Source organism: Ranitomeya imitator, chromosome 6 (genome assembly GCF_032444005.1).
Source record: "Ranitomeya imitator isolate aRanImi1 chromosome 6, aRanImi1.pri, whole genome shotgun sequence".
NCBI classification, from domain to species: domain Eukaryota; kingdom Metazoa; phylum Chordata; class Amphibia; order Anura; family Dendrobatidae; genus Ranitomeya; species Ranitomeya imitator.
The window spans coordinates 529,259,208-529,547,565 of NC_091287.1; the positions used below are offsets into that span (position 1 = coordinate 529,259,208).

Genomic DNA, 288,358 nt, shown 5'->3' on the forward strand with positions numbered 1-288,358 from the left:
GTTCTGTCTATGGGCTCCCTCTGGTGGCTATGAGTGAAGCTGCTGCTTCTGAGGTTCCTTACACAGGTGACGTGGTTTATCCTTTGGTTGGCTTCTCTATTTAACTCCACTCAGATCGTTACTCCATGCCAGCTGTCAATGTTTTAGCATTGGTTCAGTTCGCTCCTGGATCTGCCTGGTGACCTGTCGTCTCCTGCAGAAGCTAAGTTCCTTATTGTTATTTTTGCTCATTGTTTCTTTGTCCAGCTGGTTATCCTGATTTTGTCTTGCTAGCTGGAAGCTCTGGGATGCAGAGTGGCACCCCCCGCACCGTGAGTCGGTGCGGAGGACCCTTTTGCACACTCTGCGTGGTCTTTTGTAGGTTTTTGTGCTGACCGCAAAGATTCCTTTCCTATCCTCTGTCTATTTAGTAAGTCTGGCCTCCCTTTGCTGAAACCTATTTCATTTCTGCGTTTGTGACTTTCATCTTTACTCACAGTCATTATATGTGGGGAGCTGCCTATTCCTTTGGGGAATTTCTCTGAGGCAAGGTAGGCTTTATTTTCTTCTCTAGGGCTAGCTAGCTCTGAGGCTGTGACGAGGCGCCTAGGGAGCGTCAGGAGCGCTCCACGGCTATTTTTAGTGTGTGCGATAGGATTAGGGCTTGCGGTCAGCAGAGCTCCCACATCCCAGAGCTCGTCCTGAATGAGTTTAACTATCAGGTCGGGTGCTCCTAACCACCAGGTCATAACAGGAAGGATACCTTCCATCATTGTGTTCCTGGAGCCCCTGGAGAGCAGTCGCATCAGCTGGTGCTCCTGCTCTCCACAGGAGATCGTCGAGGGACACTCGTTTTAATTGGATTTCTGTTGGTCAGGGAGTATAGTGTTTGTTTATTATTTTAATATTTTTTAAAGGTGACACTGGCTTCGGGGAACAAAGTGACAAGTGATGGTGAGTATGTAATCTATGTTTTATGTACTGTATGTCTGTATGTATGTAATGTATGTATGTATGTACTGTATGTGGCATGTTGCTTGTCGTATGTTGCATGTCGTTGCATGCCGCATGTTGTCGCATGCTGTGACATGTCACATGTTGTTGCATGTCGTATGTTGCATGTCGTCGCATGTTGCATGTCATCGCATGTTGTCGCATGTCGTCACATGTCGCATGGCGCATGTTGTCGCATGTTGTGACATGTCACATGTAGTCGCATGTTGTCGTATGTTGCATGTTGTCACATGTTGCATGTCATCGCACGTTGCATGTCGTCGCATGCCGCATGTTGTATGACGTCGCATGTTGCATGTCGCCGCATGTTGCATGTCGTCACATGTTGTATGTCGCATGTTGCATGTCGCATGTTGTCACATGTTGCATGTCGTCACATGTCGCCACATGTTGTCACATGTCGTCGCATGTTGCAGAATGTTGCATGTCGTCGCATGTTGCATGTCGTCACATGTTGTATGTCGCATGTTGTCGCATGTTGCATGTCGCATGTTGTCACATGTTGCATGTCGTCACATGTCGCCACATGTTGTCACATGTCGTCGCATGTTGCCGAATGTTGCATGTCGTCGCATGTTGCATGTCGCATGTTGGCACATGTTGCATGTCGTCGCATGTTGCATGTCGCCACATGTTGCATGTCGCATGTTGTGACGTGTCACATGTCGTCGCATGTTGCATGTCGTCGCATGTTGCATGCCGCATGGTTTCACATGTTGCATGTCGTTGCATGTTGCCACATGTTGCATGCCGCATGTTGTCGAATGTCATCGCATGTTGTCGCATGTTATTTGTTGCATGTCACATGGTGTATGTTGTATGTCTGTATGTTGTATGTAGTGTATATGTGTTTTTTTATTTTTAACATTCAACACATTAGCCGGGTGATGGGACTACTACTGTCCCATCATTGGCTAATGTGTCACTCACTGTCACTGTAGCAGGCAGAGCCCGATGGGACTTGTAGTCCCATCGGACGATGCCTGCACACAGAGAGACACAGCAATGATGCCCGCCGCAGACCCCAGCACAGCCAGCGAACCCACCGCACAGCCCGGCGCAGCCACACGGCACATCCCGGCGCCAACACATTCCGGCGCAGGCATCGGAACATGCTGGCACCACGGCACATCCCGGCGCAGGCATCGGAACATGCCGGCACCACGGCACATCCCGGCGCAGGCACCGGATCATGCCAGCACCACGGCACATCCCGGCGCAGGCACCGGAACATGCCGGCACCACGGCACATCCCGGCGCAGGCAACGGAACATGCCGGCACCACGGCACATCCCGGCGCAGGCATCGGAACAGTCTGGCACCACGGCACATCCCGGCACAGGCATCGGAACATGCCGGCACCACGGCACATCCCGACGCCGACACCACGGCAAATCCCGCAGACTCCCCCGCGCCCGCCCATCCCAGAACACAGCTTTCACATCCCTGCCTACTACCTAGCCCCACCCACCCCAAGCACAGCCACGCTGGCAGCCCCCAGCCCTGCCCACAGCCCAGTCACTCTTGATGAGTGACCGCTGACTGTGAGGCTGGGTCACGCCTGCTCATGACATCACATCAATTTCCAGAGTCTGGAAATTGATGTGACGTCAGCGGAAATTAGCGGCGGCTGCAGCCTGGGGGTCATGTCACCCGGACTCAGCCGCCACCATAGCGCTGCTCACAGGCGAAAACGGCAACGGAAGGTATTTACACAATTCATTAGGGGCCCCGGGGGGATACATTGGGGGGTTAATTGAAAGTAGTGGACAACCCCTTTAAGTTCATTCTCTCACGGCAATGCTGTGTGAGAAAATTCCCACGCAGCATTGCCGTAAAGCAAGAGAATGAACTAAGGTAACCTCTTCAGTGATGCACTGCAGGAGCCATTGTCTCCTGTCAGTGTGTAACTGGAGGCCCTATAGAGCAGTGACATCACCTGATGTCATTGTTCTATAGGGGAGATCGTTGTGGGGCACTCATTATTTATTGGACTGCGTTGGACAGGGAGTATATGGTTGGTTTATTATTTTTTATTTTTTTGCAGGAGATCGATGGCTTTGGGAAATTAGGCGTGGTTGTAAGTATGGTGAAATTAAGACTATTAAAATACTTTTTTTCTGGCTGTGTCTTTTTTTAACTTTCACTACTATAGGATTAGTAATGGATACCCCATATGCCATCGCTACAGGGCAGTGGGAAGAGAGAGGCTTAGTGCCGGAATTGGCACATCTTAGAGATGCACCATTTCTGGAGCGTCTGCGTGCTGGTGTTTGTAGCCAGGGGGGCCAATATCCATGGCCCCTTCCTAGGCTATGAATATCAGCCCGCAGCTGTCTGCGTAGCGTTTGTGGCAGTTAATTATAGGGGGACGGGGAGATCACATCATTTTTTTGGGGGCCCCCCTATTTTAATAGCCAGTATAGGCTATGCAGGCAGCTGCGGGCTGATATTCATATACAAACCAAGACAGCGGAGCAACAAAATCCCACAAAACATGGTCATAAAAATGTACAAATTTTATTAAACAAATATCAACACATTTTATCAACACATACACATGTATATTTAGGCATATAGCCAGAGGAGCATGAAAAAATAGAGGAAACTGATAGGAAGCCTGGGGAACAAGAGGGAGTAGGATCAATTACACCCAGGGCATAGCCAAAAAAATCGATCACCAAATCAAATAACTATACATTATATTTAAGACTGGAGGACCTCAGTGCAACCATCCGTAGCACCATCTACTGTTGTGTACCGCCTCCCTATCCATAAGCACAGTCATAGGTGTAAATCAAACAGGCTTACCCATTGCATCAGGATGCCTCCCTCCGGTTCCTCAGGCAGACCCCCTGACGCGCGTTTCGCCGTCTGCTTTCTCAAAAGGGGCGTACTAGTGGTTCTTCAGGGTTTAAATGGGGAAAAGACCGGAAATATCACCGGCATATCGGCGCATGCGCGCCCGGGACACAATCCTCCCAACCCAGCAGGTTGTCATTACTACGAGCGCATAAAGCAGAAATCCGCTGTGACATCACAAAAGTATGCGCGCGCAGCTCTCCAAGACGGCCTGGCATGGGAAGGGGGAACAGGGTCCAGGGCGCACGCGCGCTCCGCCGGCGACCATAATACCGAAGACCAAGGAGATGGCCATTTTAAAGAAGAAAAATGCCAGGAATATCGAATGTAAAAATAAGGTGCTACAATACGTGCAGACTGAGTGAACAGTGCAATGACAGCATACCTAATAGATGCCGCTATAATAGTGACTATACTAATAAAAGGAATATCCCACAATATAGCTGACCCCCGGCCATATTATTAGGGACAACATAAGTTGTCATTATTAAGGGGTAGAACGCCTAGTGTGCATGAAAGTGTACACATTGCATAATGTAAAAATATAACAAACAACCAAAACATAGAGAATATACAATTAAAGAAACAGATACACTACAGACACAATATGAAGTGATGCAAATATTATAGACCACCAAATAAATAAATAAATAAAAACACAAACAAAAACCAAAAATCAAGGCATCTTCATCCAAGGAAAATCGGCAAGATGTGAAGTGTAGATTCCGGCATACGAAGACACAGTTAGTGCGCGAACCAGCGCGTAATACCCATTATATGAATAACTAAAACAAAGAACAACACAAATTAATAAAACAAAGTAAAATCAGATATATGGAGAAGAGTCACAGGGGAGAGGACATGCCACAATTTATCAAAAAATGGTGAAGAAATCATCACACCAAAAGTTGCACACACAGGAGGACGAAAACAGCGATGGAGCATAGCAATAAGATACCCCCCCCAAAAAAGAAGATATGTGTCACAGAAAGGAGACAAAACTTAACTGTTCGTTTAACCCCTTGGGGGACATGGTGTCAAGGGTGACAATCCACCTGCACTCACATTGTGCAAGTAATTGTTTTAGATTGCCACCCCTGACACCCCCATGAACTTTGTCAATCCCCCTCACTTTTAAACCACTAGGGTCAGATCCGTGACATGCACGAAAATGTCGAGGAAGAGTTTTCAGTGTGGAGACATCACACACGTCCCTTGCAGCCGCTATCTCCCGAACGTGTTCGCGCGTCCTAACTTTCAATTCCCTAGAAGTGAGACCGATATAAATGAGGGAGCAGGGACACGTGGCATAATACACCACATAGGTAGTGTTACAGGTGATATATTCGCGAATCTTATATTCCCTGCTCCCATCAGATGTTTTGAAGGTGCCACTTCTAAGGATGTTAGGACACGCGACGCACGAACCGCAGGGAAAACATCCAACTTTTGGATTAGTTTTTGTAAAGAAGGTGTTATGTTTGGCCACATAGTGACTAGCGACCAAATTGTCTTTTAAATTTCGTCCCCTGCGTTGTACCATACATGGTATTCATAGCCTGGGAAGATCTATGGGTATTAACCCCTTCCTAAGCTATAATCATCGGCCCCCAGTCGCTGGCTTTCCCACTCTGGACTTGAAAATTGCATGCAAAATCCACGCAATTTTTCCCCCCATTTTTTTTTTAAATTAAACAGATATTGCGTTTAAGGCCGGGATTACACTTGCCAGAAACTCGCATGAGTCTCGCACCTCAATACCCGGCAGTGCCGCCGGTACTCGGGACTGGAGCATGCGGTTGCATGTATTTCTATGCAGCTCAACACTCCGGTCCGAGTGCCGGCGGCACTGCCGGGTATTGAGGTGCGAGACTCGTGCGGGTTTCTCGCAAGTGTGACCCCGACCAACACAGATTTTTTGTGTGTGTGTCTTTATTTAACTCTTTATGTACCATTTTATTATGTTTATTAATAAACATCGGGCTTGGTATTATCTATTATCTATCTATCATCTATCTTTTATCTCTCTATCATCTATCTATCATCTATTTATCAACCATTTATCTATCTCTGTGTGTAAACATTCTTCAATGGAGTATGTAAATGATAAACACAACAGTGATGTCCAATGGTATTATATAAAAATAAAAATACCCAATCCTTTTCATAAAGTATATAAACAAAAAGTTAAATACCAAAAAGATCACCATGTGTGCAAAAAGTTTATTGAAAACCACAACAAGGGAAACAATAATCCATGCTCCAAGCATGAAAAGACCAGAACCCATCCAAGCAGAGCATGTATGATAAAATGGTATATCTTTATTGAAAAATATTATGACAATAGAAAAGCATACAATGCAACAAAAATATATAAAAATACACAATGTGCGCGTACCAAGAAATACGCAAAAAATTAATAAAAATATATATTATTTAAATTTGTATATAAAAATCAATTTTGCATATGGCGGATAAGGTATAGTTCACCCAGTAGCATGTATTACTATTATAGTATATATATATTTTATTATCACAAAGAAATATAAACACACCAAGCTTGAAAAATCATAAAAAATAAGCGATATGAATTGGTAAACAAAATGTGTTCATAATTACTATATTATGTAAATAAAAATATGGGTTGAAAAAAATGATCACCACAATGGACTTAAATTCACCAAAAAAGGAAACTATACCTGTGAAAAAATCCTGTATAAACCATAAGATATATGCATATATTTACATATATATATTTATAGGTATAGAGACCTACAGCAATACATAGCATAAGAAGCTATGAGTGAGGTAAGTGTCCTATATAAAGTGCATGTGTGTATAAGTCCACAGGATGCTATACCATGTGTATTTTAAAGTGTCATGTGCTTGTGCTTAAAGGAATCATTGAAGAAAAAATAGGGGGTATACCTTTAAATGCCACCAGACTGTTGATACCGTGCACCCCGACGTGCGTTTCAGAATATAAATTCCTTCGTCAGGGGGTGTATTATGCTCATGATCGATACCGTGCACCCCGACGCGCGTTTCAGCATATAAATTCCTTCATCAGGGGGTGTATTATGCTCATGATCGATGGATTTATATACACAAACTCAATCAAAATAGACGCCGATACTAGTGACCCCTGATCGGTACGGCGCATGCGCCGCCTGAGCAATCCGGAAGCCGGAGCCGCCGCACCACGTGACCGGACGCACAGGATGGGTCCCTGGCATTGCCTAGGTCACAGAGACACTGCAGCCCAGACCACAGGGTGCCGGCCGCGCATACGCACAACCAGGGATACGGTATGGGCGATATAAGTTGTCTAGTGCTGCAAAAAGAACGGGCAAACAACTGACTAGTATTTATCTATCCATATGTAATCCTCGGGCGAAGCCATTCACTATACTGCTGGGGGAAATGAAAAGCGGATGGGATTATCACCAATAAGATGTGTAATATATTACCATGGGTGAATAGGGGAAAAATATATATAAAATAATAAATAAGGAATAATAAATTTAAAAAATCACATACATATGGATATGCTTAATCTCCAACTAGCTCCACATATATTATGCAACATAATATGAATATGATTAATTAAATATAGTGGTGAAAAATACACAAAAAAAAAATATATAATAAAATTATTTAAGAAAATATGCATATGTAATAGTGGTGTACGAAAATGCATCAATAAATGGTGAAAAGTAATAAAAAGTGAAAATAATTGCATAAAAATAATAATACGTGATATAAATAAAAACACAAAATGTGTCAGAAATTCATAAAATATACAAACTATACTATCAATTACTCAAACATAGCATCTCATTAATGACAGTCTCCATTATGATATTCCATAGGTCCAGTATATCCGGATTAATCAAGTACTCCAACCGGAATCCATGAGATACAATCAAGAGCAGGAGCGGAAACAACCAACATCCCCAGCGCCACAGCAATGCATCGAGCCACAGAGGAATCCAAGACCCGACATCAAAGATACCCGTAAACAGCAAGTTGCAACACCAATCACCTATAGCAGTAAAAAACAAATAATTAAAACATATACTAAAAGAAATAAAAGTAATGAAAAGTTAAAAATTGGTGACGATCATAAAAGCAAAAAAGATTAAAAGGTGGTTCACAGAGATGGAGAAAAACTCAATTTTTTAATTCATAAAAATGGAGTAAAAACTCAAATTTTCATTTAGACCATTGGGAGAAACTGTATCCAACATCCATATCCATTTCGTCTCCAATCTTGCCAGCGGTATACTGATCCTGCCTCCCCTCTCAATTGTCTCAATCATATCTATCCCAATCTCCCTTAAAAGTGAAGGATCACAATTACGGTATATTTTAAAGTGTTTGGGTATAGTTTTGAGTATAGAGATGTCCTCAACATCCCTTGCTGCTTGTATTCCCAATATGTGTTTCCGAGTACAAATTTTCAGGCCCCCTTGAGACTCCGTCCAGGCTTCACCCCAGCTCCGCCTCCACCCCGAACCTTCAACAGTCCTACCACCCACTCTTGGGGAAACTCCACTCCTGCACCACGTCCTCACCAATTAGATATTAACAGTTCCCATCAAACAGATCACATACATAGCCATCAGCTTTTGTTTTGGGAAAAAAATTTTTTTAAACCGCCACCACGACAAGGTACTCTTTTGGCCGGGCCCTACTCTAGTCTAAACTATTAAACATGTCAGGCAGCAGACAGAAACGGCCTCCAACTTCACACTGCACGAGCAGGAAGGGGGAATCTAGAAGAGTAGCGGATGGATGGGCAAATGGGAGGTCGGATGGGCGCACGCGGGCATCTCATCACTTATGGGCCCTCAACTCCTGCATATATATGCTGCAAGGGCCCGGGGTGTGCCGGCAGCTTAAGAACAAAAGCCTCCTCTGCTGCAGCCATACAATATTATAAGTAGCTGCAGCTGTGAGTGACTGGGCCCTGGGGCTTAGTAAAGCAAAGTAATTACTCAGGGCCACAGCGTGCCACACAGTCTGCCAGGCTGTTTATACAGGACTCCTTCAGGGCAGGCTGCTCTGCATGTCTCACCCAGTCCGGATCCCCCATCTTTGCTTTTGCTCATGTAATGGCAGTAATGCCCTGATGGCGGCCCTGAGTTTGAGGACCACCAGTAACTGCTCCACCCTTGTTCCCAACTATGATCCCGTTTGAGCCTCTCCCAACTTACCGCTAAACTGTACTCACTTCCAGGATAATGCTTTTGACACTTTTGCTGGATTCCTTTTTTAGAGAATCTGGCTGATGCTCACTGTGCTGTAAGTACAGGCACTATAGTGTCCGAAGCTTCTACATCCCTTTCCTGCAGTTGCCCACTAATCGCTATCCCTTCTTTATCATTACGCCAGTTTGCAATAGATTTCACAGTACGCTTGTAAATCAATGCAGCATCTGAGAAATGCATCCACATAACACATTACATCTATTATATCTGGAGCGCCCCCGTGGGCAGTAGGTACTTTGTACCGGGTCCTTCGATTCTCAAGGGGGATGTCACGGTGGCTGACCCAGTCCGTGGCCCTAGGGACGTCCATTGAAAATGGGGGAAAGGTCTTTAAAGGGATATGTTCGTGACGCCACCTGTGGTATTCGGTCAGGGTGACCGACGCTGCTTTAAGGGGACCGCTGGGGTGATGTTATGGCAGCTAGATGGTATACCTTCCTACAGGTGAAGTATGTCCCCAGGGCTTCCCAGAGGTGTAGATGGTGGATGGTGTGAGGCGCAGTGAAGAACGAGGACACAAGGTTGCAGTCTCTTTACCTTTTTACTGAAGGTTTCAGCATCCACAGTCCAGAGCACCAGATTACAGGGCAGGCAGAGTCCGGCCGGTCTGAAGGCAAATTCAGAGTCCCATTATCCAGGTGGAAATCAGTAGCCTTACTCTAGCGCCTGGGTGTTGTAGAACTTTCCTGCTGAGCTTCTCGGTAAGGTCCTCACAACTGTTGTAGATGTTCTAGATGTTATGTCTCTTTCTCTCTGTCCCCCAGATGGATAGGAACAAACCCGTATGACTGGTGGCCTGAGGCTTTTAACAGGGACTCTAGCACGCCCCAGCCCCCTCAAGTTGTCACCGTGCCTCCTGGGTATAGGTCGGGCAGGTAACGTGGAATTAGCTGTCCTGCCGGTCTCTGGAGCAAGGCATGGAGACGGTTGCTCCCTCGGTGTTCCGGCTACCGGATCCTGCGCCTCAGAAGGGGGCAGCCTGTATAGGGCAGAACTCCTTCTGGTTTCCTCTCCTTTTGCTATGACTTCTTTTCTCACCCTCTACAAAACAATTCGCTGTTCGGTAGGCAGGCGCAGCTCCGTTTCCTTCTGTCTAGGCCTCTGACAGGATCCCACTGCTGTCAGGGACCACTCTGTCGGCAACTGCTAGATGTTCCTCCTTTCCCTCTGTCTGCCTGACAGGAACTGCCTGGGTGAAGCCCAGTCAGCTTCTCACTAACTTCCTTTCCAGACCACCAGTTTTTACCTAATTGTGAAGAATGCCCTAATAAATAGGAGCTTAGCTCCCCGTGGTGGGCTGGAGTGTGAAGTGTGTTGCATGGTCTGTGATACCTGGTAAAGTGATCTCCTTTATTGCCTTCAAACGTAACATCACTCCCCCCCAGAGGAAAATGATATTAGTGCAACGACCAGGACCCTGGGGTGCTGCACTTCCTCTCCAGGGGGTGCGGATCGCTCTTCTACTCACTTACATGCTGATGCTCATTGATGTAAGTGTCCTCCTTTCTGTATCTCCGGACCATTTGCATATTTTCTTCCCTCCAGATGCAGAATTCTCAATGTTTGCTTACAGCGTAATCACCTGTAAATCTACAATTAGTATGACAGATTACATTCTGGGGAGCTAGGAATTGATATGTTTAAACAACCACACCTTGTGCAACCACATTGGCTCTTATAGTTCTCTGCCGAGCTCACAAGTCTCCAGCAGCTACCGGGAACATGAGACCTTCTCACCGCAGATAATGGACTTCATCAAAAAGGGAAAAGAAGCGGACAAGGCATCGAAAGCAAAGTAATGTATCATCGTGGCCCAGGAATGACTAATCTATAGAGTTTGCATGGATAAATGTTGCATTTTCATCATACAACCTTATAAAAAAGCAGCAGAGCAGAGTTTGTCAGAGGTTTTAGAGATGATTTTTGTCAGATGCAGCACAGATGAGTGATGGCTGTTTTATAATAAGATATTACTTCAATTATGACATTATGTGTTACTCAACTAATGCAATTCCGAAAAGTAAATTTTTTTATATCTTTTTTTTTTTTGTTCTTCAATTGCCTGCAGATTGGTTGGGTACTGGTCCTGAGAACCCAACAAAAGACTGCAGTGAAGGGCGCAGCTCCGGAAGCAGGGGCGTAAAGAACAAACTCCGGATTTAATAGAAAGTCATATTATTACCAGTAAATCTGGACTGAACGCTCTGCCTCTCGAGCTGCCCACTTCTCAGTAGTCTTTTGAGCAATTGTTGGGGACTTCACCGATCTGAAGGCAATTAAATAGCCTAAAAAACAGAAATAATTTGTCTAAAGTTTAGTTACTCTTTAAAATGACCATAGAAGAGACAAATAATCCATGATATGAAGAAAGTGAACAAGAACGGTCCAGCATTTTTATTTAGTTTTTCACTCAGTGATGGTTGAACATCTGTATACTAAAGGCTATTGGTAGAGAGCGATCTCACCCATGTGGAGGCCAACTGATCGCCTCAACACCCTTGGCAAAGAGCTATCAATTCCCAAGATAACTTATCCCCATGACATAGAGGGCCACATTCTGATTGATAGGGTCCAACCCCTAGCAATCCTGATTGGAACCCGAAAAGTGAGGTCTGCAGAGCCTCACCTTGAATTGACTGGTGGACCTCCACTTCATTCACTGTCTATGGGACTATCAGAGAAAATTGAGCATAGTGCCTCCTAGCAAAAGAGCAGCGATCAGCACATTATCCCGTTCGATAGGGGTTAACTTATTGTCTTGAGAATAACCCTTTAAATAAATGGCTATCCAAGTAATACATTACAGGTACAATTCCGACAGAGACCTGCTTTGATGTCTACATGTTTTTTTTACATTAACTTGGGTGGTCTCCATGGCACAACCAAATGGGATTTTTAAATTTTTTTTTTACAGCATTTACTCTTTTTTGTTGTTGTGGACAAACCATTTTATGTCTTTGTGAAAGGTTGTGCTATGTCATAGTTACTCCCACATTCCACAGGACTATTAATATATGACTTTTTAGTAATTTGTGGTCACTAATGGTTTCTACTGTCGCATGTAAACAGCGGAATGACAAAAATCAATATTTCCAAGGTTCCTATTATAAAGGTAGAGGAGCTTTGCTGTCCTGGCAGAAAGCAATGTCACTGCTCTGGGGTCTGAGTTCCCAAACTGGAGTTTGTACATGGGATGTTTCGGCACTGCCAATGATGGATGGTGTGATTGTGAAGGTCCACCACCAGGATCTTATTCTACGTTTCTTACCACATGACATGATGTATGGATTATTTGAACAGATTTGCTTGGTTTTAGGGATGCAGATATAGGGTGTGTAAAAATGGATCCTCAACCTGTCTCAAAAGTGAAAGGGATGGTGGGTGGTATTAAGGAAACAGCCGAGCACGTTGTGCTACGCTGTCGCCATATTTCCAACAAACGAGTATAGCATGTGTCACTATTTCTGTAAGGATCTCTGCAGGTATGCCGTAAGTGTCTAAGATGGGATTACCCTTTTAAGATGGGTTACTTTTGGATATTGCTTGCAGTTAGTCTGTGGTAAAGAAGTTTGGTCTTTCCGAAAAGGAACTGAAATTCCAAGAATGGTCTGAAATAGGGACAATTGACTGAAGGTCAAACTAGGACACCAGGAGATGAGTCTAGGGTTGTCAGGCAAAGGAGAAAGTCAAGGCAGGTGGAGTACAATCACAGCGAGAAGATCAAGAGGCGTTCAGTATCGGACATAGATCATGAGCAAAATAAAGATCAGCAGCAAAGTCGGAAAACATCAGGAACACCGACTGCAGATGGGAATTGGACTGGAAAGTAAGATCGGTGGCAAATACAGTTTCACATCAGTTAAGATGGTTGCATGAAGCACGGCCACTGGTTAACGTAGGTTTTCACTCTTATAAAGTGATGGCAATTTCTACCATTCCTGAGAATGAAATGGATGCAGCTCCAGTTTACTGTTCTTTCTTTGACAACTCATGAGGTCGGTAGATTTGCCATGCAGGGAAAATTGTTAGGGGGTGCAGCACTGTACCAGCACAGGGTCCCTTTTATTCTCAGATGCGTGGGTGCCCAGAGGAGTATATGTCATCACTTCGTAAAAGTGAAAAACCCCATTAGGGTATATGCGCATGTCAACATTTACGGGCAGAATCTACCTGTAACCTGTCCAAAAAAGGGCTAGAAAAACATAAAAAGTTAAAACTTATGATTTGGAAAGTAAAAATAACTTGCTGTACTCATGTTCAGTCTTTTCTAATTGCTTTAAATTGGTTCTGGTTTCCAGAATAGTAAAAAGACTAAACGAATTTACCTAACCATACTTCAGGCAGCTTCTGTTTGAAAACTGCTAATACTTTATGTGTAAAATATTAAAAAAAAAGCAGACACAAAAGCGATTAAAAAGGAAAAACAGATCCCGTGGTGCTTTTCCTACAGTGTCTACGACTACTACTTCTGAAGCTATGTCGGTAAACCATCATCTATAAGACTTTTGTGCATGTAGGGGATCTCATCTTTTGGACAGAAACTTCACTAGATAATAAGATGGTCACTTAGACCATAAGATGAATACTAAAAGGTTAAAATCAACACAAAAGAAATCAAGTATTTAATTAACTTCTACTTAAAAAAATACTGTAGCCAACTAGACAGATATTCAGTTCAGATTTTCTGGGAGGAAAATCCGCATTGTATTGGTTGTATTGGGGTATGTGAACAAGGATTCTTTTTGCGGAGTTTTCATGAAATGAAGCTGATAAAAACTCAAAGTTTTATGAAGTTGTGTGATTTGGAGAGCTTCCGCTTAGTTTCTGAACCAATAAACTCTCAAACTCAGTGTACCCATACCATTACAGGATCAGCAAAATGGATGACAATGTAACAAATCGGAACCACGTTTCTTAAAAAGTCTGAGCGGAAACTGACTTTTAGGGCTCGTGGACATGGCCGTATTTTTGATATGAGTGCGATCCGTCAAAACATCTGACCAATGTTATTCTATGGGGCTATGCACATGTTCAATTTTTTTCTTGGACAAGGCCGGTTCAGGGAAAAATCGCAGCATGTCAGAGTTTGATCAGAAATTTGGATCGCTGTCGGCCAATTTTTTTTCTCCATCTTCTCCTCACCCGAGATAATCAGTTCAAATTATGATCACTCTCTGATCAGACTTTGATCAAAGTGTGATTTTCATAATTGTCCCGATTCTCTCAGATAACAGAATATATGGATTTTTAAAACCAAAGCATGCCAATTTATATTGTAGATTTTTACGATGGATTTCAGCATTTGCAAAGCAAATATTTGACATCCACCAACAAATTTGCAAAAAAAAAATATGCACATAATTTATGAGGATTTTTGGCAATTTCAAAGTGGATTTTGTTGCCCATTTGGTTCAAAATCTGTAGCTGGTTTTTCTAAGTTCATTTTACGCCCCGGACCTAAAACAACATCTTATTTCTGGTTTCCATGTGGCCATTACATTTATCACACCAGTTAATATTTTAGGGAACAGGGGAGCCCACATGGACTATAGTTTAAAACCAAAGAGTAAAGAAAATTTCTGTAGCAGCAATGCCGGGTTAAGACGTTCCCGATTACTCAAGCGGGGTGGACACATGTTTTCTTTACTCACGTCAATAAATTCCGATGTGTGCCGTATCTCCCAGCTGTTACTTACAGAACGAAACCTTATCTCCTTTGTTTGATGCCCATTAGAAGGTGAACACAGACACCTGCTGCAGAGCTCTTTCTCGTGATGATCGTCAGGCTCAGAAGAAAGTTAATATTTGATAGTCTGAGTAATCTTACGGGAGGGACAACGATGACTGGGCTCTGACTAACCTGCTAATCTGATATCACCATGTATCCTGTAGTTTCTTTATTGGTGGTATAAGAAATACCTAAAAACATGAAACGGGTGTTCTATGTTAAGTTCTATCTAAACATCTATAGAAATTGCAGGAACGTGACAGGAGGCAGATCAAGAGTTAACAGTTTTATTTAACAACAAATCACACTCCATGTAGGGAGTGATAGATTGCAGGGTAGTGATAGATTACAGGGGAGTGATAGATTGCAGGGTAGTGATAGATTACAGGGGAGTGATAGATTGCAGGGTAGTGATAGATTACAGGGGAGTGATAGATTGCAGGGTAGTGATAGATTACAGGGGAGTGATAGATTGCAGGGTAGTGATAGATTACAGGGGAGTGATAGATTACAGGGGAGTGATAGATTACAGGGGAGTGATAGATTGCAGGGTAGTGATAGATTGCAGGGTAGTGATACATTGCAGGGTAGTGATAGATTGCAGGGTAGTGATGGATTGCAGGGTAGTGATAGATTACAGGGGAGTGATAGATTGCAGGGTAGTGATAGATTACAGGGGAGTGATAGATTACAGGGGAGTGATAGATTACAGGGGAGTGATAGATTGCAGGGTAGTGATAGATTGCAGGGTAGTGATACATTGCAGGGTAGTGATAGATTGCAGGGTAGTGATGGATTGCAGGGTAGTGATAGATTACAGGGGAGTGATAGATTGCAGGGTAGTGATAGATTACAGGGGAGTGATAGATTGCAGGGTAGTGATAGATTACAGGGGAGTGATAGATTACAGGGGAGTGATAGATTGCAGGGTAGTGATAGATTACAGGGCAGTGATAGATTGCAGGGCAGTGATGGATTGCAGGGTAGTGATGGATTGCAGGGTAGTGATAGATTGCAGGGTAGTGATAGATTGCACGGTAGTGATAGATTGCAGGGTAGTGATAGATTGCAGGGTAGTGATAGATTGCAGGGTAGTGATAGATTGCAGGGTAGTGATAGATTACAGGGCAGTGATAGATTGCAGGGTAGTGATAGATTACAGGGGAGTGATAGATTGCAGGGTAGTGATAGATTGCAGGGTAGTGATAGATTGCAGGGTAGTGATAGATTACAGGGTAGTGATAGATTGCAGGGTAGTGATAGATTGCAGGGTAGTGATACATTGCAGGGTAGTGATAGATTGCAGGGTAGTGATAGATTGCAGGGTAGTGATAGATTACAGGGTAGTGATAGATTGCAGGGTAGTGATGGATTGCAGGGTAGTGATGGATTGCAGGGTAGTGATACATTGTAGGGAGTGATAGATTGCAGGGTAGTGATAGATTGCAGGGTAGTGATAGATTGCAGGGTAGTGATAGATTGCAGGGTAGTGATAGATTGCAGGGTAGTGATAGATTGCAGGGTAGTGATAGATTGCAGGGTAGTGATACATTGTAGGGAGTGATAGATTGCAGGGTAGTGATAGATTGCAGGGTAGTGATAGATTGCAGGGTAGTGATGGATTGCAGGGTAGTGATGGATTGCAGGGTAGTGATGGATTGCAGGGTAGTGATGGATTGCAGGGTAGTGATAGATTGCAGGGTAGTGATAGATTGCAGGGTAGTGATAGATTGCAGGGTAGTGATAGATTGCAGGGTAGTGATAGATTGCAGGGTAGTGATAGATTGCAGGGTAGTGATAGATTGCAGGGTAGTGATGGATTGCAGGGTAGTGATGGATTGCAGGGTAGTGATAGAGAGTGGAACGGAAATGGAGAGGGGCAGATGGGGACAGGGACGAACGATAGTTCAGTAACTAGAAAGGTAAAACTTATCAACTGTAGTCTTCTGTGCGGCGTCTCTGGGTTCCAACGGTGGCACCGACAGCAGCGGCACGTGATGTCTCGATGTAGTCTGTGACGAACAGGGATCCAACGTTGGCACCGACAACAGCGGTGCGTGGCGTCTTGGCGTAGTCTTTGAGGAAGCAGTCACTTTCCCGTGCTCAAGTGTGTCTGGCACGGTACTGAGCCCAACCTATGAAACCGCCAGAACGAGACTTCACTCCGCGGTGTAGACTGATCCTGGGTGGAAGGCCACTGGCCTAGACGCCTGCCTCTCAGGGTGTCGCACAGTGTTTTACTATAACTCATAATGGCTGTGTCTTAACACTGGTAGACAATATTGCTGTGAAATACAAAACATTCTAAAATTCAATTACAGTTTAAAAAAAGAAAAACTCTATAGGAAAAAAAAGGCTTTTTTTAAATAGCTAACTATGAAAAATGCTTATTTTTTGTTTTGCAGTAATCAGAAAAAATACTCAAACTAATAAAAAAAGAATGGTGGAAAAGCTAAAGAATAATTAGTAAATTATATGTACTCTAAAATAGCACCAATACAAATTTTAACCCATCCCTGAAAAACAACACAGTCTGCCATATTACTACACTACAGCTTCATAAAACATATTTTTTGCTTTGCATTATCCACTGAATTCATTCTGGATCTTAATGACCAAAGTACATTTTGCAATTTTATTATGCATTTATTTATCAGTTTTACTTTGTAGAAATTTTCGGTAACTCTGTGAATTTGAATTTGCATTTTTTCAACAAGAAACGGGGCTTTCTTTTAGCGATATATTTGATAAGTAGCCTTATCTTTTTTTTAACCCATTAGTGACGGAGCCAATTTGCAGCTAAATGACCGGGCCAATTTTTACAATTCTGACCACTGTCACATTATGAGGTTATAATTCTGGAACGCTTTAATAAATCCTGCTGATTCTAAATTATTTTTTTTTGTGAAATATTGTACTTCATGTTAGTGGTAAAATGTCTTCGATATTACTTGCGTTTATTTATGAAAAAAAAAAAAACGGAAATATGGAAAAATGTTTAAAATGTAGCAATTTTCAAACTTTGAATTTTTATGCCCTTCAGGCCATGCATCACACTAGCGAGTTTTACGGACGTATGAGCGCAGAAAATACGTCCAGAAAATACGCATTGCACACGGCCCAATGATTCTCTATGGGGCAGCTCCTATCTGCCGTATAGTACGCATCCGTAATATACGGTATGTTACGGGCGTAGAAAATCGCAGCATGCTGTTTGTCAGCGTATTGCGCAAAAAATACGCCAATGAAAGTCTATGGGGGCAAGAAAATTACGGATTACACACGAACTATGCGTGTGACTTACGAGAAATACGCAGCGGTGTTAGAGAGAAAAGCCGGCAATTCAGCGCGGTGTACAGTAAAATCACACTGACAGAATAGAATAGGTAGAATAAATGTGTACACATAGTATAGGTATATATATATATATATATATATATATATATATATATCAGTGAGACACATATATATATTTATATTTAATTCAGCGCTAGATAGCAGAAAAGCCGCTAATTCAATTGCCGGCTTTTCCTATCTCCTTCACAAACCTGACAGGATATGAGACATGGAAAACTTGGTGAATGAATGGAATGCAGGGGAATGTACTGTAGTTACCTCGGTGCGGGGACGCGCCCTCTGCTGGATGAATTCATGAACTCGAGCCTGGGAACTTTTCAGAATATTTTCCCATCTTTTTTTCCTCTAAAATGATTTTTTGACGCAAATCTTTATTTTCAGAAGGGTAACAGGAGAAATTGGACCCCAAAAGTTGTTGTCCAGTTTGTCCTGAGTACGCTGGTACCTCATATGTGGGTGGGCGGACCACTGTTTGGGCGCACATCGGGGCTTGGAAGGGAAGTAGTGACGTTCTAAAGTGCAGACTTTGATGGAATGGTCTGCGGGCGTCATGTTGCATTTGCAGAGCCTGATGTACCTAATCAGTAGAAAACCCCCACACGTGACCCCATTTTGTAAAGTAGACCCCCTAAGGAGCTTATCTAGATGTGTGGTGAGCACTATGAACCCCCAAGTGCTTCACAGAAGTATATAACGCAGAGCCGTGAAAATAAAAAAATCACATTTTTGCCACAAAAATGATCTTTTCCTCCCCAAATTTTTACTTTCACAAGGGTAACAGTAGAAATTGGACAACAAAATTAATTGTGCAATTTGTCCTGAGTACACTGATACCCAGGGCCGTATTTGCCACTAGGCACGCGAGGGCACGTGCCTAGGGCGGCGACATTGCGGGGGGCGGCACCTGAGCAAGGTGTGTGGTTTTTTTTTTTTTTTTTTATAAGTCCCGGCCCGGGTCAAAAACGCGCCCGACGGCCCCGCCCCCCCCCGCCTCCGAGTCCCCCCAGGCCCCCACCTCCAAGTCTTCGAGTCCCACCCACCCTCCCTGAACACGATACTCACCTGCTCCAGCGATGCCTGGTCTCAGCGTCTGTAGCGCGTCCTGAGAGAGCGCATATTCATGACCTTAATTAGCGGTACCACATGACCGCTCACTCAGTCAGGACGGAGCCGGCCCGGAGGGATGTCGGCGCGGCGTGTGGGACAGACAGGCAGCTGACAGGTGAGTATGACTGAGGGACGGGGGGTGGGGGGAGGATGGGAAGCCACCCGCGCCATGCAAGATGGCCGGGAGAAGGAGCGGGGAGGGGGTGGAGAGATGAGCCATGCATAGGGAGGGGGGGGAATTATGAGCGCCATCAGCCATGCATAGGGAGGGGGGGGAATTATGAGCGCCATCAGCCATGCATAGGGAGATAGGGAGGGGGGGAGGGGGGGTAATTATGAGCGCCATCAGCCATGCATAGATAGGGAGGGGGGGGGGAATTATGAGCGCCATCAGCCATGCATAGGGAGGGGGGGGGGAATTATGAGCGCCATCAGCCATGCATAGGGAGGGGGGGGGGAATTATGAGCGCCATCAGACATGCATAGGGAGGGGGGGGGGAATTATGAGCGCCATCAGACATGCATAGGGAGGGGGGGGGGGGGAATTATGAGCGCCATCAACCATGCATAGGGAGGGGGGGAATTATGAGCGCCACCAGCCATGCATAGGGAGGGGGGGGAATTATGAGCGCCATCAGCCATGCATAGGGAGGGGGGGGGGAATTATGAGCCATCAGCCATGCATAGGGAGGGGGGGGGGAATTGTGAGCCATCAGCCATGCATAGGGAGGGAGGGGGGGGGAATTATGAGCCATCAGCCATGCATAGGGAGGGGGGGGGAATTATGAGCCATCAGCCATGCATAGGGAGGGGGGGGGAATTATGAGCCATGCATACAGGAGGAGGGGAGGGGGATATGAGCCATGGCCATTATACAATATGGAGCATCATGTGCGGCCATCATACAGTATGGAGCATCATGTGCGGTCATTATACAGTATTGAGCATCATGTGGGGCCATTATACAGTATGGAGCATCATGTGCGGTCATTATACAGTATGGAGCATCATGTGCGGTCATTATACAGTATGGAGCATCATGTGCGGCCATTATACAGTATGGAGCACCATGTGGGGTCATTATACAGTATGGAGCATCATGTGGGGCCATTATACAGTATGGAGCATCATGTGCGGTCATTATACAGTATGGAGCATCATGTGCGGCCATTATACAGTATTGAGCATCATGTGGGGCCATTATAAAGTATGGAGCATCATGTATGGCCATTATACAGTATGGAGCATCATGTGCGGTCATTATACAGTATTGAGCATCATGTGAGGTCATTATACAGTATTGAGCATCATGTGTGGCCATTATACAGTATTGAGCATCATTTGAGGTCATTATACAGTATTGAGCATCATGTGAGGTCATTATACAGTATTGAGCATCATGTGAGGTCATTATACAGTATTGAGCATCATGTGTGGCCATTATACAGTATTGAGCATCATGTGTGGTCATTATACAGTATTGAGCATCATGTGTGGTCATTATACAGTATGGAGCATCATGTGTGACCATTATACAGTATGGAGCATCATGTGTGGCGATTATACAGTATGGAGCATCATGTAGGGCCATTATACAGTATGTGGAGCACTGCGTAGCCATTATACAGTATGGAGCACTGCGTGGCCATATTTTTTTGGTTTTAATTATTGTATATGAAACAGTGTGATCAGCAGTGCTGAATGGGTGTGGCTGGGACTTGGATATGGGTGTGATTAGTTGTGAAATGGGTGTGGTCAGAGGCGTGGCCCAAAATTTGCCGCGCCGCAACCTTTACACCTTTTTCCCTTCTTCAAAAGTTGGGGGGTATGGTACCGCATTTCCCAGATCACAGCAAGTACCACAAATCCCATAGGGAATGAATGAAACCAAACGCAGTGTTGCCGTAAGGGATCCGTTACGCGGCAGATGCAGAAAAACTGCCCGATCTGCTGCAAAAGGCGACTTTCACATCAGCGATTCTTGCCAAAGTCACTGCGGATAGTGTCATACTCACCAATGGGGGAGGCAGCACTAAAAGTGCCTAGGGCAGCAGAAACTCTAAATACGGCCCTGCTGATACCCCATATATGGGGGCACCACTGTTTGGGCGAATGGCAGAGCTCGGAAGGGAAGGAGCGCCGCTTTGGAATGCAGACTTTGATAGAATGGTCTGCGGGCGTCATGTTGCATTTGCAGAGCCCCTGATATTCCTAAACAGTAGAAACCCCCACAAGTGACACTATTTTGGAAACTATTCCTCCCATAGAACTTATCTAGATGTGTGGTGAGCACTTTAAACGCCCAAGGACTTCACAGAAGTTTATGACGCAGAGCCGTGAAAATAAAAAAATAATTTTTTTTTTCACAAAAATGATTTTTTAGCCCCCAATTTTTTATTTTTTCAAGGAGAAACTGGACCCCAAATGTTGTCCAATTTGTCCTGAGTATGCTGATGCCCCATATGTGGGGGTAAACCACTGTTTGGGCGCACGGCAGAGCTCAGAAAAGGAGGAAGCACCATTTGACTTTTTGAACGCAAAATTCAGTGGTGAAGCCATGTCGCTTTTGGAGACTCCCTGATGTAAATAAACAGTGGAACCCCCCAATTCTAACTCCAGCCCTAACCCCAACACACCCCTAACCATAATCCCAACCCTATCCATAATCCTAATTACAGCCCTAAGCCCAACACACCCCTAACCCTAATCACAACCCTAACCCCAACACACCCCTAATCCTAATCACAACCCTAACCCCAACACATCCCTAACCCTAATCCCAACCCTAGCCATAACCACAGCCCTAACCCTAATCCCAATACACCCCTAAATACTGAAAAAATTTACATGTTGCAGATTTGATTAAAAAAAAAAAAGCATTGCTGGTTAAAATACAGAAGGAAAAAAATCAGCATATTCAGAAGATTACAGAAATGTAATTTATTTTGCTGGTACTGTAAACACAGCACGAAAAAATGCCCAGAAACTCATAGAATAAAGTTACCTTGTAATTTTTACTGAATATAAACTGCAAAGAAACAAAAAATAATCGAAATAAAAGGGTTTTTCCACGTCTGAACAACCTAAACTCATTAAATACGTCCTACCATTAGGGACAACTTTCGAAAATAGTGTTATTATAGAGATGGGAGAAACGATTTGCAGGACTCTAGTGTTAGGTGTTGAGTTCCCGCCGCTGAACAGGGGGATTCTCGAACCATGTCCGCTGTGGTCTCCCATTCTCCTCCAGCCACAGTGGAGTCTGCTCTGCAGAGACATCGGTCCCAGCATCTGGCTCAAGCAGATACTGTGCTGCTGGTTACTGCTGCTGTCCCAGGTTCAGCCATTGTAACCAGCATTGAGCAGCAGCGAGCAGACATTCCAGGGACTAAGTCCTGCTTTTTGTCTACTGAGCATGCCCGTGGGACGACCTCTCATTGGAGGTCGGAGGTCACATGCCCAGGTCCTGTAGCGGCTCTAATTGGACCACCAGGAAGGTCCCAGAAGGCTGCAACTATAAAAGGTTTGCATGGCCGCTCGGCCATGCGCTAGTATAGACCTGACTGTGCTGAGAGAGTGATACTGGTGAATGCTCCTAAATGATCCGCATCCCCTTGGTTTTGTCTGGGTATTAGGGTGAGTGGAGCAGGCATTCAGTGTAAGGTGGGAATTCCCACTTGGTCTCAACATCTGACTCAGGGCGTTCTCAGGTGTGGGCTCAAAAGCCACCGAGGGTCAGAACGAGATCAATCACCACCGTAGTGTGGGTGAATTTCAGGGATCCCACTAGCGTCCATCTGCTGCACCCTGTGACTGCTAACAGGGCACAGCGTTTCCTTTCTTCTCTGCGACTCTGTGAAGCAATAGAGTTCGCGACAATTCATACCGGGTGACGGAACCTGTGTTTATTCAGGCGTAGTACCGCCACATAGTGCCGCCATTACCTAGCAGCACGTTCCATCTCTGCACGGTGGACCCCGGGCTGCGAATGCACCTTACTATCTTTATATTTATTAGGTGCCCTAACATCTTAGTCTATCATAAAGGTCAGTACTCTGTGACCACTAAATTAAAATTGTGTAAAAAATAACAATATCAACATGACTCTGTAAGTCAGTACAATTACAGTAATATCAAAATAGTTTTTTATTTAAATTTGAAAAATTAAAATACAAAAAAATGTTGTGTCTCTCTTTTTCCAAACCAATAACATTTTAATTTTTTGGTCAATAGAGCTGTATGAGTGAATGATTTTGTTCTCTGAGCTGAGGTTCTTATTGATACCATTGTGGGGTAGATACGATGGTTTGACCGCTTCTTATTGCATTTTTTTGTGGCATTGCAGAGACCAAAAAGGACTATAATTCTCATAATTTTTTTTTTTTTTGCTACACCATTTACAGATTTGGTTAATTAATTTTAGATTTTGTTAGCTGGACTTTTACAGATGCGGAGATACCAAATATGTTTATTTAAATTTTTGTTAAATTATTTATTTTTATCCCTTTCACCACCGAGCCTGTTTTCACCTTCATGACCGGGCCAAGTTTTACAATTCTGACCAGTGTTACTTTATGTGGTAATACCTCTGGAACACTTTAACGAATCTCAGTGATCCTGAGATTGTATTTTCGTGACAAATTTTACTTTATATTAGTGGTAAATTGATTCTGTTTTTGGTGTTTATTTATGAAAATATCGGAAATTTGACAGAAATGTTGAAAACGTTGCAATTATGAAAATTTTATGCACCTAAACCAGATATTCATACCCCGCAAAATAGTTAATAAATAACACTAACCACATATCTACTTTACATAAGCATAATTTTTTAAGCATTATTTTTTGTGAAGAAATTTTTCCAACTTAATTTCCGAAAAACAATTTTAGGGACCACATCACATTTCAAGTAACTTTGAGAGGTCTATGTGACAGAAAATGCTGAAAAGTGACACCATTCTAAAAACTGCACCTTTGGAGGTGCTTAAAACTGTATTCAAGAAGTATATTAACCCTTTAGGTGCTTCACAAGAATTAAAGCAATGTGGAAGGAAAAAAAATAAGTTTTTACGTTTTCCCACAAAACAATGTTTCTTTAGACTCAAATTTTCCAAATTCACAAGGGTAACAGTAGAAAATGGACCAGTCACTTTGTTTTGCAATTACTCCTGAGTATGCCAGTACCCCATATGTGGGGGAAAACTACTATTTGAGTGCACGGCAGGGCTTGGATGGGAAGGACTACCATTTGACTTTTGGAACACAAAATTGGATGGAATCAATAACGGACACCATGTCGCATTTGGAGAGCCACTAATGCACCTAAACAGTGGAAACGCACAAGAAGTGACTCCATATTGGAAACTAGACCCCTCAAAGAATTTATTTAGATGTGTGGTGAGCACCTCAAACCCCCCGGTGTTTCACGGAATTTTATGATGTTGAGCCATGAAAATAAAATAAACAATCAAATTTTTCTCACAAAAATGTTATTTTAGCCTCAAATTCTTAATTTTTACAAGAGTAACAGGGGAAAATAAACCCCAAAATTAATTTGTTATGCGATTTTTCTTGAGTATGTTGATACCCCATATGCGGTGAAAAACTAAAATTTGGGGCACAGCAGGTTTTTGAAGCGAAGGATCACCACTTGACTTTTGGAACACAAAACTGTCTGTAATCAATAGTAGACAGCATGTCATGCTTGTAGAGCCCCTGATGTGCCTAAACAGTGGAAAGCCCTATAAGTGACCCCATTTTGGAAACTAGACCCCTCAAGGAATTTAGCTAGATGTGTGGTGAGCACCTTGAACCCCTAGGTGCTTCACAGAATTTTATGACGTTGAACCATTAAATTAAAAATCTTCAATTTTTCCCACAAAAATGTTGTTTGTCACCAATTTTTTTTTTACAAGGGTAACAGGACAAAATGGACCCCAAAATTTGTTGTGCAATTACTGAGTACACTGATACACCATATGTTGTGGAAAACTACTGTCTGAGCGCACTGCCGAGCTCCAAAAAGAAGTGACAATTTGAGTACAGACCTTGGTGGAATTGTGTGCGAGCGCCATGTCACATCTGCAGATCCCTTGAAGTGCCAAAATAGTAAACCCTAACCCACAAGTGACCGCATTTTGGAAATCACAACCCTCAAGGAATTTATCTAGATGTAAGGTGAGCACTTTGAACCCCTAAGGTACTTCACAGCATTTTAGTACGTTGAGCCTTGAAAATGAAAAAAAAAAAAAAAAATTTTTCCCACAATATATTTTTTTTTCCCAAAGGAACCAGGAGAAAATGGACCACAAAATTTGTTGTGCAATTTCTCCAGAGTATCCTGATACCCATATGTGCAGGAAAATTTGTACCTTTTAGATTGCAGACTTTGATGGAATTATGTCGGATACCATGTCACATTTGCAGAAAACAGTACAATCGCCCCCATGAAGGGAACCTATATTGGAAGTGATCTAGTGTTTTCCTGGTATATGAATTTTATAATGTAGTGACATATATAAGTTGTGTAGAGTACATTAGGTTGGCATGTAAGTTATGTAGAGTGCATCAGATTGGTGCAACGCCCCAGAGATCTGGTCGTTGCAGTATGACACTCTGCCACTAAGGGGAGTAATGGTACGTCTGATGGCACTGAAGGAGTTCTCCTGACCAGGTATCACCAGCACACATTACACTTCACACTCCGGCCACTAGGGGGAGCAAAAGGCTTTATTTATTGGGCCACTCCTCACACTGGTAAAACTAGGGGTTGGATAGGAAGTTAGTCAGAAGCTGACTGGGTTGGATTCAGGCAACATCCCGTGGCAGGGGGCGTTGCAGGGAGAAGACACAGGGGGGTCCCTGTCAGGCGTGGGAACCTGGCAGGTGCCTAGCAAACAGAGCAGAACGTAACGGAACCGCGCCTGCACACCCCACGGCGGAATCTTAAGAGAGAGACACGAAGGGAAGGATATTGTGGAATAGTGAGAAACGAGATCAAGCACAAAGGAGAGCCAGTAGGAGTCGTGCCGTGAGACCGAGGCAACATACTACTGAGGCGCGTGGCCGGAACACCGTGGGAGTAACTGACTCTAGGCTTTACTTCGAACTCCGCAGTACAGTTAATTATAGGTTGTCTGTCTACCTTAAATTTCCTACGAAGACATAGAGGGCACCGCGTGGAGAGGGGCGTCTCTAGGGTCCCGGAAGAGCTACGAGCCTTCCCGTCATACGGGTGCCTCCTAGCCATAACATACTGGGGGATGAGAAACTAGTAACATCTGGAACAAGCGAGAGAGAATTAGAAAGAACGAAGGAACGAGAACAGCAGTTGTGAGGACTATTCCGAATGCTCAGCAGGGTAGCACTACAACACACAGGTGCTAGTGGTAGGCACTGATTTCCACCTGCAAAGGGAACTCTGGACGTGCCCATCGGACCGGCCGGTCTCAGATAGCCCTGTCAAGCGTGCTCTGGATTGAGGATCCTGAAGTCTTCAGTAAAGAGGTAAAGAGACTGCAACCTTGTGTCCTCGTTATTGACTGCACCTCACACCATCACCCTGGGGACACACTTCACCTGTGGGAAGGTATACCATCGAGCTGCCATTCCATCACCCCAGCGGACCCCACAGCAGCGTCGGTCACCCTGACCGAACACCACAGGTGGCGTCACGAAACCTTGACAGACTCCTATCACCTTTTATTGGACGCCCCTTAGCAGGGTCACGGACCGGGTCTAGCCACCGTGACAGCCTCAGAACCGAATCAGACAGGCCCGGTACCGAGAACTCGTGGCCCTGTGTCTGGTTGCGCTCCATTGGCATATGTAGCGACAGTGTTAGGACCAGGCAAACAAGGCATTTTCCCAGGACTCCCACTCCCCTAGGGGCTCCCAGCCAGTGGTGTGCCTCTAATAGTGGCACACCATGCTCTTACTATGGGGTCCGTGAGTCGGGGGGCCCAGTGCCAACTTCCCTCTCCTGCATCGCACATTCAACTTGCTGAAAGCAATGATGGAAGATGCTCCCTCTCCGATCATTCCCCCTCTGGCTCTTGGTTCTGACACAGTGGGTGCGATGTTGTCACTTTATCGCACGCCACACTGTGCCGGGCAGTGGAGCTGCTGAGGAGATCCGCTGGAGAGACTGGAGCAGCGGGGAAGCGGAGAGAGAGAGAGTATTGCATTTTTAAAAAATTTGTGTTACGGGTGTGTCAGATGCAACAGACTGTCGCTCTGCATCTGGCTGCAGAAGGTCTTAGAAGGCATTTGGCATTACAGACGTCTCCTTAATCCTTCTGATTCTTGGACCCAGCGGCAACCTACCTCTGGTAGTTGACACACCTGGACCTGGGTGTTTATAAATCTCCAGTCTGCTGCAGAGAGTCACCAACGATATTCACATTTTTCCCTTGTGAAGGCTTGGATCTAAAGCAGTCTGCTAACTTCCTCTGTGGAGCTGTTTGAGAACATTTGGTGTCACCTCTGAGTCTGCTCAAGCTAAGTTCCTTCCCCTTGTCTGTCTACCTTTTTGTCTCTAGTTAACAGTGGGGACTGACCAGTGCTCATCCCACCTCCTCCCTATCCAGGGCTTAGCTCTAGGGAGATACAGGGCTTAGGTTTCTTGATCGGCGAATGGTGAGAAACCAATTTAGTGATGGTAGGGAGGTAGACTGTTATTAGATCTGCCTAGGGGTCTCCACTCTCCCTTTTCCTAGTGTCTGGGCTTCCTTCCCCTCATCCCTTTGTGTTGCACTTAGTCTTTACCACAGTGTGCGTGACAATTACTGAGTATGTGGCAGTCATAATACTGAGGGACTATGTGGCTACATTATACTCTATAGTGGGGCTGCATTATACTCTATGGTGTGGCTGCATTATACTCTATGGGGGTCGCATCATACTCTATGGGGGGCTGCATTATACTCTATTGAAGACTATGGGGTGCATTAAACTATATGTCCTATATGGGGGCTGCAATCATACTATATGGGAGCTGCTTTGTACTATATGGAGAACTATGGGGTGCATAATACAATATGGAAGACTATGGGATGCATTATGCTATATTTTAGGACTATGGGGAGTGCATTATACTATAGGAAGTCTATGGGCTGTTCATTATACTATATGGAGGACTATGGGGAATGTATTATACAATACAGAGGACTGGCAGATACAGACAGAAGAGGGTCCCTGTGTAAAAACAATATATGGGCCCTTTGCAGTCAAATTACTCATCATAATACAAAATTTAACCTGTTTTGGAGGGGGAAATGGTCCTTCTTACCTCTTGGGCCCCTATGCGGCTGCACAGGTTGCACCAATGATCTTTCCGTCCCTGCTATGGGGAGTGTATTATACTATACTAGATTGTGGCCCGATTCTAAGGCATCGGGTATTCTAGAATATGCATGTCCCCGTAGTATATGGACAATGATGATTCCAGAATTCGCGGCAGACTGTGCCCGTCGCTGATTGGTCGAGGCAACCTTTATGACATCATCGTCACCATGGCAACCATTATGACATCTACGTCGATACTGTGCCCGTCGCTGATTGGTCGAGGCGAATTCGCGGCAGACTGTGCCCGTCGCTGATTGGTCGAGGAAACCTTTATGACATCATTGTCGCCATGCTGTGCCCGTCGCTGATTGGTCGAGGCAACCTTTATGACATCATTGTCGCCATGCTGTGCCCGTCGCTGATTGGTCGAGGCAACCTTTATGACATCATCGTCGCCATGTCCACCATTATGACATCTACGTCGATACTGTGCCCATCGCTGATTGGTCGAGGCGAATTCGCGGCAGACTGTGCCCGTCGCTGATTGGTCGAGGCAACCTTTATGACATCATTGTCGCCATGCTGTGCCCATCGCTGATTGGTCGAGGCGAATTCGCGGCAGACTGTGCCCGTCGCTGATTGGTCGAGGCAACCTTTATGACATCATTGTCGCCATGCTGTGCCCATCGCTGATTGGTCGAGGCGAATTCGCGGCAGACTGTGCCCGTCGCTGATTGGTCGAGGCAACCTTTATGACATCATTGTCGCCATGCTGTGCCCGTCGCTGATTGGTCGAGGCAACCTTTATGACAACATCGTCGCCATGTCAACCATTATGACATCTACGTCGATACTGTGCCCATCGCTGATTGGTCGAGGCGAATTCGCGGCAGACTGTGCCCGTTGCTGATTGGTCGAGGCAACCTTTATGACATCATCGTCGCCATGCTGTGCCCGTCGCTGATTGGTCGAGGCCGCCAGACCCGATTCTAACGCATCGGGTATTCTAGAATATGCATGTCCCCGTAGTATATGGACAATGATGATTCCAGAATTCGCGGCAGACTGTGCCTGTCGCTGATTGGTCGAGGCAACCTTTATGACATCATTGTCATCATGGCAACCATTATGACATCTACGTCGATACTGTGGTGGCCTCGTCCAATCAGACGCGGGATGTCTACGTCCTTTATGACATCATCGTCGCTGTGCCCGCTGTGCCTGGCGGCCTCGACCAATCAGAGACGCGGGATTTCCAGGACAGACAGAAGGAAAAACCCTTAGACAATTATATATATAGATGGAGGACTATGGGGAGTGTATTATACTGCATGGAGGGCTATAGGGTACATTAAACTATATGTAAGACTATGGGGTGTGCATTATACAATATGGAGGACTATGGGTTGTATTAAACTAGGCAAGCAAAATGCTGCCTATTCATTGAGTGAATGGATTGTTTATGCGGATTGTTCTCAGCAGCACATCGCCCTGTGAAAGCTGCAGATGTGCTGCTGACAATACGATACTGTATGGGAACAGATTGATATATTAGTGATTGTTCTGTCCCCATCATTCTTCCTCAGCCCGTAAAAGAGGTTGAAAAATAAGCGTTGAACAATTTTAATATTGTCGATCACGCTCGTTTAGTGGCTTGAACTCGGCACATGTAAATACAACAGAAATGCTTCTGTGTGATGGTGCTATTTGTTAGCATTTAGGGTCCCATTAAAACCTTTTGCCCAGGGCCTAAGTTGTGTAGAGTATATCAAGCTGTAGAGTATATCAAGCTGTGCAATAATTTAGTAGTCCATGGATGTGTGTTTCTGTTTGTTATGTACAGGCCAGGTTTGTCGGGGCATGTGTCACTCTGAAAAATGGTGTCCTTCCCTATCACCCTTCTGTAAGGCCGGGTTCATATTGCGTTAATAGCAGCCCGTTAAACACATACGTTAATGGGCTGCTGTTAACGCAAGTGCCGTTATCGCAGCCCGCTAGCGCAGATAGAGCATCTGCTAGCTCTATCTGTGCTAGCGGTGACGGACCTGGAAACGCTGCAGCCCGCGTCTCGGGGTCCGTCACTCAATGATGGCACATCGGTAGCGCACGCCCATTGTGGGCGTGCGCTAGCGATGTGTCCGACATTGCTTTCAATGGCGGCGTTAACAAACTACGTTACACCGCGTTATGCCGCGGTGTAACGTAGTCCGTTTAACGGACCACCATAACGCAATGTGAACCCAGCCTAACACTTTGCACCTTTTTTGTGACCTTCCTTTCATTCCAGATTGGAGAACCTCCCTGGGGAAATGTCCTGGTGCTATACAGGCACCTTCAATTCCACAGGCACTAGGGCCCACCCGTTCCTAACTTCCAAATATTAGGGCCTTGATGACAATCTCTTGAAACTGAAGGAAGATCCCTGTATTGTCTGCACATCATGATAGCACGTAAGAGTTATATATTGCCATCTGTATGGTGTGCACGGCCAGATTTTTGTGATAACCCTGATCCAACAATTTCCATACAATTTTCCCACTCACTCCCAGGACAGGTGGGCATTCAGTGGGGTCAATCCGCATGTCTTTCCCTTCATAAATCCTAAATCTATAAGGGTACCCTTAGGTACTCTCGCTCAGCTTGTACAGCTTAATTCCGTACCTGGCCCTCTTACTGAGCAGGTATTGCCGGAATTTGAGCCTCCCCTTGAAGTGTATTATGTACCCATCTACGCAGATGTCCCTTTGGGGAACGAGCACGACAGCAAATTTGTTACAGAAGTGATCAATGTCCGGCCGAATTTTAAAAAGTTGGTCACAGTTGGGATCATTTCAGGGTGAACACTGTGCATTATTGTTGAAATCGAAAAATTTGCAAATGACTTCAAAACGTTTCTGGGTTATAGCCATGCAGAACACTGGAGTGTTATACAAAACGTCAACACTCCAATATTGCCGAAGTTCTGGCTTCTTCATTCTCCGCATGTGAAGGACAAGGCCCCAAAACTTCATTTCTAATGAGGGCCCAGTTAGCAAATAATGAAGTGGGATTTTGGGTTAAAAATTGTTGGGCGTACAAATTTGTTTAGTCTATCATGAGATTTATGCAATTATCAGAGAAAAAGATTTGAAAAAGTCAATTTCTGTGAAGCCGGGGTGTTAAATTGGATTCCTGATTGGGTCACAAAATCAGGAATTTGAGCTTCATAATCTTCAGGGGTTTGAGGTCTATAGGGGGCACTAACAGTGGGCACCGGCTCATTTGCTAACCTGGGGCGTCTGCAGGGGGATTCATTATCACTGGAGGAAGAAGAAGTGGAGAAGGAAGAGGAAAAATAGGAGAATGTGGCATCCTCTCCCTCAAGATCAGTGTCGGAGGCAAAGAAGGCGTATGCCTCCTCGGCTGAATACTGTCTCTGGTAAGAGTGGGATATTTTATTATTCACATGGGTGGTGTGAGTGTTTGTTGTGTTTTTCACATGTGTGTGTTTGATAACCACATTTTATTTAGTTGCGTATTTGGTGTAAATCTTAAGAATTCTTTACATTTAGAATAGAAGAAAAGACTCTAGAAATAAAAAGATAAAATTAAAAAGGAGAATACAGAAAACTAAAAAAAGGATGACAGTGAAAACAATTACTGAGCTCCCGCAACTAAATTATGCTAATAGTAATTCTAAGCAGTAGAAAAAGATTTTTTCACTACAATTTTAAAACAATTACTAAATGGACATAAGTGAAAAAAAAAAATATTGAGCACCTGCAACTACTGTATCTGACTCTAATTGTGATTTTGTTTTAGTAAAAAATACTGTACCATAGGCAAAGTACTACAGTATATTTTTATTGTGAATTATGCTGTCCCTAATCTTGCTCTATCAATTTATCCAATTGATTTTATTTTTTTATTTTTTACACTTTACTAAAAAGTAAAAAATACTGGAGTATAAGCGAAGTGGTACAGTATATCTCTTATTGTCCGTAATCTAACCCTATCATCTAATCTAAATTATTATTTTTATTTGATTTTTTTTTTACACTTTTTGAAAAAAAAAAAACAACAACTAAGGTGTCGATCAGTAATATGCGTCACTGATCAGCGCTAAATGGTTGCAGCATGCACAGATGTGGTGCACATGAGGAAAAATGGCGCCCGTGAGCTTCAAATTACTACAGAGATCTTTGGTATCTATATCTATACAAGCCAGGACTAAATTATTCACATTTTTTATATTCTACTTTAATAAATAATTAAGCAGCTTTAAAGAGGAAGACAATCAATGATGAATGATGAATGTACTGATATCACATTCGTATACACTGTGTGCAGGATTATTAGGCATTCGGTATTTTTGAGGATTTTTATTTTGAGCAACTCCAGCGTTGTCAGTCAATCTAAAAGGTTAATAAACCTGGAGCCTGAATATTTAAGAAATGAAAAGTGCGGTTGAGATTTTGATGCTGCGATGGGGCCCTTGTCCTGCAGAAAAATCATGGTTTTCTTGAAAGATGCAGGCTATTTCCTGTACCACAGCTTGAAGAACGTGTCGTCTATAAACTGGCAGCAGGTTTGAAAGTTGATTTTCGAAAAATGTGCAACTACCATGTTTCCCTGAAAATAAGACTTACCCCGAAAATAAGCCCTAGCATGATTTTTCAGGATTTTTGGAGCATGCCTGAACTATAAGACCTAGTTACAATCAGGACAATACAAAATCAAATAGTGAACCCGATTTATACTTCATTTTAGTGTCAATTTGCAAATGTAAAAAATAAAAAACTATAAATTAATACTTTTGATTTTATGTATGATTTAGCTCGCTTCAAAAATTATATTGTAAAGGTTTTTTAAAATAACTGTTCCATGGGAAGACTTTTACCATGTGCACTCTTTTTTTAAATGGTCACTGTAGCTTCATCAAACTTTGGATAAGTCAATAAAATATGAAATACTTTCTAATATATCTTATCAGACAGATCCGCATCATTCTCCACTTATGAGCCACTTCTTTCTCTCATCCCTGAATTCTGAACTCATCACTCACTCTGAAAAAAAACCAGCTGAAATCCAAGAGGGGCTCCCAGCACAGTGAGGTGTCAGGTTACACCTCATCTCTTTTCAATATGTTTCCAATTCATTTGAATGAGGAAATGTGTGCATGTCACTTTGTTTTCTGTGCTTTTTAGGCTGTGTGCACATGTTGTTGTTTTTTCGCGGTTTTTCCCGATAAAAACGCTATACAACTGCAAAAAAACGCATACAATAAGCATCCCATCATTTATTATTATTATTATTATTTATTTATATAGCACCATTGATTCCATGGTGCTGTACATGAGAAGGGGGTACATACAAGTTACAAATATCACATACAGTAAACAAACTAACAATGACGGACTGATACAGAGGGGCGAGGACCCTGCCCTTGCGGGCTTACATTCTACAGGATTATGGGGAAGGAGACAGTAGGTTGAGGGTTGCAGGAGCTCCGGTGTTGGTGAGGCGGTAGCTCCAGTGTTGGTGAGGCGGTAGCTCCGGTGTTGGTGAGGCGGTAGCTCCGGTGTTGGTGAGGCGGTAGCTCCGGTGTTGGTGAGGCGGTAGCTCCGGTGTTGGTGAGGCGGTAGCTCCGGTGTTGGTGAGGCGGTAGCTCCGGTGTTGGTGAGGCAGCAGCGGTGTCAGTGCAGGCTGTAGGCTTTCCTGAAGAGATGAGTTTTCAGGTTCCGTCTGAAGGATCCGACTGTGGTTGATAGTCGGACGTGTTGGGGCAGAGAGTTCCAGAGGATGGGGGATATTCGGGAGAAGTCTTGGAGGCGATTGGATGAGGAGCGAATAAGTGTGGAGGAGAGAAGGAGGTCTTGGGAGGACCGGAGATCACGTGAGGGAAGATATCGAGACATTAGTTCAGAGATATATGGAGGAGACAGGTTATGGATGGCTTTGTTGGTCAGTATTAGCAATTTGAACTGGATACGCTGAGGGAATGGGAGCCAGTGAAGAGATTTGCAGAGGGGGGAAGCGGAGGAGTAGCGAGGAGAGAGATGGATTAGTCGGGCAGCAGAGTTAAGGATGGACTGGAGAGGTGCAAGGGTGTTAGCAGGGAGGCCACAGAAAAGGATGTTGCAGTAGTCAAGGCGGGAAATGATGAGGGCGTGCACAAGCATTTTAGTAGATTGGGGGTTGAGGAAAGGACGGATCCTGGAGATATTTTTGAGCTGGAGGCGACAGGAGGTGGAAAGAGCTTGGATGTGTGGTTTGAAGGACAGGGCAGAGTCGAAGGTTACTCCGAGGCAGCGGACTTCGGGTACAGGGGAAAGCATGATGTCATTGACTGCGATAGATAGGTCAAGTAAGGAAGATTTGTGGGATGGAGGAAAGATGATGAGTTCAGATTTGTCCACATTGAGTTTGAGGAAGCGAGAGGAGAAGAAGGAGGATATGGCTGATAGGCATTCTGGGATTCTGGACAGCAGAGCGGTGACGTCTGGGCCAGAGAGGTAGATCTTAGTGTCGTCAGCATAGAGGTGGTACTGGAATCCATGGGACTTTATGAGTTGTCCCAAGCCAAGTGTATAGATTGAGAAGAGTAGGGGTCCTAGAACAGAGCCTTGGGGGACTCCAACAGAGAGAGGGTGGGATGAGGAGGTAGTATGGGAGTGGGAAACGCTGAATGTGCGGTTGGAAAGGTACGAGGCGATCCAGGATAGGGCGAGGTCTTTGATGCCAAAGGAGGAGAGGATCTGTAGTAGGAGGCAGTGGTCAACTGTGTCGAAAGCAGAGGACAGGTCTAGAAGGAGGAGTACAGAGTATTGTCCGTTAGCTTTGGCGGTAAGTAGGTCGTTAGTGATTTTGGTCAGGGCAGTCTCAGTTGAGTGATGGGGGCGGAAACCAGATTGTAGATTGTCGTACAACAAGTTAGATGAGAGGTGGGAGGAGAGTTCAGCATGGACGTGCTGCTCCAGGAGTTTGGAAGCAAATGGGAGCAGCGATATTGGGCGATAGCTGGACATAGCAGTTGGATCGAGGGTTGGCTTTTTAAGGATAGGCGTGATTGTGGCATGTTTGAACGCAGAGGGGAAGGTGCCAGAAGTTAGTGATAGGTTGAAGAGGTGGGTTAGGGATGGGATAAGTGTGGTGGTGAGGTTGGGGAGGAGGTGGGATGGGATGGGGTCGAGCGCACAGGTGGTGAGGTGGGATTTGGAGAGGAGACAATTAAGTCCCCCTTCAGTGATGTTGGATAGGGAGGTTATGGGATTTGGGCATTGGTCTGGTATACAAAGGGGTTTAGAATGAATTCCGCATGTTTTGTGCACATGATGCGTTTTTTTCCGTGAAAAAAATCGCATCACGGTAAAAACCGCAGCATGTTCATTAATTTTGCGGGTTTTTTGCGGATTTCCCACTACAAAATGCATTGGGAAGTGTCTGGAAAAAAACGCGGCAAAAACTCGTCAAAACCGCAGCAAAATCGCGGCAAAAACACATGCGGTTTTCTTGCGGATTTCTTGCAGAAAATGTCCGGTTTTTCTCAGGAATTTTCTGCGAGAAATCCTGAACGTGTGCACATAGCCTTAAACACATGTTAAAAAAAGCATCATGTCAATTCTTTGGCATCGTGCTGTTTTTTATGTATTTTTCTAACAGTTTTTTATGTGGTTTGGTAAGGTTTTTGCAGAGAACACACGTTAAAAACGTACCCTATTGCTACTCCCCATATTATAATTAACCACAAAAAAGCATTAAAATTGCAACTGTGCGGCGCCCCAGGGTCCTGGTCATCGCAGTGGTATTGCTTTCCTCTCGAGGAGAGTGATGCTTCATTTGGAGGCAAGAAAGGATAACTGCATCCAGGTATCACAAACATGCAACACATTTCACGCTCCAGACCACCAGGGGGAGCTTCTGCTCCTATTTGTTAGGTCACTTCCCATATATATAAATAACTGGCAGTCTGTAGGGAAAGTTAGTCAGTTGCTGGCTGAGCTCAGCTCAGTTCAGTTCCAGACCAGAGTCTGAGGAGGACAGAAGGTTAACAGAGCTGTGCATGCCCTCAGAGCTGCAGCTCCTGGAAAGAGACATGGAAAGGCAGAGTTGTATTGCAGTGAGCGTGAAGGAAATTGAAGCAAAGGAGAGGATACCAGAAAGGGACCAGCCCCGCTCAGGCTGCCTCCTTCTGAGGCGCAAAATCCCGGTAGCCAGAACACCGAGGGAGTAAGGACCTCTACGCCTTATTTCAGAGACCGGCAGGACAGCTAATTGCAGGTTACTTGTCCGCACCTATACCCAAGAGGCACGGGGACACCTACAGAGCCAGGTTATCTAAGAGACCCTATAAACAGGCTCAAGTCACCAATCATACGAGTTTTGTCCTATCCTATATGGGGGACAGAGAGAACGAAACTTCGCATCTGTGAGACCCTTATGTCAAGCCATAGGCAGTAAGGGACTACAACACTGCAGCACAAGGGAAGGCTACTCAGTTCCACCTGGACAAGGGGACTCTGGATTTGCCTCCAAACCAGCCGGACTCTGCCTGCCCTGTGATCTGGTGCTCTGGACTGCGGATGCTGAAGTCTTCAGTAAAGGTAAAGAGACTGCAACCCTGTGTCCTCGTTCTTCTCTGCGTCTCTCACCATCTACACAACGGGAAGCCCTGGGGACACACTTCACCTGTGGGAAGGTATACCATCTAGCTGCCATAACATCACTCCAGCGGACCCCTTAAAGCAGCGTTGGTCACCCTGACTGAGTACCACAGGTGGCGTCACAAACATAAACTCTATCCCTCTAAAGACCTTTCACCTTTTACACGGACATCCCAGGGCCACGGACTGGGTCGCCACCGTGACATTCCCCTGTGAACTGTAGGACCCGGTACCGAGTACCTGCTTGCCCTGACAGGGCGATCCAACTGCACTAAAAACCGTATGTGTGTTAGAAGCATTTTATAGAAGGTCAAGAAAGTATGTGTGAACATAGCCTTGTGCTCTCTTGAGAGGAGATTGGGAGAAGGAGCACTCAGCAGAGCGAACAACAAGCAGAGTGCGCTGGAGCTTTACGCAACTGTTTTACCTTACTCCAGTGCTGGAGTCACAGCCACACAGCTCAGTCCTGCGGTATAATGTCTTCTCCATGCTGCTGCTTCTTCTGTCTGTGCGCTACAGAGAGAGTAGAGCAGGAATCCTGCATGTCTCTGTGTATGGAAGACATCATAGTAGCTAGTCCTCACCCACTATCTCTGAGACAACCGAAAGTTAAAATGATAGAGACTGCAAAGGAGAAACCGGGTGAAAAATGCAGGATGCAAGTGATATAATGGTCAGAAATAGAGTTTTTCTTCATGTACGCACACATGACAGACTAGTCTGAAATGACGTGTACTTTAACACTTTACAGGTGGCAACATTGACATTGTTTGCAGCAAACTGATCAAATTTGAAACCTTAAGATTTGTGCAAAGCTTTAAAAAAAAAAAAAGTCTTAAAGAGAAAGGTATATAAATCTGGGCCAAAGCATACTGTGGGACCGCCCAGTTGACTTACACAAGTGCCAAATTAGTCTAGATAAAACCCAGGTTATACTGGACCACTACCCACAAAAACATTATATCAAACTGCCCCGTATCATGCTGCCTGCCGATTGGACTTCATTTTCAATGTGACTGTTCTTTTCTTGACATTGCTGACTTGTAGAAGTCATGTTTTGAGCAGTTTAGTAAATGGCCAGATGGTGGCACTGTTGCTCTTAATACAAAAAAAGGACTGAAAACCTCGTTTTACCTCTTAGGTATCAGAAACTCAAAGGTAATAATAATAATAGCACAATGGTTAAATTACGCATATGGAGAAACTTTATATGGAGGAATTCTGGCATTGCAGATAGAAGAACTGTGGCTGTCACTCTAATAATATCCCCATCCTGTAATAATGTCCCCTATCCTGTAATAAGGTTTGCTGTCCTTTCCCCCATCCTGTATTAATGTCACCCATCTTTTAATAATGTCCACTTCCTGTCATAATGCCCTCGTCCTGTAATAATGTCCCTCATCCTGTAATAATGTTCCCATTCCCGTAATAATGAGCCACATCAGAGAAGGGGTGGTTGGGGTGGGGGTGGGGAAAGTTTGGATTCAGGGGTTATTTGTTTTATATGTCTTTTCATTCAAAACCTAATAAACAAATTTGGAAAAAAAATAATGAGCCACATCCTGTAAAAATGTCCCCGTCCTGTAATAATCTCAAGCATCCTGTAATAATGTCCCCCGTCCTGTAATAATGCCCCCATCCTGAAATAATGCCCCCATCCTGGTCTCCATCCTGTAATAATGTCCCCTGTCCTGTAATAATCTCAAGCATCCTGTAATAATGTCCCCGTCCGTGTCCCCATCTTGTAATAATGTCCCCAGCCTGTAATAATTTTCCCTTCTTGTAATAATGCCCCCCATCCTGGTCTCCTTCTTGTAGTAATGTCCTCCATCCTGTAATAATCTCAAGCATCCTGTAATAATGTCCCCTGTCCTGTAATAATGCCCCCATCCTGTAATAATGCCCCCGTCCTGGTCTCCTTCTTGTAGTAATGTCCTCCATCCTGTAATAATCTCAAGCATCCTGTAATAATGTTCCCTGTCCTGTAATAATGCCCCCATCCTGTAATAATACCCCCGTCCTGGTCTCCATCCTGTAATAATGTCCCTGGTCTGTGTCCCCATCTTGTAATAATTTTCCCTTCTTGTAATAATGCCCCCTGTCCTGGTCTCCTTCTTGTAGTAATGTCCTCCATTCTGTAATAATCTCAAGCATCCTGTAGTAATGTCCCTTGTCCTGTAATACTGACCCCATCCTGTAATAATGTCCCCTGTCCTGTAATAATCTCAAGCATCCTGTAATAATGTCCCCGTCCGTGTCCCCATCTTGTAATAATGTCCCCAGCCTGTAATAATTTTCCCTTCTTGTAATAATGCCCCCCATCCTGGTCTCCTTCTTGTAGTAATGTCCTCCATCCTGTAATAATCTCAAGCATCCTGTAATAATGTCCCCTGTCCTGTAATAATGCCCCCATCCTGTAATAATGCCCCCGTCCTGGTCTCCTTCTTGTAGTAATGTCCTCCATCCTGTAATAATCTCAAGCATCCTGTAATAATGTCCCCTGTCCTGTAATAATGCCCCCATCCTGTAATAATACCCCCGTCCTGGTCTCCATCCTGTAATAATGTCCCTGGTCTGTGTCCCCATCTTGTAATAATTTTCCCTTCTTGTAATAATGCCCCCCATCCTGGTCTCCTTCTTGTAGTAATGTCCTCCATCCTGTAATAATCTCAAGCATCCTGTAATAATGTCCCCTGTCCTGTAATAATGCCCCCATCCTGTAATAATGCCCCCGTCCTGGTCTCCTTCTTGTAGTAATGTCCTCCATCCTGTAATAATCTCAAGCATCCTGTAATAATGTCCCCTGTCCTGTAATAATGCCCCCATCCTGTAATAATACCCCCGTCCTGGTCTCCATCCTGTAATAATGTCCCTGGTCTGTGTCCCCATCTTGTAATAATTTTCCCTTCTTGTAATAATGCCCCCTGTCCTGGTCTCCTTCTTGTAGTAATGTCCTCCATTCTGTAATAATCTCAAGCATCCTGTAGTAATGTCCCTTGTCCTGTAATACTGACTCCATCCTGTAATAATGTCCCCTGTCCTGTAATAATCTCAAGCATCCTGTAATGTCCCCCGTCCGTGTCCCCATCCTGTAATAATGCCCCCGTCCTGGTCTCCATCCTATAATAATGTCCCCTGTCCTGTAATAATCTCAAGCATCCTGTAATAATGTCCCCCGTCCTGGTCTCCATCCTGTAATAATGTCCCCGGTCTGTAATAATGTTGCCTTCTTGTAACAATGCCCCCGTCCAGGTCTCCTTCTTGTAGTAATGTCCTCCGTCCTGTAATAATGTATTGACTCCTGTAACAATGTCCCGCATCCTGTACTGAGCAGTGCTGTCCTGCGCCACCTGTGACAGCCACGCTGACTTCAGCTCTTGGCCTCTGATTGGCCGCCGGCCTGTGTAGCTATTATGGTGCAGGGAGCCGGTGACTCTATGCGCCACAATACATTTCAGTTGAAGGCGCGTCAGGGGATACACATTGAGCTGAGAGCGGGGCTGGCATTGGCGGGCCTCCTGACTCGACCGGCCCGGTCACATCCTCTGTGATAACGATCGTTACGTCCCTGTCCAGGGTTACATTTTATTACGTGGTCTTTATCAGTAAGCCCCTCAGGTATTGGAGAAATTAAGTTATTACTAACAGGATTTTCGTATCGTATGCGGACATTCCAGCAGGTCACTCTATAGGAGGAGGAAAACTGGGGCTATTAGACTCCTGGCTGGAGGACATTTTACTGGAGAATATTAACTTCTCCACATGTAACACGGATAAAGCGTCTGCTCCGTAATCCTCCCTTCTGGACACTGATAAATCCTTATTGATAAACAGAAGATCAATAATAACTTAGAACTGTATAATTATGGGTCGGGAAGGGAAATCGATAAAAACTAATAAACACCCAAAAAAGCTCCATATCTGTCATGTAAACTATGAAAAGAGCAAATGAAACCGTAAATCAATGTTCTGTCTAATGACACATGGGAAGGAAAATGTTTTTCTGTTGAGAGAGAGCGAGAGAGCGAGAGAGCGAGAGATGCTTCCAGGAACGTTCCCCGACATTTCATTTCGATGACAGATGCCACTTTCAACTATGTGATAATCTTTCCTATTATTGTTTTTTTTTTTGTTTTTTTAGCAAATTCTTGATATCACGATGGTGTGTCCAGATAATAACCCCCTTAATGACAGGGTGGATTTTTAATATTCGCCATTTCGTTTTTTTCCACTTCCTCCTAAACGAGCTATAACTTTCTTATTTTTTTCCATCAGCCTAGCCATATGGGGCTTGTAGTTTTTAGACATATAATATACTCAACAATATGGAAAAAATCCAAGTGGCATAAAATGGTGACAAAAAAAATCCTGCAATTCCACATCAGTTTATTTTCTCAGCACTCACTATTGCGGTAAAAATGACCCGGTATCAGGACTTCCCAGGTCAATATATATATATATAGCGATACCAAACTGGTAAGGTTTTCCTTTAGATTTTAGTGGATAAAAAAATGTAGAACTTTGTAAAAAAAAAAAAAAAAATTTCTGGTTTGTGTTGCAATTGGCTGAGATCCATAACTCTTATTTTTCCTTTGATAGAGTTGTATGAGAGGTTGGTTTTTATGTACCGAACTCTCAGATTTATTGATCCCATTTTGGGGCACATAATATGTTCTGTTTCCTTTTTATTGCATATTTGAAAAGTATAGAGACTGAAACATTTGGTGCAATTTCAATTTGGTGTTTACTGTATGGGATTTTTTTTTATATATATTTTATTAGTTTTGGCAATTCCACACAAAACAAAATTTAATATATGAGCTTTTTTTTATTGTTTACAATTTGCAACATATATGATTGGGGAAAGATGGTTGATTAATAATTTTACATTTGTTTGCTTTTATATTTTTTTTAAAGGGGACATTCCACTGTATTATTTCATTAAAACGGAGCACCTCCTCCAATTGCCGCTGTTCAACCGATTCTGGAACAGTTTTTTTTCTTTCTTCTGCGCCCCTCCATTCCCAAGTTATTCCCCAGGGTAATAAAGATGCAATTTTTTGCTTCAACCAATCAGGTGTTTGCAGTAGAACTTTTCTGTGGGTGTTTGTTTTTCTCTTCTATGATACTGGCCAATCAAAACATGGCCACGCCCACAGATAGGTTCTAGAGTTGACGCCCAGTTGATTGAAAGGAAAATTAGCTTCATTATTCCTGGGAAGCATAACTTTAGAACGAAGGGTAACAGAAGAAAAATAAAAACTGTTCCAGAATCAGCGGAGCAGCACCAGTTGGAGGGGTGGAGGGAAGGTATTCAGTTTAAATGAAAAAAATACAGTAACATACTTTTTAATAAAAGTTGTAAAACACATTAAAAATATTTTTAGTTTCTTCAGGGAACTTGAAATTACTTGATCGCGTATACATCACACTGTAATACTGAAGTGTATTGTAAAATTACGGGGCTCGACAGGCTTGGCTTTAGAAGATCCCCATCTACTATGGCAAGACGTAGAAACCCCGAAATTAAGTTGCGCCACGGTTATTGGAAGCCTTTTAATTGGCATCATATCAGTTGCTCTCTGCTGCAGCGCCCACACTATCTGGAGTGAGTCTCCAAGGGGTTAAAGGCATGCTCTGCTTTGTACTATCACTTTTTCTTAAAAGGGTCTTGTGGCTATAAAAGGTTCACTGAAACTCTAAACTAGGAAAAACTGCATAATTTCCCAGCAGTGCCTCCGCAGGAGAACAAGAGCATTACACCATTTGCGCAGTGCAAAGATGGAGGCAGGTTTTTAGCTGTAACTTTGTTTTTCTAATCTCATACAAATCAGTAGATAATGGATCATCCAACATCGGTCTCCGGTTCCCACAGATTCCAAAAATGTGCTTAAATGTAGTATTACTGACCTATATGGCTCTATATGCCACCATACGCCTCAACTGAATAAGTGCTATTAGGGATGAATGCTTCCATATAGTGGTATCTGATGGAACAAAGTATTATTCTTTTATTTAATAGGTATTCACAGACTGTGAAAAATAGGGGTCACCAGGAGGTGCAGTATAGACCCTGGCTATGGTGCCGTATTTTGGAACCCAGTACGGAATTCCAAAGGTTGTATAGAATTCGGAATGTCCTTAGTGAATGGGGCTGAGCTGCAATACCTCACACAACCTGTGGGCAGACGTGGCGCTGTTTCAGAAGATAACAGCCATGTCTATCTCTTCATTTGCTTGAGCTGAGTCATATTCTACTTGGCAGGATCACATCATTACCACCCAGCTAGGGCAGGCCGGGGAGCGAGATCATAATATTGTGATGTGTGTTTGTAGATACATTAGACTTGACGTGTATAAATACTCCCTGTTACACGGGACACCCATTTCTTATCGCATGGGAATGTTATCAGAATGTGTCACAGTGCACACACATGTCGTGTCCTCACTCTCTATAACTTCCCATGGAAAGGGTTAATATGGCTGTTGTGTCAGTGAGGCTACAGGCGGTGCCCCGTGTGCTGCAGGCTCCGCGCCGAGTGACGCTAAATGCTGTGGTGCTGGACACAAATGTCTGCGATGCATTAGGAGTCGTTAATGGCAGCCAGGAAAAAAAAATAGCCGAGATCTAAAATGGGAATTATCTTCTGAAATGCCGCACAAACAAGAATGGTTCTTGTTCTCAAATAGAGGCACAAAACTTTTTAGTTCAGTTTGAGTCATCTGAAAACAACCAATTCTTTAAGTCAGGAATTTATGTACATTTTTTTTTTTTTTAATTACATTTTTTTCAGTTTTCCATTACCACTATCTTCATAAAGAAAAATTATCATAATTCTTACTTTCACAGTCACAACTGGGCTTTATAGTAGACTTATCAACCATCTCACTATCATCACAGACAGTTACACCTCTTTATGTATACTGTATATACAGTGCTAAAAAAAAATAAAGGGAACACTAAAATCCCACATGCTAGATGTCACTGAATGAAATATTCCAGTTGTAAATCTTTATTCATTAGATAGTGGAATGTGTTGAGAACAATAAAACAAAAAATGATTAACGTAAATCACAACGAATATCCCATGGAGGTCTGGAGTTGGAATGATGCTCAAATTCAAAGAGGAAAATGAAGTTACAGGCTGATCCAACTTCAGTGGAAATGCCTCAAGACAAGGAAATTATTCTCAGTAGTGTGTGTGGCCTCCACGTGCCTGTATGATCTCCCTACAACGCCTGGGCATGCTCCTGATGAGGCGGCAGATGGTCTCCTAAACGATCTCCTCCCAGACCTGGACTAAAGCATCCGCCAACTCCTGGACAGTCTGTGGTGAAACGTGACTTTGGTGGATCGTGCGAGACATGATGTCCCAGATGTGCTCAATTGGACTCAGGTCTGGGGAACGGGCGGCGGGCCAGTCCAAAGCTTCAATGCCTTCATCTTGCAGGAACTGCTGACACACTCCAGCCACATGAGGTCTGGCATTGTCCTGCATTAGGAGGAACCCAGGGCCAACCGCACCAGCATATGGTCTCACAAGGGGTCTGAGTATCTCATCTTGGTACCTAATGGCAGTCAGGCTACCTCTGGCAAGCACATGCGGTCCTCCAAAGAAATGCCACCCCACACCATTACTGACCCACTGCCAAACCGGTCATGCTGAAGGATGTTGCAGGCGGATCGCTCTCCACGGCGCCTCCAGACTCTGTCACGTCTGTCACGTGTGCTCAGTGTGAACCTGCTTTCATCTGTGAAGAGCACAGGGCGCCAGTGGCGAATTTGCCAATCCTGGTGTTCTGTGGCAAATGCCAAGCATCCTGCACGGTGTTGGGCTGTGAGCACAACCCTCATGGACGTCGGGCACTCAGACCATCCTCATGGAGCCGGTTTCTATCCGTTTGTGCAGACACATGCACATTTGTGGCCTGTTGGTGGTCATTTTTCAGGGCTCTGGCAGTGCTCCTCCTGTTCCTCCTTGCACAAAGGCTGAGGTAGCGTTCCTGCTGCTGGGTTGTTGCCCTTCTACAGCCCCCTCCACATCTCCTGGTACTGGCTTGTCTCCTGGTAGTGCCTCCAGCCTCTGGACACTACGCTGACAGACACAGTAAACTTTCTTGCCACAGCTCGCATTGATGTGCCATCCTGGATGAGCTGCACTACCTGAATCATTTGTGTGGGTTGTAGAGTCCGTCTCATGCTACCACGAGTGTGAAAGCACAACCAACACTCAAAAGTGACCAAAATATCATCCAGAAAGCGTTGTTAGGCTACGTTCAGACTAGCGTTGTGCGCCGCTGCGTCGGCGACGCAACGCACCGAAAAACGCGGCAAAACGCACGCAAAAACGCTGCATTTTGTGACGCGTGCGTCGTTTTTTGCCGAAAATCGGACGCAAGAAAAATGCAACTTGTTGCGTTTTCTTGGTCCGACGCTAGCGGCAAAAAAGACGCACGCGTCGCAAAATGCAACAAACAAAAACGCATGCGTCCCCCATGTTAAACATAGGGGCGCATGACGCGTGCGTCGCCGCTGCGTCGCCCGACGCTAACGTGACGCACACTAGCACAACGCTAGTCTGAACGTAGCCTTACTGAGATGTGGTCTGTGATCCCCACCTGCAGAACCACTTCTTTATTGAGGGTGTCTTGATAATTGCCAATAATTTCCATCTGTTGTCTATTCAATTTGCACAACAGCCTGTGAAATTGATTGTCAAACAGTGTTGCTTCATAAGTGGACAGTTTGATTTCACAGAAGTTTGATTTACTTGGAGTTATAGTCTGTTGTTTAAGTGCTCCCTTTATTTTTTGAGCAGTGCATATTAGATAACAGGGCGCCCTTTATTCAAAATAGGTGGTCATCGCTACACTACTCCCACTCCTGTAAAATGACTGATAACACCTCTATATACAGTAAATAACACAAGATCCTGCATTCATAATAATTGATGTCACAGCTCACCTCCATACAATGATTGATAACATCCTCAACAATAGTTAACACAGGAGCCACCATACATAAAAGGTGATATCACAGATCACCTCCTCCTCCTGAACAATGACTGATAACACCTCTATATACAGTAGATAACACAGGCTCCACCATTCACAATATGTTATGTCACAGCTCACCTCCTCCTCCTGTACAATGGCTGATAACACCTCAATATACAGTAGATAACACAGGATCCACCATTCACAATAGCTGATGTTACAGTTCACCTCCTCCTCCTGTAAAATGACTGATAACACCTCTATATACAGTAGATAACACAGGATCCACCATTCACAATAGGTGATGTCACAGCTCACTTCCTCCTCCTGAACAGTGACTGATAACATCTCTATATACAGTAAATAACACAGGATCTACCATTCTCAATAGGTGATGTCACCGCTCACCTCCTCCTCCTCCTGTACAATGACTGATAACACTTTTATATATAGTAGATAACACAGGATCCACCATTCACAATAGGTGATGTCACAGCTCACCTCCTCCTCCTGTACAATGACTGATAACACCTCTATATACATGTTGTGAATTCTGTGGCTGAATTCACTCCTGTGGTCACAAGTGGTACTGCAGCTTCTGAGCTTCCTCCCTCAGGTGTTCTGGTGAGCTCGTTAACTGCTTCATTACTTAACTCCGCCTGATGCTGCTATCCTTGCTCCTTGTCAATGTTTCAGTGTTGGATCTGAGCTTCTCCTGATTGTTCCTGTGACCTGCTGCTCTGTATAGCTAAGTGCTTTCTGCTTTTTTGTTGCTTTTTTTCTGTCCAGCTTGTCTTTTGTTTTGCTGGAAGCTCTGAGACGCAAAGGGTGTACCGCCGTGCCGTTAGTTCGGCACGGTGGTTTTTTTTTGCCCCCTTTGCGTGGTTTTGCTTTAGGGTTTTTTGTAGACTGCAAAGTTCGCTTTACTGTCCTCGCTCTGTCCTAGAATATCGGGCCCCACTTTGCTGAATCTATTTCATCCCTACGTTTTGTCTTTTCATCTTACTCACAGTCATTATATGTGGGGGGCTGCCTTTTCCTTTGGGGAATTTCTCTGGGGCAAGTCAGGCCTATTTTTCTATCTTCAGGCTAGCTAGTTTCTTAGGCTGTGCCGAGTTGCCTAGGTAGTTGTTAGGCGCAATCCACAGCCGCTTTTAGTTGTGTTTAGGATAGGATCAGGTGTGCAGTCTACAGAGTTTCCACGTCTCAGAGCTCGTTCTTGTATTTTTGGGTATTTGTCAGATCACTGTGTGCGCTCTGATCGCTAAGCACACTGTGCTTCTGGATTGCCTTCATAACACCTGTCATTAGCAAACATAACAGTACAAGGAGCCCAAACTAATGATTCTCAATAGAGGGAAAGAAAAAGTTCTGACATCATTTTTTTTTTTTTTTCCTGCTCTGTGTTCACTTTTTTTTTTTTCCCCTAGACATTTGGGTGATTCTGGACACAGGTGTGGACATGGATATTCAGGGTCTGTGCTCTTCAATGGATAATCTCGTTATAAATGTACAAAAAATTCAAGATACTATTGATCAGAAATCTATGTTAGAACCAAGAATTCCTATTCCTGATTTGTTTTTTGGAGATAGATCTAAGTTTCTAAGTTTCAAAAATAATTGTAAGCTATTTCTGGCCTTGAAACCTCATTCTTCTGGTAATCCTATTCAACAGGTTTTGATTATTATTTCTTTTTTGCGCGGCGACCCTCAAGACTGGGCATTTTCTCTTGCGCCAGGAGACCCTGCATTGAGTAGTGTCGATGCGTTTTTCCTGGCGCTCGGATTGCTGTACGATGAGCCTAATTCAGTGGATCAGGCTGAGAAAAATTTGCTGGCTTTGTGCCAGGGTCAGGATGATATAGAAGTATATTGTCAGAAATTTAGCAAATGGTCAGTACTCACTCAGTGGAATGAATCTGCGCTGGCAGCTTTGTTCAGAAAGGGTCTCTCTGAGGCTCTTAAGGATGTCATGGTGGGATTTCCTATGCCTGCTGGTTTGAATGAGTCTTTGTCTTTGGCCATTCAGATCGGTCGACGCTTGCGCGAGCGTAAATCTGTGCACCATTTGGCGGTACTGCCTGAGGTTAAACCTGAGCCTATGCAGTGCGATAGGACTATGACTAGAGTTGAACGGCAGGAATACAGACGTCTGAATGGTCTGTGTTTCTACTGTGGTGATTCCACTCATGCTATTTCTGATTGTCCTAAGCGCACTAAGCGGTCCGCTAGGTCTGCCGTCATTGGTACTGTACAGTCCAAATTCCTTCTGTCCATTACCTTGATATGCTCTTTGTCGTCGTTTTCTGTCATGGCGTTTGTGGATTCGGGCGCTGCCCTGAATCTGATGGATTTGGATTATGCTAAACGTTGTGGGTTTTTCTTGGAGCCTTTGCGGTGTCCTATTCCATTGAGAGGAATTGATGCTACACCTTTGGCCAAGAATAAACCTCAATACTGGGCCCAGCTGACCATGTGCATGGCTCCTGCACATCAGGAAGTTATTCGCTTTCTGGTGTTGCATAATCTGCATGATGTGGTCGTGTTGGGGTTGCCATGGCTACAAACCCATAATCCAGTATTGGATTGGAATTCCATGTCGGTATCCAGCTGGGGTTGTCAGGGGGTACATGGTGATGTTCCATTTTTGTCGATTTCGTCATCCACCCCTTCTGAGGTCCCAGAGTTCTTGTCTGATTATCAGGATGTATTTAAAGAGCCCAAGTCCGATGCTCTACCTCCGCATAGGGATTGTGATTGTGCTATCAATTTGATTCCTGGTAGTAAATTCCCTAAAGGTCGATTATTTAATTTATCCGTGCCTGAACACGCCGCTATGCGCAGTTATGTGAAGGAATCCCTGGAGAAGGGACATATTCGCCCATCGTCATCACCACTGGGAGCAGGGTTCTTCTTTGTAGCCAAGAAGGATGGTTCGCTGAGACCGTGTATTGATTACCGCCTTCTTAATAAGATCACTGTTAAATTTCAGTATCCCTTGCCATTGTTATCTGACTTGTTTGCTCGGATTAAGGGGGCTAGTTGGTTCACTAAGATAGATCTTCGTGGTGCGTATAATCTGGTGAGAATCAGGCAAGGAGATGAATGGAAAACTGCATTCAATACGCCCGAGGGTCATTTTGAGTATCTGGTGATGCCGTTCGGACTTGCCAATGCTCCATCTGTGTTTCAGTCTTTTATGCATGACATCTTCCGTGAGTATCTGGATAAATTCCTGATTGTTTACTTGGATGACATTTTGATCTTCTCAGATGATTGGGAGTCTCATGTGAAGCAGGTCAGAATGGTTTTTCAGGTCCTGCGTGCTAATTCTTTGTTTGTGAAGGGATCAAAGTGTCTCTTCGGTGTGCAGAAAGTTTCATTTTTGGGGTTCATCTTTACCCCTTCTACTATCGAGATGGATCCAGTTAAGGTCCAAGCCATCCAGGATTGGATTCAGCCGACATCTCTGAAAAGTCTGCAAAAGTTCCTGGGCTTTGCTAATTTTTATCGTCGCTTCATCTGTAATTTTTCTAGCATTGCCAAACCATTGACCGATTTGACCAAGAAGGGTGCTGATTTGGTTAATTGGTCTTCTGCTGCTGTGGAAGCTTTTCAGGAGTTGAAGCGTCGTTTTTGTTCTGCCCCTGTGTTGTGTCAGCCAGATGTTTCTCTTCCGTTCCAGGTCGAGGTTGATGCTTCTGAGATTGGAGCAGGGGCGGTTTTGTCACAGAGAGGTTCTGATTGCTCAGTGATGAAACCATGTGCTTTCTTTTCCAGGAAGTTTTCGCCCGCTTAGCGTAATTATGATGTGGGCAATCGAGAGTTGCTGGCCATGAAGTGGGCATTCGAGGAGTGGCGTCATTGGCTTGAAGGAGCTAAGCATCGCGTGGTGGTATTGACTGATCATAAGAACTTGACTTATCTCGAGTCTGCCAAGTGCTTGAATCCTAGACAGGCCCGTTGGTCGTTATTTTTTGCCCGCTTCGACTTTGTGATTTCGTACCTTCCGGGCTCTAAAAATGTGAAGGCGGATGCTCTGTCTAGGAGTTTTGTGCCCGACTCTCCGGGTTTATCTGAGCCAGCGGGTATCCTCAAGGAAGGAGTCATTGTGTCTGCCATCTCCCCTGATTTGCGGCGGGTGCTGCAAAAATTTCAGGCGAATAAACCTGATCGTTGTCCAGCAGAGAAACTGTTCGTCCCTGATAGGTGGACTAATAAACTTATCTCTGAACTTCATTGTTCGGTGTTGGCTGGTCATCCTGGAATCTTTGGTACCAGAGAGTTAGTGGCTAGATCCTTCTGGTGGCCATTTCTGTCACGGGATGTACGTACTTTTGTGCAGTCCTGTGGGATTTGTGCTAGGGCTAAGCCCTGCTGTTCTCGTGCCAGTGGGTTGCTTTTGCCCTTGCCGGTCCCAAAGAGGCCTTGGACACATATTTCGATGGATTTCATTTCTGACCTTCCCGTTTCTCAAAAGATGTCAGTCATTTGGGTGGTCTGTGATCGCTTTTCTAAAATGGTCCATCTGGTGCCCTTGGCTAAATTGCCTTCCTCCTCTGATTTGGTACCTTTGTTCTTTCAGCATGTGGTTCGGTTGCATGGCATTCCTGAGAATATTGTTTCTGACAGAAGTTCCCAGTTTGTTTCAAGGTTTTGGCGAGCCTTTTGTGGTAGGATGGGCATTGACCTATCCTTTTCCTCGGCTTTCCATCCTCAGACTAATGGCCGACCGAACGAACCAATCAGACCTTGGAAACATATCTGAGATGTTTTGTTTCTGCAGACCAGGATGATTGGGTGTCCTTTTTGCCGTTGGCTGAGTTCGCCCTTAATAATCGGGCCAGCTCGGCTACCTTGGTTTCTCCATTTTTTTGCAATTCTGGGTTCCATCCTCGTTTCTCTTCAGGACAGGTTGAGTCTTCGGACTGTCCTGGTGTGGATTCTGTGGTGGATAGGTTGCAGCAGATCTGGACTCAGGTAGTGGACAATTTGATCTTGTCCCAGGAGAAAGCTCAACTTTTCGCTAATCGCAGACGCCGTGTGGGTCCCCGACTTCGTGTTGGGGATCTGGTTTGGTTATCTTCTCGTCATATTCCTATGAAGGTTTCCTCTCCTAAATTTAAACCTCGTTTTATTGGTCCATATAGGATTTCTGAGGTTCTCAATCCTGTGTCTTTTCGTTTGACCCTCCCAGACTCCTTTTCCATACATAATGTATTCCATAGGTCGTTGTTGCGGAGATACGTGGCACCTATGGTTCCATCTGTTGAGCCTCCTGCCCCGGTTTTGGTGGAGGGGGAATTGGAGTATATTGTGGAGAAGATTTTGGATTCTCGTGTTTCTAGACGGAAACTCCAGTATCTGGTTAAATGGAAGGGTTATGCTCAGGAAGATAATTCCTGGGTTTTTGCCTCTGATGTTCATGCTTCCGATCTTGTTCGTGCCTTTCATGCGGCTCATCCTGGTCGGCCTGGGGGCTCTGGTGAGGATTCGGTGACCCCTCCTCAAGGGGGGGGGGTACTGTTGTGAATTCTGTGGCTGAATTCACTCATGTGGTCACAAGTGGTACTGCAGCTTCTGAGCTTCCTCCCTCAGGTGTTCTGGTGAGCTCGTTAACTGCTTCATTACTTAACTCCGCCTGATGCTGCTATCCTTGCTCCTTGTCAATGTTTCAGTGTTGGATCTGAGCTTCTCCTGATTGTTCCTGTGACCTGCTGCTCTGTATAGCTAAGTGCTTTTTGCTTTTTTGTTGTTTTTTTTCTGTCCAGCTTGTCTTTTGTTTTGCTGGAAGCTCTGAGACGCAAAGGGTGTACCGCCGTGCCGTTAGTTCGGCACGGTGGGTTTTTTTTGCCCCCTTTGCGTGGTTTTGCTTTAGGGTTTTTTGTAGACTGCAAAGTTCGCTTTACTGTCCTCACTCTGTCCTAGAATATCGGGCCCCACTTTGCTGAATCTATTTCATCCCTACGTTTTGTCTTTTCATCTTACTCACAGTCATTATATGTGGGGGGCTGCCTTTTCCTTTGGGGAATTTCTCTGGGGCAAGTCAGGCCTATTTTTCTATCTTCAGGCTAGCTAGTTTCTTAGGCTGTGCCGAGTTGCCTAGGTAGTTGTTAGGCGCAATCCACAGCCGCTTTTAGTTGTGTTTAGGATAGGATCAGGTGTGCAGTCTACAGAGTTTCCACGTCTCAGAGCTCGTTCTTGTATTTTTGGGTATTTGTCAGATCACTGTGTGCGCTCTGATCGCTAAGCACACTGTGTTTCTGGATTGCCTTCATAACACCTGTCATTAGCAAACATAACATATACAGTAGATAACGCAGGATCCACCATTCACAATAGTTATTGTCACAGCTCACCTCCTCATCCTGTACAATGACTGATAACACCTAATAACAATCCTGTTCAGATTAGTAAGTACAGGACCAGACCAAAATTGGCAAGATAATTATGGATCTGGGGTACCTGAAGGTCAAGGAAATAACAAAAGTAAAGTGCAAGTGCTTATAGTATTAATACGAGCAGGTACGGCCCAGGTCTGAAGGTGGTTAATATGAAATATTAATTTGTCCTGTAATGTATATTTATGCTAGACTTTTGGACTCCTATAGGCCTTGATGGTCATGTACCTTGGTTGTGCCAGCTCCCATTAACACTATAAGCACTTGCACTTTACTTCTCTTATTTCCTTGACTTTCAGGCAACCCTAAATCCATGATTATCTTGCCAGTTTTGGTCTGGCCCTGTACTTACTAATCTGACAGGACTATGCTCTTAATAATATCAGCACTTGCATTTTATGGTTTACTGTATAATTGAATAGTCTTATCATACACTTGTAGAAATTATATTGACTCTTTCAGACTGAAATGTTATAAAACCATGAGTTGTCATGTACATGTTTGTTCTCTAGGTGGGACATTATACTATCGGTATCAGATAATATCTTCTGTTTCAATATTTTCTGATTGATTTTTCTCCATACGGATCATCTATTGTTAGCATATTCATGTCCCATGCATTCAATTTGATTTACGCTTCCTAGGACTAACATAAATATTCTTACTTACATGTTATCTCTGCAGTCTGACTTCTTTTAATTGTTTTTTTAACATATATGTTGTTTATTTGTACACTTCCATATACAGTAGAATATACAGGATCCGCAATTCACAACAGGTGATGTTATAGCTCACCTCCTCCTCCTGTACAATGACTGATAACACCTCTACATAAGAGTAGATAACACAGGATCCATCATTTACAATAGGGGATGTCACAGCTCACCTCCTCCTCCTGTACAATGACTGATAACACTTCTATGTAGAGTAGATAACACCGGATCCATCCTTTACAATAGGGGATGTCACAGCTCACCTCCTCCTCCTGTACAATGACTGATAACACCTCTATGTAGAGTAGATAACACCGTATCCATCATTTACAATAGGGGATGTCACAGCTCACCTCCTCCTCCTGTACAATGACTGATAACACCTCTGTCATGATTCCAATGGCAGGGAATCACAAAAGGACAAGCACCAACGAGCTCTAGGGTGATGGAACCTGAGCTGACCGCGACCCTAAACCTGAACACACAAATAACAATAGCCGGGGAACGTGCCTACGTTGATCCTAGACGTCTGGCACCAGCCGAAGATCTAACTTCCCCTATTAGAAGAAACACAGACCTCTCTTGCCTCCAGAGAAATACCCCACAGAAATAGCAGCCCCCCACATATAATGACGGTGAAATGAGAGGAAGGCACATACACAGTATGAAAACAGATTCAGCAAAATGAGGCCCGCTAAAACTAGATAGCAGAGGATACAAAAGTAAACTGCGCGGTCAGCAAAAAACCCTTCAAAAAAACCATCCTGTAATTACTTGAACTCATGTTCCAACTCATGGAACATGAGGAGCAATTACAGCCCACTAGAGCAACCAGCAGCAAAGAAACAATTATATGCAAGCTGGACAAGACAAAAATAAAGCAAAACGTGGAACAAGAAAATCAAAAACTTAGCTTGTCCTGAAGATTACTGAAGCCAGAAGCTGAGGTACCAAAACACTCTGATAACCTTGATAGCCGGCGGGGAAAAGACAAGAAAGCCCGGTTAAATAGGAAACTCCCAAATCCTAATAGAACAGGTGGACACCAGAGACAGCAGAACACAAATCACCCAGTACCATCAGTAACCACCAGAGGGAGCCCAAAAACAGAACTCACAACACACCTCTATGTAGAGTAGATAACACCAGATCCATCATTTACAATAGGGGATGTCACAGCTCACCTCCTCCTGTACAATGACTGATAACACCTCTATATACAGTAGATAACACAGGATCCATCACTCACAATAAGTGACATCACAGCTCCCCTCCTCCTTCTGTATAATGAATGATAACACCTCTATATACAGTAGATAACACAGGATCCACCATTCACAACAGGTGATGTTATAGCTCACCCCTCCTCCTGTACAATGACTGATAACACCTCTATATAGAGTAGATAACACAGGATCCATCATTTACAATAGGGTATGTCACAGCTCACCTCCTCCTCCTGTACAATGCCTGATAACACCTCTATGTAGAGTAGATAACACAGGATCCATCATTTACAATAGGGGATGTCACAGCTCACCTCCTCCTCCTGTACAATGACTGATAACACCTCTATATACAGTAAATAACACATGATCCACGATTCACAATAGGAAATGTCACAGCTCTCCTCCTCCTGTAAAATGACTGATAACACCTCTATATACAGTAAATAACACAGGATCCACCATTTACAATAGGGGATGTCACAGCTTACCTCGTCCTGTACAATGACTGATAACACCTCTATATACAGTAAATAACACAGGATCCACCATTCACAATAGGTATTGTCACAGCTCACCTCCTCCTCCTGTACAATGACTCATAACACCTCTATATACCGTGAAGATTGGTAGAGCAGCTTAGTATACATTTTTTGCAAAAAACGTATCAACCAAATACCCTGTTTTTTACATCTTTTACTAGCACTTGCGGATTACTGCAACATTTTTTCAAACTGAGTGTTTTTGGTTTTACTATTCTCTTTTGTGTCTTCAGGTTTCTTGGTGGTGTGTGAACATGATCATACAGACTTGTTCACTGTGCAAGTAGCCCATGTGTTCCTGCTTCCATAATTGTTCTCTTGTGTCTACAAGACTGGGGAGTTCCACCACTCCTCTTGGGCTATCTGCACAAAAGCTGTTCTACCCTGTATGCACACATGGATTTTTCCTCTCTGAACCCTGTTCACACAGGTTATATACAGATGATCAGGTTTTTAAATACATCAGATAGGGATTGCATACATTAGTTAGGACTGCTCTGATAAGGGTATACCGTGAAGATTGGTAGAGCAGCTTAGTATACATTTTTTGCAAAAACGTATCAACCAAATACCCTGTTTTTTACATCTTTTACTAGCACTTGCGGATTACTGCAACATTTTTTCAAACTGAGTGTTTTTGGTTTTACTATTCTCTTTTGTGTCTTCAGGTTTCTTGGTGGTGTGTGAACATGATCATACAGACTTGTTCACTGTGCAAGTAGCCCATGTGTTCCTGTTTCCATAACTGTTCTCTTGTGTCTACAAGACTGGGGAGTTCCACCACTCCTCTTGGGCTATCTGCACAAAAGCTGTTCTACCCTGTATGCACACATGGATTTTTCCTCTCTGAACCCTGTTCACACAGGTTATATACAGATGATCAGGTTTTTAAATACATCAGATAGGGATTGCATACATTAGTTAGGACTGCTCTGATAAGGGTATACCGTGAAGATTGGTAGAACAGCTTAGTATACATTTTTTGCAAAAAACGTATCAACCAAATACCCTGTTTTTTACATCTTTTACTAGCACTTGCGGATTACTGCAACATTTTTTCAAACTGAGTGTTTTTGGTTTTACTATTCTCTTTTGTGTCTTCAGGTTTCTTGGTGGTGTGTGAACATGATCATACAGACTTGTTCACTGTGCAAGTAGCCCATGTGTTCCTGTTTCCATAATTGTTCTCTTGTGTCTACAAGACTGGGGAGTTCCACCACTCCTCTTGGGCTATCTGCACAAAAGCTGTTCTACCCTGTATGCACACATGGATTTTTCCTCTCTGAACCCTGTTCACACAGGTTATATACAGATGATCAGGTTTTTAAATACATCAGATAGGGATTGCATACATTAGTTAGGACTGCTCTGATAAGGGTATACCGTGAAGATTGGTAGAGCAGCTTAGTATACATTTTTTGCAAAAAACGTATCAACCAAATACCCTGTTTTTTACATCTTTTACTAGCACTTGCGGATTACTGCAACATTTTTTCAAACTGAGTGTTTTTGGTTTTACTATTCTCTTTTGTGTCTTCAGGTTTCTTGGTGGTGTGTGAACATGATCATACAGACTTGTTCACTGTGCAAGTAGCCCATGTGTTCCTGTTTCCACCTCTATATACAGTAGATAACGCAGGATCCACCATTCACAATAGGTGATGTCACAGCTCACCTCCTCCTGCCCCTATATAATGACTCATTACACCTCTATATACAGTAGATAACACAGGATCCATCACTCACAATAAGTGACATCCGAGCTCACCTCCTCCTCCTGTACAATGACTGATAACACCTCCATATACAGAAGATAACACAGGATCTACTAATCACAATAGGTGATGTCACAGCTCACCTCCTCCTCCTCCTGTACAATGATAACACCTCTATATACAATAGATAACACAGGATCCACCAATCACAATAGGTGATGTCACAGCTCACCCTCTCCTTTTCCTGTACAATAACTAATATCACCTCCATATACAATAAATAATACAACTTCAATCATTCATAATTGTTGATGTCACAGCTCACCTCCTTCCTCTCTCTTCCCTATGGCCCTTGCCCAGAGTAGAGCATGCTTGGGTTGCAAATTCAGAAGCCTACTACACAAATAGGGCCTGAATCTGGCATCTGTTGTCAAGGACGTAACTCGCTGTCACAGAGGGTGCAACCACGACCGGGCTATGTAGGAGGGGCGACCACCGACCACAATTTCTACTTCAGCTGGATGCGTGTCCGAGGATACTCATGCAATTGAATTGTATCGCAGTGAAGGAATCCTCCAGCTCCGTGCGCTGCAGTACCCGATGCCAGCCAATCAGAGTCTGGCAGCTGACGACGGTATGCCAGGCATTGGAGTTGCATGGCAGTGGCATCATGGGTCGCCATAGCCGGCATGCCGATGTCAGCTGCCTGTCTCTGCATCGGCTACAGAAGAGGATGCCGCATGCCGAGGGAGAGGAAGAAGGTGATAAGAATTTTTTTTTTAAATGGCAGAACAGAGAAAAAATATACCAGAAAGGGGCACAGGGTGTAGGACATGTACTGTATACCAGGAAGGGGTATATATATGTATATATACATAGATGGGGGACAGATATACCCAGGATGGGGTTACATATACACCATGAAAGGGTCCAGAATGAAGGACATACTAGGATGTGGGATATATATATATACCAGGATTGGAAATATACATAGTAGAAAGGGGCCCAGGATGGGGGACATGTATACCAGGAAAAGGCCAAGGATGGAGTATAAATAAACCAAGAAGGGGGACACACAGAACATACCAGGATGGGGGAATTACACAATTTGTGTCACTAAAGATTTTCAACTTGTTGTTGAGCTCTGATGTGTGATTTAAGTGTTAATTTTTGGAGCAATGTATAGTAAATAGAAGAGGGCCCAGTACAGACCCCTGGAGAAACCCATTGTTATTGATGACCCAATCAAAGTATGTTCCAATAACTATAATGTTTATGGAGAATGATTGTCTTATTGAGAGACAAATGGAATTACATAAAAAATCTACATCTTTTTCCTAACCTTATTAACCCTTTTAAACATATTGACGAGTGTATATATTGTTCTATTCTTTATATTGCTTTACTTTTTGTCCAGCTCCCTCCTTGTATAGTATCATTCCTGTGCACACAGTATGCTGTGCACGGCGCCAAGAACCACTTGAAGGAGCCGCACGGTTCTCACATTAAGACACTCCACCTTCAATTATCAGCATGGAGTGAGAACACCCATTTCTCAAACACTAAACGCTCCGCATTACCCGAGCGCTATGAGCCATCAGCTTACTGAAGGTTCACGGTGTGCTTTCCCGGAGATGGTCCTAAGAGCTATTGCCTCACTCATAATTACCGTACTTCTTTATGACCTTCTGTCCCCAGGAGAATTATACAGGGGGACATCTATTACTAAGCTCTTCTCTTAGGCACAGATGTACATGTACATGATTGCTTTACATTTTCTGCCTCTTATGTAAACTCCTTTATTTCTCTGTCTTACCACATTCCCATATCCTGTGAGCGGAATAGGACAAGTTCTCTTCAATGCCAAGGAAAGTTTAGTAAGATAAGTCCCCAAAAAGTGACCCTATAATGTCTGCAATAATTCTCTACTAAAGCTACTTTCACACTAGCGTTTTTTTCAATATGTCGCAATGCGTCGTTTAGGGGAAAACGCATCCTGCAAAGTTGTTTGCAGGATGCGTTTTTGCCCCATAGACTAACATTAGCGACGCATTGCAACGCATTGACACACGTCGCAACCGTCGTGCGACGGTTGCACCGTGTTGTGGCAGACCGCTGGGAGCTAAAAACGTTACATGTAACGTTTTTTGCTTACGACGGTCCGCCATTTCCGACCGCGCATGCGCGGCCGGAACTCCTCCCCCACCTCCCCGCACCTCACAATGGGGCAGCGGATGCGCTGGAAAAATGCATCCGCTGTGCGGCGCATTCACTGCTAGCGTCGGTAACCTCGGCCCACTGCGACGGGCCAAGCCCGACGCTAGTGTGAAAGTAGCCTTACCCTGACAGCAACAGTAATGGCCAAAATAAATCCAAAACAGTGCCAGACTCAACGCACCATAATAATGTCACAGTATCCCCATAAAAGTTACTGTGCCACTATAACAATTACAGCCAGAGTGCCCAATAACATGATTGTGACAGCCATAGTGCCCCCATAACAGTAGCGGTCTCCCCGCCCCATAACAATGTCATGATGAACCCATATGCTTATAGCCACAGTGCCCATTGACATGATTCTGTCAGCCATAGTGCTCCCATAACAGTACCAGCCTCAACATCCCATAACAACATCACGGTGTACCCATATAGTTAAAGCCACAGTGTCCAAAAATATGTTTGTGCCAGCCATAGTGCTCCCATAACAGTATCGGCCTTACCGCCCCATAACAATGTTACGATGAACCCATATAGTTATAGTCACGGTACCAATAACATAATTGTGTCATCCATAGTGCTTCCATAATAGTACCAGCCTCAACACCCCATAACAATGTCACAGTGTCCCCATATTGTTATAGCCACGGTGCCAATAACATGAGTGTGTCAGCCATAGTGTTCCCATAACAGTATTGCCCTCAATTCCCCATCACAACGTCACAGTGTACCCATATAGCTACAGTCACAGTACCCATTGACATGATTGTGCCAGCCACAGTACCGGCCTGGACACCACATAACAGAGACAAGTGTACCCATATAGTTACAGTCGCAGTACTCATTGGCATGTATGTGACAGCCATAGTGCTCCCATAACAATACCGGCCTCAACACCCCATAACAATGTTACAGTGTACCCATATAGTTAAGGCCAGGGTGTCCAATAATATGTTTGTGCAACTGCCAGCCATAGTGCTCCCATAAAAATACGGGCCTCAACATCACATAACAACGTCACAGTGTAGCCATATACTTATAGCCACGGTGCCCAATAACATGATTGTTTCAGCCATAGTGCTCCCATAACAGTACCGGCCTCACCACCCCATAACAATGTCACGATGAACCCATATAGTTATAGCCACGGTGCCAATAACATGATTCTGTCAGCCATAGTGCTCCCATAACAGTACTGGCCTCAACACCGGCCATAACAATGTCACAGTGTCCCCATACAGTTATAGTGACAGTGCCTACTGACCTGATTGTGCCAGCCACAGTACCGGCCTCAACACCCCATAACAACGTCACAGTGTCCCCATACAGTTACAGTGACAGTGCCTACTGACCTGATTGTGCCAACCACAGTACCGGCCTCAACACCCCATAACAACGTCACAGTGTCCCCATACAGTTACAGTGACAGTGCCTACTGACCTGATTGTGCCAGCCACAGTACCGGCCTCAACACCCCATAACAACGTCACAGTGTACCCATACAGTTACAGTGACAGTGCCTACTGACCTGATTGTGCCAGCCACAGTAGCGGCCTCAACATCCCATAACAACGTCACAGTGTACCCATACAGTTATAGTGATAGTGCCCACTGACCTGATTGTGCCAGCTATAGTACCGGCCTCAACACCCCATGACAATCTTAGGCACAGCTATAGCAGTGTTAGTCACAGTGCAATCATAATAGTGCCTGCCTTAATGCCCAATAATGCCCCCCACAATGTCACCATTACAGTCTATTCCCCCGTAGTATTAGTTATAGTACACCCCTAACAGTGCCATCCTTTAAGGGTTATTCCCTTAAGAAAGGAGATAGCTTACAAATTGTTGGGGGTCCGACTGCTGTGACCTCCCTTGATCCCAAAAACTAGTCTCCGGAACATGGGAACTGGGGTCTGCAGGGTTCACATGCTCCAACTTTGCTCTGTGGAAATGTTGGAGAAAGCAGTACTTCCGACAGACAATGAATAGAGTAGAGGTCGACCTTGCCCACCTCTGATCCATGCAAGATGGGCTTTACAGAGTCCAGATCCTGGGTTCCAGAGCCTCGCTCTTGGGATTGTTGGACCCCCAGCGATCATTAGTTATCCCCTATTCTGAGGATCGGAAAAAAACGTACTATTTTAAGAATAACCCTTTACACCTGGCACAGCTATGTAAGCACTTTGGCTCTCCATGCTAGGGGAGCACTATGATGATTATTATGGGGGCACACTATTTAGACTTTATTCAGGACACTTTAATAGGGGATAAATTACTATCTTGGGAATAACCCTTTAAATGCTACATAACAATGTTAGACACAGTGTCCCCACAACTGCTCCACCCACGGTGCATCCATTCTAGTGCCCGCCTCCGTGCTCGATAATCTCAGCCACAGTGCCCCCATTACAGTCACAGTTCCCCTAGGATCAATGCAGGAAAGAGGGAATGTCTTTCAGTATGGCACTACTATGAGTCCTGGAATCTAGTGGGGTCCAAAGGGTTCCATTGGTCTAAAAACCCATGAAATTTGGGGACCCTGTTGAGATTTTTTACTGGGTCCCACAAGTTTCACGTTACGCCACTACAAAAGGAGCCCCCTCTTTTAACTCGTTGATCCCGCCTCATGTCTTGAGTGTTGCATCACAATAGCGCCATATGGCAGCACCAATAGTGCTTCAATGAGTGGTAGCAACAGGATATATATATATTTCTTTGGAAAAGGCTCTATTTTATAGTTCACAAGAAGTCATACGCCTTTTTATGGGATGTGCAGAAAATCACCACAAGGGAAGGGACTGTTTACACTGCTAGGACCTGGCTTCAGTGTTTGCATACTGCACCTGATAAGCCACATCTGACGAGGATCTGCCTACAGTCTCCTGCTGAAACCTACCGGGCAGTAAGGAAAGTTCTGCAATTAATGGCCCTTTCCTATTAATCTGCTCATTGTACCATGGATTCGGCAGAGAGCAGTCCACATACTCATAGGTAAGTCCCATATAGCCAAGGCACCCATGTCCATGTATGCCATCCCTATTGCTAATATATAGGAACGTAAATATTAACCCCTTCATGACCCCAGCCTTTTTTCGGCTTTGCGTTTTCGTTTTTTTCGCTCCCCTCCTTCCCAGAGCCATAACTTTTTTATTTTTCCATCTTAGGCAATGTGAGGACTTATTTTTTGCGGTACAAGTTGTACTTTTGAACGACATCATTGGTTTTACCATGTCGTGTACAAGAAAACGGGAAAAAAATTCCAAGTGCGTTGAAATTGCAAAAAAAGTGCAATCCCGCACTTGTTTTTTGTTTGGCTTTTTTTTGCTAGGTTCACTAAATGCTAAAACTGACCTGCCATTATGATTATCCAGGTCATTACGAGTTCAGACGCCAAACATGTCTACGTTCTTTTTTTATCTAAGTGGTACATTTTTTTTCCAAACTTTGAAAAAAAAAAAAAAAAAGTTGCGTAATTTTCCGATACCCGTAGCGTCTCCATTTTTCGTGCTCTCGGGTCAGGTGACGGCTTATTTTTTGCGTGCCGAGCGGCGTTTTTAATGATACCATTTTGGTGCAGATACGTTCTTTTGATCGCCCGTTATTGCATTTTAATGCAATGTCGCAGCGACCAAAAAAATGGAATTCTGGCGTTTCAAATTTTTTTCTCACTACGCCGTTTAGTGATCAGGTTAATCCTTTTTTTTATTGATAGATCAGGCGATTCTCAATGCGGCGATACCAAATATGTGTATATTTGATTTTTTTATTATTGTTTTATTTTGAATGGGGCGAAAGGGGGGTGATTTAAACTTTTATATTTTTTTTAGTAATATTTTTTAAAACCGTTTTTTTTTTTAACTTTTGCCATGCTTCAATAACCTCCATGGGAGGCTAGAAACTGACATAGCCTGATCGGCTCTGCTACATAGGAGTGATGCATAGATCGCCCCTATGTAGCAGAATTCAGCATTGCTATGAGCGCCGACCACAAGGTGGCGCTCACAGCAATCCAGCATCAACACCCATAGAGGTGTTCAAAAGACCTCTGGTTGTCATGCTGACGCATCGCTGACCCCCAATCACGTGATGGGGGTCAGCGATGCGCGCATTTCTGGCCCGATGGCCGGAAGCGCTAGTTAAATGCCGCTGTCAGTGTTTGACAGCGGCATTAAACTAGTTAATAGCGGCGGGTGGATCGCGATTCCACCCGCCGCTATTGCGGGCACATGTCAGCTGTTCAAAACAGGGGATCTGACCTCAGACGTACTATCCCACCTGAAGTCAGAAAGGGGTTAAAAAGGGGGAGGCACTATGGCGACTCAGTGGATCTGAGGGTCTGTATGAAATTAAATTGTGACCCCCAGGGGAGCCAAGGATAGCTATGAACGATACAATTATGTGTACGATATGGCGGCTTTATCTTTAAAGTAAAGATCTAAAATTGGACGTCGCTTTTATCTAACTAGCTGCAAATTTTTTCATCTGATTCATTTCATGATATGGAAAATCAAGGTCCTTTCTTTTTTTGACTGGTAAAAATGTATACATTTACTTTTTGCCTTCACACTCTTGTAAGGTTTTGGCAAAGGTGACACAAAGATTTTTAGAGACAGAATCCACTTTAGGAAATGCTGCTTTTTTAAGCTTGTTCACATGTAGAGTTTTTTATTTGTTTTTTACCTGCATTATTTTTGCAGCTGCATTTTTGCTATTTTCAATTTTATGTTTTTTTTTTAATGCAGTTTTTAGTACAAAAAGTTTTTACATGCTTTTTTTCAGCCTTCCTATACAGTAGAGCAAAGGAAAACCAAAAAACCCTGCCCAGTTCAACAGCGTCTTTAGACGGACAGGGGGCACAAGTCTTCATGAAATAACATAAATTTTGCTTGGACAGTTAATTTTATGCTTAAAACAAAAAAAAAAAAACTGGGGAAAAAAATCCTGCATTTACATTTTGTGGGAACAAGGATACTTTTTTTTATTTTACTGGTGTTCTTTTCATGCTAAGGTTTTCGAAACCTTGTTGGAATAAAAAAAAACACACAAAAAAAAACCCACATTGCCTAAACAACTAAGTGGCTTTTCCATTGAAATGAATTAGAAAAGTATTCATAGTGCAAGTGAAGCGATTTTATTTGGATTTTGGAGCTGATCTGCTTCGAAATCCTCCTAAAAAAACTTACCGTAAGCTGAGCTTTTTCTGTAAATCAGTAGCGCCATCCATTCACTTTAGGGATTCACAGATTGGATGGATTATGATCTGTGATATGTCACTTTCTGGTAATAACTTTGGAATGTGTTAATACATCCCAGTGTTTCTGACATTGTTTTTTTGTGACACGTTGTACTTTATGTTAGTGGTAAATTTAGGATAATATGTTTTGCGTTTATGAAAATATTGAAAATTTTACGTTTTGCAAACTTTCAACATACACATTACATTTCTCATATGCCTACTTAAAATAAAGGACATTTGAAAAATGATGCGGATGTAGTTAGGCTGGTTTCACACATCCATTTTTTTTCCGATACTGAAAAAAACGGTACCAGATATGACACATGCACGTGTGGCAACTGTGTGCCGCATCAGTACCACACGCACAGGCACCTGAGAAGCAGTGTTACAGTAAGCGCTGTTCCCTGGCGCCGGGTGCTGAACACGGCTCTCATCATTCTCCCCTGCTCTGCCGGTGATCAGTGTGTGCAGAGGAAAATGATGAGCATTATATTCCAGTGATAACAGAGACAGCAGGCGGCGGCTGATGGGAATATTCAGTCACCCGTCGCCTGCGCTATAAATAAATACATTAAAAAAAGTTGTATTTTCTATAGCCAGCCAGGCAAAACTGACAGTTGTGGACTGCAACCCTCAGCTGTCAGCTTCAGCATGGCTGGTTATCAAGAATAGATGTGTCCCCACGCCTTATTTTAAAAAAGGCGTATAGGCAGCCATTAAGGGGTTAAATAAAGAGATTGCCATTCTTTTTGCCGGCACATGCCACCACTGGGTGGCGCTGATCATCATGTTAGCATGAAACAGAAATCACAGGGTGACAATAGGCGACAGGGACGGCTCAGCTTTTCCATACATGTCACAGAGCGTGCCCACTACACTCTTCCATAAAAGATTATCTTGCTCAGTACAAGATGGCTGCCCTAATAATGAAAAATAAAAAAAAAATCAAGATGTGATTAGATTTTTGCAATAGAATTATATTGTAGTATTGAAGACCTTTCACTTTACCATACAATGTACTGCAAAAGAGGAAGAAAATTCCAAGTGGGAATTTATTTTTTAGCAGTTAAAATGACCCGTTAAATGTGTCCTTCAAGTCGGTGTGGTTACTGTATGTTGATATAAATCATTCTATTTTAATAGAGAGGGTTTTTTGCCACTAAAAAAAAAATAATAAAAAAAAAACACTTGCAAAACCATAATTTGGCTTCAGTTTGTGTTTTCTGACAGCCATAATTTTTTTTTTTTTTTTTTTTTGATCAATGGAATAGCATGAGGGCTTTTTTTTTTAAAGCACAACCCGATCTTTTGGGCCACGTTCCCACACTGAGCTTTTGTTGAGTTTTTCATGTTGCACAATTTTTGCACCTATAATTTAAAATAAGATGCGTTTTTTATCTTGCACTTTTATCGTGTTTTTGACCCTTGCGTTTTTGCCTCTTTTTGGGGTCCAAGGCATTAAATAAATGCTTTGTTTTTTATCGTTCCTGGTGTTTGGCTGTGATAAAACTTTATTGTACCTAAGTGCGAATTATTTGCGTTTTTATGCGTTTCCATCGCAGAAATTTACTAAGATCGCATGTTCAGTTTTTACCTGCAGATTTTCTGCACCTAATGCAATTCAATGGGGAAAATCTGTATGGAAAAGTCAGGTCAGCGCACCCGCAAGAGAAATTGACATGCTGTGGATTTGAAACACGCACAGCAGGTCAGTTTACACTGAGATAAAAGAAGCACAGTGGGCGCGAGATTTCTATCGTTTCCATCCACTTTGCGGGAAGACGCTGCGTTATTGAGGCAGCAAAAATACTCAAGAATGCATCAAAAGCTTATTGTGTGAGCGTAGGCTTACCATCTGAAAAACTGCACCCTTAAAGTATGCAGAACTACTGTCAAGAAGATTAACTATTACAACATTTCTGCAGAAATTAATGAATGAAATGAAAAATTAAATTTTTTCTCCCACTAAAACATTGACATTAGTGATAAGTGAATGTGCTCGGATTAAGGTACCTTCACACTGAACAACTTTGTAACGATAACGATAGCGATCTGTGACGTTGCAGCGTCCTGGATAGCGATATCGTTGTGTTTGACAGGCAGCAGCGATCTTGATCCTGCTGTGACATCGTTGGTCGGAGCAGAAAGGCCAGAACTTTATTTCGTTGCTGGATCTCCCGCAGACATCGCTGAATTGGCGTGTGTGGCGCCGATTCAGCGATGTCTTCACTGGTAACCAGGGTAAACATCGGGTTTCTAAGCGCAGGGCCGCGCTTAGTAACCCAATATTTACCCTGGTTACCAGTGTAAATGTAAAAAAAAAAAAAACACTTCATACTTACATTCCGGTGTCTGTCGCGTCCCCCGGCGTTCTGCTTCCCTTCTAGGACCTTAAGTATCCTAGGATACCAGTCACGTGTGTATCACGTGACCCAGGCACTTACCAAGCTGCGGGTAATACAGCGCATGCGCGAGTCGCCAGCGGTGAAAAAAACGCCCACATGTCATTGATGGTATCATGAATTCACAGATGTGCTGCTCTATGGTGAAAGGAAAGATGCCGCCATCACTCTGTGCCCTTGGTAGAGAGCACTTTTCCAAAATTACAATGATCCAACACTCACAGCTAAGGTTATTGTTGCATTTCTAAAGAAGAACAGGGTGAAAGTGACTCAGTGGCCAAATGTCTCCTGATCAGACCTCGACCGAACACCTACAAAGAATTCTGAAGACACAAGTTGTAATTACTCTCTATCCAGCACCAAGGCTCTAAAAGATGTCCTTATGGAAGAATGAAAAAAGATACATGTACAATATGTCGCCAACTTCTTCATTCCAGGCCATGAAGACTTGGTGCTGTCCTTAAAAATCATGAAAGTCATACAAAATACTAGCCGTAGTAGTAGTTTTTGCTGTGGGGTGCACTCATTTTTGCATCAACTTATTTGAGTAAAACTGAAGAATTTGCAATGAAAGTTATAATGTTAACCTTACTTTCGTGTTATGGGTTAATTAAAACATTCTATGAAACTCAGACTTGTCAAAATTTGGGAAATTGTTCTTGTATTCAGTTAGATATTGATTAAAATTTTACTTTTTATAGCGGGTGTACTCATTTATGCTGATCACTGTATGTGTCATTAATCTAGTATTATGGACATTCCTATTTGCTTAGTAGTCAGCTGGGAATAATGGGAACACTTGGTATAGCATAAAATCCTGGATCGGGGTCAAAATGTTACCCCCAGTTTTGTAATACCCTACTACCCCAACGATATATTGTTTTACATATGTCTCATTAATCTAGTAATATCTTAAGGACATACTGTTGTATTAGTGCTCAGCTGTGAATAATGGGAACACCTAGTATAGCTTGAAAATTTGGACCTCTTCCGTGTATCGAGGACACCAGAAATGGATGCAAAGCTACCCAAGGATACTATACACCCGGTAGATGCCCTTTTACTAGTGCTAATATATTGCTTTACGTAAGCCTTTCTTGCTACATTTTCTGCATTCGAATGTCTATTAAGTCAGTAGTAATCAGCGTCTATAAGATGCATACAGTATGCCGCGTGTTAATTATGATAGATGGGCATCTGCCATCCAATTGCTGCCGCCAGGCACAGATGGTATCATCAATTGATTGGCATCTACAAGCACAATCAAATAAACATACTTAGTTCTTATCCGGGGCCAAATGTTTTCACTGATTCATCCAAATGCCCCTGCCGGAGGCTCCAGGGGCAGGCACAATGCGGTACTTTGTGTCAGTAATTGATCATAGGACACATCAGAATCAGAGTATCTTCAGGACCATCCTAGAGGACCAATGGGATTTGCTGCAGTATCTAAGCATGTGACCCTTGATCTCCAACGAGAGATCATACCCTGGGTATGCGCAGAAGGGGAAAAGCAAGACTTAGTCCCAAAAGCGTCTGCTCGCCGCTGCCCAGTACTGGCTACAATGGCAGAAGCTGGAAAGGCAGCAGTAACCCTTTGCACAGAGTCAGACTGAGCCAGACGCTGGGACCGACGTCTCAACTGAGCAGACTCCACTGCAGCAGAAGAATGGGAGACCGCAGCGGAGATGGCCTGAGATTCACCCTGTGCAGAGGCGAGAACTCAACCCTTAACATCATCCCCCCTCCTTGGACCTCACTACGCTCAAAGGCAGCAATGAGCTGCGGAGCCTGAATGTGCTCAGCAGGTTCCCAGGACCTGTCCTCAGGACCATAACCCTTCCAGTCCACCAAATAAAATCTTTTACCACGTACCACCTTGCGCCCCAAAATAGCGTTCACCTTGTAATCATCCGTAGACGAACCCGATGTCCCGGCAGATGACTCGGAAAACGGGGACATTTATACGGGCTTCAAGAGGGACACATGAAAGGTGTCGGTGATACCCAGGCTTGGCGGAAGGGCCAAACGGTAGACCACAGGGTTCGAGGACCTTGAAAGGGCCCAAGTAGCAAGGTGCAAACTTAGTGGACTCAACTCGCAGCCTGATGTTACGGGCGAAGAGCCACACCAAGTTGCCAGGAGCAAAGGTCAGAGCGGGGCGCCGATGTGCATCGGCGGAGGACCTCATTATCTCCTTGGAGGCCCGAATGGCATCCTGAGTGCGGTCCCAAATGTCCCGTGCCTCCACAGCCCAGTCTGCCACCCTGGAGTCGGCGGAAGACACGGGCATAGGCACAGGTACCCGCGGATGCTGACCGTAGTTAAAGAGGAATGGGGTCTGTCCAGTGAAGTCGGCTACGGCATTGTTCAGCACAATAGGCAGCATCAATAGTAAAAAGTTGGTCGCACTTGTCAAACACTATGTTTGACAAGTGTAACCAACCTGTCAATCAGTATTCCAAGCGATGCTATAGATCGCTTGGAAAATGCTAGCATTCTGCAGGCTAATTATGCTTGCAAAACGCTAGTGTTTAGCGAGAATACACAAGCCAATTCCGCATGCGTATTTCCCGCGGAAGGGAGTTGCGGAATTGCTGCGGAAATTTCCACGAAAATTCCGCAACGTGTGCACATAGCCTTAGGCTTAGAGGGAATTAACAATTTATCACCTATCCACAGGAAATAACTCTTTGTACTAAAATACATCTACTTGTTTAATTACCCATGTGTTCAGAGTGATTGACAAAGTTCGAGAAAAATGGGTAAGATTTATTAATACTGTCTAATTCAGAAAGTGAACCTCTCATGTCTCCAAACGCTATTTTCCTGCAGAATACAATATAGGGTTAATTTACAGGATAAGGGTGAGCTCACACGATCGAATTCTTCACACACAAGAAATACAGTCCGATTACTGATCAGTTTAATCAGAGTGGCATCAGTTCTTCTCGTACATGGAAAGAGAAAAAAAGTTTCTTCACTTTCTCGTTCCTGTTACTCCGTGAAAATCCAAGTGCAAGTGTCATCCGAGTGCGGTCCGATTTGTTCCACGGACCTATAGACTTGTTTTGCCGATTTTGATCTGACCACGTTGAACCAAAATTGGACATGTCTCCAATTTATTCCATGGACTGTAGAAAAAAATCGGACATGTGCACAACCTTATGAAATATCACAGGTACGAGTACTCTCCGTGAAAACAACGGATAGCACTCGTATGAGAAAATGTTGTGTGCACGAGCCCTTATGGCTTTACAGTGCTATCTGGCCGCCTTAGAACGAAGCACAGTTACCACAAGGCAATTAACTTTCTTCGTCCCAGGAATCGCCAGTTTTTAGTCATAGAGTCGTGTGTAGAGTGGCACAGAGTGGTATTCGTGACTGAGCTGCTGTCTGGTTTTGCTCGGGCACTTTACAAACAAGTCCCAGTGTGCTGTAGTGTGTGGGGTGCATCACACTCATTTGTAGGCCTCAAGTGTCTGCTGCCTCCAGTCTTCCGTCCTCAGGAGCCGTAGCAGAAAATGCATGGGACACCAAGTTCTTTGCAACAGTCAAACTTTTACTAAACAGTCCTAGATCATCAGGAGGATACAGGCGGGACAGAGCACAGCAATTGACATTTTCCTCCATCTTAGCACAACTCCTTTTCAGTCCTGTCCCTAGCTCATCCTGCACTATACCAAAAGCCACTGATTCTGTCAGTCTCAGGGGTTTCTCATCCACTTTGGCAGTGCACCCGGGATCGGCCATCACTCTACGCGGGTTTCTGTCCATCTTCTACTGTATGCCAGAGTACGCGGTGTCCTGCAGCCCCTATGGCAGACCTTAGGCTCCGGATGTGGCAGAAGCAACCGCTCAGGATCCCAGTAATCCTTTCCACTGCCTGGAACAAGCGATGTTGCCCCTAGCAGCCCCCAACACCTGAACTTGATCTGTTTAACCAGGAACTGCCCCCTTTTATATTAACACTAGTGCCCACCCACTGGGCTAGTTCTATCATTAACTATTTCCTATCTCAAGTCCTAAATCTAGTATCCTTATCCTATGTCTTATGTTTTCCTATGCTTATACTATACGCACATTATGCATTAACACTTCACATGCTGTCCATCCCCATAATACATTACACAAGTTAGCAGTGTGTTGGGGGACATAACAGGTTCCTTTTACGCGTTCCATACACCTTAAATGGCAGTCGGCTGAATGATAGTTTGAGTGGTAGCCATCATGGCCATCTCTCCATCATACACTGATGGGCTTCCTATAAAACTGGCCCTTGTGTGTGTGAAATATTGGAGCAGTGACAATCTCTGTACAGCGCAGCAGCATAGGATGGTGCTACAGAAGTGATAAGGGATATATTTAGTGAATAGATAAAATAGGAGATTGCTATTTTAGTAGTTAGACTGTTTTCATACTTTACGTTTCAAAGTTGCTCCGAGCTAAAAGAAAGATTAAAATGTGAAAGAAAGGGTTAATAATAATGCAAACCGCAGAATATAACCTCAATCATTGCCTTTCATAAAGCGTCTCTCCCTCCCTCTCTCTCTCCAGGAAGGGTCTGTTCTCCGGGCTGCACTTGAAGAAAAAAAAGAAGGGTGACAAAGGCTTGACATTTGCAAACAAGGGTGCACTAGGTAAGGCCTAGAAATCAAACACAGAAAAACTCACAATAGACCCAGATCAAGATTGTGCGAGCGTTTTATTTCCTCCAGAGAAATTCAATCACTGCTGAAAATTTCACAGGAGATTAAATGCAATAATCCGGAGAGTTTCGCCATAATCCTCCCATTCATTCCGTCACAGTTACATAGTATTGTCTGTGAAAATACACAGTACACAAAAATGACCAGTTTATAGCGCTACGAAGTGGTTGGACAAGTCATACAAACTCTAAATTCTGTCATTACAGAAGGACAGCACACTAGGGGTTCTTTGTTCACTTAACTTGTGGCTCTGCCTAGTATTGAAAATCGGTTCCATCATTCATTCTAAAGACAACCTGTCATTAGCCATCAATATGTCATTTTTTTTCAATTGGTGTAAACACGGCCATTACCGTCAATCCGGTGATGCTTTTCTTTTGTTTCTGCACCTCTCCGTTCATGAGATATGGCCTCCTCTCTCCTATATAGAAATCTAGTGGTTTTATCCAAGTGGGCGTAATCCTCAACTGTTCTTTGTGGGCATATACATGAAGACCATGGTTAGTTAAAAAAGCTAAAATCACTACATTTATATACACAAAAAGAAACAGAGAATAGCAACAACAAAAGGAATAGCGATATTTACACCAGGCACAAAAATTACACATTTCTGGCAAGAGACAGGTCCTCTAAAGATTGCGTGGGATCCTATAGGTTGGACTCCCATGCTGAAACAGTTGCAGCCTGGCCAAACGATAAGTAGTTTTTTACTCTTAGAAAACCTCTTCAATCTGACTTTAAACAGGACCGTCATTTTATCAAAAGTTTTTAATTTTTTTCGGCCTCGGCCCGGAAAACGATTTTACAAACCTGGCTGGCACCTAATGTGCCCACCCTGAGGATCTTCCTGGACAAACTCTCCTTCCTATTTAGGATGGATTGGGTGTAAGCATCCCTTCAGAAGGAACTAAAAACCCAAAATTTTTTTGAACTATGGCAGCCACTTATACCCATCCTTCCAACGCATATACAACAGAGGCTCAAACAATGCTTCTGTACAACTACATGGTTTCTGGAACAGGCGGTAGCGGGCCGAACACCCTTGTGAGCGGAGTTGTCTCCTAAATAACACATTGGGCGAAGTGCGGAGCCGTGTGTCCCACCCCCCCCCCTTCCTTCGACTTTCCCTAGTCTGTTTGTTGACCCCTCCCCCCTCTTTTTTGTTTTTCATTTTTTCTCTAGCTATAACTTCCCCTCTCTCATCATTTGGGGTTATCTAGTTACAGAGTGGTAGTCCACTCGTATTGTATTTCCATGTTGAATTCTATGTTTTTAGCCTTATGTTTATCTTGATTGAGAGGTACTTTGCCTTAATTTGCAAATTGGAACGCTAAAATAGTTACCGTCTTTAATAATAATGGGCTTCTGTAATACCGGAAAGAGGGAGGTAATTCCTTGTACCTATGTTTGCATGTTAATATACTAATGTTGAAAATGTTTAATTGAAAATGTTTAATAAAAACAGTTTTGAAAAAAAAAAAAAAAAGTTTTTAATTTTTGGTAAAATTTTACTCCTGCTGCGCAATTGACTTTGCATTTTTTTTTAAAATCCGCGATACAATTCCTTTTTTTTAGTGCTGACTTTTATGGTCTTTACTAAAGGGGAGTAGCTCAAAGGGTGGTAATGCAGAGCAGCCTAAAGACACGCCCCAGAGGAGCCTATGAGACACGCCCCAGAGGATCCTGTGAGCCACACCCCCTTGTAAACACCATTAAAACTAGCACTAAATTAAAAAATAACTATGTCGGTTTAAAAAAATCCATAGAATAATCAGGGGAGGAGTGAGAATAAAATAAGAGCAAAAACTGTCAGTTTCTGACTTGGTGAATGGTCACCTTTAAACATAGTTTGTTTCTATGTGTTAGTACAGGCGCAAGCTTTCACGTCTCACCCTCCCCAATACCTCATACGTGTACCTGCACTCATTCTGTAAGGCCTCGGATTGACGATCCTCTGATTCTGGTAGTTGGACCTCTTGATAGTCAGTCCTGGGTCTTTTCTTCTCAGATTCCTGCTCTCGAATAATTCCATAATTCACGGTAACAGACTGTGAGCCTGGTCCCTACTGTCACAAGTTACAAAACCACAAAAATATCTAGCAAAAAGTGTAGAAAAAGAGTGTTCACGAGTGTGCGAATAATTTTTAATTAGTGTTGGAGGAAAGTAACTTCTGGAGTCACCGTTGATCGGTAATATGTTAAAATGGTAGAGCATTTCCCTGCAGTATGGCTGATCCAGATACCAACTTAGTAGAGGACTGCAACAGAGCTCCATTCAAGTAAATGCGACTGTGTAGTTCCCTGTACAATGGGTGATCGGAAACCTCCAGAAATGCACCTGTTCCCACTAACCTACTGACTTCCACAATGGAGCCATAACTATGTCAGAGTCCTTGTGCCAAGTGATCATTGGATCGTCACAAATTTTTAGAAACAGTTCTGTAAAATTAAAAAAAATGTTCCAGTCTGAAAACAGAAATGGTTTAACCAGTTCAAGACCGGGCCATTTTCCCCTGTTCCTGAATTAGGTTTTTTTTTATACATGCAGATTAAAGAGCTGTCAAGATTTTTCTCATATAAAAATAATTTTTGCATCTTTAAATTGTTTCTGCCTTCTCTATGTGGAGCTCGGCTGTGTCTGACAGCCGTCTCCTTGCTCCTGTAGCTGCACGATCTTGTGCAGCTGCTATACTTTGCACTGACGTTTTGAAACATCAGTGCAAAGTAAAATGTGGACCAGGAGTTTATAATCTATGGGCAATAGTACTTAAGTAAACTACACCCAAAAGTGTGTAATGCTATCCAGTTTTGGGCGAAACTAGGGCAGTACCTAAATGTCTCTATTTTACCAAACAAAAAGCATGCTGAATGACCCACTGATTTTAATGAAGTCAGTTTGGGTACAGTATTTTTTTTAAATATCTCACATTAACATATTTTACCATGCGTTTTTCCATGTGATCAGCAGGACTCGATGACACAGACAGCATACATGGCGACGTTCCCGGGGGCAGTCTGGGTGGCAGCAGTGAGAGTCTGCTCACTGACTTCTCACTCTCCAGTACGTCTCTGTCTTCCGCCACGCAAAGGAAACGGTATGTATGATTTTCCCAAGCATCATTGTTTTGCATATTTGCTCTGAAAATCAAAAATGAATATGAACTCCAATATAGCAAAGAAAGTCGAGTCACTAAACATAAGGACTCATATATTGTTAAAGTAAGAAAGTGATGAAAAACTAACAATTTCTTCTAGGATTCTTCTAAAGGGTTCATCCCTTCCCCTCCCCTCCCCCCCCCCAAAAAAAAAAACATATTATGCCTTAGGCTGGTTTCACATTTGCGTTTTTTGCCGCTGCGTTTTAGCGCAAAAAACGCATGCGTTTTTTTTCTATACTTAACATTAAAAACGCATGCGTTTTTTGCATGCGTTTTGCCGCCGCATGCATCGTTTCTATGCTTGCGTTTTGTTGCGGAAATGCAACCTGTAGCAATTTCTAGCGGCATTTTTTTGCCGCAAAAAAACGCATGCGTTTTTTTCTATACTTAACATTAAAAACGCATGCGTTTTTTGCATGCGTTTTGCCACGTTTTGCCGACGCATGCGTCATTTCTATTCTTGCGTTTTGTTGCAGAAATGCAACCTGTAGTAATTTCTAGCGGCGTTTTTTTGCCGCAAAAAAACGTATTGCTGTCTATGTAAATGCATGCGTTTTTAAGCACATGCGTTTTTAAACGCATGCGTTTCAATAGAAAAACACAAGAAGACACACTGATAAGCCACCCCCCAACCCTAGGGATCCTAACCCTAGGGATCCTAACCCTAACCCTAGCTATTTCTGTTTATAGTGGGTTTTCTAGTTGATTTTGATGATTGGCATCTGTCAAACACTTCTCATCATGCGTTTCAAAAACGCAAACGTAGGAAAAAACGCATGTAAACGCGTCAAAACGCCGCTTTTTTTTACCACATGCAAAAACGCATGCGTCTAAAAAAACGCAGTGTTTGAACGCATTTACATGCGTTTTTTGCACCACATGCGTTTGCGTTAAAAACGCTGCGTTTTTTAACGCAAATGTGAAACTAGCCTAAGTCATTGGATAGGGGATAAATTGCCGATCCCTGGGGTCCGATGGCTGAGACCCACAGTAATGAAAAGAAAGGGGCTCCAGAACAGTGGCCTCAATGGAGTGAAGGTCCAAGTGAACGATCTCTACTTTATTTATTGCCTATGGGACTGTCGGAGAAAGCTGAATTCTATATTCCGCTTAATCAGACCGGCCCATTTGGACCTCTACTTCATTCAGGATGAGATTCCTGAGCCCTGTTCTTGGGATTGCTGGGAGTCACATTGGTCTAAACCCCAGCGATCAACAACTTTTATGTTACCCTAGGGTATTGTTATGACCTGGTGGTTAGGAGCACCCGGAATGACATGATAGTTAAAACTCACACAGGACAAGCTCTGGGATGTGGGAGCTCTGCTGACCGCAACCCCTAATCCTATCACACACACTAGAAATAGCCGTGGAGCGCTCCTGACTCTACCTAGGCGCCTCGTCACAGCCTAAGAGCTAGCTAGCCCTAGAGATAAAAAATAAAGCCTACCTTGCCTCAGAGAAATTCCCAAAAGGAAAAGGCAGCCCCCCACATATATTGACTGTGAGTAAAGATGAAAGTCACAAACGCAGAAATGAAACAGGTTTCAGCAAAGGGAGGCCAGACTTACTAAATAGACAGAGGATAGGAAAGGTAGCTTTGCGATCAGCACAAAAAACTACAAAAGACCACGCAGAGTGTGCAAAAAGACCTCCGCACCGACTAACGGTGCGGAGATGCCATTCTGCATCCCAGAGCTTCCAGCTAGCAAGACAAAATCATGATATCCAGCTGGACAAGAAAACAATGAACGAATTAGATACTATCAGGAACTTAGCTTCTGCTGGAGTAGACAGGTCACCAGAAAGATCCAAGAGCGAACTGAACCAATGCAGAAACATTGACAGCTGGCATGGAGTAACGATCTAAGTGGAGTTAAATAGAGCAGCCAGCCAAAGGATAAACCACGTCACCTGTGTCAGGATCCTCAGAAGCAGCAGCTCCACTCACAGCCACCAGAGGGAGTCCATGGACAGAACTCACCGAAGTACCATTCACGATCACAGGAGGGAGTTCGACAACAGAATTCACAACAGGGTATAGCTTGTTTTTTTTTTGGAAACAACCTTTGAAGTGCAGAATTGTTTTACTACTATACTCTTTGCCTCAATTTACCAATTGAATCTTTGTAAGTAGTGTTTCTGCTTTGTCTTTCTGTTTTTCGTTGGTGGACCGAGTGCCAGATTCATCAAAATGATGCACAAATTTTAAAATATTTGGCTCAAATAATAAGATACACATTTTTGTACCTCTTTAGAGTAAAATGTTGCATGATCCTTTCAGTAAGCTTTAAAATGTAGAATGTTAATCTTCAACTGCGCAAAAAAGAAGTGCAGATTTCGTACTGGAGACTTGAGTGTAAATGATGCAAATGCCATGAGGAACTTGGCACAAATATAAAAATGCATCAAATTGAATTTTTATTTAAAAAAAAAAAAGGTGTAAAAAAAAAATAACGAATTGGAGCCCTTAGACTTAAAATGGCTGACCACTGTGTCTACTGCTTGTTTTTTGACACCTCAGTCTACTTTGTAATGTTTGTCTGGGAGAGACCTGGCTGATGCAGTATAACTACCTTGTGTCTTGTTGCCGTGCGCAAACTAGCCATGGCGTATGACCTTTGACGTGAAACTGTCTTCCACAACATCACCTTTGTAGAAGGGTTTGGCTGTTTCTCACCCAGTTTTAATCCTCCAAAACGGCGATTTCTGTTTCAGTTAGCGCCTACTGTGTTTCAACCTACGCATAAAATTGGTGATCATTATCATCTGATTGGTAGAACTGGTTACTCAAACACTGGACTGTAATCCCATAAATCTTTGACTTTGTGCAGCTATGCCTAGAAAAATTGATGCTGTTTTGAAGATAAATGGCGGTGATCAAATACTGATGGGATTTAGATTTCTCTTTTGTTCATTCACTTTGCATCTTGTTAATTGATACAGATATACTGTTAACACTTACATTTTGGAAAGCTTCTTACTTTGGAGCTTTTTTTCTCCTGCCTAAAACTTTCATACAGCCCTGGGTATGTATATGTATATACCGTATATATATATATATATATATCTCATGCTTCTTTATTGATTACTATCTGGTTAATTCGTTAGAGCCAAGCTAGAATCCAAGATTCACGATGGAGAAACGAGAACACAAACCTATCAGGTAAGTTCCCCCAGGAAATCCTAAATTCAGGAACCAGTTACAGAGTTGTGCCTACATGGACTAATTGGTGCATTATTTTTCGGCCGTGTACCCCCTGTAGATTGCCATAACTATAACAGAAGCCCGGCAGCTGATTGGAGAAAACATTGACCCTGTGGTGATCATTGAGATCGGGGATGAAAAGAAACAAACCACAGTCAAAGAAGGAACAAATGCCCCTTTTTACAATGAGGTGAGTGCCATGTTGCCCTTCTATTACACTAACTTCCGACCATCTTAGAAATGGCCGATACATGGACAATTCAGGCATAATTTATACACTCGGCCTAGTTATCAAAACTCTCTAAATGGAGAACTGACTTTGTTGCTCATAGCAACCAATCAGGTCTCAACTTTTATTTCTTAATCAGCGTTGATAAAATGGAAGCTGCTTTCTGACTGGTTGCTATGGGCAAGAGAGCTAAGGCCTAGGAGGTGGCAGGATAATATAATGACCAGGTTATTACTAGGAAAATATGGTGCATCAGTCAGTTTTTCCCAGAGTGGACCTGGGATTATAATTTACTGTTTTTTGGTCCTCAAAAGGCCAGACAATATAGGCCAGACAATATAGATCAATGATTATCTGGGTGTGCTGAAAAAGGGATCCTTAGTGATCTCAGTGAGTTGTATCTCCTCACATCTAATAATAATAATCTTTATTTTTATATAGCGCTAACATATTCCGTAGCGCTTTACAGTCAGGGCCGGTTCCAGGTGCAGGCCTTTGGGTGATCTAGTCACTGTGGGATCATCTTTGCTTTCAATTTTTCCTCCTCGCCTTCCAAGAACGATCGTTTTTTAATATATCTTAATATATCTTGATCGGTACAAATGTTAGTTTCTATTATTACCATATTGGGGTCCAAACGACTTTCTGATCTCTGTTTATTCCACTTTTTAGGGAGGAAAATTGACCAAAAATTATTGGAAAATTACAGGCTGGGCTTTATAAGTGTGCAAATGTAAGGTTCTAGCAGGAACGCGGGATGCAGTAACGTGCGGGAGGCAGAGCAAGGGTTAACAGGTTTATTTACAGGGGAAACACTCCACGCAGGGAGGTAAAGGGTTAAACAGTGTAAGTGGCAAAACTGAAGTACGACGGTACAAATAACGACCATAAGGTAGCAAGGGTTACATGAAGTCGAAACACTGCAGCTCCTGCTGCGTACTCTATAGCGTCGGCAACGGCGGGTGTGGTTTCCTTACTAATGGGGTTCAGCACACAACAATACCCCGTCTTCTGGTGACAATGGTCGGTCTCCGGTACCTTCCATTGCCCCTAGTCCATACTCTGTGATGGCTAACTAACAGTGAGGGCCACAGTCCTGTACGAGCTCAGCGTGGCTCTGCCAACATACGCTGGCGAGGTTAGGTCACAAGTGTCTGGGCTGATACTCACTAGCACATTCCGGATGTAAACAGTCACGCTTCCCGGGCTCTTTCAGGCGGCACGAGCGCAATACTCACAATCCTCAAGCGACTGGCATCTGGCTTTATGGCGGTCACTGGGCACACACTGCCGTCTCTCTCTCTTTGGCCTGTGTGGCGCTGGTACTCCCTGGATGGAGTACTCCTCTCTTTGGCTGCTGCAGCACCCGGCTTGGCTCTGCTGGCACGGCTCGGCACGACTCTGCTCTGCTCCACAGGCGACGGGGGCTCCTTCTATATGGCCCAACGCCACTCCGGTACCCTCTGGTGGGGGAAGCGGGGCGCGCCACTCACATTTCTGCACGCTGCTCTCTGCCGGCGCCAGACTGCCCTGCTTCGCGCGCTTTTTCCTCTTATCCTTCCGACGCTGCGCGTCTTTTTCAGGTTCTCCCCACCCTCCTGAGACAGCAGGAAACTCCGTCTCACTAGAGCTTCCCCCAGGCTGCAGGGGAAGGTCTGCCTACTCAAAGCTTTTCCCCAGGAACAGAGGATGCAGCCCTTTTAGTTCCAGACCCGACATGCAGGTACCCGTGGTCCGGTCAAACCCCTTACACAAACATGGTAGACATGTTGGCTTTAGAAGGTCCCTGGCTCCCATGATAACCAATCAGCACCCAATTTTCAACCTCTTAAATGTCGCTGTCACAATTGACATTGGCCTCTAAGAGGTTATACTGCTGGGATCTGATCCCAGCAGTAGACTCGGGTGCTGGCTCTACAACACAACCAACACCCCAGTGATATAGATCTGAATCTGCTCAATACATGCAAAGTGGGCTTCCTGGCACTTGTTGAGGTCCTCTGGGTGCTGGTGTGGAACCTGCTTATAATGCTGCTAATGTTATAGTATACCTGACACATTATAAATCTATGCCACAAACCTTATTCTTTTTCTGAATCAGTCATTTATCTTTACTTTTTTGCAGTACTTTGTCTTCGACTTTGTTGGGCCTCAAGAACAACTTTTTGACAAAATTATACGATTGTCTGTAAGTATCACCAGATTAAATGGACATTACTACCAGTCTTTAATGAAAAAAACTCTGTACTTTTCTGGCCTTCTACCACATTATATAAGTAAAAACAATAAAATAATGACCTAGCAAGCCATGCTGGCAGGAGAGTGGTGTGGTGGCTTTATCAATAACAAACAGCTCTAGTGAAGTGCAGGTGATCAATGTGGCCCAAGCTTTCTGGTGTCAAAAGATTTTGGCACAAGCCGTGCAAGCAATATTTGCGATTTTACGCCATTCCCACCCCTTTTGTAAGTAGGAGTGGATTAGCTGTGCAATTGATGTTGTTTGCCACATTTATTAACTTAATTTTCCAAAATAGCAAAAAAATAAAATAAAAATCTAAATTTTACTCCAGTACAGCAGGGAAATAAAAAGTGGAGAAACATTTTTATAGTTAAAGATGCACCCACCAAATTAATTAAACCTTGTGCGATACTTTCATAAATTTTGCACAATTTAGGAGGCTTACACAAACCCTGCTTTCAAATGGGTGTTTTTTGGAATTTGGGGGTTTTCGTGGTTGGAATCGGCGAAAGAGTTAAGGCATCACTATGTGGCCAACAAAATTATTTTTTAGTGCTTTAAAAAAAAAAAATCTACTTAATATATGATTATATGATTAACATAAGATCCAAAATGAATTCTGCATGCAATCCTTACTGCACCCTACACCACCGGGGATGCTTTCATTAACACCTACCTTAGCTGAGAAGGTCAGATTTTTCAGCTAAAGGTACCTTCACACTCAGCGATGCTGTAGCGATACCGACAACGATGTCGATCGCTGCAGCGTCGCTGTTTGGTCGCTGGAGAGCTGTCACACAGACAGCTCTCCAGCGACCAATGATGCCGGTAACCAGGGTAAACATCGGGTTACTAAGCGCAGGGCCGCGCTTAGTAACCCGATGTTTACGCTGGTTACCATTGTAAAAGTAAAAAAACCAAACACTACATACTCACCTTCCGCTGTCTGTCCCCGGCGCTCTGCTTTCTGCACTGACTGAGCACAGTGGCCGGAAAGCAGAGCGGTGACGTCACCGCTCTGCTTTCCGGCTGGCCGGCGCTCACAGCCAGTGCAGAGAAGCACAGCCTCGGGGACAGACAGCGGAAGGTAAGTACAGTGGGGCAAAAAAGTATTTAGTCAGTCAGCAATAGTGCAAGTTCCACCACTTAAAAAGATGAGAGGCGTCTATAATTTACATCATAGGTAGACCTCAACTATGGGAGACAAACTGAGAAAAAAAAATCCAGAAAATCACATTGTCTGTTTTTTTAACATTTTTTTTGCATATTATGGTGGAAAATAAGTATTTGGTCAGAAACAAACAATCAAGATTTCTGGCTCTCACAGACCTGTAACTTCTTCTTTAAGAGTCTCCTCTTTCCTCCACTCATTACCTGTAGTAATGGCACCTGTTTAAACTTGTTATCAGTATAAAAAGACACCTGTGCACACCCTCAAACAGTCTGACTCCAAACTCCACTATGGTGAAGACCAAAGAGCTGTCAAAGGACACCAGAAACAAAATTGTAGCCCTGCACCAGGCTGGGAAGACTGAATCTGCAATAGCCAACCAGCTTGGAGTGAAGAAATCAACAGTGGGAGCAATAATTAGAAAATGGAAGACATACAAGACCACTGATAATCTCCCTCGATCTGGGGCTCCACGTAAAATCCCACCCCGTGGGGTCAGAATGATCACAAGAACGGTGAGCAAAAATCCCAGAACCACGCGGGGGGACCTAGTGAATGAACTGCAGAGAGCTGGGACCAATGTAACAAGGCCTAACATAAGTAACACACTACGCCACCATGGACTCAGATCCTGCAGTGCAAGACGTGTCCCACTGCTTAAGCCAGTACATGTCCGGGCCCGTCTGAAGTTTGCTAGAGAGCATTTGGATGATCCAGAGGAGTTTTGGGAGAATGTCCTATGGTCTGATGAAACCAAACTGGAACTGTTTGGTAGAAACACAACTTGTCGCGTTTGGAGGAAAAAGAATACTGAGTTGCATGCATCAAACACCATACCTACTGTTAAGCATGGTGGTGGAAACATCATGCTTTGGGGCTGTTTCTCTGTAAAGGGGCCAGGACGACTGATCCGGGTACATGAAAGAATGAATGGGGCCATGTATCGTGAGATTTTGAGTGCAAACCTCCTTCCATCAGCAAGGGCATTGAAGATGAAACGTGGCTGGGTCTTTCAACATGACAATGATCCAAAGCACACCGCCAGGGCAACGAAGGAGTGGCTTCGTAAGAAGCATTTCAAGGTCCTGGAGTGGCCTAGCCAGTCTCCAGATCTCAACCCTATAGAAAACCTTTGGAGGGAGTTGAAAGTCCGTGTTGCCAAGCGAAAAGCCAAAAACATCACTGCTCTAGAGGAGATCTGCAGGGAGGAATGGGCCAACATACCAACAACAATGTGTGGCAACCTTGTGAAGACTTACAGAAAACGTTTGACCTCTGTCATTGCCAACAAAGGATATATTACAAAGTATTGAGATGAAATTTTGTTTCTGACCAAATACTTATTTTCCACCATAATATGCAAATAAAATGTTAAAAAAACAGACAATGTGATTTTCTGGATTTTTTTTTCTCAGTTTGTCTCCCATAGTTGAGGTCTACCTATGATGTAAATTACAGACGCCTCTCATCTTTTTAAGTGGTGGAACTTGCACTATTGCTGACTGACTAAATACTTTTTTGCCCCACTGTATGTAGTGTTTGTTTTTTGTAACTTTTACGCTGGTAACCAGGGTAAACATCATCGGGTTACTAAGCGCGGCCCTGCGCTTAGTAACCCGATGTTTACCCTGGTTACCAGTGAAGATATCGCTGAATCGGCATCACACACTGCTGCGTGTCAAACTGAACGATATCGCTAGCCAGGACGCTGCAACATCACGGATCGCTAGCGATATCGTTCAGTGTGACGGTACCTTTTGTCTTTCTCATCTCTAGCCCACCAGGGACGCAAACACTAACCTCTTCACCAAACTACATTAACCCTATCAGTTCCCTAGATCAGAGATGCTTATATTAACCCCATCACTGCCATAGACCAGGGATGTTTATATTAACCCAAGCACTGCTCTAGACCACCAGAGATCCAGGGTGGAAAAAAAACAATGCTGCAAAATAAAAACAACAAGTGCAGAAAATCCTTAGTTTGAGTTTTCGTTATTTTTTTGTTTACAGGTTATGCACAACAAGCTGATTGGAAGTGTATTAATTGGCTCGTGTAGATTGGATCTGGGCACAGTGTACAATGAACAAGGTAATGTATGAGTATGCCGGGATCTAATCACCGGGGGTCAATCTCAATATGACTCTTATTTTTTGGGCTGAAAAAAAAAGACGTTTTTTGAGCGTTGTCAATAATCTTGCTAGATGCATATATTGCCAACTAAAAAATTCACAAATGGCATATGTTTGATGCAACTTAGCTCATGTTACAAAAATCACTGACTCTTACATCCACTTATTAATCTCTCTATATATATTTGTCTGTCATATGTTTTATGCATATTTCACATCTATTAAGACATCAGCTCTTTGTGACGTTGTGACAGCAGTCATTTCACTGAACATCAGCCGTGAAGCCGTCTTGTAATTTCATTCATTAGCTTCACCATTGTCGGAGGATAATACAATATTTCATGACAAGGATCTCCCATCGATGTCTCCTAGAATTTATCATTGACCATTAATAGTGTGACAAACACCAAATTCAGAGGAGTTAATGGAGCAAGACGTGTTCTACTAATTTCTCATTTTAGAGCTGAAAGAGAAGCTCATGTTATTTCTCCGAGTGACAAAGCAATGCGTGAAATACAATTCATTAGGATTAGTCGCTGAAGACGAGTCCAAGCATGGCAGGTCTCACAGATCAGTCACCTAAATGGAATGTGTTACCAGAAAGTCACTATTGTTTAGATCAAGATTTTATGATAGATGTATTTTTTTATATTGTTCACTGTAATAAATTTACCCCCAAAAAATCTTTCAATTTTCACATTAGTCACTAGGCTAAAGGTACCTTCACACTAAACGACGCTGCAGCGATCCAGACAACGATCCGGATCGCTGCAGCGTCGCTGTTTGGTCGCTGGAGAGCTGTCACACAGACCGCTCTCCAGCGACCAACGATGCCGGTAACCAGGGTAAACATCGGGTTACTAAGCGCAGGGCCGCGCTTAGTAACCCGATGTTTACCCTGGATACCATCCTAAAAGTAAAAAAAACAAACGCTTCATACTTACCTTCCGCTGTCTGTCCTCGGCGCTCTGCTTCTCTGCACTGGCTGTGAGCACAATGGCCGGAAAGCAGAGCGTTTTTTTTACTTTTAGGATGGTATCCAGGGTAAACATCGGGTTACTAAGCGCGGCCCTGCGCTTAGTAACCCGATGTTTACCCTGGTTACCAGCGAAGACATCGCTGAATCGGTGTCACACACGCCGATTCAGCGATGTCTGCAGGGAGTCCAGCGACAAAATAAAGGTCTGGCCCTCTAGCCCCGACCAGCGACAGCACAGCAGGATTCTGATCGCTTCTGCGTGTCACACTGAACGATATCGCTAGCTAGGACGCTGCAACGTCACGGATCGCTAGCGATATCGTTTAGTGTGAAGGTACCTTAAGACTTCACTTCACATGGACATTACCAGCAATAGGCTATCTCAGACTCTTTTATTTGGTATAGTAGCCATCTGAACGTCTAATCTGAGCGAAAGTTATTATGCAGTAAAGGTGAGAAGGTGAACTGTGACATCTATTGTAATTGGTAGATTTTGTGTGATCTACTGTACAGGAGGAGGAGGTGAGATGTGACATCTGTAGTGAATGGTGGATCCTGTATCATCAACTGTATATAGTTGTGTTATCAGTCCTTGTACAGGAGGAGGAGGTGAGCTGTGACATCACCTAAAGAATTGTGGATCCTGTGTTATCTATTGTATATAGAGGTGTGATCAGTCATTGTACAGGAGGAGGAGGTGAGCTGTGACATTCCCTATTGTGAATGGTGGTTCCTGTGTGATCTACTGTATATAGAGGTGTTATCAGTCATTGTACAGGAGGAGGAGGTGAGCTGTGACATCACCTATTGTGAATGGTGGGTCCTGTGTTATCTATTGTATATAGAGGTGTGATCAGTCATTGTACAGAAGGAGGAGGTGAGCTGTGACATTCCCTATTGTGAATGGTGGATCCTGTGTGATCTACTGTATATAGAGGTGTTATCAGTCATTGTACAGGAGGAGGAGGTGAGCTGTGACATCACCTATTGTGAATGGTGGGTCCTGTGTTATCTATTGTATATAGAGGTGTTATCAGTCATCGTACAGGAGGAGGAGGTGAGCTGTGACGTCACCTATTGTGAATGGTGGATCCTGTGTTATCTACTGTATATAGAGATGTTATCAGTCATTGTACAGGACGAGGAGGTGAGCTGTGACATCACCTATTGTGAATGGTGGATCCTGTGTTATCTCCTGTATTTAGAGGTGTTAACTTTCATTGATGACTTTTTGCTCTTTGAAATAAGAGTCTTGACCAAGTAACCCCCACCACCAATTGTATGGATGAACAGGTGTTGTCTTACGAGGAGGTTATCCCATATTGAACATTTATAGCCAATCGACAGGATTGGAAAGGCGGCCATGCAAGCGCCGCATTCTGCATTAATTTCTACAGTAGCTTTAAAAATTTCCAAGTGCACTCTTATAGAAATTAATAGAGCTGCACACGCTCGGCTACGTTTCCACTGCTAACATTCCACAATGAGTCCCAGTTCTCGAGATAGATGCATGTCCCATTTTATTTTTTATTAGGCAGAGATATTAAAAATAAAAGTTTATGGCACCTAATGAGTTAACTTTTGTTAGGTCCAAGTGGGTGTTACAAAAAATATTTAACCCTACTGTGTCCTGCAGAGATCTGGCTCACTGGCTTATCTCATGCCAGCAAGCTCTATACTAGGAAGCTCATCCCATTACTCCTTGCCCAAACGTTTGGTTCTTTCCTTGTAGTTCACATTCATGTTCGTCATTTCACTTCCCATTACTGAACTGGTAGTTCTCCCATCCTGCCTGACCTCTCCGCTCCTGACTCGACTATGCCTTCTGATCGTGTCCTGGCTGCCCTGACCACAGCGTGTCTGACCACGTTTTTTGTCTATGCCCTCCTGTACCGCCGACCCATACCTCTCGTACTCCTGTCAGCTGCTGCAGTCCAGGGTACTGCCCTGGAGTGGTACTTGGTGACTACTTGTGACCAACCCTAACCTTACCACCAGAGGTGCTAGCGGAAACCAGATAGTTTCTTAAGTCATGCCCCTCCAGGGTAAGCCCAGCCCGTGGCGCAGTGTGTCCACACCCACCAGAGTTACAATTATCAATCAAACAAACACACTATTACATTATGTGTCCACTTCAATCTGAAAATGAAAATTTACCCCCAAGGGTGGTTTGCACGTTAATGACCGGGCCAATTTTTACAATTCTGACCACCGTCCCTTTATGAGGTTATAACTCTGGAACGCTTCAACGAATCCTGATGATTCTGATATTGTTTTCTCGTGACATATTGTAGTTCATGATAGTGGTAAAATTTATTTGATATTACCTGCGTTTATTTGTGAAAAAAACGGAAATTTGGCGAACATTTCGAAATTTTCCAACTTTGAATTTTTATGCCCTTAAATTACAGAGATGTATCACACAAAATACTTAATAAGTAACATTTCCCACATGTCTACTTTACATCAGCACAATTTTGGAACCAACATTTTTTTGTTGTTAGGGAATTATAAGGGTTAAAAGTTGACCAGCAATTTCTCATTTTTACACCACCATTTTTTTTAGGGACGACATCACATTTGAAGTCATTTTGAGGGGTCTATATGATAGAAAATACCCAAGTGTGACACCATTCTAATAACTGCACCCCTCAAGGTGCTCAGATGCACATTCAAGAAGTTTATTAACCCTTCAGATGTTTCACAGGAATTTTTTAAATGTTTAACAAAAAATTAGCATTTAACTTTTTTTTTTACCAAAAATTTACTTCAGCTCCAATTTGTTTTATTTTCCCAAGGGTAACAGGAGAAATTGGACCCCAAAAGTTGTTGTGCAATTTGTTCTTGAGTACGCTGATATCCCATATGTGGGGATAAACCATGGGCGCATGGGAGAGCTCGGAAGGGAAGGAGCGCCATTTGACTTTTCAATGCAAAATTGACTGGAATTGAGATGGGACGCAATGTCGCGCTTGGAGAGCCCCTAATGTGCCTAAACATTGAAATCCCCCACAAGTGACCCCATTTTGGAAAGTAGACCCCCTAAGGAACTTATCTAGATGTGTGGTGAGCACTTTCACCCACCAAGTGCTTCACAGAAGTTTATAATGTAGAGCCGTAAAAATAAAAAATCATATTTTTTCACAAAAATGATCTCTTCTCCCCCAATTTTTTATTTTCCCAAGGGTAACAGAAGAATTTGGATGCCAAAAGTTGTTGTGCAATTTGTCCTGAGTACGCTGATACCCCATAAGTGGGGGTAAACCACTGTTTGGGCGCATGGCAGAGCTCGGAAGGGAAGGAGTGCCGTTTGACTTTTCAATGCAAAATTTGCTGGAATTGAGATCGGACGCCATGTCGCGTTTGGAGAGCCCCTGATGTGCCTAAACAGTGGAAACCCCCCAATTCTAACTGAAACCCTAACCCGAACACGCCCCTAACTCTAATCCCAATCGTAAATGTAATCCAAACCCTAACCCTAACTTTAGCCCCAACCCTAACCCTAATGGGAAAATGGAAATAAATACATTTTTTTATTTTATTATTTTTCCCTAACTAAGGTGGTGATGAATGGGGGGTTTGATTTACTATTTATGGTGGGTTTTTAACGGATTTTTATGATTGGCAGCCGTCACACACTGAAAGACGCTTTTTTTTCCCAAAAATTTGTTTTTGCGTCTCCACATTTTGAGAGCTATAATTTTTCCATATTTTGGTCCACAGAGTCATGTGAGGTCTTGTCTTTTGCGGGACGAGTTGGCGTTTTTATTGGTAACATTTTTGGGAACGTGTCATTTTTAATCACTTTTTATTCCGATTTTTGTGAGGCAGAATGACCAAAAACCAGCTATTCATGAATTTCTTTTGGGGGAGGCGTTTATACTGTTCCGCGTTTGGTAAAATTGATAAAGCAGTTTTATTCTTCGGGTCAGTACGATTACAGCGATACCTCATTTATATCATTTTTTTATGTTTTGGCGCTTTTATACGATAAAAACTATTTTATAGAAAAAATAATTATTTTTGTATCACTTTATTCTGAGGACTATAACTTTTTTATTTTTTCTCTGACGTTGTATGGCGGCTCGTTTTTTGCGGGACAAGATAACGTTTTCAGCGGTACCATGTTTTTTATATCCCTCTTTTTGATCGCGTGTTATTCCACATTTTGTTCAGAGCTATGATAATAAACCATTGTTTTTTGCCTCGTTTTTCTTTTTTTTTACGGTGTTCACTGAAGGGTTAACTAGGGTTAACTAGTGGGACAGTTTTATAGGTCGGGTCGTTACGTTCGTAGCGATACTAAATATGTGTACTGTTATTGTTTTTTTATTTAGATAAAGAAATGTATTTAATGTTACAATATTTTTTTTCTTTATTTGTGAATTTTTTTTTTTACACATGTAAATTTTTTTTTTTAGTTGTTTACTTTGTCCCAGGGGGGTACATGACTATATAGTGTCAGAACGCTGATCTGACACTTTGTGGTGCAATGTGTCAGATCAGCGATCTGACAGGCACTGCAGGAGGCACTTGCAAGCCGCCTCTCTGCAGGAACCGGAACGAGCCCATGGCCATTTTGGATCCGGGGCCTGCAGGGAGGAGGATGGAGGAGACGCTCGGAGCAACACGATCACATCGCGTTGCTCCGAGGGTCTCAGGGAAGCACGCAGGGAGCCCCCTCCCTGCTTCCCTATGCCGCCGGACCGCTGCGATCATGATTGATTGCAGTGTTCTGGGAGTTAATGTGCCAGGAGCGGTCCGTGACCGCTCCTGGCACATAGTGACGGATGTCAGCTGTGATAGTCGGCTGACACCCGGCCCCGATTGGCCACACTTCCCCCGTGAGTGTGGCTGATCGGTGATGACGTACTATCCCGTCGGTGGTGATACGGGCCCATACCACCTCGACGGGCTAGGTCGTTAGATGTCACAAAAGGGGTTAAGCTTATAATAACTACTGTTCTTCAACATTTATAAAATTGTCACCACATCAGCCATCCATCATTGTCACCACCTGGAAAAACAAAAAATTGCCCAACCGTGGACAGATTTGGACGGACGTGTTCATTATATGACATTCTCCTCCGTTGACATAGAATGACATAACATAAAACCGTAATGAAAGAAGATGAATTTATGAAAATACTGAGTTAATTTTAATTATTCATCGCGGCAGAAGCCCCCAAAAATTACAGAATGATTTATTAATGACAAATGTTTCTCCACGTTACATTTTCTCGTTTGTTGCAAAGATCTGATCACAGTTTCTCTTGCTGGTATGACCCTCGGAAATCTGCTGTAATCTGTAGGTGAACCTGGGAGCAACTGTTAAATTTCCCTGCAGCACCTCTACAGGGGAATTTAAGTATTACATGGTATCCAACTCTCAATCTGTGTAACACATACAGTGGGGCAAAAAAGTATTTAGTCAGTCAGCAATAGTGCAAGTTCCACCACTTAAAAAGATGAGAGGCGTCTGTAATTTACATCATAGGTAGACCTCAACTATGGGAGACAAACTGAGAAAAAAAAATCCAGAAAATCACATTGTCTGTTTTTTTAACATTTTATATGCATATTATGGTGGAAAATAAGTATTTGGTCAGAAACAAACAATCAAGATTTCTGGCTCTCACAGACCTGTAACTTCTTCTTTAAGAGTCTCCTCTTTCCTCCACTCATTACCTGTAGTAATGGCACCTGTTTAAACTTGTTATCAGTATAAAAAGACACCTGTGCACACCCTCAAACAGTCTGACTCCAAACTCCACTATGGTGAAGACCAAAGAGCTGTCAAAGGACACCAGAAACAAAATTGTAGCCCTGCACCAGGCTGGGAAGACTGAATCTGCAATAGCCAACCAGCTTGGAGTGAAGAAATCAACAGTGGGAGCAATAATTAGAAAATGGAAGACATACAAGACCACTGATAATCTCCCTCGATCTGGGGCTCCACGCAAAATCCCACCCCGTGGGGTCAGAATGATCACAAGAACGGTGAGCAAAAATCCCAGAACCACGCGGGGGGACCTAGTGAATGAACTGCATAGAGCTGGGACCAATGTAACAAGGCCTACCATAAGTAACACACTACGCCACCATGGACTCAGATCCTGCAGTGCCAGACGTGTCCCACTGCTTAAGCCAGTACATGTCCGGGCCCGTCTGAAGTTTGCTAGAGAGCATTTGGATGATCCAGAGGAGTTTTGGGAGAATGTCCTATGGTCTGATGAAACCAAACTGGAACTGTTTGGTAGAAACACAACTTGTCGTGTTTGGAGGAAAAAGAATACTGAGTTGCATCCATCAAACACCATACCTACTGTAAAGCATGGTGGTGGAAACATCATGCTTTGGGGCTGTTTCTCTGCAAAGGGGCCAAGACGACTGATCCGGGTACATGAAAGAATGAATGGGGCCATGCATCGTGAGATTTTGAGTGCAAACCTCCTTCCATCAGCAAGTGCATTGAAGATGAAACGTGGTTGGGTCTTTCAACATGACAATGATCCAAAGCACACCGCCAGGGCAACGAAGGAGTGGCTTCGTAAGAAGCATTTCAAGGTCCTGGAGTGGCCTAGCCAGTCTCCAGATCTCAACCCTATAGAAAACCTTTGGAGGGAGTTGAAAGTCCGTGTTGCCAAGCGAAAAGCCAAAAACATCACTGTTCTAGAGGAGATCTGCATGGAGGAATGGGCCAACATACCAACAACAGTGTGTGGCAACCTTGTGAAGACTTACAGAAAACGTTTGACCTCTGTCATTGCCAACAAAGGATATATTACAAAGTATTGAGATGAAATTTTGTTTCTGACCAAATACTTATTTTCCACCATAATATGCAAATAAAATGTTAAAAAAACAGACAATGTGATTTTCTGGATTTTTTTTTTGTTTGTCTCCCATAGTTGAGGTCTACCTATGATGTAAATTACAGACACCTCTCATCTTTTTAAGTGGTGGAACTTGCACTATTGCTGACTGACTAAATACTTTTTTGCCCCACTGTATGTATGGTAGGGAGAAGACACTCTTTCTATCTGCTTTGCATTGTATGATGTGTTTTCAATATGCAGAATGTTTGTGTCATAGTTGAATGTCATATCTTGCAGGACATCAGTTCTTCGATAAGTGGGCTGTCCTTACGGACCCAGCTGATATTAGGACTGGAGTGAAGGGCTATCTCAAATGTGACATCAGCGTGGCCGGCAAAGGGGACAGCATACAGTCATCTCAGAAAATCAGTGATGCAGAAGAACAAATAGAGAAGTATGAACATATAAAAACTCATACAACCCCAAATAGAAAAAAAGTTGGGATGCTGTGTGTTATGTAAAGAAAACAAAAATACAATAATTTGTGAATCTCTTAACAACATATTTTATGCCCAACAAAACAAAAAACATAGATCAGAAGGTAAACATTGGACATTTATCCATTTTATTTGGAAGAATTAATTCATTTAGAAATTGTTGGCAGCAACACATCTCAAAACAAGCTGCAACAAGTTTAGTGGGGTTATCCATTACATTTTTAGGCCCATAGTTGAAAAAAAATAAACAGGCAGGCAATTGGTACCTACCTGCCTGTAATGCCCGTCACCGATCTCTGCCGCCACAGAGCTGTCACTGATCACTCCTGCCAGCGATTCAGCGGCTTCCACTGATGTCATGTCAACAGAGCAGTGTCTTCCTCTTTGATGTGTTGATGAGGCGTGATTTCCAACATCATGCTGATTGACATCCAGCTGCCTGCTGCCTAACTGCGGGGAGCCATCAGTCAATCAGCATGACATCGGCAGTAACACCCCATCGGCAGAGCAGCCTATAAGAGGAAGAGCTGCTCTGTTGACGAGGAGCAGTCATTGACGACTCTGAGCCGACGCTATGTAGAAAAGTTAGGTGGATAACAGGTAGGCCCACAGTTAAAAAAAAAAATCTGGCTAAACTCTATAACAGAATGTTGGTAATGCAAATGGTACTAATGAAAAAACTGCTAGAGGGTCAATTTTTAACTAACTCACATTGCATTGCAGTCTAGTTTTGCTTAATTTAACACAGTGCCCAAACTTTTTTGGAATTTGGATTATATATATATTTGTATGGAAAGAAAACATAATACAGAATCATTTGTAGACCTGGGACAAGCTAGGTTCCAGCCTTAGATCCCATGCACGTTATTATTACGAAAAATGAACTGCTCATCTTTCCTCCATCTCACCTACCTTCCCTAAATGATCGATCTATCTATCTATCTATTTATCTATAACATCACGCTTTTCCCTGTACTGGAAATCCGCTGCCTCGAAGTAACCCTCGACTCTGCCCTGTCCTTCAAACCGCACAACCAAGCTCTTTCCACCTCCTGCTGCCTCCAATCAAAAACATTTCCAGAATCCGTCCTATACCCTACCCTCAATCTACTAAAATGTTAGTGCATGGCCTCGTCATCTCCCACCTTGTCGGCTGCAATATCCTCCTCTGTGGCCTCTCTACTAACCCTCTCGCACCTCTCCAGTCCGTCCTTGACTCTGCTGTACGATTAATCCATCTTTTGCCCTACTATTTCCCAGCTTCTCCCCTGTGCAAATCCCTTCATTGGCTCCCAATTCCCCAAAGTTTCCAGATTTCCAAACTATTTACATTGACCTACAAAACTGTCCATAATCTGTCTCCTCCGAAATAATCTCCCATTACCTTCCAACTCGTAATCTCCGGCCTTCTCAAGACCTTCTCTCCTCCACACGTATACGTTCCTCACCCAATTGCCTCCAAGACTTTTCCCGAGCATCCCATACTCTAGAATTCTGTTCCCCAACACGTACGATTATCCTCCAGTTTCAGAACTTTTCAGATGGAACTTGAAAGCCCATCTCTTCAATCAAGCTTATAGACTGCAATGACCTCTGCAGCCACCTCACCAAAATAGGTGCTGTTGCAACCCCCCAAGCTACTGTCTCCTGCCCTATTATCCTGTAGACTGTAATAACTAATACTAAATAATAATAATTTATTTGTTCAGAGCCGTAACAGGGCCCCCATATTGGTGCATGACACATTCTGTACACCTGGATGGTTTTGTTTAACTTTGTGGTATCACGTCATGTTATGAACCTATCCTTCATGTAAAATAATGACAGGACAATTGGTTGGGGATTCCAAATTTGGCCAAGCTGGGATTAATTTCTTTTGCGCTGGATATATAGATTTTGTAATTATTTTGTGCACAATCAATAAAGAACAGGAAAAGCAGGAGCCCTTTGGAGAACACTTGTGTGTCCCTGTCTACAGTACTGTTACACTCAGTCCCTGTACATTCATTCCCTTGAAATTCTCCCAGAAATTGCACCCAATGGTACAACAGCACAAATAAGACCTTAAGAGGTTATTCCCAATTTTGGAAGTTATCCCCCATCCACAGGAGGTGTACTCAGCTATCTCTGGTAGTCCCCACATAGACAATGAATGGAGTGGAAGTTCGAATGCGCAGACACTCTTTTTTTTACAAAAAAACTAGTTTCTACAAATAAAGGAACCTTAAGAATGGGGCACAGTTCTGAGAAATAAGGCTCGTTTTCAACGTTTATTTCATCTGTTCATACATGTCTCATGTGTTTTTGAAGGAACTTATTGATACCTAAAGGATTTCCATCTGAAAGACCATGGGCCAGATTCTACGTGAGGATCTACAGAGCAGAAGGTCTCCCCAAGATCAACTCTAGCATTATGGCCAATGTCACAAAAGCCTTTATTGGAGATAGCAAGGACCTTGTGGACCCCTATGTGGTTGTTTTGTTTGCTGGACAAATGGTAAGTCATGCTGATTAGGAGACTAAAGGTACTGTCACACAGACAGCTCTCCAGCGACCAACTATGCGAAGTCCCCTGGTAACCAGGGTAAACATCGGGTTACTAAGCGCAGGGCAGTGCTTAGTAACCCGATGTTTACCCTGGTTACCAGCGTAAACGTAAAAAAAAAACACTACATACTTACATTCCAGTGTCTGCCCCCCGGCGCTGTGCTTCTCTGCACTGTGTAAGCGCCGGCCGGAAAGCAGAGCGGTCACCGCTGTGCTTTCCGGCCACAGTGCAGAGAAGCACAGCGCCGGGGGACAGACACCGGAATGTAAGTATGTAGTGTTTTTTTTACATTTACACTGGTAACCAGGGTAAACATCGGGTTACTATGCGCGGCCCTGCGCTTAGTAACCCAATGTTTACCCTGGTTACCAGTGAAGACATCGCTGAATCGGCGTCACACACGCCGATTCAGCGATGTCTGCGGGAGTCCAGCGACGAAATAAAGTTCTGGACTTTCTGCGCCGACCAACGATGGCACAGCAGGATTCTGATCGCTGCTGCCTGTCAAACTCAACGATATCGCTAGCCAGGACGCTGCAACGTCACGGATCGCTAGCGATATCGTTCAGTGTGAAGGTACCTTAAGGTCTTGTGCACACATTGCAGATTTGGTGTGTTTTTGTTGCGATTTTGCAATGCAGATTTGCTGACTGACTGATACTGATCTGAAAAATGCCAGATCAAAAATAATGGTACACAAACCTAATGTGGCCCTAGTAGAGTCCTATAGAAGCTGTACCTTCCTGACAGTGGAGGTTGGCACCCTAAGTTCGACACGGCGCCCCCACTCTGCGACGGCTGTCCCTTCTGTCCCTGAAGACCCTATCAGCTACCCACACCCCAAATCCACCACCATGCACACAAATAGCTAATTCCCTTGGCTATAAAAATATGAATTATCCTCTCCTAGAATGGGAATCAATCCTCTAGTGATTGCAAGAATTTATTGAGAGTTGCCAAACATTATCCACTGAGAGGACTACAAATTGTCCTCATATTAAAGCTCCTTCTATAGCTGTCATGAGCCAAAAAAGGAATAAAGTAGTTTCATAGCAAATTCTGGTAGAACTTTATTATTATTATTATTATTATTTATTTATATAGCACCATTAATTCCATGGTGCTGTACATGAGAAGGGGTTAAATCAAAATACAGATATCACTTAGGGTACCGTCACACTATACCATTTCGATCGCTACGACGGTACGATTCGTGACGTTCCAGCGATATCGTTACGATATCGCTGTGTCTGACACGCAGCAGCGATCAGGGATCCTGCTGAGAATCGTACGTCGTAGCAGATCGTTTAGAACTTTCTTTCATCGCTGGATCTCCCGCTGTCATCGCTAGATCGGTGTGTGTGACACCGATCTAGCGATGCGATCCAGCGATGCGTTCGCTTGTAACCAGGGTAAACATCGGGTAACTAAGCGCAGGACCGCGCTTAGTTACCCGATGTTTACCCTGGTTACAAGCGTTAAACTAAAAAAAAACAAACAGCACATACTTACATTCTGGTGTCCGTCAGGTCCCTTGCCGTCTGCTTCCCGCACTGTGACTGCCGGCCGTAAAGTGAAAGCAGAGCACAGCGGCTGTGCTTTCACTTTCACTTTACGGCCGGCAGTCACTGAGTGCAGGAACCAGACTGCAAGGGACCTGACGGACACCAGAATGTAAGTATGTGCTGTTTGTTTTTTTTTAGTTTAACGCTTGTAACCAGGGTAAACATCGGGTAACTAAGCGCGGTCCTGCGCTTAGTTACCCGATGTTTACCCTGGTTACCCAGGGACCTCGGCATCGTTGGTCGCTGGAGAGCTGTCTGTGTGACAGCTCCCCAGCGACCACACTACGATTTACCTACGATCACGGCCAGGTCATATCGCTGGTCGTGATCGTAGGTAAATCGTATAGTGTGACGGTACCCTTACAGTAAACAAAACTAACAATAACAGATTGGTACAGGGGGAAAAGGACCCTGCCCTTGCGGGCTTACATTCTACAGGATTGTGGGAAGGAGACAGTAGGTCGAGGGTTGCAGTAGCTCCAATGGTGTTGAGGTGGCCTTGTGGTCCTTACAGGCTGTAAGCTTTCTTGAAGAGGTGGGTTTCCGGTTTCTTTTGAAGGATCCAAAAGTAGTGGATAACCGGATGTGTTGGGGCACTGAATTCCAGAGGATGGGGGATATTCGGGAGAAGTCTTGGAGGCGATTGAGTGATTAGCGAATAAGCGTAGAGGAGAGGAGGAGGTCTTGGGAGGACCAGAGATTACGTGAGGGAAGATATTGAGAGATTAGTGTGGAAATATACGGAGGAGACAGGTTATGGATGGCTTTGTAGGTCAGTGTTAGTAATTTAAACTGGATACGCTGGGAAATTGGGAGTCAGTGAAGGGATTTGCAAAGAAGTGAAGCAGGAGTGTAGCGAGGAGAGAGATTAATTAGTCGGGCAGCAGAGTTAAGGATGGACTGGAGGGGTGCGAGAGTGTTAGAAGGTAGGCCACAGAGGAGTATGTTGCAGTAGTCGAGGCGGGAGATGATTAGGGCATTCACGAGCATTTTGGTAGAGTGTGGGTTGAGGAAAGGACGTAATCTGGAAATATTTTTGAGCTGGAGGTGACAGGAGGTGGAAAGAGCTTGGATGTGCAGATATAGAACTCAATGGATATATACATTCACCAGAATCTCCTGGTTGATATGCCATATACAGCTGTGCCACAGATAATATCAAATGTATTGCCATAAATATTTGTGGCCAGCAAGCTATCGAAACTAAAAGAGGTTACTTATCTGAGTCATGTAAATTGTTTCATAGTCCACGTCCCTACGTGTTTCGCCCCCTGCTGATATAGGGGCTCATCAGGGGACCATCAGTAGAGGCAAAGCCATAGTAGCCTAAAGTGCTAAAGGGTCTTCAGGGACAGAAGGGACAGCCGTCGCAGAGTGGGGGCGCCATGTCGAACTTAGGGTGCCAACCTTCACTGTCAGGAAGGTACAGCTTCTGTAGGACTCTACTAGGGCCACATTAGGAGACAACCTAGGACAAAATCAGTAGACAAAATCAGGGAAACAGATACCAGGTGGTCAGTGAAAGCAAAGTCAGAGTCAGAAGAGACTACAGAATAAAGTCAAGAGTTACAAGCCAGGTCAGAATCTGTATAAAAACAGGATCAGGACCAGAGTACAAGGACAAAAGCAAGCAATATCTGGGCTCCCATCAGTATGCCGTGAGTTTAAGTAGGGTGTGGTTCTACCCCATTGGCCACAACAGGGAGCCGATTACTCCTGATTTGCGGCTGGACAGCACACACCTCCATTCAGCCTGTGTGATCGGTAAACCTGCGTCCCACCCATATCGGTATTCCTCACTGGACAGAGTGTACGTCGTCCAATATTGCCTATGCGTCCCGGGTAGAAATGCAGTAACAAACAATGCACCATAAAAATGGTACAGGACACCAGAACTTGTTACTGCAGATGTTTAAGAGTGTGCTAGTGTCAAGCAGCTCCTGAAAGGGACCTTATTTTTATCCTTCATCCTACATCACTCTATGACACTGATGGTTGCATTTAATAACCCAAGAATAATATATATTTAGGGTCGAACCACAGCTCAGAAGAACACAGCGGAACCTGTATGGCACGAGCAGATCATATTCAAAGAGATGTTCCCTCCATTGTGTCGCCGCGTGAAGATCCAAGTGTGGGATGAGGGCAGCATGAATGACGTGGCTTTAGCCACTCACTTCATAGACCTGAAAAAAATTTCTGATGAGCAAGATGGCGACAAGGGTGAGATTATAATTTTAGTTTTGTTTCAGTAGTATACCGTACTGTTACACTCAGTCTATCAGATACTGCAATGAGGGGATATCTACTTTTGTAAAAATCCAAGTGCAACCCCACCAGTGGACATTTACTAGAGGTCTGGGTAAGAAACTGACCCATTCTGAGTTTTTCTAAGGGGTCCCATGATTTCTACAATCTTCCCTGGATAATGATAATAAGATGTATTCTTGTACGTAGGAGCAGTATTATAGTAGTTATATTTTCTTGTACATAGGAGCAGTATTATAGTAGTTATATTTTCTTGTACATAGGAGCAGTATTATAGTAGCTATATTCTTGTATATAGGGGCAGTATTATAGTAGTTATGTTCTTGTACTTAGGAGCAGTATTATAGTAGTTATATTCTTGTACATAGGGGCAGTATTATAGTAGTTATATTCTTGTACATAGGAGCAGTATTATAGTAGTTATATTCTTGTACATAGGGGCAGTATTATAGTAGTAATATTCTTCTACATAGGGGGCAGTATTATAGTAGTTATATTCTTGTACATAGGGCAGTATTATGGTAGTTATATTCTTCTACATAGGGGGCAGTATTATAGTAGTTATATTCTTGTACATAGGGCAGTATTATGGTAGTTATATTCTTGTACATGGGAGCAGTATAATAGTAGTTATATTCTTGTACATAGGAGTCTGTTGTGAATTCTGTGGCTGAATTCACTCCTGTGGTCACAAGTGGTACTGCAGCTTCTGAGCTTCCTCCCTCAGGTGTTCTGGTGAGCTCGCTAACTGCTTCATTACTTAACTCCGCCTGATGCTGCTATCCTTGCTCCTTGTCAATGTTTCAGTGTTGGATCTGAGCTTCTCCTGATTGTTCCTGTGACCTGCTGCTCTGTATAGCTAAGTGCTTTTTGCTTTTTTGTTGCTTTTTTTCTGTCCAGCTTGTCTTTTGTTTTGCTGGAAGCTCTGAGACGCAAAGGGTGTACCGCCGTGCCGTTAGTTCGGCACGGTGGGTTTTTTTTGCCCCCTTTGCGTGGTTTTGCTTTAGGGTTTTTTTGTAGACTGCAAAGTTCGCTTTACTGTCCTCGCTCTGTCCTAGAATATCGGGCCCCACTTTGCTGAATCTATTTCATCCCTACGTTTTGTCTTTTCATCTTACTCACAGTCATTATATGTGGGGGGCTGCCTTTTCCTTTGGGGAATTTCTCTGGGGCAAGTCAGGCCTATTTTTCTATCTTCAGGCTAGCTAGTTTCTTAGGCTGTGCCGAGTTGCCTAGGTAGTTGCTAGGCGCAATCCACAGCCGCTTTTAGTTGTGTTTAGGATAGGATCAGGTGTGCAGTCTACAGAGTTTCCACGTCTCAGAGCTCGTTCTTGTATTTTTGGGTATTTGTCAGATCACTGTGTGCGCTCTGATCGCTAAGCACACTGTGTTTCTGGATTGCCTTCATAACACCTGTCATTAGCAAACATAACAGTACAAGGAGCCAAACTAATGATTCTCAATAGAGGGAAAGAAAAAGTTCTGACATCATTTTTTTTTTTTTTCTGCTCTGTGTTCACTTTTTTTTTTTCCCCTAGACATTTGGGTGATTCTGGACACAGTTGTGGACATGGATATTCAGGGTCTGTGCTCTTCAATGGATAATCTCGTTATAAATGTACAAAAAATTCAAGATACTATTGATCAGAAATCTATGTTAGAACCCAGAATTCCTATTCCTGATTTGGTTTTTGGAGATAGAACTAAGTTTCTAAGTTTCAAAAATAATTGTAAGCTATTTCTGGCCTTGAAACCTCATTCTTCTGGTAATCCTATTCAACAGGTTTTGATTATTATTTCTTTTTTGCGCGGCGACCCTCAAGACTGGGCATTTTCTCTTGCGCCAGGAGACCCTGCATTGAGTAGTGTCGATGCGTTTTTCCTGGCGCTCGGATTGCTGTACGATGAGCCTAATTCAGTGGATCAGGCTGAGAAAAATTTGCTGGCTTTGTGCCAGGATCAGGATGATATAGAAGTATATTGTCAGAAATTTAGGAAATGGTCAGTACTCACTCAGTGGAATGAATCTGCGCTTGCACCTTTGTTCAGAAAGGGTCTCTCTGAGGCTCTTAAGGATGTCATGGTGGGATTTCCTATGCCTGCTGGTTTGAATGAGTCTTTGTCTTTGGCCATTCAGATCGGTCGACGCTTGCGCGAGCGTAAATCTGTGCACCATTTGGCGGTACTGCCTGAGGTTAAACCTGAGCCTATGCAGTGCGATAGGACTATGACTAGAGTTGAACGGCAGGAATACAGACGTCTGAATGGTCTGTGTTTCTACTGTGGTGATTCCACTCATGCTATTTCTGATTGTCCTAAGCGCACTAAGCGGTCCGCTAGGTCTGCCGTCATTGGTACTGTACAGTCCAAATTCCTTCTGTCCATTACCTTGATATGCTCTTTGTCGTCGTTTTCTGTCATGGCGTTTGTGGATTCGGGCGCTGCCCTGAATCTGATGGATTTGGATTATGCTAATCGTTGTGGGTTTTTCTTGGAGCCTTTGCGGTGTCCTATTCCATTGAGAGGAATTGATGCTACACCTTTGGCCAAGAATAAACCTCAATACTGGGCCCAGCTGACGATGTGCATGGCTCCTGCACATCAGGAAGTTATTCGCTTTCTGGTGTTGCATAATCTGCATGATGTGGTCGTGTTGGGGTTGCCATGGCTACAAACCCATAATCCAGTATTGGATTGGAATTCCATGTCAGTATCCAGCTGGGGTTGTCAGGGGGTACATGGTGATGTTCCATTTTTGTCGATTTCGTCATCCACCCCTTCTGAGGTCCCAGAGTTCTTGTCTGATTATCAGGATGTATTTGAAGAGCCCAAGTCCGATGCTCTACCTCCGCATAGGGATTGTGATTGTGCTATCAATTTGATTCCTGGTAGTAAATTCCCTAAAGGTCGATTATTTAATTTATCCGTGCCCGAACACGCCGCTATGCGCAGTTATGTGAAGGAATCCCTGGAGAAGGGACATATTCGCCCATCGTCATCACCACTGGGAGCAGGGTTCTTCTTTGTAGCCAAGAAGGATGGTTCGCTGAGACCGTGTATTGATTACCGCCTTCTTAATAAGATCACTGTTAAATTTCAGTATCCCTTGCCATTGTTATCTGACTTGTTTGCTCGGATTAAGGGGGCTAGTTGGTTCACTAAGATAGATCTTCGTGGTGCGTATAATCTGGTGAGAATCAGGCAAGGAGATGAATGGAAAACTGCATTCAATACGCCCGAGGGTCATTTTGAGTATCTAGTGATGCCGTTCGGACTTGCCAATGCTCCATCTGTGTTTCAGTCTTTTATGCATGACATCTTCCGTGAGTATCTGGATAAATTCCTGATTGTTTACTTGGATGACATTTTGATCTTCTCAGATGATTGGGAGTCTCATGTGAAGCAGGTCAGAATGGTTTTTCAGGTCCTGCGTGCTAACTCTTTGTTTGTGAAGGGATCAAAGTGTCTCTTCGGTGTGCAGAAAGTTTCATTTTTGGGGTTCATCTTTACCCCTTCTACTATCGAGATGGATCCAGTTAAGGTCCAAGCCATCCAGGATTGGATTCAGCCGACATCTCTGAAAAGTCTGCAAAAGTTCCTGGGCTTTGCTAATTTTTATCGTCGCTTCATCTGTAATTTTTCTAGCATTGCCAAACCATTGACCGATTTGACCAAGAAGGGTGCTGATTTGGTTAATTGGTCTTCTGCTGCTGTGGAAGCTTTTCAGGAGTTGAAGCGTCGTTTTTGTTCTGCCCCTGTGTTGTGTCAGCCAGATGTTTCTCTTCCGTTCCAGGTCGAGGTTGATGCTTCTGAGATTGGAGCAGGGGCGGTTTTGTCACAGAGAGGTTCTGATTGCTCAGTGATGAAACCATGTGCTTTCTTTTCCAGGAAGTTTTCGCCCGCTGAGCGTAATTATGATGTGGGCAATCGAAAGTTGCTGGCCATGAAGTGGGCATTCGAGGAGTGGCGTCATTGGCTTGAAGGAGCTAAGCATCGCGTGGTGGTATTGACTGATCATAAGAACTTGACTTATCTCGAGTCTGCCAAGCGCTTGAATCCTAGACAGGCCCGTTGGTCGTTATTTTTTGCCCGCTTCGACTTTGTGATTTCGTACCTTCCGGGCTCTAAAAATGTGAAGGCGGATGCTCTGTCTAGGAGTTTTGTGCCCGACTCTCCGGGTTTATCTGAGCCAGCGGGTATCCTCAAGGAAGGAGTCATTGTGTCTGCCATCTCCCCTGATTTGCGGCGGGTGCTGCAAAAATTTCAGGCGAATAAACCTGATCGTTGTCCAGCAGAGAAACTGTTCGTCCCTGATAGGTGGACTAATAAACTTATCTCTGAACTTCATTGTTCGGTGTTGGCTGGTCATCCTGGAATCTTTGGTACCAGAGAGTTAGTGGCTAGATCCTTCTGGTGGCCATCTCTGTCACGGGATGTACGTACTTTTGTGCAGTCCTGTGGGATTTGTGCTAGGGCTAAGCCCTGCTGTTCTCGTGCCAGTGGGTTGCTTTTGCCCTTGCCGGTCCCAAAGAGGCCTTGGACACATATTTCGATGGATTTCATTTCTGACCTTCCCGTTTCTCAAAAGATGTCAGTCATTTGGGTGGTCTGTGATCGCTTTTCTAAAATGGTCCATCTGGTGCCCTTGGCTAAATTGCCTTCCTCCTCTGATTTGGTACCTTTGTTCTTTCAGCATGTGGTTCGGTTGCATGGCATTCCTGAGAATATTGTTTCTGACAGAGGTTCCCAGTTTGTTTCAAGGTTTTGGCAAGCCTTTTGTGGTAGGATGGGCATTGACCTATCCTTTTCCTCGGCTTTCCATCCTCAGACTAATGGCCAGACCGAACGAACCAATCAGACCTTGGAAACATATCTGAGATGTTTTGTTTCTGCAGACCAGGATGATTGGGTGTCCTTTTTGCCGTTGGCTGAGTTCGCCCTTAATAATCGGGCCAGCTCGGCTACCTTGGTTTCTCCATTTTTTTGCAATTCTGGGTTCCATCCTCGTTTCTCTTCAGGACAGGTTGAGTCTTCGGACTGTCCTGGTGTGGATTCTGTGGTGGATCGGTTGCAGCAGATCTGGACTCAGGTAGTGGACAATTTGATCTTGTCCCAGGAGAAAGCTCAACTTTTCGCTAATCGCAGACGCCGTGTGGGTCCCCGACTTCGTGTTGGGGATCTGGTTTGGTTATCTTCTCGTCATATTCCTATGAAGGTTTCCTCTCCTAAATTTAAACCTCGTTTTATTGGTCCGTATAGGATTTCTGAGGTTCTCAATCCTGTGTCTTTTCGTTTGACCCTCCCAGACTCCTTTTCCATACATAATGTATTCCATAGGTCGTTGTTGCGGAGATACGTGGCACCTATGGTTCCATCTGTTGAGCCTCCTGCCCCGGTTTTGGTGGAGGGGGAATTGGAGTATATTGTGGAGAAGATTTTGGATTCTCGTGTTTCTAGACGGAAACTCCAGTATCTGGTTAAATGGAAGGGTTATGCTCAGGAAGATAATTCCTGGGTTTTTGCCTTTGATGTTCATGCTTCCGATCTTGTTCGTGCCTTTCATGCGGCTCATCCTGGTCGGCCTGGGGGCTCTAGTGAGGGTTCGGTGACCCCTCCTCAATGGGGGGGTACTGTTGTGAATTCTGTGGCTGAATTCACTCCTGTGGTCACAAGTGGTACTGCAGCTTCTGAGCTTCCTCCCTCAGGTGTTCTGGTGAGCTCGTTAACTGCTTCATTACTTAACTCCGCCTGATGCTGCTATCCTTGCTCCTTGTCAATGTTTCAGTGTTGGATCTGAGCTTCTCCTGATTGTTCCTGTGACCTGCTGCTCTGTATAGCTAAGTGCTTTTTGCTTTTTTGTTGCTTTTTTTCTGTCCAGCTTGTCTTTTGTTTTGCTGGAAGCTCTGAGACGCAAAGGGTGTACCGCCGTGCCGTTAGTTCGGCACGGTGGGTTTTTTTTGCCCCCTTTACGTGGTTTTGCTTTAGGGTTTTTTTGTAGACTGCAAAGTTCGCTTTACTGTCCTCGCTCTGTCCTAGAATATCGGGCCCCACTTTGCTGAATCTATTTCATCCCTACGTTTTGTCTTTTCATCTTACTCACAGTCATTATATGTGGGGGGCTGCCTTTTCCTTTGGGGAATTTCTCTGGGGCAAGTCAGGCCTATTTTTCTATCTTCAGGCTAGCTAGTTTCTTAGGCTGTGCCGAGTTGCCTAGGTAGTTGTTAGGCGCAATCCACAGCCGCTTTTAGTTGTGTTTAGGATAGGATCAGGTGTGCAGTCTACAGAGTTTCCACGTCTCAGAGCTCGTTCTTGTATTTTTGGGTATTTGTCAGATCACTGTGTGCGCTCTGATCGCTAAGCACACTGTGTTTCTGGATTGCCTTCAAAACACCTGTCATTAGCAAACATAACAGGAGTCGTATTATAGTAGTTATATTCTTGTACATAGGAGCAGTATTATAGTAGTAATATTCTTCTACATAGGGGGCAGTATTATAGTAGTTATATTCTTGTACGTAGGGCAGTATTATGGTAGTTATATTCTTCTACTTAGGAGGCAGTATTATAGTAGTTATATTCTTGTACATAGGGACAGTATTATAGTAGTAATATTTTTCTACATAGGGGGCAGTATTATGGTAGTTATATTCTTGTACATGGGAGCAGTATTCTAGTATTTATATTCTTTTGTATTGGAGCAGTATTATAGCAGTTATTTTCCACTATATATCCCAACCAGGTGGCCAGGAGTGTCACGCTGCGAAAATTTAGAGATGCATGAGACGGCCTATCCCTTCATTATCAGGATTGTTCTTGGTCTCAGAGGTTATGCTCCACTAGTCATATAATGATAATGTCCTTTCAGTTTACGAGATGGGAAGGAACCTTTAATGCAAACAGAGTAATAATGTTCAGCACTATATGCTAATATCACTTGTCATTTCCACCAATAGTAATTTACCATTTTATATATATTTTATATTGTATACTCTAGGGTTCCTTCCAACTTTTGGTCCAGCCTGGATAAATTTGTACGGATCCCCTCGTAACACTACTTTGATGGATGACTATCAAGAACTTAATGAGGGTCATGGGGAAGGGGTCTCGTTCAGGGGACGTATTTTAATTGAAATTGCGGTAGAGATTCTCTCGGGAGGCGCTCATGAGTCAAAATTTTCTAAAATCATCAAAGACATCAAAATCCCTTTGAAGGACTCAAAAGGATCAAAAGGGTCAGGAAAAGAAAAAGGAGAGAAGGGATCAGAAGAGGCAAAAGCTCCGGCAGGCGCCGATAAGACAAACTCTACTCAGGTTGAAGTTGAGCCTTTTGATGTTCCTCCTGAGGTCAGTCCATAGATTAATACGTTATTAAATGTTTGGCTCAGTCTACGTTTGTGAAACTCAATGCATGAAGTCGATCGTAGCTATGTACATCTCCAGAATATGCTCTGACCATTAGTATAGGCAAAGCATCATGACCAATGTAATTACTGATCATCTAGGAGGATAGCCTTGTCTTCCAGTAGACCAGGAGGCAGATCATTTATCTGGGAGTTCTCCTGACACCCTTGTTTTACTCTGCCATTGTTATAGGCATTGAGGACTCTTTAGTCAGTAATGTCTGTGACTTTTGCAGATCCAAGAAGAAAAAGTTGAAGATTTTCTACTTTTTGGATCCTTTTTTGAAGCTACACTGATCGACAGGAAGACTGGAGATAAACCAATCAGCTTTGAAGTTACTGTAGGTAAGAGAAAACCATTCAAAGTCATATGAACCCAATAGATATTTAAGGTCTAAGGATTCTACATCTGCTTAATGATATTTGTGCTTCAGAACTTCACGGTTTACAAAACCTCCTCTTGCTATCAGTGAAAGAAGGCATTGTTTAAATTCAGAGGCGGCTAACGCTGTGGAATTGTTGGACCGGTGTCACTGTCTCCGCCTTTGGACAAATCGAACAGGAAGAGGAAGTCCGGGCTACAGCTGATCTCTCACTTCCTCTTCCTGCTCAATTCGATAGGAGGCAGGGACAGTGACGGCAGCGCTGATTGGATGACGGGCTCATGTGTCACAACGGCACGGGATCCCCAGGTAGAGCGAGTAGCGACACTGTGATAATGAAACCGGCACAAGAGGAGAATATAAGCTTTATTATTTTATGTAGGCCAAGCGAGGGTTATGAGAAGTTGTCTAAGAAGTCGACAACTTTTTTAATGTCTATGGACGCATAATGGGAGGTCTTTGTGTAGCTGGGATGTGGAGGGAGCACATTGTTTTGTCAATATAGTGTATAATTGGAAGAAGGTGCATTAAAGGGGATGGGAGAACTACAATACCCAGATAGATTAGCGAAATTAGGATTATTTAGTCTAGAAAAAAGACGACTGAGGGGGGATCTAATAACCATGTATAAGTATATAAGGGGACAATACAAATATCTCGCTGAGGATCTGTTTATACCAAGGAAGGTGACGGGCACAAGAGGGCATTCTTTGCGTCTGGAGGATAGAAGGTTTTTCCACCAACATAGAAGAGGATTCTTTACTGTTAGGGCTGTGAGAATCTGGAATTGCTTGCCTGAGGAGGTGGTGATGGCGAACTCAGTCGAGGGGTTCAAGAGAGGCCTGGATGTCTTCCTGGAGCAGAACAATATTGTATCATACAATTATTAGGTTCTGTAGAAGGACGTAGATCTGGGGATTTATTATGATGGAATATAGGCTGAACTGGATGGACAAATGTCTTTTTTCGGCCTTACTATGTTACTATGTTAAAGGGGACATTGCTGTTGGATTTTAAATAGTAGTCGGCAGAAGTTTGAATACAGCTCTAGATGTGAGTGCAAAACCCGTGAATAATGATGATTTCAATGATTCACAGGTAACTATGGAAATGTTCTTGATGGGGTATCACCTCACGGAAGTAAAAAGAAAACATCAGAAGCTGAAGATGCAGAGAGCGCCCCATTACTACATACCGAGGAAGGCGATGGGGCGCATGACATAGCAATGTCCTTCAGATCCATGACGACACCAGAGAAACCAGTTATAACTGAGGGAAACAGGTAATCGTATCCGCTCAGTCCTAAGACCGGTGCTGTAGATTTAAGGTCTCCAATTGTTCCTTTTTTTTTGTAATCCCCTCGTTTTTTCCTTCTCTTGTACAAAGGAATTATCACTACTTACCATTTTATGAGAAAAAGCCGTGTGTCTATTTGAAAAGTACTTGGGGCGATCAGACATTTAGATTGTATACGTCCAACGTGCTGCAGAAAATGGCGGACCACCTGGTGAGTCAGGTCACATTACCATCTGTATTATATGAAATAGCGTATTATATGTAATATCTCATATTATTATTGGAGACAAGCAAAAAGATTTGCACCCTGGTTCGATGTCCGTGACAGCCCTGCACATGGGGCAAGCGACATCAGAAGAACTGTACTACATTTCTAATTGGAGGTATTTTCTAATATTATTATTATTACATCTACTACATATTAGGATATGATCTTGGAGATAGGAATACCTCATTAAAGGGTATGATGTTCTGCCAGGTCCCTGAACAAAGATGCGAGTGGTGCCAAAGCCTTTATGCTCACTAGGACGTCAGTGTACGAGGATCTGATTTACATTACAACAAGAATATAATATTTATAAACTATCCCTGTGTACATACGAGTGATATCTCAGCCACTTAGAAGACAGGTCTAATTGTAATATTGTACTGCAGCAGTACCTTGATTAGAAAGATTATCTAATAAAAGCGCTAGATCGTGCCGCAGGCTTCTGTGAGGTTTGTAAAACGTAAGATATACAGCACGCAGATGTTGGGTAATACAGTGATAATGTCAGTGACTTGTGGACAGTCTATTGGGAGGAAGAAAGAAAAGGTCTCGATGCAACAATGGCCGGAAATAAATACATGACTTAATTAAAATCCTACTTAACAGCATCACATTAAATATCCATCTTAATAGTCATGCGTCACTAGTTATGGCTGGGGAGGGACACATTCGCTTTCCTCCTGTTCCCAAAAAATATGGATTTTGGGTTATCACTTATGCCCTGGGAGTGGCAAAATGGACTACTGGAGTACTGAGCCCACAATCTCAATTTACCATTGACCCCTTCACTAATCTAGGCCAACAGTGAATGTGAAACGAATCTCTTTGTAATCGTAACCCACCACGGAATTTATTGAAACCTTTCATCGCTCTAGCTTATCTGTAAAAATACCCCCCATGTACCACCATTCCTATTTTTGTTACACCGGACCTGTCTGCTCCTTTGGCTAAATTACCCCTTACCCCCAAGTAGAGGCATCACATGAAGGTCTTGGGCCCCACTATAGCATCTATGAGTCCACCCACCCCCCAACATTCAACTATACGACATTATTAAGCAGTGTCTTCTGAAAGAGCCATAAGGGGAATTTGTGGTGACTCCTAAATCCCTCCATATCCCGGGTGTAACAGGCCAGATTAACCCCCCGCCAAGAATATACCTGTGAACAGGTTTAAGCTGCAGTACTAGGCACAATCAAACAAATAATGAGGCACTGTGTTTGGAAAAACTATTTAAAGGGTTTTCCCAAGGTTGAAGGTTACAACTTCCTCCATGTATATGGTCAGAAACACGTAATATCCTAATTGTCAGATATGCATTAAGTGTTTATGAGCTGATCTGGAGTGTGTAACCCCAGAGATGGAAACCATTTTGCAATAATGAATCTGTAAACAGCAGTTGTTAAGTTTCCAAGTGTCAACAGGTTGCCTGCTGATCACTAGGAGTTCACCAGCTGAGACCCCTGAATATCTATGGGTCGGTTGAAGAAAACAGAATACAGTGCTTTGCTCTATCTCTAGCAGTCCCATGAACAATGATTGGCATGGAAATGCCCATACTCCATTCAGAAGGACATGTTTTATTGCGATTGGTGGGGTGTCACAGGTTTTACCATGACAGAGTGGGGCCAAAAGACCACGGTGTCATATTTAATTCAAACCTGCAGTGCAGGTTAATCTGTTGAGAGCTCATAAGCTTTCTTACTTTTATAGTCTCAGCTGTTCAGTGTTGGCCACTCCCCTCTGCTATATATACTAGCCTCTGGGAATCAGGGATTGCCAGTGTTAGTTTCATACTGCCTGGTTCTGGAGTTGGTTGCTTGAAGAGGCATTTCACGTGTTGTTCAGGAGACTGTTGCTTGGTAATCTGGCTGTGTGCATATCCTCATCCTCTCCTATTTGGTTTTTCCTATCTTTACTTCACGTTGTTCGATTCTGCTCTTTGTTGGTGCATATTTGCATGATTGGTATTTTTATTTATCTCTGTACATCTTCCCTTGTTTGTTTTGTTTGTGTGTTCTTATACACTAAAACTCCCCACTTCCCTGGGTGGGGAAGAGAACAGATAAGTGCTGAGTTAGGAGCTCAGCAAGGCAAAACCTCAGCGTCGTCACCATCAGACGTAATCCGGGGATCAATGATAGATATGGCGACCCTAACTTTAGGGATAAGGAAGGAGCTCATAGCCCTGGGATATCCTGCAACAGTGCAATGACAGGTGGGGTTTCCAGTGGTTGAACCCCCAATGATCAGTAAATTATACCCTATCCTTAAAGAGGTTGTCCACTACTTTAACTTTGATGGCCTATCTTTACGATAGGTGATCAATGTCTGTCCTCCGCTGGGTACTACACATCCGCACCCTATTGATTTAAATAGGGGGCAAATGTGCAGTACCCGACCGTGCCCACTGTAAAGTAGATAGAGCAACACTGTGCAGTTCCATAACTAAGCAGTTCCAGACACTGCCGACACAGAGAACAGATAATTGGTGGGGGTACAGGGGTATCGCGTTCCCATTGATCAGACATTGATGTCCTATCCTAAAGCTAGGCCAAGTAGTGGACAACCTCGTTAACATTCAATCTTTGAAAAACCCCTTTAAGAGACTAGAAGTGCTCCAATAATTACCATAGGGACACTACCCTCTGCTGATGGGACTCTCTGGTGTTGTACCAGCACTTATCATACATTAATAGGCCATCCTAAAGTAAGTCTTCAACAACCCCTTTAAGTCTCCTTATAGTCTAACAATGTGACCTTTACTTTCTAGGAAGAAGGGTTAGAACATATGAAAGAACTCGTCAAGGTTTCTGATTTTGCCCCTGAAGAAAAGATGAGAGACGTTCTCACTGACTTTATCAGCCAGAGCAAGTACGATCATCCCTTATCAATAATAGCCATTAAAGGGGACCTCTCACTTACCATAAATATGTAATATTTTATGGTGTAAATGCTACTGTTCTCCTGAATCCAGTGATGTTTTTATTTTATTCCTACTCCTCTCGGTTCCTGAGATATGACCTCCTCTTTCTTGCGAGTAAATCGAGCAATGTTTTCCAAATGGGTGTGTTCATCAAGAAGCCGCCCACAGCAAAGAGCTGAGGACCACGCCCACTTGTCAGAAAAAGACAAGGTTTATATAGAAGAAAGAGAGGGCATATCTAAGGAATGGAGAGGCGCAGGACCAAATGAAAAACATCACTGGATTCAGAAAAGCAGCAACATTTACACTAACTAACTAACTAACTTTTTTTACATATTTATTGCAAAAAAAAAAGTACACATTTCTCATTGATCATTTACCGGCATAAGTATGAAAAAACTATGCATTGCTGTGACACATGTTCATCACTTTTTAACCCCTTCAAGACCCAGCCTATTTTGACCTTAAAGACCTTGCCGTTTTTTGCAATTCTGACCAGTGTCCCTTTATGAGGTAATAACTCAGGAACGCTTCAACGGATCCTAGCGGTTCTGAGATTGTTTTTTCGTGACATATTGGGCTTCATGTTAGTGGTAAATTTAGGTCAATAAATTCTGCATTTATTTGTGATAAACACGGAAATTTGGCGAAAATTTTGAAAATTTCGCAATTTTCACATTTTGAATTTTTATTCTGTGAAACCAGAGAGATATGTGACACAAAATAGTTAATAAATAACATTTCCCACATGTTTACTTTACATCAGCACAATTTTGGAAACAAAATTTTTTTTTGTTAGGAAGTTATAAGGGTTAAAATTTGACCAGCGATTTGTCATTTTTACAACGAAATTTACAAAACCATTTTTTTTAGGGACCACCTCACATTTGAAGTCAGTTTGAGGGGTCTATATGGCTGAAAATACCCAAAAGTGACACCATTCTAAAAACTGCACCCCTCAAGGTACTCAAAACCACATTCAAGAAGTTTATTAACCCTTCAGGTGCTTCACAGCAGCAGAAGCAACATGGAAGGAAAAAATGAACATTTAACTTTTTAGTCACAAAAATTATCTTTTAGCAACAATTTTTTTATTTTCCCAATGGTAAAAGGAGAAACTGAACCACGAAAGTTGTTGTCCAATTTGTCCTGAGTACGCTGATACCTCATATGTGGGGGTAAACCACTGTTTGGGCGCACGGCAGGGCTTGGAAGGGAAGGAGCGCCATTTGACTTTTTGAATCAAAAATTGGCTCCACTCTTTAGCGGACACCATGTCACGTTTGGAGAGCCCCCGTGTGCCTAAAAATTGGAGCTCCCCCACAAATGACCCCATTTTGGAAACTAGACGCCCCAAGGAACTTATCTAGATGCATAGTGAGCACTTTGAACCCCCAGGTGCTTCACAAATTGATCCGTAAAAATGAAAAAGTACTTTTTTTTCACAAAAAAATTCTTTTAGCCTCAATTTTTTCATTTTCACATGGGCAACAGGATAAAATGGATCCTAAAATGTGTTGGGCAATTTCTCCTGAGTACACCAATACCTCACATGTGGGGGTAAACCACTGTTTGGGCACATGGTAAGGCTCGGAAGGGAAGGAGCGCCATTTGACTTTTTGAATGAAAAATTATTTCCATCGTTAGCGGACACCATGTCGCGTTTGGATAGCTCCTGTGTGCCTAAACATTGGCGCTCCCCCTCAAGTGACCCCATTTTGGAAACTAGACCCCCCAAGGAACTTATTTAGATGCCTAGTGAGCACTTTAAACCCTCAGGTGCTTCACAAATTGATCTGTAAAAATGAAAAAGTACTTTTTTTTCACAAAAAAATTATTTTCGCCTCAATTTTTTCATTTTCACATGGGCAGTAGGATAAAATGGATCATAAAATTTGTTGGGCAATTTCTCCCGAGTACGCCGATACCTCATATGTGGGGGTAAACCACTGTTTGGGCACACGGCAGGGCTCGGAAGGGAAGGCGCGCCATTTGACTTTTTGAATGGAAAATTAGCTCCAATTGTTAGCGGACACCATGTCGCGTTTGGAGAGCCCCCTGTGTGCCTAAACATTGGAGCTCCCCCACAAGTGACCCCATTTTGGAAACTAGACCCCCCAAGGAACTTATCTAGATGCATATTGAGCACTTTAAACCCCCAGGTGCTTCACAGAAGTTTATAACGCAGAGCCATGAAAATAAAAAATAATTTTTCTTTCCTCAAAAATGATTTTTTAGCCTGGAATTTCCTATTTTGCCAAGGATAATGGGAGAAATTGGACCCCAAATATTGTTGTCCAGTTTGTCCTGAGTACGCTGATACCCCATATGTGGGGGTAAACCACTGTTTGGGCGCACGGCAGGGCTCGGAAGGGATGGCACGCCATTTGGCTTTTTAAATGGAAAATTAGCTCCAATCATTAGCGGACACCATGTCACGTTTGGAGAGCCCCTGTGTGCTTAAACATTGGAGATCCCCCAGAAATGACACCATTTTGGAAACTAGACCCCCAAAGGAACTAATCTAGATGTGTGGTGAGGACTTTGAACCCCCAAGTGCTTCACAGAAGTTTATAACGCAGAGCCATGAAAATAAAAAAAAAAATTATTTTCTCAAAAATGATCTTTTAGCCTGCAATTTTTTATTTTCCCAAGGGTAACAGGAGAAATTTGACCCCAAAAGTTGTTGTCCAGTTTCTCCTGAGTACGCTGATACCCCATATGTGGGGGTAAATCACTGTTTGGGCACATGCCGGGGCTCGGAAGTGAAGTAGTGACGTTTTGAAATGCAGACTTTGATGGAATGCTCTGTGGGCGTCACGTTGCGTTTGCAGAGCCCCTGATGTGGCTTAACAGTAGAAACCCCCCACAAGTGACCCCATTTTGGAAACTAGACCCCCAAAGGAACTTATCTAGATGTGTGGTGAGCACTTTGAACCCCCAAGTGCTTCATAGAAGTTTATAATGCAGAGCCGTGAAAATAATAAATACGTTTTCTTTCCTCAAAAATAATTATTTAGCCCAGAATTTTTTAATTTTCCCAAGGGTAACAGGAGAAATTTGACCCCAAAAGTTGTTGTCCAGTTTCTCCTGAGTACGGTGATACCCCATATGTGGGGGTAAATTACTGTTTGGGCACATGCCGGGGCTTGGAATTGAAGTAGTGACGTTTTGAAATGCAGACTTTGATGGAATGCTCTGCGGGCGTCACGTTGCGTTTGCAGAGCCCCTGATGTGCCTAAACAGTAGAAACCCCCCACAAGTGACCCCATTTTGGAAACTAGACCCTGAAAGGAACTTATCTAGATGTGTGGTGAGCACTTTGAACCCCCAAGTGCTTCATAGAAGTTTATAATGCAGAGCCGTGAAAATAATAAATACGTTTTCTTTCCTCAAAAATAATTATTTAGCCCAGAATTTTTTATTTTCCCAAGGGTTACAGGAGAAATTGGACCCCAAAAGTTGTTGTCCAGTTTCTCCTGAGTACGCTGATACCCCATATGTGGGGGTAAACCACTGTTTGGGCACACGTCGGGGCTCAGAAGGGAAGTAGTGACTTTTGAAATGCAGACTTTGATGGAATGGTCTGCGGGTGTCACGTTGCGTTTGCAGAGCCCCTGGTGTGCCTAAACAGTAGAGACCCCCCACAAGTGACCCCATTTTAGAAACTAGACCCCCCAAGGAACTTATCTAGATATGTGGTGAGCACTTTGAACCCCCAAGTGCTTCACAGACGTTTACAACGCAGAGCCGTGAAAATAAAAAATCATTTTTCTTTCCTCAAAAATTATGTTTTAGCAAGCATTTTTTTAGATTCACAAGGGTAACAGGAGAAATTGGACCCCAGTAATTGTTGCGCAGTTTGTCCTGAGTATGCTGGTACCCCATATGTGGGGGTAAACCACTGTTTGGGCACACGTCAGGGCTCGGAAGTGAGGGAGCACCATTTGACTTTTTGAATACGAGATTGGCTGGAATCAATGGTGGCGCCATGTTGCGTTTGGAGACCCCTGATGTGCCTAAACAGTGGTAACCCCTCAATTCTAACTCCAACACTAACCCCAACACACCCCTAACCCTAATCCCAACTGTAGCCATAATCCTAATCACAACCCTAACCCCAACACACCCCTAACCACAACACTAACCCCAACACACCCCTAACCCTAACCACAACCCTAATTCCAACCCTAACCCTAAGGCTATGTGCCCACGTTGCGGATTCGTGTGAGATATTTCCGCACCATTTTTGAAAAATCTGCGGGTAAAAGGCACTGTGTTTTACCTGCGGATTTTCCGCGGATTTCCAGTGTTTTTTGTGCGGATTTCACCTGCGGATTCCTATTGAGGAACAGGTGTAAAACGCTGCGGAATCCGCACAAAGAATTGACATGCTGCGGAAAATACAACGCAGCGTTCCCGCGCGGTATTTTCCGCACCATGGGCACAGCGGATTTGGTTTTTCATATGTTTACATGGTACTGTAAACCTGATGGAACACTGCTGCGGATCCGCAGCCAAATCCGCACCGTGTGTACATAGCCTAATTCTAAAGGTATGTGCACACGCTGCGGAAAACGCTGCGGATCCGCAGCAGTTTCCCATGAGTTTACAGTTCAATGTAAACCTATGGGAAACAAAAATCGCTGTACACATGCTGCAGAAAAACTGCACGGAAACGCAGCGGTTTACATTCCGCAGCATGTCACTTCTTTGTGCGGATTCCGCAGCGGTTTTACAACTGCTCCAATAGAAAATCGCAATTGTAAAACCGCAGTGAAATGCGCAGAAAAAAACGCGGTAAATCCGCCATAAATCCGCAGCGGTTTAGCACTGCGGATTTATCAAATCCGCAGCGGAAAAATCCGCAGAGGACCAGAATACGTGTGCACATTCCTAACCCTAACCCTAGCCCTAACCCTACCCCTAACCCTAACCCTACCCCTAGCCCTAGCCCTAACCCTAACCCTACCCCTAACCCTAACCCTATTCTAACATTAGTGGAAAAAAAAAAATGTCTTTATTTTTTTATTGTCCCTACCTATGGGGGTGACAAAGGGGGGGGGGGGGTCATTTATTATTTTTTTTATTTTGATCACTGAGATAGATTATATCTCAGTGATCAAAATGCACTTTGGAACGAATCTGCCGGACGGCAGATTCGGCGGGCGCACTGCGCATGCGCCCGCCATTTTGGAAGATGGCGGCGCCCGGGAGAAGACGGACGGGACCACGGCTGGATCGGTAAGTATGATAGGGTGGGGGGGGACCACGGGGGGGGGATCGGAGCACGGGGGGGGGGGAATCGGAGCGCGGGAGGGGTGGAACGGAGCGCGGGGGGCGTGGAACGGAGCACGGGGGGGCTGGAACGGAGCACGGGGGGGTGGAACGGAGCACCGGGGGGGGGGGTGGATCGGAGTGCAGGGGGGGTGATTGGAGCACGGGGGGGGTGATTGGAGCACGGGGGGAGCGGACACGAGCACGGGGGGGAGCGGAGCACTGGACGGAGGGGAGCCGGAGCAGTGTACCGGCCAGATCGGGGGGGTGGGGGGGCGATCGGAGGGGTGGGGTGGGGGCACACTAGTATTTCCAGCCATGGCCGATGATATTTCAGCATCGGCCATGGCTGGATTGTAATATTTCACCCGTTATAATGGGTGAAATATTACAAATCGCTCTGATTGGCAGTTTCACTTTCAACAGCCAATCAGAGCGATCGTAGCCACGAGGGGGTGAAGCCACCCCCCCTGGGCTAAACTACCACTCCCCCTGTCCCTGCAGATCGGGTGAAATGGGAGTTAACCCTTTCACCCGATCTGCAGGGACGCGATCTTTCCATGACGCCGCATAGGCGTCATGGGTCGGAATGGCACCGACTTTCATGACGCCTACGTGGCGTCAAAGGTCGGGAAGGGGTTAATTTGTGTAGTAAAATGGAAACTGTCAAGAAGCAGGATAACTGCTGTTGATGGATCTTACAAATGCTACCAACTATACATTCATAAACAAAAAATGGATACACACAACATATCACATATACACAATTTAGCAGCATTATAGAACATAACAGGGGGGCGTGGCCTAGCAGGAGATGTAAGAGGTTGCTTGCCGGACATCTCCCGCTGCCCGAACGGGGATCTGGACATATTAGAAGCGCCGCCGAACACCAAATACCGGTGGAGGAGCTCCTGAGTAACCGGGGAGCGGGGAGAGCCAGCTGTACTGTGCGGGAGCCGTAGGATGACGCGCAAGAGGCAGAAAGAACTCGGGATGGCGGGCAGCACGCGCTCCCAAGATGGCGCCGACAGCGCAATGGAAGAGGCGGCAAAGGCAAGCGCTGCCTATCAGAAGCGGCTGGAGGTAATCGCCAGGCTGGAACAGTTTGCCAGGACAGAGGATGCAGGATGGATGATGCAGGGAATCGGGGGAGAGGTGACAGGAGAAGCGGTGGACTCAGGGGAGCAGGTGGGTGAGCAGGCTGGGGCACAGATAGAGGTGATGGCGAGCGGATCCCCCATATCACCCACCATAGTATCAGCTATGAAGAATGCTCCACTAAATGAGATGGCTGGGCTGGCCCCGGAATATGCTGCACAATTGGGGACTGTGTGTGCTGATGGGGCTGCGGAGCCGACCCTGAGGGATATATTTTCTGCAATACTATTCTGCAAGACTGCATTGACAACCCTAACTGTCCAGGTGGATGACTTGAAGGGGGAGGTTACCTCTTTCCGCTCAGCTATGCATAAAATGGAGGGGAGAGTTGAACTGTTGGAGGAACGTGTGGGTGGTGCGGAGGACCAGATTGCTGAAATGGTAAAAAGAGAGAAAAAATATGTCCAACGCATTTTGGAGTTGGAGCTTAAAACTGACGATCTGGAAAACCGTTCGCGTAGGAACAATTTGAGAATTATTGGTGTGCCCAAAAAGGCAGAAGGAAATAACCCCACTGATTTAATTGAGACATGGCTGAAAACTAAGGTTGGAGGGGACAGTCTCACTAAACTATTCGCGGTCTAAAGAGCTCATCAGGTGCCGTCCAGACCTCTGCCCCCTGGTTCTGCTCCAAGGACCTTTCTGGCCAAAATCCTGAATTACAGAGACCAAGATATTCTGTTAAGAAGGGCCAGGAATATGGAGGAATTAACCATTGATGGCAATCGAGTATCTATATACCCTGATTATTCCACAAGTGTACAGAAGCTCAGGATGAAGTTCGGAGAGGTTAAAAGACGCCTACGTGAACTGGGCCTGGCTTAATCTATGCTTTATCCGGCTAAACTACGTTTGGTGGCCATGGACAGGGTCCACTTTTTTCAAAACCCTGAGGAAGTGTCACATTGGTTGGATCTGAATGCGAAACGTATCGGAGCAGAAAAGACCCGCTGAGGAGGATCATGAGTGGTTTTCTGGCTAATTTGTTAATTTGGCAGAATTGATGGTTTATTGCGATATATTACCAGAGGAATTTGTTATATGGATCCTATGCGCTATGGTTGTGTTCGGCGGCGCAACTGTTTTTATATTATGTTTCTAATGGGCGAATGAAGGATAGCGGAGAATCTATTGGTGGTTGGTGTCGGCTTTTGAGTCACTGCTGGGATTGCGATAGTACGTTCCCCTTTCTCATACAGAGAGGGAGTAGGAGTTTATACGTTGATTGTTGCAAGGTTTAGGGGGGAGGACGTTATTGAGGGAAGGAAGGGTAAGGTTAGGGTTATTTTGAAATAATGAGGGATTGGGGGGGGAGTTTGGGGTGGGCGGGTTCCGTTTAGGGGGGTAAAGGAGACCAAAGGACGGGAGAAGAGCAGTTTCATTGTTGGGCAATATGATGGGAGGTAGAGTTAAAATTTTGAGCTGGAACATTAGGGGTCTATCGAATGATACAAAGCGTATGGCTATTTTGCAATATATTTTGAAACAGAGACCCTCGCTGATATGCTTGCAAGAAACCCATTTAGTTAATGAAAAAGTGGATATATTGCATAAAAGATGGGTGAGGAAGGCGTATCATGCGACATTTTCGGCCTATGCTAAAGGGGTGTCAATTCTTGTGCACACAAGCGTACCGTTTGAGGAGGTGGAGGTGGTGATAGATAGTGATGGTCAGTATGTATTCCTGGTGTGTAAAATATTTGCTAGACTGTTGTGTGTCGTGTCGGTGTATATTCCTCCACCATATTCGGGGAAAAAATTACAGGAAATCCTAAATATATCTGGTAGATGGGGAGGAGTTCCCTTGCTCATAATAGGAGACGTTAACAATATTATTAATGATCACTGGGATAAGGGGCAGCATGCTTTGTTGAGGACGGAAGGGAATGAGACAGCGTTTGGTAGTTATTTGAAAGAAGTGGCATGGAAAGATTTGTGGAGAGTTCGCAATATTGACACATACTGTTTCTCTTTCTCTTGTTATTCAGCGACATATGGCTCTTTATCTCGTATTGATTTGGCCCTGGGTAATGAAGGAATGGATAGGTTGGTGCAGGAGGTGGAATATATGTCTAGAGTAGTGTCAGCCCATAGTCCGTTAGTAGTAACACTGCAAATTGAAGGCCCGGGGGAGATGGCTAAGCTGGGTTGGAAAATTAACCCCTTCTCGTTACAACTTCTTGACATGGGAAAGATAGGGGAAGAGATAAAGGAATTCTTTAAAATTAATGATGGTAGTGCAGCGAAGCATGTGGTTTGGGATACCATGAAGGCATATTTGAGGGGGATATTATTTAAAGAGGTATCTAGGCACAAGACACAAACAAGGTAATCTGATAAAGCGGTATTGGAAGAATTGAGGGTAGCGGAGGCTGCATTGAGTGATCTGCGCTCACAAGACACCATAAATCGTATGAAGATGGATCAGGAGGAGGTAAACAAGTTATATTTACGCAAAGCAGAGAGGGCAAGAACTTTCCAAAAAGAGGCCTTTTACGCGGAAGGAGAGAAGGTGGGTCACCTGCTCTCGGTGGTGACATCTGCGCAGCGTGACTCGGCATATGTACATGCCCTGGAATTAGAGAATGGTAGTACTATAACACAGGGGGCCCAAATTGTGGAAGGATTTAAGGGATTTTATAGCAAATTATATTCATCACAAATAGGGCAGGGAGAAAGAGAAATTGACAGGTTTCTAGAAGAGGCAAATTTGCCTAGAATAGATGCAGAGGATAGAGACTGGTTGGATAGGCCTCTTACGGTGGAGGAGTTGGAGGGTGCCTTGAGGTCCATGGCGGGGGGGAAGACTCCGGGGGCGGACGGCATCCCTGTAGAACTCTATGGTGTCCTTACTGAGGAATTACTAACTCAGTTATTGGGGGTCTTTGAGGAGTCGCTGGAGAGGGGAATATTACCTACTTCTATGAGGGAGGCCATTATTGTGGTCGTCCCCAAACCTGACAAAAATCCATGGCTGCCGGAGTCATATAGACCAATATCCTCCTAACAGCAGATGTTAAGATTTTGGCTAAAGCCTTGGCGAACAGACTGATAGAAAAAGTGGTTCACTCGGACCAATCAGGCTTTATGCCTAATAAATCCACTGCCATCAACCTGAGAAGGCTATTTCTCAATATGCAAATACCGGCGGATAATGCTGGCAGGAGAGTGGTGGTTTCCCTTGATGCACATAAGGCCTTTGATAGTATAGAATGGCAATACTTGTGGTTGGTACTGAGTCGCTGTGGGTTTGGGCCAGTCGTTGTGTCATGGATGAGACTCCTATACTCCTCTCCAGTGGCTAAAATCAAAGTGAATAATGCGCTGTCAGACAGCATTCAACTGTTTCGAGGTACAAGGCAGGGGTGCCCGTTGTCCCCGCTGCTGTTTGCCATAGCGGTGGAACCACTGGCAGCGGCTATTAGAAGGTCACAGATAGTAAAGGGGTTTGTGTATGGGAAAATGGAAGAAAAAGTTGCTCTGTATGCAGATGACATATTGCTTTTTCTTGAGTGTCCTGGGGAACCTTTAAGGAATGTAATATCATTAATTGAGAGATTCAGGCAAATTTCAGGGTTAATTATCAACTGGGATAAATCAAGTGTTTTACAGGTGGATAGAGAAATGGATTGTATGAGGGAGGTGGAAGAAGGCACAAAATTAAGGGTGGTTTCTGTTGTGAATTCAGTGGTCAAGCTCCCTCCTGTGGTCGTGAGTGGTACTTCGGCTGGTTCTGTCTATGAGCTTCCTCTGGTGGATGTGAGTGGGGCTGCGGCTTCTGAGTTTCCTTCCTCAGGTGACGAGGTTAAGTCGTTAGGTGCTGCTCTATTTAACTCCACCTAGTTCTTTGTTCCTGGCCTCCAGTCAATGTTCCAGTATTGGTCTTGCTCTCTCTCCTGGATCGTTCTTATGGCCTGTCTGCCCTGCATAAGCTAAGTTCTGCTTGTGTTACTTTTGTTTGCTATTTTTTCTGTCCAGCTTGCTATATTGGTTTGTCTTGCTTGCTGGAAGCTCTGGGACGCAGAGGGAGCACCTCCGTACCGTTAGTTGGTGCGGAGGGTCTTTTTGCGCCCTCTGCGTGGTTGTTTGTAGGTTTTTGTGCTGACTGCAAAGCTATCTTTCCTATCCTCGGTCTATTCAGTAAGTCGGGCCTCACTTTGCTAAAATCTGTTTCATCTCTGTGTTTGTATTTTCATCTTTACTCACAGTCATTATATGTGGGGGGCTGCCTTTTCCTTTGGGGAATTTCTCTGAGGCAAGGTAGGCTTATTTTTCTATCTTCAGGGCTAGCTAGTTTCTCAGGCTGTTCCCGAGGCGCCTAGGTCTGGTCAGGAGCGCTCCCCGGCTACCTCTAGTGTGGTGTGATAGGATTAGGGATTGCGGTCAGCAGAGTTCCCACGTCTCAGAGCTCGTCCTATGTTATTAGTAACTATCAGGTCACTTTGTGTGCTCTTAACCACCAGGTCCATTGTGTTTCTGAATCACCAGTTCAGAACAGTACTGGAGGCCCAAAGTACTAATGTTTCTCAATAGAGGGAAAAGAGAAGTTCTGAGACCATTTTTTTTCTCTGCACTGTGTTTTGTCTTTCTTTTCCCCTAGACATTTGGGTGGTTCAGGACACAGGTGTAGTGATGGACATTAAAGGTCTGTCTTCTTGTTTGGATCATCTCACTGCAAGAGTACAAAATATTCAAGACTTTGTGGTTCAGAATTCTATGTTAGAACCAAGAATTCCTATTCCTGATTTGTTTTCTGGAGATAGAGCTAAGTTTCTGAGTTTTAAAAATAATTGTAAACTGTTTCTGGCTTTGAAACCCCGCTCCTCTGGTGACCCAGTTCAACAAGTTAAGATCATTATTTCTTTATTACGTGGCGACCCTCAAGACTGGGCATTTTCCCTTGCGCCAGGAGATCCTGCATTATGTAATATTGATGCGTTTTTTCTGGCGCTCGGATTGCTTTATGATGAACCTAATTCAGTGGATCAGGCAGAGAAAAATTTGCTGGCTCTGTGTCAGGGTCAGGATGAGGTAGAGATATATTGTCAGAAGTTTAGGAAGTGGTCTGTGCTCACTCAATGGAATGAATGTGCGCTGGCAGCAATTTTCAGAAAGGGTCTCTCTGAAGCCCTTAAGGATGTCATGGTGGGATTTCCTATGCCTGCTGGTCTGAATGAGTCTATGTCTTTGGCCATTCAGATCGATCGACGCTTGCGTGAGCGTAAAACTGTGCACCATTTGGCGGTATTACCTGAGCATAAACCTGAGCCTATGCAATGTGATAGGACTTTGACCAGAGCTGAACGGCAAGAACACAGACGTCGGAATGGGCTGTGTTTTTACTGTGGTGATTCCACTCATGCTATCTCTGATTGTCCTAAGCGGTTCGCTAGGTCTGCCACCATTGGTACGGTACAGTCGAAATTTCTTTTGTCCGTTACTTTGATCTGCTCTTTGTCATCCTATTCTGTCATGGCATTTGTGGATTCAGGCGCTGCCCTGAATTTGATGGACATGGAGTTTGCTAGGCGCTGTGGGTTTTTCTTGGAGCCCTTGCAGTATCCTATTCCATTGAGAGGAATTGATGCTACGCCTTTGGCCAAGAATAAGCCTCAATACTGGACCCAGCTGACCATGTGCATGGCTCCTGCGCATCAGGAGGATATTCGCTTTTTGGTGTTGCATAATCTGCATGATGTGGTCGTGTTGGGGTTGCCATGGCTGCAAGTCCATAAACCAGTATTGGATTGGAAATCAATGTCTGTGTCCAGCTGGGGTTGTCAGGGGGTACATGGTGATGTTCCATTTCTGTCTATTTCGTCATCCGCCCCTTCTGAGGTCCCAGAGTTCTTGTCGGATTACCGGGATGTATTTGATGAGCCCAAGTCCAGGGCCCTACCTCCGCATAGGGATTGCGATTGTGCTATCGATTTAATTCCTGGTAGTAAGTTTCCTAAGGGTCGACTGTTTAATTTGTCTGTGCCTGAGCACGCCGCTATGCGGAGTTACGTAAAGGAATCCTTGGAGAAGGGTCATATTCGCCCGTCGTCGTCGCCATTGGGAGCAGGGTTCTTTTTTGTGGCCAAGAAGGATGGTTCGCTGAGACCTTGTATTGATTACCGCCTTCTAAATAAAATCACAGTCAAATTTCAGTACCCCTTGCCGCTGCTGTCTGATTTGTTTGCTCGGATTAAGGGGGTTAGTTGGTTCACCAAGATAGATCTTCGTGGTGCGTATAATCTTGTGCGTATTAAACAGGGCGATGAATGGAAAACAGCATTTAATACGCCCGAGGGCCATTTTGAGTAACTGGTTATGCCATTCGGGCTTTCTAATGCTCCATCAGTATTTCAGTCCTTTATGCATGACATCTTCCGAGAGTACCTGGATAAATTCCTGATTGTATACTTGGATGATATTTTGGTCTTCTCGGATGATTGGGAGTCTCACGTGAAGCAGGTTAGAATGGTGTTCCAGGTCCTGCGTGCGAATTCTTTGTTTGTGAAGGGGTCAAAGTGTCTCTTTGGTGTTCAGCAGGTTTAATTTTTGGGTTTCATTTTTTCGCCTTCTACTATCGAGATGGACCCTGTTAAAGTTCAGGCTATTTATGATTGGACTCAGCAGACATCTCTGAAGAGTCTGCAAAAGTTCCTGGGCTTTGCTAATTTTTATCGTCGCTTCATCAATAATTTTTCTAGTATTGCTAAACCGTTGACTGATTTAACCAAGAAGGGTGCTGATGTGGTCAATTGGTCTTCTGCTGCTGTGGAAGCTTTTCAGGAGTTGAAGCGTCGTTTTTCTTCTGCCCCTGTGTTGTGCCAACCAGATGTTTCGCTCCCGTTCCAGGTCGAGGTTGATGCTTCTGAGATTGGAGCAGGGGCTGTTTTGTCGCAAAGAAGTTCTGATGGCTCGGTGATGAAGCCATTTGCCTTCTTTTCCAGGAAGTTTTCACCTGCTGAGCGTAATTATGATGTTGGCAATCGAGAGTTGCTGGCCATGAAGTGGGCATTTGAGGAGTGGCGTCATTGGCTTGAAGGAGCTAAGCATCGCGTGGTGGTCTTGACTGATCACAAGAACTTGACTTATCTTGAGTCTGCCAAATGGTTGAATCCTAGACAGGCTCGTTGGTCGCTGTTTTTCTCCCGTTTTGACTTTGTGGTTTTGTACCTTCCGGGCTCTAAAAATGTGAAGGCGGATGCCCTGTCTAGGAGTTTTGTGCCCGACTCTCCGGGTTTGCCTGAGCCGGCGGGTATTCTCAAAGAGGGGGTAATTTTGTCTGCCATCTCCCCTGATTTGCGGCGGGTGCTGCAAAAATTTCAGGCTAATAGACCTGACCGTTGCCCAGCGGAGAAACTGTTTGTCCCTGATAAATGGACGAGTAGAGTTATCTCTGAGGTTCATTGTTCGGTGTTGGCTGGTCATCCTGGAATCTTTGGTACCAGAGATTTGGTGGCTAGATCCTTTTGGTGGCCGTCTCTGTCATGGGATGTGCGTTCGTTTGTGCAGTCCTGTGGGATTTGTGCTCGGGCCAAGCCCTGCTGTTCTCGTGCCAGTGGGTTGCTTTTGCCCTTGCCGGTCCCAAAGAGGCCCTGGACACATATCTCTATGGATTTTATTTCGGATCTCCCCATCTCTCAAAAGATGTCGGTCATTTGGGTGGTTTGTGATCGCTTCTCTAAGATGGTCCATTTGGTACCCTTGTCTAAATTGCCCTCCTCCTCTGATTTGGTGCCATTGTTTTTCCAGCATGTGGTTCGTTTACATGGCATTCCGGAGAACATCGTTTCTGACAGAGGTTATTATTATTATTTATTGTTATAGCGCCATTTATTCCATGGCGCTTTACATGTGAGGAGGGGTATACATAATGAAAACAAGTACAATAATCTTAAACAATACAAGTCATAACTGGTACACGAGGAATGAGGACCCTGCCCACGAAGGCTCACAATCTACAAGGGATGGGTGAGAATACAGTAGGTGAGTAGGTTCCCAGTTTGTTTCGAGGTTTTGGCGGGCCTTTTGTGCTAGGATGGGCATTGATTTGTCTTTTTCCTCGGCTTTCCATCCTCAGACAAATGGCCAAACTGAACGAACCAATCAGACCTTGGAAACATATCTGAGATGTTTTGTTTCTGCTGATCAGGATGATTGGGTGTCCTTTTTGCCGTTGGCTGAGTTCGCCCTTAATAATCGGGCCAGCTCGGCTACTTTGGTTTTGCCGTTTTTCTGCAATTCTGGTTTCCATCCTCGTTTCTCTTCAGGGCAGTTTGAGTCTTCAGACTGTCCTGGTGTGGATACTGTGGTGGATAGGTTGCAGCAGATTTGGACTCATGTAGTGGACAATTTGACATTGTCCCAGGAGAAGGCTCAACGTTTCGCTAACCGCAGGCGCTGTGTGGGTCCCCGACTTCGTGTTGGGGATTTGGTTTGGTTGTCGTCTCGTTATATTCCTATGAAAGTTTCCTCTCCTAAGTTTAAGCCTCGTTTCATTGGTCCGTATAGGATTTCTGAGGTTCTTAATCCTGTGTCTTTTCGTTTGACCCTTCCAGCTTCTTTTTCCATCCATAATGTATTCCATAGGTCATTGTTGCGGAGATACGTGGCACCTGTGGTTCCATCCGTTGATCCTCCTGCCCCGGTTTTGGTTGAGGGGGAGTTGGAGTATATAGTGGAGAAGATTTTGGATTCTCGCATTTCGAGACGGAAACTCCAGTACCTGGTTAAGTGGAAGGGTTATGGTCAGGAAGATAATTCCTGGGTCTTTGCCTCTGATGTTCATGCTGCCGATCTGGTTCGTGCCTTTCATTTGGCTCATCCTGGTCGGCCTGGGGGCTCTGGTGAGGGTTCGGTGACCCCTCCTCAAGGGGGGGGTACTGTTGTGAATTCTGTGGTCAAGCTCCCTCCTGTGGTCATGAGTGGTACTTCGGCTGGTTCTGTCTATGAGCTTCCTCTGGTGGATGTGAGTGGGGCTGCGGCTTCTGAGTTTCCTTCCTCAGGTGACGAGGTTAAGTCGTTAGGTGCTGCTCTATTTAACTCCACCTAGTTCTTTGTTCCTGGCCTCCAGTCAATGTTCCAGTATTGGTCTTGCTCTCTCTCCTGGATCGTTCTTATGGCCTGTCTGCCCTGCATAAGCTAAGTTCTGCTTGTGTTACTTTTGTTTGCTATTTTTTCTGTCCAGCTTGCTATATTGGTTTGTCTTGCTTGCTGGAAGCTCTGGGACGCAGAGGGAGCACCTCCGTACCGTTAGTTGGTGCGGAGGGTCTTTTTGCGCCCTCTGCGTGGTTGTTTGTAGGTTTTTGTGCTGACTGCAAAGCTATCTTTCCTATCCTCGGTCTATTCAGTAAGTCGGGCCTCACTTTGCTAAAATCTATTTCATCTCTGTGTTTGTATTTTCATCTTTACTCACAGTCATTATATGTGGGGGGCTGCCTTTTCCTTTGGGGAATTTCTCTGAGGCAAGGTAGGCTTATTTTTCTATCTTCAGGGCTAGCTAGTTTCTCAGGCTGTGCCCGAGGCGCCTAGGTCTGGTCAGGAGCGCTCCACGGCTACCTCTAGTGTGGTGTGATAGGATTAGGGATTGCGGTCAGCAGAGTTCCCACGTCTCAGAGCTCGTCCTATGTTATTAGTAACTATCAGGTCACTTTGTGTGCTCTTAACCACCAGGTCCATTGTGTTTCTGAATCACCAGCTCATAAGAGGTTTCACAATTTAAATATTTAGGGATCCATGTAACTTTCCCCTTAACAAGATTTGAGGAGCTTAATCTTGAGCCATTAATAACTAAATTGCGCGCCAAAATCTCAGCTTGGAGTAAGCTGCATTTGTCGGTGGTGGGTAGAGTGAATCTCCTCAAGATGGTAGTGATGCCTCAGATTTTGTATATTTTGCATAATTCTCCGGTATGGATCCCACTGAGCAGATTTCGTAGACTAAGATCATTATTCGGAGAGTTGGTGTGGGGAAGGAAGAGCCCACGAATTAGGCAGGAGATACTGCAGAGACCTAAAGACGAGGGGGGCTTGCCCTACCTAACCCCTGGTTATATTTTTTGTCTGCACAGAGCCAGCATCTTAGGGGATGGGGTAAAGGGCTCGAGAAGGGACAGGGTCATAGCAGTCTGGTATATATTATTGGAATATGGCCCTTGAGCCAGGGTCTAGAAGCAGGACTCTTTAAGAAATTGGGGACTTGTCTTCACACCATAAATTTAATTCATAAGGTATGGCAGACGCTTAAACGAATCAGGGAGGTTGTGAGATTCACTGAGTTCTCACCTATTTGGGATAACTCCTCTTTTCAAGAATTCAACCATATGGAAGGAATGGGAGAGTGGAGGGAAAAATGCATTGGGTTGATAGGTCAATTGATTTATAACGGGAGTCTTAAATCTTATGATATGCTGCAGCAGGAATTTCAGTTCCCAGGGTTAAAGTGGTATCAATATAGACGGGTTCAGCATGCATTTCAGGCACAAAAGAGGAGAGGGCCTATAGTGATTCAAACGGATCTCATGTTGGACTTTATATTAAATAACAATGGAACAAAGGGGGCAATATCGGAAGTATACGGGGATCTACTGCACACCTTTCTAGTAGATCACCCTATTAAGGCCAGAGAGAAGTGGGAGGCTGAACTGGGGGAAATAGACGATGATAGATGGGAGTCTATTTTAGAATACATACCCAAATTGTCGATGAGTGAACTTGGGAGATTGTCGCAACTGTATGTGGTAAATAGGGCCTATAGGACTCCTGACATGTTATTTAAAGCTGGGTTGAGACCGGATTCTGAGTGCCCTAGATGTTCTCAGTCTCGGGCGGGTATACTGCACATGATATGGCTTTGTCCCAGACTCTTTTCGTATTGGGTTGTAGTGTTGAACCAAATTGGGGTGATTTATGGGTGTTCGATTCCCAGGGATCCAGTGGTTTGTGTACTTGGGTATGTGGAGGAAATCTTGGCCGACGAAACTGCAAAAATGGCAATTGCTAGATTACTGTTCATTGCGAGGAAAGTGATTGCAAGGTATTGGATTAGGGAGGAACCTCCAAGCAGACGAGAGTTTATTGCGCAAGCGAATCATATTGTCCAGCTCGAAAAAAAGTATATATAATAAGAGGAATAGGATGGGGTTTTTTCAAAAGCTATGGCAGCCATGGCTGGATGGGAATAATTGAGGTACTGTGGTAAATATCTTCTTTCCAAGAGTTTTGTATGGTTGGTGTTGGTCTTCTGAGGGGAGGGGGGGGGAGGGTTATTTTCTTGTTAATCAAAAACACGAATGTACTTTGTTATATGAGTGGATACCATTTATTATGCTCAATAAAAATCTATCTGATTTAAAAATAGAACATAACAACAGTACCAGTTTTCTCAGAGACATAGAGACACGGTATAGAGAAGTGGGGCACGAACCAGTCCTTGTACACCCCTTACATACATACATAGTGTATATGGATATATAATCTGGTTTGTCAATTTTTTACTTTCAGGGCATTCATCTCAGTAGCAGAGAAAAAAAACAAAATGGTGAACACGACTGCACTGGATAAGAAAAGGGTAACGCTCTGCAAACAGGAACTGGTAAGACACATGACTGTGGTGGTACTTTTGCACAGACATTGATAAAAAAACGATACCCATTCATCAATATCCGAGTCCTATAATAGTCATTATTTCCTCAGTAGAATTATAGGCTTACTGTGCCCATAAGGCCACGTTCAGTATTGGTCAGTGTTTTACATCACTATTTGTAAGCCAAAACCAGAAGTGGAACAATCAGTGGAAAAGTATAATAGAAACACAGGCACCCACTACTGGGTTTAGCTTACAAATACTAATGTAAAATACTGATCAAATAATGAACGAGTAAATGTGGCCTAATGGTGATGGCCTCAGTGTGTCCACAATGGTGATGGCCTCAGAGTGCCAACAATAGTGATGGTCTCAGTGTGCCAACAATAGTGATGGTCTCAGTGTACCCACAATGGTGATGGCCTCAGAGTGCCAACAATAGTGATGGCCTCAGTGTACCCACAATGGTGATAGCCTCAGTGTACCCACAATGGTGATGGCCTCGGTGTGCCCACAATGGTGATGGACTCAGTGTGCCCACAATGGTGATGACCTCAGTCTGCCCATAATGGTGATGGCCTCAGTGTGTCCATAATGGTGATGACCTCAGTATGCCAGTGATAGTCTTAGAGCTAGGATCAGTCGCAGTGCCCCATATTAATGTCATCTGTGCAGTGCTATGACAGCAGCCGCAGATGCCTCACACAGATGACTGCAGTCAAGTCACCCTGACACTAATGGTAAGAATATCTGTCAACAAACCCGCAGAGATAAAATATTCTATACCGTGATCTTAGCCTTTCATTCAGTTTTTTTTATATATACATGATCATGACCCTCTTTATAGGAGGGAATGTCCAGCGAAGCAAAAGCAATTGTACAGAAGAAGAAGATGTCAATGAATGAGATGACCAGGGAAATGCAGAGTTTCGTTGATAGGATCAAGTTTCTGGTGGACGAGGTAAATTATAAAATTCTATAATTTCCTTAAGTGCTATACCTGACAAATGGAGTAAATATCAAAGCTTATGGGAGCACGGTGGCTCAGTGGTTAGCACTGAAGACTTGCAGCACTGAGATCCTGGGTTCAAATCCCACCAGGGACAACATCTGCAAGTTTGTATGTTCTCCCCATGTTTGTGTAGGTTTCCTGTTATTTCTTCCTAAACTCCAAACATAGGGAATTTAGATTGTGAGCCCCGATAGGGACAGTGATGTCTGTAAAGCACTGGTGCTATAATGGTGCTCTCAAGTTGTTTCAAGCAACAAAAATAGGTAAGCAGAATGATCTTAGTGACTAGGACTAAGGCCAACTATGATGACTGGCATGGAGCATCTCCAAAAGGTCTTGTGGGATGTTCCACAAGAACATTTTCTCAAAAGTGATTCAAGGATCCAAGGAAGGACAACAAGCGACAGTGACATGGTCACCCAAGGTTCATAGATGGCCATGGGAAGCAAAGGCTAGCCGGTCTAGAAGAGCAATTGTTAAATTAGGCACAGTGCAAATGTTATGGCGGATTGGTCTATATTATATTCAGTTACATGTAAGGGGTACAGAATACTAGAGTATACCTTCACTTCTATGTGTATCCTAAAATTAAGAGATATCAGAATAGTCATATTACGTAAAGCTCACCACCCATTTCACCTTCTCCGCATAGTGGACCAGAGTTTGTATGCTGCCCGTGACATGTAGCATGCCGCTTCACAGGGCGCAGTCTGTCGTCTCTCCTGGGCCTAGATTTGTGTCTCCACCTCACAATTTGGAATAATCTTTGTAGGGAAGGTGTTATCTGGCCACTGCTAGTTATTACGGCTTCTGTCTGCAGAACATTTCTACCTGATTACAGAAAAGAGATTTTACTCTTCTGAAAGTGAGATGGAGATGAAATAGGGGAGATCGAAGGACCTTGGTATGACCTATAAAGCTCTGACCGATGTGGACTTCTGGACATTGACAGTTTTCTACCTGTTTTGCAGCCACAACATACTGTTCCTGATGTCTTTGTATGGCTCCTCAGTAACAATAAGCGTGTGGCATATGCCCGTGTCCCAGCCCGAGACGTTCTCTACTCCCCGATGCTTGAAGAGAAAGGTCACCATTGCGGGAAGATTAAAACGCTCTTCTTCAAAGTGAGTAGCTCCCATCTGTAGAGCATCGCCTCTGGGAAACTACAATTAAAGGTCTAACCTTTTCCAGTAGGCTTCACACATTATTAAATGTGACACTGATTTATTTTCACCATGTAGATTGTAACAATTGCGGATAATTGTGTGGACGCTGCGCTGTGGATTTATTACATCTTCCTTATAAATGTAAAGGAGAAAAACCACAAAACTTAGAGGGAGTTGCTCTTTATTATCCTCACTGTCATTTATGGTTCTGACTACTTAGATTATACCGTTGTGTTACTGTTTTTATATAAACCCCATTTCCACCTGTCTTTCTTTCTGTCCTAAAAGTCCAAAATTTAAGTACGGTAGCTCTGAGAAGATAATCTTTTCTGTGGGCCCAGGCCTTAATATTTTTGATTGAAGAATCATCAAAAAAAAAATCCAAAAAATAAGGACAGTAGTACTTCAAACATTAGATGAAAAGTGAGGACTTAATTTTGCCCAACTATGACATTTCAGCCATGTGACTAGGGCCTTAAAAAAAGAGAAATGCTCTAGTTGCAGAGATGAAGCTTTTTGAGGGTGGGCAAAATATAAAGTCCTCACTTTGCATCTAATTTTGATCTATCTATCTATTATCTATCTATCTCTCAATTATCTATCTATATATCTCTCTATTATCTATCTATCATCTATCTATCTATCTATCTATTATCTATCTATCTATATATTATCTATCTATTATCTATCTATCTATCTATCTATCTATCTATCTCTCTATTATCTATCTATCTATCATCTATCTATCTATATATTATCTATCTATCTATCTATCTATCTATCTATCTATCTATCTATCATCTATCTATCTATCTCTCTATTATCTACCTATCTATCTATCTATCTATCTATCTATCTATCTATCTATCTATCTATCTATCTATCTATCTATCTATCTATCTACAGTTGAAACCAGAAGTTTCCATACATTATATAAAAATGAGCTATAGCGACCAAAGCTGGTTGAGGTCCTGGGACCTGCACTCGCTGCTGTTAGTGCAGGTGCAGACGACCGTATTTTCGTTCCGAGTGCGATCCAACAAAACATCAGATCACACTCACACCAATGTTATTCTGTGGGGTAGTGCAGATGTCCAGTATTTTCCTCTCCCGTGTTCTCCTCATTCAAGAGAATCGGATCGCACTATGATAAATCTCTTATGTCTCGGAGGAAAGAATATCTGCTGGTGTGACCCATGCCTTAAGGTAGTGATTCATTCTTTTGAAAATCTAATCTATCTCATTCTCACTGGAATGTCCAACAGGCTTCCAAAAAAGGGGTAAGCCTCCCTATCTATTATCTATCATCTATCTTTTATCTATATATCTATTAACAATTTATCAATTATCTATCTATTATCTATGTATTATCTATCTTTTCTATTCGCCACGACAGCACCCACTAGAGAGAGAGAGGGGATCCGCCCCTAGGAACAGGAAACCTACAGAGAGATAAAAGGGGCGCCCCCCCCCCCCCTGCTCCTCAGTTGGTTTCCTGTTCCTAGATGGGAACCCACAGAGAAGACTCTATGGATCTAAGAAGAGGAAGACCTGCCTGGACTACCGCCTGTACGACTCTGCTGAGCGACAGGGGTCCCAGAGCGGGTAGACAGTGTCGGGGGAATGATCCTGCGGGCTCCCCCCTCATCTGGCGCGGCTGACATGCAGCCTGAAGGCTACCAACGGTCTCCCTGCTGGGACACCGTTGTGTGAGGCGCTGACAGTGCGGCAAATACCTTGTCCGGCCCGGACCTGGAGCAGGTAGATGGCGCCCTCCTGAGTATGTGGAGCTGAGCGGCGGTGTGACGACTCCTCGGTCCGGGTTTCCCTCCTGTCCCTCCAAGGTAAGAGGCGACATGGTGGTAGGGGAAGCACTTGCAGCGGCGTCTTCCGGTGTGCAGCAGAGACGCGGGCGCATGCGCAGTAGCGTCGGCGTCCCGGAAAAGGAGGCTTGAACTTCCGGGGTCACGGGGTTGGAGTATCATTTCCGGGGGAACCGCCATATTGGATTCCTCTATGCGGTGCCATTACCCTGACGCCGGACTTGTGAGTAAAAAAATAAAAAATAAAAGGGGGTGTGTACAGGGAGTTACTGCACTATAAAGTGGAGTTAGTAGTGCAGTCAGTGTGCCATTATGTCGTCCCAAGAGGAGGTCAGTGTGCACCCTATGGAAGAGCCACTAGTACCTAGTGTTGAAGCCAGAAAAAGGAGTAGTGGACACTCTAAAATAAGTGACTCCACTGACAAATCAGGAAGGAAATCGTCCCGTTCTACATCCCAAGCTAAAGCAACCCCGCAGCCGGTATAAAATAATACGCTGGGTGAGTGTATATATAGCTTCACTGAAGCTTATATTGATTCCTTTGCTTATATTGTTTCTAGGCAAAGAGGAAGGGGAAGAGCAAGCATAAACAATGTGCTATATGTACCGAACCCCTGCCTGACTCCTATCTTAAAAATCTGTGTCAGGCGTGTATAGATAACACCTTACGGCAGGAGGAGTCGGTTAAAATGAATGAGATACGGCTTATAATTCGGGAAGAACTTCAGTCGTTGGGAGGTGGTTCTTCTTCAGTAAATATTGAAAAAAGGAGAAGAGTATCCTCACCTAAAGCTGACACGTCAGCAGAGAGTGGGGAGGTCGACTCGGATATCTCTCAGCTGTCCAATTCTTCAGAGGAAGAAGACTTTGTCTGTTTTCCAACTGAGGGCATAAACAACTTAGTTAAGTCAGTGAGAAATACGATGGGGGTATCTGAGTCAAAAGAACCCCAAACACCACAGGAAGTCATGTTCGCTGGTCTTTCTCAGCGGAAAGGCCACATATTTCCGATAAACCAGGCCATAAAAGACCTCGTTAAGAAAGAATGGAGTAGAGGTCAAAAGGGGTTTGTGCCAATATCCTGTAAGAGGCACTACCCCTTCGATGACGAAGATTTGAATGCCTGGGCCAAAATACCAAAAGTTGACGCGGCAGTTGCGTCTACATCTCGCCGTTTCTCCTTACCCGTGGAGGATGCAGGTTCCTTATCAGATCCCATGGACCGAAAATCAGACGCACTCCTTAAGAAATCGTGGGAAGCCTGTGTCACGGCATTCAAGCCGGCAATTTCAGCCACGTGTACTGACAGATCAATGCTAGTCTGGCTGGATCAGCTGGATCAAAATATTAAAAGTGGCGTATCCAGGGAGAAATTACGAGCATCTATCCCTTTGATTAAGGGTGCTGCGGCTTTTATATCGGATGCCTCAATTGATTCCTTGCGGCCAGAACAGCTAATCTCTCCAATACGGCTCGGCGTGCTTTATGGCTAAAAAACTGGAAGGGGGATGCCCAAGTCTAGATCCAAATTATGTGCCATACCCTGTCAGGGTGAGTACCTTTTTGGAACAGTCCTTGATGATATACTCAATAAGGCGGGCGAAAGGAAGAAAGGATTTCCTAATCCCTTTATTCCGTCTTACAGAAGGGCGTTCAGGAAGCCACCATTCGGAAGGAGGGGAGGCTTCAGAGACAGATGGAATAATAAAGATTTCAAACAAAAAGGAAATTTGTTTAATAAACGCCCCTTCAAGCCAGCAGATAAATTCCATTAACTATATTCCTCCAGTGGGTGGAAGACTAAAACAATTTAGTCAACAATGGAAAGAAATAACAACTAATCCATGGGCTATTGAATTAATATCTTCAGGCCTCACATTAGACTTTATTAGAACTCCTCCGGATTCTTTCCTTCTTACCACCTTAAGATCCAGGCCTCAGCAAGAGGCACTTGAAACCGAGGTTAAATCCCTCCTACGCAAACAAGTCCTAGTGGAGGTTCCATCTTCCCAGATAGGGAGGGGATTTTACTCTCCCTTGTTTCTGATTAGTAATCCGGATGGCTCTTTCAGAACTATAATTAATTTAAGAAAGCTGAATTCCTTTATAAGACCTAAAACATTCAAGATGGAATCCATTCGTTCAGCTATAAAAAATCTATTTCCAAACTGTTACATGGTAGTATTGGATCTTAAGGATGCTTACTATCATATTCCTATACATCATTTACACCAACAGTTTCTTCGGGTAGCAGTTTGTATAGAGGGGCAAATTCGTCATCTACAATACAGGGCAATGCCCTTCGGGTTATCTATGGCCCCAAGGGTTTTCACAAAATTGCTATTGGAAGTAATGTCTTTTTTTACGGTTAAAGGATACTTTGGTCATTCCATATCTAGATGACCTATTGATTGTAGGTAAAAACCCCCTACAGTGTGAGCAGAGGTTACGGGAAGTAGTGTTATCCTTACAATCCCTGGGTTGGCTGGTTAATTGGGAAAAATCTAGACTTCAACCTGTAACGTGTCAGAAATTCCTTGGGCTCCTTCTGGATTCGGTTGACCAGATTTGTAAGCTGCCTGAGGATAAGAAAATTTCCATAATTGATAAGGTATCCTTAGCAATAAAAAAACGTAGTATGTCACTAAGACAGGTCATGTCGTTACTAGGTTCTCTAACATCGTGCATTCCTGCGGTCCAGTGGGCGCAGTTCCATACTAGGCATCTACAAAAATTTGTATTGGAGGAGGACATTAAGAATAGAGGATGTCTGGATAAAACAGTTTTCCTAACGTCGGAAGTATTACACTCCCTTAAGTGGTGGTTGAATCAGAAAAATCTTTCAAAGGGGGTTCTATGGGTAATCACCCCTTCTAGTATAGTGACCACAGATGCTAGTCCTGAAGGCTGGGGGGCACATTTTCAGGATCAATGGGTTCAGGATCTTTGGTCCAGCTCAGAACTTAATAATTCTCGCATGTCAAAGAGTTGAGGGCTATATATTATTCCCTACTTCACTTTCTTCCTCAGCTCAGCGGCTCTCATACAAGAGTATTCTCCGACAACACCACTGCGGTGGCTTATCTGAACCATCAAGGAGGTACACGGTCGGACAAACTCAGGGAGGTGGCATCAGACATCATGGAGTTAGCCGAAGGTCATCTGCTATCACTGTCAGCAGTACACATCAGAGACACAGACAACTTTCGTGCCGATTTCCTGAGCCGTCACACTCTTCATCAGGGGGAATGGATGCTAAACAGAAAAATTTTCAAATTGATAACAGCTCGATGGGGTGTTCCTCAAATAGACTTGTTTGCCACAAGAGCCAACCGGCAGGTCAAGGTGTTTGCCTCTCTAAACAGGGAGGACAAGCCGGACATACTTGATGCCCTCCAGGTACATTCGACCTGGCCTATGCTTTCCCTCCATGGAATCTATTGCCTATAGTAATAAGAAAAATAAGGGAGGAAGGCGCAAGAGTACTGTTAATAGCCCCATTCTGGCCCAAAAGGCCATGGTTCTCATGGCTGAGGGCGATGTCAGTGTCAGATCCATGGATTCTGCCTCAGTCCAAGGACTTGCTCTCTCAGGGTCCATTCCTCCATCTTCAGGCAAAGGGCATGAACTTAACTGCATGGAGTTTGAGAGGCGGTTACTAAATCTCAGGGGGTTTTCTAATGGGTTAATTGATACTCTTATGAAAAGCAGAAAACCTTCAACTACCAGGATTTACGTTAGAATTTGGAAGAAATTTCTTCAGTTCCATACTACACAATTTTCCTCTGAGATTCCTATATTTCCAATGTTGGAATTTCTACAAAAAGGTCTGGAATTAGGACTCTCCGTAAGCACTCTGAAGGTTCAGGTTTCAGCTTTAGGAGCTCTTTTTAATTATGACGTTGCGGGTAATAAATGGATATCCCGGTTTATATCTGCTTGTGAGAGATCGAGACCAATTAGTATACCACAGGTTCCTCAGTGGGATCTATCTATAGTCCTAAATGCATTGACACAACCACCTTTTGAGCCTCTCCATGCAGCCTCACTAAAAAATATTTCTTTGAAAACTGTATTATTAGTGGCGTTAGTTTTTGCTAGAAGAGTAAGTGATCTTCATGCATTATCTATAGATCCTCCCTTTTTATCTGTGACATCAGATAGGATACTTTTAAAAACAGATCCTTGTTATCTCCCTAAGGTGGCCACTACTTTTCATAGATCCCAGGAGATCTTGTTACCTACCTTTTATGAGAACCACTCAACTCCAGAAGAAGAAAGACTTCACACCCTAGATGTAAAAAGGACTGTCTTGGCCTATTTAGAGAGAACTAGGGACTGGAGGAAGAGTAGGGCTCTCTTTGTGTCTTTCCAGGGTAAAACCAAGGGTGCCTCAGTCACAAAGAACACATTATCTCGCTGGATCAGAGAGGCCATAATCTTGGCGTATAAAGCTGGAGGAAGAGATCCTCCAATGCATATAGGAGCACACTCTACAAGAGCCTTGTCGACTTCCTGGGCAGAAAGGGTGAATGTGCCAATAGACCTTATATGTAAGGCTGCAACTTGGTCTTCACCTAATACCTTCTATAAGCATTATAGATTAGATCTATCCTCTGCTTCTGATCTAACCTTTGGGGTATCTGTTCTTGACTCAGTAAACCCACCCAGTCTATAGTCTCTGTAATTCTCTCTAGTGGGTGCTGTCGTGGCGAATAGAAAATACCGGATTACTCACCGGTAATGCTCTTTTATAGAGCCCACGACAGCACCCGTTCACATCCCTCCCTTTTCTGTATATAGTTGCACATGGTGCTTTTTTGGTGAGGTGTAAATATTAGAAAGATGTAGCATGAGGTTGTAAATATGTATATATATGTATATACCTGAACCTGTTAACTAAAACCTGGTGTCGGTTCCTCCTATTCTCTGTAAAACAACTGAGGAGCGAGGGGGGGCCGCCCCTTTTATCTCTGTAGGTTTCCTGTTCCTAGGGGCGGATCCCCTCTCTCTCTCTAGTGGGTGCTGTCGTGGGCTCTATAAAAGAGCATTACCGGTGAGTAATCCGGTATTTTATCTATATAGCTATCTATTATCTATTTATCCATTGCGAGGGGGACCATATGAGGATCAATATGTGTCCCCAAGGATGCGGACGGAGTCATATTATACCCGCTGGAGTGCCTTGTGTTCACAGCAGGACGCCTGTGAGTCACAAGGCAAAATAAAAGAAAGAATGAATTGGGTCCGAGTAGCTGACCCAGTCAGATTTTTAGAAAAACCCGTTAAGGGCTTTTATTTTTAGAGGGATTTGCAGGTTTGGTAGTGGAGACGAATTCCTCTCTCCACTCCAGGTTTTGGGAGTGGCTCTATGTCCACGATTCCATATAAATCTGTCAGTTTTGCTTTGGGTGTGTTAGCGTTGGAGTTTGCAAGCTGCAGAGCAGGTGGCTGTGTGCAACCCAGGTCTGTGTGGAGCAAACACAGAGCCAGGGAACTCACCCAGCCAGGGACAATGGCACCCAGAAGACACGGCGGTGCCATTGTCCAAGGTAACGGGTTTTGAGTTCTGGACTGCGTTTATGGAAACCCGGCTGCGATCCGGAGGATATCACTCCTATGTGTGAGTTCCGAAAATAAAGACACCATTTATGTTGAACTTTCTGTGGTCCCTGCCTATCAGTCGCATTGCACCAACCGCGCTGCACTACACTGTTTATTATCTTTCTATCTATCTAGCTCATATCTATCATCTATCTATCGGCCCATTTACACACTGCTAAGGTTTAAAATCACTGATGATCTCTCAATGATCAGAGGATCTAATTTCTATGCAATTCAAAATGTCAGTTTTTAATATCTCCTATGTCTACAGCTTCCGGGCAAGAGAGGTCTAGGATGGAACGTTCAGGCCAAAGTAGACGTCTTCTTATGGCTGGGTTCCAGCAAGTACTCACAAGCCATCTTTGAGAACTTGCCATCTGGGTATGAAATCGAACATCCACCAGCTTCAAGTGGACAACATGGACCACCCCCACCTGGCAATCTGGTCTATCAGAGTAAGAACTCTCCAATATTCTTCATTTATCAATTACCCTGTGTGGAGGGAAGCTCATAGAAAAACTTGTTAATTTTTAACACTAAACGCTTTGTTATACCCATGACGGTAACATCTAAGTGTTTGGATAGAGGGCGGGGGGTTCTTCATCACCTACCATTTCCTTACAACGCTTCTTAGGAGATCCGTAAGTTTACAATAGACTGCAATGCTACAAAATTGTAAGGTCTTGTATAAGCAATTACGTCATCACATGGTCAAGTCCCCTAAGGGGGGACAAGTAAAAAGATGATTAAAATTATTTAAAAAAAATATTACAAAAATAAAATGTAACAGGTTTGTCCTGTGAAAAAAAGTTATCACCTATTTTCAGGTGATCGGCTGTCCTGATCAGTGGAGGTCGGGATGACGGGAAATTTTATAAACAACAGGACATTGTTAAAAAAATGGTTCTCAGAATATGGCAGCAGAAACTATATAAATCTGGCATCCCTATAATTGTATTAAAGCTTAGAACAAAGTTAACATGTCATTTTTTTTTTTTACATAAAAACGAAGGTCGTAAAAACAAAACCCAAGAAAACTATGGCAAAATTGCTGTTTTTTTCCACCCCAATATTTTTCCTTTTTTTTTTTTTTTAAGTACATTGTATGGTAAAATGAACAGTGTAATTCAAGGCTACACGGAAAATCCTTATAGGGATATTTCTGGGTAAAAATTTGGAAGTCACGGAGGCAAGCAAGAAAGTGAAAAATGGCTGCGTCTCCAAGGGGTTAACGGCCACCATGTAACGCTTCTTTTCTCCTGCATTGGTGCTGCGTGGGAAGTAAAAGGAAACGGTCACTTGATTCATGAAGCCCAAACCTCGGACAGCATGAATCACAACCTTGAAGTATGATTGCAGCCAGATAGATGTTTTCTGAAAAGCCGTCCGCGGCAGTGCCGGACTAGCCCCCTGCTGGAAATTCTAATTATAAAAACATACCTATCTCCAATCGTGGTTTGGGCAGGAAGGAATACAGTGACAGGTTCCCTTTAAACACTTTATTCCAGTCCCCCTAATCCTCAGCAGATGCTTTCCAGCCGATCACTCTAAGCAACAAGCTTCGTAAACAAGCCGAAGACCCCTTCAGTCCTCAGAACAAAACCCAAAATTCATCAGACCAAAATCTGAACAAAAAAAGTATTTGCACCCCTAATCAGACCCTGAAATGTATTTAGAGCCAGACCCCTAAATTAATCAACCCTATAAAGACCTCTAAAGTCAGACCTCAGACTAGACATCTAAATTCTTCAGACCCCCAGGCCAAAAATAAAAACTCACGAGTTCCCCAACCAGACCCCAAAGTACTTGACTTCTAGGGCCTTCAGGATTCGCTGCCGCACACAATGTCCTGGCGCTGCCGAGAACAGACTTCGGCATCCATGGCTATTTAACCGGTACGTGGCCACAACAGAAGGTCATTTAAGGTATTTTAGGTCTGGTATCTGAAGCGATAGGGGACCCACCAACCCTCATCCATCTCTGCCAAGACCAGACACTTAGAAACCAAGAAAGATATTATTTTTCTTATTTATGTGCATGTATTTTTGGCTAAAAATTATATTTTTGCTGTTCGGTCAGTGTCACTTTTAACCATCTGAGTTTCATCGGTTTTTCTTGGATAAAGAATAGAACCGATGGAGGTTTCTCAAGTTTCTCCTATCAAACACTCCGTGGAGAATGGACGGCATCGGAGTGCTATCCAATTTCCCAATTTTTTCCATGTTCCCATAGACTTGAATTTGTGACTTGTGAGCATTTCGTCCATGGTGCACAAACCCAGCACGGTAAGGGCAGACGTATTGGAAGGATGTGAAAACCTTAGGGGCAATTTATTTTGACTTACATGCATGTATTTTACCTAAATGGTTCTCCAGTTCACTGGTTATTGCTGGCTGCAAAACGAGTCAACTAAGAATCCTTCCGTGATGGAGCGTTTATAACTCTTCTCCTCCTACTTCTGAGCTGTTCTCCACTGATTTTTGACCACACGTTGAGCTGAACTTTATGATCATAAATCAGTTGAATTCCGCTCAGAAGCAGGAAGACAAGAGTCAAAGTTTCCCGTCAGAACGAGCTCACTGACGGGTTCTATGTTTAATCTTTCTGCAGGTAATTTTGCTTAAAATCATTGTTTCGGTTGCAAAAAATGTGCAATTGGTCTTCTATAGAGTTAACTGAGGATCCGACTGTGAGCTCGTTCTGACGGTAGAGTTTATAACTCTTATCGTCTGTCTTCTTGCCTCCTTTTTGGTATCTGATTTATGATCAAAGTTCAACTCAACTTTTATTTGCTCATAAATCAGCTAAGAGGAGCTCAGAAGAAGGAAGATGAGAGTTTTAAAGGGAACCTAGCACCTGATGCTGCCCGATCCACAGGCAGCATGTATCAGAGACTGGTGTCATGAGTTCAGCAATGTATGTTTGACTCTTATCAAAAAATGCTGCCGAGAATTAAGTGGCATGGGAGACTAGTCAGGCAGGCGGGTCCCTGTTGACTTCTCCCTGCCTACACCCCTGGATTGACAGGTCTCTCCCTGTAGACACACGCATGGAGAGACATGTCAGTCATTGGCAGGGAGAAGCTGCCAGGGACCCGCCTGTCCGACAGGTCTCCCATCCGGCTTGGTCCCTAGCGGCTTTCAAAGTTCACAGTCAATCATACTTGGCTGAAATCATACAGCGAATGTCATGTATCAGCAGTCAGGTTTATTTTTAACGATCACTGATGGACTCTCAGTTAACTCCTTCTGCGTCCAACAATAGACAGTGCAACCCAGAGGCTACAGAAGGCACAAAGTTAAATATTTTTTAATGGAACCCAAAAAATAATGTTTAGCTGAAATACATGTATTTAAGTAAAAAAATAAAAATAAAAAAATGCCTTCAAAGTTGTCCGTATCCTTTGATCTTCGCTACTAGGTCCTTGTTTTTTTACGGCCCCTGCACTATTTGCAAACTTTGTAAACTATTTTAAACTTTGTTGTTCTCATTGCTCACATTTTATGATCAATCAGGACTTAAAAGGTTTTTGTGAAATACCTAGAATAATGAGCCTCATTCTGTATACGCCCCATTATACTAGGGAAGACGGGGCCCCTGGAAGTGGCCCCTGTCTGGTAAGACAAACTCTGACATGTCCCATTTTTCACAAAAAACCGGTGAATAATTGTTTTATCCTCAGAGGGCGCAGCCTCCTAATAATTGCATAAAACACCCACGTATTATTCAATTACCGCATGCATCGAACAAAGGTTAAAAGGCGAGGTAACCAGATGTGGTGCGGCCTGCGCTGCAATACGATTCTGCAATTCATCGGACGGGAATGCTTAGCACGAGGCCGCTGCATTTAGAGGAGGAATCACTGAACGTTCCTCGGAACACTCATTTCCTATCATCTCTATGCAAACGAACCATCTGACGATTGACCAAAACGATCGTTCGTTGGGTGATTGGATGATCATTTGTGCCGGTAAAAAAAAGGTCATCAGCAGTTGGCAGCACTTAAACAGGCGATGTGCTGCCGAGAACATGATGCTGCATCTGGTTGCTGTATTAACCGTTACCATCACTGTTCATTGGCCCGTGACTGTAAACGAGAGCTGAATGACTCGCTCTATCGGCGCATCGGGCTGAAAATGTAATAGGTTAATGCAACACGATTAAGCCTCCGACCAATGGTTCGCAGAAAAGTTGAAAAATAAAAAAAATAGCGCAAGAGTTGTCATATTTTGTAAAATTGGAGTTGGTACTTGCTTAAGTAGAACAGGAGATTCGTCATCAATATTAATGGTTAAAATTGTAAAGAGCACAGTCTTTGTGTTTAGAAACGAAAGCTACTGATCAAAACCAGGAGAAGGATAATTATATCACAGCCAGTCACTCGCAGGAAAATCAGATGATTGTTCCTTTGAACGTTGTTGATTTTAATGTGTCGTGTAAAATAAACTGTAAAATATAAAAAAAAAAAAAAAATTGTAAAGAGCTTCTTAAAACAAGCAGATTTGGGATTCACTTCTTATTTAAAATCCTTTCTGTTCTTAAAGAGAATACGTCAGCAGGTTTTTTTTCTATGTAATCTGAGAGCAGAACAAGGTAGAGACAGAGACGCTGATCTCAGCGATGTCACTTGCTGAACTGGATGTTGCCATTTTCATAAAATCACAGTTTTCTCTGCTTCAGATCTAGCAGAGCTCGGAATGCTGAGCCCTGTATAATCCCGCCCATATCAGTGATTGGCTGCTTTCTGTGTACACTGTATATTGACAGAAAGTTGCTAATCCGTGCTGTGGGCGGGGCTGGACTAGGGGACACAAGACACCTAGTCCTGTAGTGATAATCTCCTGCCGATAAAACACTGATTTTATCCAAGCACCAACACACAGCCAAGTAAGTGACATATCCCTGGAATCAGGGTATCTTGCCTTACATTATGGTGTTCTCAGATTACATAGAAAAAATGTGGTGACAGATTCCCTTTTAGAAGAATGGAGGGTCTCATAATTCTATTATGTACTGCTCTAACTAGCTTAATGGCCACCTCTGCAGTCTGTCAGAGGTGGCTGGTTTTCTACTCGAAGTGCAGAAGACCCCAAAACAAGAAAAAGAAACTTCTACTGATGAACAATGGTATAAGGGCATCTCATCATTTCAACAGAGATTCCCTTTAAGTTGTTGAAAACTCCCTATATTAATGTTATAAATTCTATTTTTCAGCAAAACACCTCTTCCAGTTGCGGGCGCACATGTACCAGGCTCGAGGGTTGATTGCCGCAGATAGCACCGGCCTTTCTGATCCATTTGCTAAAGTGACATTTGTGTCACATTGCCAGACAACAAAGGTAAGAACACAAATCTAGACCGTTACATTCTCCTCGGCTTCGACTCCATCTCGACAAGAGCTTGATTCTATTGCCATTACGTTTGCCATAACTTTAGGCTTTTGGTTGTAGTTTCATAGGTCTTGTCTGATTCTGGATATGGTTCACAAATTTGTGCCGAGAAAAGGTGACTAATTTTATTGTTGAATTTTTGATATGTTCCACTACCATTATTATAATCTTCCTGTGCTTCTTTTTGATAGTTTATGGTTCCAGTATCGAGTGGGTAGTGGACCCTTTAATCCTTGTGGTCCAGCACCCAAGTATTTGATATACATTGCTGTACATGCTCATACCATTGCATCCAATAGTCTAGCATCTAAGCTATTGAGGCGTAGAGGACCCGTCACTTGCTTAAAATATGTAATTTTTTACCTGGTGTAAATGTCGCTGTTTTCCTGAGTCCGGCGATGTTTTTCTTTTGTTCCTGCGCCTCTCCGTTCCTGAGATACGGCCTCCTCTTCCCTGTGTATAAAGCTAGTCTTTTTAACCAAATGGGCGTGTGCAGCGCCCCAGAGACCTGGTCGTTGCAGTATAGCGCTCTGCCACTAAGGGGAGCAGTGGTACGTCTGATGGTACTAAAGAGTTATCCTGACCAGGTATCACCAGAACACATTACACTTCTCACTCCGGCCACTAGGGGGAGCAAAAGGCTTTATTTATTGGGCCACTCCTCACATTGGTAAAACTAGAGGTTGGGGAGGAAGTTAGTCAGAAGCTGACTGGGTTGGAACCAGGCAACATCCCGTGGCAGGGGGTGTTGCAGGGAGAAGGCACAGGGGGGTCCCTGTCAGGCGTGGGAACCTGGCAGGTGCCTAGCGACAGAACAGAACGTAAAGGAAACGCGCCTGCACACCCTGCGGCGGTGTCCAGGAGAGAGACACCAGGGGAAGGATATTGTGGAACAGTGTAAACGAGATCAGCACAAAGGAGGGCCAGTAAGAGTCGTGCCGAGAGAGGAAGGCAACATCTTACTGAGGCGCGTAGTCGGTGGCCGGATCACCGTAGGAGTAACTGACTTCAGGCCTTAATTCAAATTCCGCTGGACAGTTGATTATAGGTTGGCTGTCTACCTTTTCACACCTACGAAGACATAGGGGGCAACATTGGGAGAGGGGCGTCTCTAGGGTCCCGGAAGACCTCCAAGCCTTCCCGTCAAACGGGTGGCGTCCTAGCCATAATATACCTGGGGGACGTTAGAAACTAGTAACATCTGGAACCAAGGAACGAGAGAGAGAGAGAGAGAGCTGTAGAGAACGAACGAACGAGAACAGCAGTTGTGAGGACTATTCCGAATGCTCAGCAGGGTAGGACTACAACACACAGGCGCTATTGGTAGGCAACGATTTCCATCTGCGAGGGAAACTCTGGATGTGCCCATCGGACCGGCCGGTGTCAGAGAGCCCTGTTGAACGTACTCTGGTTTGAGAATCCTGAAGCCTTCAGTAAAGAGGTAAAGAGACTGCAACCTTGTGTCCTCGTTATTGACTGCGCCTTACACCATCACCATCCACCAAACTGGGAAGCCCTGGGGACATACTTCACCTGTGGGAAGTTATACCATCCAGCTGCCATTCCATCACCCCAGCGGACCCCACAGCAGCGTCGGTCATCCTGACCGAATACCACAGGTGGCGTCACGAACCCTTGACAGACTGTACAAATCCCTTTACTGGACGCCCCTTAGCAGGGTCACGGACCGGGTCTAGCCACCGTGACAGCCTCAGAACCGAACCAGAGAGGCCCGGTACCGAGAACTCGTGGCCCTGTGTCTGGGGGTACTCCAACTTGGCATCACGAACAGGATCGTACTTAAGCCTGAGAAGCAGGTCATGTGTGCCATGGAACTGTGATTGAAACGTGTTGGACTGTGATTTATTGCAAGGACTGTGTATTGCTATCTACTGCAAGATTCCCGCCAAAACCGCCGCCATTGCCGCGCCACGAGGAGCGCAGGAGAAGAAGAAGGGCGTGGAAGTGGGCGTGAGTAAGCTGGAGAGCGCGAAAGATAATGGCCGCCCAGTCTAAATACTTCTGCACCGTGAGGACGTGTCCGTCAGCAGCAGAGATCCGCCTCCTGATCCTCAATGGGGGGCGGAGGAACAAGAAACGAAACCGCCCACGAAGAAGAGAACGGGAAAGAGACCAGGAAGCGACCCACGTGGAGGACGCCATGGCTGACCGCTCAGACCCAGACAGCGGGGTTGAAGTCGAGGGCTCCCCCAGCTACCCGGACGAGTGCAACAGCCAGAGCCTCACGTCCGGGACCGGACTCCTGCAGGGTGAGATGGAGGACCTGGCGGAGCAGCTGCTCCAGTGGAGGCTTGAGACCGAGGCCTCGTGTCAGGAAGCACCAGCGGAGGAACTCCCGATCCCGGATCCTGTACCACCCATGGAATCGGCTGCAACGGAGGAAGCCGTATCGACCGGTGAGTCCGCCGATTCCACCCCGGCCACGGAAGACCTGCTGATAGGCCCGGTCGCGGCGCCCCCTCTCCCTGGGACCCATAGACTCCAGCGCCTTCCACAATGGGACCAACCCACGGGCATGGAGCAATTCCTAAAGGCCCCGATCTCGCCGCTTGCCGTGCCAGGCGAGGTCTACGCGGAGCGTACGGTGTGCCGCTGGGTGAACCCGGGGTCGAACATCATGGGGTTCCCCGGGGTGAAGACGCAGGAGGGAGAGATGGTGGAGGCTCTTAGCTGGGAGCAGTACCAGGTCCAGCTGGATCGGCAGTGGGAGGAGAAGGAGAGACAGCACCAGGCCCAGCGAGAAGCCCACTACCGGCGGGACCTCGCAGTGAAAGACCGGGCCCGTAAGGACCGCACCACCCACCAAGCCCCGCGCAGGCAGGGCACCGTTGTAGAGTTCAGGCTCCGTGGAGGATGGGGCTTCATCAAGGAGCCGGATCTATACTCCGAGGTCTTCATCAACCGGAGAGATGTGGAGTCCCATCTCAGGGAAGGCCACCCGGATCGGGATCCATACAAGGGGGACGAGGTGACCTACACCCGGCACTTCGGAGAGAGGGGATGGTTCGCCCTCAACGTACGCAGGCAGCCAGGCCCCATGTCATCACCGAACAAGGTGCCGGAGAAGCCATCCCCCGTAGCGAGGGTGCCCCATTGTGATCAGACCACGACCGTCACCAGGACCACGGTGGTGGCCCCTACATGTACTGTTGTGAAAACCACCACTTGCACTGTGGATACTGTCACTACGGTGGTGGCGGAGAGCTCAACTTCGGGAGTAGTTGGTACTTCGGTTGCTGCGAGGTCTAGGACAATCGCCACACAGACCCCTGACTGGAGCTCAGAATCTCCTGTCACTACACCGAGTGCCCGCAAGTACCCGGGGGGTGGCCCCGCCCACTGCTGCCGGTGGAGTTGTCACAGCCACTAACGCCGAGGAAATAAACCTCGGAGATCCGAAACATGTACATAGTTAACTGTTTCCTGATGTTGCTGCTGCTTTAAACCCGACCAGGGTTAACTCTTAGGGATCCCTTTGTTTACCTGGTATCCCTATTGTTTTCCATTCCTTTTTCTACTTTTGTACAAGTTCATCATTGTTTAAAGACTGCCGGATCATGGACGGTGAATGATTCAGAACTGTTTTGTATATAGTTTGCACCTTCTTAAAGGTGCTCCCTACTGGTTTTACAAGCGAGAGAAGACTTTGCGAAGATGATGCTTCCAGACATGACGCAGAAGGTCTTGCTTTCGGTGGACTGGCAGACAGAGAGAGAATCTGCACTAGAGACTTGGGTCCCTCTTAAAGGGAATGTTTTGATGATTACTTTGATAAAGGTTGGAACGTTAATAATGTTGAAGAATTTAGATAGTTTAATAATGTTAATAAAGATTGAGGACAGGAAAGCTTGAAGTGAACCCGTAGGGGTTAGAGAGAGAGTCCTCCTGAGAGATGTCTGACGTCTCAGCCACAATGTGGCGCAATGACATCACCTAATCGCGCTGGCTGTGCCGGGCAGTGGAGCTGCTGAGTCGCACTGCAGAGACCAGAGCTGTGGGGGAACAGATAGAGGTGAGTATTGTATTTATTTATTTTTTTACATGAGTGTGCATGTGGTGTCAATAATGCTGGAGAACTATGGGGTGTACAATATACTGTATGGGATGAAAACAAGACCACCAAGGGCCAAAAAGACTGATTCCCATGTGGACGTCTTAAAAGATACACCTCACGGACACTCCCAATAAATACTAACAATAATACCAAAAAATAGGAGTATAACGCCCAATACAATAGAAAAAGTAAATTTTATTAGTTACAAATAAATGAAACAGACTAGGATCAGGTAGCCTTCACTACCTGATCCTAGTCTGTTTAATTTATTTGTAACTAATAAAATTTACTTTTTCTATTGTATTGGGCGTTATACTCCTATTTTTTGGTATTATTGTTAATATACTGTATGGGGTTGCATTATACTACTGTATATGGGGTTGCATTAAACTATATGGGGATGCATTATAGTATATTGGTGCTGCATTATACTATATGGGCGCTGCATTATACTATATGGGGCTGCATTTTACGATATGGGGCTGCATTATACTATTTGGGGACTGCATTATACTCTATGGGGCTGCATTATACTGTATGGGGCTGCACTGTACTCTATGAGGCTGCATTATATTCTGTTGAGCTGCAGAATATAGGGACTGCATTATACTATACAGGGGGTGAATTATACTTTGTGGGACTGCATGACACTATATGGAGCTGCATTATACTATATGGGGACTGCATTATACTTTACAGGGTCTGAATTATTCTATATGGGGCTGCATTACACTACATGGGAGCTGCATTATACTGTACAGGGGCTGAACTATACTATATTGGCTGCATTATACTATATGGGGCTGCATTTTGCTTTATTGGACTACGTTATACTATATTGGGGCTGCATTATACAATATGGGGGGCTACATTATACTATATGGAGCTGCATCATATTATATTGGGGCTGTATTATACTATATTGGGGCTGCATTATAATATGAGGCTGCATCATACCATATGGGTGCTGCATTATACCACATGGGGGGCTGCAATATACTATATAAGGGCTGCATTATATTTTATTAAGTACTATGTGGGCTGCATTATACTGTATGGAGGACTATGGGGAGTGCATTATACTATGTAGAGGACTATGGCGAGTGCATTATACCATATGGAGGACTATCGGGTGTATTATACAGTATGGAAGACTATGGGGAGTGCATTATACTATATAGGGGACTATGGGGATGCATTATACCATATGGAGGACTAGGGGAGTGTTTTATACTATATGGACAACTATGTGTTAAGGCTGGCGGAACCAAATATATACAGGACAGACCAAAAGTTTGGACACACCTTCTCATTTAAAGATTTTTCTGTATTTTCATGACTATGAAAATTGTACATTCACACTGAAGGCATCAAAACTATGAATTAACACATGTGGAATTATATATTTAACAAAAAAGTGTGAAACAACTGAAAATATGTCTTATATTCTAGGTTCTTCAAAGTAGCCACCTTTTGCTTCGATGACTGCTTTGCACACTCTTGGCATTCTCTTGATGAGCTTCAAAAGGTAGTCACTGGAAATGGTCTTCCAACAATCTTGAAAGAGTTCCCAGAGATGCTTAGCACTTGTTGGCCCTTTTGCCTTCACTCTGCGGTCCAGCTCCCCCCAAACATCTCGACTGGGTTCAGGTCTGGTGACTGTGGAGGCCAGGTCATCTGGCGTAGCACCCCATCACTCTCCTTCTTGGTCAAATAGCCCTTACATAGCCTGGAGGTGTGTTTGAGGTCATTGTCCTGTTGAAAAATAAATGATGGTCCAACTAAACGCAAACCGGATGGAATAGCATGCCGCTGCAAGATGCTGTGGTAGCCATGCTGGTTCAGTATGCCTTCAATTTTGAATAAATCCCCAACAGTGTCACCAGCAAAGCACCCTCACACCATCACACCTCCTCCTCCATGAGTCACGGTGGGAACCAGGCATGTAGAGTCCATCCGTTCACCTTTTCTGTGTTGCACAAAGACACGGTGGTTGGAATCAAAGATCTCAAATTTGGACTTATCAGACCAAATCACAGATTTCCACTGGTCTAATGTCCATTCCTTGTGTTCTTTAGCCCAAACAAGTCTCTTCTGTTTTTTCCCTGTCCTTAGCAGTGGTTTCCTAGCAGCTATTTTACCATGAAGGCCTGCTGCACAAAGCCTCCTCTTAACAGTTGTTGCAGAGATGTGTCTGCTGCTAGAACTCTGTGTGGCATTGACCTGGTCTCTAATCTGAGCTGCTGCTAACCTGCGATTTCTGAGGCTGGTGACTCAGATAAACTTATCCTCAGAAGCAGAAGTGACTCTTGGTCTTCCTTTCCTGGGGCGGTCCTCATGTGAGCCAGTTTCTTTGTAGCGCTTGATGGTTTTTGCAACTGCACTTGGGGACACTTTCAAAGTTTTCTCAATTTTTCAGACTGACTGACATTCATTTCTTAAAGTAATGATGGCCACTCGTTTTTCTTTACTTAGCTGCTTTTTTCTTGCCATAATACACATTCTAACAGTCTATTCAGTAGGACTATCAGCTGTGTATCCACCAGACTTCTGCACAACACAACTGATGGTCCCAACCTCATTTATAAGGCAAGAAATCCCACTTATTAAACCTGACAGGGCACACCTGTGAAGTGAAAACCATTTCCGGTGACTACCTCTTGAAGCTCATCAAGAGAATGCCAAGAGTGTGCAAAGCAGTCATCAAAGCAAAAGGTGGCTACTTTGAGGAACCTAGAATATAAGACATAATTTCAGTTGTTTCACACTTTTTTGTTAAATATATAATTCCACATGTGTTAATTCATAGTTTTGATGCCTTCAGTGTGAATTTACAATTTCCATAGTCATGAAAATACAGAAAAAATCTTTAAATGAGAAGGTGCGTCCAAACTTTTGGTCTGTACTGTATATGCTATCAAAGGTGCGTTCGCAGCCCGGGGTCCACCGTGCAGGAGAGGAACCTGCTGCTAGCAATTGACGGCACTATATGGCGGTATAAGCGAACTCTGTTACTTCACAGAGTCACCTAGATAGTAAAACGCTGTGCCCTGTTAACCTCCCAGAGGATCACAGCTACCAAACAGAGCAGAAAGCAATTAGTGGTCATGCAGTCAGCTTAGCACACAAATAACTCCCTTCCGGTGGAGCCGGAATTCTAGTGGCTATATGCCTACCCTGAATTCAAACACACAAAACTCCTCACCGCAGGTGCCGGTATTCTAGGGGCTAATTTCAACTGAACCTGACCACAAGCAGATATGACCACCAAATAGCAAAGCTCATAGCATAAGCTGACACTAGCGCATGGCCGTGCGGCCATGCAAACCTTTTATAGCTGCAGCAGACAAGGACCTTCCTAGAGGACCAATGGGAGTTGCTACAGGACCTGAGCGTGTGACCCCCGACCTCCAATGAGAAGTCTTTCTTTGGGCATGCTTGGAAGGGGAAAAGCAGGACTTAGTCCCAGAGGCGTCTGCTTGCCGCTGACCAGTATTGGCTACAATAGCTGAGCCTGGAAGAGCAGCAGCAACCAAGCGCAGAGTATCTGCCTGAGCCAGACGCTGGGACCGACGTCTCCACTGCGGCTGGAGAAGAATGGGAGACCGCAGCCGAGGAGGTTTGAGATTCCCCCTGCGCAGCGGTGGGAACTTGACACCTAACACTATGGGTGCATTATACTGTATGGAGGACTATGGAGGTGATTGGATTGTTTATGCTGAAACAAAGCTCATTTTTTCAGCAGCTGCTGATAACATGATACTATATGGGGACGAATTGATCTAATAGTGATCATTATGTGCCCATCATTCTTCCTCAGCTGGTTTAAAGCAGTGTCAGTGTTGAACGACTTCAATATTGTCGATCACGCTTTAATGGCCTGAACTCAGCGCATGTAAATACAACCAAAATGTTTCTGTGTGATGTGCAATAAGCTAGGAATTGGATGCCTACTTTAAACTTTTGCCCAGGGCCCCATTTTGTTTAAAACAGGCCCTGCTGCTACTAAGTAGATGGAGTGGTGTAACTTTCGAAGATAGTGTAATGCTCACAAGGGTTTGCATTCCAAGACCACCAACCTAATATTGATGATTTATCCTAAGAATAGACCATCAACATTCTAGATTCAGAAAACCCTTTTAAGAATGTAAATTATTGTGACGTGTTCTTTATCTTTCTTTGTGCTCCATAGATCATTCCACAGACTCTTTCACCAACCTGGAACCAGATGCTTCTGTTCAACAACATAGGATTGCATGGAGAGATAAAAGACATTGCAGACGACCCGCCGAATATCGTCATAGAACTGTATGATGAAGACGCTTTGGTGAGGAAAGATGCTCTGTTAGACTCTAAAAATACATGGGGAATCTTACTGCTCTGATTACTGAAAGGATGGGTCAAATCCTATGTAGCATGCCCTTGTTGTCACTTTTTTAATTTCATTATTAATCAGCTTTGCTAAGTTATGAATCTTTGTAAAATTGTAAAATCTTTGTAAAGTTGTAAAATCTTTGTAAAACACTCCATTAATTTATTTAGCTTTTTCACCCAAACTGCTTCCTGTAAGGGTTGTTTCAGATGCCTAGTTTAGTAGCAGCTTTGATCTGCTGCTCTAGCAGGAATCTGCACTCAAACAATATTTGCAAACACTCTCCTTGCCTAAGAATTGGGGAAGTGAGTAAAGGAGCTCCCAGAGGGAAAAATGTTGATAAAAAATGTTTAATTACGGATTTTTGCTAGGGCAGCAGGTCAAAGCAGCTACTAAAAGTACATGAACTAGGAAGCTGAAACAGCAGAGTAAAAAAGATTACTCTGTAAGCTGAACCAATTTTTCAAGTATGTTTGCACAGTTAACTGTCTGTGGACATTATAGAAATCAGGTCCTAATGTTGCGTATACATGTGTATATATATATATATATATATATATATAAAATTTTACATTCATACATTAATGCTTTTTTGGCTGCTATATATTATTTTTACTATAGATCCATGTAAATGTCTGTGTTTTTGTCACCCTATAGGGCAAACCTGAATATATCGGGTCTACAGTGGCCACTCCAACAGTCATACTCGCCGATCATACTTACAGCCCTACTAAACTGGCCTACTACCCCCTGTTTTGTGGGCACCTCTCTGGAGGAGATCTTCTGGCTGCATTCGAATTATTTCAGGTGAGTACAATTATTTTCGGTGTGGTCTCTCTTTCTAAAGTCCCCTTTGTACACTTGTGGATCAATCTGTAAAGGGCAAACCAAACAAATGAAATGGGAACATTTGCCGGAATCAAATGATGTTAATGAACCGTCAATCTGCTGGGAGCTGTCACAGGAAGTGGGCAGCATGACCGGATTTCAACTGCATATAATCTAGGATCAAAGTGCCATCAGCAATCTGCTGCACTATTCATCGGTGCCGTCTGAGGAGACGTGGTTGCCTCATTACATCATGATTAGTGATGGGCGGACCCATGGATATTGTTTGGGATATGAATGAGGCCCTGAATATCCGTCGTTTCCCACACTGTCATCTGTATGACAGGGCGGTAAACACTGGCTCTGATCGGTGGTAACCTTTCACATCACCGCCGGTCAGAGTACTGCGGTTCACATGCTGTCACACAGATGATAGCGTGTGAGCCAGCACCTGTGACCGGTGGTGAAAAGGTTACCGCCGGTCACAGCCGTTGGCTAATGAGAGTACTACTCTCATCAGCCTATGCCTGTTCTCGCTGATAGCAGCGAGAGCAGGCGAAGCTGATGAGAGTATTCACCAACCGATGCCTGTCCAGAGTAATAAATATATCAGTGAGATAGTGCAGTGCTTGTGTAGCTTACTGTACATGTATTTAATTGAATGAATAAATAAATAAATTGAAAAAAAAAATGGCTGTCAGCGGAGAGTATCCTGGATGCAGTGCTGAGCGGTTGCATCATTCTACCATTCAGCAATGCAACTAGATGTAGCAGAGTTGGAGCACGTTGGGGGACATATCGATTATCAGCAGGTAGGTGAGGAATACTGTGATTTATTATTTTTATATTAATAAATTGGTAAAAGAGGGTTGGAGTGTGTTTGCTTAAATTAAAATACTTTTTTTCTGTGTGTTTATTACAATTAAAGGACTTTTTCAATGTGTCTATATCTTTATTACTTTTGATTACAGGTTTAGTCATGGGAATGTCTTATAAATGCCTCTCCATTACTAACCCGTGGGCTTGATGTTAGCTGACATAAAACAGCTGACATCAACCCCAAAACTATTACCTCATTTGCACTGCACCAGGGCAAGTGAGAAGAGCCAGGGTGAAATGGATGCGCCTTTTCTGGCGCGGCTGCGGGCTGCTATTTTTAGACTGGAGAGGGCCCATATCCATGGCCCCTTCCCAATCTGAGAATACCAGCCCCCAGCAAAAAAAATTGGGAACGCCACACCGTTTATTAAAATTATTTATTTTGCCTGTGCTGGTTATTAAGAACAAAAGAGACCTCATGTTTTTTTGTTTGATTTTTTACATATTGTTCTGGCCAATCACAGCTATGCCACTGCTTGACATGGCTGTGATTGAGCCGGAAGTGCCTTTCAACAAGCTTTGTTCGGGTTGCCAAGCCCAAATAGTAGTACGGACTTCAGGGAGAAGTCCGTGTTCGGGATCCGAGCACGGACACTTTACCGTTAGGGTTTGCTCATCTCTAGTCATGACACAAAACAAAAAGCAAAAAATCTGGGGGATCATAATGTGAGTATTCCATTATTAGGGGCACTTTTTTTTCCTGGGTGCATAAAAAGAACAGTATGAGGCTAGTGATATGGCTTAGCTGTCAAAAATATTGCTGTGTCATGATGCACTGTCTCTCATTCTTTTCCTTCAGAATTGGGAGGTATACTAGGGCTGAGGGGTCTGTGGAGCTGGGAAGCTTAATGGATTATTCCCCCAAAAAAGTTATCTCCTATCAGGATTGACCACTGGGACCCCCAGGAATCCCAAGATCAGTGCTTAGAAACCCTTAAATTGGGATACTGCAGCTCCATTTGGAATGATACAGAAGTGCACATGAGCGGCCTCTAACCCATTCATTGTCTATGAGATTGCAGAGTATAGCGCTCCGCTTTTTGCAGCAAGTTATCCCCTATCCAACGGGTAAGGATATAAGTGTGCTGAACCATCTGATCAGCCTCACTAGGAACCTTTACAGCTACCAAGAAGCAGCAGTCCAAACGGAACACGGCGGTACGGCATGGTTCAAAGTAGAGAGAGGCGTCAGACAAGGCTGCATGCTGTCACCATTTTTTAAGCTATTTTCAGGAAAGGCTGGACTTTCCAGAAAAGGAGAAGGAATCAAAGTTGCTAGATATATCATCAACAATCTTAAATACGCAGACGATACAATAATGATAGCAATAAGCACAGATGGATTGAAGGACTTATTACCGAGTGTCAAGATGGAAAGCTTGATCATGGGGCAGCTACTTAATACAATGAAGACAAAGAAATCAACTACTGACAGGTATGAAGAAGGACACATTTGATATAGAAGGCGATGAAGTGGAAGTTCAAGATGCGGCGACGACACCGGAAATCAATAGAATAGCTATGAACAAATCTACAATGAAGTCACTGGACAAGGTCTTCAAATCAAGGAAGATTTCAGTGGCAATGAAGACACAGCTCGTACAGTCTGGTCTTTTCTGTGTTAACATACAGAGGCAAAATCTGGACATTAATGAAACAAGTTAGAAGAAGAATTGACGCCTTTGAAATGTGGTGGAGAAGGATGTTGTCAATACCATGGATGGCAAGATGAACAAACAAATCAATCTTGGAACAAATCAAGCCAGACATGTCACTCGAAGCAAGGATCACAAAGCTATAACTTGCCTACTTTGGATACATCATATGAACAGAGCAATCACTGGAGAAGGACATCATGGTCAGTAGAATAGAAAGAACAAGGCGAAGAGGAAGACCAGCAACCTGATGGCTTGAGATAACAATGGAAAAGACCCTGGTTTTCGCCACTGATACTTCAAGTCGCCATGGCTCTAGATTGAGTCGAAGACCGATAAATAAATAGCTACTGTCACCATAATGTGGAGACATGGGGGTCGGCGGGCGTCCCTCCGAACATCTGCTCTCCCTTTAACGTGGGCATAATGCTATTCAGACAACACAGGGTGAGGGTAAACAGTGTGGTAATAGTTTATTGAACCACAAAATAGGTGGATAACACATAGTCCAGTCCCACCAAAATATCCCAAGATGGTGTGCATTAGAGTCTCACCCTTCCTCTGACTTGCCAGGATAATGGCAACCATTACTTCAGAGCTCCCAGGTTGACTACCCCACCTATGGCACATACACTGAGAGGAGGTAACAACAAGCTTAGGAAGTTGACAGTCCATTGAAGTCATAAATCCATTCCGTTCTACTTCCCAAGGCCGAGTTGGTGGGGTTGGACATAGTGGCGTCTGAAACCTGCTGTGTATGCCTCATCAATGGTCTGTCTGTATGCTTCCCTGGTTGTGGAGTCCTGGACGGTGTGTAAGAACACTAGTCCCCTGCAGCTTCCCTGGTTTCACCAGGCTGAGTAGTATCCCACTGCTGTCACCATAATGTGGAGACACAGGGAGTCGGAGGGCGCCCAGGTCCGCTAGCCGAAACCGCATGGACCAGTAATCGTTCCACTGAAGCCCGCTCTCCCTTTAATGTGGGCATAACACTACTCAGACAACACAGGGTGAGGGTAAAACGGTGTGGCAAAGGCTATATTGTACCACAAAACAGGCAGATAACATGTCGCACAGTCATAGCAAAATACCCCAAGATGATGCACATTACAGAGTCTCAACCTTCCGCTGACTCGACTGGATATTGCAGTTGTTTCCTCAGAACTTCCAGGGTCGACTACCCCACCTGTGGCACACACAGAGAGGAAGTAACAACAAGAGTGGGAAGATGACAGTCCATTCAGATACAAGGGCCAGTTGACCTGAGTGTCACAACCTGGCTTTATCTTCCAGGCTCAATTACCCCATCTGTGGCACGTACAGAGAGAGGAGATAACGACAAGTGTAGGAAGGTGACAGTCCATTGAGGTACAAGGTCAGTTGACCCGAGGGTCACAACATGGCTTCTCCAAACAGCTCCATGGAGCCAGGCAACCAGTGCGTCCCAATCCTGGCTTTCTCCAAACGTATCGGTGGATTCACAATGCAAAAAGGGTTATAGATATTATTTACAGTACACAAATTTATGATGCAGACTGGTACAGAGGGGAGAGGACTTTGTCCTAGCGGACTTACATTCTACGGGATGTTATATCAAATATCAGCTTACAAGTCAATATTACAGGCTTACGCAAGCAAAAGTCTGTTTTCTTGATCAGCCAGAAAGAAAGGCTTAAATTCAAAAGTCAAAATATAGATAACAACCTATTCTTTCTGGCTTGCTAAAAATGGTTGTCTGGTTAATTAAGATAAAATGCTGTGTCTCCACAGTAGGGAGTGACTTTGCTTTTTAGGGTATGAGCCTTTCAGTTGATGATGCTTACTGGTGCATAGAAATGAGAGAACTGAAAACCCTCTTACCTTAAAGGGGTTTGTAAGATTTTGCAATGATGGCCTATCCATAGCAGTGGGGGAGCCAGTAGACCTCCATCAATTTAGCAGTAAGAAGGGCTTGCAGTTGGAAGGACCTTCATGGCACAACAGACAGAAGTGACCATGCTGCTCCGTTTGTTATTGTGGTTCTGTGTCATTCACTTGAATGGGCCAAGCTCAATTACGAGGCACAGCCACACATGTATAGTTAATCGCTGTGTCAGGTATTGTAGTGTGGTGTCAAAAGTGCTATGTTGAATGTGACTGCCTCTCCTATGTATGATATGGTTGCAAGCCTTAAAGGAATTGTCCAGGATTAGAAGTATATAGCTAATTTCTTTCACAAACAGTGCCACAGATATCCACACGTTGTGTCTGGTATTGCAGCTCAGTACCATTCACTTCAATCGATCCCAGTTGCAATCCCTGATATGATCGGTGGACATGTGTGGTGCTGTTTTGGAAGAAAGCGGACATCTTTTCTCCTGCTGTACTCCCTCTGTTTTCTTGGTTTATTAAATGACCTCTACTTAACTCTTCAGATTCCCGAGTCTGGTGTCCAGAGTCTACCACCCATTGATGCCCCAGATCCCAGCCAGATCTACTGTGTCCCAGCAGCTATCCGTCCTGTTCTGAGTAAATACAAAGTAGAGGTAAGGAATCCAGAGCGATGGTGGGAGATGTAGTATTAATAATTCACCAAGATGGATACATATACAGGTTTATGTTATTGTCAATACCTCGGTGATCTGATGAATAGATGGAGCTGACAGTATTCTCATATGAACCAATGGATGTGCTTACCAAGGGATCGGACGTTACAAATCGTGTAACTGGAGCTGAGGTTCTTACTAACATACAGCATATTATGCCTATAGGTCAGAGCAGAGATGAAACGTGATCGGTCACAGCAGCGGTGAAACGTGATCGGTCACAGCAGCGGTAAAATGGGATTGTGTTTTCTATTCTTCAGGTCCAATGCACAGTAAAAGGCACTGGCTCTTAAAAGAACATTCCAATCAGAACTGATTCAATGTGTTATGTCTATTATGGGGTCTGCGGAGGTGGAGCACGGCAAAGGGATTTTCCATTGGGTGTTCTTTGAACCCCCTTAGACCATGCATGAGACATAACACCCAATCCATGCATTGAAAAAGTCAGGAAACCCCATGGTTTTGTATGGCCAACCTTTCTGTGTATGAGGGCCTTCAGTCATTCAATCAAGTTTACATTTTTCATGGACATGTTCAGACCATGTTTTTCACAAGATAGAACATCTATACATTATAGTCTATGGGGCTTTTGTCGGTGTTTAGTTGCAGACTAAATGTCCCCAAAAAATGAAAAAAATTAAGATGTCCGTTGTTGACCCTCGTCACGGATAAAAAAGACCCATTCAATTCAATGAATTCATAAAAAAACGGACAGCAGATGCCATTCAACTGCTTTACATTTTTTGCCTAATAGGTAAGAGAAGCTTGGAAAAAAATGTTTGCATAGGAGAAAATCAGATGGCACAGAGATGGTAAAAACGGACACATGGAGCAAAAATGTATGAAATTTGGATTAGGCACACTGATGGAAATGGGTTTTTCTCCTACGCCTCATTGGAGGACACAGGACCATGGGTGTTATGCTGCTGCCACTAGGAGGCCACTAGGAGGACACTAAGTAATACAGAAAGAATAGCTCCTCCCCTGCAGTATACACCCTCCTGCTGGCTCCAAGTGAACCAGTTCTTAATTAGTGTCTGTAGGAGGCACTTGGGTCGTTTTTATTTTTATTCTATTTTTCCCTTAACGGAGCGAATGGGGGCGACGGATCCTTTCTAGGTTCCGATCTCCCCCGAACCATCAACAGGCAAGAACGCGGAGCGTCCCTCCCCGTACCCTTTCCTGCACTGTTGGATGCCAGCCCTGAGTTCACCTTACGGGCGACGGTTCCTTCGCATTCCGATCTCCCCCCTCTATAGCAGGCGACGACATGGAGTAGCCCTCCATTTACCATGATGTTTATGGCGCCCGTGCAGCCCCCCATTGCATCACCACTGTTATAGCGGATGATGGAAGGCGGCAGACGCTCTCCACCCCCTCCCTGACTATGGCGACGGTGGATTGAGCACCGGCCCACCGCATCTACCGTGAGTACACCTACGGGGCCGAGGCGCTGGGGGGTCCTGGTCCCTGGGATAAGGGAGGTCCGCATACACCTTAAAGCCCGGGTGTGGGTCATGTCAGTCCACACAAATAGCGGCCGCGGCACTGCAGGCCGCAACCGCAAGCTTAAAATTTAGCCCCGGGCTTTTCTCTCGTCCAGACCGGAACGTTGGCTCCGCCCACCGGCGGTTACCGCCACCCACTCTCTCTGGCGCATTCTATTCCTGATCTCGGCGGCCATCTTTGGACACCCACAGGGCTGATGCTGCAGTGCTGCTCCAGCGTTTTCAATCACAGCTTCAGGGAATTATGATTTCTGTGGACACATTGCGGACCTCCCCGGGGACTCAAGACACAGGACCTGGGTAAGCTGCAGAAACATAGCTTAACCCTTCCCCTGCTAGTAAGTGCTCTCCTCGAGGCTACACTATGTCTCAATCAAAGCCTAACAAAAAGTCTGGGAAAACCCACACTGTGTTTTTTGCTGCTTGAACAGCTTGTAAGGTATCTTTTCCCCGGGGTCACAATACTGCGTTATGGTCAGCTTGTGAACCGGTGACTGCTCAGGAACCACCTGTTACTGATACCGAACCCAGTGAGCCTAGTCCCCCTGAGTGGACTACCTCCCTTACCCGGTATATGGCATCCCAGGCCAAAGCGTTAGACTCGTTCCGAGACCCTTCCTCTAACCAGGGCGCTTTTACGGATAATGCTTCCGATGATCAGAACTCCTTGTACACTAGGGGTCGTACCTTACCAAGGAGCTCTCGCTCTTCCAGGAAAAGGACTCATGCCTTGTCCCCAGTCCATCATCAGGAATCGGGTTCTGAGAGTTCCATTTCTCGCTCCCCTCCCTTGGGGCTAGCAGAGAACCTGGCTCAGAGGACGATTCAGACACGTCCCTAGATCAGGAATTTCAACACGATCAGGAGACTCTCGACTCTCTCATTAAGTCAGTAAACAAGGCCATGAAGGTAGATGAGGAATATTTATCTAAAACGGATCATGCTGTGTCCTTTAAGAGGACCAAGCGGGCTCACAGAGTGTTTGCCAATCATCCCAAATTTAAGGAAATCGTTGAATCTCATAGGATCCGTCCAGATAAATGTTTCACAGGCCAAAAGCCCATGGAGTCAAAATATCCCTTTGCTCCTGATCTAAGAAAAGATTGGTCACAGTCTCCTCTGGTAAATCCTCCAGTATCGCGCCTGGCTACTAAATCTATTTTATCCTCTTCAGAGGGCGCTTCAATTAAAGACCCCACCGATCGTCAGATCGACAATATGGCTCGTTCAGCTTTTGAAGCCTCAGCAGCCGCACTCTTTCCATCTTTTGCCGCTACATGGGTGGCTAAGGCTATGACCCATTGGGCTGAGGTCTTGTCTTCAGCTGTTCTGGATACCAAAATCCCCCCCCCCCCCACCCCGAGGTAACAGACCTTGCTACTCAGATAGCCAGAGCTGGGGATTTTCTAGTGACAGCATCTCTGGATGTCGCTGACTACGCTTCTCAAGCAGCAGCAAACGCCATCACCGTTCGGAGGTCCTTATGGCTCAGGGACTGGCGTGCGGATTCTGCTTCCAAAAAGTCATTCACTTCCTTACCATATCAGAGCGGTCGCCTTTTTGGCCAAAAACTCGATCAATTAATTTCCGACGACCGGCTCTCGGTCGTTCACGACGAATGGGTCCGCAACCTAGTGTCCTCAGGATACAAGATAGAATTCTTCTCTCTTCTACCAAATCGTTTTTTCCTGTCTTCTCCTCCCAGGGCAAAGGCATCAGAGTTTTTTCAAGCCATAAGCTCTCTGAAAGAAGACGGGGTTATTATCCCGGTCCCTCAAAGCGAAAGGTTTCAAGGTTTTTATTCAAATCTGTTCATTGTTCCAAAGAAGGATGGTACAGTACGACCCATACTGGACCTAAAACTGCTGAACAAGTTCGTCAGGGTATGACAGTTCCAAATGGAATCGCTTCGTTCTGTCATCGCCTCCATGGAAAAAGGCGAGTTCCTGGCGTCTATAGACATCCAGGACGCGTACCTCCACATTCCAATTTTCCATTCTCACCAGAGGTTCCTTCGCTTCGCAGTTCAGGAACAAAACTTCCAATTCGTTGCTTTGCCTTTCGGCCTCGCCACCGCTCCCAGGGTATTTACCAAGGTCATGGTGGCCACCGTGGCCATCCTTCACACCTGAAAGGCCCCTCTTTCCACGCCTGCAAGGAGGCCGTGAACATCACAATAGATTCTCTTTCTTGCCTGGGTTGGAAGATAAACTTCAAAAAATCTTCCCCAGTACCGGCTCAGCGAATTTCCTTTCTAGGAATGATACTGAACTCGTCCCAGGGGTTGGTGCTTCTTCCTCTGGAAAAGATCTCAGCCTTACAGCGGGAGGCTCAGAAGCTCTCTCAACCTCGCACTCACTCTCTGCGCTTCAGTATGAGAGTCCTCGGCAGGATGGTAGCAGCGTTGGAGGCGGTTCCATTTGCCCAATTACACCTCCGTCCCTTACAGCATGCCCTCCTGGCTGTTTGGGACAGGAACCCGCTCTCCCTCGACCGTCGGTTCTTCCTTTCAGTCAGACAGTCTCTCAGGTGGTGGACATTGAAGTCCTCCCTGAATCAAGGGAAGTCTTTTCTTCCAGTACATTGGCTAGTTGTGACAACAGATGCCAGTCTTCTAGGCTGGGGAGCGGTGTTCTTACATCACACTGCTCAGGGCCGCTGGTCACTTCAGGAATCACGCCCTCCGATCAACATCTTAGAAATTCGGGCAATCAGGTTAGCTCTTCTCCAATTTCATCCCTTCCTGGCGGGTCGTCCCATGAGGATTCAGTCTGACAATTCCACTGCAGTGGCATACATCAACCGACAAGGGGGAACCCGCAGTATGTCAGCCATGAACGAGGTAGGCTACATTCTCTGTTGGGCCGAGGAAAACCGCTCAATGATTTCTGCGGTTCAGATCCTGGGAGTGGACAATTGGGAGGCAGATTTCCTCAGTCGTCAAGGACTCGACTCCAGGGAGTGGTCTCTCCATCCGGAGATCTTCCACCAGGTCTGCTGTCATTGGGGAACTCTGGACATGGATCTGATGGCCTCACGGCTAAATTCCAAGGTTCCTGACTTCATAGCTCGGTCCCACGATCCAGCAGCTATCGGGGTAGATGCACTTGTACTCCCATGGCATCATTTTCGGCTTCCGTACATATTTCCCCCGCTCCCCTTACTGCCGAGAGTCATCAAGAAGATCAGAGCGGAGGGAGTACCGGTTGTCATGATCCAGTTCTGAGATTATGCTCAGCTCTCTTGTCTCTGGACTGGTCATGTGGGAGTTAATCCTCTCTGCCTCACCCTGGAGCTGGCTGAACTATTTAAGTCCTCTGCAGCCATTCGGCCAGTGTCAGCTATAGTTCATGCTGCACGGTTTGAGCTCCTGACCTGATCCCTGTTATTGTGTTCCTGTTTGCCTCTGACTGCCTACACCCGTTTATGACTTGTTCTGACCTCTGGCCTGTACCCCGACTTCGTCTCCGTCTCACGTTTTGGTTACCACGGTCCTGGTAGGTTCTGACGTCTTGGTTGTCCCCGACGATTCTCTTTCTCTCTTCGAATTTTTACAAACGGGTTTGGACTTAGATCTCGCCCTTAGTTCTCTCAAGGGGCAGATTTCAGCCCGGCCCGTTCTGTTCCAACGCAGGACTGCCAACAGATTACAAGTGAAGACGTTCTCCCATAGGGTGCCGTTGGAACCATGGGACCTTAATCTGGTCCTCGGAGTCTTGCAAGAAGCTCCTTTCGAACCTCTACAGAAGGTTTCCCTGTCCTTTCTTTCATGGAAGGTTGCCTTCCTGGTTGCAGTCACGTCCATTAGATGAGTCTCAGAGCTGGCAGCTTCGTCTTGTCAAGTTCCGTTCCTGAATTTTCATCAGGATAAGGTGGTTTTGAGAACATCTCCATGCTTTTTGCCAAAAGTTGTCTCATCCTTTCATCTCAATCAGGAGATTGTCTTACCGTCTCTCTGTCCGGCACCAGTACATCGCATCGAGAAGGCCCTCCACACACTTCATTTAGTGAGAGCTCTCAAGAGATAAGTCTCACGGACGGTGTCCTTCCGCAGGTCGGATGCCCTGTTTGTGCTTCGGAAAGGCCAAGGAAGGGGTTTCCCGCTTCCAAGGTGACAATAGCCAAATGGATTCGTTCAGCTATTCAGGAGTCCTACCGAGTCAGAGGTCATCCGGTCCCAGCAGGGATTAAGGCTCATTCCACTCGGTCAGTGGGTGCATCTTGGGCCATCCGGCACCAAGCTTCAGCAGCACAAGTTTGCAGAGCTGCGACCTGGTCCAGTCTGCATACGTTTACAAAACATTACCATATTAATTCTCAAGCCTCGGCAGATGCGACCGTCGGCAGACGAATTTTGCAGGTGGCTGTGCCGCATCTGTAACCTGTGGGTACTAGGAGCAGTTACACTTGATTGTTCCCCACCCAGGGACTGCTTTAGGACGTCCCATGGTCCTGTGTCCCCCAATGAGGCGTAGAAGAAACAGGGATTTTTGTGTACTCACCGTAAAATCCTTTTCTCCAAGCCAATCATTGGGGGACACAGCACCCACCCTGTTAGCCTAACGGCTTTGGTTTTCTGTGTTGGCTTGGTTTTGACATAGTTCATCCTGGCTAAATGTAAAGCTCCTACTGCTTTGTTACCAAACTGGTTCACTTGGAGCCAGCAGGAGGGTGTATACTGCAGGGGAGGAGCTATTCTTTCTGTATTACTTAGTGTCCACCCAGTGGCAGCAGCATAACACCCATGGTCCTGTGTCCCCCAATGACTGGCTCGGAGAAAAGGATTTTAAGGTGAGTACACAAAAATTCCTGTTTTTCACGTACAAGAAAAATAACAGACGTCTGAAAGAGACCACACTCTGTAGGCATCTATTTAATAAAAAAAAAAATCTGTGTCCATTTTGTTGAAAAGGGAAAGGTCCTAATTTGCCAAGGAGAGCTAAAAGGGAATGATAGGAAGAGGGAACAATCTGGATGCCAAATATGTAAAACAAATATGGCTGACATTAGTAGCTGCTACTTTAACTGTTTCAAAAATCATAAGGTAGTTGTTAACTTAGTATCTCTGATCTTAAATGACCATTTAGGTTCTCTTTTGGGGGGTCCGAGAACTGAAGAAAGTGCAGCTACTCTCCGTGGATCGCCCTCAGGTGATGATTGAATGCGCAGGGAAAGGCGTAAAATCCAGCGTCATTCAAAGCTACAAGAGCAACCCCAACTTTAGCGTTATGGCGGACTGGTTTGAAGTGGTAAGTAATGTCTGGGTGGGGGGCAGAAGAGGCCTAGTTTCTGATCGGCTGACAGGCAGAGCCTTAATGAAAAAGTGCCAGTGCATATAAAATGCTTAGATCTCACTCATTTGAGCCGAGGGACATCCAGTTCTATAAGATTCCAGGAATAGATGGGTCCAATTTTTTTTTTTGTTTGCCCTGTCGTGCCTCGTGTATTTGGCAGAACCCAAGTTGGCTGTGACAGTAACCCAGAAAAAAATCCCTCCCATCTGGAATTACTATCACAGCCAACTTGGGTACTGCCCTTGTTAGGGTGAGAACATACATACGGGCACGATAGGGCAGACAAAAACAAAATTGGACCTGTCTATCCCTGGAATCTTAAACAACTGGATTTTCTGGGGTTCAAATGGATGAAATATAACTTTTTTTTATATGCACTGGCACTTTTTCATTGAGTACGTCTTCACCATATATGGGTCAAAAGGCATATAGTGCTTTGGGCAGTTTGTAAGTAATACGGGTTAACCTACCTGTGTTTGTTGTCAATTGTTCCATTGGATTTTATTGAATAATTATTAAAAGTTATGTTTTCTTAAGGTGTTTTTCCATGCTACCTATACTATAATCCTAAAAAAGCAGACCCTGCAATTTACCCAGTGCCAGTGACTGCTTATAGGAAAATATATTTTACATATTTAGCAGCAGCACCGATTTTGAAGAAACAGTCCCTTGAAACAGACCACGAAAGGTGTTGAGTTAGTTTTATGAAGGTGGGGCTTAAATGTCCTGAATTAGGCTTTCTAATCGATTCAAAATATAATATTACAAAATATTTTGTTGACTTGCAGAACATAACCCACATCCCATTTTTTCTCTTTGATTACCCAGGAACTGCCAGAAAATGAAGTGCTGCACCCTCCTCTGAGTATTTGTGTGGTGGACTGGAGGGCATTCGGCCGGAGTACACTGGTTGGGACGCACATGATCAACTGTTTGAAGCAGTTTTTGTACAAACCATCGGAGTTGGACACCCCGGCACTACCGGAAGCTGAAGAGGAACCTGCTCCTGCTGAAAGTAGTAAGAAAGTAGAGAACATAGCTAGACCTCTGTAGTCACATCAAGACCCTGGTGTGGTGCCAAAGGGACAGAGGGGCCCAAAGTCCTCTCTGCCACACTAGATGACTCCAATACCATAGAGTGAGTTGCGGACCTGTATTAAATTTTGACCAAAAATTTCAGGAGACTCCTCTGCCTGTAGGCTCTGTACATATCTACTTGTTAGCTGCAAGACCCCATTTAACATATATTTCTATCTGACATTTATGGAATATTCTGTCCATTATTCTTCAAAAAATATTCCTTCAAATATGCCAAAATGCAGAAGTGTGTGAAAAAATTAGTACACACCATTAGGAATCTGCTTGTAAAACAACCCATTACAAGAAGTAGTTTTCTATTTGTCTTTTTCAGTCTCTCACATCGTTCTGGAGGAATATTGGCCAACTCTTAACGCTAAGTTCTTGGAGGTTTGCGGGTATTTGTTTATACACAGATCCTATAAGGTCTGACCACAGTATTTAATTTGGATTGAGGTTTGGACTTTGGGCCATTGCAGCACCACCATTCATTGATTAATTTCTCTTTCAGCCATGCTGATGTATATTTGCTGCTGTGCTTGAGAACATTGTCCTGGGGCATCACCCACTTTCAGCCAAGCTTTAGCCTCAGACTTGACTCTAGCATACTTTGTTAGGCTACTTTCACACTAGTGTCGGAATTCGGCCCGTCGCATTGCGTCGGGCCAAGATTCCGACGCTAGCGTTGTTAGCGCCGCACAAAGGGTGCAGCGGATGCATTCTCCGTTACATTTAAGGTTTTTTGCTCCCGGCGGTCCGCCACAACACATAGTAACATAGTAACATAGTAACATAGTTAGTAAGGCCGAAAAAAGACATTTGTCCATCCAGTTCAGCCTATATTCCATCATAATAAATACCCAGATCTACGTCCTTCTACAGAACCTAATAATTGTATGATACAATATTGTTCTGCTCCAGGAAGACATCCAGGCCTCTCTTGAACCCCTCGACTGAGTTCGCCATCACCACCTCCTCAGGCAAGCAATTCCAGATTCTCACTGCCCTAACAGTAAAGAATCCTCTTCTATGTTGGTGGAAAAACCTTCTCTCCTCCAGACGCAAAGAATGCCCCCTTGTGCCCGTCACCTTCCTTGGTATAAACTTCGTCGCAAGACGATTGCGACGTGTGTTAATACGTCGCAATGCGTCGGTAATGTTACTCTATGGGGCAAAAACGCATCCTGCAAACAACTTTGCAGGATGCGTTTTTTCCCCTAAACGACGCATTGCGACGTATTAAAAAAAACGCCAGTGTGAAAGTACCCTTATACAGAAGAGTTTGTGGCCAACTAAATGTCTCCAAGGTGCCTAAGTCCTGTGACTGCACAACAAGCCCAAATTATCACCCCTCCACCACCGTGCTTGACAGTCAGTATGAGGTGTTTGTGCTGATATGCTGTCTTTGGTTTTCACTACACGTGGCATAGAGCATTATTTCTTCTGTTCAAAGGACAATGTTCTGGTACTCTTGTAGTTTGTTCAGGTGCAACTCTAGCTGCATAGCCATGTTGTTTTTAGATTGAAGAAGCTTTTTCCTGGCAACCCTTCCAAAGAACTTATACTTGTTCAGTCATTTTTAATAGTACTGTCATTAACTTGAAAATGTAACATTTTTAGTGAGGCCTTTAGGGACTGGGCAATAGTTCTTGTCGTTTTTTTGCAATTTCTCTTACTATTACACAGTCTAACTTTGGGGGTAAATTCACTGGGACATCCAGATTGTCAAGTGCCTTCAATGTTTTCCATTTGAATATTATCCTTCTCACTGTAGAGTGATGGACTCCAAATTGTTTAGAAATGGCTATCTAACCTTTTCCAGAATGATGCTCAGCAACAGTTGCTTCTTTAAGATCATTGATGATGTCTTTCAACATACCTGATTGCTTCAGACCATCAAACTGTCAATATTTTTCTGTTTTTACGGAGGTGGCCACCCTTTTTTTGAACAGTAAATCAAAGGTATTTAATTAACAGCCCCTCTCTGCTGATTACCTTCTTAATTCTTATGAAATCACTAAGGGGGTGTACTTAATTTTTCACAGACTGTTTCTGCATTTTGGCCTAATTTTTGTTTGATAAATGGCACAGTGTAATTGGTTAAAATTGGTTAGAGATTAAAACACCACACATGGACTTGCTTGGAGAGAGGACGTGCAATTCTGTTGGTTCTCTACTTTTTTTTGCTACTGGGTGGTATGAACCTGTCTTGAACCCCTTTACCAGAAGAACTGTACTAACTGCGAAGAAGAGGTGAGGGAAATTGTCCTAAAGATCATTAAAGGTGCAAATCCCTCCTTCATAATAGAGGCCCTATTTTAGTCTTTGCTCTCTTTTATGTATGTGACTGTGCAGGTCATTCCTCTATAAGCAACCTCTACTTTGCGCATTTGTAGGTGCTCAACAGCATTAATAGGTTTGGGGAAACTCAACACATTTATGGTGTAGCAGCAGAATTTTTTTTCTCATGTTTCGTAATGTGGGATCATAATTTTTTGTATAAATCATGTTTATTGAGTGAAGCAAAAAGAATAAAAGTGAACGGTACAATCAAGTAGATCAACAGGATACCAGGTAGAATTACATGTTAATCAAGAAATGCGTTACAACAACACCATGCATCTTGCACTTTAACATTCTGATAAATAATACTACTGATTGGCATTATAAAATATTAACAATAAAAAAACAACTGGAGTGGTTAATAACCAATATAATTCTCATTATGATTATTCAGTAATCACAATGTTTATTCAAACTAAAGGAGGGGAGGAAGACAAACAAAAAGATTAAGATAAAGAAGAGGAAGGGGGTAGAAAGAAGAGGAGAGGATTGGGTAGGGTAATGGGGTAGGTTGGAGAAAAGTGTGGCCACCATCCCATCCCAGCGGCCAGGGCGCAAGCCGAAGAATGATCTAGTAATAAACGAGAGCGAGCCATGCATTGCATCAGGCTCCAGAAATCCAGGTCAGGGGTTTCCCTGAAAGCTATCCAGGGGGCCCATGTAGTATAGGTTTTATCTACATTGCCTGGGGATTGATTTATTAATTGCTCCATTCTATAGATGTCATTGAGTTCTGCCACGAACTCCGCACGTGAGGGACATTTTTCTTGTTTCCAAAAGCGTGGGATCAGGTTCCTAACCGCGGTAAGAAAGTGTCTGAGGATGCCCTTCTTATATCGAAAAATCGACAAATCACATAGGGATAGTAATGCTAGGCTTGAAGAGGGTTGGATCTGTGTGATAGACATCTTGTTATGGAGCTCAAAGACGGCCAACCATAAGGCTTTTATGGGGGGGCAGTCCCACCAAATGTGGATATAAGAGCCTGTCTCCTTTAAGCATCTCCAACAAGTGTCAGGAGTCGTGGGGAACACCGCATGCACCATAGAGGGACATCTGTACCATCTTGTCAAGATCTTGTAGCTCCTCTCCTGCGACACCGCACATAGTGACGATCTAAACGTGAAGAGAAGAATTTTCTCTCTATCCTCAGGCAGTAATGGCCTTCCCAGTTCGCCCTCCCATTTCGAGAAGAATACTGGTGAACCCTGCAGTAGAGCCCTTCCCCCCTGGAAGATTTTATATAACAGCGAGACAGTATGATCCGGAGGATTTGTTGATGTGCAAAGCGTCTCAAAAGGAGTTAGCGGTCTGCTAATATTGGTTTGATTAGAGATCGTGTAAATATAGCTTTTAAGTTGTTCGTAGAAAAACCAATCGGAGGAGGGTGCTTCCCCCTCCGGAAATAGTTCCTGAAGGGATTTCATCCCGGTCTCTTTTAGATAATCATGAAGAATGGGTTTGGAATCTTTTCTCTTGTTTAAGTACATCTCTCTATTTAGCCCCGCAGGGAAGGCAGGATTGTCATAGATTGGGATCAAAGGGCCTGGGAGAGTTGTGATCTTAAGGTCTGAGTTTCTATTTTTAATGAGAAGCAATATGTTTCGTGTAAGGAAGGGCAAGTAGGCGCCTGACCCCGTCCCCCTACCCCCGGACCAGAGAACAACCTGAGAGTCACAGCCATTTAGATCATTCTCTAGCTTTACCCATTTTTTACTATTTTTGTTATGGTAGAGGTCCAGTTTACATGTTCCAATTGATGCGTAATTATAGAGCGCAAGATCTGGGAGGCCTAGACCACCCGTCAGCTTTGATCTGCTTAATGACGCGTAGGAAATGCGCGCCCGACTGTGAGACCATATAAACGGGGTGATTATTTGTTTAAGGCGGGAAAAGAAGGAAGCAGGCAGGTATAGAGGTATTGTTTGGAAGAAGTATAAGAGGCGTGTCAGGAGGTCCATTTTAACTGCATTAATCCTACCTAGCTAAGACAACTGAAGCCTATGCCATTTTTCTAGATCTAAGTTGACCTTTTGTAGAGCTGTTGTAAAATTGGTCTCGAACAATTTGGATGTCTGGCTGGTAATTTTAACGCCTAAGTAGGTGAGGAAGTCAAAGCGCCATTTAAATGGGAAGGTCGTCTTTAGTTGTTCGACCAAGAGGAGTTGTAATGAGATGTTTAAGATACTTAGGAGGCCGAATTTGTGCAGTTCCGAGATAATGCTTGGTAGGCTTGTAGATGGAGACGTGATGTATAGCAGAATATCGTCTGCAAAAGTGCTATCTTGTGTTCTTCGGAACGCAGTTTTATCACTTTGATTGAGGGGTTATTTCTTAATGCCATGGCCAAATGCTCCATTGTTAGTATATATATATATATATATATATATATATATATATATATGTATATATATATATATATATATATAAGAGGGGAGAGAGTGGGCACCCCTGCCTTGTACCATTTCTGAACGGGAACACATTTGAAAGTGCGCCGTTGACCTTGACCTGGGCACTAGGAGAGGTATATAGAGCAGAAATCCTGCGCATCAGATTTTCCTTTAAGCCAATTTCCTCTAGGGTTTGAAAAATAAATTCCCAATGAACCCGGTCAAAAGCTTTTTCAGCGTCAATTGACATGATACACAGGGGGTCCCCCTCCCTGCCCGCTCTGTCAAGCAGAGAGATAGTTCTGATTGTGTTGTCTCTTGCCTCCCGTCCTGGGACGAATCCTACCTGGCCCTGATTTATTAGTTTAGGTAAGAGGGGTCATAATCTATTTGCTAACATTTTAGCGTAAATTTTGATATCTACGTTTATCAAAGAAATTGGCCGATAATTGTTACACGTAGAAAGGTCTTTACCAGGTTTGGGAAGCACCGTGATGTGGGTGGCGAGTGACTGTGCAGGGAAAGAACCTCCAAGAGAGACAAAATTACAGGCCTCCAAGAACAATGGGCAAAGCGATGCATTAAATGATTTATAGAAGCCTGCTGAGAACCCATCAGGGCCCGGACTTTTCCCTTGTTTTAGGGCGCCTATGGTTTCGGAAACCTCTTCCGTAGAAAATTCCCTTTCGAGATCAGCTAGGTCGCCCTCAGGCAACATGGGCAATTTGTGTTTCTGTAGGTATGATTTAATTTTGTTATGGAGAAATTGTGGGGGTGCATCTTTATAGTGTCCTGCTATATTGTACAGAGATTCGTAATATCTGCTAAAATAGGAAAGGATGTCTCTAGTGTTGAACACTTTTTTTCCTTCTTTGTTTTTGATAAAGGAGATGTAGGTATTAGGATTGCGTTTGTTAAGAGCTCTGGCTAAAAGTTTACCAGTTTTATTACCGAATTGGTAAAAGCGGCTTCTGAGTCTCTCCCTAAGGCACTTGGATTTTTGATCTATGATAGTCAATAAGGGATCATAATTTGTTAATGTTTCTCCAGATTCTACAAGTCCAATAACCATACAATGTTCTTCTTCACTGCCTTTATATACGGTTTTCTTCTAACTGCTCAGGTATATAACATTTTTTCAATTCCGGATGTCCTTTTAGTTTCAGCTGCTCCTCCCTATGATTCTCCTAATCAACAAGAACCAGCAGATCATATATACGTGGATGTGGAATCAACTGCTCCGCAAGAGACACCTCCTGGAGCATCTCCATCCCCATCTCCAGTTCCACCATCGGGTCCTTCACCAGATCCGGCTGAAGCGTCTCTCCTTGATACAGATGCCCCACCCGTCGATTCAGCATCAACCCCACCGGAGACTCAAGACCAAAACACTCTCCAAGCTGGAGCTAAGCATAGGATGTCAATGGGGACGTTTAAATCTCCTTTGAAGAAAGATGTGAAGCAAAAGGTGATTAGATTCTTGCTTTTAGCTTCTGACTGATTACTATCATTAAATGCACATAATGCTAAAAGATGCAAAGCAAGTCGAAAAAAGTGGGAATTGAATAATTTTATTATATCATACAAATGCCATAAAAACTGCATGTTTAAAAATTGTGAGAAAGTATAAGAATCAAAAACGTAAAGGGGATACCTGGAAAAGTTCATAAAATACCTTACATATTATTCACTGCATACCAAACAGACTGCTACATAAAAAGCAAAGTATCACAATTATTAGGCAATTAGTATTTTTGATGATTAATTTTATTATCGAACAACTACAGCGCTATCGGTCAATCAAAAAGATTGATAAATCTGAATATTTAAGAAGGTAAAAGTGTAGTTTTATTTTTCTTAGGACAATATCTTTGTGTGCAGAATTATTGGACAACTAAATGAAAAATGTAAATTTTCCCATCTCGGTCTTTTACTTTCATCCGTTATAGTTAGAATAATAACCAAACAAGTCAAAATGTTCAGAAATACATTTCTGACATCTCCTTAAAAAAAATCAGTGACCAATATAGTAATATGGTAGCCCTTCTTTTCAATACTAGACATACACTCCATCCATGAAGTCTGTCAGTTTCTTCATCTGCTGAGGATCAGCTTTTTGGGCAGCGCAAAGCACAGCCCAAGGCATTTATCAGAGAGGCGACTGTTCTCTTTCATCGTAAATCTCCTATGTAAGAAGTTCTCAGAAGTGTTTAGGTCGTGTGAGAAAGCAGCCATGTCATTATTCTTTCATCTTTAAGGCCTTTACTGACATCCGAGCAGTGGAGTCTTCGATGGAGCATTTTCCTGCATAGTAATCATGGTTTTCTTGAAAGTTGTAGATTTTTTCCTGTATAACTGCTTGAAGAAAGTGTCTTCTAAACACTGGCATTAGGTTTACAAGTTGATTTTGAGTCCATCTTCAATCCTAAAAGGTCCAACTAACTCATCTGTAATAATGCCAGCTCATAGCAGTGCCCACCTGCTCCACCTCGCTAGTGTCTGAGTCTACGTGGAGGTCTAGGCCAGTTATTGATACAGCCACGGGCCCACATCCATCTGGTCCATCAAGAGATGCTCTCATCTGATCAGTCCATAAAACCTGTGAACAATCTGTCTTCAGACGTTTCTCGGTCCAGTCTTGATGTTTCCACTTCTGTGTCTTTCTCAGTGGTGTAAATAGTGGATGCTTTCCTGAAACGGAAAGTACTTGCTAACAGCATAATACAAAGAATAGCAGGTTTACCCAGAATCCTTTGCAGTAGGCGGAGCTATGCAAATCATCTCTTTCCACCCCTGTCTAATCCACAGCGCTTGGAACCGCCAAGCGTGCAATGCTGCGGATTAGTTTCTAAATTTACACAGCCAACCAATTTCTACCTGTGGACACGTGTAGAGGGCTTTTCGGTCTCTTTCGTCCCGCTACATTTAGCTCAACTTGGGTCTCTCCCTAAGGTGGCTAGCATATATGTATTTCTCAGTGGTGGTCAGGTTTCAGCCTTCCTCAGCTCAGAAATGTCTCTGATCTCTGAACACCTTGTACTTCTAGGCCTCCTGGGAGGTTGAAGTTCTGGAATATGACAGCACTGGAGCATAATGGCTTCCTGGTCACTTCACATTTGATTCTTCTTGTTTCTTTGGCAGTTATTGTGCGGCATTTTTTCTCAGCACGCTTTTTTGCAAGTAAATCTCTTTTTTGGCCCATTTTCCCTGAGGAAAACAAGCTGTTTAGTAATTCTGCACAACTTGATGAAGGGCGTTTTATTCTTAAACCAAAACCTTCCCTCATTACACAACTATATATCAACTGATCTGCTTCATCCAATCAGCATTCAAGTTTATACAGCTTGGGGTAGGAAATCTGCATAAAAATTATGATATGGTCAAAGCACTCAGTGGCTAATAATTTGTGTACAGGATAGAGTGGACATCAAATGAAGCTAAAGAAAAAAAATAGACACAAAGTAAAGAAGGCCATGTTATTGGGAAGTATGATGTCGACCAGGAGCCCTAAAAAGGGGTAATCAAAGATACAAATATGCCAATAATGGAACTACTATACTGTAACTATAATACTGCCCCTATGTACAAAAATATAACTACTATAATACTGCCTCTATGTACAAGAATACAATTATTATAATACTGCCCCTATGTACAAGAATATATCTACTATAATACTGCCCCTATGTACAAGAATATAACTACTGTAATACTGCTCCTATGTACAAGAATATAACTACTATAATACTGCCCCTATGTACAAGAATATAACTACTATAATACTGCTCCTATGTACAAGAATATATCTACTATAATACTGCCCCTATGTACAAGAATATAACTACTGTAATACTGCTCCTATGTACAAGAATATAACTACTATAATACTGCCCCTATGTACAAGAACATAACTACTATAATACTGCTCCTATGTACAAGAATATCTACTATAATACTGCTCCTATGTACAAGAATATAACTACTATAATACTGCTCCTATGTACAAGAATATAACTACTATAATACTGCCCCTATCTACAAGAATATAACTACTATAATACTGCTCCTATATACAAGAATATAACTACTATAATACTGCCCCTATATACAAGAATATAACTACTATAATATTGCTCCTATCTACAAGAATATAATTACTATAATACTGCTCCTATATACAAGAATATAACTACTATAATACTGCTCCTATGTACAAGAATATAACTACTATAATACTGCCCCTATGTACAAGAATATAACTACTATAATACTGCCCCTATGTACAAGAATATAACTACTATAATACTGCTCCTATGTACAAGAATATAACTACTATAATACTGCCCCTATGTACAAGAATATAACTACTATAATACTGCTCCTATGTACAAGAATATAACTACTATAATACTGCCCCTATGTACAAGAATATAACTACTATAATACTGCTCCTATGTACAAGAATATAACTACTATAATACTGCCCCTATGTACAAGAATATAACTACTATAATACTGCCCCCTATGTACAAGAATATAACTACTATAATACTGCCTCCTAGCTGTGAGGTTGTGTGTTTGTAGCTCTCCTGATGTCTGGAGCAAGCCCAGGGAGGGGCCACCCTGGGTGTGGAAGCTCCCCAGGCAAGGCCCAGGCTTCTCGGCCTACACTGGGACAAGGCTCCCAGACCTCTCTGAATGGGAATAGTAATCCCAAAGCCACTGTGAGACCAGTGAATGCAGCGAGCCAAAGCTGCAGCGTTTCAGTGAAAGAGGAAAAATCTGCAAGTAAAAGTTTTGGGAGAAAAATCTGCTCCAAGCCCAGGAAAGAAGCAAGAAGGAAAAGTGTTGGTGAGTGATGTTACACAGCACAGTATGAAGTCCTGTAACTCCCCGGTCAGTAAGCAGCCTCTGCCTGGTTCACAGGTGAAATCGGCCTCAGAGACGGACGACTTTGGAAAGACAGACCATCCAGGAGAACTTGCAGCAACATGGCAGTGTGGCGCTGTCAGGACGCACCCGGTCACAGTCAGGTGGCAGCGATAAACCTGCTGCGGAGCCGGCATCCAGCCGAGGAGCCACAAAACCATCTGTGGTGGAACCGCACAAGACTGTATTCAAAACCCCTGCGCCTGTGGTGAAGGGAAAACCTGTGCAGCCGGCGCGTGCACCCGAGCTGCAGATAGCGGACGAGATACCGGGACTGGTCAGAAAACTGGGTGAGTTACAGCAGCAAAAAAAAGCGCTGAAAATGGAAGTAGACTTTATCTATAGTCTAAAGACCACTAATCCTGCCAGTAATGATGTGTATGACCTGAGGCTGAACACACTGGGGGTGCAGCTGGCAAGTGTGGTGCAGGACATTGAATCTGTGCTGGAGGGCATGGGGCCCCTGGCGGAGACCTACAGGAACCGGGAGCGGTTCGCCTCCTATAAGCAGGACTGTGCTGTAGAGACCGGGACCCCCCAGCAGCGGACACGGCCAGTGTTACAGGCTGCCCGCTTCTGCTTCCAGGAAGGAAAAAAACTGCAGCAGCAAGCAGCTGAGTGTGAACAGGAGCATGCACTTCAGACTACAGCAGAGGCACCACAGGTCCCAGAATGCCCCACACAGGAGCCGGACTGTATTTGTGAGACTGTTTGTGCTGCTGAGGCAGCTGAGTGTGAACAAGATCATACACTTCAGACTCCAGCAGAGGCACCACAGGTCCTAGAATGCCCCATGCAGGAGCGGGACTGCATATGTGAGACTGTTTGTGCTGCTGAGGCAGCTGAGTGTGAACAAGATCATACACTTCAGACTCCAGCAGAGGCACCACAGGTCGCAGAATGCCCCACGCAGGAGCAGGACTGCATATGTGAGACTGTTTGTGCTGCTGAGGCAGCTGAGTGTGAACAAGATCATACACTTCAGACTCCAGCAGAGGCACCACAGGTCCTAGAATGCCCCATGCAGGAGCGGGACATTATATGTGAGACTGTTTGTGCTGATGAGGCCGAGGCCGAGGCACCGACTGGGGCTGGTGATGTTGTGCCCATGGGGTCGGGAGTTGGAGGGGTTTCACATTCTGTCATGGACGTGGCACTGTCTGAGGATAATGATGCTGCTAATGATAATGTGCATGATATGTGTGACTATCCTCCTTTACCATCTAGTCCACAAGGTATGGCAGCCCCCCCTGCTCCAGCCCCCCCCCCCTCTGCTGCAGGCCCCCTCCCTGTCAGTCGGCCCAGTGTGACCCAGTAGGTGCCCCCCAGGAATGCCTGGAGCTGCGGCGCCCCATCCTTCACTTCCAGCGCCAGATATACCGGCCAGACATTTAAGCACATTAATGTGGTGCGGTTTAAATACATAGGTGCCAAGGAGGATCTGCCACAGCGCAGGTATGTGGTGAGAGAGCTGCTATGCGGCCAGATGGGGTTTGTGGTAAATGAGATACTAGCCGTGTCTAATCTTCAGGACAGGCAGGGCTACGAGGTCAGCTTCAAGCTACAGTATGACCTGGACAGGTTCTGGGCCAATTACCCCAGGTTCAGAGATGCTGAAGGCTGGAATAAATTTATATTGGTTCCTATCTCCAGGCCGGACACTGTCACGGTAAATATCACCTTCTGGAATGAGGCCGTTCCCCCACAGGACATCGAGGTATGGCTCCGGAGACGTTGTGACCTCGTCTCTGGACTCTCCAAGGTCAGAGATGAGGATGGTATCTGGACAAGGGGGTGGAAAGCTGTGGTGAAACTGCGGCAATTTAATAACATTACTGCCCACTTACCCAACTCTTTCTTCATTGGGAGGGAGAAGGGAAGATGTTATTACCCCGGGCAGCCCAGAAAGTGTTTCAAATGTGGTGGGAAAGGTCATCTGGCCAATGCCTGTACTGTGGTGAAGTGCAGCTTGTGTGGGGATATCGGCCATGTCGCTGCGGATTGCCGGGATGTTAGGTGCAATCTCTGCGGTACGATGGGCCACCCTCACAGGGACTGTCCAGACACCTGGCATAATATCTGCAGAGTCTTCCCTGATGAGGCTGTACTGGCAGGGGCAGAGGCTCAGGAGGATGAGGATGCAGTGGCAGGGGCGCATGAGGGGGAGGATTTAATGTCAGGAGAGATGCTGACCAGCCCAGATGCCCAACAGGAGTCCACTCATGTAACACCAGAGAAGCACGGTATAGAGGGTGCAGAGGGGAACATGGAGGTCGCTCTTCAGGTCCAGCAGCCTCAGGTGCCCCCCCTTCAGCATCACTGTCTGAATATGATGACTGGAGCGTTAATCATTATAAAAGGAAGAAAAAGAGCACGTCCTCCCGGCAGAATATGACACGGGTCAGAGTGCTACTAGGAAAGTTCAGAATTCTGCAGGAGTGATGGTTGTGTCCAACAAGTATGGAGTTTTATCTGAGTCTAATGATGACGATTATGAGACAGAGTTGAGGAAAGTTGATGCAGTGTGAGACAGGGACATAGAGGACCACCCTCCGTCAAAGCGGAAGCCTTTATCTGTAGACCCTCAGGTAGAGTCTGACATGGACACCGATGGTGGACAGAACATCCCTGACTCATGATGATGGGAGTTACTTTGCTCCTTCTGTATTGTGTTGTGATGGTGGGGTTCTCATTAACACTAACCTCAAGTAATGTCAATAGTATTATGCAAGGAGGACGAGACGTGGTGTATAAACATCTCACACATCTGGACATCGATGTAATTTTCCTGCTGGAGACACGACTGACATCTCTGGGGCTTATGAGAGAGGCTGAGGGGGAATGGCGGTGCAGTCCTTCTTTCTGGTCACTGGCTGTTGAGCCTTACGACGGAGTCGCTGTCCTGTTTAACACCAATGATGTGACTGTGCATAGGATGACGGGTGTGGTCATGGGAAGATGTTTGGTCCTGGAAGTCACTATTCATGGTAGGCGACTCCGGCTTATTAACATCTATGGGCCAGACAGTGACTGACAGGATTCAGCTGTTTAATAACATTAAGCCTATCCAGATGAAGCTGGATAAGGGAGTAGACACGACTCTGAACGTAAGCATCATCCAGGAGACTGGAATTGAGCTTCCACAACCCTCTACCGATGTCCGGACAGTTAGAGGTCCCCAGACAGAAGCACAAGGCGAGGTGATCAGAGTAAGGGACGACCTTCTCACTCAGGGTGCCGACAGCCTCAGTAGGACTCACAAAAGCAAAATCTATCCTACTGCTCCTGTTGGAACATGAATACGTGAATTTTGGCTGTCAACCTCCCAGTGCGAAAACGTCAGTCAGATCAGCCTGCATTATAATGTTATGTAGGACCTTACCGTCCCTGGTCACTGTCCTGCCCAAGGAACTGTCACCTGATGTCAGTATGGCATTAAAGTCCCCTGCCATCACCACCGGAAGAGAAGAGGTAAGGGTTGACTTCTATGACAACATGACCGACTGGTGGGAGGACGTTAAGGAGGATATCAGATCCCTCTTAAAGAGACTGTCAGTTAATAAAGGGAGGAATAAGTACAGCCAGTACCTAAAGCTGCGTAAATAATTGGAGTCACTATATTCGGCGGGCGGGGATGACAAAGTGAAGATCGACCGACTGAAATCTGAGATAAGGCAGTATCAGTATAGTAGGTATACCTCCCTGGTTCTTGAATGGGATTATGGGTCCTTAGGGGCCCCTGATCCTTTTGAGAATTGCAGGGAGAGGGTAGTCTCACTGACTTCCAGGGTGTATTGCAGGATTCACGGGAGGGTATTCTGGAGGTGGTGAGATCTTACTATGCTGACTTGTTTCAGAGGAAAGTTTTGGATAAAGATAAGTGGCTCAATTCTTGGAGGCAACTCCTGCGCCTGATACTAATGATCTGGACTTTCTTCCTTTGACAGCAGAGTTAACGGTGGAGGAAGTTAAGGAGGCTATTGATAAATTACATCTGAAGAAGGCACCAGGTCCAGATGGCATAATAGCAGAATTTTATAGAAAATTCAGAGACCTCCTGGCTCCAATCATCGTGGATGTGTATAGAAGTTGTCTAGAAAATCACCTGATGCTTCCATCCATGAGAGCGTCCTCGTTGATTCTGCTGTCTAAGGGTAAAGAGCCGAGCGACATCAAGTACTAGAGGCCGATTGCCCTCTTGAATGTGGACAGGAAGATTCTAGCAAAGATCCTGTTTTCTAGATTAGTCTGTTTGTCCCCAGCACTGTTGGCAGGCTCTCAGTTTGGCACAGTAAAAGGGCGGAACATCTCTGGAGCAGTCATCTCGATACGGGAGATGTTTGAGAAATGTAAAGCTCTGCGGTGTGGGAAATATATTGTTAGTCTGGACCAGGCTAAAGCCTTTGACAGGGTTGATCATGACTATCTGTGGGCCACTTTGTCAAAGTACGGTATTCCGGGACAATTTGTGGATTGGCTGAAGACTTTGTACAGAGAGGCGGTGAGCTTTCCTCTGATTAATGGTTGGCAGGGTGACACTTTTGGAGTTGAGGCAGGGGTGAGACAGGGTTGCCCACTGAGTCCTCTCCTGTATGTTTTTGCCCTAGACCTGTTTCTGAGGTCACTGCAAGAGTGCGCATTTCAGGGGGTGCCGGTCCCCCATTGCCTGCCTCTGAATGTTGTTGCCTATGCGGATGATGTGACGTTGGTGATCTCTAATCCTCGAGAGGTGCAGATGTTATCTGCGTCTATCAGAAGTTACTCAGAGGCCTCCGGGTCTCTGGTCAACCTTGAGAAGAGTCAAGCTCTGTGGACATTAGATACTGATCCCAGCTATGATCTGCTGCAGTTTGCCAAAGCCTCCACCCATATTAATAATAATAAATAATCTTTATTTTTATATAGCGCTAACATATTCCGCAGCGCTTTACAGGTTGCACACATTATCATCACTGTCCCCGATGGGGCTCACAATCTAGAATCCCTATCAGTATGTCTTTGGAATATGTCTTATTATATTAAGATCCTCGGGCTTAAATTTGGGAGGGATGATAATGCCACCCTAAATTGGGAGGAGAAATTGGAAACCGGAAATGCAAAGGTTCAGCGATGGAAGAACTGGAGGCTGAACTACAGAGAAAGGGTCGCAATGTTGAAGACTTATCTGGTCCCTGTTTTCTTGTATGCCTCTGTCATTTTCCCTTTGCCAGAATCTTTCTCAGCGAGGCTCTTCAGCCTGTTCTTCCAGCTCTTGTGGGGGAATAGGTTGAATCTAATACAGAGAGGAATACCGTACCTACAGCGGAGAGAGGGTGGGCTAGATATGTTGAATCCAAGGGTTTTCTTTGACTCCTTGTTTCTAAAGGTAAATTTTGGGAACATGGACTCAAACAGTAGCTCCCTGTGGTTAAATCGTATCAGGTACTGGATATTGCCTTTTGCAGAATCTTGGGTGCGAGGCGGCAGTCTCAAGAGGAGATGGACAGGTGACCACCTCCCCCAGTATCTGGACTACGGTCTGAAGTGTGTTAGGAGGTGGGGACTGGAGAAGTCTTACATTGAGAGCAGTACGAGAAGAGACCTATATGCTCATGTATGTAGGACTTTCTTTTACTCTCCACTGGCCCTGAGAGATTGTGTCACCACCACCCTGCAGGAAAGCCTTAGGTTCCTAAACGGGAAACGACTTCCTCCTAAACTGTTTGATGTCACTTGGCTTTCATTGCATAGTCGGCTCTTTGTCAGGGGGAACCTGAAACATGAGTGTCTCTGATCGGAATTGTCCCCTTGGCTGTCAGCAGGAGGAGACTATGGAGCACTTTATATGTGATTGCTGGGGAGGGAGAAGATCTGGGAGGAAGGGTCAGCTAATCTAAAAATCCCCAGACTGCGGACTCTAAAGTATCCTGACATAATCTATGGTGTCCCCTCCACTATTAGTAACATTGACAGAGAGACAATGTACATTATCATAAGTGTTATCAAATACTATCATTGGCACATGAGAACCTGGGTGTCACTGCACAATGAGCTGTTCGATCACACCGCTGCGGCTGCTCAGGTTATGTCAGAACTCCGGTGGATATAATCACTAGAAGTTGGAAGGAGTCCGAGAAATAATAAGTTATGGAGGAATGTAAAATTCAGTTAAGAAATATGATTTTTTTTTTTGCTTAATTTTCTTCTACCTCCAGGTGTGGACACTTTAATTTATGTATGAATATGATCTGATTATTTAGTACTTGTGTATATATAACGAAAGTGAATTGTGTTTTGTAATTCTGGGTGATTTTTGTTTTTATTATAATTGTATTTATGTTTGGTTTTATAATAAAAATTGCCCCTATGTACAAGAATATAATTACTATAATATTGCCCCTGTGTACAAGAATATAACTACTATAATACTGCCACCTATATACAAGAATATAATTATTATAATACTTCCCCCCTGTACAAGAATATAACTACTATAATACTGCCCCTATGTACAAGAATATAACGACTATAATACTGCTATGTACAAAAATATAACTACTATAATACTGCCCCTATGTACAAGAATATAACTACTATAATACTGCTCCTATGTACAAGAATATAACTACTATAATACTGCTCCTATGTACAAGAATATAACTACTATAATACTGCTCCTATGTACAAGAATATAACTACTATAATACTGCTCCTATGTACAAGAATATAACTACTATAATACTGCTCCTATGTACAAGGATATAACTACTATAATACTGCTCCTATGTACAAGAATATAACTACTATAATACTGCCCCTATGTACAAGAATATAACTACTATAATACTGCTCCTATGTACAAGAATATAACTACTATAATACTGCTCCTATGTACAAGAATATAACTACTATAATACTGCCCCTATGTACAAGAATATAACTACTATAATACTGCCCCTATGTACAAGAATATAACTACTATAATACTGCTCCTATGTACAAGAATATAACTACTATAATACTCTTTAGAAATCACCATTCTGCATGTTCAAAGTAAAAAAAAAATGTGACCGGGCTGGAATACACCGCTGCTAACTTCATTGTGTTCCCACAGGAACTAGTAAGATGTTCCACCAGACGTTCCACTAAAAAGAAAAAGAGAACTATAGCAGACGAATCAGCAGAAAATGTCATCGACTGGTGGTCAAAATACTATGCTTCTCTGGAGAAATTGCAAAAGGTGTGTAACAGTGGTGTGTTGCCTTGCGAGCTTTCATACACAAGTATGTCAAAAACTGCTATAATACATTAAATAGGTCAAATACTTCTTCCGCCATGGTGTGACCTTAAACAGTAATCATTGTTTTAATTTTTCTTTTTCCATAAATCAATAGGACCACCTGAAAATAAGAAACTTTGTAATTTATCTTATTGTTCAAACATGCTTTCTTCTCCTCCTGGACTGCCATTTCTTCTCAAAATTCAAATAAATTGTGTCTTCAGTGAATGCAGATTTCCCATTACTGAGATTGGAGATGACAGTTGGTGCTCATAAAGTTCTATGGAGAGCTGACTTTTCAGGAGAACTTGCAGCAGAATGTCTGTATCGGCCTCTGGCTCTTCCCTTCTACATAGAATTTTAAAAGCACCAACTGTCATCTCTATCTCAGTAATGAAAAAACTAAGGCTTGTTCTGGATTGGGGACACGTAATAAACGACCATCGGTGAAAGCAAGATGGGTCTGAATATAATGTTAAACTTTTTATTGTACTGTCTTGTCTCTGAAGAGTTTCTGTGGAGTGAATAGGGGGTAGCATTGACGTACAGTATGTCATTGTTTATGTAGAAGGAGGGAGATAAGATACTGTTAACTCACCCGCCATCCTCAATAGTTCTGCTGATCTGTCCGTCGGCAGCCATCTTGGCCAACTCTCCCATACACAGGATAGCTCTTTCTGGAGAAGAATACTAGCAACAGTACAAAATAGGACATGTAGGATCAATGTTTCCCCCGACAATAAATTATCTGGGGTTCCCATACAAATTAATTGATATCAGTGGGTTTGGCCAATATTAGTCTAACTAGATTGTGGCCCGATTCTAACGCATCGGGTATTCTAGAATATGCATGTCCCCGTAGTATATGGACAATGATGATTGCAGAATTCGCGGCAGACTGTGCCTGTCGCTGATTGGTCGAGGCAACCATTATGACATCATCGTCGCCATGGCAACCATTATGACATCTACGTCGATACTGTGCCCGTCGCTGAATCAGAAACGTGGGATTTCTACATCCTTTATGACATCATCGTCGCTGTGCCCGTTGCTGATTGGTCGAGGCCTGGGGGCCTCGACCAATCAGACGCGGGATATCTACGTCCTTTATGACATCATCGTCGCTGTGCTCGTCGCTGATTGGTCGAGGCCTGGCGGCCTCGACCAATCAGAGACGCGGGATTTCCAGGACAGACAGACAGACAGACAGACGGAAAAACCCTTAGGCAATTATATATATAGATGTGTTTGGGGGTCTTTACTGTAGCTGAGCGACTTTAGTGTATGAAAGGAAACTAAAGGCTAATGGGAATTTTTTTACATTTCAATTGTCCCCGAGTCTCATAAATTTACATGCAATATTCAGTCAAAAACTTTCTCAGCATCTGTACCAAGAAAGATTAGGGGTGTCTCGGTACGGTGCTCATAGTTCATAGCATTTAAGCATCTGACTGTATTATGTCTTCTCTCCACTCACAAGTCCTGATGATCCAGGTGTATCAGCTTCTGAAGGATTTTTTTGTGCCAGTAAATTTGCCCAAATTTTTTGATCTATGTTTAACCCCTTCATGACCTTGGGATTTTCCATTTTTCCGTGTTCGTTTTTCGCTCCCCTCCTTCCCAGAGCCATAACTTTTTTACTTTTCTGTCAATATGGCCATGTGAGGGCTTATTTTTTTTGCGGGACAAGTTCTACTTTTGAACGACATCAATTGTTTTAGCATGTCTTGTACTAGAAAACAGGGGAAAAAAATTCCAAGTGCGGTGAAATTTGTTTTTTGGTTGGGCTTTTTGGCTAGGTTCACTAACTGCTAAAACTGACACCTGCCATTTTGATTCTCCAGGTCATTATGAGTTCATATGTGAAAAACCACGGTGAGCACAGCTACAAAAATGGTGCTAAAGTTAGGCTCCCGGGCCATATACTTAATATATATAACTTCGCACTCAACTTAGGATGCTTGAACGGAAGAGTTTATTTTACAGTATACACAAACGTTTCGGTTCATATTGAACCTTCTTCAGTGACTACAAAATATAATAAAACACAACGTAAATAGAAAATACAGAATAAACCAAAGTATATCCTAGAGGGTAAAGAATCGGTCCAATATGAGTAAATCCAAAATGGTAAGCAATAGTGGTTTGGCTGCTTTCACACATCAGGTTTTTGGTTTCAGGCTAAATCCAGCAAATTTGCTAAAAAACGGATCCGGCGTAAATTGTGAAAAACTGATACACCAGATCCGTTTTTTAGCTCTCTTTACGAGAGAGAGAGATATTTTCCCATGCCAGAATCAAAAACAAAGCTTCTGGGCATGCTCAATGTGTAAAAAACGGATTCGGTAGCCGGAAACGCTCATTCACACATCCGTTCCATGCGCTAATTGCCGGAAATGTCCCTTCAGGCTTTTTCGCCGCACAGAAAAAATGTTGCAGAGGACGTTTTTTTGTGTCCGGCAATAAAGCCTGAAGGGACGGATCCGGCACAAAACGGATGGAACGCATGTCCTTCAGGCACAATCCGGCGCTAATACAACTCTATGGGAAAAAAACGGATCCGGGATAAGAAAAAAACAGATCCGTTTTTTTCAAAAACTGCCGGATTGTGCCTGAAACAAAAAACCTGATGTGTGAAAGCAGCCTTTAAGCGGCAGAGCATAGCAGCCACGGTCTACGCTCAATCCAATGTGGGCGAGGGGGGAAGGAGAGAATGGAAAACTAATGGTAAACACGTGTCTGAGTGGCAAGAGAGATCTCAAAAATTGCATAGAACGTACCGTATACAAGAGTGCATATGATGCAACATACCCGTATGTCAGCGGGCTAAGTGAGATCTATGAGGACTAAAGAGAGACAGTGTCACCGGAAGGTTAGAAGGACAAAAGGGAAAGGTATAGAGATATGTTACTTACTAAAGGAAACGTAGTATGCGGAAAAAAGTACTATAAAGAAAAATAAAGTAATAATAATAATAATAATCTTTATTTTTATATAGCGCTAACATATTCCGCAGCGCTTTACAGTTTGCACACATTATCATCGCTGTCCCCGATGGGGCTCACAATCTAGAATTCCTATCAGTATGTCTTTGGAATGTGGGAGGAAACCGGTGTGCCCGGAGGAAACCCACGCAAACACGGAGAGAACATACAAACTCTTTGCAGATGTTGTCCTGAGTGGGATTAGAACCCAGGACCCCAGCACTGCAAGGCTGCAGTGCTAACCACTGCGCCACCGTGCTGCCCACAAGTAATGGTAATGAGTGGGTTAAACGTAGGTGAGTTTGCACTCTATCCAGAGAGGAAGTAATTACCTTTAAAAGATCCATGATGTGGACGAGCGTGCCACCAGATGCGGAGTCCACCGCTAGTCTGGGGACGCAGGATACAGGGAAAGGCTAAATAAAGGAAGAGGCGGGACTTGTCGGCCGGTGGCCAATGGGTGGAAGGATAAGGCCGGACGTGACGTATCATATATAGCGTAAGAACCGCCTCTAGGGTTGCTATGGGGAAGTTGCTAAAAGGAAGTTACGGTCCCACTCAGACGCTTAAGCTGGATCATGGTAATACCTTTTAGAAGAGGGCATGTGACCGTGAACCACATAATGGGAAAAATGAACTAAAGGATAACTTGAGATAAAAGTCCGGGCAGATAGGTGAGATAGGGAGAAGGGGATAACAGGAAGGAACAGTGAGCGAATGGATCTTTACAACATACACTTCTACGGTAGATGTGTCCAACATGTGTAGCAGGATCAGTGCTCATAATCTGCTACCAGGTGAACTAAGGTGAAAGCTAGTATCCAAAGACTGGAAAGGAGTGGATGTGATCGATTCTGAAGACGTGCAGGAGAAAATTTGTGATGGTGACTTCCGATCCACAAACATTAGTATAGACGGCTCTAGTGGGAAATAGAACAATACGTTAGTTTATGGACTACTCGAACGGCAACCACGTAATAAGCAACGTCTACCAATATATAAGTCAATTCACAAAAATATTGCAACACACTAGATGAACGCCGATATTTCATATTCCCTATTTAGGCCTTTAGGACTCAAAGTGTCAAGGGTGTGGATCCAAAAGGCCTCACGTCTCTTTAAAGTAAGGACCCTGTTGCCGCCTCTACGTGGGGGTGGTACATGTTCAATAATTTGATATCTGAGCTGGGAAATATTGTATCCCTTAGTGATGAAGTAGTTTGGGATAGGGAGGAGCAAATTCTTACATCTAATGGTGCTTTTGTGTTTAGAGATTCTGTCTCGAATGGGTTATGATGTCTCCCCCATGTACAACATGCCACATGGGAACTTAATAATATAGACAACAAAAGACGAATCACAGGTGAAAAAACCTTGCACTTTAAATCCCTTGCCCGATAGTGGATATATGAGCTTCTTTCCTTTGAGGACATTGTTACACTGGGCACAGTGTAAACACTGAAAAGTCCCCATTTTGGGCCTGTGTAGGAAACACTGTTTTTCACGGGGGAGTTTAGGGCCAATGTCAGCTTTCTCTAGGTTGTCCTTGATATTAGGCGCACGTTTGAAACATGGGAGGAAGGGTTGTCTGAACCCAGAGATGTCAGGGTGGGCAGCCGATAAAAGTGACCAGTTCCTACGGATAGCCTTATGAATAATATATGTGAATGGATGAAATGTATGTACAAATGGAATCCGTTTAGTGTTGTTCTGTTGGGCTCTGCTGGGGGGAGCCCTGGACTCTTTCAACAGGGCAGGTGGGTAACCCCTTGTCAAGAATTTGTCAGTCATTTCCACCAGGCGTTGATCAGACACAATGCGCTGTACTCTATGGAATTGCGACCTGGGGATAGATTTTTTTTTTGTAGAGGGGGTGTAGACTTTGGAAATGTAGAATGCTGTTCCGGTCAGTCTGTTTAATGTAGAGATCTGTGGAGAGGATGCCAACAGGGTCTTTGATAACCATGCTGTCTAGAAAGTTAACACGCCATTGGTCGTATCCCATGGTGAAGGCCATCCCTGGCCAGGAGCTGTTAAGGAAGTCGAGAAAATGCAAGAGGGACTCCAACGGGCCCCTCCAAATGCAAAAGACATTGTCTATATAGCGTTTCCATACAATTACATTGTTGCGAAATAGATCATTGTTATATATGGTACTTGCTTCGAAGTCAGCCATTTAGGCATTAGCATAGGGGGCGCCACTTTAGAGCCCATTGCGGTCCCGCGTACCTGTAGGAAAAACTCATCTTGAAAACAGAAGTAATTAGAGGTGAGAACAAGTGTAAGGAGGTCAATACACATCTGGACTTGGTCCGTGTCCATATCCGTAACTGATAGAAGTCTCTGTGTGGAAGCTATACCTTCTAGATGGGGAATAGAGGTATATAAATCTTTTACGTACAGAGTAACAAGTAGTGCATCTACAGGTATAGAGCCGATTTGGTGTATGGTATCCAGGAAGGCGTTTGTATCAAGCAATAAAGATTGTGTCTGTTTAATCAGGGGGGTGAGGATTTTCTCCAGGTATATCGCTAGCGGTGATAGAATTGAATCAGTCGATGCTACGATCGGTCTCCCAGGGGGATTTTCGAGGTTTTTATGAATTTTTGGGAGGGTGTAAAACACCGTAGTGATAGGGTTATTGTTAGTGAGAAAATTGCAAGTTTTTTTGTCTAAGACCCCTAAGGAGGAGTACTTGTGAAGAATCACATCTATTTCATGTCGGATATTATATGAAGGGTCCTTGTTAAGTGGGCAATATACCGACCGATCACTTAATTGTCGCTTAATTTCTGAAAGATATAAAGACTTGTCCATCACCACTAGTGCGCCACCCTTATTGGCCGGTTTTATGATTATGGAATTGTTGTCCTGTAGGGCCGTTAGAGCATGTTTTTCCTCTAATGAAAGGTTGGATGGATAGAACAGGGCACCTCTTTCACTATCATGTCTCAACGTATGAAAAGAGTTTTGTACGAATGTCACAAAGGTTTCTACCGCATGTGAGGTATGTGGAGGACAAAAAAAACTCTTATATAGACTTTGGTTTATTCTGTATTTACAATGTGTTTTATTATGAGTTCATAGACGCTAAACATGTCTAGGTTCTCTTTTATCTAAGTGGTAAAAAGAAATTTCCAAACTTTGCAAAAAAAAATTGCGCAATTTTCCGATACCCGTAGCGTTTCCATTTTTCATGATCTGGTGGTTGGGTGAGGGCGTTTTTTTTGCGCACCGAGCTGACGTTTTTATTAATACCATTTTGGTGCAGATACGTTCTTTTGATCGCCCATTATTGCATATCGCAGTGACCAAAAAAACGTAATTCTAGCGTTTCAAATTTTTTTCTAGCTACGTTGTTTAGCGATCAGGTTATGTTAGGGCTAGCGGAACGCACCAAATAATAAGACAGATAGAGTATGGTGCGTTCGCAGCCCGGGGTCCACCGTGCAGAGATGGAACCTGCTGCCAAGTAATGACGGACTATATGGCGGTACAAAGTGAATACACACACGGGTTAACCTCACCCTGTGTGAAGGAAGCGAACCCTGTTGCGTCACAGGGCCGCGGTACCGCACCAAGAGCGCAAGCAAGGAGTCTCAGAACTCAATCCCAAGACACAGGATTTGAGTACATAGACCTCATGCGCTCGCCGCTACTGGGGTGTCAGAGTGACAGCAATAGAAGCACGAGAGTGCATGCAGTGCCGCACTGGCAAACGCCACTAACCACCCATGCTTGGGTCAGGAAAGCGCTGTGAAAGCACACGGCGCCGCACTGGCGGTCACAGCAATAAGACGCTGTATTGTGTGTTTACGTGCTGATGGCTAAGTCGGGCGCTAGATAGCAATCCTTCATTCGCTAGGAATGGGAATGATTTAGGAGCTTTCATCCATCGACATACATCCATCAACACACACACATTATCAAGTCTATACTAGCGCATGGCCGTGCGGTCATGCGCAGCTTATATAGTTGCAGCACGTTCAGGACCTTCCAATAAAGGACCAATGGGAAGCTGCTACCGAAGTTTTGCCCTTTCAGGACCTTCCTGGAGGACCAATGGGATGTGCTGCAGTACCTGAGCATGTGACCCTCGATCTCCAACGGGAGATCTTGCCCTGAGCATGCTCAGAAAGAGAAAAGCTGGACTTAGCCCCAAAAGCATCTGCACGCCGCTGCCCAACACTGACTTCAATGGCAGAAGCAGGAAAAGCAGCAGTAACTCTTTGTACAGAGTGAGATTGAGCAAGACACTGGGACCGATGTCTCCGCTGAGCAGACTCCACTGCGGCTGGAGAAGAATGGGAGACCGCAGCGGAGATGGCTCGAGATTCCCCTTGTGCGGGAACTCGACACCTAACAGGTTAATCCTTTCTTTTTTTTTAGTGATAGATTGGGCGATTCTAAATGTGGTGATACCAAATATGTGTAGATTTGATTTTTTTTTTTGTTTTATTTTGAATGGGGCGAAAGGGGGGTGATTTAAACTTATATATTTTTTATTTTTTTCATATTTTTTAAAACATTTTTTTTACTTTTGCCATGCTTCAATAGCCTCCATGGGAGGCTAGAAGCTGGCACAACTCGATTGGCTCTGCTACATAGGAGCGAAGCATAGATCGCCCCTATGTAGCAGAATTACAGGCTTGCTATGAGCGCCGACGACAGGGTGGCGCTCACAGCAAGCCGGCATCAACCATAGAGGTCTTCAATAGACCTCTGGTTGTTATGCCGATGCATCGCTGACCCCTAATCACGTGACAGGGGTCGGCAATGCGCTTATTTCCGGCCCGATGGCCGGAAGCGGAAGTTAAATGCCGCTGTCAGCGTTTGACAGCATTTAACTACTTAATAACGGCGGGTGAATCGCGATTCCACCCCGCACTATTGCGGGCACATGTCAGCTGTCCAAAACAGCTGACATGTCGCGGCTTTGACGTGGGCTTCCCGCCGGAGTCCACATCAAAGCAGGGTTTCTGACCTTGGACATAATATCCTGTCCGAGGTCAGAAAGGGGTTAACAACAAAACTGGCTTTAAGCTGGAGCATAGCTACAAGTCATAGTACCAGGTCATAACTCTGGGTCATAGCTCCAGGTCATAGTTCCGGGTCAGAGCTCCGGGTCATAGCTCCGGTTCATAGCTACAGGTCATAGCTCTGAGTCAGAGCTCAAGGTCATAGCTTCAGGTCAGAGCTCCGGTTCACAGATCCAGGTCATAGCTCTGGGTCAGAGTTCTTGGTCAGAGCTTCGGTTCATAGCTCCAGGTCATAGCTCCGGTTCATAGCTCCAGGTCATAGCTCCGGGTTATAGCTCTGGGTCAGAGCTCCGGGTTATAGCTCCGAGTCAGAGCTCAAGGTCATAGCTTCAGGTCAGAGCTCCGGTTCATAGATCCAGGTCATAGCTCCAGGTCAGAGCTCCGGATCATAGATCCAGGTCATAGCTCCAGGTCATAGCTCCGGTTCATAGCTCCAGGTCAGAACTTCAGATTAAAAGTACGGGTTATACCTCTGGGTCACAGTTCTTGGTCATATCTTTGGTTCATAGCTTCGTCTTCTAGCTCTAGGTCATAGGTCTAGATCAAATCTCCGGGTCATAGCTCCAAGTCATATCTTCGGGTCATAGCTCCAGGTTATAGCTCCAAGTCATAGCTGCGGGTCAAAGTTGGAGAAAGACGCAGTGTGCACACATCCAGGTCCCCTGGCTTGATAACCATTGGGGTTTTTCCTCTTTAAACGCCCCATACTCTTGTGAAAGTGTCCATACAGAGACGTGCCTCACTAAAAATCCACAGGATTCCCATGAATCCTTTACACTCCTGTATTGTTTGTAATTGAGAAAGGCCAAATGCGGCCGAAACGTTTTGTCTTGACTACATTAAAAGCCAAAAAATGCATCTTTAACCCCTCTGTGACCTTAGACGTACTATCCCGTCGAGGTGCCCTGGGCTTATCTGACCCTGGACGGGATAGTACGTCATAGCCGATCGGCCGCGCTCACGGGGGGAGCGCGGCCAATCGCGGCCGGGTGTCAGCTGCTTATCGCAGCTGACATCCGGCACTATGTGCCAGGAGCGGTCACGGACCGCCCCCGGCACATTAACCCCTGGCACACCGCGATCAAAGATGATCGCGATGTGCCGGCGGTGCAGGGAAGCACCGCGCAGGGAGGGGGCTCCCTGCGGGCTTCCCTGAGCCCACCGCAGCAACGCGATGTGATCGCGTTGCTGCGAGGGTCTCCTCACCTCCCTCCCTGCTCGAGCCCCGGATCCAAGATGGCCGCGGATCCGGGTCCTGCAGGGAGGGAGGTGGCTTCACAGAGCCTGCTCAGAGCAGGCACTGTGAAGCAGCCTGCACTCCTATCAGATCAGTGATCTGACAGAGTGCTGTGCAAACTGTCAGATCACTGATCTGTGATGTCCCCCCCTGGGACAAAGTAAAAAAGTAAAAAAAATTTTTTCCAAATGTGTAAAAAAAATATATTCCAAAATAATGAAAAAAAAAAAAAAATATTATTCCCATAAATACATTTCTTCATCTAAATAAAAAAAACAAAACAATAAAAGTACACATATTTAGTATCGCCGCGTCCGTAACGGCCCGACCTATAAAACTGGCCCACTAGTTAACCCCTTCAGTAAACACCGTAAGAAAAAAAAAAAAAAAAACGAGGCAAAAAACAACGCTTTATTATCATACCGCCGAACAAAAAGTGGAATAACACGCGATCAAAAGGACAGATATAAATAACCATGGTACCGCTGAAAGCGTCATACTGTCCCGCAAAAAAAGAGCCGCCATACAGCATCATCAGCAAAAAAATAAAAAAGTTATAGTCCTGAGAATAAAGTGATGCAAAAATAATTATTTTTTCTGTAAAATAGTTTTTATCGTATAAAAGCACCAAACCATAAAAAAATGATATAAATGAGGTATCGCTGTAATCGTACTGACCCGAAGAATAAAACTGATTTATCAATTTTACCAAACGCGGAACGGTATAAACGCCTCCCCCAATAGAAATTCATGAATAGCTGGCTTTTGGTCATTCTTCCTCACAAAAATCGGAATAAAAAGCGATAAAAAAATGTCACGTGCCCAAAAATGTTTTCAATAAAAACGTCAACTCGTCCCGCAAAAAACAAGACCTCACATGACTCTGTGGACCAAAATATGGAAAAATTATAGCTCTCAAAATGTGGTATTGCAAAAAATATTTTTTGCAATAAAAAGGGTCTTTCAGTGTGTGACGGCTGCCAATCATAAAAATCCGCTAAAAAACTCGCTATAAAAGTAAATCAAACCCCCCTTCATCACCCCCTTAGTTAGGGAAAAATAAAAAAAAATGTATTTATTTCCATTTTCCCATTAGGGCTAGGGTTAGGGCTAGGGCTAGGGTTAGGGCTAGGGTTAGGGCTAGGGTTAGGGTTAGGGCTAGGGTTAGGGCTAGGGTTAGGGCTAGGGTTAGGGCTAGGGTTAGGGCTAGGGTTAGGGCTAGGGTTAGGGTTAGGGCTAGGGTTAGGGCTAGGATTAGGGTTAGGGTTAGGGTTGGGGCTACAGTTAGGGTTGGGGCTAAAGTTAGGGTTAGGGTTTAGATTACATTTACAGTTGGGAATAGGGTTGGGATTAGGGTTAGGGGTGTGTCAGGGTTAGAGGTGTGGTTAGGGTTACCGTTGGAATTAGGGTTAGGGGTGTGTTTAGATTAGGGTTTCAGTTATAATTGGGGGGTTTCCACTGCTTCGGCACATCAGGGGCTCTCCAAACACGACATGGCGTCCGATCTCAATTCCAGCCAATTCTGCGTTGAAAAAGTAAAACAGTGCTCCTTCCCTTCCGAGCTCTCCTGTGTGCCCAAACAGGGGTTTACCCCAACATATGGGGTATCAGCGTACTCAGGACAAATTGGACAACAACTTTTGTGGACCAATTTCTCCTGTTACCCTTGGGAAAATACAAAACTGGGGGCTAAAAAATAATTTTTGTGGGAAAACAAAAAGATTTTTTATTTTCACGGCTCTGAGTTATAAACTGTAGTGAAACACTTGGGGGTTCAAAGTTCTCACAACACATCTAGATAAGTTCATTGAGGGGTCTAGTTTCCAATATGGGGTCACTTGTGGGGGGTTTCTACTGTTTAGGTACATTAGGGGCTCTGCAAACGCAATGTGACGCCTGCAGACCAATCCATCTAAGTCTGCATTCCAAATGATACTCCTTCTCTTCCGAGCCCTCCCATGCGCCCAAACGGTGGTTCCCCCCACATATCGGGTATCAGCGTACTCAGGACAAATTGGACAACAACATTTAGGGTCCAATTTCTCCTGCTAACCTTGGAAAAATACAAAACTGGGGGCTAAAATATAATTTTTGTGGAAAAAAAAATATTTTTTATTTGCATGGCTCTGCGTTATAAACTGTAGTGAAATACTTGGGGGTTCAAAGCTCTCACAACACATCAAGATGAGTTCCTTAGGGGGTCTACTTTCCAAAATGGTGTCACTTGTGGGGGGTTTCTACTGTTTAGGTACATTAGGGGCTCTGCAAACGCAATGTGACGCCTGCAGACCATTCCATCTAAGTCTGCATTCCAAATGGCGCTCCTTCCCTTCCGAACCCTCCCATGCGCCCAAACGGTGGTTCCCCCCCACATATGGGGTATCAGCGTACTCAGGACAAATTGGACAACAACTTTTGTGGTCCAATTTCTCCTGTTACCCTAGGGAAAATACAAAACTGGGGGCTAAAAAATAATTTTTGTGGGAAAAAATTTTGTTTTATTTTTATGGCTCTGCATTATAAACTTCTGTGAAGCCCTTGGTGGGTCAAAGTGCTCACCACACATCCAGATAAGTTCCTTAGGGGGTCTACTTTCCAAAATGGTGTCACTTGTGGGGGGTTTCAATGTTTAGGCACATCAGTGGCTCTCCAAACGCAACATGGCGTCCCATCTCAATTCCTGTCAATTTTGCATTGAAAAGTCAAACGGCGCTCCTTCCCTTCCGAGCTCTCCCATGCGCCCAAACAGTGGTTTACTGCCACATATGGGGTATCAGCGTACTCGGGACAAATTGGACAACAACTTTTGAGGTCCAATTTCTTCTCTTACCCTTGGAAAAATAAAAAATTGGGGGCAAAAATATAATTTTTGTAAGAAAAATATGATTTTTTATTTTTACGGTTCTGCATTATAAACTTCTGTGAAGCACTTGGTGGGTCAAAGTGCTCACCACACCTCTAGATAAGTTCCTTAGGGGGTCTACTTTCCAAAATGGTGTCACTTGTGGGGGGTTTCAATGTTTAGGCACATCAGTGGCTCTCCAAACGCAACATGGCGTCCCATCTCAATTTCTGTCAATTTTGCATTGAAAAGTCAAACTGCGCTCCTTCCCTTCCGAGCTCTCCCATGCGCCCAAACAGTGGTTTACTGCCACATATGGGGTATCAGCGTACTCAGGACAAATTGGACAACAACTTTTGAGGTCCAATTTCTTCTCTTACCCTTGGAAAAATAAAAAATTGGGGGCAAAAATATAATTTTTGTGAAAAAATATGATTTTTTATTTTTACGGTTCTGCATTATAAACTTCTGTGAAGCACTTGGTGGGTCAAAGTGCTCACCACACCTCTAGATAAGTTCCTTAGGGGGTCTACTTTCCAAAATGGTGTCACTTGTGGGGGGTTTCAATGTTTAGGCACATCAGTGGCTCTCCAAACGCAACATGGCGTCCCATCTCAATTTCTGTCAATTTTGCATTGAAAAGTCAAACTGCGCTCCTTCCCTTCCGAGCTCTCCCATGCGCCCAAACAGTGGTTTACTGCCACATATGGGGTATCAGCGTACTCAGGACAAATTGGACAACAACTTTTGAGGTCCAATTTCTTCTCTTACCCTTGGAAAAATAAAAAATTGGGGGCAAAAATATAATTTTTGTGAAAAAATATGATTTTTTATTTTTACGGTTCTGCATTATAAACTTCTGTGAAGCACTTGGTGGGTCAAAGTGCTCACCACACATCCAGATAAGTTCCTTAGGGGGTCTACTTTCCAAAATGGTGTCACTTGTGGGGGGTTTCAATGTTTAGGCACATCAGTGGCTCTCCAAACGCAACATGGCGTCCCATCTCAATTCCTGTCAATTTTGCATTGAAAAGTCAAATAGCGCTCCTTCCCTTCCGAGCTCTCCCATGCGCCCAAACAGTGGTTTACTGCCACATATGGGGTATCAGCGTACTCAGGACAAATTGGACAACAACTTTTTGGGTCCAATTTCTCCTGTTACCCTTGGTAAAATAAAACAAATTGGAGCTGAAGTAAATTTTTTGTGTAAAAAAGTTAAATGTTCATTTTTATTTAAACATTCCAAAAATTCCTATTAAACACCTGAAGGGTTAATAAACTTCTTGAATGTGGTTTTGAGCACCTTGAGGGGTGCAGTTTTTAGAATGGTGTCACACTTGGGCATTTTCTATCATATAGACCCCTCAAAATGACTTCAAATGAGACGTGGTCCCTAAAAAAAAATGGTGTTGTAAAAATGAGAAATTGCTGGTCAACTTTTAACCCTTATAACTCCCTAACAAAAAAAAAAATTGGTTCCAAAATTATGCTGATGTAAAGGAGACATGTGGGAAATGTTACTTATTAAGTATTTTGTGTGACATATCTATGTGATTTAATTGCATAAAAATTCAAAGTTTGAAAATTGCGAAATTTTCAAAATTTTCGCCAAATTTCCGTTTTTTTCACAAATAAACGCAGGTACTATCAAAGAAATTTTACCACTATCATGAAGTACAATATGTCACGAGAAAACAATGTCAGAATCACCAGGATCCGTTGAAGCGTTTCGGAGTTATAACCTCATAAAGGGACAGTGGTCAGAATTGTAAAAATTGGCCTGGTCATTAACGTGCAAACCACCCTTGGGGGTAAAGGGGTTAAGTTGAGTGTCTAGTTTATTTTTATTACTTCATTGTGGAGAAGGTGGTGCCCCCCTGAAAACTGACAGTTCAGACCATAGTCATGACTGAGCCACTGGCCCGAACTGTGCGTTCTTCCATGTTGCAAGTAGAGGCAGCTTTTCTTCTGCAGGATTAGAGAATTGCAGAGGGACTGAACATTGCCCGAACCAGGGAGGAGAAGAGACCATGCAAGACGTGCACTCTCTTTGCCTGGGAATCCCGCCACTCCTGAAAAACTGCAGAGGTGACCAGTAACCTTGGCAAAGAGCCAAACAATACAATTAAAAATCGCTCCATTCTTGAGATAACAGATAAATTGCACACTTGCTTCTTTTTAAAAACACTTTACAATTTTGTCGATTTAATAAGATGAGACAACACCTTTATAAAGAGCCGTTCTTCATCTATTTCCATTTTTAATGAGATGGTCCTTGGGATTAATTTACCAATAATTAATCTGACTTCCAGGAGAACGCTCTCTCACAAGTGATAAACTTATTCAATACGTGAGTGTAATATTTGTCTGCTAAGTTTAATTATGCAATGCGTCGTGATGTCTGTGCCCGATCATAACTCACAGCTGCAGGTGCACAGAAAAATGAGTATAACCAAAGTATTACTTATATAGAAGCTACACATATTAGTGAAAGGTTTCATGGAGTATGACGACCCCCAAAGCTTGCCACACTGGTGACATGAGCTCCTTACTCAAAGGCAGGGCCCTAATGGCCATCACGAAAAATTTTTGACATATGCTTGAGTCCTGCTTTCGCTCGACCAATTAATATGCTTTAACATATGTACGTAATTTATGCATCTAAATATAAATAATGCTGCCATAAACTGTCCAAGTATTACCACCACACACCAGACAGGTAAGTTCAGGCTGATCAGAGAATAAGCCACAATTAAATTAAATAACTCACAAGTTAGAGTCTCTGCAGACGTTGTTACCCAGGTTCATCATTGTTACACCACACATCCATGACATCCTTTATGCCAACCACAATTACCAAATGACAGCCAATATGCTACCACCCAGACAAAATGCCCAAAGGACAGCCATGATTTCCCTTCTGCCAAACAGATTTCCATCAATGCATTAAGAAAAGTAACCCATCCACTGCTCCAGCAAAAAATGTTGGTAGATATGGGCTCTGATAACTACAGAACAGAGAGCGCAGCTCTGGAGTATAACACAGGAGGTAACTCAGGATCAGTACAGGATAAGTAATGTAATGTATGTGCACAGTGACTGCACCAGCAGAATAGTGAGTGCAGCTCTGGGGTATAATACAGGATGTAACTCAGGATCAGTACAGGATATGTAATGTAATGTATGTGCACAGTGACTCCAGCAGCAGAATAGTGAGTGCAGGGTGTAACTGTTAGGGGTATACCGGGACCGTGTGATACTCTACTCCCTCCATGTAAAAGTCACCTTCATGTAAAACTGTGTATGTACATATTATGTTTGGCTAATACTTCATGATGAGCATAGGGAAAGCGTAGTACCCTGTTCAGCCCACTAGATGGGGCCCAAGACATTGTATGATAATAAGTGGTGTAAATAGTTAACCATAGGAGGAGCTAGCTGGGTAAGGTAGGAACAGCTTCCTAGTTTGAGTCAGTAGGAGCCAGGGTGCCCAGGCAGCTTGGAAGGGCGCCAGAGCCCAAGACACCAAGTAGCTCTGCAACGTTACAGTACAGGACCAAACCATCCACAAGTACAGCTGAGCAGCGGGCTTACAGTAGTGTTGAAATGAAGGCTGAAAGCAGGGCTAGGACAGTACTGGGATGCAGGAGGCTCCATAATGTGGCAACTTATCGCATGGGCTGATGCCCTCAGATCCGGGGTAAAACGGCTGAGGGGACTCCAAAGCGCAGTGAGTTTGGACAGGGAGGACACTGCGTTACCGCGAGATGCGGTACGACCCGGGCACGTACTGAGGGCAGTAAGAGAAACAGGGAAGGGGAGGATGTGGACTGTATGGAACCCGATGCTGTAGATTAACTGTGAAGGATGTGCTGCGAACAGAAGCAAGTAGAGTTTTGTGTTTGAAGTTTAAACAAGACTGTGTCTCAATTTGAGTGAAATTCCATGAAAAGGATCTGCGGCAGCTCAGAAAAGACCCAGAGAGTACGGATAAGATAAGAGAGGCAAGTGCCCTCATAGAAGTACATTCTTTGTATGTGACGGGAGACCAGGGCACGTGTGAACAGTTATCCTCAGCCATGACTACGGTTCTGGCGCTCCCCCACACTTGGTGTAGTCGGCAGGATCCTGCAGCCTTGCGGAGTGGGGATGCCGTGAAACAAGAAGAGATTGATGTTTTGAAAATGACCAGTATATCATATTTGACTAAACCCTTGAATGTAAATGACACTGTGATGGCATAGATAGCGGCTCTAAAAATGGCGGAAAATGGCGCCAAAAAGGAAAACTACCATGATGATCTCCTTCGTGGGCGTGACAGCGCAGAGATGGTGTGAAAATCTGTCCAATACCTCCCTTGCCCCACACATGGAGGGTGCGACAAAGAAGAAGAGAACCTCGCTTTTTGAAAGATTGCTAGAAAATGGATGGAGCACCCTGGAAGGCGGAGGAGTTCAAAGGTCGTGGGACGGGCGAGGACGAGCCACTGAGATCAATGGCGGTGAGTGCACCTCGGCCTTTGACCCAAGAAGGCTTGTCCGTGCCGCGGCATTCCACTCCGCCAGGCCGGACTGTCCTTCGACTTTCTGCCTTGGGAAGCGGGCCTCCATGTAGTGATATGGTGCCTCTTGATCTGTCCCATGTTTGTCAGGGTCGTGAGGCTAGGCCCGCGTCTGGTGCAGGCTCAGCGCTGGACACTCCACATTTTCATGAGGTGGTGGGGGCCCGTTTCCAACTCCAGGACAGTCTGCCTGGATTGCAAGCGTCATAGAGGGGAAGAAGCAACAAGAAAAGGAGATATGGGCAGAATTGCGCCAGCATGGAGAGGGCACTATGGCCGGACGTCGCACTCGTGGGCAGTTGGTCCATACCAAAACTGAACATGGGTACAGCTTTATCCAGGAGCAAGCAACAAATGGCAAAGTGTATGTGAATGCCGCTTCTGTGAAGTTTGGGAGACTCCCTATGGTAAGGGAACTGGGTCTCCTTCTTCAAAAAGAATGGCCCCAGGGGTTATTTAGCGGTAGCAGTGGCTGTGTTCAGAGGGTGACGGCCCAGAGCAACATGCGGACCCGAACCAGTTCCCCGCACCTCATCTACCTCCCAGCCCCACACTGCTTCTACTGAATCTTGGCAGCCTATGGACTCTGCAGCTGCAGAGTCCTCTTCAGCCCGAATGCGGCATGGAACCATACTGATGAAACGACATGGGATGCGTGCCATTGAAATATAGGAAACTTCTTGCTAAACAGAATGTTAGTTGTCGCTGCACCATATAGCGTTGAAGTAAGGTAACGGTATATAAGAGACTGTTTTGTTTCCCGGTGGGCAAAAGATGCTTTGAAAATACTCCCAGAGTTGGGAGTAATATGCCACTACAGCCCGAAGAAACTGCGGAGTTATTTTTGTTTTGTTGCGCCATTTCTGCTGGAAAGCAGGAATATGCCCAGGAACTGTGCCACAAAATATGTGCAACTGCAGAAACAGTCCGTTCCCAGGACTGGCAGTGCATGTAGCATGTAATGGCTGTGTTATCTTCAAAGTGAGGGAGACGTATTTTTCCTCTCTAAGGACTGTTAGCCCACTGTAAGGGCCAACTAATTGTTTATATGTTAACTACCGGTGGACAAGACCGGAATATGGAACTGTCAGGGTGTTGCCTGGAGGACTGTTGTGAATTCTGTGGTCGAGCTCCCTCCTGTGGTCACAAGTGGTACTTCGGCTGATTCTGTCTATGGGCTTCCGTTGGTGGATGTGAGTGGTACTGCGGCTTTTGAGTTTCCTTCCTCAGGTGATGAGGTTAAGTCGTTAGGTGCTGCTCTATTTAACTCCACCTAGTGCTTTGATCCTGGCCTCCAGTCAATGTTCTAGTATTGGTCTTGCTTCCTCCTGGATCGTTCCTGTGGCCTTTCTATCCTGCATAAGCTAAGTTTTGCTTGTGTTGTTTTTGTTTGCTGTTTTTTCTGTCCAGCTTGCTATATTGGTTTTTCTTGCTTGCTGGAAGCTCTGGGACGCAGAGGGAGCACCTCCGTACCGTTAGTCGGTGCGGAGGGTCTTTTTGCCCCCTCTGCGTGGTTGTTTGTAGGGTTTTGTGTTGACCGCAAAGCAATCTTTCCTATCCTCGGTCTGTTCAGTAAGTTGGACCTCACTTTGCTAAATCTATTTCATCTCTGCGTTTGTAATTTCATCTTAACTCACAGTCATTATATGTGGGGGGCTGCCTTTTCCTTTGGGGTATTTCTCTGAGGCAAGATAGGCTTATTTTTCTATCTTCAGGGCTAGTTAGTTTCTCAGGCTGTGCCGAGTTGCATAGGGAGCGTTAGGCGCAATCCACGGCTGCCTCTAGTGTGGTTGGATAGGATTAGGGATTGCAGTCAGCAGAGTTTCCACGTCTCAGAGCTCGTCCTATGTTTTTTGGTTATTGTCAGGTCACTTTGTGTGCTCTGAACTTCAAGGTCCATTGTGTTTCTGAATTACCTATTCATAACAGTACTGGAGGCCCAAAGTACTAATGCTTCTCAATAGAGGGAAAAAAGAAGTTCTGAGACCATTTTTTTTTCTTTGCATTGTGTTTTGCCTTTTTTTTTCCCCTAGACATTTGGGTGGTTCAGGACACAGGTGTAGTGATGGACATTAAAGGTCTGTCTTCATGTGTGGATCATCTCACTGCAAGAGTACAAAATATTCAAGACTTTGTGGCTCAGAATTCTATGTTAGAACCAAGAATTCCTATTCCTGATTTGTTTTCTGGAGATAGAGCTAAATTTCTGAGTTTCAAAAATAATTGCAAACTGTTTCTGGCTTTGAAACCTCGCTCCTCTGGTGACCCAGTTCAACAAGTTAAGATCATTATTTCTTTATTACGTGGCGACCCTCAAGACTGGGCATTTTCCCTTGCGCCAGGAGATCCTGCATTATGTAATATTGATGCGTTTTTTCTGGCGCTCGGATTACTGTACGATGAACCTAATTCAGTGGATCAGGCAGAGAAAAATTTGCTGACTCTGTGTCAGGGTCAGGATGAGATAGAGATTTATTGTCAGAAGTTTAGAAAGTGGTCCGTGCTCACTCAATGGAATGAATGTGCGCTGGCAGCTATTTTCAGAAAGGGTCTCTCTGAAGCCCTTAAGGATGTCATGGTGGGATTTCCTATGCCTGCTGGTCTGAATGAGTCTATGTCTTTGGCCATTCAGATCGGTCGACGCTTGCGTGAGCGTAAATCTGTGCACCATTTGGCGGTATTATCTGAGCATAAACCTGAGCTTATGTAGTGGGATAGGACTTTGACCAGAGCTGAAAGGCAAGAAAACAGATGTCAGAATGGGCTGTGTTTCTACTGTGGTGATTCCACTCATGCTATCTCCGATTGTCCTAAGCGCACTAAGCGGTTCGCTAAGTCTACCACCATTGGTACGGTACAGTCGAAATTTCTTTTGTCCGTTACTTTGATCTGCTCTTTGTCTTCCTATTCTGTCATGGCATTTGTGGATTCAGGTGCTGCCCTGAATTTGATGGACTTGGAGTTTGCTAGGCGCTGTGGGTTTGTCTTGGAGCCCTTGCAGTGTCTTATTCCATTGTGAGGAATTGATGCTACGCCTTTGGCCAAGAATAAGCCTCAGTATTCGACCCAGCTGACCATGTGCATGGCTCCTGCGCACCAGGAAGATATTCGCTTTCTGGTGTTGCATAATCTGCATGATGTGGTCGTGTTGGGGTTGCCATGGCTACAAGCCCATAACCCAGTATTAGATTGGAAATCAATGTCTGTGTCCAGCTGGGGTTGTCAGGGGGTACATGATGATGTTCCATTTCTGTCTATCTCATCATCCACCCCTTCTGAGGTCCCAGAGTTCTTGTCTGATTACCGGGATGTATTCGATGAGCCCAAGTCCAATGCCCTACCTCCGCATAGGGATTGTGATTGTGCTATCGATTTGATTCCTGGTAGTAAGTTTCCTAAGGGTCGACTGTTTAATTTATCTGTACCTGAGCACGCTGCTATGCGGAGTTACGTAAAAGAATCCTTGGAGAAGGGTCATATTCGCCCGTCGTCATCGCCATTGGGAGCAGGGTTCTTTTTTGTGGCCAAGAAGGATGGTTCGCTGAGACCTTGTATTGATTACCGTCTTCTAAATAAAATCACGGTCAAATTTCAGTACCCCTTGCCGCTGCTATCTGATTTGTTTGCTCGGATTAAGGGGGCTAGTTGGTTCACCAAGATAGATCTTCGTGGTGCATATAATCTTGTGCGTATTAAACGGGACGATGAATGGAAAACTGCATTTAATACGCCCGAGGGCCATTTTGAGTACCTGGTTATGCCATTCGGACTTGCCAATGCTCCATCAGTATTTCAGTCCTTTATGCATGACATCTTCCGAGAGTACCTGGATAAATTACTGATTGTATACTTGGATGATATTTTGGTCTTCTCGGATGATTGGGAGTCTCATGTGAAGCAGGTCAGAATGGTGTTCCAGGTCCTGCGTGCTAATTCTTTGTTTGTGAAGGGATCAAAGTGTCTCTTTGGTGTTCAGAAGGTTTCATTTTTGGGGTTCATTTTTTCCCCTTCTACTATCGAGATGGACCCTGTTAAGGTCCAGGCCATTTATGATTGGACTCAGCCGACCATTACCTATTCATAACAGAGGACTGTGCGTCAGGCATCCCTTAAAAGAGAAAGGACTCTTCTGCGACGTTGTACTGACTCAGCTCATATTGAGCCAATATAATCATTCTACCTCTGTTTAACCCATTTCTCCCTGCGAGGAGTATACAATGTAACTATTAAAATTTCTGAGTAAATGGTCGGGGATGACCATTGTTAAAGGGAGGGGTAATGTAAGGGGTATACCGGGACCGTGTGATACTTTACTCCCTTCCTCCCTGTAAATGTCACCTTCATGTAAAACTGTGCATGTACATATTATGTTTGGCTAATACTTCATGATAGGCATAGGGAAAGTGTAGTACCCTGTTCGACCCACTAGTTGGGGCCCATGACATCGTATGATAATAAGTGATGTATGTAGTTAACCATCGGGGGAGCTAGCTGGGGTAAGGTAGGAACAGCTTCCTAATTTGAGTCAGTAGGGTCCAGGGTGTTATGAGAGGCAATTCAGTATCACAATGGACATGGAGGTCAGAGCACATACAGTGATCTGACAATAACCCAAAATAATAGAACGAGCTCTGAGACGTGGGAACTCTGCAGACCGCAATCCCTGATCCTCTCCAAACACAACTAGAGGCAGCCGTGGATTGCGCCTAACGCTACCTATGCAACTCGGCACAGCCTGAGAAACTAACTAGCCTGAAGATAGAAAAAATAAGCCTACCTTGCCTCAGAGAAATACCCCAAAGGAAAAGGCAGCCCCCCACATATAATGAATGTGAGTAAGATGAAAAGACAAACGTAGGGATGAAATAGATTCAGCAAAGTGAGGCCCGATATTCTAGACAGAACGAGGATAGGAAAGATAACTTTGCGGTCTACACAAAACCCTAAAGAAAACCACGCAAAGGGGCAAAAAGACCCTCCGTACCGAACTAACGGCACGGAGGTACACCCTTTGCGTCCCAGAGCTTCCAGCAAAACAAATAGACAAGCTGGACAGAAAAAATAGCAACAAATAGCAAAGAAGCACTTAGCTATGCAGAGCAGCAGGCCACAGGAATGATCCAGAGAAACACAAGTCCAACACTGGAACATTGACAGGAAGCATGAATCAAAGCATTAGGTGGGGTTAAGTAGAGAAGCACCTAACGACCTCACCAGATCACATGAGGGAGGAAACTCAGAAGCAGCAGTACCAGTTTCCTCCACAAACGGAAGCTCCCAGAGAGAATCAGCCGAAGTACCACTTGTGACCACAGGAGGGAGCTCTGCCACAGAATTCACAACACCAGGGTGCCCAGGCAGCTTGGAAGGGTGCCGCAACCCAAGCTACCCAGCAGCTCAGCAATGTTAAGGTACAGGACCCAGCCATCCAGGGCCTCCTGGGCCGGAAGTACAGCTGAGCAGCGGGCTTACAACAGTGTTGAAATGAAGGCTGAAAGCAGGGCCAAGACAGTACGGGGAAGCAGGTGGCTCCATAATGTGGCAACTTATCGCATGGTCTGATGCCCTCAGATCCTGGGCGAAATGGCTGAGGGAACCCCCAATGCTGTAGATTTAACTGTGAAGGATGTGCTGCGAACAGAAGCAAGCAGAATTTTGTGCTTGAAGTTAAAACAAGACTGTGTCTCAATTTTTGTGCAATCATATGAAAAGGCTCTGCGGAAGAGACCCAGAGGGTACGGGTAACAAAAAGGCAAGTACCCTCATAGAAGTACGTTCTGACGACCAGGCTGCGTGTAAACAGATATTCTCAGCCACGACTACGGTCCTGGCCCTCCCCCACATAACTCAGGATCAGTAATGCCATGTATATACACAGTGACTGCACCAGAATAGTGAGTGCAACTCTGGGGTATAATACAGGATGTAACTCAGGATCAGTAATGTAATGTATGTACACAGTGACTGCACCAGCAGAATAGGGAGTGCAGCTCTGGAGTATAATAAAGGATGTAACTAAAACTCAGCACAAGAAGACATATATATATATATATATATATATATATATATATATATATATATACACACACACACACACACTGCTCAAAAAAATAAAGGAAACACTTAAACAGAATATAACTTCAAGTAAATCAAACTTCTGTTAAATGAAACTGTCCATTAAGGAAGCAGCACTGATTGACAATCAATTTCACATGCTGTTTTGCAAATGGAATAGACAACAGATGGAAATGATTGCCAGTTATCAGGATACACTTAATAAAGGAGTGTTTCTGCAGGTGGGGACCACAGACCACATCTCGGTACCAATGTTTTCTGGCTGATGTTTTCGTCACTTTTGAATGATGGTTGTGCTTTCACACTCGTGGTACCATGAGACGATTCTACAACCCACACAAGTGACTCAGGTAGTTCAGCTCATCCAAGATGGCACATCAATGCGAACTGACTCAAGAAGGTTTGCTGTGTCTGTCAGCGTAGTGTCCAGAGGCTGGAGGAGCTACCAGGAGACAGGCCAGTACACCAGGAGACGTGGGTGGAGACGTGGAGGTGGCTGTAGGAGGGCAACAACCCAGCAGCAGGACCGCAACCTCAGCCTTTGTGCAAGGATGAACAGGGGGAGTTCTGCCAGAGCCCTGGAAAATGACCTCCAGAAGGCCACAAATGTGCATGTGTCTGTACAAACGGTGAGGATGGTCTGAGTGCCCGACGTCCACAGATGGGGGTTGTGCTCACAGCCCAACACCATGCAGGACGCTTGGCATTTGCCAAAGAACACCAGGATTGGCAAATTCGCTACTGGCACCCTGTGCTCTTCACAGATGAAAACAGGTTCACACTGAGCAAATGTGACAGACGTGACAGAATCTGGAGACGTGACAGAATCTGGAGACGCCGTGGAGAGTGATCTGCTGCCTGCTACATCCTTCATCAGGGGTTTAGCAGTGGGTCAGTAATAGTGTGGGGTGGCATTTCTTTGGAGGGCCGCACAGCCCTCCATGTGCTCGCCAGAGGTAGCCTGACTGCCATTAGGTACTGAGATGAGATCCTCAAACTCCTTGTGAGACCATATGCTGGTGCGGTTTTCCCTGGGTTACTCCTAAAGGAGACAATGCCAGACCTCATGTGTCTGGAGTGTTTCAGCAGTTCTTGGAAGATGAAGGCATTGACGCTATGGATTGGCCAGACAGTTCCCCAGACCTGAATCCGATTGAACACATCTGGGACATCATGTCTCTCTCCATCCACCGTCATGTTGCACCACAGACTGTCCAGGAGTTGGCGGATGCTTTAGTCCAGGTCTTAGAGGAGATCCCTCAGGAAACCATTCGCTGCCTTATCAGGAGCATGCCCAGGCGTTGTAGGGAGATCATACAGACACGTGGAAGCCACACACACTACTGAGCATCATTTCCTTGTCTTGAGGCATTTCCACTGAAGTTGGATCAGCCTGCAATTTTATTTTCCACTTTGATTTTAAGCATCATTCCAACTCCAGACCTCCATGAGATATTAGTTGTGATTTACATTGACCAGTCTTAGGTTTTACTGTTCCCAAAGCATTCCACTATATAATGAATAAAGATTTACAACTGGAACATTTCATTCAGTGATATCTAGGAAGTTGGATTTTAGTGTTCACTTTTTTTTGAGCAGTGTAAAATAAAGGGAGCACTTAAACAATAGAATATAACTCTAAGTAAATCAAACTTCTGTGATATCAAACTGTCCACTTAGGAAGCAACACTGTTTGAAAATCAATTTTCCATGCGGTTGTGCAAATGGAATAGACAACAGATGGAAATTATTGGCAATTATCAAGACATACTCAATAAAAGAGTGGTTCTGCAGGTGGGGACCACAGACCACATCTCAGTGCCAATGCTTTCTGGCTGATGTTTTGGTCACTTTTGAATGTTGGTTGTGCGTTCACACTCGTGGTGGCATGAGGCGGACTCTACAACCCACACAAGTGGCTCAGGTAGTACAGAAGTACAGATTATCCAGAATGGCACATCAATGCGAGCTGAGCCAAGAAGGTTTGCTGTGTCTGTCAGCGGAGTGTCCAGAGACTAGAGGCGCTACCAGGAGACAGGCCAGTACACCAGGAGATGTGGAGGGGGCCGTAGGAGGTCAACCACCAAGCAGCAGGACCGCTACCTCAGCCTTTGTGCGAGGAAGAGGAGGAGCACTGCCAGAGCCCTGCAAAATGACCTCCAGCAGGCCACAAATGTGCATGTGTCTGCACAAACGGTTAGAAATTGACTCCATGAGGATGGTCTGAGTCCCTGACGTCCACAGATGGGGGTTGTGCTCACTGTCCAACACCATGCAGAACGCTTGGCATTTGCCACAGAACACCAGGATTGGCAAATTCGCCACTGGCGCCTTGTGCTCTACACAGATGAAAGCAGGTTCACACTGAGCACATGTGACAGACGTGAAAGATTCTGGTGACGCCATGGAGAGCGATCTGTCTGCAACATCCTTCAGCATGACCGATTTGGCAGTGGGTCAGTAATGGTGAGGGGTGGTATTTTTTTGGAGGGCCGCACAGCCCTCCATGTGCTCGCCAGAGGTAGCCTGACTGCCATTAGGTACCTAGATGAGATCCTCAGACCCCTTGTGAGATCATATGCTGGTGCGGTTGGCCCTGGGTTTCTCCTAATGCAGGACAATGCCAGACCTCATGTGGCTGGAGTGTGTCAGCAGTTCCTGCAAGATGAAGGCATTGAAGCTATGGACTGGCCCGCCCGTTCCCCAGACCTGAATCCGATTGAACACATCTGGGACATCATGTCTCGCACCATCCACCAGTGTCACATTGCACCACTGATGGTCCAGGAGTTGGCGGATGCTTTAGTCCAGGTCTGGGAGGATAACCCTCAGGAGACCATCTGTCGCCTCATCAAGAGCATGCCCACACATTGTAGGTATCATTTCCTCGTCTTGAGGCATTTCCATTGAAAATGGATCAGCCTGTAATTGGATTTTCCATTTTGATTTTGAGTGGGATTCCAAATCCAGACCTCCATTGGTTAATAAATTTGATTTCTATTAATGTTTGTGTGATTTTGTTGTCAGCACATTTAACTTTGTACAGAACAAAGTATTCAATGAGAATTTTTGAGAATATTTCATTCGTTCAGATCTAGGATGTGTTATTTGAGTGTTCCCTTTATTTTTTTGAGAAGTGTATGTATATATATATATATATATATATATATATATATATATATATATATATATACTGTATGTAAAGTTACTCCAATTTGTATGCATATTAAACCTTCACGTTGACATGTTTTACCTCTAAAGATCAGGAAATTGTAAAAAAAAAAAATTTACATTTTGTTGTAGGACAATTACGGTAACTTTGTTTTCAAATGATTATTACGTTTAAGCTGAGGCTGGACGACCTCACATCTTACTGTAGCGCTTTATTGGTGTGAATGTATATTTTATATATATACTGATCAGCACAATGATGTCAAATTTTAGGCATCAGAATTCTGAATGCAGCTCTGAATATAAATGGAGTACGCATTAAACTATCTAACAATTCAAAATTATATTTATTTGCAATGATCACTTCTTTCTGCCTTTGGAGTAAAATATTTTTTTTATGCTACTTTTAAAAAAAAAATGCTGCCTGGTTGCAAAGGTAAGTTTTTTTTATATTATGGATAAACATTTCTGTTTATGACTGTGCTGCAAAATTTCTTTACTTTCAACTTATTGAAATTAAATTTTTGTTTTCTTTAGACCAAAGCTAATGCAGCAAGTACAGCGCCACCTCTGCCTGCATCTGAGGCTGGTGGGTATATATATACATATATATGAAATATATATTTATGTGTGTGTACAGTCCATATGTTGTATAGTAACTACACAAAATGAAATACATGACTCTGGCTATAGTAATTTATCCAGACACTCTTTCCACCGCAAGAACACACAGTTCAATAAAGTGATCAAACACACTTCACAGACAAAATAGAACTTTACCGTCTCTTCTCAACGGTGTATTCATCCAATGAAACCAGCAATTCTACAAGCAACATATCTAACAATAATGTCAGGAGTGTTCCTTAAAAACACAAGCAAACATAAAGCAGCCGTGTCGGACAACTAGCTTCCAATTTTGTTGTATTATCATCACAAGAACTAATGTTGAAATCACATTTAAAAGATGACAAATACGTGGCATGGTAGCTTCTACCTTACCCTGGGGGTTTCGCCTGTCAGCTGCTTCCTGAGGTTTGCCAAAAGAAGAAGCCGATAGGCGAAACCTAGGGTAAGGTAAAAGCTGGCGTGCCACGTGGTTGACAATTTTTTTTAACTGATCATTGAGGCAGTAAAGTTGTATTTTATCTGCTTTAACAAGACTCTGAGTAACCCATGGGTTCATACAGGATATGACTACATGTAGATTAGTATGATCAGTCACATTTATAACCTATTGGCTGCAAACATACTGTATCTGCCGTAATGTAGACTATTTTACCATTATTGATTCATTTATTTGCAGCCCCCAAGACTTCAAAGACAAAAGGACACGTCACACTGTTGATTGACGACGAACATGATAAAAAAAAGAGAGATGCCAAAAAGGGACTCGATGTGATCAAACCAAAGCCAAAAGCAGAAGGGCCAAAACTTGCAACTCTGCGGGTAATCTAGAGAAAATGTATGGAAAAATAAGAAAAAATGACTGATTTGATCACATCTTTCTTCGTCTGCACGTGTGGTCTCATGCAAATTCTCCTTCCGTGGTTGAGCAAGGCAATGTTGGGAAAGTAACACCCACCCCATGTTAGGTTTACAGTAGACCTAATATCCAATTACCGTATTTTTCAGACTACAAGACGCACTTTTTCCCCCCCAAAAAAGGGGAGAAAATGGGGGGTGCGTCTAATAGTCGCAATGCAGGCTTACCGTGGCGGCAGAGGTCCGGTGGCAGAGGTGTGGCGGCAGAGGTCCGGTGGCAGAGGTGCAGCGGCAGAGGTGCGGCGGCAGAGGTGTGGGGGCAGAGGAGGCGCAGTAAGCGGGGTCCCTTTCTCCGGTGAGGTGATGCAGCAGCCCGGTATGCAGCAGAGCCGGGTGAATCCTGTTGTTATCGGTGGGCGTGGCCATTTTCCTGAGGCCGCGCGTGCGCAGATGAAGCGCTCTGCTTCCCGGGGCTTCAGGAAAATGGCCACGGGAGGCCGCGCGTGCGCAGATGGAGATCGCGGCGGCCATTTTCCTGAAGCCCCGGGAAGCAGAGCGCTCCATCTGCGCACGCGCGGCCCCGGGAAGCAGAGCGCTCCATCTGCGCACGCGCGGCCTCAGGAAGATGGCCGCGCCCACCGATAACAACAGGATTCACCCGGCTCTGCTGCATACCGGGCTGCTGCATCACCATACCGGGGAATGGGACCCCGCTTACTGAGCCTCCTCTGCCGCTGCACCTCTGCCACCGCACCTCTGCCGCCACGGTAAGCCTGCATTGCCTGCACGGTAAGCCTGGGACCCCTCTCACGCCATACCTCTCACTGCACCTCCTGATCCCAGCACCTCCTGATCCCAGCACCTCCTGATCCCAGCACCTTCTCATCCCAGCACCTCCTGATCCCAGCACCTCCTGATCCCAGCACCTCCTGATCCCAGCACCTTCTCATCCCAGCACCTCCTCATCCCAGCACCTCCTGATCCCAGCACCTTCTCATCCCAGCACCTCCTGATCCCAGCACCTCCTGATCCCAGCACCTCCTGATCCCAGCACCTTCTCATCCCAGCACCTCCTCATCCCAGCATCACCCCACCTCTGCCGACACCTTGCCTCCTGTGACCCTGCTCTGCCACCGCCAGCCCTCAGGTAAGATACTGTAAATTCGGACAATAAGACGGACCCCCATCTTATAAAAAATCTTTTTTTCTGCAATTTTCACCCCAAATTTGGGGTGCGTCTTATGGTCCGGTGCGTCTTATAGTCCGAAAAATACGGTAATTGGACCATAGCTTTGCCGAACGAATCACTTGTGCCCGGTATCCAACCTCCTGATATCCAATTACATGTATAACAAAAAAATTTATATTAGTTTGTTAGCCAGTCTGCCCCACTGCTCTTTTTGGCAAAGTGATCATGCACATAAGAGAGCTTTTGACTATCCTCTGGTTCTACTGACATGTTTCTCCTCCGACCATCCGATAAAGCCAGTGTACTTGTTTATTTAGTAAGGAATCTAAGGGCTAATGTCTTGGGGAGAGTGACATACCTGACTTGCCGGTGTGAGGAGACTTATTGGCCTTGCAATGCTCTTCTGGGAGATTAAATATGCAAATTGCCTCTTTGGAAATAAAGAGTGCCATCTACTGGAATTGGCAATGGTCAATGTCGACCTTTTAATGAATCTTGTCACTTGATTTAGGAAAAAAGCCAAATCTGACACTCTGGATGAGAGGCCTCTGATGGGGTACTAAGGTTTGTTAATCTCCTTGGACCTCTGACAAAGGCCTCTCATCCAGCAAAAGCAAACCTCTTGTTTTGCAGTGATGAGAGGCAAATACTTGTTTGCAAATATTATCTGGTTTGGCTTTTATCTAAGGCTGGAATGTTACTTATATAGGTCGAACTTGCATGAACAGGCATTCAAAGTTTAGATACTTCGGACATCAATGTACATCTCTAAAGAATAAAGGATCCACATTTTTCCCCCATTGTCATGGTACAATGTACAATCAGGCCGACATATTCTTTAGATAGTTTAAGATCTTGTACAAATTCACAGGATCCTCCAGGATTTATGTTACATGTATGAGCAGCTTTACAATACAGGAAGGAGAGAATGTAGGGGCTGTTATCTGAGGGTTGCCTTATTCTCTACGATTGGAGTAAGCACATTTCTTCTAGCGTTACTCACCTGAAATAAGGCATCTAAAAGGGACCCATGGCTGTACCCCAGGAGTTTGTCCTTTTTTTCTATCATTGAAAACAATTATTTCACCTGCTCCATTAGAACCATTGTCTTCTTAATTATCAGCTTTTTTTGCTTCAGATTTACGATGGGGAACTGGAGAGTGAATTTCAGAACTTTGAAGACTGGGTGAGAACATTTGAGCTTTTAAGGGGCAAAGCCAACGATGAGGACCATAGTGTCCATGATAACAGGATTATTGGTAAATTTAAGGTAAGTCATTTGCTCCCTATTCTTTGGGTATGTGTCCACGTTCAGGATTGCATCAGGATTTGGTCAGGATTTTCCATCAGTTTTTGTAAGCCAAAACCAGGAGTGGATGATAAATACAGAAGTGATGCATATGTTTCTATTATACTTTTCCGCTAATTGTTCCACTCCTGGTTTTGGCTTACAAATGGCCTGAGCAATCAGCAGGATGTGCAGGCCAAATGCTAAATTTACTCTACCGCTGCTACCTGTATTGAATGCATGGCTTGCTATAGAATTCTCCTATTATAACAACCTTCTCTGTCATTTCAGGGCTGGAGCTAGATTTTTTTTCACATTCCTTTTTCTAGTCCTTCAAAACGAATCTGTCACTAGGTTTTTGCTATGTAATCTAAGAGCAGCATAATAGGCTGTGTTTTGCAGTTTCAATAAAATCAGTGTTTTATCAGCAGGAGATTATCAGTGCAGGACTAGGTGTCTAGTGCCTCCAAGTAAATTAATCTGTGCAACCATGGATCCACCACTGTTTCTGGCAAGTTAAGACATACTCAGAAACCTTCAAATCAGTGCTGTAGGTGAGGATATACAGGGCTCAGCACCCTGAGCACTGCTAGACCTGCAGCAGAGAAAACAGTGATTGTATCAAAATGACAGCAAGTTAACCCAGTAAATTGCGCATTGCTGGAATCAGGGTCTCAGCCTCTACATCTTGCTGTTCTCATATTACGTAGCATAAAACTGGGGACAGATTCCCTTTAAATACTCTGAGCAAGACAAAGTGGCACGTTGGCTCCCACTGGCACTCTGTACCTACCGTAGCTACGCACCCATCCATGGCAATGAGCTGATCACAAGCCCTGGTTGAATTGGGAAAAGGGTTGTCAAGATTGTCACAAACGAGTCAGTTTTGACTCCTGATGTCTGTGTTTCTCTAGGATGTCTTGTCCTGTTTGGTAACCTTCCATCTTTTTGCAGGTGGTCTTTTTCTTCGTCCTCTTCCTCCTCTTCTCCATTGTATAGAACAGGATAACTTGATTTATTTAATGTAAAACATACTGAGAATAAAGCTTTGATCTGAGGGTCAGAGGCAGCAAAGACTCACTGATTTGTGACATTTTGATGAATATTTATTTTCTCTTTTCTGATCTAAGGGATGTTTCAGCATTTCGAAAAGCATGGATGACCTCTCAAGCTCTATGGATAATCGCCAAATGAGAATTTTACAGGGGATCCCTCAAAACCACTCTGTGAAGGTTCTCATCCGAGTCTATATTGTCTGTGTAAGTTTCTAAGACTATATTTGGAGATGTAAACATGTTAAACAAACTATCTATTAGGTAACAACAAAGGGGAGTGTTAAAAAAAAAAACACCACCAAAACTGAGAACCTACCCTTATCACAGCGGAGTTATGATATAGAGATCGATTTATACCTAAGTACTTGTGCTGTTTGTGGCAGTGATCAGTGCTAAACAAAAGATATAGAACAATTTGATCTATAAACAATCGTTTTCTTTTGTCTGTGATCTTGATAGACTATGAGATCGCCTAGGAATTGAAGGGACAGCCGCCGTGGAGCGGGGGCGCCACATCGCAAATTATGGTGCCAACCTCCGCTGACAGGAAGGCTATCAGACCTTAGGGCCTACTAGGGATAGGGGCAGGCACATTGTTTTATCATAGTTTTCCCTCTATTGGCTGCAGCCCAGATTCCCGGGCCGATAATCCCCTTTTTTCTGGGATGTTTTTAATGAATTTTGTATTATTGTTTTTGGCATTATCCGTGTTTGAATAACTAATGGAGAATATTGTGATAGGGGTAGGTTCTCGGTTTTGGAGGTGTAAACATGCACATGTGCCATTACTCTTACCACCACCACTATGAAGACACCATCGCTAGTATCCATCATGCGCTTGTAAATCAGAGCAGAACACAATCTCACAAATACCATCTATGCCCAAGATGCAGATAATAAGGACCGCTACTAAATACTGTCCAACACCATAATAACTGGATCCATAAGGACTTTAATCCTATGGACATAGAGGTTCTATATGGTCATACTTAGCAATTTTTAGTGATCAATCCCTGGGACTTTGATCATCATGACTCACAAATCACCGATGACCACACACGTTTCCTGATACCAACCCCATTCCACACAGGTTAATGTCCTTTTCTCACCCCTTGAAGCTGCATTTGGACCCAGGGATTCCATCTGATATATGAGCTTTCCAGTATCAAGCACAAGAGACTTTTTTGAAGGAGCTTTCAGCGGTCACCACGAGATCTGTCAATTCTTTCTGGAGTGTGGGTGCTCTCCCTTATTTTTCTCCAAGAGCCTTAAAGTTATTCTGACTGCTGGCAAATATGCATATTTGCTTTTCAGCTAAGTACATTCATAAACAAAAAAAGGAAACCTCATACTAATTGCCAAAAGTTGTCCCATTGCTGCTCAGTCGTACCCCCTCACCATATCTCTCCACGAGTACCTACCGAAAGATCAGCGACCTAAACCTGTAGCTGGTCTCTACATTGCTTGGTAAATTTGCGGTGATGGTGAGGATGTGCAGGTTTCCATAACTCGTGGATTAGAAGATGAGTTCAACCTACAGTGAACCTCGGCTTCTCAAAGACAACATCGCATAGTATCGTCAGATTCAATAGCACATACAAAATGAATGATTTATAAAGCAGAACCAGAGCTATACAGTGGGGCAAAAAAGTATTTAGTCAGTCAGCAATAGTGCAAGTTCCACCACTTAAAAGATGAGAGGCGTCTGTAATTTACATCATAGGTAGACCTCAACTATGGGAGACAAACTGAGAAAAAAAAAATCTAGAAAATCACATTATCTGTTTTTTTATCATTTTATTTGCATATTATGGTGGAAAATAAGTATTTGGTCAGAAACAAACAATCAAGATTTCTGGCTCTCACAGACCTGTAACTTCTTCTTTAAGAGTCTCCTCTTTCCTCCACTCATTACCTGTAGTAATGGCACCTGTTTAAACTTGTTATCAGTATAAAAAGACACCTGTGCACACCCTCAAACAGTCTGACTCCAAACTCCACTATGGTGAAGACCAAAGAGCTGTCAAACGACACCAGAAACAAAATTGTAGCCCTGCACCAGGCTGGGAAGACTGAATCTGCAATAGCCAACCAGCTTGGAGTGAAGAAATCAACAGTGGGAGCAATAATTAGAAAATGGAAGACATACAAGACCACTGATAATCTCCCTCGATCTGGGGCTCCACGCAAAATCCCACCCCGTGGGGTCAGAATGATCACAAGAACGGTGAGCAAAAATCCCAGAACCACGCGGGGGGACCTAGTGAATGAACTGCAGAGAGCTGGGACCAATGTAACAAGGCCTACCATAAGTAACACACTACGCCACCATGGACTCAGATCCTGCAGTGCCAGACGTGTCCCACTGCTTAAGCCACTACATGTCCGGGCCCGTCTGAAGTTTGCTAGAGAGCATTTGGATGATCCAGAGGAGTTTTGGGAGAATGTCCTATGGTCTGATGAAACCAAACTGGAACTGTTTGGTAGAAACACAACTTGTCGTGTTTGGAGGAAAAAGAATACTGAGTTGCATCCATCAAACACCATACCTACTGTAAAGCATGGTGGTGGAAACATCATGCTTTGGGGCTGTTTCTCTGCAAAGGGGCCAGGACAACTGATCCGGGTACATGAAAGAATGAATGGGGCCATGTTTCGTGAGATTTTGAGTGCAAACCTCCTTCCATCAGCAAGGGCATTGAAGATGAAACGTGGCTGGGTCTTTCAACATGACAATGATCCAAAGCACACCGCCAGGGCAACGAAGGAGTGGCTTCGTAAGAAGCATTTCAAGGTCCTGGAGTGGCCTAGCCAGTCTCCAGATCTCAACCCTATAGAAAACCTTTGGAGGGAGTTGAAAGTCCGTGTTGCCAAGCAAAAAGCCAAAAACATCACTGCTCTAGAGGAGATCTGCATGGAGGAATGGGCCAACATACCAACAACAGTGTGTGGCAACCTTGTGAAGACTTACAGAAAACGTTTGACCTGTCATTGCCAACAAAGGATATATTACAAAGTATTGAGATGAAATTTTGTTTTTGACCAAATACTTATTTTCCACCATAATATGCAAATAAAATGTTAAAAAAACAGACAATGTGATTTTCTGGATTTTTTTTTCTCAGTTTGTCTCCCATAGTTGAGGTCTACCTATGATGTAAATTACAGACGCCTATCATCTTTTTAAGTGGTGGAACTTGCACTATTGCTGACTGACTAAATACTTTTTTGCCCCACTGTATGTACTCCAAGATTCTTACTTAGCCCAGGGCCCAGAATAAGATGGTGGACTATCTCCGAGAGGACATCAGACTTTCCACCGAATCAGCTTCCAAATATAAAACCTGAGACTTGTGACACAATTCCTCATTTTAAGCGAGTTATCAAACCCTACCAAAATACATAACCGAGTTTAAATAAGTTCTTCAAATAACATATAATTAAATTAGACCTGGAGTCCCTGTTATAAGTTCGGCATGTGACCAGAGCTGTGCATAAAGGGGTCAGCTAATTAATTATTACAATAGCTAAACCAGCCCCCTTCTGCATCTATGACGCAGCCTGCATCTATGACGCAGCCTGCACCATGTTCCTAAACAGGGAACTACGTCCTGTGTCAAACAAAGGACCAGAAGTGAATCCTCCGGAACCGGAAGTGAAGCTGCCGAACTCGGAAGTTAATTACTGGAATGAGTACAAAAGGATCAGGACTCCATTTTTTGACATGGTGGAAGTTACTTAGGCATTTTGTCACACTGGTTGTTAGGGACCATCCATTTTTATTGAATTTTTACTGTGTTTTTTAACAGTGGTTCTGCATTGCTTTTTGGCAGCTAATTACAAGTATTATTGGCACCAAACCATTTGAATGCGATACTGTTCGGTCTTTATAATTATTCACCATATGTGTTGGGTATCTGTACACTGTACAACAGTACATTACAATGGAAAGGGGGCAGTAGAAGTTACTGTAAAGACTGGCACAGACTTGTCATTTACTTTGAGCTTTATGGTGCTATCGGTACTTCTTACGGCATCATGAACCTTTCCTCCATTTTTACATGAGCAGATGTTTAGCATAACAATTTACGACCGTGATGGCCATTAGTGACCATAGCAACTTTTACAACAGATAATACTTAATAACCTTAGTGAAACCATCTTTTCCAGGGAATTAACCTCAGCCCGGCTGATCCAGATGGAAAATCTGATCCTTACATTGTCTTGCGACTGGGAAAGACTGAAATCAAAGATCGAGACAATTATATTCCCAAGCAATTGAATCCAGTATTTGGACGGTGAGAAGAACATTACTAACATTTCTAACATATCAACTTTTCATTTTATTTAAGCCTTTTTTTTATAGAGGTTCTCCAGGAGTAGAAAAAAAAAGAAAACACAACAGAAATCAGTCTTCAAATGGTAAAAGGACAGGTGCTGGTGAGGATATGCTGTAGGAAGCTCTGCTCCACTGTACTATGTACTGTCAGGTCAAAGCTCAACATTCAGAAACACAGGGTAAACAGTAGCATGAGCAGCCACGTATTACCTCAGCCCCCCTGGTATCTCCAGTAATAGATCAGATAAACAGGGTGGACAGCAGTATGAGCAGCCACGTCTTACCTCAGCCCCCCTGGTATCTCCAGTAATAGATCAGATAAACAGGGTGGACAGCAGTATGAGCAGCCACGTCTTACCTCAGCCCCCCTGGTATCTCCAGTAATAGATCAGATAAACAGGGTGGACAGCAGTATGAGTAGCCACGTCTTACCTTAGCCCACCTGGTATCTCCAGTATTAGATCAGATAAACGGGGTGGACAGCAGTATGAGCAGCCACGTCTTACCTCAGCCCCCATGGTATCTCCAGTATTAGATCAGATAAACGGGGTGGACAGCAGTATGAGCAGCCACGTCTTACCTCAGCCCCCCTGGTATCTCCAGTAATAGATCAGATAAACAGGGTGGACAGCAGTATGAGCAGCCACGTCTTACCTCAGCCCCCCTGGTATCTCCAGTAATAGATCAGATAAACAGGGTGGACAGCAGTATGAGTAGCCACGTCTTACCTCAGCCCCCCTGGTATCTCCAGTATTAGATCAGATAAACAGGGTGGACAGCAGTATGAGCAGCCACGTCTTACCTCAGCCCCCATGGTATCTCCAGTATTAGATCAGATAAACAGGGTGGACAGCAGTATGAGCAGCGCCCTCTTCTTACTCAGCACCTATGATATCTTTAGTGATAAATCAGAAAAGCAAGGTGCACAGATATTTCGGGCAGTCTCATAGGTGGTCAATATTTTGTTTCTAGGTACAGATGTTCCAGTGCAAGCAACCCTAGACAATCAGCTTGTTATCAAAATTATGGCTTCTCTAACCCCGACTGACCAGTTGTTATCACCAGGGTTAGCCAATAACAGCCAGAAATGTATCCTCCATGTCCAACTATGGAATAAATGGAGTTTTTACGTCTGCCATAGTGGGAGTGCCTTGTAACTGGAGGCTCTCCAGTCTGTCTTGTAGAAGATGGTGCAGTGCAGGTGACCATGCTCTATGACCACCATGTGCCCTAAAATAACATATGGATTGGAGTTGCCACTCTAAGTCATCACCTTTAAAATGGGATTAAAAAGAATGTTCCCAGTGCATGCACCGAATGCACACATTTGGCGTTGGAATGTGGGGGGTGGTGAGAGTATACATTGGTATAATTTTTTTTAACTATTCTGCAGAAAAGATCCTGCAAAGAAATATATAGTATTCCAATGTGATCATGGTCTAAATTTAACAGCGTTCAATAAGAACTCAGCTTTTTAACTCTTTCATAAATCTCCCCCTTACATCTCTTTCTATGTTCTTCTATGTATCGAGAAGAAATACACAACCCTTTACCCCATTCATTGTGTTTACCAGATCATTTGAAATCAATGCTACCTTCCCGAAGGAATCTCTATTAACCATCGTGATATACGACTATGACCTGATTGGGACAGATGACCTCATTGGTGAGACGAAAATTGACTTGGAAAATCGCTTCTACAGCAGATACCGGGCAACGTGCGGCTTGCAAAGTCAATACGAGATGTAAGACCTGTGCGAGCACAACTGCTAATAAGGATAAATGTGTCTGGGAGATTGTATATTAAAGCAAAGCATAGAAAAATCTAAGAAAAGGAAACGACATGAAATAGATCAGTGCCGTCTATTGTGTCCCCCTGGCTCTAAACAAAACTGATTTACGGGTTTTACGGTGTTTACAATTCTTGCTGCTATCGTGATTGAATCCTATGTAGTAATGACGCACTCATTAGAGAAAGTGGGGCAGTTGCATGAATTTTAAAACTTAAAAATTTTCACACATTTCAATCTAAAGGATGTAAAAAAAATTAGAAAAATTGTTCTTTTTTTTCTTGAAAACAACTTATCCCCATGGTAATGTTTAGACCAGTGTTCCTCTATCTGTGAGAAAGTCCTCGTCAGAGAGGTGCCTTCTAATTCGAGAGGCAGTTTCCGAAGCAATATAATTGACTAATTCTTAACGTAATTCAATGTACTCAGTTCGATAGACTAAAAAAATTGAGCAATATTTTTAATTTAACCCATTATCTACCAATGTCCTTTTTTTGGGACGCCTAATCTTTAGCTTCTAGGAACTAAGATTTTATAATTTTTATAATTAGGTACAATTTTTTGTGTTGTGTTTGTAAAATGAATGTTTTCAAAATAGGAAATCATGTCATTGTCATTTTTAATTGAATATTGGGACGCCCTTTTCTGAAAAATCCGTACTTGTAAAAATTTTAATTTGGCAAGTAATGGGTTAAGCATGGACTTCTTCTATTACCGATGGTGGAACTGAGATATCAGATATTAGAGAGTCTGGTGAAACTCCAGTAGAAAAAATATTAGTAGCCATGGCTCAAAACACCGATTTGGAAAGCAACAGGTAGCATTATACATTGGATCAAAGTCAACCAGATTCACTGATTTTGGTGAGATAAGTGGCCACTGATCAATGGTGGATGGGGGCAGCCTAATGTGCTCCTCTTAGGGTATGGTGCACAAGTTCAGATTTGCTGAATATTTGTATCAAAAATGTGTGTCTTAGCAGAAAAAATGCTACATCAAAAAACACGTTTTTTTAATGTATTTTTTTCCCAGTCATGTATACTGTAGGTTAGAATGGGTGAAAAACGCTGAAACAATTGACCTGCTGTAGATATAAAACTGCTTCAAATCTGCAAGGAAAAAATCTCTGCATGAGAATTCTGAAATCTCATTTATTTTGCTGGGACATTAAAATGCTGCATTTTTTGTGGGAAAATAAAATGTAGCAAAAATGCAACGTGAGCACATACGAATATCATTTACTATTCCCAAAAATGAAATAAAAAACTCATATTTACCGCAAAATGCTACCAATAAAAACTACAACTTACTAACAAACCCAGCACCATTAATGGAAAAATAACAAAGTAAAATGGTGACACAATACTATTAAATTTTTTCTTGTAAATTGGAAATTTTTTTAAAGCATTAAAAACATAAAGCAATAAAACAAAAAATATATACCGTATATACTCGAGTATAAGCCGAGATTTTCAGCCCATTTTTTTAAGCTGAAAGTGCCCCTCTCGGATTATACTCGAGTCGTTGTCCCAGGGCGTCGACGGGGGAGCGGCGACTGTCACATACTCACCTGCTCCTGGCGTGGTCCCTACATCTCCTATGGTCTCCGGGCACCCGCAGCTCTTCCTGTGTTCAGCGGTCACGTAGTACCGCTCATTAAAGTAATGAATATGGACGCATATTCATTACTTTAATGAGCAGTACGTGACCGCTGAACTCATTAAAGTAATGAATATGGATGCATATTCATTACTTTAATGAGCAGTACGTGACCGCTGAACATAGGAAGATGCTGCCGGCTCCCGGAGACCATCTGTCACTGAGAAGCAGGGACCGCGCCGGGAGCAGGGGAGGGTGAGCATTGTACGATATTCACCTGACCCAGCTCCACCGCTGGGCGCCGCTCCGTCTTCCGCGTCCTCCAGCTGTGACTGTTCAGGCCAGAGGGCGCGATGTGTTTAGTGTGCGCCCTCTGCCTGAACAGTCAGAGAGCCGGAAGACAGAGCGGCGCACAGTGGTGGAACGGGGAAGGTGAATATCGCAAGTGCCGGGGGCTTGAGCGATGAGAGGTGAGTATGTGATTTTTTTATTTTAATCGCAGCAACAGCATATGGGGCATAATCTATGGAGCATTTTATGGGGCCATCAACCTTTATGCAGCATTATATGGGGCATAATCTATGGAGCATCTTATGGGGCCATAATCAACCTTTATACAGCATTATATGGGGCATATTTTAATATGGAGCATCTTATGGGGCCATCATAAACTGTATGGAGCATTATATAGGGCTCCTGTTTCAATATGGATATTCAAAAGCACAACCTACTGATGTCTCAATTAATTTTACTTTTATTGGTACCTATTTTTATTTTTCAAATTTCCCAGTAGCTGCTGCATTTCCCACCCTAGGCTTATACTCGAGTCATTAAGTTTTCCCAGTTCTTTGTGGCAAAATTAGGGGGTCTCGGCTTATACTCGAGTATATACTGTATAACTTGGTATTACCGTTATCGTACTGGCCTGGAGAAGCATGTTTCCAGGTCTTATTTCCCCGAACAATGAACGTTGTAAAAAGAAAACCCTAAAAACATTGGCAAAATTTTCTTTTTTACTAATTTACCTTTCTTAGGCTACGTTCCCACAATGAGCTTTTGGTGAGTTTTTGATGTTTCAGATTTTCTGCACCATTTTTGTACCCATTGAGTAAAATAGGTTACTTGCATTTTTTAGAAATTATGCCGTCTAAAAAAACTCATCGTGGGAACGTAGCCTTATTCGCTGGTAGATTTCTACAAACCTCTGTTTCAGGAGTGACTGAAGCCTCTGCAGACTGAAAGTTAGAAAAGCAAACATTATTGGCGAAATATTTCTCACCTTTAAAATATCCCTTAATTAAATTAAAGGGCAATTCCAAGGAGGAATCAGACAATGCCTTTCATCCCATGCCTTACATATTTGATAACTAAACAACATACTTTCTTATTTCTAGAGAGGGATACAACGCCTGGAGGGACAGCACCAAGCCCACAGAAATACTGACCAAACTATGTAAAGACAACAAACTTGCTGCCCCGATTTTCCAACCGGGACAGATACAGATTGGAAGCAAAGTTTTTTCAGGACAAACAATGTTTGATGAAGATGGTAAGTGCAGAACATCCCGGATAGAGGCACAAGATGATGTTTATTGCAGCCATTCAGCCTTTGCTGTAGGGAATGCGGCTCTGTAATAGGAAATTAGCTCCCTGGTGAAACTCAGCAGACTGCACAAAGACTTCTACCAGCGATGAGCCGCCCCATGTCCCCATCAGAGATTTTTGCCAAGGATTTTTCTGTTTTACACCAGAAATCCCTATTGAGAGCCATAATGTCCCATATAATAATAATAATCTTTATTTTTTATATAGCGCTAACATATTCCGCAGCGCTTTACAGTTTGCACACATTATGTACATATACATACATTATGGGGCTCACAATCTAGATTCCCTATCAGTATGTCTTTGGAATGTGGGAGGAAACCGGAGTACCCAGAGGAAACCCACGCAAACACGGGGAAAGCATACAAACTCCTTGGAGATGTTTGTTGTGAATTCTGCTCTTGGGTTCCCTCCAGTGGTTGTTGGTGGGAATGCTGTTGTCTCTGACTCGCAGTCCTGGCCAGGTGTATCGGATAATTACAATTCTGACTGGGATATTTAGGAGTGCTGAATCCTTTGGCCCTTGCCAGTTGTCAATGTTTCTTTGGAAGTGTTGGATCTCTGCCTGGCCTCTCCTGCTTATCTGCCAGTTCAGCAAAGATAAGTGTCTGTTTCTTTTCCTGTGGCACACATGCAGTGTGCTTATTTTCAGTACTGTTCGTTTGTTTTTCTTTTGTCCAGATTAGACTGTGTCTGTGTTTTCTCAGTCTGGTTGGTTTCACTGGAGTTGCAGATTTACGCTCCTACATCTTTAGTTGGATGTAGGAAGTTATTTGTATATTCTGCTGTGGATTTTTTGAAGAGTTTTAATACTGACCGCACAGAACTCTGTCCTATTCTGTCCTATCTAGCTAGAGTGGCCTCCTGTGCTAAATCCTGTTTTTTCTGCCTGTGTATGATTTTTCCTCTCCGACTCACTGCCAATATTTGTGGGGGGCTGTCTATCCTTTGGGGATTTTCCCTGAGGCAAGATAGTATTCCGATTTCCATCTTTAGGGGTATTTAGTCCTCCGGCTGTGACGAGGTGTCTAGGTGTGTTAGGTACACTCCACGGCTACTTCTACTTGCGGTGTTAAGTTCATGGTTGCGGTCAGTATAGTGGCCACTTTCTCCAGTGAAAGTTCTCATGCAGCTCCAAGGTCACCGGATCATAACAGATGTTGTCCTTAATGGGATTTGAACCCAGGACTCCAGCGCTGCAAGGCTGCAGGGCTAACCACTGAGCCACCGTGCTGCACCGTATGCCTGCCACACCATATGCCTGCCACATTATTCCCGTGGCAGCCATAATGTCAGTTCTAATGTTATAATTGGCAATATGAATTGGGATTGTCCTGAAGGAACATCATCTTGAAGACAAAATAGGGAAGAGACCAGCAAAGGTTAAGCAGATTGCTGCAGGCTGATATTAGTAGGAAGGAAGGAAAGAATAATAAGACCAGCACTCAACTGCCCCAGAAATGGCGCATCCATTAGATACGCCAATTATGGCTCTTGGCTTCGGCTCCTACCGATTGCCCTAGTGCGGTGACATCAAGCCTAGGGGTTAGTAATGGAGAGGCGTTTGTCAAGCACCCCCTGTTAGGGTTGGCGAAATGCACCGAGTATATATATATATGTATTATTAGGTGCGTTCGCAGCCCGGGGTCCACCGTGCAAGAGAGGAACTTGCTGCTGGCAACGCTATATGGTGGTATAAGCAAACTCTTAACTCAACAGAGTCGCTAGGAACAAGATGCTGTGACCTGTTAACCTCACAGAGGTACACAGCTACCAAACAGAGCAAAACTGTGGTTATGCAGTCAGACAAACAGGCAAACAACTCCTCACCGGAGGTGCCGGTATTCTAGCGGCTTATTTCAGCCAAACCCTAATCGCATCTGAACATGATCACACTGGCGCTGAGCTCATAGACATTGGTTTGATACTAGCGCATGGCCAAGGGGCCATGCGAACCTTTTATAGCTGCAGCAACTTCAGGACCTTCCTAGAGGACTAATGGGAGCTGCTACAGTACCTGAGCAACTTCAGGACCTTCCTAGAGGACCAATGGAAGCTGCTGCAGTATCTGAGCATGTGACCCCCGACCTCCAATGAAAGATCTTACCCTGGGCATGCTCAGAAGGGGAAAAGCAGGACTTAGTCCCAGAGATGTCTGCTTGTCGCTGACCAGTACTGACTACAAAGGCAGAGCCTGGAAGAACAGTAGTAACCAGTCGCCCAGTTTCAGCCTGAGTCAGGCGCTGGGACCGACGTCTCCGCTGAGTAGGCTCCAGTGTGGCTGGAGAAGAATGGGAGACCACAGCGGAGGTGGTTAGAGATTCCCCCTGTGCAGAGGCGGGAACATGACACCTAACACCCCCATTACTAACCCCGTAGTCAAAAGAAATGAACACACACAAAGTCTTTTATTTGTAAAAAGCATTCCCCGACAATTACCCTCTTTTACCCATTTATTACCATAAACAAATAATCTACATTGGTCTGCCTCAATCCATACTATGGATGTCCCACGATAATCCTGACTCTGACTTGGTGGCTAGGAGTGGAGACATGAGTAACTTTTCTGCTCACCACGACCGCCGAGCACACTGAAAGTAGTGTAAGAACCAGCAGCAGTGACGACCCTTGACGTCATTAAGGTTACCGCAGTTTACAATTGGTCGGCTCACACAGAGGTTACCGTGAGAACCATCAGCTGTGACCTGCGGAAACCTTAATGACGCACCAGGGCAATTGGGAAAAGCCGAGGCTAAGCATTAGAATTGGCGCATCGAATGGATGAGCCATTTCCGGGGCGGCTGAGGGCTGGGCGTATTAGGCTGGGACTGGGCCAATATCCATTGCCCTTTCCAGTCTATTAATATCAGTCTGCAGCTGTCTGCTTAACCATTGCTGGTTATTAAAAATAGGGAGGACTGCAGGGCACTTTCGATTCCATTCGAATTGTTTGGGTCTTAATCAAAATTTTTCAGCTCATTTGGACAAATCTAACCAGAAACTAATTTTAAGAAATTTACCCCAACTTTAGAAGCCACTCCTAAGACCACATAACATCATAACCTACTAAAGCCGGGAATTTTCATTCATTTTCAACTATTACTCTTTGGCTGTACATTTCAACCATATATCAACAGAAGACACATCTTGAGTGCATTTACAAAAAAAATGTTCAAAAAAACGCTCCCGATACCAGAGAATCCTGACCATGCGCACAGTGCGTGCTGTGAGGATTCACAGAATGACAGCAGACTTGATCCCCTAGCCTGGACAATGCCTTTAAGTCTTCATTCACCAAACTGTTTCCATTTTTACATCCACGTAAGACGGACTGTTTTGAATCCATTTCAAAAACCTGACCTGCACATCCAAACATAGACTAAGTGTGAACAGGTGCTGAACCTAGAGTCGCCAACTCGTATATAGTTAAATAAATAAGGCAGCACACTGCAGCGCTAGATCATACAAACTTGAAATACGAAATTTGAACTGCATTACTGCACTAAAAATATGAAAAATGAGAGCGTTTAGCGCATAAAAATGGCCAATTTTATGTGTACCTGGTAGCCACTTTACGGCATCTCTCTTATACCAGGTCCTACGCTTGCCTTACCTCGCTGAGAATAAACGTCTCCATCTGAATGGGTACATGTGAAACCTCTTCCTAGACTAAAATTCTCTCTCTCTATGGAGGGGTATTGGACCTGCTGTAATTAAAACACCTGTGGCTAGAAGGCGGAGTGCACGATCAGAAGGCTAGAGAATACATTTCAAAAACCTGACCTGCACATCCAAACATAGACTACGTGTGAACAGGTGCTGAACCTAGAGTCGCCAACTCGTATATAGTTAAATAAATAAGGCAGCACACTGCAGCGCTAGATCATACAAACTTGAAATACGAAATTTGAACTGCATTACTGCACTAAAAATATGAAAAATGAGAGCGTTTAGGGCATAAAAATGGCCAATTTTATGTGTACCTGGTAGCCACTTTACGGCATCTCTCTTATACCAGGTCCTACGCTTGCCTTACCTCGCTGAGAATAAACGTCTCCATCTGAATGGGTACATGTGAAACCTCTTCCTAGACTAAAATTCTCTCTCTCTATGGAGGGGTATTGGACCTGCTGTAATTAAAACACCTGTGGCTAGAAGGCGGAGTGCACGATCAGAAGGCTAGAGAATACATTTCAAAAACCTGACCTGCACATCCAAACATAGACTAAGTGTGAACAGGTGCTGAACCTAGAGTCGCCAACTTGTATATAGTTAAATAAATAAGGCAGCACACTGCAGCGCTAGAACATACAAACTTGAAATACGAAATTTGAACTGCATTACTGCACTAGAAATATGAAAAATGAGAGCGTTTAGCGCATAAAAATGGCCAATTTTATGTGTACCTGGTACCCTCCATAGTGAGAGAGAATTTTAGTCTAGGAAGAGGTTTCACATGTACCCATTCAGATGGAGACGTTTATTCTCAGCGAGGTAAGGCAAGCGTAGGACCTGGTATAAGAGAGATGCCGTAAAGTGGCTACTAGGTACACATAAAATTGGCCATTTTTATGCGCTAAACGCTCTCATTTTTCATATTTCTAGTGCAGTAATGCAGTTCAAATTTCGTATTTCAAGTTTGTATGTTCTAGCGCTGCAGTGTGCTGCCTTATTTATTTAACTATATACGAGTTGGCGACTCTAGGTTCAGCACCTGTTCACACTTAGTCTATGTTTGGATGTGCAGGTCAGGTTTTTGAAATGTATTCTCTAGCCTTCTGATCGTGCACTCCGCCTTCTAGCCACAGGTGTTTTAATTTCAGCAGTTCCAATACCCCTCCATAGAGAGAGAGAATTTTAGTCTAGGAAGAGGTTTCACATGTACCCATTCAGATGGAGACGTTTATTCTCAGCGAGGTAAGGCAAGCGTAGGACCTGGTATAAGAGAGATGCCGTAAAGTGGCTACCAGGTACACATAAAATTGGCCATTTTTATGCGCTAAACGCTCTCATTTTTCATATTTCTAGTGCAGTAATGCAGTTCAAATTTCGTATTTCAAGTTTGTATGTTCTAGCGCTGCAGTGTGCTGTTTTGAATCCATGTCACATACGTTTTATTTCTCATCTGTTTTTAAAAACTGAAAGAAAAACTGAAAGAGGCAAAGTGTCTGAGCGTTTTTTTTTTTACTCTTAGCAATGGATCATTTTAAACCTGGTGAAATACTGATGGAAAACTGAAATAAAAGGAATGTCTTCCATTTTAAAGGAGACTGGGTAACCAGGCATAAAGTGACCAGCTTTTAATCTTAATCATATCCCCGCTGTCCTTTCGAGTATTCCGTTTTTTGTTTATTTTTTAAATCCACCATATGGTGGGATTCCCTGGGGGCGTGTCTTAAGGCTGCTTTGCATAAATATTCTGTATGCCCCGCACCCTGGTAAAAAACTATAAAAATTGGCACTTTATAAGGATGAAATCTCTGGAACCATTTGACGGATGATACGTTCAGTATTTGTAAGCCAAAACCAGGAGTGGGTGATAAATACAGAAGTGGTGCATATGTTTCTATTATACTTCTCCTCTGATTGTTCCACTCCTGATTTTGGTTTACACATACTGATGTAAATACTACCTGAATACTGACCGTGTGAACATGGCCTAAACGTTGTTTCTTGAAATACTTGAGCTTGATGTGTTTCTGTTATCTACAGCAACCAATCCAATATCCGATTCCATTCCATAGACTACGAGTGGGAAATGGCGATATCATATTGAGCGTTATATCCTATATATAATCCAAACATTCTGATTGGCTCTCATTCTTCTCTTATCGAATTGGAACTTTACCTCTCATGAGAGTAATATACTGTATCTTTAATAAATGAATCCCAAATTGTGGGACATTTAAGTTACACCCCTCTTTTGCCCTCAAAACTGTCTGGAAACAGTATCTCATCCATATGTGCTCCCGTGTCTGGTACCGCAGCTCAGCCTCATTCACTTTAGCTTCATACTTCAGGGGTTTCTTAGAAAGAGATTGGTGGTGTGTCAATCAGATAAAAAAGTGCGAAACAGAGGCACTATATGGCGGCACATGGTGCATCGTCCATCGCTTTTATTCTATATCTTCTGCCTCACAATAGATGAAAAAGTGGAATCCTATGAACACCTCGCACTCAAAGTTCTTCACTCCTGGAATGAGATCCCGGGAATTGGATGTAAACTGGTACCTGAACATATCGAAACCCGCGCCTTGTATCACCGAGATAAGCCTGGAATAGAGCAAGTATGGAGTAATATATAAATGACGTATATCTGGGCTTCCAATGGGGTCTTATATAACAGTAGCTATAAAAAGACACTGTCATTCCCAATAGTCTTAAATTACTTATTTTAGAAAGGTAAAATTGTGAAATATTCATCTCAATCCCCCCAAAATTGACTAACATTATGTCCTTAAAGAGACATTGGTGAAGGCGTTATGGGACGCGACTGACTTGTTGCCCTTCAATCCAATTCAGAGAGGTTCAGAACCTCTAGAGACCTACACATCAGTCAACCCTGTTATACAATCCTCAGCTGCTGCACAACTTCCTTTCACATTTCTCGGAAAATTACAAAGTTATGTAATCTGTAAAGGAAAGGACTTAATTACGTGTAGTCTATACATGTATTAAAATACTGATGTCCCTTGTTCTGATTTACTGAAGTTATCGCCATCTAGGATATTTATGCGCAGTCCCATGCTGAAGAGCCTGTGGATTTGCCATAAATGTCTGATAGACTACGGTCTCAAAATTCTGGAATATTCCTGAGAATGGAGAAGTGGCTGCACATGCGTGACTTGCTCTACTCACTTGCATAGGAATGTTTGGAAATCCCATAAAGATGAAGAGAGCCGCACATTCGCAGCTTCTCTGCTGGCAATGGCATTTGACAAGACGTCATTATCGAGTGGGAACCCTATCTATCTGATATTTATTGCATATCCTGGGTATATACCATAAATGTCCCAAACAGAACAACCTCTTTAAGGCAAAGTGACTGTGATGTTTTCTATAGAAAGAAAAACTGTATGATATCCATGATCATGACTTTTCCAATATGGGCTCTTTTTCTGTAGGGACGGATACAGATGTGGGTCGACATGTTTCCAACCGATTTGCCCCTTCCGGGTCCTCCGGTTGATATCTCGCCCCGAAAGCCAAAGGGGTAAATATGTCTTGAAAATTTTTATTCATTTTATTTTTGATAGAAACAAAAACCTCAGTAACATATTGTAAACATTACAATAGGGCCTAAAGATAGCCCATTCAAAAGCAACAAACAAACCCACTCCGAACTCAATGTATATCAAAAAGGAGGAATCAGGAGCAATTAGGTATAAAAATAGTAAATTTATTAATACTTCAAAAAAATCCACCATTTTATTTTTGGTTTAGATTTTTTTTTTATATTTATGTGTAATTGTTGATATCATTTTTATTGAGTTAGTACAGTAATAAAAATAATAATAAAATAGTATTAGTGCTGGGAGATTGTAGGTAAATATTACCTATGAGGCTATCATTGCGGGGACGGAGACCTGTAGTTGGCCTGGGTCTGAATACTGGTTCCCAGAATATTTTAAATAATCCCATTTCGGATTCTGTGAAACTCCTGGTTCTGGCATTAGCGCATTTCACATGAATATTACAGAGGCAAATCTCGGCATTACCATGCGTTTATTACCTATGATGATTTAGGTCAGATTTATGGACTGACATTAGCAGAAAATGATTTAGCAAACCGGCATTTAAAGGGTCTCACCACAGATGGAGACGCAGAGTAGAATTAATACTTTCAGTAGTCCATCAGATTTTAGATTTATACATTTCTCAAGATTGAAATTGCAGCGCCAAGAGGGAAAAGTGGTGGGGTTACGGAAGTCACAGAATGAAGACGATACTGATCTGCAATTAGTGAGAAAAAATGGAAACAACATTTTTTACACTTCTGGATTTATTCAGGGTAGAGTATGAGTGGCACAAACAGAAATCCCGGCACTTACAGCCTTGGCTGCTATCAGTGAGGTTATCAATAGTTGTCTGAGGAATGCCGCGCTGAATACACTTGGGCAAATCATCAACCAATGATGGCCCAGATGTGCTCGATGTGAGACAAGCCTGGAGATGCTGAAGTCATGAGATCATGTTTAGCCCACATAGGCTGCTCACAGTAGAACAAGCAACATGCGGCCTGGTTGACTTGATGAAAAATGGCTCTTTCACAATTCCATTGTGAAGGCCTTTTCATAGTGTGACCTACCAATCTCTGTCTATCATTGCGTCCAAGACAACAGAGGGAATCATTTTTGGAGAGGATAGATGTTCATTCCAGCCTCCATTGGGGTCTTGCTCTGCACCATGATAGCCTTTGAGTGCGGTGGAATGAGGTCAATAGACAACTGTAGCTGGACATCTGGCTTGTAGCCCAATAATGTACAAGCACCACCTGATTGCTTATCAGACACTATTTGACACCTTTTAAGGTACCTTCAAACTGAACAACATTACAACGATAACGATAGCGATCCGAGACGTTGCAGCGTCCTGGATAGCGATATCGTTGTGTTTGACACGCAGCAGCGATCAGGATCCTGCTGTGAGATCGCTGGTCGGAGCTAGAAGGCCAGCACCTTATTTCGTCGCTGGATCACCCGCTGACATTGCTGAATCGGCGTGTGTGACGCCGATCCAGCGATGTCTTCACTTGTAACCAGAGTAAATATCGGGTTACTAAGCGCAGGGCCGCGCTTAGTAACCCGATGTTTACCCTGGTTACCATTGTAAATGTAAAAAAAAAAACCACATACTCTCATTCCGGTGCCTGTCATGTCCCCGGCGTCCGCTTCCCTGCACTCCTCCTGCATCCTGTGTCAGCGCCGGCCGTAAAGCAGAGCACAGACGTAATGTCACCGCTCTGCTTTACGGCCGACGCTTACACAGGATGCAGAAGTGCAGGGAAGCAGATGCCGGGGACGTGACAGGCACCGGAATGTAAGTATGTAGTGTTTTTTTTTTTTTTTTACATTTACAATGGTAACCAGGGTAAACATCGGGTTACTAAGTGCGGCCCTGCGCTTAGTAACCCGATGTTTACCCTGGTTACCCGGGGACTTCGGCATCGTTGGTCGCTGGAAAGCTTTCTGTGTGACAGCTCCCCAGCGACCACACAAGGACTTTCCAACAATCACGGCCAGGTCGTATCGCTGGTCGTGATCGTTGGAAAGTTGCTGAGTGTGACGGTACCTTTAGTCTTGGTATTTGACATCCATTTTCACTTGCAGAACAGAATGGATTCTTTGAATCTGATGTGAATATGTGGGTAACGCCATGAAGAGGTCTTCATGGGGAACTTGCACCAGTCTTATTCCTGAGATTATCGTGTGGGGTGGCATAATGTACGGTAGCCAGACCCTCTAGTCTTCATTCCAGGAACACTAACAGCTTGATGTTACATTGATCTGGTCAAGGAACCAGCGGTCCGGCCGTTTCTCCAAAGTGTCCCAGGTGTCATTTTTCAATACAACTATGCCAACATACACATGTTGCTCATCCTACTGTTGGAAGCCTCATTGATAGGCGTGTAAGTGCAGATATTTTTTCACATGGCATTCACATGTGATATTGAGTAAATCAAAATGATACAAAAAATTTAGTTTACATTTTTTTTATAATTTGCATATCATTAACATGTCAATCCATGATTACACAACTTTTCCTACTTGGTATTGTAATTTCATTATTGAGGAGTGTATATTACTTTGTAGGCCTTGAGCTTTTTATATTATCTTACTGTGATAATAATTATAATAATCATAATACAATAATTTAAGTAGTAATTCTAAAACTGTAAAAAACAAGGTATACAAAAACTAACTGCAAATTATAGAAAAAAAAGGAGAACTTACTGCTCCTTCGGGTCCCAGTAAAGTGGGATCTGGTGTATGTTTGGGGTTAGAAATATCAGCATACTTATGTACAATACTGCTCCTCATGGGTGGTGTCAATCTACCGATAGCTCATCCCCTCCAATGTGTGATTGCTGACAGTTGATTTTTTTTACCTACATTTTTTATAAAATATTTGTATTTTTTCTTTTTACAGCTATGAATTAAGGATAATCATTTGGAATACAGAGGACGTAATACTTGAGGATGAAAATATATTCACAGGGCAAAAATCAAGTGATATCTATGTCAAAGGGTCAGTGTGTACGGTTTCATGTATCTTAAAGGCAGGGACAAGCTGCATGTATTATGTGATGTTCTGCAGATGTGCAGTTTATTTTACCTGCTATAATTCCTTACAACAATGAAGAGTGGAGCCTAAGGGCGCAGTTAGATGGACTTATCAATCGGTTCGAGACCAGAAAGCAGCGCAAGGATTGGCTGACGGGTGGCATAGAAATACATGACGCTGTCATACTCGGGGCCAAGAGAGCTGCCGGCCAGTCCGAGCACTGCTGTCCGATCTCAGTCCTATTTGTACCGCCGTCTGACTATGGACTAATACAGTGCGAAATTCTCCAGAGCATGCTGATAGTTGTAGTTTACCACCAGTTTGTCAGTCACCAGTGGTTATATTCATATATTTTTTGAGTAAAATTTAGGCTAGCAAATTCATTATTTTAGGGATTAACCAGATAAGAAAAGCCATATTTATATATTCTTTTAAGGGAATTTTGAGGTAACAGAATAGGATCCTCTATTGTGGATCCTCATCTCTTTTCCATAGAGGAGAGCAGTTACTAAAAGCATCTCTCATGCTGGTGGACCAGTCCATCGTTACACGGACAACCCATTGAATTGAATGGGTACTGTGTAATACTTTATTTGCTCTGCGGAGGCGCTGCTGGGAAACTGCTACTTATTACAGATTACAGCTGATCGCTGGGGTCCTAGCATTGGGACATTTTGTGATCTACTAATAATCAAGGAACCTTTCTAACAAGTAGGGATTGTCCAGCTTGGAGAACCTATTTAGCGAGGACCTGTTACTTGCTGTAAATATGTAAGGATATTTACCTGGTATAAATGCCGCTGTTCTCCTGAATCCGGCAATGTTTTTCTTTTGTCCCTACTCCTCTCTGTTACTGAGCTATTGCCCTTTCTTCCCTGTGTAAAAATGTAGCAAGTGGGCGTGTCCCTCAACTCTTCTCTGTGGACATCTTCATGAGGGCCACACCAAGTTATCTAAAAAGACTAGATTTATACACAGGAAAGAAAGGGCTCTATCTCAGAAACGGAGAGGAGCAGGAACAAAAGAAAAACCACGCCAGATTCAGGAGAAAAGTGCCATTTACACCAGGTTAAAAAAATTGTCTACTTATAGCAAGTGATAGGACTTCTTTAAGTCTTAATTATTCTTATTTTTCTAGTTGGTTGAAGGGCCTTGAAGATGACAACCAAGAGACAGACGTCCACTACAATTCTCTGACAGGAGAAGGGAATTTCAACTGGCGATTTGTCTACCCATTTCATTATTTACCCGCGGAGAGGCAGGTTGTGGTCAGTAAACGTGAAAACATATTCTCCCTGGAGAAGACAGAACGTAAAATCCCGGCTGTTCTCGTGCTCCAGGTTTGGGATTTTGAGAGACTTTCATCTGATGACTTCTTGGGTATGTAGCAAAGATACTCAATATCCTCCTATATTTTTATAGACTTATGTCATGGCCAAAGGGATTTTTCTACCCTCTTGGTTGTTTGTGGAGTTTCATACCTTTCAGGGAGTTATTCTTAGATCTTTAAGAAACACAATCTAAAATCATTGGATCCTATGTACCCCCATTCCCTCTAAGGCTAAGAGGCCAAATATAGAAAAACCTGCCCCGTATGTTTTTGATACGAGAACCTCCCTTCAGATTCTACGTGCTCCTGGTATCATCCCAAAGTGTTACAAAGCCCTGATATACAAATCATACATTAGCCTTGGGTGTAATTAAGTGGGTAAAGCCTTTCCACAAAGATGATTTGTGTTATATTATTATATTTATGAATTTGTATGCATAAATTAGACAAATATGACACGTTTTGCAGGCTCGATGGAATTAAACCTGAACGGATTCCATCACGGAGCCAAGACATCCAAGAGCTGCGACCTCAGTATGTCCACAACCCTAAAAGATGAGAATCGGATCTCCATATTTCAGCAAAAAAGAATTCGAGGCTGGTGGCCATTTGTGAAGTCCGGAGAACTGACAGTAGGTTCTGCTTTTTGAGACCGTTCTTCTAAATAAGGGATCAAAATACATCACATACATGATAATGTTGATATGTAGGTCGAAAAGAGAGAGACCCATTCTTTGTCGGTCACATTCTCATAAACAGAATTCAAGTGTATTAAGATGTTTGGCATATTTGAGACGCATATTTTTTGTAAGTGACGTCTCTTTCTGCAACCCGCTGCTCCTCTGCTGCCAAAGGTGGTAGTAATTTCATGGATCCACCAACGAATCTCTAACAAAATGACTTAGGACTAGACTTTGAGAGAAAAGAATAGCCAGACCCTGGCCTAGTTGGTACAGAATCCTACAAACCTCCTACTAACAGCTGGTTTCCCTGGCACCTCTTTTGATTAGTAGGTAATTACGTTGTGGCACAATAAACAAATGACGTTGCGGCAGCCCACTGATCAGAAAAGGCGACAGGGATGACAGCAGGTAGTAGGAGGATCCCTGGAGTCATGGTCGGCAGGCTATGACTACAAATGTAACTTGCTGGACTTATTGTTCTACTCTACTCAGAAACTGAACCTAAGTAAAGTGTCTAAAGGATTATCATTTATTAAAGAGATTTTCCATGGCGAAAACTGAGATTATGAGATCCGTCGGGGTCGGACTCCTGACTCGCTATTCAGTGGTTGAAGGTGCCATAGTGCAGCAAAGGCGGCACGTCACCATACACTGTGTAGTGACGATGAATGTTAATATCAGGCCAGTGCAAGAGCTGATAACAGCTACCCAGCTGTAAGGGGTGTCAGATGCTGGACCCCACTGATCAAATATTAAATATCCAACCTAATGATAAGTCATTAATATCTAATAGATGGACAACTCCTTTTAAACTCTTAGAAGGCGGTATGGACTTTCCCAGGAGGAACCCTTGGTCCCACCCTAGAGAAGTCTTCATTATCTGGCTCCAGATATGTAGCTAGACTAAGTTTAGAACATGCATGCAACCGGGCAAGGCCCTCTCAGATACCGACATATTGCTCAGACAAGGATATGATGTCAGAAGTAGGTTTTAATAAGAAGAGTCTTAACTCTACTTGACGCTTGGGCCTTTTAAGAGTAGGGGCGAGGTGCGTGCCCTGGAAGAGGAAGAAGAGCAGTAGCGGATGAGCAAAGAGGGCACTAACCCGTTACCTCTTTCAGAGCTTCGATCTATGCTCAGTGATAGGTGACGATCTGTAGTTTATTTTAGTAGATAATAAAGGAGCCACCCTTTAAAAAGTGATATAACTTTCGTCTAGGGCAAAGTAGAAGCAGAATTTCATCTGGTCACAGCAGAGGAAGCCGAAAAGAATCCTGTTGGACGCGCCCGAAAAGAACCGGAGCCATTAGATAAACCAAAGTAAGTGGCAATGGGTAAAGTTTGGAGAGTATTGGGAACCATGTGCAGCCAAGTTGTAATCTGTGAATGTATCTAGCAAAAAGTAGTAAATTCCCTTACAGCGCCACCACAGGGACGATAAGGAATGACACCATGCCCACTAAAATCAATTCAAGTAATTCCGAAGCCTCCAAAGTAAGATACTCATCATAACTGCTCTGCGCCACATTCGCTCATCACTAATGACTACTAATAATATTTAAAGGCTTTTTCCTAAGCACATCGCCTCTTTAAGGGAAGCGGTATAAATCTTCATGTAAACGCAGAACCGGCTTCTACAACCAGCATGATATTGTTTGATAGAGTAGATGTCTATAATTGAATCTATGAAGAATAGTAATTGTTTATCCATAAAATTAATTTCCTGTATATTGTGATTGGCGGCCGACGCTGAGACAGACGTAATAAAACCGACGCTCCTGTGATGATTGTACCTCCATTGTTCTAAGCATCTATATTACTGGCGAAACAGAAAAGGTTGCCAAAAATGTTACTGAGAAGTATAATGATTCAGAGATGAAAGCGAAAAAAATGCAAAATCGCCAAAACAATACATCAGAGGAATAACAAATGAAGAAAGGAGGCTGCTGCCAGCAAATAGTCACATTCTACGTACCATCCCCATGTTTACATCCCGTATCTCCCTTAATGGAATGCCTCGTTTATATCATTGTAGATGGGTAGATGTCAAATCTGTAAGGCTAGGTTCACATTGCGTTATTGGCAGTCTGCTGATGGCATCCGTTACATAGCGGCACTAACGCTATGTAACGGATCCGTTAGCGCACCCATTGACTGCCATTATGTAGGGCATCACTAACGCATGTCATAATTGGCATACGTTAGTGATGTGCCGTCATTCTGTGACGGACCCTCGGACGCAGTCTGCAGCGTTTTTGGGTCTGTCACCGCTAGCGGAGATAGAGCATCTGCGCTAGCGCGATCGCATAAACGCAATCCTTTTTCGCACTTGCGTTAGCGCAGTCCGTTAGCGTATGCGTTGAACGGACTGCACTAACGCAATGTGAACCTAGCCTAATAGAGAAATAGATAAATTATCATATGGGCCTCTTAAGAAATTTGCCGCATCTTTCCGCTTTCCGTGGATGAACTCTAAGCTATTGTAGAAGTCAGACACAGTATACTCCAGTTTTCTGGTGCACATTGTAGCAAATTTGTAGTTGCTAACAATCTCCACTTAAACCTGACCCACTTTTTGAAAATTGCATAAAAGGCAAAAAGTTGCATATTTTGAGAATTTTTGTTTGGAATAGAGGAATTTCCTGCAATAGCTATTGACTTTTAAGATTGCTGCTTCCAATAGGTGGCACTAGGGTTCTAGTCCTCTTCCACTCTAAAGAGACAAATTCCATACTTAATTTCCCAGTGTCCTCCTTCTGACATGCCGGTCTTGGCCCCTTGGGCTCTAGAGATGATGAAATTTGAGACACACCCATGTTGGATCATCTTTAAACAAACATTGCAGCATGGTATTCAGTGGCGTAATTACAGTCCAATTGACCCAACCTGCATGCTGGTCTGATGTATGGGCCCTTGTAGTGTTCTACACCCTAGACATGCATGTTCTGCTCACAGCCATATAACCCCTTATATGCTGCTGTCAATTGTGAAAGTGGCATAGTTGGAAATGGGGCGCTAATGGCTTTGTCATGGCACCCAGGGGCTGTTGAAAGACCCTGTGTCTGCCACGTTTGTGCACTGATGAAGTCCAGTTTGCGGCTTCACATGAGAACCAAAATTTGACAATACATTGCAATATTAGAATATTGTAGTATATTGTACAAGCAATGGCAGGTTCAAATCCCCTATGGGGACTAAAAAAAAATCCATATAAAAATGAAAAATATAAATGAAAACCTGCGAAGGGTTCAAATTTCACTACATTTACACTTGTTCATTGAACATTATTCGAATCTAACAAAATAAGAAAATTAAGATATTAAACATTCTGCTTGTTTAACTTTAACTAAAATAACATTCTAATATTTACTCCATACGGTGAATGTCAAAAGAAACAAAATTGTCCGAATTGCTGTTTTATGGTCTCTTCTCCTCCTGAAAAAAATGGAATGAAAAGAGATTAGAAAATCATATGGATCCCAAAATAGTACCAATAAAAAGTACAGCTCTCACCTAAATTTTTTTTTAACACAACCCTTATCGACCAAAGGATATAGAAAAGTTAAAACTCTTGAAAGGCAACAAGAAAAAAATCAAGTGTCGAGGACCCCATTGGGTCTCACAAGGACCCCCGTAAAGATGGAGTCGCCCTTGATTCTAGATAGCAAGAACCACGTGACATGCCTCTTAGGAATTAGTATGCAGAACTTCTTTGTATACTTTTTATTTATTCAATGGAAGGAGAGGAAAGAAAAACAGAACGATTTAAAACTTTGATCCTGTATAAATATATAAAGAACCATAACAATGATGGAAAAAATGAAGACAAGTCAAAAGAAGAAAGTAAACTTTTTATACAACAGGCTCATTAGAGGACAACTCCCCTGAGAGATTTCTATTGAGATGAGTAAGTTCAGAAACTGTGGTTATTCTGTTTATTCATTTATTTCCAGAGGGGATGAATGTAATTAACTAGACTTTATATTCTAGCTGCCGTTTAATCACACGACACCGACAACTACAACCACAGTTTCATTTAGAGCCGCTAATTATTAATAGGGTTGCTATTTGCTGGAACCCATTAATATGTAATTATATTTTAGCTAAAGTTATTATGTTTTTTGCTTCTTCCCATAAAAATGCTGTAATGTTGCAATTCCCACATTAACTCAATTATAGGTTTTACTTGCATTACCCCTCCTGACCACATGGTGCGCTGTTAACAGAAAAACAGCTGTGAGTGACAAAAAACACTATTCATCTTGATTCAGGAAGGTGTAGTGCAATACTTTATAGCACCCCCCTTTTGGCAGAAATGTTTAATATCTTATGTTTTCTTCCAGTTAATTTAAAAAACAGTTTCCGTAACACAGTACAAAACTTCTAAATTCAGTATGTTACCTTTGTCAGTGTGAACTACTGAATGGACTTAAAGGGAACCTGTCACCCCGTTTTTTCAAGAAGAGCTAAAAATAGCGTTAAATAGGGGCAGAGCTGGGCTTTACATTAGTGTATTTTGGAGCCTTTATTCCCCACCTATGCTGCCGAAATACCTTTGTAAAGTCGCCGTTTTGGGCTGTCACTCACGCTGGTCAGGTCATATGGGCGTGGTGACAGCGCTGTTTCTCCCCCAGATCTCCGTTGGTGGCGTAGTGGTGTGCTCATGTCCAAGTGGCGAATCCACTGCGCAGCTTCAAGGAAAATAGCGCGATCTGCGCTATTCAGCCGTTTATCGGTGGGCGCGGCCATCTTTGTGAGGCCGCGCGTGCGCGGATGGTTCTTCTCGGCTTCCTGGGGCTTCAGGAAAATGGCCGTCGAGATCGCCATCTGCGCACGCGCGGCATCCCGCGGCCATTTTCCTGAAGCCCCGGGAAGCCGAGAAGAACCATCTGCGCACGCGCGGCCTCACAAAGATGGCCGCGCCCACCGATAAACGGCTGAATAGCGCAGATCGCGCTATTTTCCTTGAAGCTGCGCAGTGGATTCGCCACTTGGACATGCGCACACCACTACGCCACCAACGGAGATCTGGGGGAGAAACAGCGCTGTCACCACGCCCATATGACCTGACCAGCGTGAGTGACAGCCCAAAACGGCGACTTTACAAAAGTATTTCGGCAGCATAGGTGGGGAATAAAGGCTCCAAAATACACTGATGTAAAGCCCAGCTCTGCCCCTATTTAACGCTATTTTTAGCTCTTCTTGAAAAAACGGGGTGACAGGTTCCCTTTAAGGGATGTTAAAGAAGTGAACTAAGAACTATTAGTTCCATTATATGTAGTTTTCAAGAAATAGTGTCTTGTCAATGGACCATGTCTAGTATTGCATCTCAGATCTGATCACGTGAATGAACCAACTTGCAATACAAGCCCATGTACAAGGGTGGTCTGGTTTATAAAGAAAAATAAACTCTGACATTTATCTGTACACGCAAAGCATACAGTTTCAATTTATTGAAATTTTTAATTTCTACGATTTAAAAAAAATGTTCTTGTGCCTAGAGTTTGCCGTTACATCCTGATTATGGCGCCCCCTGGTATTCTTATGATTACCTCTTAGAACGTCCACCTAATGTTCCAGTCTGGTGGTCACACATGCTCAGTAGCTCAGTCCTAAATTTCAGATCCTCTTGTTCACATGATTTCCACTATTCTAAAAAGCTAAATACTGTATTTGGAATCGGCTCACCAGAAGGACTGAGCGCAATAACATAGTAACATAGTTAGTAAGGCCGAAAAAAGACATTTGTCTATCCAGTTCAGCCTATATTCCATCATAATAAATCCCCAGATCTACGTCCTTCTACAGAACCTAATAATTGTATGATACAATATTGTTCTGCTCCAGGAAGACATCCAGGCCTCTCTTGAACCCCTCGACTGAGTTCGCCATCACCACCTCCTCAGGCAAGCAATTCCAGATTCTCACTGCCCTAACAGTAAAGAATCCTCTTCTATGTTGGTGGAAAAACCTTCTCTCCTCCAGACGCAAAGAATGCCCGCTTGTGCCCGTCACCTATAAGTAGATGTTCTTCAGATTAAAAAGGAAAATTGTTGGAGAATATAATAAATATGTCACAGGAGTATCTAGATACAGAAGCATTTTTTTTAATGATTCCAATTAAAAGTTCTAATTTGGTGCCTGGTAGACCACCAAAGCCAAGTAAAGAAGACCCTGCAGATAAGATAGCTGTCGGATGATTCATTTTTCCGTTCGATAGCTGTCCCCCCCTCGAGTTCCAATACATAGGAACGCTCAGTTTAGTTGAGCTTTACTGTGATCTTCACGAAAGAGCCGCTGCCAGACTTCCCCTAGCTAGCCTTGGTACAAAAGGATCGGGTGTTGAAATTCCAATGATTAGATCCTTCTCTCCCCCAACCACAACTGTCGGAGAAGAGTAGAAAGGCCCCCATACACATTAGGTGGTTGTCCGCTTGTGTTGACAATACATTTTATTTCACATTTATGAAGGCCACATGCCTTCCAAGTATCAATAACATTTTGGTTCTTTCTTCTAGTCGTCCGGACACATCCTTCTCCTGGTTCGTCAACCCCTTCAAGTGTTTTTTCCATCTGATCTGGAGAAATTACAAGAAGTACATCATCATCGCCCTGGTCCTGCTCATTTTAGCTCTGTTTATTGCTTTGTTTGTCTATACACTGCCCGGAGCCATCAGTCACAGGATCCTGAATGGGTGAACACCACTGGGTGGGGAAGCTCGTAGATTGTAGGGGGCGTGGCTAAGCGGGGAGAGTCTCAGCGCGTTGGAAACAGCAGTCTTGGTGGGAACATGCAGCAAGCAGGAGGTCAGTGTGAGTGCTTCGATCCCTGAGCTTTAGAACAAATCAGGCCCAAGCCATAGATGCCCCAGGCACACACACACAGTCTGCCAGCAGAGACCTGTGAAGCGCCCGCTAGCACCAGTGACCATGAATGACAGTATCTCCCGCCAGGGCATATTAGCGTGCGAGCTGAGACCGAGAAACTGGGTGACCCGCTGTGAACTGTATCCTGATTCAGCCCTTTGCAACTGCCAGGTTACGTTAATTGCCAGCAGTGATAGACACTAACCATCCCTGCGCTTCAGCCTCAGGAACCTCGTCAGGACGAGGATTCACCACCACCGCCGAGTACCAGAATGCCATCTTCTTCAGGACCATGCCGGACGTCTCACACGCCACGGCCTTGGCGCCATCACTTCAACCCAGGAATCCACATTCTGACATCATTGGACTGATAAGTTTTACGTTACTGAACTTTCCCTTTAAATCCCTAGCACTTATCTCATCCCATTTTGCATTTCCCTGTTCAACCCGTTTTACTCTGCTTCCTCCCTGTGTGGAGTATTCCCTGTTAAAAGTAAACCACACGTTAAACCTTGTTCTGCCTCCGGTCCGTTACTGCATCTTGTAACCAGCTCACACCGCATTCTTCAGAGTGTTTTATCCCCAATTTATCTCTGTGCTGACAATTTAGAGCTATTTTCCAATATTTCCTTTGAACCCTATAACTCCCCCACTCCACAATTCATTGGTCTTGTACATAATTACAATGTGTTACATCACTTTAAAACATTCAAAACCCTTAGAAAATCTGTAACAACAGAATTGTTATTTGATATCTAACATATAAAGCTGAATGTGTGGGAATGTATGTGTGTATGTCCGGGATTGGCATCTGCACTGTCGCAGCTACAGCCACAAAATTTTGCACATACCGAAAAAGCAATGAAGGACAGCATCCAATCCAGGTGAAATATTCAAAAAAGGGATTTCTTTATTTGCCAAAGTGAAACGTTTCAACTACAAGGGTCTTTTTCAAGCATAAATTACATTGGTAATGGTGGACTTATATAGGAAGTGGATTACCATCCACCAATCCACATACAGTAACCGCCCATAGACTATATATAATTTAAAACAACACATCAATATACACAAACATAATACATGTTATATACATATCAAATATCAGGGCAAAGCCAAAAAAATTTCTTTACAAATACAGCTATAGTTCATATAGTTCCCTATTAAAGGAACAACTTGCGGTCTTGTCCAGGTGTCCATAGCAACAAAGCACCAATCACCATGGATGTTACATTTAACACACTATTTCACTGCTAATCGAATTCAGTTTAGTATTCCATTACCCCACATGTGTGTTTCCACCAATGTGTGTCTCATATTTGCTCACTGTTAGGGCTAGCGGAACGCACCAAATAATAAGATAGGTAGAATAAGGTGCGTTCGCAGCCCGGGGTCCACCGTGCAGAGATGGAACCTGCTGCCAAGTAATGACGGACTATATGGCGGTATAATGTGAATACACACGGGTTAACTTCACCCTGTGTGAAGCAAGCAAACCCTGTTAAGTCACAGGGCCGCGGTACCGCACACAAGAGCACAAGCAAGGAGTCTCCGAGCTCAGTCCTAAGACTTGGGATCTGAGTCTGTGTAGACTACTTGCGGTCGACACCGCAACTGGGATGTCAGCGTAACCAAAATAATAATAAAGGAATGCACGAGAGTGTGTGCGGTGCCGCACTGGCGGACGCCACTAACCACCCAGGCTTGGGTCAAGAAAGCGCTGTGAAAGCGCACGGCGCCACACTGGCGGACACAGCAACTAGACGCTGTATTAGTGTGTAACATGCTGTTGGATAAGTCGGGTGCTAGATAGCAATCATACACCTTCCGCGAACAGTCATCCAATAGGGAGGGTTATTTAACCCCTTAGTGACAGAGCCAATTTGGTACTTAATGACCAGGCAAAAAAACAAAACGCAACAAGGATCCTTAAAATATAACTTTTAATATTTAAAGCTAAAAAAGTTTGTTCCAATATATGCAACAAAGGTATTACAAGTTATAACCCATGAAAGTCAGATACAAACTACCTTACCCTGTCTGGTAGCCTATTCTCAATCACTACCTGACAGCGGAGGTTGGCACCCTAAGTTTCTGCGGTAGGCGCCCCCGCTCCTCGACGACTGGCCCTAATAGCCCTAAATAGACCCTATATTCCCTAAAAAAGGCGTGTCAAATCTATCCACCCCAGAAAAAATGAAAGAAATATAAAAAATCAAAACACTACACAAATAAATTTTCTTGATCCGTCGAATCAGAGAGTCCCTTAAATAGGGATATTTGGAAATGTCACTGCCAAAGGGGTAGAAAAAACACCCATGTCTCTTTAATCCAGAAAGATATCAGCGGGCCACACCATCACATATATATACTTCAGGGTGATCATGTGCTTCTGTACATTCAATGATGTTTCCCAAAAAGGGAAACATCATTGAATGTACAGAAGCACATGATCACCCTGAAGTATATATATGTGATGGTGTGGCCCGCTGATATCTTTCTGGATTAAAGAGACATGGGTGTTTTTTCTACCCCTTTGGCAGTGACATTTCCAAATATCCCTATTTAAGGGACTCTCTGATTCGACGGATCAAGAAAATTTATTTGTGTAGTGTTTTGATTTTTTATATTTCTTTCATTTTTTCTGGGGTGGATAGATTTGACACGCCTTTTTTAGGGAATATAGGGTCTATTTAGGGCTATTAGGGCCAGTCGTCGAGGAGCGGGGGCGCCTACCGCAGAAACTTAGGGTGCCAACCTCCGCTGTCAGGTAGTGATTGAGAATAGGCTACCAGACAGGGTAAGGTAGTTTGTATCTGACTTTCATGGGTTATAACTTGTAATACCTTTGTTGCATATATTGGAACAAACTTTTTTAGCTTTAAATATTAAAAGTTATATTTTAAGGATCCTTGTTGCGTTTTGTTTTTTTGGTTGTTTTCTAGGATCCTGATACTATTTGCTTTGAGTGGTTCTTTTGTTACTTAATGACCAGGCCAATTTTTGCAATTCTGACCACTGTCACTTTATGAGGTTATAAATCTGGAACGCTTCAACGGATCCCGCTGATTCTGAGAATGTTTTTTCGTGACATATTGTACTTCATGTTAGTGGTAACATTTCTTCGATATTACTTGCGATTATTTATGAAAAAAACGGAAATATGGCGAAAATTTTAAAAATTTTGCAATTTTCAAACTTTATATTTTTATGCCCTTAAATCAGAGAGATATGTCACAAAAAATAGTTAATAAATAACATTTCCCACATGTCTACTTTACATCAGCACAATTTTGGAAACAAAATTTTTTTTTGTTAGGGAGTTATAAGGGTTAAAAGTTGACCAGCAATTTCTCATTTTTACAACACCATTTTATTTTAGGGACCACATCACATTTGAAGTCATTTTGAGGGGTCTATATGATAGAAAATAATGAAGTGTGACACCATTCTAAAAACTACACCCCTCAAGGTTCTCAAAACCACATTCAAGAAGTTTATTAACCCTTCACGTGCTTCACAGGAACTGAAAAAATGTGGAAGGAAAAAATGAACATTTAACTTTGTTTTGCAAACATCTTAATTCAGAACCATTTTTTTTAGTTTCACAAGTGTAAAAACAGAAATGTAACCATAAATTTTGTTATGCAATTTCTCCTGAATACGCCAATACCCCATATGTGGGGGTAAACCACTTTTTGGGCGCACCGCAGAACTTAGAAGTGAAGGAGCGCCGTTTGACTTTTTCAATGCAGAATTGGCTGGAATTGAAATCGGACGCCATGTCACGTTTAGAGAGCCCCTGATGTGCCTAAACAGTGGAAACTCCCCACAAGTGACACCATTTTGGAAACTAGACCCCTTAAGGAACTTATCTAGATGAGTGGTGAGCACTTTAAACCCCCAAGTGCTTCACAGAAGTTTATAACGTAGAGCCGTGAAAATAAAAAATCGCTTTTGCTTACACAAAAATGATCTTTTCGCCCACAAATTATTATTTTCACAAGGGTAACAGGAGAAATTAGACCACAAAAGTTGTTGTGCGATTTCTCCTGAATACGTCGATACCCCATATGTGAGGGTAAACCACTGTTTGGGCGCACAGCAGAGCTTGGAAGTGAAGGAGCGCCGTTTTACTTTTTCAATGTAGAATTGGCTGGAATTGAGATTGGACGCCATGTCGCGTTTGGAGAGCCTCTGATGTGCCTAAACAGTGGAAACCCCCCACAAGTGACCCCATTTTGGAAACTAGACCCCTTACGGAACATATCTAGATGTGTGGTGAGCACTTTGAACCCCCATGTGCTACACAGAAGTTTATAATGTAGAGCCGTGAAAAAAAAATCGCATTTTTTCTACAAAAATGATCTTTTTGCCCACAAATTTTTATTTTCACAAGGGTAACAGGAGAAATTAGACCACAAAAGTTGTTGTGCAATTTCTCCTGAGTACGCTGATACCCAATATGTGGGGGTAAACCACTGTTAGGGCGCACCGCAGAGCTTGGAAGAGAAGGAGTGCCGTTTTACTTTTTCAATGTAGAATTGGCTGGAATTGAGATTGGACGCCATGTCATGTTTGGAGAGCCCCTGATGTGCCTAAACAGTGGAAACCCCCCACAAGTGACACCATTTTGGAAACTAGACCCTTTAAGGAACTTATCTAGATGTGTGGCGAGCACTTTGAACCCCCATGTGCTTCACAGAAGTTTATAACGTAGAGCCGTGAAAAAAAAAATTGCATTTTATTCTACAAAAATGATCTTTTTGCCCATAAATTTTTATTTTCACAAGGGTAACAGGAGAAATTAGACCACTACAGTTGTTGTGCAATTTCTCCTGAGTACGTCGATACCCAATATGTGGGGGTAAACCACTGTTTGGGCGCACCGCAGAGCTTGGAAGAGAAAGAGTGCCGTTTTACTTTTTCAATGTAGAATTGGCTGGAATTGAGATCGGACGCCATGTCGCGTTTGGAGAGCCCCTGATATGCCTAAACAGTAGAAATCCCCCACAAGTGACCCCATTTTGGAAACTAGACCCCCCATGGAACTTATCTAGATGTGTGGTGAGAACCTTGAATGAATGCCCAAGTGCTTCACAGAAGTTTATAATGCAGAGCCGTGAAAATAAAAAATATTTTTTTTTTCCACAAAAAAGATTTTTTAGCCCCCAAGTTTTTATTTTCACAAGGGTAACAAGAGAAATTGGACCCCAAAAGTTGTTGTCCAATTTGTCCTGAGTATGCTGGTACCCCATATGTGGGGGTAAACCACTGTTTGGGCGCACGGCAGAGCTCGGAAGGAAGGAGCGCCGTTTTGGAATGCAGACTTTGATAGAATGGTCTGCGGGTATTATGTTGCGTTTGCAGAGCCCCTGATGTACCTAACCAGTAGAAACCCTCCACAAGTGACCCCATTTTGGAAACTAGACCCCCCAAGGAACTTATCTAGATGTGTGGTGAGAACTTTGAATGCCCAAGTGCTTCACAGAAGTTTAGAATGCAGAGTCGTGAAAATAAAAAATATAATTTTTTTCCACAAAAAAGATATTGTAGCCCCCAAGTTTTCATTTTCACAAGGGTAACAGGAGAAATTGGACTGCAATAGTTGTTGTCCAATTTATCCCGAGTACGCTGATGCACTATATGTGGGGGTAAACCACTGTTTGGGCGCACGGCAGAGCTCGGAAGGGAAGGAGTGCCTTTTTGGAATGCAGACTTTGATAGAATGGTCTGCGGGTATTATGTTGCGTTTGCAGAGCCCCTGATGTACCTAACCAGTAGAAACCCCTCCACAAGTGACCCCATTTTGGAAACTAGACCCCCCAAGGAACTTATCTAGATGTGTAGTGAGAACTTTGAATGCCCAAGTGCTTCACAGAAGTTTAGAATGCAGAGTCGTGAAAATAAAAAATATATTTTTTTTCCACAAAAAAGATATTGTAGCCCCCAAGTTTTTATTTTCACAAGGGTAACAGGAGAAATTGGACTGCAATAGTTGTTGTCCAATTTATCCCGAGTACGCTGATGCGCCATATGTGGGGGTAAACCACTGTTTGGGCGCACGGCAGAGCTCGGAAGGGAAGGAGCGCCTTTTTGGAATGCAGACTTTGATAGAATGGTCTGTGGGCATTATGTTGCGATTGCAGAGCCCCGATGTACCTAAACTGTAGTAACCCCCCACAAATGACCCCATTTTGGAAACTAGACCCCCCAAGGAACTTATCTAGATGTGTGGTGAGAACTTTGAATGCCCAAGTGCTTCACAGAAGTTTAGAATACAGAGTCGTGAAAATAAAAAATATATTTTTTTTTCACAAAAAAGATATTGTAGCCCCCAAGTTTTTATTTTCACAAGGGTAACAAGAGAAATTGGACCCCAGAAGATGTTGTCCAATTTATCCCGAGTACGCTGATGCCCCATATGTGGGGGTAACCCACTGTTTGGGCGCACGGCAGAGCTCAGAAGGGAGGGAGCACCATTTGACTTTTTGAGCGCAAAATTGGCTGTCGTGTTTGGAGACCCCCTGATGTACCTAAACAGTGGAAACCCCCCAATTCTAGCTCCAACCCTAACCCCAACACACCCCTAACCCTAATCCCAACCTGATCCATAATCCTAATCACTAACCCTAACCATAATCACAACCCTTACCCCAAAACAACCCTAATGTCAACCCTAACCATAACCCTAATCAAAACCCTAAATCCAACACACACCTAATCACAACCCTAACCTTAACCCTAATCCCAAACCTAACCCTAATCCCAAGCGTAACCCTAATGCCAACCCTAACCCTAATACCAACCCTAATCCAAACCCTAACCCTAATCCCAGCTCTAACCCTAACTTTAGCCCCAACCCTAGCCCTAACTTTAGCCCCAACCCTAACCCTAAGGCTACTTTCACACTTGCGTTGTTTGGCATCCGTCGCAATCCGTCGTTTTGGACAAGAAACGGATCCTGCAAATGTGCCCGCAGGATGCGTTTTTTGCCCATAGACTTGTATTGCCGACGGATCGTGACGGATGGCCACACGTCGCGTCCGTCGTGCACTGGATCAGTTGTGTTTTGGCGGACCGTCGGCACAAAAAAACGTTCAATGAAATGTTTTTTTGTACGTCGCATCCGCCATTTCTGACCGCACATGCGTGGCTGTAACTCCGCCCCCTCCTCCCCAGGACATAGGTTGGGCAGCGGATGCGTTGAAAAACTACAGCTGCTGCCCACGTTGTGCACAATTTTCACAACGTGCGTCGGTATGTCGGGCCGACGCATTGCGACGGCCCCGTACCGACGTAAGTGTGAAAGAAGCCTAACCCTAAATTTAGCCCCAACCCTAACCCTAAATTTAGCCCCAACCCTAGCCCTAACCCTACCCCTAACCCTTCCCCTAACCCTACCCCTAATTTTAGCCCCAACTGCTCTTCTCCTGCCGGCCGGCAGATGGAGACAGATGGCGGGCGCACTGCGCATACGCCCGGCATTTTCTTCTGCCGGAGGCCAGGAGGAGCAGCAAGAGGATCCAGGGACACAGGTGAGTATGGCAGGGTCCCCGAATCCCCCTATTTCTCTGTCCTCTGATGTGCGATCACATCAGAGGACAGAGAATTACACTTTACTTTTTTTTTTTTTTTTTGCGATCGCCGGTAAACAGTTAATTACCGGCGATCGCAAAACAGGGGTCGGTAAAACCGACCCCGATCATGCTCTTTGGGGTCTCGGCTACCCCCGGCAGCCGAGACCCCAAAGATTATCGCGGGGCCGGCTGGCGGGCGCACTGCGCATGCGCCCGCCATTTTGAAGATGGCGGCGCCCACCGGGAGACACGAGGATCATCGGGGGAGATAGGTAAGTATTGGGGGGCTACCTGGGACCCCTTTTCTCTGTCCTCCGATGTCCGATCACATCGGAGGACAGAGAAATTAAAAAGAGATCGCGTTTTTTTTTTTTTTTTTGCGATCGCCGGTAAACGGTTAATTACCGGCGATCGCAAATGCGGGGTGGGTTAAAAACCCCCCGAATCATGTTCTCTGGGGTCTCGGCTACCCCCGGAAGCCGAAACCCCGGAGAAAATCCGACTCTGGGGGGCGCTATTCACTTTTTCCACAGCGCCGTTAATTAACGGCGCTGTGGTTTAAGTACCCTTAGCGGCCGCCGTTAAAAGGCGTATCGGCGGTCGCTAAGGGGTTAAAGAGCGACTTTCACAACACACACACGTTTACAAATGTACACTAGCGCATGGCCGTGCGGCCATGCAAGCCTTAAATAGCTGCAGCACATATAGGACCTTTTAAAGAAGGACCAATGGAATTGCTGCAGTACCTGAGCATGTGACCCTAGATCTCCACTGAGAGATCTTGCCCTGGGCATGCTCAGTGTGCAAAGCAGAACTTAGTCCTAGTACCTACAGGACCTTCCGTGAGAAGGACCAATGGAAGTCGCTGCAGTACCTGAGCATGTGACCCTAGATCTCCACTGAGAGATCTTGCCCTGGGCATGCTCAGTGTGTGCAAAGTAGGACTTAGTCTCAGAAGCGTTTGCTCGCCGCTGCCCAGCACTGGCTTCAATGGCAGAAGCTGGAAAAGCAGCAGCAACCCTATGCACAGAGTGAGACTGAGCAAGACGCTGGGACCAACATCTCCGCTGAGCAGACTCCACTGCGGCTGGAGAATGGGAGACCACAGCAGAGATGGTTCGAGATTCCCGCTGTGCAGAGGCGGGAACTCGACACCTAACATTACCCCCCCCCTCCCACTCCCAGGGCCCCCCCTCCCTTGACCTCACTACGCTCGAAGGCAGCAATGATCTGTGGAGCTCGAACGTGTTCAGCAGGCTGCCAGGACCTGTCCTCTGGGCCATAACCCTTCCAATCCACCAAATAGAGGTTTTTTTGCCACGTACCACCTTGCACCCCAAAATAGCGTTCACCTCGTAATCGTCCGTAGACGAACCCGATGTCCCGGCAGATGACTCAGAAAACCGGGACATGTATACGGGTTTCAAGAGGGACACATGAAAGGTGTCGGTGATACCCAGGCGTGGATGAAGGGCCAGACGGTAGACTACAGGGTTAACCTGTTCGAGGACCTTGAAGGGACCCAAGTAGCGATGTGCAAACTTAGTGGACTCAACACGCAGCCTGATGTTACGGGCGGAGAGCCACACTAAGTCGCCAGGAGCAAAGGTCGGGGCGGGGCGCCGATGAGCATCGGCGGAGGACCTCATTCTCTCCTTGGAGGCCCGAATGGCATCCTGAGTGCGGTCCCAAATGTCCCGTGCCTCCACAGCCCAGTCTGCCACCCTGGAGTCGGCGGAAGACACGGGCATGGGCACAGGGACACGCGGATGCTGGCCGTAATTTAGGAGGAATGGAGTCTGACCGGTGGAGTCGGCTACGGCATTGTTAAGCGCAAACTCTGCCCACGGTAGCAAGGATGCCCAGTCATCCTGCCTGGCAGAAAGAAAATGTCGTAAATATGTGACCAGGGTCTGGTTGGCCCTACCAACCCATTCGTCTCGGGATGATATGCCGAAGAGAGATTCAACTCAATACTGAGTAGACGACAAAGCTCTCTCCAAAATAGAGATGCAAACTGGGGACCCCGGTCATTGACAATTTTGTCTGGCATACCATGTAGGTGAAAGATATGCTTGATGAACAACACAGCCAGAGCCCGTGCAGAAGGTAGCCGTGGAAAAGGCACCAAGTGCACCATTTTGGAAAAATGGTCGGTGATCACCCAGATAATGGTGCAGTTACAAGACTCGGGTAAGCCCACCACAAAATCCATCCCGACCATCTCCCAGGGCCTGTCCGCCACCGGCATGGGGTAAACCAACCCAGCTGGCCGTTGCCGAGGAGACTTGTTCTTGGCGCAGGAAACACATGCCCGAACATAGTCTGCGACGTTATGAGCCATATGCGGCCACCAGTACGTCCCCGCCAAGAGCTCAGATGTCCTCTTGGTCCCAAAGTGTCCACCCACCAAGGACGAGTGAGCCCAAGAGAGAACCTCCGGTCGCAAATTAGATGGAACGAAAGTCTTGCCTGGGGGCACAGACTCTAGCGAAACCGGAGCCACTGTTCTCAGGCTCTATGAAGGGACAATAAGCCGAGGCTCCTCCTCCTCCTCCACAGATGACACAACGGAGTGAGAGAGAGCGTCGGCCCGAATGTTCTTCTCCCCAGAAAGAAAATGGAGGGTGAAATGAAACCGGGAGAAGAACAAGGACCATCTGGCCTGGCGAGAATTTAACCGCTGGGCTGTCTGCAGGTACACCAAATTCTTGTGATCTGTGAAGACTTGGAAGCGAAAACGAGCTCCCGCCAAGAGATGTCTCCACTCTGGGAAAGCCAACTTCTTGGCTAGCAACTCCCTGTCCCCGATAGAATAATTCCTCTCTGCTGATGAGAAGGTCTTAGAAAAGAAGAAGCAAGGATGCTTCCGACCTTGAGCATCCTTTTGGAAGAGGACTGCTCCAGCACCAACAGATGAGGCATCCACCTCCATGATAAATGGCTTATCTACATCGGGGCAATGTAGGATGGGAGCGCTAGCGAAGTGTGACTTTATGGAGTTAAAGGCCTTGGATACCTCCTCAGACCACAATTTGGGATTTGCCCCCTTCTAGGTGAGGGCAACCAAGGGAGCTACCAAAGTTGAGAAGTGCGGAATGAACTGGCGATAATTAATGAACCCCATAAAGCGCTGCACCGCTTTAAGAGAATGGGGTTCCTGCCAGTCCATCACAGCCTGTAGTTTGGCAGGATCCATAGCCAATCCCTGGGCGGAGATGATATAGCCTAGGAATGGTAAGGACTCCTGCTCGAACATACACTTCTCCAACTTGGCGTAGAGGGAGTTTGCCCGTAGGAGGTCGAAGACTTTGCAAACATTTCTCCGGTGGGAGTCAATATCTGGAGAGTAGATGAGAATATCATTCAGATAGACTACGACCCAGGTGGAGAGCATATCCCGGAAGATGTCGTTCACAAAGTCTTGGAAAACGGCTGGGGCATTACAGAACCCGAAGGGCATCACCAGATATTCATAGTGCCCATCCCTGGTGTTAAAAGCCGTCTTCCATTCGTCCCCCTCACGGATGCGAATCAGGTTGTAAGCACCCCGCAGATCTAATTTAGTAAATACCCTTGCTCCCCGAAGCCTATCAAAGAGCTCAGATATCAAGGGCAAAGGATACTTATTCTTAACGGTGATGGCGTTAAGACCCCTGTAGTCTATGCATGGACGCAATTCCCCATTCTTCTTCTGCACGAAGAAGAACCCTGCCCCAGCAGGTGACACTGACTTCCTAATGAATCCTCTTGCCAGATTTTCCTGGATGTACTGTGACATTGCCTCCGTCTCCGGGAGATAACGGATAAACTCGACCCCGGGGAGGCTCAGCACCAGGCAAGAGATCAATAGGACAGTCATAGGGGCGATGGGGCGGAAGGGTCTCCGCTGCCTTTTTGGAGAACACGTCTGCATGAGACCAATACTGCTTGGGGAGAGAGGATAAATCTGTGGGTACCTCTGTAGTAGCAACCTGAACGCACTCCCTCTGACACCTACCCCCACAAGATTCACCCCATCCCAGAATTCTGCCTGAGGACCACTCGATATGAGGAGAGTGGTACCGCAGCCAAGGTATTCCCAACAGGACCTCATCAATTCCCTCAGGAATGACGAGCAGAGATATAATCTCCTGAAGGGATGGCGACATGGACAGAGTAAAAGGGATGGTCTGGTGTGTTATCTGTGAGGGCAGTGTCGACGCATTCACCACTCGTAGCGTTACTGGTTGAGCTAGCATAACCAGGGGTATTGCGTGACGTTAGGCGAAGGCAGAAGACATAAAATTGCCCTCCGCCCCAGAATCCACGCAGAGCTCTACCGAGTGAGTGAATGAGCCTATTGTTATTGTCCCCTTAAAGGACAATTTGGAGGCAAACGTCGCCGTGTCTAGTGTACCTCCACCTACTACCACTAGACGCTGACGTTTCCTCGACCGCTGGGAATATCTGGTGGCAAGATGTCCTGACTGCTGGCAAACATGACAAACCTGGAGTGCATGAGCAGTCTGGGACTTAGATCCCGCTCGTGACACATCCATGGCCTCATGTGACTCAGGGGCCTGGACTGGAGATTCCAAAGGTTTGGCGAAGGTGGGAGCCAGCCGAAACCTCTGCCTACACTGGGCTCGCTCTAACCTCTGCTCGTGAAAACGGAGGTCAATACGAGTGGACACAGCTATTAACTCCTCCAGTGTGACGGGAATCTCCCTAGTGGCCAGGGCGTCCTTCACGTGGTCAGCCAGCCCCCTCCAAAATATCGGAATTAGGGCTTTATCCGACCACTCCAGCTCAGATGCTAGGGTGCGGAAGTGGACGGCAAAATGGCTGACCAAGGACAAGCCCTGAGTCAAAGCCAACAGTTGGAGCGCCGTATCATGGGTGACACGAGGTCATAAGAAGACCTGTTTCAGAGTGCTCAGGAAAAACGAAGCACTCTGCACCACATGATCGCCATGCTCCCACAGCAGCGTAGCCCACTCTAACGCCCTGTCCGACAGAAGAGACACAATAAACCCCACCTTTGCCCGCTCTGTAGGGAAACGAGAGGCCAGAAGCTCGAGATGTATAGAGCACTGACTCACGAAACCCCTACAAGACTTACTATCACCAGAAAATTTTTCTGGCAGCGGGAGGCGTGATAGAGTCGGTACAGGGGTGGCACTGGACAAGGTTGCTGCAGCCACGCTAGCAGCTTGAACAGCAACTGCAGTTACATCCACAGCTGAGTTTGTGCGCTCAAGAGCCGCCAACCTACCCTCCAGCTGCTGGATGTACCGCAAGGGTTGCTGTTTGTCCGTCATTACTAGTCAGACCCTGGCGCTAGTGTAATGTTAGGGTTGGCAGGATGCACCAAATAATAAGATAGGTAGAATAAGGTGCGTTCGCAGCCCGGGGTCCACCATGCAGAGATGGAACCTGCTGCCAAGTAATGACGGACTATATGGCGGTACAATGTGAATACACACGGGTTAACTTCACCCTGTGTGAAGGAAGCAAACCCTGTTAAGTCACAGGGCCGCAGTACCGCACACAAGAGCACAAGCAAGGAGTCTCCGAGCTCAGTCCTAAGACTTGGGATCTGAGTCTGTGTAGACTACTTGCGGTCGACACCGCAACTGGGGTGTCAGTGTAACCAAAATAATAACGAAGGAATGCACGAGAGTGCGTGCGGTGCCGCACTGGCGGACGCCACTAACCACCCAGACTTGGGTCAAGAAAGCGCTGTGAAAGCGCACGGCGCCACACTGGCGGGCACAGCAACTAGACGCTGTATTAGTGTGTAACGTGCTGTTGGATAAGTCGGGCGCTACATAGCAATCATACACCTTCCGCGAACAGTCATCCAATAGGGAGGGTTATTTAAAGAGCGACTTTCACTCACAACACACACACGTTTACAAATGTACACTAGCGCATGGCCGTGTGGCCATGCGAGCCTTAAATAGCTGCAGCACGTATAGGACCTTTTAAAGAAGGACCAATGGAATTGCTGCAGTACCTGAGCATGTGACCCTAGATCTCCACTGAGAGATCTTGCCCTGGGCATGCTCAGTGTGCAAAGCAGAACTTAGTCCTAGTAGCTACAGGACCTTCTGTGAGAAGGACCAATGGAAGTCGCTGCAGTACCTGAGCATGTGACCCTAGATCTCCACTGAGAGATCCTGCCCTGGGCAAGCTCAGTGTGTGCAAAGTAGGACTTAGTCTCAGAAGCGTTTGCTCGCCGCTGCCCAGCACTGGCTTCAATGGCAGAAGCTGGAAAAGCAGCAGCAACCCTATGCACAGAGTGAGACTGAGCAAGACGCTGGGACCGACGTCTCTGCTGAGCAGACTCCACTGTGGCTGGAGAAAAATGGGAGACCGCAGCAGAGATGGTTCAAGATTCCCCCTGTGCAGAGGCGGGAACTCGACACCTAACACTCACCAATCAATCCCTGTACCCACAATGCCTCATAACTCAAACCTACCAATCACTCCATGCAACTTATATGTTTACAAAATAAACCGCCCAGCCAATAGATGAGCTGGTTCTCATGGGCGCTCGACAACAGCACATGTATCATCACCAATAGGCTGGACCGACATACAGTACAGACCAAAAGTTTGGACACACTTACTCATTTAAAGATTTTTCTGTATTTTCATGACTATAAAAATTGTAAATTCACACTGAAGGAATCAAAACTATGAATTAACACATGTGGAATTATATACTTAACAAAAAAGTGTGAAACAACTGAAAATATGTCTTATATTCTAGGTTCTTCAAAGTAGCCACCTTTTGCTTTAATGACTGCTTTGCACACTCTTGGCATTCTCTTGATAAACTTCAAGAGGTAGTCACCGGAAATGGTTTTCACTTCACAGGTGTGCCCTGTCAGGTTTAATAAGTGGGATTTCTTGCCTTATAAATGGGGTTGGGACATCAGTTGTGTTGTGCAGAAGTCTGGTGGATATACAGCAGATAGTCCTACTGAATAGACTGTTAGAGTTTGTATTATGGCAAGAAAAAAACAGCTAAATAAAGAAAAACGAGTGGCCATCATTACTTTAAGAAATGAAGGTCGGTCAGCCAGTGCGAAAAATTGGGAAAACTTTGAAAGTGTCCCCAAGTGCAGTTGGAAAAACCATTAAGCACTACAAAGAAACTGGCTCACATGAGGACCGCCCCAGGAAAGGAAGACCAAGAGTCACCTCTGCTTCTGAGCATAAGTTTATCCGAGTCACCATCCTCAGAAATCACAGGTTAACAGCAGCTCAGATTAGAGTTAGATTAGAGTTCTAGCAGCAGACACATCTCTACAACAACTGTTAAGAGGAGACTTTGTACAGCAGGCCTTCATGGTAAAATAGCTGCTAGGAAACCACTGCTAAGAACAGGGAACAAGCAGAAGAGACTTGTTGGGGCTAAAGGACACAAGGAATGGACATTAGACCAGTGGAAATCTGTGCTTTGGTCTGATGTGTCCAAATTTTAGATCTTTGGTTCCAACCACCGTGTCTTTGTGCGCCGCAGAAAAGGTGAACGAAAGGACTCTACATGCCTGGTTCCCACCATGAAGCATGGAGGAGGAGGTGTGATGGTGTGGGGGTGCTTTGCTGGTGACCCTGTTGGGGATTTATTAAAAATTGAAGGCATACTGAACCAGCATTGCTACCACAGCATCTTGCAGCGGCATGCTATTCCATCCGGTTTGTGTTTAGTTGGACCATCATTTACAGGTCCTTCTCAAAAAATTAGCATATAGTGTTAAATTTCATTATTTACCATAATGTAATGATTACAATTAAACTTTCATATATTATAGATTCATTATCCACCAACTGAAATTTGTCAGGTCTTTTATTGTTTAAATACTGATGATTTTGGCATACAACTCCTGATAACCCAAAAAACCTGTCTCAATAAATTAGCATATCAAGAAAAGGTTCTCTAAACGACCTATTACCCTAATCTTCTGAATCAACTAATTAACTCTAAACACATGCAAAAGATACCTGAGGCTTTTATAAACTCCCTGCCTGGTTCATTACTCAAAACCCCCATCATGGGTAAGACTAGCGACCTGACAGATGTCAAGAAGGCCATCATTGACACCCTCAAGCAAGAGGGTAAGACCCAGAAAGAAATTTCTCAACAAATAGGCTGTTCCCAGAGTGCTGTATCAAGGCACCTCAATGGTAAGTCTGTTGGAAGGAAACAATGTGGCAGAAAACGCTGTACAACGAGAAGAGGAGACCGGACCCTGAGGAAGATTGTGGAGAAGGACCGATTCCAGACCTTGGGGAACCTGAGGAAGCAGTGGACTGAGTCTGGTGTGGAAACATCCAGAGCCACCGTGCACAGGCGTGTGCAGGAAATGGGCTACAGGTGCCGCATTCCCCAGGTAAAGCCACTTTTGAACCATAAACAGCGGCAGAGGCGCCTGACCTGGGCTACAGAGAAGCAGCACTGGACTGTTGCTAAGTGGTCCCAAGTACTTTTTTCTGATGAAAGCAAATTTTGCATGTCATTCGGAAATCAAGGTGCCAGAGTCTGGAGGAAGACTGGGGAGAAGGAAATGCCAAAATGCCTGAAGTCCAGTGTCAAGTACCCACAGTCAGTGATGGTGTGGGGTGCCAAGTCAGCTGCTGGTGTTGGTCCACTGTGTTTCATCAAGGGCAGGGTCAATGCAGCTAGCTATCAGGAGATTTTGGAGCACTTCATGCTTCCATCGGCTGAAATGCTTTATGGAGATGAAGATTTCATTTTTCAGCACGACCTGGCACCTGCTCACAGTGCCAAAACCACTGGTAAATGGTTTACTGACCATGGTATTACTGTGCTCAATTGGCCTGCCAACTCTCCTGACCTGAACCCCATAGAGAATCTGTGGGATATTGTGAAGAGAAAGTTGAGAGACGCAAGACCCAACACTCTGGATGAGCTTAAGGCCGCTATTGAAGCATCCTGGGCCTCCATAACATCTCAGCAGTGTCACAGGCTGATTGCCTCCATGCCACGCCGCATTGAAGCAGTCAATTCTGCCAAAGGATTCCCGACCAAGTATTGAGTGCATAACTGAACATTATTGTTTGATGGTTTTTTTGTTTGTTATTAAAAAACACTTTTATTTGATTGGATGGGTGAAATATGCTAATTTATTGAGACAGGTTTTTTGGGTTATCAGGAGTTGTATGCCAAAATCATCAGTATTTAAACAATAAAAGACCTGACAAATTTCAGTTGGTGGATAATGAATCTATAATATATGAAAGTTTAATTGTAATCATTACATTATGGTAAATAATGAAATTTAACACTATATGCTATTTTTTTGAGAAGGACCTGTATTTTTCAACAGGACTATGACCCCAAACACACTTCCAGGCTGTGTAAGGGCTATTTGACCAAGAAGAAGAGTGTTGGGGTGCTACGCCAGACCTGAACCCAATCTAGATGGTTTGGGGTGAGCTGGACCGCAGAGTGAAGGCAAAAGGGCCAACAAGTGCTAAGCATCTCTGGGAACTCCTTCAAGATAGTTGGAAGACCATTTCCGGTGACTACCTTTTGAAGCTTATCAAGAGAATGCCAAGAGTGTGCAAAGCAGTCATCAAAGCAAAAGGTGGCTACTTTGAAGAACCTAGATATAAGACATATTTTCAGTTGTTTCACACTTTTTTGATAAATATATAATTCCACATGTGTTAATTCATAGTTTTGATGCCTTCAGTGTGAATAGTCATGAAAATACAGAAAAAATCTTTAAATGAGAAGGTGTGTCCGAACTTTTGGTCTGTACTGTATTCACCTCATGGCTGAGCGTTCGGTGCATCATGCTCATGTGCAGACGTACGGGCTCCCAAAGCTCATCATTACTGGCTCGTCATCGCCACATGATGCGACCCAGTAAGGGAAAACAATGCACGCCCAACGCCGCGCATGCGCACCGGCGCCCTATCGCGCCACCAATGCGACGCCATAGAATAACGCCTCCTCTACGGGGGAACACCCCCCAGGCAATCCAGCAGAGGAAACACAGCGTGGGACACAACAACATCAACGCGCACGCGCATAAGTGTCCAACCACGCGCCACCAATGTGACGCTATGGAGTGATACCTCCTCTATGGGGGAACACCCACTAATCAACCCAATGGAGAAAACAATATATAAATAAATACCGACCATCGGAAATATGACATAGTGATGCCTTCTAAATGCAGGAATGCCCTCTTGTATATTAACGCACCTATCTGCCATAGCTATCATATTATATCCAAGGTCGGCATACCTATCAATGATGAATTGGCAGTCATAAATATAGCCTAACAATAGAACAAGTGGTGGTCAAAAGGCCATCGATCATCATTTCACAAGGTCATGTTAGCGTGGATCTTCATACTACTGAGGTTTTAACCAATAAAATTAGAGAAACTGGTGGACACATATATGGGTACTCAACTACATATTGACATAGGGTTTCCTAATAGAAGAAAAGAAAAAACCCGAACTTATCAGCAAATACAAAAGAGTAGTGTACATACTGTACTATACAGCATATGGACAAGAGCAATACACCCGCAAAACCACCAGACTTTACATCTTCTTATACCATGACCATCTATGTATATAAACCTAAAAAAAAACAGAAAAAAGAAAACAAAAATTCTATTTAAAACCAATTAAAAACATTCTTATACTTAAGAAAGACCACAGAATAATCTCAACTTAATCATGACACACATATTTGAAAATTATACTCAATGTTGAGACCCCCAGGTTGCAATGAACCCAGCCTGGAGATCCATCTCAATTCCCTTTGCTTCAACAATTTAATCTGATCCCCACCTCTCCGAAGTGGTGGTAGCCCACCAATAACTCTAAACCTCAACTGACTAACAGTATGTTTGTTCTCGCAAAAATGTTTAGGAATAGGTAACTCTAGCATTTTAGTTCTAATCGTACTCTTATGCTTCCCAATGCGTGCCTTAACCTCCATTGTTGTCTCACCGACATATGTTAAACCACAAGGGCACACTATCACATAAATGACAAAGTTAGACATACATGTGTACCTGTCTCTAATAGCTATCTTTTTCCCTGTATGAGGATGATAAAAAAAAGTCTCCCTTTATCATATTACTGCAGCAGGCACATTCCAGACAGGGGAAATTTCCCTGCCTCGGAGGAACCAAAGTTCTCTGTATAGAGACCCTGCCAGGGCCTATATCAGAGTGGACCAACCTATCCTTAAGATTCCATCCATGTTTATAAGAAAAAATGGGAGTTTGTGAGAACTCGGCTACATTGGGAAAACCTTTGCTTAGTACATGCCAGTACTTCCTCAAAATCCCACTGATTTGACTACTGGCAGTACTAAATGTAGAAACAAAGGGTATACGTCTATCAGCATTTTTTATTTTCTTATTCCTAAACTCATGCTGTGTTACCTCCTTTACTTTGTTCTTATAGACCATAAGATCTTTGCTAGGGTAACCCCTAAATGTAAATTTCCTACACATGTCATCCAACCTAGGATCAAGCAAGAATTCATCTGACACTATTCTACGTACCCTAATCATCTGACTCCAGGGTAAAGACTCTACCATTTTTCTTGGATGGTGACTATCAAAACACAATAAACTATTCCTGTCTGTTTCTTTAACAAACAGATCTGTTATCAGTACAGACCCCTCCTTATATACCATCGTGTCCAAAAATTGAACCCGCTCCGAAGAATATGTCAGAGTAAAATCCAACTCAGGGAAGATTCCATTTAGCTCTCCCTGGAACTCAAGTAGCTCACTCTCCTCGCCATCCCACACAACAAAAATGTCGTCAGTCGTCGATGTAGCGCCACCAGGCCCGGACATGACACCAAAATTTGGAACTGTACACATGCCGGTCCTCGAGTACCGCCATGTAGATGTTAGCATAAGTCGGGGCCACATTGGACCCCATGGCGGTACCCCTCCGCTGCAGGTAGTAATCATCCCCAAAGAGGAAAGAATTCCTCCTGAGGATGAACTCCAGCAGCGAGAGGACCAGCCGTGCACAGTCCCGTCCCATGTCCGAGCCCGATAGCGCCACACCAACGGCCTCGAAGCCCTTAGCATGCTCAATAGACGTGTAAAGCGAGACAACGTCAAAGGATGCCAATATGGTGTTAGAAGTCACAGTCAAAGGTTCAGTCTTACTCAGGAAATCATTAGTGTCCTTAACATAGGACTTGGCAGACATCGCAAAATCACGTAGAACCCTGTCCAAAAAAATAGCCACTTTGTTAAACATGGAGCCCCTCCCGGACACAATCTGGCGTCCCGGTGGATTAAAATAGTCCTTATGAATTTTAGGCAAAATATATATTAAAGGTCTCACAGGGCAGTCAACTACAAGAAATTCAGAAAGCTTCAAGTCAATGAGGCCCTTCAAGTTCAGTCAGTACAGTGGATGAGATATTAACCACTAATGTCTTTTTAGTCAGTTGTTGATCACCAGCTTCTCCTCTGTGCTCCTCATCTTCATTGCGGTATTGCATGTCAGCCTCTGGTTCTGTGGTGGTCTTTTTCCTTTTGTGCTTCCTGCCTCCTCTCCGACTCCTTCTCTCTGAATAGCATTTTCGACAGGGCCCCTCCCTAAAAAATGTGTTGATGTTGAGGTGCCCATATTTGAATTGTCCGCTGAATGTGATTCACCTGTGGTAAAACCAAATTGTTGATTTCTCTCCATTGAGCGTTTCTTCCTTAGAGTCTGAAAATAATTTTTATTCCTTTTATTCTTAAAGGGAACCTGTCACCCCGAAAATCGCGGGTGAGGTAAGCCCACCGGCATCAGGGGCTTATCTGCAGCATTCTGTAATGCTGTAGATAAGCCCCCGATGTTACCTGAAAGAGGAGAAAAAGACGTTATATTATACTCACCCAGGGGCGGTCCCACTGCTGGTCAGGTCGGATGGGCGTCTCCGGTCCGCTGCGGCGCCTCCCATCTTCATTACAAGACGTCCTCTTCTGATCTTCAGCCACGGCTCCGGCGCAGGCGTACTTTGTTCTGCCCTGTTGAGGGCAGACAAAGTACTGCAGTGCGCAGGCGCCGGGCCTCTAACCTTTCCGGAGCCTGCGCACTGCAGTACTATCCTCTGCCCTCAAGAGGGCAGAGCAAAGTACGCCTGCGCCGGAGCCGAAGATCAGAAGAGGACGTCTTGTAATGAAGATGGGAGGCGCCGCAGCGGACCGGAGACGCCCATCCGACCTGACCAGCAGCGGGACCGCCCCTGGGTGAGTATAATATAACGTCTTTTTCTCCTCTTTCAGGTAACATCGGGGGCTTATCTACAGCATTATAGAATGCTGTACATAAGCCCCTGATGCCGGTGGGCTTACCTCTCCCACGATTTTCGGGGTGACAGGTTCCCTTTAAAAAAAGATGGTTGCTGTCCTGCTTGCCAAGAAAAGACTCGGCCACTCTTGTAATCTTCGGTGTCATGGAACCATTTAGTTCTATTTGTACCCTCAATATCCCTCCGGAATTTCAATAGGGTCTCCTCCAACACGGTTTTACAGGAACACATGTCTTGTGCTGTCAGCTGTGCAGCTAATTGCTGCTCCAAGTCACCGATGTTTTTCTTAATAGTCTCTGCTTCCAACTGTAGGTATTCAATATTAAGAAGCATCAAGTCAAAACAAAACTTATTGGTTATAGATTCGAATTTAGTGCAGAATTGTGTATTATCCGCCATCAGTGTAGGGCGCAAATGAGGTCGCAGCCCACGAGGTATCCTCCGCGCTTTATAGTACTCAATCAATGTTGTTGCATGCAATTCAAACGAGATTAATCTCCTTTTCTCATTCTCGTACTTCCTCCTTAACATATCCGTCGAAGGAGTACTCAAGAAGGCAGCATTAGTCTGTGCGCCTGAGATTATCCTTATGGCATCATTCTCCGTATAAGAGAAAGTAGTGGGAACATCCAGTTCACCCATTTCTGGATTCATAACAGTTTCAGTCATCATATATCCAGTGCACACCAGCCAAAGTCCAAACTTAGTTCAACAAAACAGCAAACAGCCGACAGCACATCAGACACGTAGATGCAAGTCCTAACTCCACTGGACCCCCATTGAAAATGTACATACCGAAGAAGCAATGAAGGACAGCATCCAATCCAGGTGAAAATTTTGCACAGTCACACATCTGGACCCCAAGAGCGTTATAGGCTAAGCCCACGCGTTCCAATTCACCAAACAATTTTGCCCCTATCTACATAATGGGGAAAAAGTGAAAGGAAAAGTGTTGGAGGCAAATTGACAGCTGCCAGATGTGAACAAGGGGGACTTAAAGAGTGAGAGTGATGGCGCCAAAGAGTATATACGTACAGTTGCTAAGGTGGGGCCTCGACATGGGATACTCACCACACACGGGGATATGAACATGCACACAAAATGCACCACACACTACCACATGCTTGAACACATATACCACCCTCAGCACACATTTCACCACACATACACCAACCTTGCCACATAAAAGTCCAAACACAAAAGTCGCCGCTCAAAAGTCGCCACGCGTAATACCCGCCACATGCAAAACTAGGCTCACGCAAAACTAGGTCACGCAGAACTCGCCACATGTGCAAAACTCATCTCATGGAAAACTCGCCACACGCAAAACTTGCACACGCGGAAAAATTGCCACATGCACAAAAGTTGCAACACACAAAACTTGCACATACTCAAAATGCACCACACATAAAACTCGCCACGCGCAAAACTCGCCATGCTCAAAACTTGCTGCACACAACTTGCTACACTAACCTGTCACATGCAACTCGCACACAAAAAGTTGCTACACGCATGTCACCACACAAAACTCATCTCACAAAAGTCGCTACATGCATGTCACCAAACGCAACTCAACACACACCACTTGACACATGAAACTCGCCCTAAAACACACACAAGTCTGGTATTATCCTTCAAAAATAAATATCTGGGGGCGTGGCCTGACTGCTGTGAGGAGCCGACGTGGTGGACAGGAGCTCCTGCAAAAAAACAGAAAAATACTGGGATATTCAGGACCACAAAGGTCACAATTGATCATAAAAGACGACCTGAACCCTCTCTGAATCCCGGGGAGGTAATAAGTGCGCCAAGAAGTGACTTTAGCATCTGTGCAAGGAGATAAATAGTGGGATAGCGGCGGGAGGACGGACGCCATCTTCCTGAAACCCGGAGCTGAGACTGCCGGCGAATCGACTTGTGGTGTACACCACCGAGGTAAAGGGACTGCCCGGGCCCCCTTCCATTTCTTCTCCTGAAAACCCGGGCTAGAACCGCTCTTACCCACCATCCCTCCTTTGACCCTGAGCACCAGTACAGTAAGCGGTGCAGAACCCCGACGACATCTTCCTTAACCCCTCCGCTAAGCCCCGCTGTGCCAGCAGGGAGGATGCAATAAACGGGGGAAGCACAACGATCACTCACCGCTGGGGAACTCTGGCTTCTTCTGCTGCTCCCTCTATCCACGACGCGGAGCCGGCTGGCCAGACCTGGAGTGGCGGCGGTACTGGGAGCTTTTCCCACCACAAACCAGCGACATATTGAAAAATGCTGCCGACTGCAGGGGACCTGAGGATAGCGGTCTCAATAGCTCAGGAGGGGTCATCCCTGAGAAGGAACGGAAAATAAAAAATGAAAAATAATAAGGAGGGGTAACGGAGTGCAGCTATAAGAAGAGGGAGAAGAAGGGGTATAAGAGGACAGAAGGGAGATCAGAGTGGATAAAAGGGGACAAGGGAGGAATCGTCCTCGCCATCTGACTATAACCCCCAGAAATTTCTTACTTTAAAATATCTCTTCAAACGTCTTTAAAAATCACACTTCTGGAATATAATAAGTGCCACATAACTGTTGGAGACAAGACAAAAGAGGCATTTAGTGGCCAACCTAAGAATTCCACCTAAAAATAAGATAATCCCTTCATCAACTAAAACAATAACCACACACTGACTAGCATTTTTGGAAACCTCTTGTACTGTAAAACAGTTTTGAAAATCTTCTCTACATTGTGTGAACCTGTTTCAAATATCAAGTCTCTTATTAGCAACGTACCTGTCTTTTCACAGCACCTAATAAAATACTGTACCTATAAGCTGAACTAAACTACCCTCCCCCTCAAAAATTCAACAAGGAGGGCACGGGCAGCCCTGGTGGATTATGACTATGGCGCACTGGGGCTGACACTATGGGCACTAATATGCACTCGAAAGTACAGTCAACCTTCGTAAATTGAGATGTTAGACACAACAAGTCTTTAAATGATGCGCCCCAAAAATTCCACAGTACCTGAAATTAATCACAGTTATTATGTCAACGTACAAAATCTACAAGTCGTAAGATGTCAGCCTCACAATCACTCTCAGCAAATTCTAACAGCCCTCCCCAGAAGTATCAACAGCCCTCCCCTGAAGTATCAACAGGCTGACACAACACCACTAACAAACTTGATTCCTATGACAATGGAGGAGCTTTTAAAAACTATCCAAAATACTTTTAATGCTGAGCTATCAACGGCTGTAGACAATTTTACACAACAAATTCAAGACATCGCTCAAAGAACCAACGATTTGGAGAAAAGAATGGATGATACCTACCGCTGATGCTATGGGAATATGACAGTGAACAGCTACAAGAACAAGACGCTAAAATCGAGTTCATAGAGCTTAAGGGTATGTGCACACGTTGCAGATTTGCCTGCAGATTTTTCTGCACTAAATCCGCAGCTCTTGGCAGAAAACGCAGGTGCGGTTTTGGTGCGGTTTTCTCTGCAGATTGTCTGCGTTTTTGACATCAATAAAGCTTTTGAAATGTGACAAACTTCAGTAAGAAAAAAATAAATAAATGATGTCATTTCCTTGTCCAACCCCTTCTTCTTTCATCCTCAATTTTGTGAAAACATCACAATGAGTGGAAGTAACCAAAGCATGCCGCAGATACAGCTCCGCAGGCCACACCGGATACTTATGCTGGGGTTGCTGCTGCAAATATTGAATAATCATAGACAGCAGGTAAGCTAAAGTGCTTTTTTTTTTAGCGCTAACATATTCCGCAGCGCTTTCCCAATATCTTATTTTTTTTTGTATTATTATTATTTTTCACAGTGTTGTGTTCTAAAAAATATATATATTTGTTTTTATTTTAGAGGCAGCAGCAGCAGACAAGACGGGCACGAAAAAGACTCTGGGTTCACCCGCTTCTCGCCGAACGTGCGCAAAAGGGCCACTTTTATGTCCTTTACAATGATTTGAGGAGGTAAGTTGAAATACATGAAAAGACAAATTAATGTTTTTCCACAAATGTTATATGCTACGTAACCTTTTTGTTTCTTTTTACATTTTCAGATATCCAGAAAAATTCATATCATTCTGCGGTCTATCCATCCCGGCGTTCGACCGGCTTCTGGCAATACTTTCGCCCCATGTGACAATGCAAGATACAGTGATCAGGAAGGCCATCTCTGCTGAGGAAAGGCTGCTCATCACCTTGCAGTAAGTAACTAATTTTTGGGTTGAATGTCATTAGAGCTCTTTCACATGTCAGTGTGTCGGGTATGTGTGATGAAAGTTTTCACATGTCCTGGAGACACTGACAAACTTAGACACAGTCATCTACGCACATGTCAGAGCGTTTTCGGCGGCCATATGTCTGAAGGCAAAACACGCTGACATGCCATTTTTTTCCATTTGCATGTTCAACAAAGTGTCCCGCACACGGAGAACACACATTGATGTCCTCTGTGTGACACGCATTGCACTGGTGAAGAAGTGCTACAGGAAGCGCTGTTCCCTGGCGGCAGATGATGAAGATGCTGTCATCATTCTTCCCTGCTCTGTATGATTTCAGCGCCATCAGGGAAGAATGGAATTTGTCTTCATCACCTGTCGCCGCTAACTGCGCTTACTGTATCGCTTTTATCCCTGCTAGCCATCCGTGTGGGAAGGATTCAGCACATAGGCCGCACACACATGGACATGGATATCTCTGGTACTGTGTTTTACGGTACCGGATATATCATGTTTAAAACACACCAGGAAACTGTAACCATTTTTGCGTGCTAGCAGATGTTCCCACTGTATTTTACGCCTTATCTACAGCATTCTATAATTAAGGCCCTGGGTCAGTTGAGATAGATTATACCTGTGTGTGGGGTGCTATAGTGTAATGTTATCCCATCTTGCTGTGTCCAGGTCGTGCGCCTACCTTCTTGCGATACCACTCTTCTGCGCAGACGTACTTTATTGTCCTGATGATAGAGCAAAGTGCGCAGATGTGCATGTGCTGGGCCTCTCACCTTTCCTTGTCTTCGCTCACTGCAGGACTTACTTCTGCCCTCAACAGGCGGGATTAGTGCGTTGAAGCAAGCAGGAGGGTGGCGTCGTTGGCTAAACATTGGAGTGGCTGGACACGGACCTGGAAGTCCCATCTGATGTGACTGGTGGTTTATTTATTGATACCCTTTGTGTTGTGCCGGGTTGCTAAGGCCACCATTATAGAATGCTTTAGATAAAACATGAAAGGTGCTGGACGCATATTGTAGCGCCCATAACTGTTGACATGTTTCCTTATATTTTTGTGACATTTCTAATATTAATTTTTGTTTCTTTGCAGATTTTTGGCCACAGGAGAGAGCTATACATCCCTGACCTCCAATTTAGGGTTGGTAAATCCACCATCACTAAAATTGTGAGGTGCACATGTACCGTCATCTGGCAGAAGTTGCAGCCAATGGTGATGCCTTCCCCAACCGAGGAGACTTGGCTGCAGGTAGCAGCAGGCTTTCAGTCTGTGGCCAATTTCCCAAACTGCATAGGTGCAGTCGATGGTAAACATGTAAGGGTTCAGCAACCACCACGATCAGGATCACGCTTCTTTAATTATAAGAAGTATTTTTCAGTGGTCCTGATGGCGGTGGCTGATGCACATTACAAATTTGTTGCCATTGACGTTGGTGCCTATGGTAGTACTGGGGATTCTCGGGTGTTGCGAACGTCACAGATTGGGATGCAAATTCTTCAAGATGGCGGAACGCTCCCAGCCCCAAGACCTTTGCCGGGTTCCACACATCCAGTACCCTTTGTGATGGTATCGGATGAGGCGTTTCCTTTAACGACAACCCTGCTGCGCCCATACCCACGAAGGAGACTGGATGCCCGACGGAGGATTTTTAATAATCGGCTGAGTCGTGCACGCAGATATGTGGAATGCACCTTTGGGATCATGAGCAGTCAGTGGAGGATCTTTCACACACCCATCCAGCTGGATACTGACATCGTTGACACTGTGATTAAGGCTTGCTGTGTACTCCACAACTACGCTCGTGAGTACAACAATGACGTAGATGTGGAGTACCAGCAGCCAGTATTTAATCCAGTGGTCAACGTGGGTCTGGGAAGGCCATCCAACTCGGGTGTGCGTGTGAGAGAATCCTTCAATGACTACTTTATGAGTCCTGAAGGTGCTGTGCACTGGCAATACTCCTGTGCTGGTGTTGGGCAGCCTGAGCAGCAGAGAAGGATGGAAGAACTATGACCGACCAATAAAAGATGGCAAGATTGTTACCAAAAGCTAGAAGTAGTGAAGATCCCTATGAATCGACTTAAAGATCAATAATTATTTATTTTTTTATTTTTTTACAAAATTTACTTCAAATTTGAGGTTAATAAAAAAAATTATTTGTTACTTGCATGTGGTGATTTTTTTTATATAATACTTGTTGATTGTTGATCAAAAAATTTGATTCTTCACCATCTCATTTTTCAGTGGCCATATACCGATCACACAACCCCCATCCCATAGTCCTGTGACCATATACCCATGACATCATCAGATATAGAGGCCTTGTCCCCTTACGCAAAAGTATATGAAAACCAGAGATGACTTTTCAAAACATCACTTTATTGTACCAGCAATAAACAAATTATGACAAACGTTGTCATAAATTTTTCAATACGAAAATATCAGAACTGGCCCTTGTCTTTGCAACGTGCAACTTGACCATTAAAATTTTGACATACTTCCAAAACAAATTACAGACTACTGCAAGTAGGTATATTCTGGACAATACCCATAGGTAGCAGGGTCTGTCTGCAAATTGCCAGCCGGTAATGATCCCAGTTGTTGGGAATTTCCTCCTTCTGCATAACTTGGTACTGATCGATTGCTTGAGTAAGAGGGCTGTCTTGCTTGTGGTTCCCTGTGTGGTCTATGTCGAGGCCGAAAGAGTCCCAACACCCCGTTATACAGAACAATTGGAGCAGGGTCCTTCAAAGCGGTGAGGGACATTTGGCACATTGACATAAACGCTGACTGCCTATCCGGTGGCAGTGAGCGACTCTTGCGAGCAATAGTTAAGCCAAAGAAATCGCAATGGTCCTCTGTTGATGATTTTTTAACCCTGTTGTACTGTTCAGTCAAAAATGACCGTTTTCAATATTTTAAAAAAAATTAATTATGCGGTTCTGAAACTTGTGGTTACTTTTATTTTCCTAATTTGAGGGGTTCTTTCTAAGGGTACATTTTTTTTTCTTTTTTGGTTTAGTTTTTGCGCCATTTTTTTTTACACTGTTCCTGGTCAAAAATGACCGAATAGCATTTTATGCTAATTTCAGCCATTTTTGAGTAAAACAAATGAGTTATAATTTCTTTTGAGACTACTTATTGCATCTACTATTGTTTATGAAGTAAACAGTTGCTTTAGGTGCAGATTTACACATGCTTTCAGTACAAACCATACACGTTGGTTTTCAGTACAGTTCTGTGCAATTTTTTTCTCTGTATGTTATTTACCCTTCTTTTCCTCTAAAAATAAATTCTATTGTCCAGATTGCATATTGTAAAAGAGTTTTTTGTTTTCCTTGTGTTGGTTCTCTGAGCAAAGCAGACCTGAAATGCTAATGAGTCATGTCTGCCAAATGTTTTTTTTTTCTTCTCTGCTATCTCAGCATTCCAGGGAATCTCTTTTCTTATCTCAATTCAATTCAAATGAGCTTTATTGGCAGGACTAAAGGTACCTTCACACATAACGATATTGTTAACGATATCGTTGCTATTTGTGACGTAGCAACGATATCGTTAATGAAATCGTTATGTGTGACAGCGACCAACGATCAGGCCCCTGCTGGGAGATCGTTGGTCGCTGAATAAAGTCCAGAACTTTATTTCGTCGCTGGACTCCCTGGAGACATCGCTAGATCGGCGTGTGTGACACCGATCCAGCGATGTCTTCACTGGTAACCAGGGTAAACATCGGGTAACTAAGCGCAGGGCCGCGCTTAGTAACCCGATGTTTACCCTGGTTACCATGCTAAAAGTAAAAAAAAAAAAAACAGTACATACTTACCTACAGCTGTCTGTCCTCCAGCGCTGCGCTCTGCACTCCTCCTGTACTGGCTGTGAGCCGGAAAGCAGAGCGGTGACGTCACCGCTCTGCTTTCCGGCTCCCAGACAGTACAGGAGGAGAGCAGAGAAGCAGAGCGCAGCGCTGGAGGACAGACAGTTGTAGGTAAGTATGTACTGTTTGTTTTTTTTTACTTTTAGCATGGTAACCAGGGTAAACATCGGGTTACTAAGCTGTTATGGCTGGCAATCAGGCAACACAGCGTGCAGTAATCAGCGCACATACAGAGATCTGGCAATAACCAAAAACAATAGGACGAGCTCTGAGACGTGGAATCTCTGTAGACTGCAGTACCTGATCTATCCTCACACAACTATAAGCAGCAGTGGATTGCGCCTAACAACTACCTATGCAACTCGGCACTGCCTGAGGAGCTGACTAGCCTGAAGATAGAAATACAAGCCTGACTTACCTCAGAGAAATACCCCAAAGGAATAGGCAGCCCCCCACATATAATGACTGTTAGCAAGATGAAAAGACAAACGTAGGAATGAAATAGATTCAGCAAAGTGAGGCCCGATATTCTAGACAGAGCGAGGATAGCAAAGAGAACTATGCAGTCTACAAAAAACCCTAAAACGAAAACCACGCAAAGGGGCAAAAAGACCCACCGTGCCGAACTAACAGCACGGCAGTGCACCCCTCTGCTTCTCAGAGCTTCCAGCAAAAGACAATAGCAAGCTGGACAGAAAAAAACAGAAAACAAACTAGAAGCACTTATCTAGCAGAGCAGCAGGCCCAAGGAAAGATGCAGTAGCTCAGATCCAACACTGGAACATTGACAAGGAGCAAGGAAGACAGACTCAGGTGGAGCTAAATAGCAAGGCAGCCAACGAGCTCACCAAAACACCTGAGGGAGGAAGCCCAGAGACTGCAATACCACTTGTGACCACAGAAGTGAACTCAGCCACAGAATTCACAACAGTACCCCCCCCTTGAGGAGGGGTCACCGAACCCTCACCAGAACCCCCAGGCCGACAAGGATGAGCCACATGAAAGGCACGAACAAGATCTGGGGCATGGACATCAGAGGCAAAAACCCAGGAATTATCTTCCTGAGCATAACCCTTCCATTTGACCAGATACTGGAGTTTCCGTCTAGAGACACGAGAATCCAAAATCTTCTCCACAATATACTCCAATTCCCCCTCCACCAAAACAGGGGCAGGAGGCTCCACAGATGGAACCATAGGTGCCACGTATCTCCTCAACAACGACCTATGGAATACATTATGTATGGAAAAGGAGTCTGGGAGGGTCAGACGAAAAGACACCGGATTGAGAATCTCAGAAATCCTATACGGACCAATAAAACGAGGTTTAAATTTAGGAGAGGAAACCTTCATAGGAATATGACGAGAAGATAACCAAACCAAATCCCCAACACGAAGTCGGGGTCCCACACGGCGTCTGCGATTAGCGAAAAGCTGAGCCTTCTCCTGGGACAAGGTCAAATTGTCCACTACCTGAGTCCAGATCTGCTGCAACCTGTCCACCACAGAATCCACACCAGGACAGTCCGAAGACTCAACCTGTCCTGAAGAGAAACGAGGATGGAACCCAGAATTGCAGAAAAATGGAGAGACCAAGGTAGCTGAGCTGGCCCGATTATTAAGGGCGAACTCAGCCAACGGCAAAAATGACACCCAATCATCCTGGTCAGCGGAAACAAAACATCTCAGATATGTTTCCAAGGTCTGATTGGTTCGTTCGGTCTGGCCATTAGTCTGAGGATGGAAGGCCGAGGAGAAAGATAGGTCAATGCCCATCCTACCACAAAAGGCTCGCGAGAACCTCGAGACAAACTGGGAACCTCTGTCAGAAACAATATTCTCAGGAATGCCATGTAAACGAACCACATGCTGGAAGAACAAAGGCACCAAATCAGAGGAGGAAGGCAATTTAACCAAGGGCATCAGATGGACCATTTTAGAAAAGCGATCACAGACCACCCAAATGACCGACATTTTTTGAGAAACGGGAAGGTCAGAAATGAAATCCATCGAAATATGTGTCCAAGGCCTCTTCGGGACCGGCAAGGGCAAAAGCAACCCACTGGCACGTGAACAGCAGGGCTTAGCCCTAGCACAAATTCCACAGGACTGCACAAAAGCACGCACATCCCGTGACAGAGATGGCCACCAGAAGGATCTAGCAACCAACTCCCTGGTACCAAAGATTCCTGGATGACCGGCCAGCACCGAACAATGAAGTTCAGAGATAACTTTACTAGTCCACCTATCAGGGACGAACAGTTTCTCGGCCGGACAACGATCAGGTTTATTAGCCTGAAATTTCTGCAACACTCTCCGCAAATCAGGGGAGATGGCAGACACAATGACTCCTTCCTTGAGGATACTCGCCGGCTCAGATAACCCCGGAGAGTCGGGCACAAAACTCCTAGACAGAGCATCCGCCTTCACATTTTTAGAGCCCGGAAGGTATGAAATCACAAAATCAAAACGAGCAAAAAATAACGACCAACGGGCCTGTCTAGGATTCAAGCGCTTGGCAGACTCGAGATAAGTAAGGTTCTTATGATCAGTCAATACCACCACGCGATGCTTAGCACCCTCAAGCCAATGACGCCACTCCTCGAATGCCCACTTCATGGCCAGCAACTCTCGGTTGCCCACATCATAATTACGCTCAGCAGCAGAAAATTTCCTGGAAAAGAAAGCACATGGTTTGAACACTGAGCAACCAGAACCTCTCTGTGACAAAACCGCCCCTGCACCAATCTCAGAAGCATCAACCTCGACCTGGAACGGAAGAGAAACATCAGGTTGACACAACACAGGGGCACAGCAAAAACGACGCTTCAACTCCTGAAAAGCTTCCACGGCAGCAGAAGACCAATTAACCAAATCAGCACCCTTCTTGGTCAAATCGGTCAATGGTCTGGCAATGCTAGAAAAATTACAGATGAAGCGACGATAAAAATTAGCAAAGCCCAGGAATTTCTGCAGACTTTTTAGAGATGTCGGCTGAGTCCAATCCTGGATGGCCTGAACCTTAACCGGATCCATCTCGATAGTAGAAGGGGAAAAGATGAACCCCAAAAATGAAACTTTCTGCACACCGAAGAGACACTTTGATCCCTTCACGAACAAGGAATTAGCACGCAGTACCTGGAAAACCATTCTGACTTGCTTCACATGAGACTCCCAATCATCTGAGAAGATCAAAATGTCATCCAAGTAAACAATCAAGAATTTATCCAGATACTCACGGAAAATGTCATGCATAAAAGACTGAAAAACAGATGGAGCATTGGCAAGTCCGAACGGCATCACCAGATACTCAAAATGACCCTCGGGCGTATTAAATGCCGTTTTCCATTCATCTCCCTGCCTGATTCTCACCAGATTATACGCACCACGAAGATCAATCTTAGTAAACCAACTAGCCCCCTTAATCCGAGCAAACAAGTCAGAAATCAATGGCAAGGGATACTGAAACTTAACAGTGATCTTATTAAGAAGGCGGTAATCAATACACGGTCTTAGCGAACCATCCTTCTTGGCTACAAAAAAGAACCCTGCTCCCAATGGTGACGACGATGGGCGAATATGTCCCTTCTCCAGGGACTCCTTCACATAACTGCGCATAGCGGTGTGTTCAGGTATGGACAAATTAAATAAACGACCCTTAGGGAATTTACTACCAGGAATCAAATCGATAGCACAATCACAATTCCTATGCGGAGGTAGGGCATCAGACTTGGACTCTTCAAATACATCCTGAAAGTCCGACAAGAACTCTGGGATGTCAGAAGGAATGGATGACGAAATAGACAAAAATGGAACATCACCATGTACTCCCTGACAACCCCAGCTGGTTACCGACATAGAGTTCCAATCCAATACTGGATTATGGGTTTGTAGCCATGGCAACCCCAACACGACCACATCATGCAAATTATGCAGTACCAGAAAGCGAATAACTTCCTGATGTGCAGGAGCCATGCACATGGTCAGCTGGGCCCAGTACTGAGGCTTATTCTTGGCCAAAGGTGTAGCATCAATTCCTCTCAACGGAATAGGACACCGCAAAGGCTCCAAGAAAAATCCACAACGTTTAGCATAATCCAAATCCATCAGATTCAGGGCAGCGCCTGAATCCATAAACGCCATGACAGAATACGATGACAAAGAGCACATTAAGGTAATGGACAAAAGGAATTTGGACTGTACAGTACCAATAACGGCAGAGCTATCGAACCGCCTAGTGCGTTTAGGAAAATTAGAAATAGCATGAGTAGAATCACCACAATAGAAACACAGTCTGTTCAGACGTCTGTATTCCTGCCGTTCTACTTTAGTCATAGTCCTGTCGCACTGCATAGGCTCAGGTTTACTCTCAGGCAGTACCGCCAGATGGTGCACAGATTTACGCTCACGCAAGCGACGACCGATCTGAATGGCCAAGGACATAGACTCATTCAAACCAGCAGGCATAGGAAATCCCACCATTACATCCTTAAGAGCTTCAGAGAGACCCTTTCTGAACAAAGCCGCTAGTGCAGATTCATTCCACAGAGTGAGTACTGACCATTTCCTAAATTTCTGACAATATACTTCTACATCATCCTGACCCTGGCATAAAGCCAGCAGATTTTGCTCAGCCTGATCCACTGAATTAGGCTCATCGTAAAGCAATCCGAGCGCCAGGAAAAATGCATCAACATTACTCAATGCAGAATCTCCTGGTGCAAGAGAAAACGCCCAGTCCTGTGGGTCGCCGCGCAAAAAAGAAATAATAATCAAAACCTGTTGAATAGGATTACCAGAAGAATGAGGTTTCAAGGCCAAAAATAGCTTACAATTATTTCTGAAGCTCAGGAACTTAGTTCTGTCACCAAAAAACAAATCAGGAATCGGAATTCTTGGTTCTAGCATCGATTTCTGATCAATAGTATCTTGAATCTTTTGTACATTTACAACGAGATTATCCATTGAGGAGCACAGAGCCTGAATATCCATGTCCACAGCTGTGTCCTGAAGCACTCTAATGTCTAGGGGAAAAAAAAGACTGAAGACAGAGCTAAGAAAAAAAAATGATGTCAGGATTTCTTTTTTCCCTCTATTGGGAATCATTGGTGAGGCTCCTTGTACTGTTATGGCTGGCAATCAGGCAACACAGCGTGCAGTAATCAGCGCACATACAGAGATCTGGCAATAACCAAAAACAATAGGACAAGCTCTGAGACGTGGAATCTCTGTAGACTGCAGTACCTGATCTATCCTCACACAACTATAAGCAGCAGTGGATTGCGCCTAACAACTACCTATGCAACTCGGCACTGCCTGAGGAGCTGACTAGCCTGAAGATAGAAATACAAGCCTGACTTACCTCAGAGAAATACCCCAAAGGAATAGGCAGCCCCCCACATATAATGACTGTTAGCAAGATGAAAAGACAAACGTAGGAATGAAATAGATTCAGCAAAGTGAGGCCCGATATTCTAGACAGAGCGAGGATAGCAAAGAGAACTATGCAGTCTACAAAAAACCCTAAAACGAAAACCACGCAAAGGGGCAAAAAGACCCACCGTGCCGAACTAACAGCACGGCGGTGCACCCCTCTGCTTCTCAGAGCTTCCAGCAAAAGACAATAGCAAGCTGGACAGAAAAAAACAGAAAACAAACTAGAAGCACTTATCTAGCAGAGCAGCAGGCCCAAGGAAAGATGCAGTAGCTCAGATCCAACACTGGAACATTGACAAGGAGCAAGGAAGACAGACTCAGGTGGAGCTAAATAGCAAGGCAGCCAACGAGCTCACCAAAACACCTGAGGGAGGAAGCCCAGAGACTGCAATACCACTTGTGACCACAGAAGTGAACTCAGCCACAGAATTCACAACACTAAGCGCGGCCCTGCGCTTAGTTACCCGATGTTTACCCTGGTTACCGGCATCGTTGGTCGCTGGAGAGCGGTCTGTGTGACAGCTCTCCAGCGACCAAACAGCGACGCTGCAGCGATTCGGATCATTGTCGGTATCGCTGCAGCGTCGCTAAATGTGAAGGGGCCTTAAGGGTACCGTCACACATAACGATATCGTTAACGATATCGTTGCTTTTTGTGACGTAGCAACGATATCGTTAACTAAATCGTTATGTGTGACAGCGACCAACGATCAGGCCCCTGCTGGGAGATCGTTGGTCGCTGGGGAAAGTCCAGCACTTTATTTTGTCGCTGGATCTCCCGCTGACATCGCTGAATCGCCGATCCAGCGATGTCTTCACTGGTAACCAGGGTAAATATCGGGTTACTAAGCGCAGGGCCGCGCTTAGTAACCCGGTGTTTACCCTGGTTACCGTTGTAAATGTAAAAAAACAAACAGTACATACTTATATTCCCGGTGTCTGGTCATGTCCGTTGCCTTCAGCTTCCCGCACTGACTGGTGAGCGCCGGCCAGCCGTAAAGCAGAGCACAGCGGTGACGTCACCGCTGTACTTTACGGCCGGTGCTCAGTCAGTGCTGAAAGCTGAAGGCGAGGGACCTGACCAGACACCGGGAATGTAAGTACGTAGTGTTTGTTTTTTTACATTTACAACGGTAACCAGGGTAAACATCGGGTTACTAAGCGCGGCCCTGCGCTTAGTAACCCGATGTTTACCCTGGTTACCTGGGGACTTCAGGATCGTTAAGTCGCTGGAGAGCTGTCTGTGTGACAGCTCTCCAGCGACCAAACAGCGACGCTGCAGCGATCGACATCTTTGTCGGTATCGCTGCAGCGTCGCTTAGTGTGACGGTACCTTAAGTGCACGTTAGCATTGCCAAAGCATATGGTAAACATATGGGGGCGGGGGAGGGAGGCATATAGAGGTCCAGGATGTCACCTATCCTCAAAAAGGAGTCTGATATGTTTCCAGGGTGGGGTATAGGAGTCCGTGACATATCAGGCTCAGTATCTCAATTATTTTTATATTGCTTATGCATTTTTATTTTTTATTTTTTTTTATTTTTACTATTTTTTTCAAAATGTTTGCACGCAGTTAAATTTTATACAATAATTTTAGTTATAGTTAGTTATAGGTGTTATAGTAGTAGTAGTACTTGCTTTAGTTAGTTAAGCTCAAATTTGTAATTTCTATGCAGAATTCAATAAGCCCTTGTAACCTTTATAAACACAAAATAAATTAAAAAAATTGAGTTTTTTACGTATTTATTTTTTTATAATGACCAACCATGTTCACATACAGTATAATAATGCAACAGGCATTCAAAAAAATTTTTTTAAGTAGCTAAAACATTTTAATAGGTCCGGTCGCTATCTGCTCCGTTTTGTCCACATTTTTCTTCTTTGTTTTTTTTTTTTTTTACTTGGCTCTCCTGCCACCGTATAGGCAGCTCTCTTCTCCGTTACCACAGCTTCTGTGGAACCAGATGGTCCTACAGCTGCTGAAGCGAAAGAGCCTGCTGCAGCAGCAGCTGAACATGTGGTACCACCAGAAGCTGTGGTAATGGAGTGAGAAATGGTCCCTCCCGCTCTAGACGAAGTTCCTGCTCCATCTTCTGAGGCGTCGGTGTCAGACACAGTAGGCTCTTGGGTCGAAATATTGCCTTCACTCCTGTGTGAAAAAAAAGGAAAAATAATTACTTAATACGGTATTGTACAAGGCTGTGAAGGAGCAAAGTTGTACACGCAGCAAAAAGGCCGCACCATCAAAATGGATGTCCGATATTTTGTTTGTGTGGTGATAACGCATGTTCTCATGAAAATCTGGCGTTTGCACCACATGTTATCAATACAATGTGCTAGTTATCTTGCGGAGTCAATGCGCCAATGCAAGGACACAGCGTTCAATACGCAGCCAACTGTATTAGACCACATGGAAACATTGAGGCTACATGTATATTTGGGGTTTAGAAATTACCTCCGCAATGTGAGGCTGGTGATTAGGAACTGAAGCTCGTCATAGAATGGGAACGTTCTCCTATTGGGCGTCGATCCACTTTTGTCACACGAATTGAGATACTTCTGGAAACGGTCCGTGACACATCTCCATCTTTGCTTTATATGTTTTTCTAAGAAAAAAACAACATACATATATTCAAATGACATTTCTTATAAACTCTAATAATAATTAGTAAATAACATTCTAGTTACCAATTTCCAATTGCCTGGCCCCAGGATAAGAATCCCATTCAGGATAAAGGTCTCAAAATATTTTGGTCCAGGAAAGGTCCCTATAGTGTTTGTCCTTATAACACTCGGCCGCAGGGTCCTAAATGGCTGGATAATCACGAACCTACAATGAATACAATAGTATCATTAGATACTATATCCAACAGCGAAGTAACCTTAAAGAAAATGTGTAATTTTGGGATATATTTAAATATCCACAACGTAACCCAAGGACAAACAAGAAACCCAAACACCAAATAAGACAAAACAAACACAAAGAAAACATAACAGCAGACCGAACAGAAGAACCCAGTCTTGTAACTTCAAACTCATGGGCAACAATGCGAAAGGTAACTGGGCCCCCTAATTTTTTTAATCTTTTGCCTCTTCAACTCTACTTTCCATTACTGGATGCATATAGGAACAAAGCTTGTAACCCTTCACAGCGTTGCTAAAGCATCCTTGACCATAAATGGGGCATTCAATGATTGAGCCCACAGTAATAGGGACACATACGACAGCAGTGGCTGAGTATTGGGGTATTAGGGGCAGTAATAGGGACACATACGGCAGCAGCGGCTGAGTATTGGGGCATCAGGGGCAGTAATAGGGACACATATGGCAGCAGCGGCTGAGTATTGGGGTATCAGGGGCAGTAATAGGGACACATATGGCAGCAGCGGCTGAGTATTGGGGTATCAGGGGCAGTAATAGGGACACAGTCTTTTTATATAGGCCAAAGAGACTTTGCCCACCTATGCACAGGGCCCAAAAAAAAAGGCGATGGGCCTGGATGTTCCCAGGCTATATTAAACCACAGCTGTCTGCGTACCCTTTCTGGCTCTAAAATATAGGGAGATCTCCCCCCAAAAAATGACATAGGGTCCCCCTATATTTTTGGGCCAGAAAGGCTAGGCAGACAGCTGTGGGCCAATATTTGTTGCCTGGGAAGGGGTTAAAATACCCATGGATCTTCCCAGGCTATTAATATCAGCCCGCAGCTGTCTGCGTAGCCTTTCTGGCTATAAAATATAGGGGGCCCCCAAAAAAATGAAATAGGGTCCCCCTATATGTTTTGGCCAGAAAGGCTTCGCAGACAGCTGCGGGCTGATATTCATAGCCGAGGAAGGGGCCATGGATATTTGCCCCCCATAGCTACAAATAACAGCTCACAGCCGCCCCAGAAAAGGCGCATCTTTAGCCCCTCTCTTCCCACTCCCGTGTAGTGGTGGGATATGGGGTAATAAGGGGTTAATACCACCTTGCTATTGTAAGGTAGCATTAAGCCCGGTTAATAATGGAGAGGTGTCAATAAGACGCCTATCCATTATTAATCCAATTAAGGTGTAAAAAAAAAAAACACAGACACTAGAAAACATTTTTTTAATGAAATAATGACACTTTTTGACAAGTCCTTTATTGCACGCTCAATCCACCTGAAGACCCTCGTCCTGCAAAAAAGTAAAAAAACAAACCAAATTCATACTCCCTGTCCGCAGAAATCCCATAACAAGTGTCCCACGACGATCTACCATGGAGAACAGACTGCTCTCCACGGCTGCAGCAACACACTGACAGGAGCAGCTCCTGTCAGTGTGTAACTGCGTATCGCTCCTGGTAGTGTATCGCCGGAGAGCAACTGATCGGCGTGGGACACTCGTTGGGATATCTGCGAACAGGGAGTATGGATTTGTTTTATTTTTTTTTTATTTTTTCCTAGGGGAACGAGGGCTTCGGGTACCTGTGTGCTGTATGGTGAGTATGTATTCTATGTTCTATGTACTGTCTGTCATGTATGATACATGTATTGTATATGTGTATTGTATGTTAGGTGTTTTGTGTTTTACTGACAACTGTGCTAAGTCGCCGAACACAGGGACTACTCGCCCATCCTAATACCGGATGGGAGCAGTAGTCCCATACGGCGACTTAGCACAATTGGGTAGCACTATCGTCGCATGGGGACACATACACACAGACATGCTTCACACACATTGACAGACACACACATACATACCAGATCTATCAGACGCCCGACATCAATCCCCATGCGACGATATGCCTCCATGACGGTCACTTCCGACTTTCAGGACAGTCACTCACTCCGCCACACACTTCCTCCCACCTGACATCACTTCCTTTATTTTTACATCTGCGGTTTTAGTTGCGGATTTGACCCACACAATGGAAGTCTATGGGTGCAGAAACGCTGGAGTTCCGCAAAAAGAATTGATATGATGCGGAAAAAATAACGCTGCGTTTCCGCACGTTTTTTTCCGCAGCGTGTGCACAGCGGTTTTGATTTTCCATAGGTTTACATGGTACTGTAGACTGCATGTAAAACTGCTGCGGATCCGCAGCATCAAAAACGCTGCGGATCCGCAGCATCAAAAACGCTGCGGATCCGCAGCATCAAAAAAGCTGCGCATCCGCAGCATCAAAAAAGCTGCGCATCCGCAGCATCAAAAACGCTGCGGATCCGCAGCATCAAAAATGCTGCGGAACCGCGGTAAAAACCGCAACGTGTGAACATGGCCTAAATGTGAAGATCTGGTGAATCGCTCACGGAGGGGCAATCTTAGAATCAAGGGACTACCAGAAAATGATACTAACCTAAAGGAGACGGCCTCACAACTCTTCAGTGCTCTCTTACCACAAGTAGACCCTAACATCTTACGGATTACAAGGATCCACAAAGAGCTAGGTGGACCCAAACCAGATGACTCACCTAGAGAAATTGTTCTTAAACTACACCATGAAGAAACAAGAGACTTGTTACTAAAAGTGTCTCGCAATAAAACCAACTTGCCAGGTATCCCAGATACTGTTTCCATATTCCCTGACATCTGCCCAGCAACCTTAATGAGAAGAGCTATGAAGGACATAACAACGGCTCTAATCAAAGCAAATATCAAATACAGGTGGGGATTTCCGCATGCATTAATCTTCTCGCATGGTAACTCCACCAAAAAACCAAGAGGAAGGAAGAAAAGCATTAGAAAAAGCTGGTATCCCAGTGTTCGATTCAGGTGCATTACCACAGAGAAAAAGACCACGCAGAGAATGGACGGAGGTTCGACATACCAAGCCCAACAGACCATAACCTTGCAGACAAACTGTTCCCTGAAGATACACCCGCTAATGATACTAAGTCGAGTTTGGAGGACACTTAATGGAATAAAACTCAATTACACTGGTTCTTTCAAAACAATATACTAGCTACTGTTATAATTATTGGGCAATTAAATATTTTTCTTTTACAGAGTGCAGTGCCAATGGAGCAAAAATGCTACTCCACTTTGGGCTATTACTATTTTGGGTCCAACTGTTCATGGACGGATACACCTTAGCTCGCATATTGGTTATTTGTTGCAACCGTTTTCAAAGTTTCTTTATTTTTCCCCCCATTTTCCCTATCCTTTCTCTTATCAGAGTGGTGACGAATATAATACTAGAAGCTGACGTAAAGCTGTGCATCTTACATGATGTTATACCAGGTGACTTAAATAGTTTATTGAATAATACCAATGTATAAGGTTTTATCACATAATGTACGGAGATTTAATTCCCCAGTAAAAAGAAAACGAGCATTCATTGATTATTCAAAACACTCCCCGATGTAACATTTTTGCAGGTAACCCACTTCTCAAACACCTCATCCCCCAAATATTTCCATAAATCTTACTCAAGATTTTATTTAGCTACACACGATAAAAAAATGAGGGGGGTTGCTATCTTTCTTCGTAATTCCTTCCCATTTATACAAGAGGATACAATAGTAGATAAAGAGGGCACATTTGTAATTTTGTGGGGAACCACACAACAAAAAAAGCGAATTTGCTTCATTAGTTGCTACGCACCCCCGACGTTACAAATGAAAACTATTAGATCAGTCGCGAGAGCCCTGAATTCTGTATCGTATGATGTAATTATATGGGGGGGCGACTTCAATTTAATTGTGGATAAGACTCTTGATAGCTCCAACAATCAATGGTCTGACATGTCGGAGAAACAAAAAAAGATACTTCAACCTATTTTACAATCTCACCGTCTGGTTGACACGTGGAGAGAAACTCACTGTCAATCAAGAGGATATACTTACTTTTCTAGAGTTTATCATTCCTATTCTAGGATTGATTGGATCCTTACCAATTCAGAAAATATACCTTCTTTATTATATTCCAGACATATTCCCTCGCAATGGTCAGACCATGATTGTATTCTATCAGTATTTAACTAGACCAAGCTACTTCACGATTATATAGGTGGAGACTAAATGAATCACTGCTGTCAGATCCTCATGTGAGGACATCAGTTGAAATAACTCAAATCTTTCTTTCAAGTAATTCTGAAGAAACCTCATCGGGTAATGTATGGATGGCCCACAAAAAATATATAGCAGGTGTCCTTATTAAAATCGCCTCTTAAAAAAGGGAAAGATTGCAGGAGCAATCTACTCTAGAAAATGAGCTTTATAAAGTAGAATTAGCAAATCAGTCTGGTCGCTCCATGTACTTAACTAAACGGATCTACGATTTAAAATTACGTTTAAGTATCCTACTGACCACTCGTACTGAGAGAGCAATTAGATGGACTTAAGCCACATTTTACTGGTTTTCCAATAAAATAGATAGAATGCTAGCTCGTAAATTGAAACACAAGCAACAATTGAACACCATTTTCTCTATAAAAGATGACGGGTTAACTGCTTTATATTATAAAAGGTTTTAAAAATTCCATTCAAATATATCCAAACTTATTGTAATGATATGTTGAAGGTTCAGGCAATGACCCTAGAATTTTATACCGCTCATATATCAGTGATTCCGAAAACGAAAACAGACCCGTTACTTACAAAAAATTATAGGCCCATATCTTTATTAAATCTAGATCTTAACATTTTTTCAGCTACTATAGCAGACAGAATTAATAAATGCCTCCCTAGCCTTATTCATAAGGACCAAGTAGGATTTATCCCAACAAGACAAACTCCGGACAATATCTGCAGGAATCTTAACATAATTCATACTGCTAATAAACGTAAAAACCCTTTAATTTTAATTGCCTTGGTTATAGAAAAGGCGTTCGACTCTGTAGGATGGCCATACATGTTTAACCCCTTCATGACCTTGGGATTTTTCGTTTTTCCGTGTTCGTTTTTCACTCCCCTCCTTCCCAGAGCCATAACTTTTTTATTTTTCCGTCAATTTGGCCATGTGAGGGCTTATTCTTTGCGGGACGAGTTGTACTTTTGAACGACATCATTGGTTTTAGCATGTCGTATACTAGTAGAAAGCGGGAAAAAAATTCCAAGTGCGGTGAAATTGCAAAAAAAGTGCAGTCCCACACTAGTTTTTTGTTTGGCTTTTTTGCTAGGTTCACTAAATGCTAAAACTGACCTGCCATTATGATTCTCCAGGTCAGTTCCAGTTCATAGACACCGAACATGACTAGGTTATTTTTTACCTAAGTGGTGAAAAAAAATTCCAAACTTTGCTAAAAAAAAAAAAAAAAATTTGCGCCATTTTCCGATACTCGTAGCGTCTCCATTTTTCATGATCTGGGGTCGGTTGAGGGCTTATTTTTTGCATGCCAAGATGACGTTTTTAATTATAGCATTTTAGTGAAGATACATTCTTTTGATCGCCCGTTATTGCATTTTAATGCAATGTCGCGGCGACCAAAAAAGCGTAATTCTGGCTTTCCAATTTTTTTTCTCGCTACGCCATTTAGCAATTAGGTTAATGCTTTTTTTTAATTGATAGATTCTGAACGCGGTGATACCAAATATGTGTAGATTTGATTTTTTTATTGATTTATTTTGATTGGGGCGAAAGGGGGGTGATTTAAACTTTTATTTATTTATTTTTCACTTTTTTTTTCACTTTTGCCATGCTTCAATAGCCTCCATGGGAGGCTAGAAGCAGGCACAGCACGATCGCCTCTGCTACATAGCAGCGATCTGATGTTCACTGCTATGTAGCAGAAAATCAGGTGTGCTGTGAGCGCCGACCACGGGTTGGCGCTCACAGCTAACGGCGATCAGTAACCATAGAGGTCTCAAGGACCTCTATGGTTACAATGTACAAGCATCGCCGACCTCCGATCATGTGACGGGGGTCGGCGAAGCCGTCATTTCCAGCCGCCCGGCCGGATGCGGTAGTTAAATGCCGCTGTCTGCGTTTGACAGCGGCATTTAACTAGTTAAATAGGTGCGGGCAGATCGCGATTCTGCCCGCGCCTATTACGGGCACATGTCAGCTGTTCAAAACAGCTGACATGTCCCGGCTTTGATGCGGGCTCACCGCCGGAGCCCGCATCAAAGCGGGGCTTCTGACCTTGGACGTACTATCCCGTCCAAGGTCAGAAAGGGGTTAATATATTAAGTAAAATGGGAATATCACAACAATTAGTTCACTCTCAAACTTCTTTGCAATAACCCGGTAGCTTACTTAAAACTACCCGCGACCTCTCCAGAGCCGATAACCATCAATAGAGGAATCAGACAAGGCTGCCCACTGTCCCCTGCTCTATTTGCTATGATTATGGAACCTTTAGCCCAAAAAAATGTTTGCCTCCAGACATTAGAGGCCAAATGATCTGGTAAGCATGAATATAAAAGTCAGCTTGTTTGCTGATGACCTGCTACTCACATTGACATACCCTAGTATATCCCTACCAAACCTATTAAATACCCTCAAACATTTTGAGGAGATATCGGGCTTAAAGGTTAATGTTGATAAATTAGAGATCATGTTTCTAAATACCCCCTCCACAGTCCAAAACATAATTCTAAATAATTTTCAATTTCAACATGCAAAACATTACATCACCTATCTAGGAATCAACCTTACTCCCACCAAAAATACTTTATTTAAATACAATTACACCATTCTACTACAAAAGTTTACACAAAATTTATCGCATTGGTCCACCCCGTCTCTCTCCTTTTTACGCAGAATTCACTCAATAAAAATGGTAACTCTACCCCAATTTCTATGCCTGTTTCGCTCCCTACCAATTCCATTACCTTCACTAACACTTAAAACAATAAATTCACAAATATTACTTTTCATTTGGAACAACAAAAAAATCACGCATTTCCCAACAAATTCTACCCCTATACAAGGCAGCCGAGTAATAGTGCACCATGCATTTATTACCTTATATTCTGAGACTCGTATGAATCTTTAAAGAGCAATTCTCACCAGCTGCCACTATTTGTATTTTTACTATATCTATTACTCGGCTGCCTTGTATAGGGGTTATATGTACCTGCTCATATTTTTATGGATTGATTACACTAAATTAACTATACCAACTGTTTTTTGGACGTGGCACTAAGATGTCAATATACCCTTTTTTGTTCTCCATTTATTTATTTGTTTTTATGATGATAATATTGTCTTGTTAGAATCCTCAATTAAATTTCTATTTTTTAAACATTGCTCTAAGGTCCATTTCTCGCTTTTTTGGTTCTATGAATACACACAGAATGCAATGACTTATGTGAGAAAGTATGGCCGTCCAGATCTTTTCATCACCTTTACTTGCAATCCTGCCTGAGAGGAAACTGGAGGGCACCTGTTGCCGGGCCAAAAAACAGTGAATCGCCATGACCTTATTGCTCGGGTTTTCAAACAGAAACTTTCAAAAATGACTAATCTCATCACAAAATCACATATTTATGGTGAGACACAGAGCTGGATGTATTCAATTAAATGGCAAAAAAGAGGCCTTCCTCACGCCCACATCTTGATCTGGCTGAAACAAAAAATACAGCCTACCGAAATTGACAATATCATCAGTGCCGAATTGCCAGACCTTCAGATTGACCCATTGCTGTTTGACACCATCACAAAAAACATGATCCATGGTCCGTGTAGGCGTTTCAACAAAAATTCTCCCTGTATGAATGATGGCAGGTGTTCAAAGAATATCCCTGGTCCAAGAAACTTAAACAGGACAAGATGGATATCTAGTCTACCGAAGAAGAAAGCCAAGGGGTGGTGGTTTCACAGCAAAGCTCAAAATGTGTGTTGGATCATCTCTCCAAGAGATAGAAATTGACAACAGGTGGGTAGTGCCTTACAACCCTTTGCTCTCAAAAATCTTCCAGGCCCAAATAAATGTCAAATCTTGCCACTCTGTGAAATCAATCAAGTATATCTGCAAATATGTCCACAAAGGACGTGATCAAGCAGTTTTTGAACTCCAGAAAAATGGACCTATAATTATTGATGAAGTGGAGACATTCCAGATGAGCAGCAATGAAGCTGTGTGGAGAATACTAGGATTCTCCATTCATGAGCGCTACCCACCATCTGAGTGTGCACTTGGAAAATGTACAGAGAATTTACTTTAACCCAGTAAACTTGCAGCAGCAGCTCCTAACACCACCTAAGGCTGTGTGCGCACGTAGCATTTTTTTCGCGGTTTTCCCGCGGTTTTTCGCTATAAAACCGCGAAAAAAACGCTAACATTAAGCATCCTATCAATTACAATGGAAACCGCAAATTATGTGCACATACTGAGTATTTTTCCGCAGCGGAAAAGATTCGCGGTAAAATACGCAGCATGTTCATTAATTTGCGGAATCGCGGCGATTCCATGCCCATAGACTTCTATTGTACCGCTTGAATTCCGCAAATCTAAAAAAAATTCGCGGAATTCAAGCAGATTTGCGGAGGTACACAGTGCGGCATACCGGAAGTCACATGGCCATCCCATCATGCCAGGAGCATACCATAATCCAGGAAGACAATATCCGTCTTCCTGGATGATGGCTGCCAACATGGACTGGTATGACCGGATGCAGCTGGATGTGCCTTTCATGATTAGTGTGGTAAGTGTCTATGTGTGTGTTCGTGTGTGTGGTGTATATTGTGTATGTGTATATTGTGTATGTGTGTTGTCAGACATAGGCCGATGAGACTACTACTACTCCCATCGGCCTATGTCTATTCCCTATAGTAGCAGCAGGCTCAGCTCGATGGGAGCAGTATTTCCCATCGAACTGTTCCTGCGTGCAAAAAAACATACTTTTTTTTTTTTTAATATCCACGACCCAAAATAATTCCCCCCCCCCTAAAAAGTTT

General features: G+C 44.1%; 1 protein-coding gene across 3 annotated transcripts; it reads left to right on the forward strand.

Annotated features, from left to right (window-relative positions):
• Positions 1–10,813: 10,813 nt before the first annotated feature.
• On the forward strand, positions 10,814–242,628 carry FER1L6 (fer-1 like family member 6). Of its 3 annotated transcripts, none has more exons than XM_069731864.1 (41): positions 10,814–10,923; positions 71,256–71,338; positions 74,373–74,502; positions 77,677–77,731; positions 77,832–77,963; positions 80,128–80,190; positions 83,426–83,504; positions 91,640–91,796; positions 94,150–94,336; positions 97,983–98,175; positions 105,215–105,564; positions 105,857–105,965; positions 107,102–107,285; positions 107,390–107,510; positions 110,341–110,441; positions 128,424–128,514; positions 129,353–129,466; positions 130,489–130,641; positions 138,382–138,565; positions 143,325–143,449; positions 151,768–151,902; positions 152,605–152,754; positions 157,724–157,834; positions 164,490–164,651; positions 165,525–165,714; positions 171,667–171,974; positions 182,529–182,654; positions 209,140–209,191; positions 209,906–210,048; positions 212,412–212,543; positions 213,692–213,820; positions 217,787–217,914; positions 219,530–219,700; positions 222,739–222,893; positions 229,094–229,236; positions 230,074–230,162; positions 233,099–233,197; positions 234,372–234,613; positions 235,032–235,195; positions 236,467–236,567; positions 241,766–242,628. In XM_069731864.1, exons 1-41 carry the CDS (start codon positions 10,874–10,876, stop codon positions 241,944–241,946), a joined length of 5,772 nt encoding a protein of 1,923 aa, XP_069587965.1. In that variant the 5' UTR covers positions 10,814–10,873; the 3' UTR covers positions 241,947–242,628. The 3 variants fall into 3 exon arrangements, with proteins under 3 accessions (XP_069587965.1, XP_069587966.1, XP_069587967.1); XM_069731865.1 differs by having other exon boundaries at positions 74,376–74,502; XM_069731866.1 differs by lacking the exon at positions 10,814–10,923 and adding an exon at positions 61,881–62,051.
• Positions 242,629–288,358: the final 45,730 nt, after the last annotated feature.

Coding starts and splice junctions, on each gene's coding strand:
- FER1L6 (XM_069731864.1), top strand. CDS start 10,874: ATGGACTTCATCAAAAAGGGAAAAGAAGCGGACAAGGCATCGAAAGCA. Junction 164,652..165,524: donor TGGCGGACTGGTTTGAAGTG/GTAAGTAATGTC, acceptor TTGATTACCCAG/GAACTGCCAGAAAATGAAGT. Junction 230,163..233,098: donor TCGCCCCGAAAGCCAAAGGG/GTAAATATGTCT, acceptor TTCTTTTTACAG/CTATGAATTAAGGATAATCA.